General features: G+C 39.6%; 7 protein-coding genes across 9 annotated transcripts; 4 read left to right on the top strand and 3 right to left on the bottom strand.

Annotated features, from left to right (window-relative positions):
- Nucleotides 1-20,491: 20,491 nt before the first annotated feature.
- lamb4 (laminin, beta 4) lies at nt 20,492-38,459 on the bottom strand. The gene is given in 33 exon segments (XM_030765351.1): nt 20,492-20,631; nt 20,748-20,901; nt 21,736-21,906; nt 22,048-22,186; nt 22,307-22,514; nt 23,063-23,207; nt 23,553-23,738; nt 24,036-24,235; nt 24,481-24,641; nt 24,756-25,119; nt 25,236-25,332; nt 25,607-25,824; nt 25,929-26,153; nt 26,265-26,422; nt 26,741-26,972; nt 27,396-27,539; nt 27,835-28,012; nt 28,322-28,442; nt 28,656-28,768; nt 29,307-29,489; nt 29,687-29,935; nt 30,082-30,238; nt 30,389-30,468; nt 31,431-31,543; nt 31,804-31,959; nt 32,363-32,551; nt 32,786-32,906; nt 33,238-33,452; nt 33,587-33,650; nt 33,749-33,937; nt 34,242-34,315; nt 34,511-34,646; nt 38,241-38,459. Coding segments are annotated over 33 exon segments (5,499 nt in total).
- A 4,766-nt stretch (nt 38,460-43,225) lies between these two features.
- On the bottom strand, nt 43,226-50,772 carry acot19 (acyl-CoA thioesterase 19). The gene is made up of 11 exons (XM_030765953.1): nt 50,383-50,772; nt 50,090-50,286; nt 49,721-49,820; nt 49,437-49,627; nt 48,015-48,181; nt 46,220-46,339; nt 45,708-45,790; nt 45,424-45,517; nt 45,012-45,092; nt 44,676-44,817; nt 43,226-44,220 (listed from the first exon to the last, which is right to left on the bottom strand). Exons 2-11 carry the CDS (start codon nt 50,283-50,285, stop codon nt 44,099-44,101), a joined length of 1,296 nt encoding a protein of 431 aa, XP_030621813.1. The 5' UTR covers nt 50,286; nt 50,383-50,772; the 3' UTR covers nt 43,226-44,098.
- Nucleotides 50,773-54,403: 3,631 nt separating this feature from the next.
- On the top strand, nt 54,404-82,665 carry lamb1a (laminin, beta 1a). The gene is made up of 33 exons (XM_030766978.1): nt 54,404-54,434; nt 54,785-54,957; nt 56,379-56,514; nt 58,345-58,418; nt 59,251-59,439; nt 59,579-59,642; nt 59,828-60,030; nt 61,780-61,900; nt 62,095-62,283; nt 62,790-62,966; nt 63,448-63,560; nt 63,988-64,067; nt 64,936-65,071; nt 65,421-65,579; nt 66,011-66,138; nt 66,373-66,493; nt 66,592-66,793; nt 69,198-69,341; nt 69,700-69,931; nt 70,523-70,686; nt 71,066-71,290; nt 72,004-72,221; nt 72,478-72,574; nt 76,225-76,594; nt 77,402-77,586; nt 77,894-78,135; nt 78,599-78,805; nt 79,118-79,262; nt 79,928-80,135; nt 80,600-80,741; nt 81,122-81,298; nt 81,619-81,778; nt 82,000-82,665. Exons 1-33 carry the CDS (start codon nt 54,407-54,409, stop codon nt 82,137-82,139), a joined length of 5,349 nt encoding a protein of 1,782 aa, XP_030622838.1. The 5' UTR covers nt 54,404-54,406; the 3' UTR covers nt 82,140-82,665.
- A 1,228-nt stretch (nt 82,666-83,893) lies between these two features.
- On the bottom strand, nt 83,894-90,778 carry dld (deltaD). 3 transcript variants are annotated; one of them, XM_030766979.1, is made up of 14 exons: nt 90,686-90,778; nt 90,118-90,193; nt 89,872-89,951; nt 89,700-89,768; nt 89,492-89,561; nt 89,209-89,309; nt 88,367-88,510; nt 88,046-88,147; nt 87,571-87,761; nt 86,751-86,921; nt 86,439-86,628; nt 85,020-85,157; nt 84,439-84,528; nt 83,894-84,092 (listed from the first exon to the last, which is right to left on the bottom strand). In XM_030766979.1, exons 1-14 carry the CDS (start codon nt 90,722-90,724, stop codon nt 84,027-84,029), a joined length of 1,527 nt encoding a protein of 508 aa, XP_030622839.1. In that variant the 5' UTR covers nt 90,725-90,778; the 3' UTR covers nt 83,894-84,026. The 3 variants fall into 3 exon arrangements, with proteins under 3 accessions (XP_030622839.1, XP_030622841.1, XP_030622840.1); XM_030766981.1 differs by lacking the exon at nt 88,367-88,510; XM_030766980.1 differs by lacking the exon at nt 89,700-89,768.
- Nucleotides 90,779-94,114: 3,336 nt separating this feature from the next.
- efcab10 (EF-hand calcium binding domain 10) lies at nt 94,115-96,509 on the top strand. The gene is made up of 4 exons (XM_030765350.1): nt 94,115-94,220; nt 94,806-94,958; nt 95,832-95,922; nt 96,476-96,509. Exons 1-4 carry the CDS (start codon nt 94,115-94,117, stop codon nt 96,507-96,509), a joined length of 384 nt encoding a protein of 127 aa, XP_030621210.1.
- A 3,102-nt stretch (nt 96,510-99,611) lies between these two features.
- znf800a (zinc finger protein 800a) lies at nt 99,612-108,331 on the top strand (the record flags this gene model as incomplete). The annotated part of the gene is given in 8 exon segments (XM_030765349.1): nt 99,612-99,699; nt 99,702-99,747; nt 103,272-103,347; nt 103,556-103,703; nt 105,525-105,620; nt 106,022-106,165; nt 106,467-107,455; nt 107,537-108,331. Coding segments are annotated over 8 exon segments (2,382 nt in total), but the record flags the coding sequence as incomplete, so codon positions are not given.
- A 9,984-nt stretch (nt 108,332-118,315) lies between these two features.
- On the top strand, nt 118,316-229,465 carry grm8b (glutamate receptor, metabotropic 8b). The gene is made up of 10 exons (XM_030765091.1): nt 118,316-118,606; nt 152,623-152,839; nt 188,709-188,844; nt 189,688-189,842; nt 190,319-190,456; nt 204,399-204,599; nt 215,457-215,596; nt 215,961-216,896; nt 227,451-227,697; nt 228,905-229,465. The coding sequence occupies exons 1-10, from the start codon at nt 118,331-118,333 to the stop codon at nt 228,952-228,954; spliced, it is 2,496 nt and encodes an 831-aa protein (XP_030620951.1). The 5' UTR covers nt 118,316-118,330; the 3' UTR covers nt 228,955-229,465.
- Nucleotides 229,466-269,284: the final 39,819 nt, after the last annotated feature.

The raw sequence follows: 269,284 nt of genomic DNA, 5'->3' as shown, positions 1-269,284 counted from the left end.
TAGGGATTCTTTCACAGTATATGCTTGGATGCAAGGACACACGCAGCTGTTTACGCAGCTGTTACGCACATGTACTTTCCCTCTTCAACAATACTTTTTTCTTCAACAATATTTTTTGCCATTCTTCCAAATGTTTTCTCCACAAAATGCATTAAGAGTGAATGGAACTGTTACTATAAAGGATATTTCTAGGGAAATATTTTAATTTTAATTACAATCCATGGATTGTAATATGCTAATAACACAGAAAAAAGTATGGTCAGATGCAAATATACACTTTTAAAATACACTTTTTCACATCAATTATATATGAGACTGTGCAAATTTCATGTCTTTTAATGTTTAAATAAATATACTTCCTCCTTTAAGAACAATTAAACTGTGCATAAAAATGTACTAATACTGCAATAATACAAATAAGGAGACTTAAAATTACAAAACTGTACTGTGCTTGTGTATTATTGCATAATTTTACGTAAAAACCTTGTATATTCAATAGAGCCCGACCGATAAATCAGCATGCCGATGTTATCGGCCGAAATGAGCTAATTGCAGATGAATCAATATCAGGATTTATAACGGCTGATAAATGACAATTAAAAAAGAAATGGAGAGACAGTGTCTTGTTTTGAACAATATGCACATAGATTAATTCCAGACAACGACATGCTACAACTCAAAGTACAGAAGGGATCAAAATTAGAGAACGATTCATAAGATTTTTTCTCAAATATTGGTGACCTTCATTGCTCAAAATTTGAAGGAATATTAGCTGTAGGTATACCACTGTTCTACTAGCATGTTTTTCAAAATAACCAAGGCAGTTCAACAAAAACCTTTATATTGTGGAAAATACAGCGATCAGAATTAGAGAACAGTAACCACTGTAGCAATAAAGAAGCTTACAAGTGAAATTTTTGATGGTTACAGCTTTCAGAAATTACTAGAAAATGTGGAGGCCCTTGCTTTGAATGACTTCAGCACATCTGTGCCCGCAGGACATCACCAGTTTTGTGCTCTGGTCTGATCTTGTTCCACCTTTCTTCCAGTCTCTTCCACAGTTCGGTAACTGCAGTGGGTTTCTTAGCCATAACTCTGATGCCAGTGATCTTCCAGAGATTCTCCGTCGGGGTCAGACCAGGGGTCTGGGCTGGCCATTTCATTATTTCAGTGTTCTCAGCTGCAAGGAAATGCTTTACCCATTTCGCAATGTGACGAGGGGCATTGTCTTGCATGAAAATTGCAGGCTGATTGGGAGATGTTCGCAAGGAACGAACCGCATGCTGCCGAAGGAGGTTCTGATAAACATTAGCATTCCCCTTGACATGTAGCTGTATAAGGGGCCCAACTCCTGCTGCAGAAAACATCCTCCAAACTATGACGCTTCCTCCTCTGAACTAATCTAACTTCTTCACACACTTTGGGTTCAGTCTTTCCCCAGTTTGACACCAAACACAATGTTTCCCATCTGACCCAACTAAATTAAACTTGCTCTCATCACTAAAGTGAACTTTGGACCAGTTCTCCTCCATCCACACAATGTGCTCCTCAGCAAAGGTTAGTCTTGCCTTTTGATTCTATCTGCTGATGAGAGGCTAGGTCACTGCGGAGTAGGCTTTCAGTCCACACTCTCTCAAAGGTGAGATACTGTATGCCGAAACAGAACCTTGCCCTGTTCAGCGCTGAATTGGCGAACAATTCCAGCTGCAGCGTTGAACCGATTCCCCATCGAGCGTCTCCGTATCATCCTGTTCTCTCGTGCATTTGTTGGATGACCAGCATTTTTGGAGACTTGAATGAATTAGTGTCATTGTAAAGCTTCAGCATTCTAGCAATCACGTGCTAGGAGCAAAACATTCCTTCGGTCTTCATCTGAACAACCTGCTGTGGCAGGGTTTCAGTCACCTTGGAGCGGCTCGCCATCTTGCAAAATAATTACTAGTGTTGCCAGATGAGTAGGGCTTGTCAGACAATGAAAGAAATTAGCAGCAGGTACCGGATTAGCAGCAAAAACTGTGAGGTAACCCAAAGTGTTATCTAATTTTGATTACAGTTCTTTTTCAAATTTGTCATTTAAGTTTTTTTTATATTGTGATATTAAATTATGAAATTTGCTTCAACTACATCCCTTCTGCTCATGTTGGGATAACTTTAAATTGGGAGAAACAGTAACTTTAAAATTTAGGAAAATTTAAGTTCTCTAATTTTGCTCTCTACTGTATTTATCTGCTGTTCCGGACGCAAACACGTTGACTGTCTTGTGTAGCAGACCAATGTATTATTCCACTTGCCATGCAGTGTTTATCTCTTTGAACCCGAGACCCCGCTCCTCGTGCCTATGCAGACTTGGGAAGTAAAACTCCGCCCCTTCTTCCCAGTCTTTTAACTGATATCACAGGGGCAGGTTGAAAAGTTTAATCACTCGTTAATTTATTCGATCTTATGTTCAAAGATCATATCTAAGTTATTTTATTTATTATTAATATTATTTTATATACTACTAAAGAACACGTTGGTGAAATATAACGGTTTTTATAGAGTTGTTTATAGCGATTAGCATATTCATATCAGCTGTTTGACCGGCTGTCGCTGGGCAACGCAGCTAACATTTCTTTCTTTACAGTGTTTTTGTGTGGTTTCAATGTTGCTAGAGGGCAAAGGTCCTGAAAATGTTTTTATTATTGTCAGGTACATTTTTTTGTTTCATACGTTATTATTTTTATAAATATATAAGATTATATAGTGTACATATAGTATTATTAGTTTTTGTACATTGTGTTTTTCCCAGTCTTTTAACCGATATCACAGGGTGTTTTCGTGTGGTTTCAATGTTGCTAGAGAGCGACGATCCTGAAAATGTTTTTATTATTGTCAGGGGAACCTATGAATAAACATCAGTGATCACAAATTATCGACTAAGAGAGATTATTAAAAGGAAAAAATCAACGCAGAGGTAGAGACAAATGAAGAATTAGGACCGTTAGACTTGCAGGAAGGCTACTTCACACACCATGAGACTACGCTGACAAACTCTGCCTGCGTGTGCTATGGCCCACTATCAATCAAGCATACTTCAGCATCCAGTAGGGATATTTGTTACCATCGCATATTTATAATATTGCCGGTAAAGAAGTCTCACCAATATATTGTGTGTGAATATTACAGATGGGTCCTTCAACCATGTTATGACATTCATGTCAGCCATGGTTTTGTGTGTAGCAAGGTGAAAGCGGGTAGCCTGCACTCAAACATCAAAATTGCCGCTAACGTTACGGTAGTTGAGTGGTGTAGGCTAAGCTGTTTAAAAACTTCATTTTAGGTTTATTTATGAAACAGTGTGGCAGTTCTAGCGAGTAAATAAACAACGGTCCTATCATTTCTCCCTAGTCACTTCTAAAAATTCTCTAGCAACATCGCTTACAGCAGCTTATACCGCTGCCCCTTGCTAAAGTAGGTTACCGACAAAGCTAGCCAATGTTTATCAATGGATGACCGGTAAAGTCAATGAGCGGTTAAACTATAGCGTTTACCTTATTCTGCTTAATGAAACAATGGTAAATAAACCCGCCACTCGCATGTCTGTAGTTACAGTCGGTGCATTGGAAATTATTAAACCAGAGGGCACACACAAATAAAAGTGAGCTGGACAAGCATCCACGTGGCTTGGTAGCCAGTTATCTAGCTTCTCTTCCAAAAGTGTGGTGTGAAATTCCCTAGTCCCAAATTCTCGTTGCCGACAGTCGTGCAGTATTAGATGCATAAAACAGCAGCGTTTACTCAAGGTCAGTGTACCCAACTCGGATGTTGATTCTTCATCACTTTTGCACACTCGGTTAATAAAGAAACAACGTTGAAATCATAACTAAAGATCATTGGGACTTCAATGGTATTTCAACTGATATTAAACCATAGCAAATTATTATTACTACTTTAAAATATTGTGAAAAAATATGTCCTGCTTTATCTACAGCCAGGATGTTATTAAATATATCTATAGCCCTATATTATTAAACATTAGGTTTTATCTATATGTAAATGACAATGGACAACTTTACATCAGTTAAAAACAAGTTTATTTAGTTTATTAGAACAAATTTATTTTAATTTCATTCTTTGCGAATGAAATGTCTGGCGTCCAGCCCCACCCACCCGGTCTGGAGTCAGGGTATCTAAAACAGACAAACAAAAAAAATAAAGTTATTAATTTCAGTTACTGTACAAAGTGTGCAATTACCAAAATAATACAATAGCGTTGATAATATAAGTGTTCAATACCATTTTATACTGACTTTATAGCACAATATCCGAGCTCCATCAGTAACTTGGTAGGATAATTTCGCTATCCTAAGAGCAGAGTGCTAATTTTGTCGTCGGAAGAAATAATCCTGCAGTTAGGAGTGTAATTCATGAAAATAGCGTGTATTTGATTTTATTTCAGATTTTGGATTGTCCACGAAACATATGCTTGTCTCTTCCTCTTAACAGATCCAAGCTGACGTTATCCTGTCATCTGATGCTAACTTTAAAGTTATCAGTTGCGTTAGCGAGCTAATTTAACGCATCTGCATCTCGCAGTCTTGACATTTTGACAGTAAAACATACCAAATATTTAATGTAATTTATAGCTACCACGAATAAAAAAACACAGTAAGCTAAGGTTAGCTAAGTGACAAAATTAACTTAGTGTGGGTGTTGGTGCAACTGCAGAGTGAACTTAGTCTATGATGTCTGAATCTGACAACAGATGCTAACGTTTCAGTGACATTTAAAGTTGTCTAAATTACAATAATGACCACTAAGAAAGGCACGAATGCATGACGGCATATAACATTAGACGAAGTAAATAAACTATAAACGTTTATTCAGTTTGGTGCGATTCAACATTCAAACATTAGATAAATGCATGCTTAACTGATATGGATTCACAAATAAGATGTGTGAGTGCCGTTGGTCTTCCACACGATGGTCTCCAAGTCAACTGTAATTCGATGACTTCTCGATCATATTGGTCAACCATAAATCGATGGCTTTTCAGTGTCACATCATTTCCCGGTCAACTATAAATCGATGACTTTTCAACATCATTGGCCTTACCTGGTCAAACAAATCGATTTTCAATCATTTATAATCAGGACAACTGTAAATCAATGTTTTTCCAACGTCACTGTCATCAACATTACTATACTGTCGGGTGTCATCGGTATTGTAATGGTGAACCAACATTTATTTAGCATTGAGATTTCGATCTCAACCATAATGATGATTAAGATGGAAAATCAATCATTTTTCAATGTCGTCTTGCTATCTGGTATCAGTTTACTGTATTATTTGTCAAAACCTTATATATTTTGTTGAACTTTTGTTCAAAGTACTATTTATGACAGTAGAATACTTGTTTTTTAACTGAAATATGTCATATTATCTTGGTGAGGACTCTACACATAACTACACAACATAAATAAAGATTTTCCCTAAAATGTATGTGTTTGAAAAAGAGAGAGAGAGAGAGAATATCGGCCAATATATCATTATTGGATTTTTAAATCTTCAAATATCGAAATCAGTATCGATCTTAAAAATCCCATATATCGGTCAGGCTCTAATCAATATTTATTGTAATAAAATTTCATGCTACCCATAAAACATTTGATTTACCTTTTAAAAAATGTAAAAATACTGTTGTAAAAAGGTAATGAGGTTTATAAGTGCAACAACAGACTGTTAATTCAATCATATTAACTGTAATATAGGCCTAATAATTGTACATGTAATACTGTGTATTTAACAGTTTACTCTTGTTAAAAAAAAGTACTAACCTATAAAAACAACGGATTTATCTTGAAAAAGATGTCCAAACACTGTTATAAAAAGGTAAATATTTATAATTACAATATACAGTACTGCTAATTTGAGATTATATCAAGTAAAATTGTTTATTCATGTAATTTCACACGCATGTGTATTGAATGGATATTTCACTTTTTAAAGAGGCTTCATATCATGTTTGCAAAAATCTCCTGTTAATGCAAGACCATGCAGTAAAATATAATTTGCGTTTAAATGGGTATTTAATCTGGGAGGAAAAAGCTAGGTACCTGTGAAAAAAGATGTCAAAACATGAAGACAATTGGGCTTTCTTGGCTTTAACAGTTACAATATCAGCTAGTAAACAAATGGTTAAGCCACACTTCCTGTTCTCAACATTTCTTTAATTCTGTTGACCAACAGTCCAGAACAGATCATCCTCAACATTCTTCAAAATTCTTGCTTACAGAACATGGAATTGTACATATCTATAATTGTTTGTAATTTCTTATGTGTCAAAATATCAATATCAAATATCAGTATCAAAATATTGTGTGTACTTTAGGACACAAAACAAATAAAAATAATAATTAAAAAAAAACCTCTTGCAAAATCAAGAATATTCTTAGTCAGGCCCACTTCAGTCCAATGATTTCTCTTCTTAAACATTTCTTTTTACTCCCTCCATTCATAGTCCGCAATTTTTGTAATTAGGGAAAGAACTTTTGGATTGACTGCCAGCTGCTTTCTGGAAGTCCTCTTCTCCACTTTTGATCCCTTGTCCGGATTTATCTTGAAAATGCATCTGGTAAATGAAATAGCAATGATGCTATAATTTCAGCAATAATTTTAGCAACAATGTGAAATCTACTTGTAATATACTCCTTTCATATTAGCAACACAAGTTGTAGAACAGTATGAATTTGTAATATTTAAATATAATGCATTCCAATTAAACACCAGTCCAAACTGCACCCTTTAAAATTCCCACAGAATTAATCAACACCTCTCTGATATAGTCTGATAACTACGTAGGGTTTATTGCAAGGTGGTTTGCATTAGATTGTACAGGAGCGGTTATTCTTCTGGTACTTCTGTAAAGGTTCAGATGCTATCAAATTGCTTTCTTACCTCTGCAAGAATTCCAATGTTGCTCCAAGGGCTGCTGGGTAAGAGATGTTTAGACAGTAGTAGGAGGCAAACATCAACACAACAGCATCGCTGAAGACAGTGATGTGGCCATTCACAATTGTTTGGTCCACAGATAGCATGAAGTTCTCTGCTACGAAAGGAGAAGTCCCTGTAATATGTACATATACATGAGAGGGCATCATTGACTTCTGAGCCAAGCTGAGACCAAAGATCATAATGTCATTGAAATAATTTTACTTTATAAATCGACTGAATTTACCTAACACACATCATAATCTAAACAACATCCAACTGGTTGTGTAAGAAGTATGGTCCAAAAGGGATTGTTTGGATTTACTCATTTCTATCTTATAAGCTGCTGTCTAATGAAAAATCAGTAGTGCATCAAATCATGCATCAATAATGCATGACTGTTGCCTGAGCTAATGTCCATAAATGCCTTTCGCTTCTAGTCAGTAACTCATATCACCACATGTCAGAAAATAAGAACTACCACTTTAAATTTCCAGGATTACCAGTAGCATACAATGACAATAGTATAATAACACTAGAAAAACAAATAAACTTCATCACACAAACTTACCACACAGAACAATGCATGGTGTACTCGGAAGTTCAGCACAGTCCACATCAGAAGGTAGTGTTTTTCGATCCATTTTTAGGAACATCTGGTCCTCTTCCTCACTGAAGTACTTCAGTAGCAGTAGAAGAAACCCGGCAGGGTTGACATCTACAACATTCTTGCTTGATGTTTCCATCTCTCTGAAGATAGTCTCCATTTTCCCTGTCTTGTCACTAGACTTAAAGTATGAAACAACTCTGGCATATTTATTAGCTATGGCGTTGTCATCAATGTCCATGTCTGTAAGCGCTTTAAAATGAGTCCTCATGCCAGTTGTCTCAAAAAAATATGGCCATTCATTAATCAAATCAGAGGTTTTGATTCCACTAATAATGTCTTTCCTCTGAGTGAGGAAGGTGGCCCTCATCATACTGTCAATACGTTCGGTGTCACAGCATTGTTGTTTGTGCATTTTCTTTAAGTCTTCTTGTGCACGTTTCTGGGATTCAGCTGTTTCATCAGGTGGTAGCTGCATTGATTGCCAGTTGATACATCCATGTGTGTCTAGTCTTCTCTTTCTGGGAGGGGTATCCTCTCCTTCACTGGTGCTAATAACTTGTCTCTTTAAGGAAAGTGAAACATTTCCTCTCCTCAAGTTATCCACTCTGCTAAGCAGCTGTTTTGTGAGTGAGTCATACCCATTGCCTACAATTTCACCTTCAATGACATCTGAGAATGCCACAGGATATGCCTTTGCCATCTTTCTTGCAATCTCACTGAGGTGTTTCTTACCAGGTGTTGAGCATGTTATTAAGATTTCACTGACAATCAGTCGTATTATTTCAAGTCTCTCACTTTTTGTTGGTCGCTTCCCTTTTTCCAGCTTTATGATGAATGCAGATGGCATCTTATTCCAGGGAATTTCAAAACTGAAATGCCAGTTGTTGTCAGACAGTTGACGAGGTGTCAAACCTGTACTTGAACTTGATGTTGATATGGGTGAGTTTGAGCTTGCTGTCCTGTAGCCACCTGAGGAGTTGCAGAAAAAACCCAAAGAACAATTTAGGCTTGTGTGAAATGACAACGCAACATACCCGGTAAAGCCTTTCATTTTTACACTATAAAATGTGGTGGGTTAAATAAATTTTTAACTAATCATAGAAACAAAACAAAATCCATCTACTCAAAAGTGTACTCACCAGAAGTCAACATCTCATCAGGCTGTGTTTCAGGACTTGTATTTGAGGACCTTAGGTTGCTGGAGGGAATGTCCAACACATCTTTTTGGCCTGAATAAAGGACAAATGATTCTAATGTATCTGTTACTGAAAACGATTTTTTTTTTTAAATATGAAAGTCACATTGTGTACAAAAAACACATACTTGTGGTTTTGAAACGTGAAAGTAGTTTCCTCACTTCCACTGGTTTTAGGACATGAAGAAGGTCACTTTCCTGTACGTAGTCTAGGTCCTCAAGATCGTGGACTCCTAATTCATCAAGAGCCTCAAGCAAAGGTTGAATTTCTCTTAGTTTTGGAAGAGTGGATGTAATGAAAGAGGCAAGAGCATTCTCTCCATCCATGACTATACGAGACAAATAAAACAGACTGAAAGGTTAGTATCCAAGGTCAATGTTCTTAATTTATAATTCAACTTAGACAGTTACTCTGTAAGAGGTGCAAGGGGCCTGAGGGCCTCTGGCCCATACAGTCATCTCCAGCTAAAGAGTCAGATAAAATCACAAACCCAACATTTCTGAGAACTCTGAGGAAGTGAATACAATAAAGGACAATCAGTTCTAATATCTGTTGCTGAAAATGACTTTTTTTAAATATCAAAGTCACATTGTGTACAAAACAAAACACATACTTGTGGTTTTGAAACGTGAAAGAAGTTTCCTCACTTCTACTGGTTTTAGGACATGAAGAAGGTCATTTTCCTGTATGTAGTCTAAGTCCTGAAGGTCGTGGACTCCTAATTCATCAAGAACCTCAAGCAAAGGCTGAATTTCTCTTAGGGCTGGAAGAGTGGATGTAATGAAAGAGGCAAGACCGTTCTCTCCATCCATGACTATACAAGACAAATAAAACAGACTGAAAGGTTAGTATCCAAGGTCAATGTTCTTAATTTATAATTCAACTTAGAGACAATTACTCTGTAAGAGGTACATGGGGCCTGAAGGCCTCTGGCCCATACAGTCATCTCCAGCTAAATCAAATCAGAGTTCGATAAAATCACAAACCCACTGTTTCTGAGGAACTCTGAGGAAGTGAATACATGTTGAGTGAGCTGGAATGAGTCAAAATGTCATAACTTTGTACAATCTCAGTAGCCTGGGACAAATGCATCATATTGAGTGTGGTCTTGCCCAGAATGAAACCCACATTTTCCCTATTCAACTTTCTCAGATGAATCTAATTTTGCCCCTAAATGTGGAGGTTTCACAGTTTACATCTAAGCTGTTCCAGTGGCAATCACTGCCAATTAATTAAAAAATTCAGCGATGACATTATTTCTGAACCAGTTTGGCCAAAATTAAGATGATAAATTTTGGATTGTTACAGTACTGGTATTCTGGCAGTAGTCTGGATACATCAACATTTTTCAGCACTCATGTGTAAACCATAATCCAACCACACTCCACAACTCTTATCACCAGCGTTATGTTTCAGAGAAATGACTCATGTCCCAAAAAGCTTAAGGAGGCAAAGGATAATAATCCAGTTTTAGCTCTGGTTTCCAACTCTTCCTGTTCTGCCTTGCCTCTTTCACCTCATACAGTCCAAACTCTGGCAAATATGACACATCATGAGGTGTAAAAATAAAGTGTATTTGCTTCTCCCCACTTATCAGTGTGAGCTCAATTTGTCCGAAATTGTTTGCCTCGCCTTGGCTCAGACAAAGAAACAAACTCTCCGCTCTTCCGTTGGTCCAGAACAAAGAAAATCCCTGTGGATGCATTGCCTCATCAGGCATCATGTAGGTTAGCCATATCTCCATTAGAATCATGGCACAACACTCCCTGCTGTAATGTCCTGCTGTGAGGTGATGCGACAGTTCAGCTCGTCAGTCATATATTACCAGAGACTGAACGTTAGCGAGGAGAATGCTAGGCAGGGCTGGTTCCCATCCTCTCCGGCGTGATTTTACTAGAAGGCTTCCTCACGACCTCCGCCTGCAGGGTTGTTTGCACCTCTTCCTCAGAGCCTAATGGCTCTGAACGGGGGATGGGCACCCCTGTCCCCGCTGCATTCCAATGCCTCTTCGTACCTCCAGAGGTAAGTCCTTTGTTAAATTTTCTATTGTGTAGAAATCCACAGAAATGTTCCGTAAATCCAAGAGCTTTGTGATAAAAACTTCCTCGCTCATGGCAATAAAAAAAAACAACTTGAAGTACATAGACACAATAGACACAAAAAGACCTAAAAATAAATACAGTGCCGCTGGAGGAGAGCAGTTCCTTGACCAAGACCGTTCCTACAGCAGTGCCGATGTCCAAACCACAAAGAAAAGATATTTCCCCACATCACTGAATCCTTTGACCCAAGGAAACATGGTTACATGACAGGAGTGGGAGACAAGGTCTAACAGCATTACAAAGACTGCAAAGATGGATCCATTGAAGAGAAGGATGTGAAAAACACTTTCCTTGAAAACAAGCACACCTCAATTGAAAAGTTTTTGTTCAAAGACAATAAATGGAACGCCACTTTGTGTCCTATATAGTGCAACATGTGACTGCTGCAGTATAAAAACCTCGTGTGAACATTTTAGGATTTAAAAAAAAAAAGTTTACCTTTATACCGTTGATCATATACCTCTAACAATCTACAGCTGGTATGTGTGTTAGGTATATAAATGGGATATGAAACACTATTAGCCCGTGAAAGACAACAAAAGTCTTCACTTCACACATACACAATAAATACCAGAGCTAGGATTACGAGGTTTTCATGCAAGGACAATGTGAAACCCATATTTAACAAGCCTACCGATACAAAAATCAGCAACGCAAAGTCACAACAGTGTGTTATGCAGGTGCAAACACTCAGATCTGTGTAGCAAAGAGTAGAATAATTAGCCTAAATCTCTAAAACACATAGCATTAGGAATTACTAGAAAAGATTATGGCTGGCGTTACACCGAATTCTGTGACCATCGAATTCTGTGACTCCAGCAAGCACTGTTGCCACCAGGCAGCTTTAAAATGCTCACACAGATGAGGTCGATATGCAAACATAAGCTCATAGACCGTGAACAAATAATGTTGAATGCAGTGTGGAGCATTTTATTTACAAATGCTGGTTAATCATGTCATAAAGTACAGAAGCCCTAAGATGCCATGAATTTATATTTAATTTAGATCCTGTTTTCTCGTGATAACAAAGAAAAATAACACGTTTTCTCGAGATGTCGATTTAGTTATGTCATTATCAAGAAATAAAAAAACTAAATAAACAATGTATCATCTTCCCGAGATATCGAAATAATTGTCATTATCACAGGAAAATGAAGTTTTGTTATTTCATGATAACGACACAAATAACTCGAGACCTCGAAAAAATAAAGAAAAATAAGGCATTATCATAAGAAAACAGAATCAAAATTAAAATGTAAACTGATGGCATTTTAAAGCTTCCATAATAAAGGCTCAGCTGCTGATTGCAGAGTAGCCTATTTGTGTATTTCAAATGGAACAAACAACTAATTAAGCTGACCTCACACAGACAACTTTAGGCTACTAGTCTGTTTAAACAGGCCATGAGAATATTTGGCCCCACTGTAACTTGGGAGGAAATGTCTGACACATCACCCAAACCATTTCAGCTGACTTCTTTTACCTTCCCATGAATGACCAAAAACTGTATCACTCTGATCAACAGCTGGACCTAGGCACAAGGGGTCACATATTTTGATAGCTGTTGTCAGAATGTGTGACCCCACTGTAACTTGGGAGAAAATGTCTGACACACTACCCAAACCATTGCAGGTAACTTCTTTTACCTTTCCATGTATAACCAAAACATTTTTACCACAAATGTAAAATAAATGTACCATTTAGTACCATTGTATAGTGCAACACATGTAATGATATAAGTGAAACCAATGCATTCGTTCACAATGAAGTCTTTATGTTATGTGACAAACACTATGTGATACAAATTATAACATAATTAATTTGATATTAATTTGATGGGGACAATGATACACTGTTTTTTTAGTTTCGTTATTTCGTGATAATCACATAAATAAGTCCACATCTCGAGAAAACAAAGAAAAATAACATGTTATCACGAGAAAACGGAATCTAAATTAAATATAAATTCATGACATCTTAGGGCTTCCGAACTTTCTGATGTGAGTAACCAGCATTTGTAAACATTCGCCCCGCACTGCATTCACCTTAATTTGTTCACAGTCTATGAGCTTACATTATGTTTGCGTTACGACCTCGGCTGTGTGAGCGATTTCAAGCTGCCTGCGCCAACTTCAGTCAAATAATTCGGTGTAGCACCTGGAGCAAACCAGAAAGTGCAGAGCTAGCTAAGTAGCATTAGTTCAACATGCAACCAAAATTGCTACTTGTGGATAAAATTACTATTCCTGCACATAAACGTCGGTAACTTTCCGATTATATGCTAGTAGTGCTTACAGGCAAAATACACGCTACCGATTGCTGCAAAGCACAATTTTAAAGCATTAGACATTGAAATATTGGTTGCAACATTGCCCCCATGCACCGACCTGCAGCTGAGAAGTTTTTGTTTTGTTTTTTTGCTGTGGCACGTACGGTGCGAAGAGGAACCCTATCTGTGCAGTTGTGCTATTAAACCACCAAGTGGTTCTGAAACTGTACATGTTTAATACAAGAATATCAATTTTGTGGAAATTCATAATACAATTTACAATTTGGTATTTGGCAGACGCTTTTAGCCAAAGCGACTTACAATAAGTGCATCAGTCATCAGTGCATCAGTCAGTTATTTCTAACTCTGTTACACACGACGGAGTATTAAGGCCACAAAAATCTGAGATTTCGAGAATAAATTCGTAATATTACGAGAATAAAGTAACTGAGAAAAAGTCATAGGCCTACTATTACGAGAAAAGTCATAGCCCAATTTAATGAGTAAACTCATATTTCAAGAAAAAGACGTAATATTACGAGAGTCAAGTCGAGTTTACGAGAAAACAATCTCAATGGACAATGAAACAATGGAGGAAAAAAAACATTACTTTTAGAAAAATATATTACCAGAAACCAACAAAACGGGCGAGAGGACAGTCAATGGTAGAATGAGTCTGCTTCTGGTAACTGCTGATTGTCTTTTCAAAGTCCTGATACTTATGATAATGTGTTGCTGATGTGCCAAAAGATTAATTATTTCGTTATTTGTGAAACCCATAACAGGCTAAAGTATAGGCCTAACTTCACAGGATGCTCCGCTACGTTCCTCATTTTAACGCAGCCGCAGGCTGCTCCTCTCATATTTCCTCTCTAAAATAACATGTATCCTAAAATTACTACTTTATTCTCGTAGGATTATGGCTTTTCCTCGTAAAATTACGACTTGATTTTCATAATATTACTACTTTAGTCTCGTAATCTCATATTTTTCCCCTCAATGTGAACCTAGTACTCCATCGTAAAAAAGTGTGGCTTCACTCTAGAAAAGAAAACGAAGACAAAGCAAAGCGCAATGCAGTGTAATTCCCTTCTTTTTTCTTAAATCACATGTTTGATGTAATGTCACGTTGCAGTAATGATACACTTTTGTGGACTTCATCTTTAAAACGCCAAAAATCCAAAAATGTTCTGAAATTAATGTTCACGCTAAGTTTAGAGCTTAATCTTCGACCCTAAAAAGGAAATCTGTCTTTCAATGCCTTTCGAAAATTTTCGTGTTGGATATCCTTTAAAGCAGGATTTCGTAAGAATTACCCAGGTATCATGGGAGCTATGTAGTACTGGTAGGCTCGTCCATCTAACTTATCAAACTCGCACCATGGACACGAACATGGCATGCATTTTTCCGCTGATACAAGTACAAAGAGAGGTACTTCCACAAGGCCGACTTTGGTAAAGCGAATGACTGCATTGCAGTGTCTAAAGTAACAACAAAGTCAACTGCCTCGAAATCGAAAGTTTTGAACCAAATACTACCTAACCCTGGCTACCCTTGGTTACCATGCAAAGCAAACCCACAGCCTCCATCGTAATATAAGGGACGGAGATAAAAACGCGTGACGTTGCAGACTTACCGTTAGATTGCAGCAACTGTTATTGCCGAATGTTTGATAAAATATTTCCCTACTGCTGATTTTCAAATGTCCAAAAACCCGCTAAAAACTGTTCCAGAGATGTGTAACAATGGCTTGCATACAGCCACTCCGGTGTATTTTCAAACGGGCCTACTAACGCGTCAGCCTCACTTGACCACAACTAACCAATCAGTGCATCCTAACCATGGTGACCCCTGACGTAATTGCACTAGTTTTACGGTCCCCCAAGTAAGTCTAACTGCAGATCCGCAGTACTATACGACACGCCCACTGCTTGTCACGCCCACTTTGGTTATGGTTGGGGCTTGTAGTCAGGGTTACGCATAATTTACGTCACGCCCAGAGGGTGTGTCGTGTACTGAAATGGGCGTGTCTCTTTGTAAAGTGGGCGTGTCGTGTACTTTGCGAGATTGCAAATGGACCCCTCTCTTACATTTCTACTTCTCATTCGCTGAATTGATTAATCGCGAGTTTGCCATTAATAATTAAATGCATTTTTGGGGGGAGTTTTGCGGCGTAGTGCAGGAAATCGCAGACGACGCGTGTAGACTAGAAAATGTAAATGTGGTACACCCCGCATAACTGTACTTTTTGTGTCCTCTCCAGGATGTTGTATCCTTTTTTGCGTTATTTATGCTGTTGCACTGAAACATAATTTGCCGCTATACTTTTAAGAGAAGAGGAGTAAGTGAGTGACGTAGCGATGTTGTTGTCGGTGTAGTATCGTGTAGAAGAAATAAAAGACCATACCTTCCACAAAAATGTCTGAGTAATGTGTATTTTTATGATGTACAGCTGTACAACGTTACGGAATAAACGAAGAAAACGTTTCAACACACTTTTTCGGATAGCGTTTTATTCAAGTGTGCGACAGAAATAAAACTAAAGAAGTTTAGTGTGTCGTAAATGCATAAAATATATGTATTATTGATCTATTTTATCATTTACGACCATAAATATAGGCTACAGTATAGAGAAAGTGAAGCTATCTTGTGAAGAACGCACTCTGTTCATCTGTGCCTGCTACGGTGCATACCTTTTGTTTTTTATGGCTAAAGAATCGTCTAAATCGTTCAAATCTGATCGAGAAGAGAACAGATGGAGAGGCTGAAAGAGTAAGAAAAGGGAACCTATCGGAAGAAATTAAATCGCAATGCCAAGCAGCGGTATTCGGACAAACTAATATGACGATAAATAGCCTAACAGATCCATATGACTTGACAGCCCAAGACTACAGACCCCGATGCACTAGCTCCACTCACATAATATTGTAAATTATCTCGTTTTTGGATTGAGTGCATACACTTTTAAAAGTAAATTCCTTGAAGCTCATGAACGGTTTTGCAGTGGCTGGGTGCAAGGTATGCTAATATACAGTTCCTCAGGTTAAACTTTTGGGCTTGTGACCAAATTCAAGCTTAAGTTATAGTAAATATGCTTGTTATGTGATCTCACAAAAGGCCTCTGTACTTAAAGAAAGAGTAAAGTCGTTTAAAGTCTTTACTGTGTTCTTATATAAAATGTTGCTTCACAAACAAACAAGGCATGTAAAAATGTAAACAAGAGCCTTAACAAAGCAATCTGTTCATTGAAAACACTCAAAATAAATTTATTTTTACTCATGTAATGCAACCTGGCTTTACTTTCTTGTGGTTCCATGTGTTGTCTGGATAACATGAAACACGAATTCATTAACAGCAATTATTGACCTACTAGATAAATTACATGACATCTGTTTTGTGCAACCTCTGAGATTATGAATAGTGTAGCAAAATGCAAGAGCTTGTAGACTTGATTTTGGCAACTTGTAGAATACGATGTGAGAACTTGGAGAACAAAAATTTTCGACATCAAAAGCCTTAAAACACACCACATAGCGAAACCCTTGCAAATTTCACCCTACAAAATTTTGCTCTGGGGACATGGTTGCGAAAACAGCAAGCAATCGGGGGGTAAGTGCAGGCTTGTTGGTGTTGGGAGAGTGTCGCACACTGATCGGAGCAGGAGAGAGCTCCAGAGCTCCAGTCTCCAAAGTTCAGGCCACATGATCTTCAGCTTTGGTCCCACTTTGTCCAGGCTCCTTGTGATCCAAGTTCCATGGCCATTGCCTACCAGCACAGAAGAACAACAACACGTGGAAGATGGCGACAAGTGCAGTTGCAGTAAGAGTCATGTATGGAAGTACTTTGTGTTCAATGCAGATCATCAGGGATTAATAATAAATTCGCAAAAACCAGTATGCAAACGGTACCATCGAACTTTTCAGATGAAAGGAGGAAACACTTCCAAATTAGCGAAGCACCTCAAAGACAAACATCCAGATTTATTCAAATAATTCAAGGTGAGTGAGTTTCAATTCATGTTAACGTTACATTAATGACGTATTCAAAGTGTTATCCTTGTTATTTTTATTCTGAAATACACGTTACCATTATTTTTGTTTGAGACAGCAGGCTTTACTGTGTAGCCAACTAAGTTCCATATGACGTTTGCAATGGCTAAACGCTAAAGGCTACCGTGTTTACGCTAACGTAATGTAACCATAGGCTGTAGTAGTAGGGTACTGTCCTTACCGTTCAGTCTGTGTCATCTGTCATCAAAATGTAACATTAGCATTATAAAATAAATATTTCCAGACTAATGGTGTGTCACAATGTCAGTAAATTTAAATACTGCTTGCAATCTGATGATATAGAGGTGTGTGTGCACGTGCGTGCGTGTGTGTGTGTTAATACATTGTGTGTGCAGCCTTTTCTGTTTTCATACAGTCATTGAGCTATATCTGATAACTGAAATCTCATAATTTTCCTTTCACAGTATCAGCACAGAAAATACGACAAAAACTCACATGGAGCAAGGAAAAGCTTAGATTCCAGCTTGATTCAGTCCTTGAGCAGTTCAACCCCAGATATCAGCTACCAAGTAGAAATTATTTCATGTACACAGAGATCGAATTGGGTATCAAGAATTCACTGGTATTGGTATAGACTACTAAATTTCTGGCATCGTGACATGCCTAGAGCCACCTACGAAGGTATTTGTTCACTCGCCTCTCGACTCCTTCCACTTCATAAATTGTCAGTAGCCACATGAGTCTTGGTAGCACACCGTGCTGGAAGAGCCAGGCCTTGAATTTTCCTGGTAGGCCTGATCCCCCTTAGCAATTCATCTGCCTGTTTCTCTGTCCTGGATACATTGCTTCTGTCAGTGAGAGAGGCATTGTACCACTTCCTTAGACATTTTATTGGGTTTCCCTCAATTGATAGTATAACCTCCCCCTGGACTTGGACCTGGAACTTGCTGTTCACTTTCCCATTTCTGATCACCATGCTTCTTGACTTCCTTGCTTTTAACTTCATTCTTGCCCATGTTGCCAAGTCATCAAGTGCCTTCAGGATCCACTTTGCTTGTACTTGGGATGAAGTTGTTACAGTTAAGTGATTCATAAAGCCTCTTATTGGAGGTTGGCGGGTGCCAGACTCCATTATCGCCCGTTTGGGTTCTCTCCCTGCCAGTGTTATGAGCACATTCATTCCCATGATAATCAAGATGGGAGAGGTAGTGCAGCCCATTACGATTCCCTTTTCCAGGTCCTGCCACTGGGTTGTGATATGGGAAGTCTTGAATCGTAACTTGAATCTCCAAAGTAGCTGGTGATCATTCCCCTGGTGTGGTGGGGGATATGGTAGTGTTCCATGGCTGCGTTGATGAGGTTGTGAGGGATTGATTGAGGGATCTGTACACGTTGGCCAGGTCGAGCCAGACAACTGTTAGATTGCCTTTGCTCTCCTTGGCCTCTCGGATCAGCTTGTTGAGGACACTCATGTGTTCCAAACATGCAGAGAAGCCTGAGATGCCACCATTCTGGGCTGATGTATCAACATACTTGTTCTTCACCATGTAGGTGGTCATCCTTTTGACCAGGACAGAGAAGAACTTGGCTTTGACACTCAGGAGAGAAATGGTTCGGAACTGGCTAATCTCAGAGGAGTCTGTTTCCTTGCCTTTTGCCCATACCTTCCACAAAAGTTTCCATCGCCTGCGGAGTAGTATCTTGTATACTTTATAAGGTATACCACTGGGCCTTTAGCCGAGGTGTTTGGTGTGTGTGAGTGGACATTATATCATGTCAGTTAATAGATCTGTGGCTGAAGTCTGCAGAAATCAGAAAGTATCACTCCTCACTCTATCCATATCAGTCTGTCCTCAGTCTATCAATAACTCAGTGCTTATTCTCCTGATCAGATATGACAGAGTTCAAAATATCCATATTATAAGGACATGGCTGCTGATGAAAATAATGTTTTTTAACCTCACTGGATTTTGTTATTACAGGGAAGTTCAAAACTTAGCTATTGGCATATGACTTCTAGAAATATCCAAAATATCTGACATACCTATAGGAGAAGAGAGCCCCCTTTCATGACCTACTGCTGCTAATACCAGATGACATCTCAAAGCTGATGGAAGAGAAAAGGGATTTGTTTTTGCAGTGGTGCTAAATATTTCTTAAATAAATTATGAATGAGTTAAGCATTTTTTCTTTAATTTCACAGATAACACGCACACACACACACACACACACACACACACACACTCACATATGTTACACCAAATTCTGTATTGAACCTAAGAAAGTCCATGTACAATATAACACCTCCAGTGGACCAGGTACCAGACACAGGCCCCATATGGCTTTCAAAGCATCAAAACAAAGAATAACAGGGACAACAAGCAAACAGATTTATGTCTGTGTGTTAATATTTAGCCAGTCATTTTGCAAATCAAACTGTTTGCTCACAAAAAATTTACTTGAGCGTGGAGTTCCCTCCAATGGATGGGGATACTTGCTCAAAAAATCAACAGATGCAGTTCATTTCACCCATTATACATTAACAGGTTTCCATAGCTTATTTTTGGTGGAAATTTTTAGCAGTGCCCAAATATGGAGTATGTAAAATTTTCTTGCAATGAAATATAAAGTGTGGCAAATCCACAGTGCATATGTAATCTTATAAAAGTAAACATTAATGCAAATTCTTAACATCTTTTCAGTTCTGTGAGTGTTTTTGTACTGCAGACATGGAGTGTGTGCACTGCCTTTCTTGCAAGTATATTCTAATTTATGTAAATACATAGTCCAAACTTTTCAGGATATTCAAAAACAAAATAATAATCATAATATGTCTCAATTATTCTCCATGAGGTTTCAGAATGTTTAATGACAACTACAGTCATTTCATTCATCATAGACTCACGTAAATCTACAGTCCAAGTATTTCAGTCAGTGAATTATGCGATAATCATATAAAAGACACATGCATTCTCTTTTAATGACACAGACTTTGTTAATGAGTGCTTATAAAGGATCAGAGACTTCCAGATAAACAGCTCTGTCAGTCTTATGAAAACACATGGCGTGCGATTTGTCTGTGAAAATCTACATGACAAATATGTGAAGCAGATTCCCTTATGCAAAACATCCAATTTGCACAGAGTTAATTTTGCTACTTGGTTTTATACATCAGCTGGCAAATATGGATCTTTGGCCAGTGTCAATATTTGACGCATTTGACAAATTAGATATGGTTTGAATTTAATATTTTGTCCATTAGATGTCTCCTCTCTCCATTCTTACGTTAGGTTCAGTTCAGTTCAGTTCTGCTCCTCTGTATGTAGGGAGAGTGCTTAAGTTTTACATTGTACATATCCCTCCACTTTGTCTGAGATAAACTTCTTCAGATATTCTGCCTTTTTCAGTAGATCTGCCACATCCTGAATTTTACCCTCTTTTTCTTGGATTGAGTCTTGAATTTTCTTCTCCAGTTCTAAAATCCACAAGCATAACAAATAGTGACACTTAAAATATGAGATTTAAACAGTGCTCACAATGGCATATTAGCTCATATACAATGTCCCCAATCAAATATTTGTTAACTTTTACCTTCAATTTTTTTCATTTTGTCCTCAACATCTTTCGTCAACGTCTCAACTTCCTTTGTTATGTCCTTCAATCGTTTATTAGCTTCCTCATTAAGGGACTGATCCTGGGTTCTGTTTTTCAGTTTATTGAACTCCTGTAAAACCTCTTCAAATTCCTGCCAGAGAACACAGGTATGTCATCAGTGTATAACAAAGAACACAGACATGGCATAATGAGAATATGACAAAGAACACAGACATGAGACAATAAGCGTATGACAAAGAACACAAACATGGCGTAATCAAAGTATAACAAAAAAACACAAACATGGCGTAATCAAAGAATAACAAAGAATACAGACCTGGCATAATCAAAGTACAACAAGGAACACAGACGTGGCGTAATGAGAATATGACAAAGAACACAGGCATGGCGTAATCAAAGTATAACAACGAACACAGGCATGGTGTAATCAAAGAATAACAAAGAACACAAACATTGCATAATCAAAGTATAACAAACAACACAGGCATTGCGTAATGAGAATATGACAAAGAACACAGACATGAGACAATAAGAGTATGACAAAGAACACAGGCATGGCGTAATCAGAGTATAACAAAAAAACACAAACATGGCGTAATCAAAGAATAACAAAAAATACAGACATGGTGTAATCAGAGTATAACAAAGAACACAGACAGAGGCTTGTTTACTGGAGCAGTAGAACATCTGGAAATAAAACTGAACGTTAAACAGTATAACTGGCTCCGTTCTTAGTCTCCTAATATTAAAAAAAGAGAAGATGAATAGTAACGAGGTAATGACATTCTGTTACATCTCTGTGTGTTCATGTTCTCCAACAAACACCATAACTATCGATATAAAGTAACAAAGATAGATTCTCTAATCTGTTCTGCTAAATGTTGTGCCCATAGTTGTGTTTATTTTGAAATCAGTATCATAACTGGGCACGGTGTTTAAAGGGGGTTGAACTGCTCAAACTCACTTGGTTTAAATCAGTGGTGTTTGTCAGAACCTCATCAGCAATGGCTTTGGCCTCTTTGGCTTGAGCTTTATTCATTTCTGTTTTATTCTTCAGAGCTTCAATTTCATCCAGTAGCTCCTTGGGTTGTGTGGAGTTCAATCCCTCTTCAGCATTCTTTAGTTTTTCTTCACTCTGTTGGAAAAGGCATGATTCAGAGCATAGTTCTCCAAGTAAATTGAATCAAAGAAATGCTGAATTTGTCCTGGATTTCAAAGTCTGGTAAACAGACAGATTGGGTGAATGGTTGGTTGAATAGATGGATTAAACTACTACCTTGGTAAGTAAGTCTGCAATTGTATCTTTGTCTTTTTTTGCCTGATCCAGACTTTGGATGGCCTGGTCTTGTAGTTCCTCAGCATTTTCCAGTAATTGTTTAATATACTCAGGGACACCGATTTCCTTTGTTCTGTCCCTGAAAATTTGATTAAAAAAAAAAAGCTCTGGTGACCTAGTCTAGTTCTTCTGTTTTTTATTTTCTCATGGTTATCTCAAGCTTTGATTTGTACTGTTTGGTTTGGGATTATTAACTTACAGGATGTCCTTGGCTCTGTCTTCCAAGTCTTTGACTGTTTCTACTTGTTTCTCCAGGGGTTTTAGATCCTCTTTAAAATTGTTAATAAATTTCAGCGCATCCTGAAGGTCCTTGATCATGTCCCTGATCTTATCAGGGGAAGCGGGCAACTTGATTGCTAAAACAGCATTGGCCATTTGCTCAATGTCCTCTGGTTCCACCATTTCATCTGTGGGACAGGAAGGTAAAGGAGGACCTTCTAAAAACACAGTGCTGTTAAGATGTAACATTGTAATAACATTGAACTTGAAGTTCTCTATCAGTTGTAAAAAAAAATGGAATTCAAAGCCACACCATTGCCTTTGTTGGAACTAGCAAAGTTATAGGCAAAGTTATAGGTGTGTGATGTTAATACTCATGAACAGATCATAATCTTTGTATAATAAAAAATGATAAGGCAATACAGACAAAGTACATTCACAATGGTTTCCAATAATTTCAAACATTGAAATTATCACTAAATAATAATAGAGATACAAATAGACAATGCATCAGTCTAGCTGTACAGTAAATGCACATATCAGTACATATCTAATGTAGAGAGAGAGAGTTCAATTTTTTTTATCTTTATGTAACTTTAAACACAGCAGATATGATATTCAAATTAATAAAATACTGAAAAAAATCTATTTTTGAACATAGCACACTAAACTGTGCCTCTTTGAATGCCTGAAGACATATAAAGCCAATGTTTTGTTCAGGCAAAAAATACTATACCTGTTAAGAAGGCTCTGACACGCTTTAGCAGGTCTTTAGTGTCATTCTTCTCCTTCTCAAACTTGCTTAAACTGTCTGTGATTTTGGTCATCATGTCTTCAGCCTTGTCCTTAATGTCTTCATTCATCTGCCTGACATCATTAATCTAAGGTTGTAAAAGGCAAGATATCACACATTAATCTCACCCCTCTTCTATCGGAGTGGCAGTTGTCACCACAAAATAAATCAGAAAAGGGCCATGTGGTCATTTCTCCGGCACCACTTTTTTGAACCTTTAGTCCTGTATAACTGGTCTCTTGGTAAACAGAACTTATATTTGACGACATGGCTCCTTAGGAAAAGAGCATCATTCACTTTAAAAGACATTGCTCCATTCAGCAGACACTGGCAGAGACCATTGGGCAAAAGAGAATATACATGAAATTCTATTCATAACAGCTTTGAGACAAGCGATTCATTTTTTCATATCCTATCAGACATGAGAACAGACCTTAATCTCCGTGTCCCTCAGATTACGGAGGAAAGTGATGATGTCAGTCTCTGTATTCTCTGCCACTTGTGTGGCATTTTTGCTCACAGGAATGCTGCCTTTACAGCTGGGACCTCCGCACTTTCCACACAGCGCCCCCCCACACTTTGCCTCTGAACACTCCACATTGCCCGGCGCTCCACAGATCTGAAACAAAGAGAACATTCAGCAAGTCACGCAGCATTCAGACATCAGTCCAAATTGAACATCTCAGTAAGGAAATACTGTTTTTAATTTTTCTTTTTGCTGACCCAGATATAAACCAATGTGGGATTTGTTGGTTACATTTCAGAGAGTTTTTTCACTGTATAGCCAGCCCTTCATTTTTTGAGGCATGTGATCTGAACTAATTGTCATTTTGCAGGGTGAAGACATCTTTGCTCTTATGTAACATACTAAGTGATTCACATATTTGTTCTTCATTGAAGTAACAGTTCATCCTACCTCCTCATTGAGTTTGGCAATACTGAGAGCTTTGATCTTTTTCTCTAGTGCCTTTATATCTCTGGGTTGACAGCTGGCCAGCTCTCGCTGCGCGTTCTGTCGTGTCTGTATGGACTTCTCCACCACGTCTTTAGCATCTTCCACTCTCTTCTCATCCTTCATAAACTCTGTATGATATTTCCTGATCTCCTCCAGGGCCTCTACTCAGGATCACACAGGATCAGCGGAGAAGAAAGGCACAGCAACAAAGCAGAGAAATAAGCAAGGTAGGTGACGTGAGAAATAAAGTAAGAGTTTGCTTTTTCATTCCATAGACTGCACTGAACTGGACTGTTATTGAATCGTTGATCTCAGTCTCTGATCTTAACCTCAACAGATTCTGACTCTCCTGGCTCCCTGAGTTCTCCGAACTATTTTAAAAATATTCTTATGAACTTTCACTCACCAATTAATGTTTCTGGGTCTGTCACTGGGCCTTGTTTAGACTTTTCTATTAGGTTATCCAGCAGCTTCTTGAAGTCACGACGAATGTTGTCAATATCAGTGTTGAGCAGGGGAGATTGGTCGATAATGATCATATTAGGATCAAGGGTGTCCATCATGTCACTAAAAAATCAGAGAGAAAGGCTACATTCACTCTCATTTAGCACATATCAATACGCAAATCACTATGGTTAGAAATTCTGACTTAAGTAAGACAGGAGCGAATTGGAAATGTACTTGACGCGTTTTAGGAGCTCCTCCATCTCATCCATCTTGTCTTTGGGTCTCCCTGTCAGGTTGTTTAACCCATCAAGCTGGGACATGAGCTCTTGGATACGTGGCAAGTAGCTATTATGATCGAGATCGTCCATATTACGAGGAATGAGTGTTAACATTTTCTCTGCAGCTTTCTTCACGTCTGTGACATTCCCAGTCCAGAGGTGGTAGCAGGCATGGCAGGGAGCACAGGCTGGGAACGTCGGTTCATGACCCGGGGCACATTCGTGACAGAAAAAACCTGTCACACCCGGCCGACACATGCACTCACCTGTGGAGGGGTCACAGGCAGGGCGTAGGGTTCCCTCCATGTTACAGTCACAAGCTGAAACAAGAGTGAGACAGAGAGACAGACATGGGAAGAAAAGTAGTGTGAGTGCTTACTTGGACAGTCGCCATGGGGTTTAAAGCAGCGGCATGCAATTGTCTTTCAGTACGTACATATGCACTGTATATCAGGGTTTCCAAAGTAGTTCTCTCCACATTCGTCACACTGTCTACCCCCAAACTCTGGCTTACAGGGGCACTGGCCTGTGATCTGTGCATGCAAAGACAAAAAGAGTCAAGTCAAAAACAAACAAGTCACTCACTCATTCACTCGCGCACTCATTCACTTAGGTTGCAGAATATTGCAGTAACAGATTTCAAATGTCAGATATAAGTCAACGGTGAAAAATCTGTGACACATGCAAAGAGCCTCTATGTCATGCTTCATAATGGTTTACAAATGGCAGAGATTAGGCCCGGTCATCAGGCTGGCATGTATACTTTATGATAAGAAAAAATAATAAGGATATGTCAGCAGGCTGCACCTTGTTACACAGGTTACTGAGAGAATGTTCTGGGTCGCAGTTGCATGGCTGGCATCCTGAAGCGCCCTCGAAGTTCCAGTAACCATCATCACACTCGTTACATAGAGCACCCACCACACCCGTACGACATGGGCACTGCCCAGTCACCGGATCACAGAAACACGGGCCGCCCATTGGGCACTGGAGAACTTCAGTACCCCGTCGATCACAAGAACACTCTAAACACACACACACACACACACACAGAGCGAGGTAAATGTGAGGTTATAGTCATTTTCACAGTAATTCTGTCTTCATGTATGGCCATATTAGCCTGCTATACCTTTGCAGTCTTGGGCCAAAGCATTGCCATAGTAACCAGGCTTGCAGCTCTGGCAGCGAGGACCATGGGTGTTATATAAACAGCGCAGACATTCTCCAGTTATGGGGTCACACGCACCGCCCTGAGTCGGGTCAATGTTGTTGTTACAGGGGCACTCCTCACAGCGGGATCCTGGCTCTGCCAGGTTACCATAGAAACCTGGAGCGCACTTGTCACAGTGCGGACCTGAAAGAAAGTTTAAATGTATGAAATGAATATAAATATGTATAATATATATTGTTGTATGTGTAAATCAGATGGAAGTCTAATTAGAGTGTATATTCAGAGGCACGACACCTGTATATCCCTCCACACATTCACAGTACATTTTGTCAGGGTCTGAATCTCTGCTGCAGGAGCGGGCAAAGAAACGCCCGCTGCTCTTCACATCTGGACACAGACAGGGCTTACAGGACTCCCCAGCGAGGGGGTCACCGATGTATCCGTCCACACATCTGAAGACACACAGAAAACAAACAGTTTGTTATCCAGTGATCCTCTTTTATAGATGTCCACTGCAACAGTATAGTCATTTGCTTGAAAGTCAAAAAACATTTCTAGTTACATATGTCATACTCTGATTTGAACCCTGATTTGAAATATTAAATCATCCAATCCCAAGTCCAGCTAAACTAAATAAAAAAGCAAAATTTGTGGTAGAAGTCGTAGTAGTAGTAAAAGTGCTATTAGCTGTTGTAGTAAAGATAGGAGCAGAAGTGGTAGTGGTTGCTGTAACAATGGTAGCACTGCTTCTAATAATAGTGCTGTCATGCCTGTCACAATTGGGTCCAGCACTGTGCTCCCTGCAGTCCAGACACACTCCAGTCTGAGGGTCACAGAGGTCAGCCAGTCCATTACACTGGCAGGGGCGACACCGAGGAAAGCCATAGTAACCGGGCAGGCAGCCGTCACACCGCCGTCCAGTGATCTCACTCTGACATGAACACTGGCCGCTCCTCTGGTCACACAGCTGAGATGTGGAACCGGATGGGTCACAGTCACACGCTTCAGACAGAGAGACAATATTTAAACCTAACACTCAGGTAGATCTATTCCTCATTCAGTGGTTTCCCCACTCATAATATACTCCATTTACATTGTAAAACATCCCTTAAGTGTCTTCAGATCATTGTGTGACAGAAAGCGATTTTAGAGTTTTCAGACTAAACTGTAAAAAAAAAAACTGTTTCTGAATCTCACTATATGCACTTAGCACTGTCTAAACTGCAAATGAAAGAAAGGATAAAGTCAGTGCTGATGCAAAGAAAAAAAACCAAAGGTGACTCTTTTCAAGGGGCTGAAGTTTGTCAGCATATTAACCAGTAAAAAAAAACACTGCCTAATAAAAACTAAGAACCTCAGTTATTCCAGAGAGGTCCACGGTAAATTCTCAATGGAATAACATGAGAGACTGAGAGAGTGACCTACGTGAGCAGCCATTTGGTCCAAGGCCATATGTCAGCGGAGCACAGGAATCACAGCAGCGGCCAATTACGTTAGGTTTACAATCGCACTGTCCTCCAAACTTACTGCAGGACATGCTCAAAGAGCCAATGCGATTACACCTGCAAGCTACACACATGCAGACATGTACAGACACACACACAAAAATATATACTGAATCACCAGTTATTCATATGAGAGTTCCAGTTTTACACATTTACTGGATCAAAAGTATCTTGAAAAAAATGCTATATGGAAGCAATTTTTTTGTGCATTTCCTTGAGACTGTCTCATTTGCCTCAAGTATTTACATTGTTTGTGTATCATGACATGCAACATGCAATTGGTCTCGTTCACAATTGTGTGCATGCGTGTGTGTGTGTGTGTGTGTGTGTGTGTTTGTGTGTGTGTGTGTGGCACTCACGCACTGCTCCATTATGGATACGAGCTGACATGCTAGCAATGAGTCTCTCACACACCTCAGGCAGTGTGCGTTCACCTGCCTCAGCTCCCAGACCCTCACAGTTATACCGCTGGAACTGGGCAAGGTCTGACTCTGAGCAAAAATTCTGTAAGGACTCAATCTTTGGGATTAACCCAATCTGAAAAAGAAAAAAAAATCAACTATGCTTTCAGATTAATGAGCAGAACAGTGGTTATTTATAGCCAGGATGGCCTATTCGCCCTGTGTGTGTTTCCATGACACTAATTGTGCAAGCACCCAATTGAGGCTAGAAGTCGCTGAGGTGACGGGGAGAGTACCCCATCTGACCAGCCTTCCCAGGAGATGGCCAACGCAGCCTATCTGAACAGGCCAGACAAAACTACACTCACCTGTGGAGTGCAGTCAAATAGCAGCCTTGGTACATTTACTGTGAATGTTTGGGTCATATCTGAATGTCAAGACTGACCGAGTCGACGAGGATGTAGGGGCTGGACTGGGGGTCAGCATTGGCCTGCTTTCTAAAAACGATGTCCACATTGTATCTTTGACCATTGTTTAGACACACTGGGGGATCCAGAACAGCTGCTCTGATCACAAAGAGACACCAATTTACACAATCATTTCACTCTAATGGTTAAGTTAGACAGGAGATATAGACGCACGTACACAACAATTAATGCAGAGCCAGTGTACTGATATATACCCAAATTGGTTAAAAAAAAACATATTGGTCCCTAAGGTAAAATATTTAATCTGGACTCTAGCATGGATGGACCTAGAGCTTCACAAGTTGCTTTTACCTGCTGGAGCCTGGAAGCGCTGCCACTTTTTCAGATGGATCGACAGGGCAGTCGCCGTCTCCGGGTTGTCCCCGAGGTAATACTGTTATGATGGCTGCCCAATCATCTGAAGACTACAAAACACAGCCTAAATATACACAATCAGCAGTAAACCACATCTATTCTTGCGGTGTATTAACTGTTACTACCACAACAGTGCATACTTTTAAAGAGGGTGTTGAATATATGGATGTATTTGCCTGCTTAGTGAATTTTATTATGTTTTGATATGTTAAAATATTATTTTACTCTGTGCTATATAAACTTTTAAATACTGATTTATTATCTGTGAATGGCTCTGTCTACTGAAAATTAGATGGGATTTCTTCATAAAGCAAACAAACAGGCTTTTTCTTTTCTTGATTCTGAACAAACTCCTGGGGGGACTCAGCCTTTGGGATCAAGCCAATGTGAAACTTTTAATGCAGGTTGTTGGTCTTCACGGTTATGATTTTGACAAATGTGATTTGATCCTGCATGTTTTAAGCCTGTTGTGAAATGAGGTGCTTATAAGATGAATAATGAATAATGTAATGTCATTTTAAAATGTGTCTCTATGTTTCATGAGGTGTATGAACAGTGACAGAGCTCAGACAGAGTTGTTTGGCGAACCTCTGGTTCGTAGCGTATTACGAGATGATAGTTTAGGCTGGCAGGCACATTGGTGACAATGAATCTGAGTCCTGCTCCATCCCGAACACGTACAAATCCTGGTCCTGTCCAAGTAACAGGCACACCTGGTACACGCTGGCGTGGAATTATCTGCCAGTCCGAGCCTGGCTCTAAGGGAATAGACTGCAACAACAAAACCAAATTTAGGCAGTCTTCAGAGAAGTTCATGCAAGAATAATGCAACATAACAACTACACAGGTATGCAATCATAACAATTTAAAAAAAAAAATTGCAAATAATTCTATTGTCTAATATTCTACAGACAAGCAACCCAATGCCAGTGGTTGATTGGTGGTTTGGAATGTCAGTCAGTCCCTACCTGATTCTGACGGCGTTTTCGAGCTCTCCGTCTCTCACGCCTAACCAGTACAAACCTCCCATTGCTGAACGTAAAATCATAGCCCCTCTCCCGGAAATAGTGCTCACACTTGGGCAATTCAAATGGGTTGGGAGGGGCTGGCTGCCACTGACCAGCATAAGGAGTTGGGTACACTGGAGGAGGCAGTGGCTCCACATAAGGAGGGGCAGTGGGGTATACATGGGCTGAAGGATTCGGAGTGGTTTTTATCTGAGGAAGTAAACATGACTGCTCTTAGTCTGGGCTTCAGTCAAAATATCTCAGTTACATGTTTTAAAATGGTTTAGGCGACTTGGTGTTTCAGTGCTCTGAGCCCCATGCTTTTCTCTCATTTAGGGAGGATGTTGATATCTTACCAGCTGTGAGGACAGTCCACTGGGCAGAGGAGAAGCGTTCTCTGCTTCGTATAGATAAAAGTCCAGAGGGGCCAGAAAATATCCTGGAGCAGGTTCACTACAGCTCAACCCCACCATATGATTCCTGCACTCACACTGCCCATCCACTGAGGAGCATCTGTGGATGGGACACATACACACACACACACATATGTTCACCAATGTGCACACACAAACGTAATCATCCCAATCACAACACAAATATCTAAGACAACCAGTGATGAAACTGCAGTACTGACGGTGGGGAGAATCTGTGCTGTTCACTTACACACTGTTGTAGGCTCCTCCAGGATCACAGTCACATGGCACGCAGCTTTGGCCTGGACTTCCCAAACCCCAGTGACCCGGCTAAAAGAAACACACAACAGATAAGTATAAATACAAAAAAATACAGATGAAATACAGAGTCAAGAAAATATTTATTAAATACTGTAAGAGCTGTAATCTTATACCTAAGGTATGAAATATATATGTAAAGGGTAGAAAGGTTTACTTTTACAGTATTGGGCATACTTGAATTATTCGTTTGTGTCTGTAAAGAAAACATTATAAGTACACTTTCTAGGTGAACAATTACAGACTGTAAACCATCTGTTGCTAAACACAATTTGTAAGCCATCCCCTATTGCATTCATCAATGGTGAGTTTCTGACCACAGGACCAGGGATGACTGAATACTTTTGGGTTTTTGGGGAGTTTTTTCTTGCCCGCCATGAGGATTAAGTCAGGGGGTGCCGTCCTGTTTTGATTTTGACTGTTGTGGCCTGTAAAGCCCTTTGAGACTGTAAACAGTGATATTGGGCTCTAAATAAACTTGAAACTTGAATACTACTTGGATGGCAGACCCTTCTCAACACAGCAGTGACACTCTCATGATAGTGGGACCCACACTGGTATGAGTCTGCAGCTAGAGTTGCTGGGTTGCTTGGGTTTTTACCCATGTTAGTGTCACTGCTGACAATGGTCACACAAAAATATTGAGCCAACAGCAGTCCTGTGGTCAGAAATTAATAATGGACGAAGGGCTCAAGAATGGCTAACACAAGTTGTGCATGGCAACAGATGGGCCATTGTCACTAACTGCACACCTACAAGGTTTACCTACAAGATAGGTGTTTCTAATAAAGGGGCCACTGAGTGTATGTGTATAATGTATATATCCAGTATAGACACAACATACAATATAAATGAATAAAAATGTGTTTGTCTGCTCTGCAAAACTGAATGCTAATAATTCACAAGGCTAAACACCAACATCACGCTGCATCACACTTGCAAATATGTTAGCAGTGTTTGGATTCTGAGCTCACCATGCACTGATCACAGTATGGTCCAGTGGCGAAAGACTGACAGATACATTGGCCTGTTTGCGGATCGCATGCATATGGTGTGAGCACACTACCCTGGGCATTACACCTGCACACTAAAGATGAGCAGAGAAAGGAGTGAAAAACAGGTCAACATGATGAGTATAGAGACCCAGTTAACAACAGTGTTGTTTAGCCAAGTCAGGCCAAATTTAAGCTCAGTGTTAATATCTGCTGTTAATATCTGAGAATACTTTTTTCTTCAGTCACAGTACATTGTGCTCTTGCATAAAGACTTTTGAATATGCACATAAATATTTGCACAGGGTTGTGTTTGTATATGCTTGCAGGTGTGTGTGAGTGAGTCAGTGCATACCCTGACAGCCGTTTGGATCCTCCTGGCTGAATCCATAGAAGCCATATTTGCATCTGTCACACCGCTCACCCTCAACATGGGCCTTGCACATACAGCGGCCAGTTAGGGGATCACATGGACCACTGCTCAGAGAGCCCGCTGGGTCACAGTTACATGCTACACCAAACACAGAGTGCCATTAAACAGAATGTCACACAGTGGATGTACAGGATAAAACAGAATATAGTCTCATGGAGAATAGAGTAAAATAGTGTAGAATTTAAACCAGAATAGTAACACAGCAGGAACAGTGTTGTGTCAAACAAATAACATGAGAACGCATGTGTTAACTTCAAAGTGTTAGAACATTGTTTATTTCAGAAAAGCCATCATGACATCATGTAATGATAATTTTTCACATCTGAGTTTTGAGAAAACTTTAGTCAAGCTCAGGCCCTAGATTAACTTACTACACTGTTCACATGTATAAACAACAAAATCTCTTAGGTCATCATTGGATTATATCCTATCAGATATTCTAGAACGTCAGAGTAAGGATAAACTCTTCAAAGAGACTCACGAATACAGGCCTCTGGGTCATCCACAGACCTTCGAGGATCCTGGTAGAAATAAGGTTGGCATAGCTCACACTGGGCTCCCATACGGTTGTTACGGCAATTGTCACACACTCCACCACTGACCTCCCCACTAGCCAGGTAACGCTCCATGTCAAAGTGACAGCTCTCAGAGTGACCATGACAATTGCATCCTAAGGGGAGAGATGTTGGAGATGTCATTATTCCCTTAAAGCAGCTGTTCACTGGATCAGCATCAGTATGATTTTTGGAATGTCAAACAATCAATCAGATCAATCTTGTTTAAACTCGTACACATTACTTTCAAATGGCAAATGAGCTCTTTGTGTTTTATCAGGTAATGGCAGTAAATTCATCAGATTCCAACTTTGAAAGTTATAAATGCATCATATTTGGGAATAATTTACTTCCACAGACGACTGAGTCAGTAACTCCACCAGGCCTCCAGGGGGAGTCATTGTAAAAGTCCTGACACCGCTCACAGTTGTCACCCGCTGTGTTGTGTTGGCACACACATCGGCCATGTACCTAGGGATGGGTCGGAAAAATTATATGCTTTACCAGGCGTCAAATTTATCATCATCTTTTATATATATATATATATATATATATATATATATATATGTAAAAAACTTGGATGAGGGATGTGCCATGGCTAGAGAACTCCAAAAATGATCTACACTGTTTCAAACAACTAGTTCATCTCAAAGTTAATCTATTAAGTGGTATAACAGTGAGTGGAGTGCTTCATTACACAACCTATTATTTCTATTAACATGCCTTCTCATGACTCATTGCTGTTCAACCCATAGTTTGTTTGTTTTGTTGCTGCTGTAAGTTCCTGGCCATGTACTCTCACCATTCCTGGCTCACTGAAGACGTCTCCACGGATACCATCTGCAGGCACGCACTGGGCTGCATGCCCATGGCAGAAGCAGCTACCCCGAACCACCATCTCATAAAGAGCATAATAGTACTTTTCCTGGGGGTTTCTCCTACGGCGGCCCAGCAAAGTGTCCCCAAGAGTCAGCAGGCGTGTGAAGTTCACACGAAGGTTAGTCAAGGTGATGAGTTCTGAGACATCCAGGGAGGAAGTCAGAGATCCTTTTATACTATCACTTTTCCAATGTACATTGTATATTCTTAGTTATATTAGAAAGAAAAAATGGATGAAAAAAGTTCAAATTCAAAAAAGTTCAAAAGCAAACCTTGGATGTCATGGTTGTAAGGATCATCAATATCAAAACTGGGATCTAAAGCTTTCAGCACCACCTGCAAAGAATTCATAATACAGATTTGACTCACAGGCAACAGGAAACAAAAGAATCAAGTGGTTAAATATGGGACGTTTACTCATTCTCTGAGCATACCTCTCCATCTGTGGATGGCTCTGCCCCGGAGTAGCGGCTATCACAAATGACATCGTGCACACTCTTCGCTGGCCCCTCTGGGATTCCAGGGAATGAATTGGCACAATCCTCAGCAAAGTATCGGAACACTTTCCAGCTTTGCCCAAAATCTTTAGACCTCTCTACAAGCATAGCAGCTGGACGAAAACTCTATGGCAACAGCAGTGGATATAATGGATGTTGGAGCCATCTTTTTAGGGTTAGGGCAATATATTTCCACACTGTCTGACAAAGGTCATACTGAAGGATATGATTCAACAATTAATCCAACAAAAGGACAGGCCCAAAACTGAAAATGCTAATCTCCACTCTCCTAATGTCCTCCAGAACATCAAAGTGTGTCAGACACTACACAGCAGAACAAAGGTGTAAATTAATCTTCTAGACACATTATCTTTGTGTTTCCACTGCCTGTTACCAACAAAACAAAGAATGACTTAAGTGTGAAAGTTACCTTAAAAGTCAGGACTAGATGGCTGAACTGAAAGATGGTCTCCAAGTCCAGTCTAATGCTGACTTGATGAACACCTAGTTTTAAAGACAGGTACAGTATTCATAATTCAGTTGGTAGGTAATGTCAAAATGTTAATTGAACTATTAAACTGTTCAAAGCAAGTGTTTGTGGTATGATGTTTGTTAGGTTTTTGATGCAGAATTGGCATTATGCACAATTAATTCTTCGTGGATAAATTTTCAATTGTACTGAGATCATGTGAGACTCACCATTTTCAGACTGCCACCACCTCATTTTCCGCTCAGGTTCAAAGGTGGTAATGATATTTTCAATGCGGTGGCTGTTTGGATTGCTGGAGAGACTGTATGGGCTCCTTGAGTCACAGAAGAAACACTTCTGTTCATTCTGCATCAGGAAATAAAGGACTGGCCTTTAATTGAACCACATAAAGAATTCATGATACACCCATGATGTTTGTTAAGTGACATCTGAAACAGTGGGAGGAGGGAAATGGAAATACCAGTATAAATATCCACAATACTGGCTGTTTATACAATGGTACAATCAGATGTACGTGGCAGCAGCTCTATTTTTAAAAAAAATTCTGTGATAGTGAATGCCAAATGAAAGCAAATTGGCATTATAAAAACAGAGCACAGAATGTATTTTCCAAGAGTGAACATGTAAGAACTCAAAACATCCACTATCAATCTAATCTCGTCCAAATGGATAGATATGAGAGCAGACGCATTCACAGTCACTGTCATACATTACTGGAGATCAACTGTTTCAAAGCAGACTTTCCAGGCCAAAGAAAACTGTTTAAATGGATAGAAATAACAAGACACACCCCTACATTCCTACTGTATCACCCGTATGGGAGGGTGGTAGGAAACAGGGGGTTCTGACCTATAGAACAGGCAAATCAGAACACGCTTGGAGTATTCATCACCTGCGGGGTTGACCAGAGAGTTGTCAATCTACACTCAGGCAAATCTGTTCCTCTGTACTCTTCTACTCTTTCATCTCAATCTGATGAGCATGGAATTGAGTGAGTTCTGTGGAGGAACTTCGTAGTGGAAAAGTGTCATCCAAAACAAATATCCTTTTATGAGAACTTATAGAAAGTGCTGTGAGGAACGTATTTAGAAGATCCCTCAGGCAAGTAAAAAAAAAAAAAAAACCTCCATTTTGTCATATTGGAATCCTCATGTAGTCTCAATGTAAACTCTATATTGTGCTTGCTCCATTCCATACATGTGAGGGTGGTGATAGCTTCCCTATGTTCAGAATGAGCAGGAATGTGAAAGCTTTTCAAATTCTGGCTTCATCCAGCCATATTCCAGAAGAACAATCCATCAGCCATGGAGAGAGGGGTTACACAATGCACCTGAAAAGTTAATCCTAAGAATACAGTTTTGGATTGTATTGCATAGTTTTAGTTTTTGTAAAATTTACAGGCTCCAGAGTTTGTGCAAATAAGATCACTCAAAGAGTACTCAACAACAGAGGCTCAAACAAAAGTATAGGGACAACAGGAGGGTAAAGTAATACAAATACCTTGTGAAATAAGACTCAAAATAATTGCAATTACAAAGATAACTACAAAAGTGTGTCAAATTAGGTTGAATACTAATTACCAGTATGTGTTAACTAGAAAAGAGGGCAAGAGTGAGTTTGCTACAGACATTGAGTGAGGCCAAATGCTCTATCAGTGTTGAAACAACAACAACAACAAGATATTCCCGACAAGCAAAACAACATTTTAGAAGTGCATAGAATTACATCATTACAAAGTGATTCAGCAACAGAGACAGACATAGTTATAAAACAAAGTGATAGGCTTAAACATTACCACTGAATTAGATGAAAACATCTATGACTTAGTCTCAGCAAAGCCTTGTTGCTCGTGAACTTTGTGAATTTGACAAAACTAGTGTATTTGGTAGAGATAGTATTTGGAGAATAACTATAATCGTGGCAATGTGAAAAACACTGGTCTAATGAGCACAAAACCTAGGCCTTTCAACTGCAGGAAAAAGAAATTTGGTCTGTGGTGTCATCTTTTAGGGGGGTTTTTTCTACATTTGAGCAGGTTTATGTTTGGAGCATGCCAAAGGATAAGTTAATATCATACTGACTGTTGGCAGCTGTTAAACATGGTGGATCTGGTATATTGTGAATGGGTATCTCCTGAGACCACGTCTAGTAATTGCTAAACATGGTAGGAAAGAAGCCACAGAAGGCCCAAGTGCATTTTTGGTGCAAACACTGTTTCCTGAAGATGCTCCCCTGTTCTAAATTGATGCCACAATGTATGTGAAAACATCTGTAACTATTTATTGGACATTTCAGTATGTGGAATGGGGAATAGATGTCTGCCTCTTTCATCCAGCAAAGTGTAGGATACTTTTCCTTTTGAAGAGTAAAGAATGGGAGAATTATCATTTCAATTTCTTTATTTCAAAAAGAGTTGAGGTTGGGGTTATGGTGGCAAAAGGTTGTTCATCTCTTTATGAGTTACCAGATTAATATACTCTTTAGTGTCTCCATTATTTTGTCTATTCCCACTGTAGGTAGTAACAAATATGATTATATATAAGTCTGAGACAAATTAGGCATAGCTGGGGTGATGGCAAGGGATGGCCAATGCCACCCAAATGTCAAGTCAGCCACCCCTCAACAGTTGAGAAAATTTAGTTGAGACATTTTTTTCTCTGATTTTGAGAAAATAGAATTATATAGCTTCAAATATACTCTATTATTGTATAATAATAATAGTAGTAATAGCAATGGCAATAGTAATAGTAATATTTTAAAACAAAATATGTTTTCATATTCAAAACAGAATTATAATCTGTCCCTAGTCACTCTACACCAATTGTTTCTATCAGCGCACCAACATGAATCAAGGAGCTCACTTCTTTTGTTCCAGTCTGCAAATTTTGATCCAAATAAATGGGCTTATGAAAAGATTAATCTAAAATTAATTTGTCACCATAATATGTACCTCTTTTATGATTTTTTTTCACACTAGTTAAAGAATAGGAGCAGGTACTGTTGTCATTCTACTATTCTGCCAGTCGTAACTGGCAATTAGCTTCCTAGTTCAGCATCAAATGAAAATTTGAAGTTCAGAATGGGAGTATCACTGGTCAGTGTGTTTGCCTCTTAACTGGAGAGATGTATTGTATATTCATTACCACATATATAACTGTTATTACAGGCAAGTGCACATTGGTGAATAATTGGCTTTGAAACTAGCAATAAATGTGATATTCATTTCTCTCGCTGAGTGTATGAAGTGTATGACACTTGAGAAATTTAGCTTGAAACTACAAGAAAAATAACAGATTTGATTGGAAGATTTTTTTCACACATCTCCTGTTCTGTTGATCAACCCAGGCAATTTTGAAGATCATAGTTGCACTATAAAGAACTTCATCTGAATTTCTTTGGCTTCCTGTCTCCACTCTGTTGCCATGAAGTAGTCGGTCAAAAATGCTGGGACTGCAAACAAGTAACGCTATATCTGAGACTCAATCAATCAGAAGATTCCAGGTAAAAGCTTTCATTCGACAGCAGGTAGCCACTTGCCTGGCTCAGTTAATACACCTATGATGAATAGAGCTCATTCCTCACAATAAGAAGACAGCTGGTGCTCATCAAGATTGAGTTATCATAGTTTTAGAAACAGAAAGCAGTATCTAACTAACAGTTGTTTTGGAACTATTAAATTTAAAGATGAAGGGGTGAGTTGTCAGTGCAGCTACATCTAACCTGATGGACAATTCAGACGATGGAGTTTAGTTCATTGCATTGCCACGGGAAGGATTCTAAATGCAATGCAGGTTTAAAAAAAAAAAAACTTGTATCAAAAGCCTTTTTAATTAGATGAACTCAACTGAATAAATGCAACTTCAAGAAATTTTACATTGGAAATCAAGACTCTCAAATATGCTGTGAATACATTTGTGGAATCTACACCTGAGAACTGACCTCCAGATATCCCAGAATGCAGTATCTCTGTGGTTCATAGAGTCCACAGGTGGAGGTGGCTGAAAGCTGGGCAGTGCGGCCAACCATCAGATCTCCAAGACTAGGGTAACACGTGCTCCCCAAACACGCGTCCTGGGTCTGGGCAACTGCAGCCAACACTGTCACATTTCAAATTAAGTTATTACAAAGTGGGGAAAAAATGTAACAATCTGCATTCATGACTACAGCATAACAAAAGAGGATGCCCATACACCTAGTGTTCCAAACTCACAAACTGGCAAAAGTCACTGTACTACTGTACTTAACATTAAACCAGAAGCTTCATATCTATCATAACAAAGTAAAACAGGTCTCCTACACATCTCTTTTTGCCAGCAAATTGATTATTGTATTGTTTGGAAACTTTCTGAGGATTTAGTACAGTAGGATGAATACATTACTTATGTGAAAGCAATATCATCAATAGTAAGCTTTTCCCCAGTCAGGCCTGTTCTCCATGAATTATAGCACTTAGTATGTCTGTAGACAGTATGGCATTAGCTTTGCCAGCCAGATGTGATAATTAAAACAGAAAAATAATAATTTCTCAGCTGATCTTTTTTAGGAATTACAGGTTTAAATCAACTGTGAATTAAAAAAGCAAAACCAAAATCAGTTGAAGAAACAAAGATGCAAAAAAAAAAAAAAAAAAAAAGGCCTATCCATAAGGCTGTTAAGCATCCAAGCTCTCCACCTAACATGTTACAGCTAGCAATGCTCCACTGACACAACTAAGAATGCAATTATAAATAATCAGAGAAAATGTGCAAAAAATACTTTTGGCAGGGGAGAGCAAGCGCCAGCATGTAGCGGGAAAAAAATTTAGATTTGCAGCAAGTGATCACATGTTTCTCTAAATGGGGCTTATTGGACAATTTCCTTGTCAACCTGCAAAAATGCAAATGCAAATACAAGAAGACTTACACAAGACTAGGAGAGTGGAGACGTCCCAGCTTCTCATGGTAACAGTCACTAAAAAGCAAGATAGAGGCAGAGAGACTGAAAAAATGAAGAATTTATGAAAAACTCCTGTTCTACTCATCCAGCATCAATAATATGATTTGTTTTGAAAAGGTCGGTAAGTATTCTCAGAATAAACCATATTAACTACAGAGGTATCCTGGTTTCATTGACCATCTAGTCTCAGTGTTTAATACAATGATAAGTAGATCAGTAACAGAATCTGTAGGTATAGTACTTCACTCCAAATGTAGGCCTTAAGACATACCTTTCTTACATATCTGTCAGGGCTACGGTGTCACCAAATGAGTGAGCCTGAGGCTTACACACGCATGCACACACAGCGCATGTATGGTAACTAAAGTAAGGTGAGAGTGCCTGTAATCTGAGCATCAGTTCTCATTGTGGAACCAGTTTGCTTTGTATGTCTTTAATGCATAGCAACAAAATTATACACCCTTGGGACAGATATGATATTTTCTCTTTAAATACATCAATACATTAAAGGACACAAAGCATTCCATAAATGTGCTAACTTTAAACATTATACTACGTAGTGCAAAGATCAAACTGTATATTAAACATGAGGTATTATCAGAATAAGCAGAAACTTCATTTCCCCATAATTTAACACATCATCATTGATAATATTCATGCATGGCGCATGCAACACATTATGGTGACGGTCTATGGCGAGAGTAGGGTGCTATAAATCTCATATCAAAAATCTCATAATTTCATCTATTGCTGTGAGATGTAGTCTTATAAGAGGAACAGATACGAGTCAAACATTGAACAGTTCAGTGAATGGTTAGAGATGCTACAATCATTCAAGAAATACAAGAGCATTTCATATCTACCAAACATACCTCAGTGTTTGACGGGTAGTCACACAGCGAGCCACACACCTCCACAAATATCTCCAAACATCAGTTCCACACCTTTGAAAATTTCTTACCACTGCCAACAGAGAGCCGCAAAACTGAACAAGGTGTCCCCAAAAAAGAGAGGAAAAAACGACATTTTTTCCATTTTTTTTCCTTCTTTTCTTGTGCAGGTAGTAGACATGTAGTGTGGTGTTACAGTTTTGCTGTAACCATGCTGCAGATCAAGAAGCGTGTAGCATTACACATACATCCTACACTCTATGTGTAACAGTGCTTTTTTATTTTTACAGACATTTTTACAGAGTATTCAGAAAAGAAATACTACAGTCTTCCTCAGAACAACTCCATATCCTGTATTGTTTCCATGTTACTTTCAGATGCCTACCTGTGCCTGTCTGTGACTTGCGTGGTAATGATTCTTGGAGTCAGAACATGTAAAGACACACCTGAGAGAGAGACAGAGAGAGGGTGGGAGAGAAAGAAAGAGAGAGAGAGAGAGAGAGAGAGAGAGGGAGAGAGAGAGGAAGAGAGAGAGACAGAGAGAGAGAGAGAGAGAGAGAGAGAGAGAGAGAGAGAGTAGAACCCCTCTGGCTGTGTGGAAAAAGAGGATTAGATTGCATTCAGAACTGATTTATGCTTGTCATGTTTTAGAGTATAGTAGGAAAGAGGGATAAAGAGAATGATTGAGGAATTCATCGTGGAACAAAACCTGCCCTCCTAAGCAGGGAGAATACCATATGAGTGAAACCATGTATGATTACAGAGAGAGAGAGAGAGAGAGAGAGAGAGAGAGAGAGAGAGAGAAAGTATGAATCAAAAGGTGGTAACCACACATTTTTGTTGATTGCTGGTGTACTTGAATAGTTCTCTTAAACCACAAAACAGTTAACTCAGCACTGAAAAACTGAAAGGTAGTTTATACATTTTATTGGCAAAATGTATAAAGGCAGTGCTCACACTGCAACTAATTACAGCTGTCACACTATAGCTAAAAATTGCTGTTGATTCCTATTTTTGTGCTTAAACAACCGCTGATAAGCTCAGTTTGACTCCTGTTAATATGTGCATGTATATCATGAGCATGGTCAGATGAAAAGGAATAACAGAGGAAAGAATATAGAAACAGAGAAAACAGAAAAAAATATGCATGAAATGACAAATTCTATTATGAGATTAAAGTGGCTTTGCTGAGAGGTTGTGTGTGAATGAAAGAAAAACACATGAGGGAGAGTAGTTATGGTGTATGAGGTATTTGTCAGGAAATGCATTTAGACTGGATCCTGCTAGGGTCAAGGGACAGCATGCACTCACCTCTTATACATTATTACTATGTGACAATTTTATTTCACTGGTTTAGCAACCCTGCACCAGCTTGACAGTAAGTCAATAAAACCCCTTTAAGTCAAGCAACGTGTGGGACAAATGGTGTGTGGCTACATCCTTACTGCTGCAGAGGAGACATTGATGACAGTTTCATATCAAGGGTGTAGCCCCTCTGTTGTGAGCTTCCATTGTCAAGGGCAGCTATGCCATGTCCACTAGCATTCAATTAACCATCAACCACAGACTCCACTTTTTTCTTTGATTAACAGCATCAGACCTCCTACTGCCTCTTCAGCACTCCTTCAATTCCTTGTCCCCAGGGAGGTACAAAACCCTCAGAGCTGCCTTGGAACCACCCTATCATCTCTGGCCCCCTCACCCACCTAACCCCTTCATTGTGACAATCAACTAAGGAAACCCAAATGCAGAACACAACTCAGGTTTAGAATGAAGGAGGGTTTATTGACAAGTTGCAGTATGGAGATGGGAACAGGCAGAGGAAATGAAGGTAGCAGGTTGCAGAGTGGAGCTGAGAGCGAGGGCGGAGTAGTAGGACTAGGGAGATGGAGCTGAAGGGTGACAGGCAGGCGAAGGGCACACTGGAGATGCAGAGTGGCACGGAGGTAATCCTTTCGAGAAAGAACAGGCAGATAACACTGATATGCAAACCGCAAACACCAATAGAATACAAAGAGAGACCAAGAAGCGAGTTCTACCACACAGGCTGAAACAATGATCTGGCGACGAGTGGATGAAACACCGGGGTTTAAATACTATGACGTGATGAGGTGACGGATCGCAGGTGTGAAGGCAATCTGGAAGTGTAGAGAGACCACGCCCACAACACACACATGCACGCACAACAGAGAAGACAAACCAACAGGGGGAGCACAGGGAAAGGGAAACACTAGAAACATAAGGAATAGACTGACAAAATAGCCTTAACCATGACATTCATGGATTGTATTTGCTTAAAAAAAATACAGTTGCTAAGCACTCAGTCGAGTTGTGACATGGAAGATAAGAACAATAAAACTTCAGATGCTCATTCTTAAAAGTGACATAAAACATTCATGTTTCATAACGGTTGAAAAACAGCTCAGTAAAAGATGTGATGCATTGAGATGTATGATGAAGAGGTATAAATAAATTCACTTCTGTGAAACGATGCTTCTTTTGCGCTCTTCATGATTCCACATCAGAATTTCTGATCCTCACACCTCTTCAAACACAAAATGTTGCGCTTGAAGTAATTCACCTCTTCCTTTTTGTGAATAAACAACAATAATTATGTTTATTCATGATTGTATTTATGTACTAATAAGATGTTCGATGCAATCTTAAATCTGTTAAAGTTCAGCCTATAGCGATAGATATGATTCCTAGTCATAACTAAGACATAATAACATGAATATTCATTGAAATAGGTTCTTTTTCTCTGAAATTTGCCCTTACTCTGTATTAACATTATGAAGTGTATATCCAGAAATGAAACAGAATTACATTATATACATCTATAAATCTGAGATTGTGTAATTTGAACAGGGGACACTTCCTTTGTATCTCTAAAATGAGAAAAAAAAGAAAGATTTCAGATCACGACTTTCACATTTCTCCATAAGTTTTAGCGCTAAGACAACGTAATAAAGGCACCGACTGCACAAAGGCAGAGGGAGATCCAAAAATTGTGTCAGACCATTAAATTATATTTCATATCTGTAACCTTTTAGAGTTCTGTATAGGTTTGACTGATGCTGCCAGAAATTCACACTGCACTGACATCAAATCTTTTATTGTAAATACAAATTTCAGAGATCATTTTTTAACTGAACAGAAATGTGACCTTCATTAAGTGAGATTTCATTAAATCTATGCTACAATCTGCCATAGAGAAATACATGAACACTGATTAGTTGTTTTGAGAGTAAACAATGCCAGACCAGAGATAGCCATACCTTCACCATATTCATGGGAAGTTCAGATGCCTCCCTCCTGTAGTGTTTCTGATTTGCGTATTTTAAATTTACTATAGTAAATGTTCCATATTTATGGAGAGTTGAAGAAATATTATCACCAAACAGATCTGATGTGAGACTCCAAAAACAAGCTTGGAGTGACAATTCATCTTCATAAGTAATATAACTGAGGTTGGTCAGTTTACCAACAAGGCTTCAGAATTTTCAGGCTTAAAAAGAAACATCAAAAGCAATTTCTTTAGGATTTTGTGTTTTGATGATAATTTCCAATAATTATATTTTTAATTCTTTTTTTTTCAAGTACAATTATAGTGCTGATAATCCAGAATGTGTCATGTGATTCTTACATTAATAAGCTGCCGAGACTTTTGAACACAAGGCAACAACAATGACAGCACCACTCATGGAGGTGATGTACAGAACATCAGTGGAGTTTATCAATTCTCTCTATTTAAACAAAGTCTTTTTCTGAAGCATTCCAGCATAATCAAAATACACCTGATTATTGTCAAAATTCTCTGGTGTGGATCAAATCTTGTTTGGCATAATGTTACACAATTCATGAAAATTCAGTTTTATATCATACAGACCAACCACTTCAGTGTTACATTTCACAACAAATCATTCGTTCTTCCACAAAAATATTTTTACCAGGATGCGGGTGATTGGTGAGTTATAATTTACACATGCTGGTGTCGGAATAAAGGTGTTTTTTCAGAAAGGCCAGCGTTTTCTGCCAGGAGTCTTCCTGAGCTAGGCAGTGTGGCACAGTCTCTCCTCCCCACAGCGCCACCACTGCAAAAACAAAGCACCAGAGGATTCTCATCCACCTGTCAGCCAATACTACAGTAACACTAATCAGGTTCTCATCAGTCTACCAACCACTGCAAGGTCTTGACTGGTTATATGATCACGCACGAAAATAACGTCTTATGCTTCAGAGAGACTGGTGAAGATAAAGACAATCTGTATACCTAGTATGACTCACAGAATGACAGAACTATTTCTTCATTTTTAAAATACAAATCTGAATAATATTTAAGTGAGCCATACATACTTTTTGTAATTTAAAGGTGTTAATCACATTCAAACTCAGTTGTTGTTCTTGAACTATCATTCAGAAACAATCCCAAATACATGTCTTTTTTCTGACAGGCACTACAGTGTAACTGTACTTATGAAGTGTCAACACCTCTGTTTGATGTAACCTCACACACACATGAATTTGGTCACCCAGATGGAGGGCTTACCTTTGGACTTTGACTCAGCCATCACAAAGTTACTGGCTCTACAGTGGGGACTGTAGGGTGGTTCTATCAGGTGCCCAGTCTTGGGATAGGAGAGAATAGTCAATAGGTGGCTGTTCCCAGCTTTCTCCATCATCTGTTTCATCTGTGAGGACAGGGACAAGCACAGAGACAGATTCACAACTATCTCATCCCAGACATATCTCATACACATTCAACACAGAACTGGCTCTTTTCAAAGGCACTGGCAAAACAAATCTTTACTGTGGAGCATTACTGAAGATGTTTTATGATTTTTTTAAAACGCATTTACAAATCCAGACCGCAGTCTTCACTCACATCCTCTGCAGACTCTGTAGCTGGCCAGTTCTGATCATCCTCACCCACAATTAACATGACAGGACACTTGATCCGACCCACCTGGTCAGTAATAACAGAATCACGCACTTACACATAGAACAATGTGTCTATATGTCTACATAAAGACACATTGTTCTATATGTATACATTTTGAAACAGTCATGCTTAGGATCAGTTAAGCTTAATTGGGTATTTTCCTAGGTAAAACTGATGGAATTGGACCAAATGTTTTAACTGACGTCTGACATTACGTTTTAAGAGAATAAGTTAGTTGATAAAAATTCAGAATGCTGTACATGAATTCTTTTGAAATGTTGATCTTACAAGCCAGGGCAATGAGCCTCATCTGGCAAAAGACTCCGTTTAAATGTTAGTTTGTAAAAGTTTTTACCTCAACTTTTTTTGAGGGGTCATCTGGTATCGGCAGTAGCAGATCACGCCAAATGATTCTCTGCTCCTCATCATAGCGAGTATTACGGACATTTCTGGAAGGTTATGAGAGTCCAAAGATTCAAATTAGGCTACTACTGTTTACATATTTTCAGTCACAAATGGTGAAACAACATGCTGATTAAACAGAGCTGCAGACATTTTAATAACTGATCATTCATAAATTAATAATTATGTTGATAACCGCTGTTAATACTGAAACATCATTACTGAGAAGTCCCTCACTTTTTAATTGCTGCAAAGACGTCAGCCAGACATCCATTAACAGGCATGACATGACTCCCACTCACACAAACCAGACACGCAGGCTAAGAGAGAGAGAGAGAGAAAGAGAGATTTTCATATATTCTGAAAGCCACATTTATAAAGTAAGGGTTTCATGAGACGGACCTGACCAGAAACAAGACACCATGCAAACTGTCAACATGTCAATAAGTTATCTAACACTGAGTCATCAAAAATACATGAGGGGAAACATTTCCTACCTCTGCTTTGATTTCTGTATGTCATTACAGACATGGTGATTTTAGAGGCTTTGAATCAGCATTTGCCACATAATAACCATGAGATCCTTGCATAAAACACATCATAAAAAAATTAAGGTGCTGTATTTGACACATGACAAATTTTTATCAGCACTTCTCCACTGCAGGTTCGAGAGGCTTTGTCCTCACACTATTTGGTTCATTCAATTCATGTTTCCTCAGCGATAGTGCGAGAAATGAGGGGTGCTGTACCTGTATCACTGGAGAGTAAACAGTCATTCCAAGTGTTACTGACACCCCAAAGGAGAGACCCATTACAGCTATTTTGTCAGGGCACACCTTTGGGTGCTCCTGGAGGACAGTATAGGCAGCCTAACAGAGAAGGAGAGACAGAGAGATTTTTTTGAAGAAATGTTCTTACCAACAATGGCTTGCTTCTTTTTTTTTGTTGTTGTTGTTATCTCTGCCCAGGTGAGAGCTTTGTGGGGGGGGGGGGGGGGGGGGGGGGGGGGGGGGCAAAAAACAACAGTCTGGCAGGCACTGGGCTGCAGGTCAATTTGGACTTAAAAGAGGTACAGTCTGGTGAACTTCAACAGAAAAGGCTTGACAAGTACTGTTCATCACAGTGAACAACTGATATCTTAACTGAAAACATTCATCTCATCATCTGTGAAGCACTTCATTGCTATCCTGCAGAAAGAGATCAGATGGTTGTCTAGGTTATGTTTTGCCCACATTAAGGTTGTTAAGTGTAATGACTGAAAGATTGTTGAACCATACACATTTTCCAATCACCGTAACAAACTTCTATCTCTTTTGGTTCAAGACATCCAAGTCAACTCCTCCACTACTCAGAATGCAGAGAAAACATTTAGAAACCCTGTGAGTGGTTTCAGTCATGAAAAATCAAGATTAATGTGGCTGTATTTACTAGCGTCAGTTCTTTGAACCAATGTCACTGGATATTTTTGTTCTAGCCTGACAGGGGCATTTTGCTAAATTTCACCAAAACATTACTGACAGACATGTGAGTGCAGAGCTACATTAGAAATGTGTGGACCCACACGTCTTGGAAACACTCCTCAGAGCACTTTTCCTGCTTGATCTACCTGATTCTTTTTATAGCCTTCTGAGTCTTCTGATTAAATTTCATTTCCATGGTTTAAAAACTGCTTGACAAATCTCTTTAATTAACAAACCATGGAGAAAGCAATCTGTTCAGATCAATAACTGTGAGGTCATTCAACTTGTTATCTGCCTTGAGGCAGTTTACTGCACATTCAATAAGGATTATCTGGACTGGGGTCAGGGTGAATATTTTGATAGTAAACTATTGATGTGAACCCATTGTGTAAGGAGCAATCTGACGGTGGAATTAAAATAATGAATGGGAAAAAATCCTCCTCAAGTGCATGTATGTCCTTGTGCATATCTCTTACAACCATTTGTATCCAATATGACACTATAGCTGTATCTATAACAGCAGTGAGTTCCATGCAAAAGCAATATTTGAGAGCCACACATGCACAAGGTAGTATCTGGGTTCAATGACCTAGAGGGACAGTGTCACTCATAGTGGGTGTGGTTAAGAATGAAATGGTTAGCCAGTTGGCTGCTAAATGCATGAATTGCTTTTAATTGGCAACTGCTTACACCTTGTCTTTGAAAAAGACAGAGCAATGTATTTGCCTGTTTAAAACAGCACTTTTCACATATGACTAAATGGTTTTTTTTTAATATCTTAGGCGTTAAATGGAAGAGTACACTATCCAACTGATACCCTCTCAGAACACTGCATATAACGTTCATTCCAACAGCCAATGTAGCCTAGTTCATTTGAACTAGTCACCCCTGCGATGGTGTGAAGAATAATTCACCATTATGCTAACCAAGCATGCCACAGTCTGACTAAAGTTCAACTTGCTAAAGTATGGTGCACTGAAATAAGCCCTAGTAAAGAAGTGCCGTGCTGAAGTACTTCCAGACGTGTGTAGACAGCCAGTTAAGACAGAGATGACTTGTAATGTTATCTGGGAAGATAAAGTACCTCAAAGTAGTCATTCCCCACGTTATGTTCCTTGCCATCTTTCACTAATCCAACGTACTTCAAGGTCAGACAGACATATCCTCGGGATGCTAGCAGTGCAGAGCGATACTCCACCAAACCTCCGGCTCCACCCCACAGATCAAACACTGCAGGGAAAGGTCCAGGACCTTGAAAAAAGTAAAGATGTTCCTTTAGCTGTTGATTTCCTTCTCTTCCAAGTGTTATTAAATAGCACTGGCTGGTGTTTAAACTGTAACATATGTTTTCATTGTTAACGTTTACATTTTTTTCTATATTCAAGAAAAAAAAGAAGAAATTTGAGTGGCTTTAGGACATTTGCACAGTCCAGACAGTTGCACAGTCCAGTTGCATTTGAGATGACAGAGGGAGATCCTGTATGAATGTCTCACCATGCCAGCCCACTGCCAGCCTGCCATGCCAGCCCACTGTTCTTGCCCAATGACATGACAGGCAGTTTTACAGGCTTTACAGGCAATGCCACCTAAGTGTCTAGATTATGGGAACCAAAGAACATTTCCTGTGAGATCTGGTAATTGCTCGAAAAGTCTCACTCACTGAAAACTTATTTTGCTTTGTTTATGTTCAATGTACTCAAGTGTAGCCTAGAATACAAAGTGCTCAATGTAAATTTTTTTTATCATCATAGGGAATGTTGATTTACCAGTGTCTCCAGACAGCATTTTGCTGCAGAGCGGACAAGAAATTCTTGTAATAACGCAGAACTAATGAAATGGTTTTCTTAAAATTTTTAGTCCTGTGTGGTGTTAAATAATTTGCAGCACCGCACACCAAATGCCTCCTCAGTTGATTTTAGCAGTCATCTCTCAGTGGTCAGAATCATTTATAAATTCTATTATTTTGCTTCTTGTAGACCTACATTCCAAGTGCTCTGATTCCCTAACTTGTGCGAGGACATTCAGGTTTAATACTGGATTCACCGTTGCTGTGAAATAAATGTATTATTTGATTTTGAAACAGTAGTCTTGTGTTGTTGTTATTTAGCCTTCCAGAGGATATTGCATTTGTTAAAACAATGAATTTCATTAAACCATACCAATTTTAGGTGGTGACCTGGCAATCTACCCCAAATATTCCTATTTCATATTATGGCCATGACACACAAACACATGGAAAAGGTAAGGTAGGATATGGTTTGCATCTAGTCAAAACAGCACCATATTGCCACCCGCAGGATGAAAAAATGCAGAGGCAGGCATAGCAGGATGATAACCTACTGTTTTACTATGTAAAAACACTTGCCCCCCCCTCGCCATTTTTAACTGCCCCCTCAGTCACTTCATCCTGACGCTGGGCCTGCAGTACTGTCTCGGAGTGTTGAAACCAAGCTTAGGAGGATGTGTAGGAAACACTGGGAAGCACAGCTGAAAATTCTGAAAATACCTGGAGGTAGGAAGAGGGTGCCTTTTATTCCTTTCTCTGTGATACTGATTCTCTGGATCCCAGGAGCTATGTACCATCTCTCTGCAACAACAGATGCCAAAGGAGTCTGCTCCTTAAAGCCCTCGGTCATGTGTCCTTTGTAGACAGAGATGTGAACTTCAATGGGGATGCTGACATCTTTCTTGCGAAACCTATATAAACAATACTTTAGTTACTGAACCCAGTATACTGTAGATCTCATTCAAAGTGTCATACACAATATAGCAGACTTTTATGGTTATTACCTGAGTCCTGTTCGGCTTCCCGGCACTGGTTTCATGCTCCACAGCAAGCCCATGGGTTCAATGCCCTCATAAGACCCTCCCACACTGCAATGTTCAGAAACTGTGAAACAAGCAAAACTGTATTTTACATTTCAGTCAGAACAATACACAGCAGATTAACTTTTACTGACACACATTTAATGTACAGAGACATGAATAAACTGTGAATGAAATGCAAGCAGTTATGTTGAATGTACGTACTGGAGTAACAGAGTTGCCAAAGCAGTTACAGACAAACCGAGAAAGCACCCCATGATTCCAACTATTTACTATTAATTAGAGTGGTCTGTAAGATTAATGTGTAAGTTTGATTCAAGATAAGACAGGCACCTTTCACACTTCCTGTTGCATCACTGACATAGTGACCAAAAGCGTCCCAGTAGTCGCCGTCCTCTGTTTGAGTGAGTGCGTGCAGGGTGACTTGAGAACCTGGGCACAAACCCTGGACAAGCACTTCGAATTTCTCATCGACCAGACAGCGAGTTGGCGTCACCGAGAGTAGAGGACAGCACCCGTCTCCAGCCATTCTGTTCGCACAACGCACATTATTAACTTAGCATGGCTCAGTAAACAAAATACATATTCATATCTATACAACCAACGGGCAGAAATCTCAAGTTTACCTGTTCCAGAGAGTGGCAGAGGAAATGAAAAGTTCACAACAAGCAGCTCCACAAACCAAGCCGAGGCTGTTACTCTTATCAAAGATCAGTTTGGAAAAAAAATCCAAGATATAAAATGCCTAATATGGAACCATCAGGGCAAGGATCCTCGATCACGCAAGAGGTCGAAGTCGAAACGCGGATTTTGTAATGAAGAAAGCTTTAGCGGAAATGGACGATCGAACAATAAAGCAGTGAATTACCACTTTAGTGGGCATAACGTCAAGGAGATTCAAAACTGTCCACTCAACAGCTGGGCTCTGCAAGACGAAAACAGTCGAAGTTGTGAAACTTTACTATGCTGCAACACGGAAACGCATTACCAAGTAACCAGTAGATGGAGCCGTGAAACTGTTACGTGAATCCTGGTGAAGACGTGTTGGATGAGATACGTATGACATAAATGACAATATTAGGCTATTGCATTTTACCTGTACCAGTGAAAACTGAATTTTAAAACTGCAGTTGACGTATAAAAACATATAGCCTACTCTGGACGACAGTGTCCGAATGCGTTGCTCTTCTGGATTGACCACTTGGATCTTAAATGAGTGTTCCTGAGCGCCACAGTGTGGCGCTGTTTCTAATTTCCAATGCATCATTTTCTCACTTTTAATCAGCAGTTTAATCCGCTCTGTCTGTTACAAATAAGGCATCCATTTAAGATTTCCAATGCGCTATTCAAAGTTTTACAAAACACGTAAAGTGGAGCTGATGAAATAAAAAGGTAAAAAAAAGGAAAAGTTACTGAACAATTAAATATTGATCTGTTTGCGATCTAGGGGATCAGTCGAATCGGGTTTTTTCGATCATTAATGACCTATGTAACCTTTTTCGTCAGTTTCCATGCGACATGACAATACACACACACACACACACACACATATATATATATATATATATATAAACTAAACTAAACTAAAATAAAGTTGATTAATAACATTGAAGAGTTCCCGAGCAATAAACTAGATATAAAACTAGTTATTACACGGCTGCTTTGTTGAATACTAGATTCTGATTGGCAGATACAGCAGGTCGCTGCGATGTATAACAGACCGTTGCTATGAAACTATTTCTCAGCGAAAGCAATAAAATCTTTTTTAAATCAATAAAATCATTCGCGTCGGTGTCCTGCATCACGCCGTCGGGGTGTATTTCGCGACAATGACCGACTCGCTGTACATCCCTTGCATATTCTTTAGTACTGAAATTACTCTAAAAGGGTACTTCAATTTCCATTGATTTACTCTGACCTATGCACTTATGTTAATGTCATTTTTTATAGATGCTAAATAACTGTTTTACACAGGCTGACATGAGTGTCATACAACATTCGTGTTAAGAAGTCTTCACGTAGGGTGTTGTGAAGCCTTTTGTAGATGCCCATCACATAAACTGTTACCATCTTCCCGTCTTTATTCCCAGTAAAACCGCAAGGCTTTGTCACTTTTAAACAAAGGCAGGCAGTCAGGCTGAAGATGTAAGAAGACTGAACTAATAGTCAGGTTAGGAAAGGATGCCTGCTGTTTTTGGAATGCTCTCATTTGTCCTGAATGTAGCTGGAGGGCTTGAATTCTCATGTCTTTTGTGTTGTGTTGTTAACTGCCAGACACTACAGCTTGTTTGCCATTGATTTGCAAACCCAAGATGTCCCCTACAAACCCAGTTCACCCTTTCTTTATTGAACGCCCCTATCTAGATCCACTCCAAAAGCACACACACACCCCAGCTCTCATTCTTTTCTCTGTCAATACTCAGTCCTTTTAAAGGCATGGGGGACACAACTGATGTTGTACAAATAACAATTTCATACCATACCCTACAAATCTCTAGTCACCTGTGTGATGCACATATGGACATTAAAACCATACTGTTATTATTCTGTTATTTTACAGCGTACTTAGAGATGAGGAAATTAAGCAGTTTTCGATGTATGACTTGGTAGATGAGTTATTGTTGCATTTAGTTTGTAATACAGAACAAGAGCACCTACCAAGTTCTTGTGGGTGCAGTTGTTACAATCCAGACTGGCGATAAACATCCATCACACATTTATATAGCTAAGACCTGACAGTAGACCATCACAGAACAGGGCAGTCACCACAGGAGGTGAGGCCAGGAATAACATTTATTGTTGTAGGCATTGCCTTGTATCTCTTTCTAAAATATGCTTGTTTAAACAAAATACTGGAATTCATTGACACTTTATCATTCAATCTAATTTTGTCAGTTCCTCTTTTAATAGAATAGCCATACATCTGTTTATTCTAGACAGAAACTAGGGAGCTGTGAGAACAGGCCTCTGATGGCTGGGTGATAATGGAGTGAGTGTTAAATTGCGGTTGTTTGAACAAGTGTTACGCTGTTGATCAGGGTCATCCATACCATCTGCTATGTCACTGTCTCACTGTCTCACTCTCTCACGGTGAGAACTTTGAAGATCAAGCATTCAAGCATACACACACACACACACGTATTTGACAGTGTAGTTTAAACATCCAACCAAAGAGTTGTATATGGTTGGTCCTCTGGAAACCTGCATCTGTAAATGTTTAAATCAGTCTTCCATATGGCATGCAATTGCTAACATCTCACACATTTTCCTGACTCAGATTCTTCACTTAATTCAGTATTTCTTTATCATCAGGTTAAGAAACTGGGCAGAAAATGAAATGCATTTCAGTGGCACTGGAGTTTCTTCACTTCTGAGTAATAATGGTGAGAAAAGCCAGGTATAAGCCATGCCCGTATCACAAAAACTAATGAAGTTTCACAAATCTTACACTACAGTGTGCTGGGAAAAAAACCCAACCAAAAACCAAAAAACAGGCTAACCTATACTCAAATAAAAAGCTACCCTCGAGTAAATACCCAGCCTTAAATAAATATCTTTAGTGCTCAGACCCGCTTGCTTCAATACAACATATACTATGGGGTAGAACTATGCAAGTGATAAAAAAAAGTCAAACAAATAGAGCATTGCAGGTTTGAAACTTGAGCTTAGTGTCTCTCTACGAAGTTGTTTTTCACTCCAAAGTTGCTTCAAAGCCATGTGACTATTTTGATTATGCATATAGTCCCCCTGGATTAGAGCATGAACTAACTGAACAAATGTAAATGTGTCTATGGCATACTGGAATATAGGTGGTAAACATGATACAATGTCTCATCAGGAATGTAACTTATGCCTTTTCCCATGTGAAACACAGCCTGGGGAGGGTCTGGGTAATGTATACATTACACTGATATGGACTTGCACACCATTGCTGATATTACAGCCACCTTTCTGCCCTTTTACAACTGACCAATTACTGAGGAATTCACCCATCATTTAAGGCTGTTTAACTAATCACAGGTCACCTAATTCCTAATTAAAGACCAAGTCATAGAGACTAATGCTTAACAAGGATGTAAAATTTTCATGAGAAACTCCTTGTAAATATACAGATATATAGTGTGTGTGTGTGTGTGTGTGTGTGTGTGCTTGTGCGTGTGCGAATTCCTCACAAAGTTCCTGTGAATTCTTGTCCCTGCCATTCGGTGGTTAGGATGTCCTTTGTTCTTGGGGAGGGGGGTTGGTACCTGTGGAGAAGTATTTGAAATCCAATCAACTGTTAGAACTTTTTCCACTGTATGTAAAGGACACAGACTGATTACTAAGCCTCTTCTATATATCTCAAAGATACTCCTGAACTCATTTTCTCTGTCATTTATAGATTTGTAAGAAATGTATAATAGACATAGTTTATATCACAGCTGCAGTTTGAGTGTACTAGTCAGACTGGATAGCATTCTCGGGGGAGGGTTCGAGACATTGTGCGCATGACCTGATAGGGAGTGAGTAAGTGAAAAGAGACTGAACTTCTTACCACTCCGGCTCCTTGCACAACCCGCTATCTGCGGGACGCACAATCAATAGCAGACATTCGATTCAAAATTGTAGCTCTCTGCACGGTCGGACAGAGGAGGAAAATAACGGACGATCATGATATTTCAAGCAGTTGCCGTCCTATGTAAGTCAAAGATTTTTTTCTTATTTAGTCTGTGGTTACACTTGGGGAGACTAAAACCTGAATGGAATAAGCTTGATGTATATTGATTGTGTCATTCCAATGCAAGACATTAGATTTGCAACTTAATTTGTGAACTCTGCTCCAGTTATTGAAGCTGCTTCCTACATGTTTACATCTAATGTTGGTCATAAAACCACATGTGACTGTCCAAAGCATGTGATATTAATTCCAATAAAGAGCGATGGGTTCGGTTATGGGCGGTGTGCATCAGACTACTTTTCATATCGCAAACGTAAGAATAATATTAGAGCACTCAATCGAAAAACAAACTAATTTCCACTTTCCCGAAGTTCTTGGGACGTGCGCACTCGCCGATATACCCGAGCTTGGTGATGTGTGTACGGAGGGGAGCTGCTACCCCGCCACCGGAGACCTTCTCATCGGTAGAGCTCAACAGCTGTCAGCCACTTCCACTTGCGGACTTGTGAAACCAGAACCGTTTTGCATCGTCAGCCATCTTCAGGTAAATGTTCGCTGTTGGTTGTATAAAAGAACGTCTTTACGCCCCCCCCCCCACCCCGGCCATACCAAGCAAGGAGTTTGATAGCATCATGGCGCTCCTAACAATACATAGCCTATAAGGCGAGTAAAGCTAATATTAGAAAACGCTGCCTGCGGCCAGGTGGTGCGTTGAACATAAGAAGGGGCCAAGCTTTTCCAAAGGGATGTAGTGGTGAATTCCAAATGTTCACTCTTTGTTAGTGGCAACTGTATAATCGTTTTAATAAACTGCAAAAAGTAATCTAGATTAAACTTTCTAACTGTTTATTAAGCGCAAGAAAGCTTTGGAGATTAAATGCCGTTCTCAGAAAGCAAGGCTTCATCACAAAACGGTTTATATCTCACATCTTAAATTTGGCGTGCGGGTTAACTGGAATTTGTCATAATTACTTTGGTTTAATAATTGCGCTTTTAGTTTGCCCGGGGGCGGATTTGTTACTCTCTCAGGATTTTTCTTTTCTAAACAGCCTCAGGGTGTAATCTTTGTTTCCACCTGTAAGTTCCTGATGTAATTCTTGTCAGTTTGCGTTGGAAGAGGTCTGACCTCCAGATTCAGCACATTGAGCTGTCTAGACTACATCCTGAAAGTCGCAAAACCCCTCAGATGTGTTACTGAGGTATAGACCATAGAAATGGGGGTCTTCTGTTGGTTTACAATATGTATGCATTGCTTGCCTTTTGCTTTCTGGTGGGGCATAGTGTGCAGACAAAGACTGGAATTCCAGATCTTCTCAAACAACTGCCTCTTTGTAGACTTGAGGCGGTGGTAAGGCAGTGTGCCTTTTTGGGTTTAAGCCTGGATGATGTTTTGTTCATACTATAAATGTCCTCTGTGTCTGTTTTTACTTCTCTGTGTATCTGCTCTGCTGTTTAATGATTCATGCTCTTGTAAATGCTGTGGAAAATTATAATTGGATGGTAAAATGATTTGAAATTTGAAACAAAAGTGATGTAAAAGATAAGTGCACTGAATCTCTTTGAACTTCTTTGAACTCCAAACCCTTTGTGTGCATGTGTGTGTGTGTGTGTGTGTGTGTGAGTGTGTGTGTGTGTCTGTTTTGTGTCAAAAACACGAAAAATATTCTTTGGGATGATCAAAGAAGTGCAGTATAAAAATGACAAACATTGTAATAGGACCTTTTGAATTTTTTCCTTTCTCTAACTGGATCAGAATGAACAGCCAAGGGTAAATAGCTAGTGTAGGAATCTTATACACTTAAATGAGTTCACTATAAACAGATTGTGTCTGAAGATTGACTTTATCCTTAGGACATGAAGATGAACAGCCATTCCATTTAACTTCAGTGAATTCCTCACTCTTTTGATTTCTAGAAGTTTTAATGGCTTCAATGGCATGCCACTGATATTTTTCTTTCTTTCCAGGAGGAGAAAAAGTGCTTTGTTTGTGACTCCACTGTGCCCTATGACGAGAGTCTTCACACCACCAGTCACAGGATTGAGAACGTTGTCACCACATTTGCCCCCAACCGACTAAAGACATGGTGGCAGTCTGAAAATGGTGAGCTCAGCCTGCAGTTCAGTGTATTTTTGGCGCTTACTGTAACAGACATTGTCTCCAAGCAGCTTTACAGCATACTGTGTCTGACCCCTTTAACAAATGTCAAAATTGCACATAACTCCCCCCAAACTACAAATTCTCACCGTCTCGTTCTTTATTTCACACACAGTTTGTCAGACGCACCTTTTTCACATGCAACCCAAGAGCTTCTCCATAGGAAACTGGTCAACAGTGCTGTTGTGTCCAGTCACTGAACACAGCATTTTCATTTGTTATGTTAAGATCTCAAATATTATATTCATAGGACTTGAGCTGAGAGGAATATGTACAAAGTTTTCTATGTTCTGGAACATCATTGAGGAGTTTGCATTGAAATTGATGTCACTGTTTAGACCCCATACTGAGACAGGAGATGCATATAAAATCATTCATTGACATAGACTGACTTGAGAAGCAGTATTACTGTCTGTGGTGGTTCCCACTGAAGTGGTTATAGTAAGTTGTAGTCAGCCAGCCCTTGCTTCTCATGGGAAAAAGGACATGGCTGAAAGACCCAATTACAGGTAACTCTCTCTCTCTCTGTCTTTTTTTCTTGCTGTAATGAGTTAGTTAGAGCTTATAATCAGGCCAATGGTAGGACTGGAGACTTCAAAGTGGGCAGCTAATGCCTGAGCGGTTAAGGTGATGACCTGCCTTTTAACAGTGGAATGATGAGTTTTTCCCCTGGGAGTCATTACCACACAGAGCTGGGAAACACTGGGCGCAAAACTTTGTGCATGAGCTGTGATCTTTTAGGCCCCACATAAATAGCATACTTCTCTGTAAGAGGAAGAAAAATGATTAGTTGGAATTGCTTCTGATTCAGGAATGAATTTTAATCTGCCCTCTGATGTAGTCAGTGTTTCCTCAGAGATGGAGATTTTTTGAACCCCAGTAAAGTACTTTTAAAGCAGCTTGGGCAGCTTATTTAGGATTTGAATTTGGGAACAACTGATAAAGAAAAGAGCAAATTGTTATGCATTTGAATAGGAATGCATATTTATGGTGCAATGGTTTGCTTTAAACCCAGAGTTCTGCTAAAAGAAATTAGAAACTTTAGAGTGTTTCAGACAGGGAGAGACATTCTGGGTTCGCTATGTTATGGGAAAATGAGAGGAAAAGTCGAGAGGAAGAGAGAGAGGGGGAGGGAGGGAAGAAAAGGGCAGAAGGCGTGGGGAGTTGGGGCCATTCAGAGAAGTTTCTCCAGAGGAACAGGGGGATGTGGTTACTGTTACTCATCAGAGAGATGGAAGCCAGCTGGAGGGATGGGCCTGGGAACTGAGAGGAAGCAAACTTCTTTTTTATATTTTTCATTCATTTGTTTTCTTTCGTTCTTATAATCTTCCCTCTTATGTTGATCTAGATGGCACTTTTCCAATATATACAGCTATAGAGCTATAGATATGTGCTGTTGGCTGCCACGTTAAATGTTTTTCATACTGCCAAGGCCCAGAATGTTACTGAAGGAGAGCCATGTCCAATCCACTTCTACATTCACACAGATACCTGTACACAGGAAACGTAGCCTTGGATAGATACCCTGTCCCACAGTGGTGTCTTCATATCATCATATATAACACAGGGTTCAAAATAATAACACTAATGTGCATTTGCTGACCTGAATGTTCTCTCTCTCTCTCTCTCTATCTCTCTCTCTCTCTCTCTCTCTCTCTCTCTCTCTCTCTCTCTCTCACTCTCTCACTCTTTCTCTCTCACTCTCTCTCCTCCCTCCCTCTCTCCCTTTCTCTGTCTGTCTTTATTTTTCTTCCTCTTTTGTTATCTATCCCTCAGGTATGGAGAATGTTACCATTCAGTTGAACTTAGAGGCAGAATTTCACTTCACTCACCTCATCATGACCTTTAAGGTAACTGTACTAGGGGGCTGAGGAGAGACAAAGAGAGAGTTAGAAAGGATGTTACAACAGGCCCCAGGCTAAGGCGGTGTGTTTGTGTGTGTGTATGTGTGTGTGGCTGAGTGGCTGTGAGAAGAGGGGGTGGGGGTCAGGGGGTTTCGAGATGGGGTTTATGGTATGAGAATGCAGTGGGAGGTCTTAGAGCCCCAGATGTGTGTGTGTGACCAAAATGTTTGGAATGTGGCTTATGCAGCACAGTTCTGGCTCTCCTAACAAACATTCGTTGGTATCGAAATCTCAACCTGGGCAAACATGTATTGACTTGCATATATTATTATAATACTTCTCATTGAAGTATTGCCACAGCAGCTTACAATCCAACATTTGTTGGACTGTATTGTATATATTGTCAATTTTCATATTTTATCAGCTATCAAGTTTTGAGGAAATATTATGTAAGGATTTATATTTATGTTATATATATGTTAATGGTTGTGTTTCAGCCTTGTCATCTTGGTAGTGGAATCAGCGAATCCTGATACACACACATTGTGTTAATGCCCCCTAAATGAGTTAAATGAACTCTTAGACTAAATTAGTTTGCAAAAATTTAGATTACGGTTCCATTATTGATATTTTTTATTAATAGCTACGTCCAATTCCTTTGATAACATATCCTTTTAACATTGATTTTATAAGTCTAGTGTCTGAAGCCCAGTTTGTATTTGTTATTTGTAAATTTAAGATGCATTTTTATCTCTTGTCTGTGTGGTGTAAATTACTTTGGGCTGCTGCTATGGTGTGTGTGTGCGTCGCTGAACAAATATCATGCGTCTTTCCTCAGACCTTCCGTCCTGCTGCCATGATGATCGAACGCTCGGCAGATTTTGGGAAAACGTGGCAGGTGTACCGATACTTCGCTTATGACTGCGAGGCCTCCTTCCCTTCTGTATCTCAGGCGCCGATGAAGAAAGTCGACGACGTGATCTGTGACTCTCGCTACTCTGACATCGAGCCTTCGACCGAAGGCGAGGTCTGTGCTTCATTACGTTGTGTCTAGACTTAATGTTGTTTTCTTTTTCTTTTTTTTTTTGAAAGTTTCAAAACAATCGAAGCGTGCCGGTCACTATGTGTTTTTGATTCCTTTTGGCTGCGTGTTTGCGTTTGTGCAGGTCATCTTCCGCGTGTTAGATCCGGCATTTAAGATCGACGATCCTTACAGTCCTCGAATCCAGAGTAAGTGCAACACTGAAACTGTAAGCAGAGATTCAGTACAAATAACAGAACCTGTATGAGTATTTGTAGAGGTGATGCTTTACCTGAGAGCTTTATTACAGTACCATATGAGGTGTAAGACATTTCTGTAAACTTTATAGACATTGTTAAGCATTAGTGGCACTGTGTTTTAATTTTCCTTGCAGACTTGCTGAAGATCACTAATCTGAGAGTGAAGTTCATTAAGCTCCACACTCTGGGTGACAATCTTCTGGACTCCCGCATGGAGATAAAGGAGAAATATTACTATGCCATCTATGATATGGTGGTGAGAGGAAACTGTTTCTGCTATGGCCATGCATCCAAATGCGCCCCTGTTAACGGAGCTGGAGATATTGTGGAAGGCATGGTGAGTTTGAATTGCTTTCCTCAAAACCTGACTGCACCAAAAGTAGCAGTAGTAAAATAAAATACCAGAGCCATACCACACAAAACTTAGCACTGGTAAAATAAACTCTGAAGAGTGTTAATTATGATAAGTTGTGAACTCATGTGTCTGTAAGTATTACCTGTTCGTATACATACCTTTTGAAGAACAAGTTTAATGGAGCAGTACGTGAAATGCACATTGTTGGTTTAGTAACCCTGTGTGCTTTTTAAACTTGGTGTTAAAATGCTAAAATAACAAGGATAGTAGGATCTCCCTTCACAGGTGTGGCTTAACACAGGTAATCTTTGAAGTACAATAGTTCTGATTGTTGTTTAGATGATTAATGTTTTAGTCTTAATATAATTAACACCGTTGACTAAATGTCCCTCACTGACATTAACATTTTTTTCTCACAGTCTGTCTGCCATGACAAATAAATTAGCCAAGAGATTCCAGTTTGCAATGATAACTCCGTCAAAATATGTGTCCTGTGAGAGAATATGCAGTGCAGAAGTCTCTCTGGGGGTTTTGTGATTCAGTTTATGTTGCGTGGAAATGTAGCGGTCATGGAAGGTTAAGGCTCAGAAGTCCTGGCTTTAAATTCAGGAAATGCTTGAGTTTTTTTTTTCTTTCCCGTGAACTGCGTGCACGCAAGAGTGCACAAACACATTGTGTGTGTGTGTGTGTGTGTGTTTATATGTGTGTGTTTTTGCGTTTGAGTGTTTGTATATGTGGTTGTGACTGCAGAAGCAAGCTGTGGGGGTTCCTGTTTAGTCTGTGCTGTGACTTGTTTGAAGTGTTTCAGACGCTGACGAGAGTTGGTCTTTTGTTACCTTTGTTACCACAGTGTGGTGGTGCTTATTAAGCAGAATTCCAGACAGATCTTACTCTCATGGACCCCACCATCAAAAATCCCAGAGAAACACATTAACTGTCTTTAGGAGCCATCTCCCTGACATTAAAAAACTCAAAGATGGCCTGTTTGAAGTGCTCTCTGCGGAGAGCTGGCTTTTGTTTAATGTAGAACAGATGCATCCGGTATAAACATGCCTCGCAGCCATCTGGAAAGGGGATTTTTTTTTTTTTAAATTGGAAAAGTTTGCTCCAGACGAATGCATCCTTTGTCCTGACTCTCCTTTAGAGATGAAATCTCTTCAGGTCAAATGGACTGTAGAGCGACATAGTCAATTTAGAACAGAAATCCATAACCTGTGAAGTTTTGAAAGATGTACTTTAAGAACACAAAGGAAAACATCTCGTGGGATTTAATTTCATAACTTCATAAATTTTTCCGTAAACATTATTTTTGTATCTAGAATCTTCCATCCTGTGGTTGAACTCAGTCAGCATGGGGCCTACATTGAAAAGCTATGACAGACCTGTCTCCCCTGTCAATGTAATGACATTTTGCTGTTGTTGTTTCTTACTGAGAGGTTATGCTTGATTTACTTCAGGTTATGTCAATTAACAGAGTTTCTCAAGTGGAAATGTTTTTCTTTGTTTTTATTATTTTTTCCCTTGGTTCTGATGATCATGATGAGTTCTGTCAAACTTCTGTAGACTGAAACAGCAGATAAGACCGATAAGACTAAGTTTTTATGTCTCTGTTCTTTTTGGATCTTTAGTTTGGCAGGGTTTGATGGTGGGTGTTAGGCATTTGGTTTTTTTTCTTTGTTTGGGTTATGCGGTGTGGGTTTGGCATCATTGTTGTGTCTTGTTCTCTCACAGGTCCATGGCCATTGTATGTGTAATCACAACACCATGGGACTGAACTGTGAAAGATGTCAGGACTTTTACCACGACCTGCCCTGGAGACCTGCTGAGGGTCGCAACACCAATGCCTGCAAAAGTACGACACCGACATGCTCTTTATAGAGTTCAGCCTGTTTAATTCCTGAAGGCTGTGTGGTCCCTCTAAGCATCCACTGTTATTTTCATTTATTTTATGATTACAGAATTACCCTTCTGTATAATTATCTGCATTAAATTTGTCTGGCAGGAAGTACACCACTGATTATTGCTTTAACCTTCCTTTCCCTCCAGAGTGCAACTGTAATCAGCACTCGACTTCGTGCCACTTTGACATGGCGGTGTACATGGCCTCGGGCAATGTGAGCGGCGGTGTGTGCGATGATTGTCAACACAACACGATGGGCCACAACTGTGAACAGTGCCGACCGTTCTTCTATCAGCACCACGCCAGGGACATTAGAGACCCCAGCATCTGTGAACGTATGTGTTGCTCTTCTCTTCTCTCCTCTCCTCTTCTCTTCTCCTCTCTTCTTACATCTGCTTGTCTGTTCTCTTGCTCTCTATTCTCTGGGCCTGTCTGGTCTTGCTCATAATGTTACTCTGTGTGTCCCTTTGATCATCTCTCTTTGTCATGGGGAGGCACTAAACACCTGGGCTTTGATGTATGAACTCTGACCTCTCCATAGTGCATATATCTATCTATCTATCTATCTATACATATATCATATATATATATATCATGTATGTATGTGTATATATATATATATATATATATATATATATATATATATATATATATTCCCAGCGTAACTGTACTGAAGTAAAGGAGTCCTGAATGAGTTGTTTATTAGTCTTTTCTTGCCTGTTGTTCCTGTCTACACATTATCATTTTTTACAATATTTTCATGCATAGGTATCTTTGTGACTTATATTATAGAGTTTTTACTTTTTAAGCCTTGTTTGTATTAAACCTTCCTTCTCTTCAGCATGTAACTGTGATCCGGTGGGTTCCCTTAATGGAGGCATCTGTGATGCACTGACGGACGTGTCTATGGGACTGATCTCTGGTCAGTGTCGCTGTAAGCCCAATGTGGAAGGAGAACGCTGTGATCAGTGTAAACAGGGATACTATGGCCTCAGCGATGACCCGCTGGGCTGCAAACGTGAGTTTGTATATTACTTTGACATTTGCTTACAGACACTCAGTGCAACAGTCGTCACAGTTAATATATTATCAACATACATGCAGGTTCTTCCAAACACAGATCTTCCATAGATAAGGGATTATTATACAGAGTTGAGAGGTAAGATCAGTGTTTATGCCAGACTGCTATGATACACAGCCAACCTGATGTGCAGCTCTAGTTAAAAAAAATCAACACAAGTGTACCAATTCACTTTTACACAAATCATCAAGAGTATTAAGCTAAGTCTTTAGCCTAGCCCAAAGAAAACTTAGCTCACTGCTGAGATTCCTGAACTACTTAAAGAATTATTAGCACAGTTGGATTAGAGTACTTACTATAATTCTACTATGAAAACAATAATAGAGTTAGATTTGAAAATGCAGTGTATTTAAACGTCTGAGCATGTTGCTGAGAGTTGTGGTGTAAATTCTGAGAGTTGTCGTTTGTTTTTGTGCAGCGTGCACCTGTAATCCTCTGGGTACGGTGCCCGGTGCGAGCCCATGTGACACAGACACTGGAAACTGTTACTGTAAACGCTTGGTCATGGGCAGAAACTGTGACCAGTGTATGGTAAGTTATGTCTTACTGAACACAGCAGCATAGTGTTATGTGTTCTCATTTGAGATAATCACTCGTTTTTTATTGAGGACTGGCTCATATGTCCACTGGAGATGGTTAAATTACCGTGAAGTGACTGTTAAAGATGAGTTTCAGATGGAGTACAGCTGTAGTTATTTAGTTACTGAACAATAAAACACTTCTGTGTATTTCACAGTGTGATTGGCACTGCTGTATCTCTATCCCTGTAGTCTTAATTGTGGATAATTTCAGCTCTGTGGATTTCCTTAGGCAGCTCTGTATGTTACATATGTTCAGTGATTCTGTTAAGTCACACGTTTCTTTTGAAGTGGAACTTTTTGGGTGGGCTGTCTATAACATTGCGTAATGTAAGTGTGTGAGTATGTGTGTGTCTATTTAACAATCTGTCATTTTCCAGCCTCAGCACTGGGGTCTCAGTAACGACATGGATGGCTGTAGACCATGTGACTGTGATGTGGGCGGAGCCATTAATAACGAGTGAGTGTTGCTCTGAGAACTCATCTTGACTGGTTTGATCCTTATAACTGGTTGTAGGCACATTTATACTTGAGGTGATTGACAATGCCTTTGATTTTAAATGTAATGATGAAGTTAAATATGATGTGGGAAGCTATAGCAACAGTGCTTTTGGTAATGGGGAGATTTTATTTTGCGGGGACCTGCGAGACTCATCCCTAATCTGTTTAAGTGTGAATTAATAAGGTCCCTACAGGAGATGCTCTCTGGTCAATAGTGATTTTATAAACCACACTACTCTTTCTATATATATGTATGACTATAAGTAGTACTTCTCTTCTCAACATTCAAAACCGGCTCACCAGTTTTCTGTCTCTCTCTCTCTCTCTCTCTCTCTATCTGTTTTGCCGTGTGTGTACGTATGGTTTCTGTCTCTCTTTCTCTCTCTATCTGTTTTGCCCTGTGTGTGTACGTATGGTTTCTGTCTCTCTCTCTCTATCTGTTTTGCCCTGTGTGTGTACGTATGGTTTCTGTCTCTCTCTCTCTCTCTATCTGTTTTGCCCTGTGTGTGTACGTATGGTTTCTGTCTTTCTCTCTCTATCTGTTTTGCCCTGTGTGTGTACGTATGGTTTCTGTCTCTCTCTCTCTCTGTATCTGTTTTGCCCTGTGTGTGTACGTATGTTTTCTGTCTCTCTCTCTATCTGTTTTGCCCTGTGTGTGTACGTATGTTTTCTGTCTCTCTCTCTCTCTCTATCTGTTTTGCCCTGTGTGTGTACGTATGGTTTCTGTCTCTCTCTCTTTCTGTATCTGTTTTGCCCTGTGTGTGTACGTATGTTTTCTGTCTCTCTCTCTATCTGTTTTGCCCTGCGCGTGTACGTACGGTTTCCAGTTGTTCTCCAGAGACAGGTCAGTGTCAGTGTCGGGAACACATGTTCGGGCGACGCTGTGATCAGGTGGAGTCCGGATTTTACTTCATTGCTCTGGATCACTATACATACGAGGCTGAAGATGCTACATTAGGACCGGTGCGTGTGTCTTGCTCATACACCCCTCTTCTGTTTTTAAACCTGCTTAGCTGAATGCCATTTGTTTGTGTCCAAAAATGTGAACCATTAAATGGGTATCTGCAGTACATCCTCTGTGACCTCATCTGTCCTACACTGTCAGTGTGAGGATCTAAAGGCATGGCATAGAATATTTAATATTACATGCACTGGGCAAAAACCCACTGGACACAAAAAGGGGCAGTGATACCATCTGTTGATGCAGTCCAATAAAATATATCAACTCCTTCATATTTCTTAAATCTAATCTGTCTCTCTCTCTCTCTCTCTCTCTTTCTCTCTCTCTCTCACTCTCTCTCTCCTGGTTCAGGATGTGACAGTGGTGCGGAGGCCCTATCCTCAGGATCGTTCTCCTACCTGGACAGGTGTTGGATTTGTAAACGTTCCTGAAGGAGCATACCTAGAGTTCAACATCAATAACATCCCTCACTCCATGGAATATGACATCCTTATACGCTATGAACCCCAGGTCAGTCAATTTACATTTCATATTTACATGACAGGAACTCTTTTTCTGTTTTTTTCATCTTTACCACGATGTTGGTACTTTAACACAACTCTGCAGATGGGTGTTTGATGCTTGATATCTCAGGCCTTTCTCAGGACAATATACGTCCATTGTTTCCAGCTATGAGGAAACTAAATTTATCACAGTGACACTCATCTCAGATTTTTCAGCCAGTAAAATACATCGCACCTCCATCTAGTTGTTTTAAGGTAACACAGGAAGGAACATAATGGTGAAAATTAAAAAAAGAACAACTTTTTCTAATTGGAAACCAGGAACATCTTTATTAGTAGTTATGTAGAAGGAGTCAAGGCTTGTTCATCTGTTGTTTGTTCTTTCATCTTGGGTCTCTTCTCTTGTGTGTGTGTCTATGTGTGTGTGTGTGTGTGTAGTTACCAGAGCAGTGGGAGGAAGTGCACGTTACTGTAGTCAGGCCTCAGATCATCATGGCTGACAGCCGCTGTGTCAACACCATGCCAGATGATGACAACCAAATAGTGTCCCTGCACCCTGGTTCCAGGTTTGTGTGTGTTTCTGTGTATTCACTAATCTGTGTACACCCTCATATGGCGAATTTAGTTAGTTAGTCACACTTCAGTCTGGAATAGTGTTCATATCTGTTTGTTTTGTCACTGCTGCTGTGTGTGTGTGTGTGTCTGTATGTGTGTGTGTGTGTGTGTGATCTTTTAACAGTCTCTCATTGGCTCTCTCAGATACGTGGTATCTTTTAACGGTCTCTCATTGGCTCTGTCAGATACGTGGTGCTGCCGCGGCCTGTGTGTTTTGAGGAAGGTCTGAACTACACAGTGAAACTGAACCTGCCGCTGTATTCTGCCCTCAGTGATGTTCAGTCTCCATATACACTCATCGACTCAGTAAGATCCAACATGATAACTGTAAGACCTCGAGCAATCTCCAGGGGGCTGTGTAGCCAGACCCTAATTATTTGTGTGTGTGTGTGTGTGTGTCTCAGATTGTGCTGATGCCCCACTGTAAGAGCCTGAATATGTTTTCGGGTTCTGAGGGAGTGGATGTGGTAACAAACAGCGCATGGGAAACGTTCCAGCGATACCGTTGTCTGGAGAACAGTCAGGGAGTTATCAAAACACCCATGACTGATATCTGCAAAAACTACATCTTCAGTGTGTCTGCGCTGCTGCATCAGGGAGCTAAAGGTACTCACACAAAACAAACGGACCACACATTCACAAACACACCCAGACACACACATGCACGCAAACACACACACACGCACACGCACACGCACACACACACACGCACACGCACACGCACACGCACACGCACACGCACACACACACACACACGCACACGCACACATACACACACACACACACACACACACACACAGATGCACAGGCTTTACCAAATTATAAGCAGTTCCAGTGTCAACTCCCCAGACAAACACACACACAGATTTACAGACTTTACCAAATTATAAGCAGTGCCAGGATCAACACCCCAGACACACACACACACACACGCACGCACACACAGATGCACAGGCTTTACCAAATTATAAGCAGTTCCAATATCAACTCCTGAGACACGCACACACACGCAGATGACATCATCACACACTTACCATCTCTCCAACTCTTTAGCTCATTGTCTTAACTGTATTGGTGTCAGTCATCACTCAAGGCTGCCTGTATTCTGTCTACATGTCATTCAGCATTGCTGATCCATCACTTTGTGTTGTCCGTGGTTAACCCCATCCCTCCATCTTTCCATCCTTCATCTCTCATCTCTGGAGTTTTCTGTTTGTCTGTTCATGTCTGGGCTTGTGAAAACCGAGGAAACCGATTATACAGCCTCTGGGTATCTCTCTCTTCACCCAAAATTTCACATACATTGTCAGACTGAATTATGCTCTGGTGCAGGATTGGAGTGGGCCAGACTGTAATTTTAGGTGTTGATACCGATATGTTTGGCTTGAGTGTGGTTTGACAGGACTATCAGGCCATAAATTTTTCACTGGATTTAATTTTCACTGTGCAGACATTATGGGGCAGCTCGTAAAATCTGTCCAAAATATCCCAAAGCAGCTTGGACGAGTAACATCCAGTGTGTTATTTGAAATCACCCCTCATAGCAGATGTGAGCGAAAATTTCCTACAAAGCTTCCTGCACATATTCATTTGAGATCTATGAGCGTACATTCATTAACACATACATTGTTCCACTGACTGGAACAATGTATGCTGGAGAATGTGGATTATATGAACAGTGCGAAAATGCTGTGTCTTCCTGTTGAACCTTTAGGATATCAGTGCAGACACATGTACCCACAGATCTTGGGTTTCCTCACAGACTTCTGAATTCTAGTCATGCGGACCCACACAAAGCCCATTGCTGTCAACTGGATTCAGCTTATCTCTCTATTTCTCAGTCCTTGGCCTGGAGAACTGGGTGTGCTGGTATTTGATATTGGCCAGAATGTGCAGTGTAGTGGGTCCTTCTGACTGGAGTTGAAAAGTATTGGTCAAGAGGATTCTGGGTCTGTTTGATTTAAGAGGTGAACTGAGATTTCACACAGCTTTAAGACATGCTTGAAATTGATCTCAAGGCAAACACTGAGCGTGCTCAGACCTGCAGTAGAGGAAGCTACAGTGTTTGAACATTTCTTAGACTTCAGACACACACACACACACACACACACACACACACACAGATCACTGTCTTGTCGAGATTGCTTTCCTTTGAATTTACCCACGGTGGAATGTCTCCTTGACCCCAATCAACACACATACTCACACACACAGATACTTGTCTTGTTTGAGGTCTCTTTCCTGTGAAGTTACCCACTGTGGAATGTCTCCTCAACCCCAGTCCACACATACTATCATTAACTCCTTCTTACGAGGATGAGTGTCTTTTGTTCTCGTGTCAACATGATGAATTATCAGGTGCTGCTGATGTAGTTCCGGAAAGATAAAAACTCTATTTTCTTCAGTCTGTTAGAGAGAGACAGAGTGTGTGTGTGTGTGTGTGTGAGAGAGAGAGAGAGAGAGAGAGAGAGAAAGGCAGACAGAGAGACAAAGAGAAGAAGAGAGAGAGAATCTTCCAGCCAAATCTTCCCTCTGTCACTGATTTTGTAATAGGGTTAGATGAATTCCCCTTATCTGTTACTATTTGAGTCACTCATTAAAGTGAGAGCAGAAAAAGGTCATTAGGAACACTAAATCAAGTCAATACACTCATAAAAATGCATATTTTATTTAGCTTTCTCAGTAATAATTTAATTATTTAAACCTTATTTCTGAGGAGACTCTCTCTCTCTCTCTCTCTCTCTCTCTCTCTTTCTCTTTCTTTCTCTTGAAGTCTGTATACATGCATGTAGGTATTTTTTTTATACGTATGCCTGTTTCATTCAATGTGTTTCTATTCCTTTTTGAACAAACCTGCCTGAGTTAATGAAACCTTTTTTTTAAGGATTTTGCATGTTTGTGCAATGACCGTGGTTTTAATTCAATTCTCTCTCTCTCTTCCTTCTCCCTGTTTTTCTGTCTCTTTTCATTTCTTTGTTTACCTGTCCTGCTCTTTCTCTGTCTCTCTCAGCCTGTGAATGTGATCCTCAGGGCTCTCTCAGTACAGTGTGTGATCCCAATGGTGGCCAGTGCCAGTGTCGGACCAACGTCGTGGGCAGAAACTGTGATAAATGTGCCCCTGCCACCTTCCTGTTCGGACCCGGCGGCTGCCGACGTGAGTGTCCTCTTATCTGTGTCCAGACAGACGTGTCTGTTTTCCCTTAATGACAAGAAAACTAACACAAGTAGAAACGATGAGTAAACAAGGAATCATCGCTAGGTTACAACAGTAATGTTTCAACAATGGTCGTCTGAGGTAATGGAGATAGTTAGTGGTGCATAGAATCATTTGTAGAATGTGCTGGACAGCATGTGGAACAGACACACTTTTAAATCTAGCATAAAAAACCCGTTTCAAACTTTGGTTTGTGACTTTATAGACAGTTGTTTGACCTCAGATTATGTGATTAGGCTCTCTCTCTCTCCCTCTCTCTCTCCCTCTCTCTCTCTCTCTCTCTCTCTCTTTCTCTCAGCTTGTGACTGTAGTCCTCAGGGTTCGGTTCATGCATTCTGCCACGAGGCCACTGGTCAGTGTGAGTGTATCCGCGGTGCGTACGGTCGTCAGTGTGACCACTGTCTCCCCGGTCACTGGGGTTTTCCAAACTGCCGCCCCTGTACCTGTAACGGCCACGCCGAGCAGTGCGATCCCCAGACGGGAGAGTGCCTGGGCTGTCGAGACTACACCACCGGACACAACTGTGAGAGGTCAGTCAGTCGCATCACAACCGTGCCAACACAGAAAGAATGGCCACTATTGTTTTAGTGACAGTTGTTTACAGTGCTGGTCCAGCCCTGCTTACACCCACACACAGAAAGGCTTGTGTGTTATAAAGATGCATGACTTTGTGAAATGGTCTTCGAGAATCGAAGCCATACACTTACAAAACTAGTTACTAATGTTAAAGTAATATTCTAACAATACTAGCATGATAATGATTTGATTATAAAATGGTCTAATACAGCCATTACTGTATCCACATACAAAATTTAATAAAGTTATTGCTATGGTGATAAGTTACAGTAAATAATTTGTGAAATAGCTCATGATAGCATTCTTTGGTGTTTAGTTGGTGGAATAACATTTGAATAATACTACTGTAGCAATACATCTATTAAACAGTCTTTTACTGGATATAAATCTGAAGCGTATCAATGTTTAGTGTTTGATGTACAGCAATACAGGTTAAATATCAGTCTTTCATAAATGCTGTTAAATGTGCCCTTGGAATTACAGAAGTCTTTATGTAGCATTTGAAAAAGATGCACACTGAAAATGTTCTTTTCTTTTCCTCTCAGGTGTTTTAATGGCTACTATGGCAACCCGGTTTTGGGATCAGGGGACCACTGCCGTCCATGTCAGTGCCCAGACGGGCCGGGTGCCGGTCGGCAGTTTGCCAGCGGCTGCTATAAGAGTCATGACTCCCACCAGGTGTTCTGTGTTTGCAATCCAGGATACAAAGGTACATAATAACTACTGTTGGAGATATACTGAGCTGTCTGTCAACGCTACATGTACAGTAGAATTTATCATATAGCACATGTTTAAACACATCTTAAAGAGGAACTCTAGGGAATACATGATTTAAAGGTTGTAAAACAGAAATTCTGTCTATCTTCAAGGGGAAAATTTCTCTTCAAGAGATAGATAACACTCATCGAGTCTGGTGGTAGCTTCTTTTATGTCTTTTACTGAGGAAACTGCTCTTGCTAATAAAGAAATACATGAAAATAACTGTATCTTTGGTAAACAGGTGTGGAATAAAAGGTAGAAGTGGTCATTTTAAAATCTCTCTCTGTAACCTTTTCTCACTCTCTCTCTCTCTCTCTCTCTCTTCCCAGGTGCCAGGTGTGATGAGTGTGCACCTGGTTTCTATGGTAACCCTCATGTGGTGGGTGGACGGTGCCAGGCCTGTGAGTGCAACAACAACATTGACATGGTGGATCCAGGGTCCTGTGATGCCCGTACCGGCGCCTGTCTGAAATGTCTATACCACACAGAGGGCAGGAACTGCCAGCTCTGCAAACTGGGTTACTATGGCAATGCCCTCACCCAGAGCTGCAGGAGTGAGTCTCCTAATTTCATATCGTAGTTTGAGGTTGTAATAGTTGATTTCAAAGAAGCAAGACCTTAAGTGAAATCTTCAGGGTTTCTCTCTGTTTCTCTACTGAACACATGTCCTGTAAGATCAGCTGTAATGGCATATACATTTCCTTCAAAATTCACATGAAAGTGGAAGTAACATATTAGTTAAGTTAGGTACGAAATCGTAGAACATTTCTAAACTGCATGGCTTTGGACTGATCCAACGCTTCCAACTCTGTTTTCTTTTACAAACTGATGGCACAACATCATCAAGGGCCAGTCCTCTCAAACTATGATGTGCCAGTCCTCGACAAGGAAACTGCCGGTCCGCAGAGCCCTGCCACTGCGGCAGTCTAATTATGCTCGGTGCTTCTGTCACTCGCCAGTTGAAAATAGTAAAATTTTATTCAAGATTCTGGAATGGTAAGCAAGTTCTCGTGGGCGGCAACGCTTAACGTTCTAGAATCTGGAATAAAATGTTACTATTTTCAAAGCAGGAATTTCAGTCAAGGGGGCGGGGACCTGGCAGTTTCCTCAAGGCAGACCAGCGCTGGTCCGCGGCCTGGAGTTTGAGAAACGCTGATCAAGGCCATGTCTTTAGTTGAACATTGGGATCTCCGTTTTCATTGGGTCAGTGTGAAATGGCACATGAAATGCGTGTAACTTGGCTCATTGGTTGTCCTCTGTTCATTAGAGTGTGTGTGTAACCACATGGGCACTGCACAAGAGAGCTGTCCATCTCTGGGTGACTGTCACTGTGACCAGAGCAGTGGGCAATGCCAGTGTCTGCCTAATGTGGAGGGGCAACATTGTGACCTTTGTGCCCCCAATACCTGGAATATGGCCAGTGGGCGAGGATGTGAGGAGTGTGACTGTGATCCCAATCATTCCTTCAGCTTGTCCTGTAATGAGGTCAGTGAGACACACACACTCACATTCACACTCACACTCACACACACACTCGCACAAACACACACACACACACTCGCACTCACACACACTCCCACTCACACACACACACACACTCACACTCACACTCACACACACTCACACACTATTCCATGGTACAGATAAAACATATTAATATAGGGATATTTAGATATTCACCTGTGTCCTCTCTCTCACTCTCTCTCTCTCTCTCTGTGGTCGCTCTCTGTTTATTCTGAAGATCACTGGTCAGTGTTCCTGTAAGCCTGGTTTTGGTGGGAGAACATGCCGTGAATGCAGAGAGCTGTTTTGGGGAAACCCAGAGGTTAAATGTCACGGTGAGTCATTAATAATAAGACACTATCTCATGACATATCATCTAATATTATCACAAATGAATAAAAATGACCTAACATACAGTGATTTTGTTTAACCTACAAACATACATTAAAGGCAATAAGAGGAACCTCTTAGTTTGTCTGCCTTTTTCAGATTACACTGCTAATCATGTACTGTAAATACAGCACATTGGCTCTGTCCATATTCTTTTAGTATTTTTTCAAAAGTATAACCTGTCTCTTATTGCAGAGAATAATCCGTTGTTTTGTCTAGGTCTTAGAGAATATAGGGAGAAATTCTGCGTTTTTCTGAGAAAAAAAATCACATACAAAGACAATCTTTTCTTCTTTAAAAAGTATTGCGTTTTATTATGTTACACTGTGAACATCATCAGTAAAATTTAGAGTGATGGTAGTTGTGAAGTCCAGCTGTGGATATCCATGGGAACGCGTGGGCGACACTAACCGATTAAAGCCCAGATGTGCACAGCCTTGATGAGCGTGCACGAGTGTATCTGTCCAAGCCTCCCAATATCCTTCCCATCCGCTACAATGCGCCATTGTTAACAAGAGCTCTTTCCTCAGGGGAATGTGTGTGTGTGTGACGCAGAACCATTGGACAGAAAGGAGCCTTTGTCCTTCTGCTCCAACTGAACTGAACTTTACTAACTCACTCATTTAATGACCATGAATGAGAAACAAAGATGTCAGAAAAAGTCAGAACGTTTCACTTCTTCAGGGGAACGGTTCTTGCATTTTTGCTTGCATTCCCGGCGCATTGGCTGTTATGATTTGATTAGACTGGCTGAAGTCTTGGCTAATGCCAGCGCTCACCAAAACATTCCTTAGGATATATTTTTAGTTTTTTACTTGTCAGTTATAATTGTTCTATGTAGTCAGACTCACAGTCATTTCTGAGAACTTTAAAGTTATGAAATTTGCCATGAACAAAGAGCAACTTTTTATTTTGTGGTTGGAGTGGTCAGTTATGAGATTCATGAAAAGCTAGCTATTTTACTGAGGGTGAATTTTAAGGACTTTCAGAAAGCCATGTTTGACCATCTGAATCTAGTCTTAAAACCTCTGTCAAATGCGAGGGGCGTCTGTCATATCGGACTTGCTACGGGGGAGTCCTGAGATGTCCTGCTTTCCGTTCCTGACCAAGTTTTTTCTCCTGATTACGCTTAGCTGCTTTTGGCCAGTTGGTGTTTTCTCACAGTGGTTAAAGACTCAGTGCTGACAAGAATTTTCCCTGGTTTGTTTTGAGAGACTGGACAGCACGGGAAATAAACCGCCCCCACCCCCCCATGTTTCCTTAAGATCCAGTTACCCCTCTAGCCTCTGAGTGTTGACTCACCCTTAATCTGCTCTAGCCCAACAGCAGAACTGAGACTTTCTCTGCCTGGTCTGAAAGCGTGCCCCCTTTGTGTGTCTCTCTCCTTACCCAACCATGGCTGTGTTTGGGACACTCACATTTCATCTCCTCAGCCCTGCGTAGAGTGAGGCTCACACAGTTAAGAGTGGGGTCACAGCATGGCTTAGAGAAAACTACTGTTTAGACAGTAGGACATGGTAATATTCTCTCCTGTGACTGTTTACAGTATTATCTGTATGACTGAAAGTCTGTGTTGCATTGTGATTGCATTATGAGTTGAAGAAATACTCTTGGTTAGTCTTGGGAGTGTCTATCAGACTTACAACACCCAACCCCCATTGCCCTGTTACAGTTATTAGAGTGCTAACCAGCTGCGTATCCAAATGGTGGAATCCCAAACACAGCTCTCCTCCCCTGATTTGTTGCAATAGTCTTATCTCCGTGTTAATGAACAACAGATGTGTGGAAGAGACATGGAGAGAGAAAGGATATTTCTCACAGATCCATGGCCACAGCTCGCAGAGTTTCTGTGGTGAATATTAGGTCATTCTGATTCAGTTTAGCAGTTAGATCTAGTTTTTCTCAAGTCCGGTAAAAAAAAGGAACATGTTCTGTCATAGTTTGATGTTTAATAAGAATGGAATAGTAAAGTGTATATTTAAGAGATTAACTAGTCATATGGATATTTTAATGCCTCAGAAATGATGTTGAGTAATGAGTCTTGGTTCATATAGCAAGCAGGTTGCCAGGTCATTTCCTCTTGACTGACACAGGTTTCAGAGCCATGCCTCAGTAAATTTGTCAGCACTGCATGAACAGTCAAACACCAGTGAAATTTCCTTTGTGGTATTAATGACTGGTGTTTGTCTATCCTAGTAACTCCTTAAGTGGTCTGGTCTTTTTGGTGATTTTTGTCAATACAGCTGTGTGTGTATGTGTTAAATATGTGTTAAATATTTACACCCTCACACCTGGTCTTTGCCAGTTGTGTGGTCGAGTCCAGAGTTATATCTTTGTAAGCAAAGACTGCTGTAATCACAGGTGACTGTGGAGTGTGTGTGTGCAGATATGAAAGAGGGAGGACATTCAGGTACTTGCTTGTACAATGAATGCTTGTGTGGCACAGCGTGTGTATTTGTGTGTATGTGTGTGTGTGTGTGTGTGTGTGTGTGTTAGGTCAGGACAAGTTCCTGCATTCCCTCCCCCACACAAAAGCGAGCACAAAAGGAGCTCAGTGAAGACCCCAGCAAAGACTTGAATCCCACTGCAGTCTGCAGGGGTCACATTCACCGCATAGTTCCTCCAGGCTGCAAACTTATAGTACTGCCCCAAGCTCCAAAAAACCAGCACTAATCCCTGAGCTCATCCCCCACCTCCACACCATTTAGTCCAGTCTTAGCAGCCTGAGGGGATCAGGTCCTTTCCAACAGAACATTCAAGGTCTGTGTGTGCCTGGTTGTAAGTCTACCTCCTGTGGAATGCTGTTTGAGTGTGCACGCATAAACACAGCCAGCCAGAAATACGACAGGGCACCTTTTTCCATCATGGAGTTTATGTGTATTTTTGTGTGTGTGTGTTGGTGTCGCTAAGGTCACATTAGGAGTTGTGTTTACTCTGTGCCTGGCACTCTGAAGGCAAACTACTGCCCTTTTGTTCCTCCAGTGTTGTGTTGTAGATTGCGAACATCTTCAGCTTCCCTAATATAGTGCTCAGTAATGTAACTCATGAGGAGAAGCAGAGTCTCTCTTAAGAGCAGAGAGACTCCTAAGAGAGACACCAGTTCTCAGTGGAGAAAGTAAGTGCAGTTGTTGGCTGTTGTGCCATACCCTCTGGTATGACTGTTGGAAGGCTGCAGACAGAGAAGTGAGAAGTTTGATCATTTCCACATGGCACTTGTTAAAAGTTTCGGGCTGCGGCAGATGTTGAAATTATTCCCAGACTGCATCTCAGACTCAGTGCTGTGATCTCAGTCGGAGGTCAACGCCAAAGATGTTCAAACCAAAAAGTAAAGGAAATGCATAGATAATGTAGTATATTTACAGTAGAACTGATATTTTCCATTTTTAGAGAGATGTTTGTGGACTCTGAATTGGTATGTAGTCCTTTTATAGATTTTTGTTTTTTTAAACTATGCAAATTTTTTTGTTCAGACTAAGACTGAGCTTTTGTGTTTGTGTACTGATGAAATGTGAAACAGATGCACCACCAGCGTGTCCTTTTGTTTAAGCCTTTGGTCTAATTACAGTGTGGTGTGTTTGTCTGTGTGTTTTCTCAGCATGTGACTGTGATCCCAGAGGTATTGCTGAACCCCAGTGTAATAAGGCGACAGGTCAGTGCGTGTGTGTGGAAGGAGTGTCGGGGCCACGCTGCGATACGTGTGCGCGGGGTTATTCTGGAGAGTTCCCTAACTGTGAACGCTGTCATCAGTGTTTCGCTGACTGGGACTTGATCGTGGGTGACCTCACCAACCAAACGTACAGACTGGTACAGAAAGTCAACACCATTAAAACCAGTGGCATCACTGGACCGTACCAGGACACCATCAATAACATAGAGAGAAATGCCAACACCATCCGAAATATTCTGGCTCAGAACCCTGCTACCCAGCCCCTCACTGAGATACAAGAACTATTGGAGCAAGCCACGTAAGTCACGCACACACACACACATTCACACACATGATCGCACACACATATACATTTATACGTAGCACTCAGACCTTTGGCCCCGGCCTTTCAAACGGTCAATGTAAATGTCCATCACAGACTCAGAACACAGTGGTGGCGTTAAGTGGGACTCACTGCTTAGTAAACTTCTCACACAGCTTATTTGATTTTATTTTTACCAGCTTGAATATATTACTACTCCTTTTAGATTTTCCTGGTTTGTTTCATGTTAATAAGAGCAGTAGTTGCACAACCTCACCTGCATCCTCACTCCCCCTAGTGGCTTGTAGGAGAATTGGCACTCAGATAAAAAAAAAAACAAACCACAAGTGAGTTAAGGCCTGGCTTTTGTAAACCATATTTCCTTCAACCACAACAGCTGCCTATAAGAAACCACTAAACACCAGAGTTGCATACATCCAGCTCGGGAGGTCATGAGTTCTGGGTATATTTGTTCTCATCCTGTTGGTAGAATCCAGCTTTTATCCGAGAGACAGGGGTGTGCTCTCTTCAGGCAATCAAAGATCATATTCCTTGGTTTACATGAAAACCAGCAGGACTTTGGACCTCCGAACACTGCTTTAGCCTTTGGCAAAAGATTCACCAAGGAAAACGTAACAATAGCGACCCCTAGTGGTTATCTGCAGGGAAACATCTTTACAATACTTCATTTCATGAAGACAAAGAAAAAAAACAAATTAAGTTTTCTGCTCAATTTATTGGTTGTCGTAAATTAAAACGTTTACATATGTAGTACATTTTCAAATTTATGAAATTTTACCACAGGTCTCTGATGGAAGAGATGAACAATAAACTGAATACCACAGAGGACACCTTGTCTCAGATCAAGACTGACAACAACAGCACAGATACAAAGTTGGACTCTCTGAGGGAGGAGGCAGAGAAACTGGAGCGGACAGTCAAAGACCTTCTAGACCAAGTAGAACTGATCAAGAACTCTGATATTCGAGGTAAAGAAGAAGCCCACAGTGCATGAAGACAACACAAAAATACCGTTTTTTCCATCTACATCCTTTTTTATTCATATCACTATTGCACTTGCAATTCTGTTTTAATTATCTTTGGGTGCTGTTAGAGGCAGAAACAAAATCTATTTTTGTAAAACCTCAGCACTTGAGTTGTGACAGAGCACTGTGTACTGTTGTGGGAGCTAACAGTGTGGAGATTACTCTTAAAAATACATCACTTCAGCTTCGATACAGTATTGATTCCAAGTTTGTCTCTGTGGTTAACTTTGTGTGAATTATGTTTCTACAGGAGCCACAGACAGTGTAAGCAAGTACTATCAGCAGTCCCTGGCCGCCGAGGCCCGTGTCAACGCCTCGATGTCTGGGCCTGACAGCTTGGTCGAGCAGTCCTCCACCCTACGTCATCTGACGGAGGCCAGCATGAACGAAACTAAAGAGGACTTCCTCAGCAGACAGGAGGAACACGCCAAGAGTCTGGATGACTTGGCCGGACAGCTGGAGACTCTGGATCTGTCTGAGCTGAGCCAAAAGGTAAAATTCATAGTAACGAGATTAACAGGCTCTGAAATTATAAACAGGTCGTAAGCCTTGCACAGACATTTCAAAAAGATTTTATAAATATTGCCATTCACAATTGTGCATGTTTTGACACAATTATCTCATGTTTCCATTATAATATGTTACTGCTATGATAGAAAGTTTTAACTTTGAAACAGCTCAAATCAAAATGCCATCATAAAATATTAGTTTGGCTAACACAAGTCAGTAAAGCACCGAAGGGACAATGTATATTATAGCAGGCTAATTGTATTTTGTGTTATGGGGTGTATAAAGGGTGGAAGGGCTATGCTAAGTGCTAAGTCCTGCGCTATTCTTTGTATAATTGAAACAAAGAGTTTCTAGGCTCTATGGACACTCTATGATGAAACAAAACTGACAGTAAAAGTGGAGTTTGGCGTGTTTTAGTGACTCTGGCTCTGGGTGTGTGTTTTAGACCTGTGGCAGTCCGGCAGGATCAGAGGGATGCTCAGATTCGCCCTGCGGCGGCCTTAGCTGCGTGGATGAAGACGGGAACAAGAAGTGCGGAGGAGTGGGGTGTGACGGCCTAACCACTCTTGCCCAGGATGCCTTGCAGAAAGCCAAAGACTTTGACGTGGAGATCGCCAGTGCCATGGAGGAAGTGGACAAGCTCTCTAAGATGGTGAGTGTTAGTCAGAGAGATGAAAAGTGTTCTTTTAAGACGGTCCGTTTAAGAATGGATGGAGTTATAATGGAACTTTATACTGCAATCACAAAGTGTGCTCAACAAATCAATTCATAAAATTTGACAAAGCCCAGTCACAAAGTGCGCATTGTTAAGGACGTACACGGAGAATGTCTGTGTATTTTATTTTTGTCTGTTGTTTTTCATAGACTTGCTGATGTCAAAAATGTGAGAATTTTCTGTGAAGGAATTTACCAGTAATATTTTCTGCTGATTTAATAACTCATTGGTCTTGGTGTTGGTGGTCAGGTGTCTGAGGCCAAGGTGAAAGCGGACCAGGCCAAGCAAAGTGCTCAGGAAGTTCTTCTGAAGACTAATGAGACCAAACAGCGTGTGGACCAGAGCAATGAGGAGCTACGAAACCTTATCAAAAAGATCAGAGACTTCCTCACAGGTTGGCTGACGTTTAAACATCTCTCCTTAAAAAGCACGTACCATATTACTGTAGATGTTTACCACAATCACAACCCCGACCTATAGATGTCTATAGAAATGATTGGATGTGTTGCATAGAACTGTCAGTACAGCATGACTGTTTTTCTCAGTGTGACATGCTGTAGTCCATTTATAACTACTAATATCACCAATACACAGTGTTCCATATTGACATGTGATTGACAAACTCTAGCTGTCCTATGCCATCAATGCTAACTGTTGGTTAATGGATTATGCTCTAAGCTACATAGAGTTGGGGGTATAGTTTTTAGAATCACATATAATCATGTCTACCAGCCATAGTCAAGAGTCATTCCAAAACTGGAGCAGTGGAAGATTACTTTTAAAGTTACTTTACATCCATCAGCAATCTATATTGTAAGAATTACTTGCTAGAGAGATCTGTTTTTGAGTGTTCTGATAATTGCACTTACTCCTGTGGCTTTGGATTAAACTGAAAAGTGTTGATATCCTAAAAATTCTTTTTTTAAATCCAAAACTATAGTGTTATAATTCATTTGAAGTCAAATTACTGTTGCAGTGGTCGCGTATGTATGGAATATTTATATCTTTTCTACCTCTCTCTCCCTCTGTCTCTCCCTGTGTTTTGTCTGATGCCCCTAGAAGATGGGGCTGATCTGGAGAGTATTGAGGCAGTGGCCAATGAGGTGCTGGCAATGCAGATGCCCACCACGCCCGCGCAGCTGCAGAACCTGACCAACGACATCCGAGAGCGTGTGGCAAGCCTCTCCGGGGTGGAGGTCATCCTCAACCTGAGCGCCGACGATATCCAACGAGCTGAGAACCTTCTAGAACAAGCCCGCAAAGCTAGGTCAGACACACTGAACAATGTCGCTGTTCAATAAGCAAATTACTAAAACAGTTAATCTTTAAGAGTCATAGCTTTTATCTTATACACCTCTGAGAGGAGACTGATTGGAGGTTCATTTTTACACTACTTGGAAATGACCCTTGGTATATAAGTGGTGCCATTTGAGGATTTTCTGATGATGCGGTCAGCAGCTAGTATGTAGTCATTGGGCAGTATACATTCAAATGTCCCAGAATAATTTATTAGTTTTATAATACTATAATATTTGGAAACACACACTGGTGATATAATTCTTAATCATTTAAGATTTTTAAAAAATGATAGTCAAATCAAATGTACATTCTTAACTCTACATGTAAATTCAATGTGATTGGGGTTGTTTGGGGATATCTTGTGGCCATACTGCATTCGAGTTCCCACGTACTAAAAGTCTTTGTTTGTGTGTGTGTGTGTGTGTGTAATAGGAAAGAGGCGTCTGATGTAAAAGACACTGCTGAGATGGTGAGGGAGGCTCTAGAGGAAGCAGAACGTGCTCAGAACCAAGCGACTGAGGCCATTAAACAAGCCACCACAGACATTAAAGGCACTCAGCAACTTCTGATCTCAGTGAGTCTGCGTAAAATCAGTTTGTCATACTCTATCATTCAGTCAGTCAACCACTGAAGCTGGCATAAACAGTGAGCTGCTCTACTCAGTTATTGCAGATTTCAATGTTGAAAAGTAATTAAACTATAATGCATTCTTAATGTTACAGTGGGAAACGAAGTGTGTTTATATGAGTGTGCTGAGACTGAAGTAGGGCATACTGTGTGACTGTCACTTGTGAACCACTCTGACAAACTTTGTGTGTGTGTTGCAGTCCCACGACTTCATAAGGGTGAAAATACCGTGGCATTTTTTTGAAAAAAAGGAGACAGTGTTGGTACCTAAGGGTGTTGTATACTGCTGCAGGATTCTCATTTGTCTCTGTGTCTCCTTTTGACCAGGCGGAGTCTGAGACAGCTAATTCTGAGTTTAAGCTCAGTAATGCCACCCAGAGGCTGCTCCGCCTGGAGAGAGATGTAGCTGTGTTAAAGGAGAAAGCCCAGAGCACTAACATAAGCGCAGACAAGACAGAGAGAGACGCCGAGACAATCAACCAGATGGCTGAACAGATTAAAAAGGTGCCGGTTTGCCTTGAATGTTTTTCTCATTTTCTGAGTAAAGTCTTGCACAGCATAAACTTTCTTTTGTTCCTGATCATTGCTAAAAGTCTGTATGTTATGTCAAATTGAATAATATGAATGATTAAAAATCAAACTCAGTTCTGAATGAATAAATAAAATCAAATAAATGTTTTTTAAAAATAGTTTCTATGTGAAAGGGGGCAGTCTAACTGTTTTCATCTCTGACTCTCTGCAACTCAGCTATCCATCATTAACATTTCCTTTATTTTGGTCTCTGTCATAATAACCCTTTGGTGGGTGTGTGTGTGTGTACACAGGACCTGGATTCAGAGCTGAAGGATAAGTACAGTGAGGTGGAGAGTCTAATCTCTGAGAAAGCAGAGGGAGTGGCAGATGCCAAGAAGAGAGCAGAGATGCTCCAACAGGAAGCCAAAGACCTGCTACTACAGGCCAGCAGCAAACTGCAGCTCTTAAAAGGTACAGAAATATGACAGCTGAAGACCCCCCCCCACCCTTTTTTAACCCTTCCTCCACACATCTCTGGACTTTTTCTCAAGATCAAGTTATTTTATGTTATCTTTTTTTGTCAACTTTGTTTGATGGTTTCTTAACATCAGACATCAACCAAAATATTTCTGATATGAGGTCATGTCTTTAACCTGGTCAGAATTATTGAGGTTCTTTTTCTCGTTCATTAGATCTGGAGAAATCCTATGAGGAGAACCAGCGGACGCTGGAGGACAAGGCCAGCCAGCTGGTGGATCTGGAGGCAGCTGTGAAACAGCTGTTACATGACATCAGTCAGAAAGTCACTATATACAGCACATGCTTGTTTTAACAGTAAAATGAACTAGGTTTCAATTACCTCCACTTACAAGTGGAAAAAAAAATAAAACAATGTGAAAGAAATGCATTTTATGACAAAATGACAAAAATGTGGTATTTTGGCCAGATGAAAGCAACACTTTGGCCTAGTGAAAGCATGTACTATCTGAGTTAAAATGAATCAATATGACATTTTCTTCCATCTCAATTGACCTATCCACTAACAAAGGAAATGTCTGTGTGGCCTGTGTTTTTGGTCACTGAACACATTAACGATAATGAGCAATCCGTTTAAAAAAAAAAAAGAGAGATAAAATGCAAAACACTTTCTGAAGCCTTAACAGGAAGTATATAAACCAAATGCTCTGAATGTGAATCACTGACTTTGTTAACCATGAGACTGCAAGGATGTATTCCTCCCTACTCCCCCAGTTTATTGGACTGTATTTCAATTTTTTAACATTTACTGACAATTAAAGTTGTCTGGACCAAACTTTTTTTATACGAACACAGCTAAATAAACATTTTTACAAGCAGAATTACTGGCTCCATTGTGGCTCTGTTTTTCTAGTATTTTGTAACATGACACATTTACACACATTTGAGCTGCATAGTCAACTGATATGCACTTGAAGTGGTACTAATGCTCTCAGGATCAGAGTGAGAGAGAGACCCTGAAAAAGATATGTGCTCAGTCTAGGGCCTAGTCTACACTGAGGAGAAAACAGAGACAAACACTAGTCTGATAAGGTAATGAAGACTGATGACAGTTACGTGACTGTGAGATTTGAAGCGTTATATTCTAGGCTCAACTAGTCAATGTTAGCCTCTTTGCACTTACATGCAAGTCAATCATGCCATGTTTTCAGACGATGGATCCACATTGTTTTAATCGATCCTTTTTGTTCCTTTCATACATTAGCCCGTGAGACTCCCCAGGTCATTTCCTCTCAAAGGAATTGTTCATTCTAAATTCCTTGTGGAATACATTCACTATATGCCTTACTGGGTCTGTTTAACATTTACATCCGCATTGTTAAATACATATTCTCATTCTCAGAGCTGACATGCTCATTACACTGAAAATTAACAGGATCATTCTCTCTCTTTTCTGTTACTCATCAGAAAGTATGTTTACATCTCTAACCCTTCATGCATCCACAGCGCATTCTGCAGTGCCACCTTGTGATGCATACTAAGGCCAGTGTTCTGCTCCAGGTGACAGGGAGAGCAGCCATTACAGGACATTAATAAAGGGCATTAAAGGTCAGTTCAACCAGAGCCCTGTCTCATCAACCATCATAACAAAGCCTGAGCCAGACAGCAAGTGTTTTATGTAGCGACCTGTTTAGTGTGACTGAGAAGTGACTCTGGGTATAAAGAAAATTTATCACCTGACACATGATGTTTCGGTACAAGTGTAAACAACGTTGATATATGACTTAACATGTGACACAGTGAGTTAGGCGGTGCTTGATCTCCAGACCCAAACCCCTTTATTTAGAACAGTTAAATAACATACTAGGGACCAGATTTAGCAAGTGCTTTGCTCTGATGAAAACTCTGCATCTATTTCTTCACTCAAGGTAACAAAGTTAAACTTGGAGAGAAAAATCTTAAGTCATGTGACACACTTTGCCTGTTCTGTTCCATCTCTTTAAATATAGGCTTTTTAAGCACAGTTCCCTTGAGCAAAATAAACAGGGGCACAGTTGAAAACTTGCTTATGTGCTCCGTAAATCTGGCCCTTGACATAATACAGGCTTATTTTTAACGAGTTTAATGTATGCATGAGGGTTTTCTCCAGAAAGCCCAGGACTGAGGAACTCGAGTGTGGGGACAGAAACAGTTCTGAAACAGTGACACTGCTGGTAGATACATACGCCGCTCCACTGATGCTCTAGAAGTTGATAGCTTTTCCGAATGAGGCTGCGAGATTAGCTTCCCTGAAAGCCTCAGACACCGTCTGGAGATGCAGGAAAAGGTTGGTTAGTAATGTTGATGTGTTACAGAGAGCACATAAGTAGAGTTGCATTTGATATGACCCATTGTACTATTTGCTGTACAGTGTACCTATACAACTGGACTCAACAGCACAACCCCATCATTTCTGAATGAGCCTGAAGCTCACTCAAATACTCAACAGAATATTAAGCAAATGATTATATGTTACATGCCATAAAATCCTATATGTTACAGTTCATGTGTGCATGCCCCTGAGCATTCACAGGGGATGAAAGCGATGGGTATGACTGGAGATGAAGACCTAAGCGGCTGTGAACAGGATCACTGATGATGTGTGTGATACTTACTGGATGAGCATGGCACACTCTAGCCACATCCTCACAGGAGGCTCCATATTCCATGGCCAGAGCTGCTTCATTAATCATCTCTCCTGCCCCCTGTGGAAAAACATACACTCTGCCTTACAACTGAGGCACTCAATAATAAAATAACAATAATAATATCTGCAATTGTTTAGTGCCTGTCGTAAAACAGCAAAGACTCACAAGGTAAAATATATGAGCATAAATAAATATCTGAATGGAGTTCAAAATATTTGAAAAAAAGTTAATATCACGTAGTGATTAATATAAATATTTAAAAAAAAAAAAACATTGTAGAGTGGTTATAAACGGAATAAATCTCTACACATCAAATGTCAACAATGTAGTCTTGCAGTTTTTATACTGGACTGGCAGAGTTAATTAGAAAAAAAGGACATAAACTGTGTCACAGTCAAACACGGACTGTTATGTTCAGAAATCCACAAGCCTAAACAAACCTCAGCCATGATGGAGAACACCACAGACGTTAGTGGATGAAAGTGAGAGTGAGTGGGGAGAGAAGTAGATGTGGACCTGTAATGTGACTGGTTTGACTGGTCACTCACCGTGCCCAGAATGTGGGCTCCCAGCATTCTGTCTGTGTCTTTGTGACTGAGGATCTTCACCAGGCCGTCTGTGTCAGCGTTGGTCTTCGCTCGGCTGTTGGCTGCAAACGGGAACTTCCCCACTTTGTATGGCACTCCCTGCAGGACAGAATTCACACTGACTAATGATCAGAGATTCAGTAACCAGCACAGGCACCAACAAAAAAATACACACTCACAGCACTGACATAAAATAACCGAACCTTAAACGAAAACCACGTTCATTATTGATCAGAGAAACAATAACCAAGCAGACCAGAGCCCGACTGTTATAAAATTTTCAGACCGATACCGATTTCCATATTTGAGGATTTACAAATCCGATGATACATCGGCCGATATTCTTTTTTTTTTTTTTTAAACACATAATATTAACAAAGATTTTCCGTAACCGTTTGTGTAGTTATTTAAGAGTCCTCACCAAGATAACATGACATAATGCAGTTTAAAAATAAACTTGTTTTATTGTCATAGATAGTATAGAACAAAATATATTAAAGTTCTGATAAATAATGCAGTAAGCTGATACAGAGACCTAGATGCTGCTGTTGAATGCATCTAATGCTACATGACTGTCGGCAACGAGGACTTTGGGATTTCCCACTATACGTTTGTAAGAGAGGATAGAAAACTTTGTTTGGCTACCAAGCCATGTTACATGCTTGTTCAGCTCACGTCTGTTTACGTGTCCCCTCTGGTTTAATAATTTCCAGTGCACCGACTGTAACTACAGACATGCGAGACACAGATATGTTTACTATAGAATAAGTTAAAATGATAGAGCCGTTGTTTGTTTACTCGCTAAAACAGCTACACTGTTTCATAAATAAACCTGCAATCAAGTCCGTCAACAGCTTAGCCTACACCACTCAACTACCGTACCGTTAAAGGTAATTTGAATGTTTGACCGACTGTAAAGATTTTCGCGATACTGCGGCAAAACTACGCACGGCTGACACGAATGTCATAACAATGAACGATCCATCTTCCGTCTCTCCGTTTCTTTTTTAATTGTCATTTAACAGCCATTAAAGACGCCGATGCCGAAATATCTGCAATTAGCTCATATCCGCGGCACGCCGATTTATCAGTGGGGCTCTAAAGCAGATACCAACTGGTGTTATGATATGGCACCTGCAACATGAAATGTAATATGAGACAGATACATAAAGTAGTCTGTACTTGTTGTTCCCTCATGAGACTTCATCCTGGATCCTTCCAGATAAAATATCTCTGTTTACACAGCTACTTCACTTAATGATTACCCTCACTGCAATAATTGTGTGTGTGTGTGTGTGTGTGCTGAGAGAGAGAGAGAGAGAGAGAGAGAGAGAGAACAAACGAACGAACAAACAAACGAGAAAGAACAGGAGAACTCACCTCCTCTTTGAGCTGCTCCTCAGTCTTGCCCACCCAGGCAACCTCAGGGTGTGTGTAAATGACAGATGGGACACAGTTGTAGTCGATGTGTACAGCTCCTCCTGCCATGCCCTCTACACAGATGATCCCCTCATCCTCAGCTTTATGGGCCAGCATGGGTCCAGCTACCACATCACCAATGGCATAGATACTGCACACAGAGCCCAAACCCTGGACTTAACACCCAGGCCTCACTGCCATACTTGTGATCATTACTTGTTAAATGAGACATCTGTTAGTTACATGTAGAGTTTTGCTAATTAACTGACGTACTTGGGCACTTTAGTCTGGAAGCGATTGTTGACTGGGATTCTGCCACGATTGTCCAGTTCAACGCCAACTGACTCCAGGCCCAGGCTGCTGGTGAAGGGTCGACGGCCGATACAGACCAGCAAAACGTCACAAGTCAGGGTATCGTTTTTACCCCCCGCTGCTGCCTCCACACTATGGACAGAACATTCATACTTGTGAAATCTTACAATAGCATGCCAGACAACAACAGACTTCACTTTTGTAAACATTCAAACAACTTTCATAAAACACTCAGTGAGTGTATTTCTGATTATTACAATCTTTATTAAATTATCCTTTTAAACGTAACTGGGACAGGACCCAGGCATTAATGAATACTGTGAGGGTTTTTGTCACACTGCTCTTTGTGTGCATCTGCACTAAGTGTATTATTCTGTGTTTCCTTACATCTCTGCATTCTCTGTTCACCTGTTTCTGTACTCTGACATGGAGGCATCCCATGTAAGCTTTGTATCACAGCAGCCAAATGCAAGACAAATGAGCTTATCCTCTAGTATTGTGCAACAATCACTGACCTTTGGAAATTTGTACCTGCACAAACCTACAATTGTGATATTTACCACACAAACATATGCAGATTTGTTTGTCACCGGCTCTGTAGAGTCTATAAACTCTGTCAAGTTTATACTGGTGGCCATTGATTCAAATCCAGACATCACAAACACATCCTAGCAATACTGCATGCTATTAAGCAGATGTACAGAATTGGCTCGTTTCGGCGAGAGGGCACTGGAAATGTGCATATGACCAAAATAAAAGTGACACGACTGCCCAGACTTACGCAACATCAATCTTTCCATCAGGCCTCTTGGTAGCAGCCATGACCTTGGTGCTCAATTTGAACTTAAGGCCCTGTTTTTGGAGAATGCGCTGGAAGTTCTTGGAGATTTCCATGTCAATGCCCATCCCACCAACATGGCCCAGGAACTCCACAGCTGTGACGTTAGCGCCCAGTCTCTGCCACACTGAACCCTGGGCAAAACAGAACAATGACGTCAGACACTTTAACGAACTGCACCCCTCCTGCACTACAACACTGGGTTCCTGCAGCAGCACAAAAAAAAGGGAAAGAAATACTCAAGGTGATCCTACAGGCAACACTGAATGACTAAAGTGACAGTTTCCTCAAGAGTTTGGTTTCGTTCTCTCACGCTCCTCCATTAAAGTCCATTCGGAATAAAATAAAGCTGCATGAGATTGCATTAGTAACACTGCAAGGCCTGTTTCTGAGGCTGAGGCAAGGCCTGAGTTCTCACCAGCTCCACACCGATCACTCCAGCTCCAATCACTATCAACTGTTCAGGAACCTTCTTGAGTGACAGTGCACCAGTGGAGGACACCACAGTCTCCTCATCAATCTAGGAAGGACAGAACAAAGAGAGACATAACATTTACTGTCTGTCAACACTTTTAAGAAATATCATCTGCACTGAAATGTTTTGTCACTTAAAAATATGATTTAGAGTCCCAAAAGCAGAGATGACCCTATGCTTCCTGAATGAAAAATGGTAAACATTTAGAGGATGAAAACAGAGAGAGCAGAGTTATTCAGTTTTAAAGAGACCACCAAGTCATACCTCAATTCCTGGGAAAGGAGTGACCTCAGAGCCAGTGGCGATCAGGATGTTCTTAGTGTTGATAACCTGTTCACCACCATCGCTGGTCTTGGCAGTGACCTGGTTCTTACCCGTTATTTTTCCAAATCCGTTCACATGTGTCACCTTCACACAAACAACAGAAAACACACAGAAAACAGTGCCCCTTACTAATTGAGACCAGATGCACATTTCACTCAAGCAATCTAATAAAGTAACATTACTCTGTGAAACGGAAAACATTTTTTCTGTAGGGAGCGGGTAGGGATTGTAAAAACGTGGGTTTAAGAACGAGAAGCTGAGATTTGAAGTTTTCTGGAGCATGGTCACAACAAGCATATTATTAGTTGTTGGGAATACAGTGCTTTACTTGAAGTCTAGCACTGGTTCAAAGCACATTTAGCAACACTTTAGCATCGCCCCTCTAGGCTATATGGACAGTAATTCACATACAAGTGAGTGTACATCTCACTCTGATGACAGTAACAGTAACTGTGAGTGATCCACACTTTACCAAATAAAAATAAAAGGAAAAATATGAAGGCTGTTGCTAGTTATTAAACACCATGGAGTTGAAAAAAAAAAAAAAGTTTCCATAATGAATAGTGCAGTCGTTGCTGTTGTGGAGTAACGGGTTAGGCTTTAGAAGGGATAAATAAATGGCAAAATGTTAAAGCTGTTGCTTAAACAAATGGTGTCATCTCTTCGGTCTATTGCACATACTCTGGATGGCACAAAACTCTGGGATATGTAGTTTTCAAAAGTCAGGAAAAGTTCTAAGACCAGTTTGGAGAAGCTGAGGAAAGGTCAGCTTTGGAGCTCACTTTGTTTTGTTTGAATAAGTGTGCAATGCCTCCGGTCAGGGCCTTTACTGCACCACTCTTCTGCGCCATCATCTTTTCCAGGTTCAGCGAGATCCCCTTGACTGCACATAAAAAAAACAAAACAAAAACAAAACACAATACATTTTAGACTTAGGTGACAGACAGTTTCCGACCATGTACTTCTGAATAAATGTACACACACAAAAACAGATGCGAACATTAAAAGCATGCCTATAGAGACCAATCTCTTCATTCTCAGCACTCAAGAGACACGTAAACTCACTTTCAATGCCTCTGTTTTCAAAGTCCTTTCCATGTGCGAGGTGATACAGATAAGAGTTGTTCAATAAAGCCTACAAAAGAGAAACAGTTCAGGAAGTTAGCAGATATGCATGTTAAAAATACCTCCAGATAAAGCAGACACTGTCACTTTCCTGACAGGCTTAAACATTAATGCATCATAATCTGTAAAATAATTTATACAGGACTACCTTTGAAGGGATGCAGCCAACATTCAAACAGGTTCCACCGAGAGTGGCATTCTTTTCAACACATACCGTCTGAGAAGGGAAATGCATGCTAAAGGTCAATAAAAAAAAAAACAACAACATTTGCTGATAAAAATAGGTTTCAGTGAAATTATGCATGTTGCCATTCCCCTACCTTAAATCCCAACTGTGCTGCTTTAATGGCAGCAACATAACCTCCAGGTCCAGACCCAACCACTGTGACATCAGCATCAACTGTAAGAGTATCAAGAACAGACAGGCCACCTTTAACATCAAGTAAAATTTCACATAATCAAAACTCCTTTGTAATAACTTCAAAACTGCTAAAGGTCATTATGTAGGCAGACGTTTGCGACATGTCATCGCTTATTAGGATAAAAGGACCAGTAAATTGTCTTACTTGCTGCCTTGTCAGCATATGTTCTCACTGATACGGCCGTTGCTCCATGGAGTTTGCAAGGCAGGTGCTGACCTCGCTGGCAAAGCGAACAGAATGTTCAGTTTTCATTTTGCGGGAGAACAACAACTAGCAGTACACTCTAACGTAACTTTAGACCAAAGAACGACCAAAAAACAATCTTGACCAGGTCTGATGGCTTGAGCTGGAGTTAAACCGTTTTCCAACTACGCAAAACTACTTGTTCCATTACTTGTTTAGAACCTTCAAAAGTAAACATCTCAAAGCCCAGGAGCCACAGGGCGAACTTAGACACACGTACTTTATTGGATTCAACAGAGGCAAAGGCTGACTATGCATAGCAAGAGTTAGTTTGGCTCTTCTCCTAGTATTCACTGTCGGCTAGTGCAGCTGAACTTATTAGCTCATACCCTGTCGTAACATACACAGCTACAAGCTAGCGAGGCCTTGACTCGCAGGAATCTGCATGGTGTTTGCAGTTTATCCCACACGACTCCTAATCTCTGTCGAACATATATTAAAGACCTTTGTGGGCCTACTGGATATTTACCGTGGCCAGGGTGCGGTAAAGCTGTGTCCAGGACTGCATTTTCTCAGAACGTCCGTTCGTAGACCGCTTAACCTACAGCACCCGGATCATCCAAGGACTCGCCACTTTACGCGTGCGCAGTGAGCATTGAGGCGGGGCCTATGCCTTAGTGTCGCTTAAAAATTACATCACATGTTCCCTGGTTATCAAACGCCATAGAGTTAAAAAAAAAAAAAGGTTCCATGTCCTAAATTGTGGTTTTGTTCTCATTGTGGAATAATGAAGCAAATTGGCTTTAGGAAAGCTAAAAATACGATATATTCGCCCATACCGGCTTTACCGAAATACTGCTTCCGCCTCATCGACAAACTGAAAGGTGTAAGTTTCTATGTTGATAACAGTAATAGTGCAGGAGCGCAAACTCATCAGTATGGCAATGAACAGTATTTGACCAACGATTTTAATTTGTTTATAAAAACAAAAAAATTAGAACTTAAACACGAACGAGCTGATTTGTTTCTGTTGTCACAGAGGCAATAAAGCACAAAATAAAGGGTTGTTCCTATTACTTTTAACTCTATGTCAAAAACACACTTGAGGGGAAGAAAAACTTTCTTGCAAAATGAGCGCTAATAAATTCATAATTCCTACACATTCTGTTGCTCCCCGCACCTCCCAAACCGCCTCCTGTTTTTTTTCCTCAACGGGCTGTTCTGATTGATAAACTGGATTAGACACCACATGAATGTCCAAAATGTATTATATGAACAGATAATGTGTGCCCCAGACATCTTCAACAATCTGTCACTGTCCCTGACATGGGTGTCACAGCATTTTCAGAATGAAAGACCTCATTTTGCTTCCTCTCAGTGTGGTTCTGTGCATTTCTAAGTCACATTTTCTGCAGCCACAACCACATCAGTGTGTCTTTGCACTGAATCTCTAAAGTTTAAGGCCTTGAGAAAGAACCTTGTGATTTAAGACGATATAAATCTCTGCCCATCGGCTGGCAATCACATCCATTTTTCAATCTAAAATGAAACTGTCTGCTGGTCTCTGCTCTGCTCTCTTCAGCTGTAAATATGACTGGAATGGTGGAAGCATATGAAATGCACAGTAAAGCAGGGAAGTGAAGGAAAACATACAACAAGATTTCTAACAACGCTTTGGTGTCACTGAAACAACAACAAAACTTAAGAATTCTTCAGATGACTTTAGCTGCATCAATGTTAGGGTCCAATGGTAAAAAAAAAATCTTTGTATAACAAGGAATTAAACTTTAGTTTACTAGAGTAAAATGTGAGCCATCCTTGACATTTTATGTTGATCTAGAAACCAAGTGTTACAGTTATGTTTAAAGTTGTCTCAGTTTTATGAGAGACATGAAGAAATTGTTCAGTTCAGCTATCTCCTCTCTGTAGTTGTGTGTTCTGTAGTTGTGTGTGATTTTAAGCAGTTTTTCCAAGCTTGATTACACTAGTTTATGTCATGAAACACCTCTAAAAATAAGCAGTAGAAAACCAAAAGCACCTCTCTGTCCTCTCCAAGGTAAAGTGCAAGCATGTGTTCAGAGCAGTCAGGGAAGATCATAATAACCAGTTGTGAGCTACAGAGTACCAGTTGTGACCATTCAAATAAAAACTGCCATTAGGCACTGGGGAGTTTAATTCTTCTGCTCATTGGATCCAGATCTGCCTTCACTTTCTAAATATAAATAATATGAATAAGAAATGTGTCAGGTAACACACACACACACACACACACACACACACACACATATATATATATATATATATATATATATATATATATATATATATATATATATATAATCCATTACAATTTGGGGGTGTGAAGGTCAGGACTAACCTGAATGTAACCTCGGGGACCTGCAGGAAAACTACTTTCTTTTAGAACATTCCTTTAGGAAAACTACATTTGGGGTGGTTGAGTTTCTCGTAAGTAATTATCAGTTGCAGGGACATTCGTGCATTTATTAAATTAGGAGGCTTTATTTCCTGTTTCCCAAATTTTGTGACATAAAGAGGTGAGAGAGTCTCCTCTAGTGGCCACATGGTGAAAATGACACACAAAGAGCAAAGTTTTAGAACACAGAGGGAGCGAGCGAGCGAGAGAGAGAGAGAGAGAGAGAGAGAGAGAGAGAGAGAGAGTGTATGTGAGTGCGTTTCAGAATTTAAAACATTTAATAGTTTTCTGCTTGCTGTCTCCTGTTGGTGACAATGCTCGAAGGCCTGCTGTAGTAGCACTCTCTTGGCCAAGAGTCTGGCCACCTGCTGTCTATCTGCCGCGAGTTCCTCTGGCATAATGAGACATAAGAGGATTACCATGGACAGCCTCATGCTGAGAGGAACCATGACTGCGTGTCCACTAACCCTCGCTACCATGGTCCAGAGGTGTAGCTAACCTTGTTGTATTAGCTACTGTAGATTGACTCATAATTCCCCCTCTCCTGATTTGGTGAAATGAGCTTGTGACCTTCTTTGGAACACTACCTAAAGCTACATTTTCATCGTGCTGCTTCTATAGGTCCATGGCTTTGTGCATTTTATGTATCTTTCTAAACACATATGCTTCAGCTAATCAATGAATTAATAATTAGCTGGTGTGCTGAAGTAGGTGTGTTAGAGAAGGAAGCGATATAAATGTGCTAACGGTGAGGCTGCAGGGGTAGGACTGGGAGACAGTATTCAAGGCAATGTTACGTGGAAGGTCACACCTGCACTTTACCAAATCAGTGGTGGGAGACTGATGAGCCAGTCTGTATGCACTGTGATCTATACACTTGCAAATGGTTTATTTCCCTGTATATAGGTTATAATATTATTATCGTATTGATATTCCGTTACTTTTCCCTGTATGTATTTATGTATGTATATATGTGTGTGTGTGTGTGTATACACACACACACACACACACACACACACACAATATATATATATATATATATACACACACACACACACACACACACACACACATACATACATATAGTTTCTCTTTCTTTCTTTAATTTGTATACTGATATATAGCTTTATGTTTGCTATTTGCACAGTTGTCGGAGTTGTTGCAATGTCATTTCACTGCTGTTGTACATGTACAATTATGCATGTGACAAATCTCTTCAATCTCTCTTGAATCTCTTGATGTGGCCTTCAGTGAGCAGGATCGGGAAACACTGACCTGTAGAACTGAATGGCGTAGTTACGAAATAATTTCTTTTGACAGAATATTTAAGGTTCCCTGAGAAATACAAGTCATTTGTTTCCAACGGTTCGCTTCCTCTAATCTAAATAATCAAACACTCGAAACGTCTGTGCTTTGCAGTATTTTAAAATCATTTCGCGACAGATCGGTCATAGACAGAAAGACGAATTGGAAAGGTATCATAGCAACCAGCATAAACAAATTCTGCCAGGCAGGACAATACCCATGATGGCGACCCCACGGGAACAGGAGGCTGCCGCTTATCTTGAAAAACATAAAATCCCAGAGCTCATGGATAATTTAACCAGTATGCTCTTCTTCTATAGACCAGGTAAAATACGTTTTCCCCTTGTCATTTCACTGCATCTGTGAATGAAAAAACTCAGACTTTCTTATCTTCAAAAAGCAAGTACCAAAGTGCGCTAGCGGGGTTCTCATCTCCGGCACTGCTGGTTTTCTCGTACATAAATTTCCAAAGGAATCAATCGATATCGCTTAGTAAATTTTTAAAATACCTATTTATTCATGGTGTTATTTGTAACTACCTTTTTGTCTTTAAGGTTTCAAGAATTAGTAATTTGCTTAGCTAGTAACTCTAAGCACCTATATCTCATCTACTTAAGCGTCTGTTTTACGGAAATGTCACCCGACTGTCTTACGCATGTAGAGATGATCGCCTCATCTGATCGCAAGAACATGGACTAACCTGTTTCCTTAACGAAATCGTAATGGTGTAAAATTGAAGAAAAACTGATGTCTCACTAAGATTGGGCAAAAAATGATGCCTTAGATCCTAAACGTTAGCTAATATCTGCTGAGACCTGACTTTTACAATCAGAGACTGATAAGTGAGGTTTTGCCTTTGAATTAATGTCCTTTGTGCAGAATGACAAACTCTCCACTTTTGTTCCATCAGAGAGACCACGTGATTTTCTTATCGACCAACTTGAACAGTTAAAGGAGTCCCGAGTCAGAGCAGGCCTCTTCAACGACTCCAACCTGGATGCAGTTTTTGGAATTTTGGATCCCACCCATCAAGGACACATCACCTACACACAATACAAAGAGGGTATGTTCTCAAAAATGCATCATTGTGGTCGATTGCTAATTGGGTTTATTAAACAAATCAGAGAGACTCTTGTCATGCGAATGTAATGATTTATATTTGTTGTATGCTCTTAAACCTGAGAGCAGGCTTCTTTAGAATAAGAATTAGAATCAGAATCTCTGTGATCGCGCACACACACACACACACACACACACACACACACACACACACACACACACACACACACACACACACTGTGAGCAGAGAGTAGTGAATTTAACCTCTGCATTTAACCCATCCTATACACACTAGTAGTGAGCACACACACACCAGGAGCAGGAGCAGTGGCCGGCACGCCTGCGCCTGGGAGGCAGTTGGAGGTTAAGTGCCTTGGCCAAGGGCACTTCAGCTGTGGATGCTGAGGGACAGCCCTTCCACTAGGAGGCGCCAGTTTTGGGACATTTTTAGGGCTTGGTTAATTTTGTTCAACTAGCTATTTGTGTTAAACTAAGATTTTCGTGTGTGATGAGTGGAATATTATGTCTGCAATATATCTGGAAGCAAATGTGCCTTGAATAGGTTTTTAAATGGCCCTTTATAAAACTTAAGGCCACAAATCAGAGAATAGTAGGGAGTTCAGTAGTTTTACAATGGTAACAGTTACAGTGACTCATATGGGTATTTATGCTATGAGAAACATCTCATCTTACTACAGAGATACCACTTTGTTATCCTGATTAGATGTGATGGAACAATCATTTTATGTAACATGTTATAGCCTATATAAAATAGTTGGAATGATCCTTACAATATTTACTGATTCCTTTCAGAGTTGGCTTGTGTCATTATCATGTCATGCATGTTATGCTGCTCACTCCTGTCTGTACCCCTCAGCACTGACTATGTTAGGAATCAAGAATATCAATGAATCTCCTGACGGTGTTGAACATAACAGAATCTCACAGGAGACTTTCAAAAAAGAGGCGTAAGTTTATTATTATTATTATTATTATTATTATTATTATTATAACTGTTGTTGCTGTTGCTGTAGAACCCTATTATCTATTGTCATTAAATAGTAATTACCTGTGGAAACCAAATTCAACTTGAGTTCCATATATGTCTGTACAGTTATAATGTATTACTGTCAATATATAAATACACAGGTACATAATTTATAAAGACTGTTCATATGATAGGTAGCTTTTGATAAACCTAACAGTTTCTATTAGCAATTATAGTGCATACAGAAAGTCTTCAATGTCTTCAGGATTGTCCTCTTTGTATTCTGATTACAGGGGACTGAACTTTTTTTTACTGTATCTACACTGCTCTGCCAAACTAATAAAGAGTAATTTGCATTGAAAGGCAATGTAACGTAATTTGCATTGCAGCAAAAGGCCAGAGATGCTGGCTTTCTGCAGGCACAGTATTTCCCTCTGTCAGTCTTTAGGTATTTCACTTGATAATTCAGGAAACAGCAAGGAAATTAGAAATGTGTAGTGAAATGTAAAGATGATTTCTCTTTCTCTTTCCAGGAAGGAGGGACTGATGAAAAGGTTGATGACATGACAATCCTTTTTTTTTAAAATCATTTTTACCATTATAAATTTTGTAGGTAGCCAAAATGTCATTCTTACTGTGTTCACAAGCAAAACTCTTGAAAAGAAAAACTAAAAACTTAGGACCTCTTTGATGTGGCAGCTAATTAGACACCTGACATTTTAGAGCATCAGGGCCTTCCTTATGTACAGTATGTGAAATTTACCCGATATTAAACTGAAAAATGAAGATTAGATGTTAATATCCAAACTGGAAGAGAAGAGAAGAGAAGAGAAGAGAAGAGAAGAGAAGAGAAGAGAAGAGAAGAGTAGAGAAGAGAAGAGAAGAGAAGAGAAGAGAAGAGAAATGCTCTTTTCCTCTCCTCTTTCCGACTTCCAAAATAAGGGTTAGGGTCTTGATAAGTCACAATACAGACATAACACAGTACCCTGGAGAATGATTCACGCCCTAAATAAAGATGAGTATGTAGTGTGGCATGAACAGTACTGGCAATGAGCTGTCACAGTTGTGGTACGATTATTCACATCTCTCATTTATATTAATGGTATATGCACTGACATTCATTTTTAATATCACTTTTAAAGTACACAGACAAATCGCATGACGAAGATATCAACAAGATACCTTTTCTATGGAAGCTAGTGAATGGAGATGAGGAAGGCGGAGATATGATATAATGAGATACTGTCAAGCCACAACCAATGAGGTAGAGAGAAAACTGTGGAAAAATGTGCAAAACCAATCACATTGCTCTGAAGGCAGCTCAATAGGAACTCCCATAGGGTAGCAAGTTAAGACTGACTCACACTGTATCCATGTGGTACTAATGCAAGGACAGAGAACAGTAGTTTCACCCCTCATGGTTTTCTGTATGATGTAACATTTGGCCATCTTGGGGAGATGGGGGATGCAGAGACATCTAAATAAAATTCAGAAGCCAAAACCGATGATCTGTGAAGACTGGTTGTATGATGGAGGCATAAAATTTTGAAATCCACACCTATAGGCATTTTAGAAGCATTGCCAGAGAACAAGGTTCTAACAATACAACTATGTGTCTTTGCTGGAGTTTGCCAAATTACATCAGAACTTCAGTTGGTGATGGGTGTTAAAGTGAAAAGGGACCAAAGCCAAGCTTTTTGGTCATGCACCTCAGCCTCCAAACTAAAAAACAATCTTATACCTCTCATGAAATACGGTGGTGGACCTTTGCCATTTGGAGGTTGTTTTGCATAAGCTTGACCAGGGTCTCTTGTTTATGTATATGCAATCATGAACTTCAGCACCTAATACTTTGGCCAAAAACCCTGGCTCCTTTGCAAGAAAAGCTGAAACTTTTGTACATATAACCTCCCTCAGTCTGCGATGGACTGGCGACCTGTCCAAGGTGTTTCCCCGCCTTTCGCCTAGTGAGTGCTGGGATAGGTTCCAGCACCCCGCGACCCTTATTAGTATAAGCGGCTTTGAAAATGAATGAATGAACCTCCCTCAGTCATTCATCATAATCAATCAAGCAGTAGTTAACTGACCACAAATCATTACAAATGTTTTGCAATGTCCTCATTTTTTTAACCCCAAAATTGTGGTTTGAATTAATGAAAACGGACAGAGGTTGCGCATTGCAAGTTATAGTTGTATGACCTCTGGAAACACATGTGAGTCTGCCAGGTTTCCCTAAAAGGAGCACAAAAAGTTAATATATATGTACAAATTGACAATATGTTTTACTAAATATATTTTCATTAATTTGGGTGGAGCGTATACAGCCAGTTCCCTGGATTACCTAAAGTTCCAAAGACAAAAACAAAGACATAGTGGAATTGCCATCGTGAATGTGGACACAAATGCTTTTTTATCAAAATGGATATGAACATGATAGTTTGAAGCTTATTTTATCATGCTTTATAATGACTGGTAAGATAAACCAGGCCTGACCACCACCACAAGGCTGCCTGGAGTAGTTAGGCATTCAAAAACCATACAGCTAGATGCCACTGCAACAGACCTGAGGCATACCATCAAACAAAGTGTTTGTGCATGTGTGTTGACAGTGATGCATACAACAAGCTGATGACTTCATGGTCTCATCAGAGTAGAGCATCATGTAAAACAGAGTTGAACTGCCACTTTGGACGGCTACTATTTCACAGCCACGTGATGTTGTGTAGTTAAAACAGTGGTCTATACGCTGGTATATATGTGGTCTATACGCTGGTATTGATTTATGTTTTTCATTATGATGCAAGGTATAATGACAATAAAATTGAAACTTGAACTTAAAAGTTGAACTTTATGGGTGTTTATCAATTTTATTTAGGCATCCACAGTTACTATACATTTATATAATAACCCATGAGACCTCCTCATTGGTGTATATTGGTTTGCTATGTTATGTACCTACATAGGTTGTAATGACAAATTGGCATTTTGTTCTTACAGCTGTTTTGATGTATTCCTAGAGCTGTGTACATGCACGTGCATTAGGACATAAAATGAGACGGTTTGCAGCTAGGCTGATGCAATATAGTTTTTAAACAAACGGTGCTCTATTTATACACCTACGAAGTAAATTAATTCTGAACACCCTTGCAGAAAAATCTCTATGTGAAATGTATGCACGAGTGACTTCTTTTGTGGACGTGTCACATGTGAAATTCAATTTTTTTTTTACATGCCAACATTCATTTTCACATACAGTAAGTGGACCTTTTAAGCATCAAATATAAACAATTAATTTCTGTGAATGCTGAATTATAGCCCTGCGGCGTTCCTCCGTGTCAACTGCCTTCTGGAATTTCCCTCATGAAATTGCTAATCAATTGATCTTTTTCCTTCAAAAATAATCGACAATGTCTTGCTAGCCTAGAAAAAAGGAGAAACATTGTGTTGCATCAGTTCAAAAAGATCTTGTGTTTAATTAATCGGACATTTTTGAAAAGTTCTTATTTTTGAATAGTCGAAAATCCCAGTACAGGCAACAACACTAAATCAGAGTTTTCTTGCGTATGGTTTTGCAAGCAATGGAACTGTAGTGGCCGCTTTAGCCTTTCAAATAAAGGGAAGCCGTTTTAAATTTGGCAGCTGTTGCGGGGGTTAAATGCACCCCTTTGAATTGGCAACGACACTGGCTTTCAAATTTTTGTGGTCTCGAGCATCCACTGCACCTTTGCGCAACAGCCGCTCTTCAGTTGAGAGGTCTCTAAGTGCACAAAGGCAGCTTCCGAGGGGGCAGCGTCAGAGCGAGAGAGCCGGTGGCGAGAGGCGTACTTAACTGATCTCCAGATCGAGTCGGATAAAGCTTCGAACGAAACTCGAAAGTTGATCCAGTGTAGGCCGAGGCAGAGCAGCGTTTTACGATTACGGTAAGAACTCTGCCCAACCATCCCATAAAATTTGAGCAGAAACTATCCCAATTTGGGCCCGCAATCGCTGGTAGCGGCCCCGAGTCGTTTCCTATCCTGCCCGAGCGTGGTTGTTCTCAGCAGAAAATGGCGTCACCGCTCGTGCTCTATCTGTATGACCGGGGAAAACGCACTTGTTCCGAGAGCTCGGATCGACCCCCGAGTCGAATTTTAAACATCGCCGTGCTCCCAGTCGCGAGAAGTTGAACTGCGATAGCTTTCGAAGTAAAAAAGAGACTTCTGTGAAAATGTAAACGAGAGGCAGACGCGCAAAGCCGGAAGGGTCACCAGACCTGTGCGCCAAAGCTGCTTCGGGAAAGATGGCACAGCGCCGCAAAGCGCAGCACTTTATCTTACGGATGTGTCCTATTTATAAGTTAATCCAAATCGATGAATTTGGTTTTATACAGTGCTTAAATGCAAAAATGTATTTCGGCTCCTCGATTTCCTGAACAGTGCGTGATTTTGGAAACACAGCGATTCGTCTTTTGTACATTTTCTTTGGTTCAGCCCGCCTTTACGCTGCACTCCCTGGCAAGCAACGCTAACAGTCCGTGAGAGAGAGCTCTTCTGCTGTTTGAAAGCATCAGCTTCTACTCGGAGTGTCCTTTGATCAAGTTAATCTGGCCCATTGTGGTCCGAAACAGGGGAGATTTGGGCCTGACAATGTAACCATGTAAAGGAGATTTGAGGGATAATGGGGATGCAAATCATTTCATGAGAGCAGTCAAATGATGTACTCTGCCAGTTGCATCTAACTAGCGACCAAAAGTTGTCATGGCCTTGAGTTCAATCAGTTTGGACTCACAGGCTGTGACTGCGCTACGCACTTGCGCTGTGCGTTTCAGTTATGTCTTATACAGTGTTCATTGTGCACCTTACCTCATTCAGCCGACTTGTGACGTAGAGAAATACTTAGAAATAGTTATTACCTACGCGACCAAGTAATGAAACAAATCAGCAACCTCATCATAGTGTGTTGTGGACGGAGTGTTCAGATCGGGCTGAGCTTCATTTAGTTCCTCCATTATTTATTCTGTTAAAGGAGGCTTTATACATTCTTGCAGACAGTTACATCGAAATGTCTTGTGAAGTTACACTGAAGACCGGTTAGTAAGAGGAAGTGACAAGAGAATGTTGGTTCCTAGGAAGCAGCCGATTCTAAAGGGCATTGTCTTTGTAAGGTGCAACGCATTTGGATATCCTCCTTGTCATTCGCAGATGTTGGTATGAATCAATGAATCGGCTTAAATAGGAACATAACAGACAGAATAGTCGAGCAGGTATTGGAATACATAGCTCATATACTGACCATAGCAACCAAATCATCAGAATACGGCTTTTAACCTCCCTAGATATTTCGCTGAGTGTACGTGGATATCTCCCGCAAACGCTTAACATTGGGTGGACACGAAGCACCTCGGTACAGCGTGTCGCATTCAGAGTGCGTCGTAAAGTTACTAGTTTCATTTCCAAAATGTTTTTCCCACGGTCTCAGCTAAAGTGTCAGCGAATTTAGGCTTATTACATATATGTGCTTCTATCTCATGTCAATTATACGTAACCTAGTTTGCCCTGTAGTGCTCATTCTACATATAAATGATTTTGGACAGCTTGCTCTGATGTTTTAATGGCTCTTTCGGCAGCAGGAATGTTGAATCAATAAAACATCTACACAGCAATGTATAGCCTAGGTTATCGCTGTCTTTCAGAAAAATGATCTCGACAGATTCGACAAAGTTATGAGGCTAATGTCGCTTTTTAGACTCTTAAAATGCTAATAGTGACAGCCGCAGGAATCAGAATAAATCTTACACTCTAGCTCTCCAGCAACCTTTATAACATTATTTATATAGAGTAAATCTACTCAAATGGCTTTGTACACTTTTACATCTGTGTAGTCTTATTGCCGTCAAATGCATTTGCTCAACTTCTCATTTTGCTTCCTGCAATAACATTAATCACTAGTGGGCGCACTGTCATTTGTCAGGTGCACAAGATCAACGTTTTTAACAGATGTTTGGGATCGCGAGGTAGCCTATAGAACATAAGTATGAAGTGTTTTCAATCCTCTGTCACAATATGCCATCCGTTTTTAACCAGACAGTTTTGGTGTTAGTCTAAGCCCGTTGCAATTGCAGTTATTGTCAGTACTAACGGTTTGGCGTTATAAAAGATTGAAGATCTTCAAAATAGAATATTAGTGGAAAGCTCAGCACTGGGTAGAAGTGGGTACGACCTTTATCTTTGTAGTATAATAACTTCAACTAAATTATTATCCTACAGGCAGTTGGTTGTCACTATAATTTTTTGGTGTATTTACACAACATCTAAGAAACATTTAAGACACTGTCTTAATTTTTTTTTACTTTTTTAATGTATAAAATCACTGCCCTGTGATGCTTATTATAGGTTTTTCCATTCTACTTCATATAGGATTCTGTGTAATAGCCTGGTTTACATTATTAACAGCTGTAAAAAGTAGATGAAAGATGAAAATACATAATTAACAAATCAGGTGAACTGGCCTCATTTAAAATATAATGCAATATAATTACCGTTAGATAGATCATCATAAATTAATGCAACGTCAAACTGACAATGTGGACTTAAATTAAAGCTCTTTCTTCCTCTTTGTGTAAATGTTTATATTTCCAAAGAATTTAATTTCAGGCAATGCTGAAAAAAGCCACCAACATGAGAAGTCACCCTGGCCCTTTGAAAACACCAAAGTTCCACCCATCCCAGAGTTTTATGTTGCTTTCATGAGCTGATTACACAAATTCAAGACAAAAGTTTGATATGCAAATCATTACCCTGCTCCCACTTGGCAGTAATCAAGAATGTGACAACCAAGCTTTTATTACCCCCCTCCTCCCCACCCCTAGCCCCAAAACAGTTCTAATCTTCAGGGTACATCTCAACCATTGTGGCACGCATTGTTTTAAGATTAAAAATGAAGTCTCCTTCTTTAAATACACAGACATGAAGGTTGTGATGTCCTATGACCATGGGAATGAGTGAAACTGAAACAGAGATTAATTTTTCTAGAACCTTTGTGAAGGACCAGCTGATGCTCCAAATAATCATGGAGGCAGACAGTGTGTGATCAATTGACCTCTCCATTGCTGGTTTTGTACATTTTGAATTGTTTTTGAGCTTGTGCATGGGTTTAATTAAAATGATATATCAAAAATGTTGATCAAACAAAAAACTGTGTTTTAGATTAAGAGTTGGAAGTTTTGCTAGTTTGTTACAAGTTTGTCCATCTTGCCATAGAGAACTGCCATGTGAAATTTGTAAAACAGTACATTTCTCAAGTTTACTCATTAGTTTTTACTGAGTCTTAATTTTTTTTGTCTCCCTCTAGTGTTACATTTGGGGGGTGCAGCATGGAGCGACCCCATTCTGCTCTGAGGAAAACCCCTCATTTCCTCCGCAAGCAGGTACAGGAACAAATACAAACACGATATATATAATTCCCTCCTGTAGCCCAACTGCTTATTAACTTAACCTCTGGAAAATTCAGCCATGTCTCTCTGAGATGTTAAAAAAGAGAGAGAGAAATAAGTGATACACTGAATAGTAAAATGTAGGTAACAGATATTCACAATCTATACTTAAAAGTATGATTTTCCATCTCCCTCTCCTAAGCCCTTTAAAGAGCATTCTGAGGTGGAAGAACCCCAGACTGAACTGGAGAGAACCCCTACCAAAGATGAGTACTGCCAGACAGAGAACGACCAGCACAGCTGCTGTCAGCCTGACACACCTAGAGTGGAGCCTGGTAACACGCCCTACGGTAGGTCCTTAACAAGAAACACAGTTTTTGAGCAGAATTAGTAACATTTTTCTTTCCAATAAATCATTTTCATATAATGTCATGAAAACTATGCATGAAATAACTTTGTTAGCTTTGCAAAAATTCAAAGATCAGTTTTTTTGCAAGGCAATGAATGTAAAAATTCCCAACACTATGTAAAATCTTAATGCTAATCTTACATGAAAACATTGTGCAGACGCACCACTCATTGCTTTGATATGCTCATGTGGATGTTACGAATCAAACTCTTTTTTAAATTTAACAAAACATTACGTGAAATAAGGTATTTACATGTACTGGATTTAGTCAAAGCAATGCATATCCATAACCATTTCTATTATTTTTAGCTTTTAAATTTACAGTTTACGGTCTTTGACGCTCAGAGTTAAACTTTCACTAGATATACGTTAGTATGTATATAGCTTCAAAAATGAAACGTAAAAATCAGCACTCCGAAATTTACCATATATATCTGCACATGTTTCATGACTCCTGACTTTAACACTAAATAGTAACACTACATAATGAATAGCAATACTCCCCTCACACAAGCCTCTCTCCATCTATGACCATCATTTTTTTGGCTGAAGCTGAAGCTGAACTAATTACTTTACCACTACTCTAAGGGATGAAGAAGATGACCCTTTGTGGCTTTTAGGAAGATGGAAGTTAGACTATGGCTGTAGCTCCCATTTTCCTTTAGCTGCTGAGGACACAAGTTCAACGCACATTCACAGACTCTCTCTTTCTCTTTCTCTTTCTCTTCCTCTTTCTTTGTCTCTGTCTTTGTCTCTGTCTCTCTCTCTCTCTCTCTCTCTCTCTCTCTCATTCTCTTTCATGTTGTTCATGTTCTAAATGTCTAAATGTTTTTATCTTCTGGATTAACTGTAATATAGCAAGTTACATAAAAACAGACACCCTTTTTACAACCACTGACACAACCACATCCTGTCGATGGATCACCAGTTTCTATAACACACTGACCTGGCTTTAAAAGAGAGGTGAAATAATCGAATGAAAGCAGCTAAAACATATCTTAATGTCAAAATGAATCCCCCAAGAAGTGTTTGGTAAAGTCTGCATCTGTGGCAAGATGGTGGTGATACAAAGTAATACAGTAACCTACTTGGTGGGAAAAGTAGAAACAACTTTAAAATAATGAACAATCATTGATAACTGAATGTCCATGCAGCCTAGTCTCCTCTGATTTACTTCTGTCAAACTAGGCATTTCAGAGTATTAAACATTTTTTGTCATTTCCCAATCTTTTTCTCAATGTTAACTAAAACTGTGTCCTAACAGGCTCTTACTGATATTACATCACAGTGACACTTAAGTGGCACTTTGGTATGCATAGATTCATGACTCATTTCCACAGAGCACAACAAGCACAGTTCATCTCAAACAAATGCTTTTGCTTCTTCTTGCCTATAGCAAAAGACATTTCACAAATTCTTTTGATAATTGTCAATGAAATGTGATAGATGTTCTCAAAGTTACCTCAAAATAATCAGAATTTTGAGAGAAAGATGCCCCTGGTTATTTTGAAATCACCTTGTAGGGACAACTGCAACTTACGAAGTGTCAATTTTCATTGTCTCAGTACATCAGCAGAAGTCAGTCTGCTGCTTTAGTTTTATTACTCGCATATAGTATGTCTGCTGAAACCAAAAGTGATCACTGACAAATATTTAATGAAAAAGTAATGTACTGACAATCTGAGAGTGTATTTTTCCTTTATTTCTGTATTGTTATTTATTTATTTATTTTTCCTTTATATTCTGTTCTTTTTTTCTTCAGTATATGCTACTGAGCCTGGAGACCCACCATTACTGCAGCAACAGCTTCAGACCTCTAAATCTGGAATTCAGCAAATCATTGAATGCTTTCGATCAGGTAACAGGCTTTCATATCCTCTGGATTTTTCATTTTTCTGTAATAGCTGCACTGTTACACTCAGCACTTCCTTACACATGATCACACACACATACACACACACACACACACACACACACACACACAAAGCTGGGTGGGTGGGGGGGGGCGAGAAAGAGAGAGAGAGAAAGAGAGAGAGAGGGAGAGAGGGAGGGAGAGGAAAGCTCAAAATTAGCAGTAAAGTTTTGTCCTATCCTGACAAATATAATCACTGGCAAAGGAGGGAAATTATGCGTCTGATTTTGAAATAGCAAAATTGCCCCGCGAACAAACTTTATTTAATACACTTAGCTGGACCATTAAGACTCCATTGTTCACACTATTATTACCATGCTAACTTGTTCCCTTTGGTTTTTTTATAGGCACAAACCAGCTCAAACACATTCTTCTGAAGGAAGTGGACACCATCTTTGAGTGCAAACTCTGCAGAAGCCTGTTTCGTGGTCTACCCAACCTCATCACACACAAAGAATTCTACTGCTTCCCCAGGCTACCCTTACCTGATGGTCAGTCAGCATCCACTTAACCCCTGCCTCAAATTCCTTTCAGACCCTCCGCTCTATTGCTGCATTCCCTGTAAATTTCTCCCAACTGTCATGCAGACACACACATCAGTTTCTGTTGACATCTTTCTTTCAGTCAGGGCAAACCAGTTTCTTCTTTCATATGTCCTAGCATGCCTTGTCAAAAGCTTCAGACGTGCCATGTAATGCTAATGTGGCTATTTCTCTCTCGTGTGAAGTTAAACGTTTGAAAATATTGTTTTCAATATTGAACATACTGTTGATGTTAATGTTATCTTGGCAGATCCTTCAAGACAGGACAGACAGAGCCAAGCCATCAAAGACCTTTTGGAAGCCATCTACCCAAGGTCAGACAAGCAGGAGTATGTGGTTCGACTTGAAGCCATTGAGACCAACCCTAATGCTGTGTTCCAACACATATCCCCAGTCGTTCCTCAGGACCACTCTGATCACAATCCCAGCCAGCAAGACTCAGAGTTACAGCAAAAGTGCTCTCACAAATCTACAGATGTCATGCAAAGGCCTGAACAGTCAGATCCCAAGGCAAGGCCAGAAGCTGTGCCAGATATAAGGGTTAATGATGAAGGTTCTGGCGATCAAAAAACGGATCAAGCAGAACAGGGGGAAGGAGAGGAGGAGGAAGAGGAAGGTAGCACCTCTGAGATGAAGGATGTGAGAATCTCCTGTTGCCTCTGTGGGAAGGACTTCAGCTCACGTCGAAGCGTGCGCCGGCATTGCCGTAAAATGCACCGGCAGAAACTGGAAGAGCTGCGCAAGTTCACCGAAACACGCACTGTGCCCATCAGCCTACTATCTGTGGTCAAGACCAAGAGCCGTGAAGAACCACTGCCAGCCTCTGGCAAGTGCTGCCCCGTGTGCCACAAGTCCTTTGCTACCAAGGCCAACGTTCGTCGCCACTTTGACGAGGTTCATCGTGGCTTGCGGCGAGATTTCATCACGCCTGAAATTGCTACAAGGCCTGGTCAACCACTTTTGTTAGAGACTTCACCTGCATCTCAGAAACAGGCCAGTACTCTTTCAAACCAGGGTGAGTACAACATAGCCAGCTGCCGTTGCAGGCTGTGCAAGAGGAAGTACAGTTCACAGGTCATGTTAAAGAGGCATATGCGCATTGTGCATAAAGTCCAAATGTTAGAAAATGGTTCTGCCACCTCACGACCTCTCCTCACTAGCAAATCAAAAATAAAAACAGAGCCTGTAGATCCGGTCCGCACCAGGACTGAGGCCTTGCCCTCCACTTCCACCTCTTCAGCTGTCACAGAACTGAGTGCTGTTTCCTCAAATATCAAAAGCAAGGTTACAGACGAGAACGGGGGTCTGAAGGTATGTAAGTCGAAGCTCTCTGCAAGTTTTGACTTTAAAAAACTTTACTGCAAGCTGTGCAAGCGACAGTTCAGTTCCAGCCCAAACCTGACTAAACATATTGAGCTGCACACAGACGGCAACGACATCATCTACATCAAGTTCTACGGCTGTCCGCTCTGCAAGTACGAGTCTAGACGGAAACGGGACGTGATCCGACACATCACAGTGGTCCACAAGAAGTCTTCTCGCTATTTGGCTAAAATAATGCCCATGCTCGAGAGCCGGGCGGTGAAGAAGCCGGCAGAAATGGTGCTTAACAGCTCTGTCAAGAAGGTGTCTCCAAAAGAGGGAGCCAGTGTAAAACATGAAGCCCCAGGCCCCAACGCAACCAAACAGGACCCTTCATCATCATTTAGCACACGCCAGTCAGACCCTGCACTGCCCCCGGACACACAGAAACCAGACCCCCCAGTTTCACCCAACACAAGGAAGCACGCTGCCCTTATGGCACTCAATACACGGAAACACGAACTTCCAGTTTCCAGCAACACACGGAGGCAAGATGCCTCCAAGAACCCCCACATAACCCGTAGTCACGATCCTCCAAAATGTTCCCCTGTCACAAGACGACAAGAAGCCAGCACAGAGGTTAAAGTGACCAAAAACTTTTCTCTCCACGGATGTGACATGTGTGGTAGGGCTTTTGCCAAAAAGCTCTACCTGGAGACCCACAAGCGGAGCCACAGAGTGAGCATCACCTCCCCTAGTAGGGACTCCAGAGTGAAAGGAAGGAGCACGCGATCAAAGACAATGATTTGGTGAGTTAGTTTGTTGGACTTGTTTTTTGGCAAATTCTGAGAGCATTTGAAGGGCCATACGAAGGAATGCTGATATTGGGGAACCTTGTGACAATTTGGCGTCAACCGTATTTCAACACAACTATAATCATGATTTTAAAACAGTACGTAAGGCACACGGAAAAAGCAAAGGAAATCGCATTGTCTTTTGTAAGACTAGTGCCTGACAAATGTTATGTTGTACATTTTTGTAGTTTGTGGTTGTTGAGCCACACTTTAAAATTCTCTTCAAACGCCTAGTAAAACTCTTGGGCAAAGTGCTTAGGATTTGCACAGTGAACTTACAATAGTCTGAGGCACTGCTTATGAAATTACAATGCCAGAACAGTTATTAGAGAGCTTTTAAATTCATGAGTGGGTTGTTGTCATTGCTTTACATGCTGTAGACGGTAACATTTCTGTCCTCTTATGTGATATATAATGGATGGGATAGGGAGTTGAATCAGACGCTCAGCCATTTCGCGAGGCTTTGTTTGTCTTCATGTCTCCCTGGAGCAATTTTAAGTGAGAGAGAAAAACATGGAGAGTCTCTCGGCACAACATGCTGACATTTTGACGGTTTACTATCTCTCTGGAGATGACACAAATAGAGCTTTGATTCGGAGACAAAAGATAAATGTAAAGTGAGGCATACTTTTGGCGCATGCACTCTTAACAGTTTTGTGTAGATGTCTGTTATTAATAATAATAACTTTATTTGTATAGGGTTTCATAGAGTAGAATACACAGCTCAACACACTTCACAAGCAGAAAAACACATTAGACAGTCATAAAAAAGAAAAATTCCCAGAGGACATGCCATGTAAGATAAAGAAAGAGCTCATAAAAGATGTCACAGAAAAGGCGTACATACATCATTTTTTTCTTTTTGAACTGGTCTCAGCTTTTTTCAATGCAGCTTTGGTGCACAGATTTTTTTTTGTGTGTGTTGAGTACAAAACGGATTTGGCATCACATCGCATCACTAATGTTTTTTTTTTTGTCCGTAACTCTGAACACATTTATCAGCTGTCTGAAAAATCTTGATTACATGTATGTGTTTATTCCAGTCTCAATTGCCCTGGGCAGAATTTAATGAGTCTACAACAAGTGAAGAAAGCAGCAATGTAATGACCTCAGCATGATTGTGTTTTCTTAGGGATGTTCAATGTGTTTAAGGCTGTTTATAAAGTCAGGATGTACTTAGTGACTGAAATGAGAACCACCTGCTTCTAATTGGAGTTGGGGAACACAGGGCATTCTTTGGGAGGATTCTTGATTTGGTGACTTTCTCTATAATAAAATGTAGATCTGCAGAAGTGAAGACATTTTATGTCTGACTTCAGGTTTAGAGAACCAACTCCTGAGTACAAGCTCCATTATCTTGCCAGGCTCTGAAGATTGCTGCTAGTCAGCTGTGTGTGTTTGTGTGTCTGTCTGTGCATGTGTGCACGAACACATTCATGTACAGCTCAAGCGTACATAAACTGAGTTAAATGTATTTCGCTATGGTTTTTTGCAATTCCTGACATATAATCCTCGCAAACATTCCCTGTCTTAGGTCAGTTAGGATCACTACCTTATTTTAAGAATGTGAAATGTCAGAATAATAGTAGAGAGAATGACTTATTTCAGCTTTTATTTCTTTCATTACATTCCCAGTGGGTCATAACTTTACATACACTTAGTATTTGGTAGCATTGTTTAACTTGGTTCAAATGTTTTGGGTAGCCTTCCACAAGCTTCTCACAACAAGTTGCTGAAATTTTGGCCCAGTCCTCCTGACAGAATTGGTGTAATTGAGTCAGGTTTGTAGACCTACTTGCTCGTACACTTTCAGTTCTGCCCACGAATTTTCATTTGGATTTAGGTCAGGACTTTGTGATGGCCACTCCAATACTTTGTTGTCCTTAAGCCATTTTGCCACAACTTTGGAAGTATGCTTGAGTCACTGTCCATTTGGAACCAAGCTTTAACTTCCTGGCTGATGTCTTGAGATCTTGTTTCAATATATCCACATAATTTTCCTTCCTCGTACTCTATTTTGTGAATTGCACCAGTCACTCCTGCAGCAAAGCATGTCCACAACATGATGCCGCCACCCCCTTGCTTAACGGTTGGGATGGTGTTCTTCGACTTGCAAGCCCCCCCCCCCCCCCCTTTTTTTTTTCCCTCCAAACATAATGATGGTCACTATGGCCAAACAGTTCAGTTTTTGTTTCATCAGACCAGAGGGCATTTCTCATAAAAATAAGATCTTCGTCCCCATGTGCAGTTGCAAACCGTAGTCTGTTTTTTTTTTTTTCGGTTTTGGAGCAGTCGCTTCCTCCTTGCTTAGCGGCCTTTCAGGTTATGTTGATATAGGACTGTGAATAGAGATGCTTTTGTACCTGTTTCCTCCAGCATCTTCACGAGGACCTTTGCAGTTGTTCTGGGACTGATTTGCACTTTTTGCGCCAAAGTACGTTGATCTCTAGGAGACAGAATGCGTCTCCTTCCTGAGAGGTTTGATGGCTGCGTCAGCCCATGGTGTTAATACTTGCATGCTGTTGTTTGTACAGATGAACATGGTACCTTCTGGTTCATCCCAAGGATGAACCAGACTTGTGGAGGCCCACAGTTTTTTTTTTCTGAGGTCTTGGCTATTTTCTTTTGGTTTTCCCATGATGTCAAGTGAAGAGGCACTGAGTTTGAAGGTAGGCCTTAAAATACATCCACAGGTACACCTCCAGTTGACTCAAATAATGTCAATTAGTCTAACAGAAGCTTCTAAAGCCATGACATAATTTTCTGGAATTTTCCAAGCTCTTTAAAGGAACAGTCAATGTAAGTAAACTTCTGACCCACTGGAATTGTGATATAGTGAATTATAAGTGAAATAATCTGTGTGTAAACAATTGTTGTAAAAATGACTTGTGTCATGCATAAAGTAGATGTTCTAACTACCTTGCCAAAACTATAGTTTGTTAACATGAAATCTGTGGAGTGGTTAAAAATTGAGTTTTAATGACTTCAATTTAAGTGTATGCAAGTGACTTCAACTGTGCATGAATACGCACACCTTTCACAATGTCTGTGTGTTATTCCTCTGAGGCTGCATGCTTGCGTGTGTATGTCGGAGTGCATGCTTTATGATTCCTTAACTGCTTTGACCTTTTCCACCATGACAGATTGGTTGTTTTTGAGACAATGTGGATAAAGCCTCTCTTAAGCTGACAAAATCATCGTAAAGAGATGGTTATTAAATGCTGATTTTTTTTCTCTCCATCGTTGATTGGTGTTTGTCATAGATCAGAGGCTTGTTTTACCAGAAACTTTGACAGTTAAACTTGAACAAATCTTAATGTCTCTCTCTCTCTTTCTCTACCTACCTTTCTGTCCACAGACATACTCTCCCGATACATATCACTATTGCACTGAACTCTATGGGTGAGTCAGCCTCCACCAGAGAAAAGAGACGTTGGGATGGGCAGAACTACAAGTCAGAAGAAGATACCACTCTATGAAGGATGGACTCTGAGACAGAGAAATATGAATGAAACATGTTATTTAATTTCTGTTCCCCTGGTGGTGATTTATTGGGGGCTGAGGCTGCTGTGTTGGAGCTAATGCCTTCATGTTCACAAAGGGTGACCCTTTACATCAGAGCAGTTGAAGATGTGAATTTATCAACACCGTGCAACAAAATTCTATTTAAACCAGCAATACATGCCATGTAATATTAATAACAATGGTTAAACCACATAGGTCAATCAAGGTAAAATACTTTTTAAAATACCAGCATTGAGAAGGTCAAGAGTTCTTTATCAGTCCCTATGTGACATCTCAGTCAAAGAGAACATTTTGAGTTCTGCATGCTGACAGAGACATACGTTGTCCTCAGTGCAACAACCTGTTCTATATTCTAGAACAGTCTCAGAAACAAAAACAAAAAAGTCTAACAGAATATTTACAGCAGGGTTCCTCAAATCTGGTCCTTGAGATCTGGAGACCTGCTGGTTTTTGCCCTTTCCTCATAATGAAGGCATGATTTTTGCCTAAGAAACATGCTCCTCAGCAAAGCAGAGACAGGAGGGTTTGGTTGATAGGAAAGTCAGCTTGATTTTGGATGTTCATGACCAGATCTGAAGAGGCCTAATTTAGATGAGTGAGAATGCAGAGATGAAAACCAAATATTCTGGAAGGTTCTGTCCAAAAGCGGTCTGTCTCTTCATGAGTTATTTTAGAAAAACTTTTATTATGAAGTTGTTATCAGGGTTATTTGGAAAGTAATGTTTATAAAAATGAACTTAAATGCATAACACAAAGTTGTTTAGCGTGTTAATCCTAAACATTAGCAATTCCGACATTGAAAAGATTTAATTTTCTTCAAGGAATAAAGATGTTATGACACATTGAGAGCAACAGATTGGTAGTTAACACTTTGTATTGTCAAGGCACAGATGTCAAAGATGCCAAACTGCTCAGGGTCTGGGGGAACCGGGGGAACCAGAACTACCTTTTTCTAACCTACCACCAAAGTGGTTGCTTCAAACTTTGGGAGTCTAATTAATACTACTGCATTTGAAAATGGTAGTATTATTAACAGTAATGTTCACCTTGTGTTATTATTAGTCTTCAAATCCGCTAACAGTTGCTTTCTAGGATAGTAATTGTTGTTGACATAAATATTGAAATAAATTTGAATGGGCACGTGCACCTCTTATTATCCCTTTAGGAGTTTCCACATTGTCAGAGCTGCTTTATCAGGGATGCTTTGGTCCATCTCTTCAGTATTAAAAGGTATTAAATGTTGTATTTAGAAAAGCAGGTTTAATAAAATAAAGTTCATTCAACCCCAAGCATGTTTTTCCCCAGTTTGACTCTTGAAAGTACTTGAAAGATAAACTAAGAAATAAAATATATTGTTTTTACCTTTTGTTCACACTGTCCATTTTAAATGCAGTTTTTCACAATGTTCCATAACATTTTCTTTATGCTTTCCAATGCTCTGGATCAGTTCCTACCTGATGTTTTAATAATGTTTTGAAGTGGTTCTTCAGGAACTGTGTATTTACCATTCCAAACCTGTGAGGTTTATAATGATATAAGATTTGGGAGAAATTATTCTTAATAATTACTTGTAATGGTCTCATTTGAAACTGATATACTTATTTCTGTTTAAAGGTCCCATTTTGTGTTAGTGGTGCCCTACCAATTACGTGACATCATTTTCTATTTATCACTGCAGCTTGACTGTATGCCCTGCATAACTACACACTTCAAAGGAATCAAAGTGTTGTTGGCCACTCACTCTATCAATTTTTGTATCTTTGGAATTTGGGTTAAAAAAAAAATGAGTCAGTCATCACTTTAGCCTACTAGTTCCGTATTATTACCCCTTTTAGGGTGGTTTTACAGGCCAGATCAAATCATACAGTGATGTCTGTTGGATAATGAGGGTTGATTCATTGATTCCAGTGTTTCCTTCACGTAATCACATACTTATTGTAAGCCACCTTAGATGAGGATTTCTGTTTAATAACTGCATGCACAAGTGTTCTTTTTCAATTTTGACCAAGATTAGTGATACCAGCAAAATTCCTTAACATAAATCAATGTATTTCATTTTTATGCTGCGGTAGGCATATGAATAGATGCTGCTCCTAAGGTAGGTGCTCCTAAGACAACTCTGGGTCTGATAGTGTTCTTATCATTGATGAAATTCTCATACCTAGCTGATGTAACACTAGTGCTTGCAATCAAGATCTCTCAGAAACTTCATGATAAATATTGTGTGGTCCTTGTAATCCTTTTGTCAATGTCAGTCATTTTCCACTTTGTCCAAAAGTTTCAGAAAAGCTCAGAAGAGCCTCTTTCTGATGTATATTTAAAGTTTGTAGAAACTTTCTGATGTGATATGAGGCTGCAAGATCTAACAGCCATGAAGAGCATAAGCTGCTGAGCTAGGCATAGAGCTATGTGTGTCTGAAAAAATACAGAAATACAGCTTCTGCAATGCTAAGTAAGATAATGTACATCTGAAATCTTTGTCCCATGCTTTTCCTGTTTGTTGGACCTTCCCTCTTGGTGAATATTTGTTGGATTGTTTGCCAGGTAAGCTGTCTGCCAGTTTTAGTCATAAAAAATACCTTCACCTATGTATTTCTTTGATTGGTGGAGCAATGTATTCAGTCTTTGTCTACGGAACAAAAATAGAGGAAAATCCTTAGGCAGCAATGATAACAACAGAACCTTCATATGTTTCTGGAACTTGCCGTTTTTGTTCTATAAGATGGTTACTGAATTACAAGTCTTTGGGGACATTTATGTAGATCCTTTTTAAATCTGCCTTTTTTCAGTGTTTCACAGCCCGAGTAGTTCTGATCCATGGCCAATTGATCGCCTCTTCTGTGGACGTGTTATACAAGCAGCTCTTGACCATTACCCACAAAATTCACAGTAACTTGGAGTAGAAGGGGACATCCATTTTTATCTAATTTTATTTTTCTGACAAACGTCCCAGCAATCGGTTTAACATAGATGATTCGCAATATAGTATGAATTAATATCAACACAAGGTGGCGCAAACATGCCATTTCAGCCAATTTCAATTCAAATTAAAACCTAGACGATACAGTACGGCCGATTGCAAAGAAATCTACCAATGCTATTATTTTAGTAAATAATAATGTACATCAGATTTTATCCAAATCTGAACCCGAACGTATATATCTCCAGTTACTGATTATCTAAACTATCCCATATATTAATCAAATAGCGTGAGATACGTTTGTGGAGTTCCTGGTCACAAGCATCCACTGTACTACTAATATCACAAGCATGCTGTACTACTATCCTCTTTTCCTGCAAATCTTTGGTCAAAGTTAAGATAATGTATGGACCAGAAAAACAAGACTATAAGTGTTAAGTGGTCAGAGAATTTCAGCTAGATGAACTGCACTTAAGACCTTAAAAGAACACAAACATAAAAAAGCTACTAACCGTGAACTTTGTCTCGGATACACTATGCAAAAGGGGTCCGATAAGTAGCTTAACAGGTAGGTTAAATAAGTCTTTCAGTGTTTTATCATTATCTTAATTATTTCTGTCAATCAAATGGTCTGTTTTGGTTTATTTATTTGCATGAAAACAACAATACCTCCATACCGGTACTCTTAGAACTGAACGTGGAGGGGATAAGACAAGAATCCCGTTAAGAGTTGAGAGAGACCAATCACGCAGCAGGGTGGGAGACTCCTTTTCGTCATTCTACTCTATAGAGACGCCAAGCGCTCTCTCCACCGCGCGCTGTCCTCTTCAGCACCACAAGTAAGGCACGCGTGTGGATCTCGAGCTTACAGGCGGGAAAACGGACTTGACCAAATGGACCACTGGCAAGTAGTTACTCTCATTTAGCCTTTTACATTTATTTTTGGACATGATAAAACCACTATGGAGCCGGACAGAAATATCAGTATATTGTTTTTTCTTTTGTTTGCTCTTGATTTTCTCCGATATTTTGAGACATCAGATGTGTGCAAGGGCGTTTGATGCGTCTTCTCTATACACTTCTGGAAGTGAAGCAGGTGCTTCTTCTCGCACATCCGGCAGTCTGATGCATTCCAAGCAATTCTACTAATATTTGAAGGAGGAAGTATTTTTGGTGATTTGGAGGAGGTATTTTACCATTTCTTTCTGTGAGCCTATTTTCAGCAGTTTTTCCAATATAATAGTTTTTTAATATCATGTAAAAAGTAGCATAACTTCCATCCTTAGCGTAGGGAACTCTGCATTGCAATACATGGATGGTCTTACGCAACACGATTCGATCAATATGGAAAATCCTGAGAAAACTGTTAGTTGAATCTAAACATGTCCTTCTAATTGTCACATCACATAAAATACACATTTCAGAACGAATACATTGCTGTAAGACGCCCACACAAGAAAACAGTAATTATTAATTGGCGCCTTTTCCGATTGCTGTTCTCTGATTTCAAGAATTTTGTGTTATTAATTGATCCACAACGGTTTCATAGCTTTAGGTATGCATAGTTTAGCTTTCTTTTATTTGTGATGAGTTAACTGCGTATTTTGGGCGACAAACGTCTACTTAATTAATTTCAGTAATCACAGACGAGGACGTTATGAAGGACTTTACAAAGTGCATACGTTAAGCAATTACAAGCCTATCATCACTCTACTTTTGCTGTGCGATCAGTTGCTGTAAATTACATCTAGTATTTGCTGTGCGTGTAAGTGTGTGAGGTCCAACAAAAAGAGAGCTAGAAATCCCTGTGACAATTGTTGGGTTGAACACACACACACGCGCACACACACGCACACACGCACGTATGTGCATAGCAAGACAGCAGGGGTGGATATTTGGGTGTGTTTGAGTGTGTGTGTGTGTGTGTGTGTGTGTGTGTGTGTGTGTGGGTGTGTGTGTGGAGGTTGTGTAAAAAACAAGTCATCGTGTTTAATTGTACAACAGATGTAGTTCTTTACCTCATTTACTCACGACAATACGATGTTCTTGCCAGTACATTTCCCCACAGAGTTCACTCTCATAAACATTGCCTGACTGAACAGGGACACTTTGGTCGGTTTAGACTTTGTTGTCATTGATGATGGTGGTTTTGCTACTGCAGTTTGTTCTTCACCAAAATGTAGACTTTTTTGATGCTTTTTCATGCTGCCTGAGGCATAGGGTCTGATATTTCAGACATAACTAAGTGTCTTGGGAGTCATCAATGGCATTTTTGACCTGGGATCTACCAGAAGTTGTAATGACTGGATGCAGAGGTGATTGGTGAGATACTAAATTGCCAGTACTGTCAATTACAGAATAAAACAGGATAATGGAGACCAGTTCTATTTAATAATGCAAAGCCCATGAATTGCAAGAGAGAGAATTTGCACATATTTCCTGTGCAGCTTATATATGGGCTTTTACAGGGATTGGTGCCCATTACTCCTGTCTGTACAGGTCTCACCATTCATGCTGATTCAAAACTGGAGTTTGCTGTTGTGTATTAGGAGTAAGGTACCATATGTTTGCTTGCACGTTTTAAAATGGATTTTTAAAGAAGATTTAGAGTACTTAATTGCTCAGTGTTTAAAATGACTTTATTAGCATTATACCAACATATAATATTAAATAAAGGTTTAATTACTTGTTACAGTCTTTTGTAAGATCATGATATTTTGAATTTGTTCAGTTGTGACGGACACCATGTTACTTGATGCTGGTTTAAAAAGGATGTCCTCTGTTGTTAAATGCATAGCTACTGTGTGTGGGGGTGTGTGTGTCTATGTGTGTGGGTATGCACTCATTTGCATCCCCACATACTGTATGTGTCTACTTGCCCAATAACTTTACTCATTTTTCATCAATTCCTTAATATAGAAACTCATGTCTGGTCTCTCACACTTCCCACAGAGGGCCCTGGAAGCAGGCATGATCTGTACTCTGGATGTTGAGATCACCTTCCTCAGGCATCTGCTTCTCTGACATCATCATATCCTCCAAAACCACCCAGAACCCACCCATTCATCCCCTCCGACTGGATTGTAAATCTGTGTCTTTGGAGCCACTATAGTAGCAGATGGGTGGTTTACTGTCGGATCCATGGAGCATGGCTGTGTCAGAAAGGGGCACTGATGACCCTAATAGCTTTGTGCACCTTTTCCCTGCTCACAACTCACTACTCTAACTTTCTACACCCTAACTGCCATCCCATTCCAGCTTCTCCGACTCCCTTTGTATCAAATCATGGGGAAGGTCTTTGTTTGGCCCGTCTGTGTTCTCTTTCTTCTGATGGCAGCTCGTTTTCACGCCCAGCGCCCTGACCTCCAGACGCTGCCTGCTGAGCATGCCCACTCTATTCGTTTGGATGGAGACATCATCTTGGGTGGGTTGTTTCCAGTGCATGCACGGGGTGAGCGTGGTGCCCCCTGTGGTGAACTAAAGAAAGAGAAAGGTATCCACCGTCTGGAGGCCATGCTGTTTGCCATTGATCTCATCAACAAAGACCCCGACCTGCTGCCCAACATCACTCTCGGGGCACGTATTCTGGACACCTGCTCACGTGACACCTACGCCCTGGAACAGTCGCTCACTTTTGTGCAAGCGCTGATTGAGCGGGATTCCTCTGATGTACGCTGTGCTAGTGGAGAGATGCCCATTTTTGCCAAACCCGACAAGATTGTGGGTGTGATTGGAGCTGCGGCTAGCTCTGTCTCAATTATGGTGGCAAACATCTTGAGACTGTTCAAGGTGAGTCTTTTGTGTAGTGGTTCTAACAAAATAGGAGGCAGGTAATGCAAAAGCATAGATAAGGGCAATTTCAATTTGAACTGAGTCATCTAGCAGGCAAATCAAAGAAGCCAATGAGTGGATTCTGGGGATCAGTGCAACAGCGTAACGCCATGGTACTGGTGCTCTTTTTTTGTATGGAACCACATGAAAAGAGAACAAATTACTGTGTTGGATTCCTTTGATTTGATTCCGTGAATAAATTCAAATTCGAAATCTATAGTAAGTAAGCATTGGTATGCATGTTTGAGAATGTATGAAGAATTTCAGCAGGCACATCATGAAAGATTTCTTACATTTCTGCCTTGCTAATGAATCCAGAGACAAGTCAGGGATTAGCCTAATAGGATTTAATCTCTGATATTCACTGGTTTGGTAGTGTGGAGATTTTTTTTTCCCAGTTAGGTCTCACAGTACAGCAACTGTTTTATCTTACATTTCGTGTCTCATTAATAATTGAGAGTGTGATACAGACACTAAAAATAGCAGGTTTGTAACGTGATAAGTATAACGGTATTGCGTTAATCTGATAAAAGCATCCATCTTTTGTCATAGGCACATTTTGGAGCTTCATCTTCTAAAAATGAACCCAAGGGATTTTAAGGAAAAGATTGTTATGTGTGGTTTAGAACTTAATGTCATTCCTTTATGATACATGGTTTTGTGACAGACAGAGCCTTCACTGTTTAGTGCAAATTGATATTGTGCTCTTGGTTTCTTCCCTACAGTAGTGCCTGCAGTTTATCTGCAGATCTAAATACCAAAGCAGTTGTATCTGTGATGAGATTTATTAATGGTAGTTTTCCATATACTTATTTAGGTGCACCATGTTTCTGGATGAAACAGTAAATCCTGGCCCTGTATGTTAATTCTGGGTTGACTTTGAGGACCAAAGGTATTTTTTTTTCTTTTCACACATACAGTGCTGCACTCAAGTTTAGGATGCTCATGTTTCACGTCCCACAGATTACCTTTTGATTCTCCTGGTCTCGCTGGGGAGAGCTGAAGTTCATGCTCGTTATCCCTCGTACTGTTGAAGACATGAGGAATTTTCAGATGGTAATGAAACACCAGATTATTATTTACTGTTCTGATGAGGGACAGTTTATATCAACTAAAGTCTTAAAATGACCTGTCTAAACAACCAGTAACTGTTTAGCAAATGTGAAGCATTGGACAGGAAGAATAACTAAAATGAGCTGCAGCTCCACATATACTATATATTTTAAGAAAGTGAAATATTTTTGTGAATTGTTCATGAAGAGGCAAGAAAGAGAAGGAGAGCACAAGTACAAATCATATAAGTCCACAAGTGTTTGAAATGGCCAGTCTTAGCAGCCAAACCCACCTGAAGCCATGGTAGTGCCCTCCTCACTAATCCAACACTTCCTGCAGGCTTAGTGCCAATGAGAACACAGGACAGTCTATAGAGGACAGCCTTGGACAAGAGAAAGCAAAAAAGCAGGGAAGATTTGGAGGTGGAATTAAAACGAGTATGTGCCCAGTTGCAGATTCTGCCAATTTGTCTCACTATTAAGGAATGACTTACAGCCCCAGGGTCTTTCCATGGTATTAGACAGCACATGGTATCACATTGCAGCCTTAATCGATACATGCTGCTAGCTTTACTGGTTGAGAGACAGAGGGTCTGCACATGTAATTGAGATTGAATGAAAAGCAATCCGTGAGTCCAACCCACCTCCCTACCTCAACCCACTCGGGCCATCAACCAGAATTAATTACATTGTGGGCTAGATGGTGTTGGGTCACTGTAGCAATCTTGAGGGTATGGTTAAAAGGCACTAATACAAGATGACCACTGGTCTGGCTTTTGTGATTTCTTGTGTAACAAGTGATTTCACTTGCTAATGGGCTTTGAAGCCCCAGGATGTGGAAATCAAGGGGATAAGATCAAGCCTAGTAATGGATTAAAGTATATTTGAAATGGAGATTCTCCATTAAAAATGCAATATAATGCAAGGCCAGTCTTCATCTTTGTCTGGGAATCAAGCTTTAGAAGTTATAAGTCATAATTCTTTGCTCTTTCTCCGTCATCTTGAAGGCAAGAGAAATAAACAACAGAAAAATTCAAAACCATCTGGAAATTTTGAAGAAGTACTATAACCTCAAAGGGAAGGTTGTTAAAAATTTATCTTCAAAGAGCAAACTTGTGCTCTCAAATAGAATTTTTAAATATGTTTATTATTGTACTTTTATTATAAATCAGAGGCCACACTTGCTCTGAATGTTTTGCCCAAGGCCTGGGACAGACTGTTATTTTTGGATGTGATAGGGAGTAGTTGTAGGGTGGGTAAGGCAGGAGAAGTAAACTCCGGCCCCAAGAAAAGCTCACAGAGGTAGGCTGAAACTGTGGGCAGATTCAGAATGGTCATCTTTTTACTGATAAAATGTCGAACTCACTGTGCCAACTTTAACTGGTGCCTGCTTTCTCAGTGTGGGCCTTATCAAGAGCATATAAAATATTTAAACAGTAGGAATGAAAGATTCAAAGGTATCAAAGGCCTTCTTCCATGAAACATCTGCCTGTCATTTTTGATAGTATTTAAATAGGTTATGATATTTAAATAGATTAATGGTACTCCAAAGGATCTGCTCCTTACAACTTTATCTGCTTTATTGGTACAGGACTGTCTGAGCAATCACTTTGGCTTTGAGCTGAAATTTGACACCAGTATGATTAATGTTGTAATGTCCAGTACTTTCATGGCAATATGCAAAGTTTCAATCTTTTAATAGTTCAGGGTTTCTATCCTTTTAACCATTCAGGCTAGCGCCATTAGAGCCGACAGATGATAATGCATAAATGTGCTTAGCATAAATGTGATCATTGTTACTGTAATGCAGGTTAGAAAAATGTCATGCCTTAGTGGAAATGTGAGGACCTTCAAAAGTGATGATAACTAATCCATACTAACAATGTATTGTACATCATTTTGAGTGCATAATAAATTAAAAAGGTTCCAAATGTCAAACAGATCGCAGAATCGGCCATTTATAAATGCCAGTGAAAGGAAGTTGCATGCGTGGGAGTTTCCACCTGCCTGGGATACTTTGTTTATCAAAACGCCAGCAACATTGTTAAGAAGCTGCCTGATAAATCAACTTAAGCACAAAACAGTATAACTTTAAAAAAAAAAGGAAAGGGATTTGTGTATGAGTGGTTATTTGAAACTGATGTTAAAGAAAATCCAATCAAGATTAAAGGTTCATACCCCAACACCTTCATCTAGAAGACTGTCTGACTCAAGTATGCTTATCTCAGTAGATGAAGTGACAGCCACTAATGGTAAATTGCTGTCACTGGTTAATTGCCATGCTGTTGAGCCTGATTAGCATGACACATTGTTTTTCAAGTTAATTTGATCAACACAGCTGGTCATTTTTGGAAGTTCAGATGTCAAAAGTCTGTGATTAGTACAGGTGGTTGTTTGTCAGTGTGTAGCAGTGAAGCTGAGTCAACACGCCATTTAAATGATTGTTGAAACTTTCTTAACCTTCCCTTCACAAACACATATCTAACCCTAAAATGGGATTGACACTCTTTCTGTATTAACTTCAATATATCTACACTGACTGTATTGACCCATTAATACACATTCATATTTTTAAACAAATGTAATTTGGCATGGCTTCAGTTCCTGTGAGTTCAGTTCACGCCATTCCTTTTGCTTACAGTGAAGTAAGACTTGTTCAGACAGAAGCACTCCCTGTTAAACCACTAACTGAACTCTTTCTCTTTTCTATTTGAACCTAGCCTGAACTTCATTTTGTATTAATTCTAATTACAGCTCATGAAAATTGGCTGTTACCTTTGCATATGGCTAATAGACTTTGTACCGCACTGGTAAGAAAACCTACCGAGAGAGACATACCACATATGCAGCTCTTGACTCAGCTGCAGCGAAAACGTTACTTTTTAATTTTACGACAAGTCATTCCGTATTTTGACCATTGTGGTGACACTTAATTAACACTAAAGGTAATGAAGTTATTCATAGTGTAAGTGAGTGACACAAAAACATAAGCTGATATTAACTTTCAGTACAGTGCCACTTGCAAATTAGTAGAGACCTTATTGTGAATGCACAGTAATAAGTGTAAATGTGCAGTGATTGCTACCACAGTGTGATACCTGAAAGGTCACTGTAGTATAACACTGTTGAATGTCCGGCCTAAAACTGTTCTCCATTTACAGTATGGCCTCAAAACTTTTCTCCAATATGATAAATCGCATTTCCATTCACTTGACAGCATCCTGCTAGACAAAGTCCAGCTCTACAGTGGGATTGTTCTTTCTCCACTGTACTTACTTTATTATTGTGTAATGCCTGACTTTGTATTGTTTGCTGTTTTTTAAACTTAAGGCTTAGCCATTTTTCATGTCTTTACCATAATTTCATTTTTCACCTTCAAATAATATTATTGATTAGGATTGGATTAATTTCACTGATTGTGTAAGCCATATATCCAAGTACATAACTACAAGACAATAATTAGTGGTTTGTTTTGCTGCATGTCTTTTGAATACCTTTGTAAACTAAATCTGAAGTATACTCAGTGCAGAGGTTTATTGTAGTTGTCATCTGTGTGTGTGTGTGTCTGTGTCTGTGTCTGTGCATATGTGTATATGTCTATGTGTGTGTGTGTGTGTGTGTGTGCACGTGCGTGTGTGTGTGTGTGTGTATGTGTATGTGTGTATGTTTGTTTGTTGTTTGTGTTTACTGTATTTGAAACAGTTTTCTTACATCATGATGAAACGTAATTCCTGTGCCTCTACTTATATTACATAGAGTACATGCAGTTTAGATCTATTGAATGAGATATGAATGAAGTCATAATCAGCTAAGAATGATCAGAGATTAAAATAGTCGGTCCTGGTTCCGCGGTTTTATTTCCACTACTGTGGGGAGTTTTCCTCTGGCTGGTATACAACAGATTTGCCTCCAGCCAAACCCCTCTGATCCAGACTGGATCCAAGAGAGCAGTCTAAGGTGCCTCAGTCAGCCTTCAGTGCTCTGAATGTAATATCTGGATTAGCATGCAAAATTCATCAAAACCCCAGGCAATTCTGTCCAGTGCACGTATCCCCAGAGGCTCCAGTAATGAGATCAGCTCGTCGCCTTTAATCGGTCAAATGCGTCAAAATATATTAATTCATTTAAATAAAACTCAACATCAATGGGGGCACATAAAATATGCACGTTGTCTCTTATACCCCTCACCCTGCCATTCCCCCTCGGTTCCTAAATTGATCACTGAGTTTCAAAAGCTTGTGCGACTGTGCGCATATAATAATAGGATTCCATTGCTGCAGCAGGTCAATGGAATTCTGCTCTCCTTGTGACTACTGCCAATTCCAGATAAGCCTCTGCTACCAATAGTGATATTCCAAGCTGTTTTTTTAGTGCCATCAATAGACGTGACAGCGACATGAAAGTTAAAACAATTAAGGGAAGAAAGAAAGAAAGAAAAAAAGGAAATCAAATTTTTTTTTTGCGCCAAGGCTGCAGGGAGTAGATAAATGAGAACTTTGCTTTTTCCTCTCAGCTGAACACAGGCAGTAATGGAAAGGGAAAACTGAATGTTGTAGATCTAGTTCTGTCAGAATACAAGTTGTCAGGGCTTAGCTGTGTGTCGTTATACATGTGGATATGGTGAAGACTTCTCAATACACTGTTAGCACAAACACACATTCTGTGATCGTCAGCAAAACCTTTTTCCAGCTCCTTTTCAGGACCAGAAATCACTGCAGACATCCCAGAGATAATAAATACAATATTGAGGGCTTGCTCCCAAAGTGAAAAGGGATTTGTAAGGACATGATGTCCCACAGGTTCATGAGATGCAATTTCATCATACCTAACAATAATGCCTTATTTAAGTGTTTCATTTTTTCAAACAGGCTGTGCAAGCAATTAATCTTGTCGGTTTTAGTTGCACAATTTTGAGAGAGTAAAAGAGCCCAAAACAAAAGAGAAAACAGCTGCATAATTGTTATAAAATTACATGCAGATTGCTCAAGTATCACTTTTTTGGTTTGCTTTAAGCAGAGGCAAGTTAATAAAAAAAGTGCTTTATTAGCCCCGACTGTGTATTTCTTCAGGGATTTTGTTGGAAACAACATCCATGGGTGAACTGTATATGGTTACAGTACATGAAAGTTCTTACAGTGTCTTTTGGTGACCTCAAATGCTGAGCCTTTTTTTTTTCCTTTGTTTTGTTTTGTTTTGGTCTGATATATTCTTTTTTTCAGGACCTTAGGGAACAGAAAACAATTGGAAACAAACAGTTGTGAACTCTGAAGAGGTAACGCTTATATAATGAAACAAGAGATGGCTTTTGATATGGTACCACAATGTCTTTGGTCCTTCTCTACAATGAAACTACATCACGGTCGCTTCATTACATCAAATGGTTGCCTGGTTCAAACTTCATGAAAACATTTGTCTGTTGTATTCAGATTATGAATATCTCAGCTTTGATGATTTAGAAATGACCTTAATATCCCCTCCTTAAAAACGAATGTCAGGTTGAATGACTAATGCCATGAAAAATTCATTGACCAGAAAGGAGAAGGTGAAAATGATTCCTCTTACCTTTTTCAGACTGCGACATGATTGGCTGTGTGCCAGGTGAGCTCTCAGCACCGTCAGACCCTCGAGGGGATCACGGGAATGACTTCGTCCTGCTTATTAATTAATAATGGAAAACACTGTGAGAAAATGATTACATGAAACTACAAAGAGGATATAGGGAGGCAGACTGTGCACTGTGATGTTACAGGAATGCAGTGTCTAAGCCATTTCTATTTGACAACACATGGTAGTATTTCTAGACTGATGAACATGATACTATCACCAGTGGCTAATGTATCTAAAATAGAGTGCCCACGGTGTACATACCACTACACTGGAGATATCTGCACAGTAAAAGACTACTGAAGTCGCAATGCTTGCTCCATCATCTAGTCTTTTAATCCCTCATTTAGAAAAATGTTAGCCTTCAAACAATGTCTCTTATTTGCTTTCCTTAAGTCTTTTGTTACAACTGACCAGTGGGTGCTTTTGTTTCTTATGCTCAAATGTCGCGCTTAACATCCTGTATGGTGAGGGCATAAATATAGACTTGTTCCCCATTTGATTGCTGAGTTTCTGTCTGTGCCTGTATGGACCACAATAGCTTCAAATAAAGGAACAGAATCAGTTTAAAGGTGTGCTTAGGGCTGACAGGTTCAGAAATTACTGGACCACAAATGAAGGTTGAAATTCAATTTCAGAGAATATACAGTAGTTTGTTTTTACCCTTTTCATCATGAGTGACATCTCTGTCCCTGCAGCCATGATGTTCAGTGATAGTAATGCCTTTAGTAAAGCATTTGCCTTGAGGAGTCTTTCAAATTAAAAGGTGTGTGTTGCTTTTGGGTGGGGCAGCAGTAAACTATACTGTACCCCAGGTCACCAAGTTTGTGAGTTGGAATTTCAGCATCGCTACTGCCTGGGCTGGGTGTCGCAGAATCAGTGGTGTTCTGAGAAGGATGTCTGGAGAGGGTATGCTCCTGCCATCGGACTTCAGCAGCTTCTAGTTTTGAGGAGTGTCTGCATGGTTGCAGGCAAGGACACTTGTAAACTGGCAGGTGAAAAGTGATGGTTGGCAGTGCATGCATTTGAGGACAGGGTGGAGAACTGAGATCCTTATTCATTTTAATATCATCGAGTCCATATGACAGAATTATTTGCAGTGGGATCTGCAATAACTGGCTCCATCACATGTCACTTCTATGAAGTTTCACATATATACAAAAATACAGCAGCATGTGTTCTTATACAGCATTAAAAATACCCCAATGGCAAAAATATCAAAATAAACTACAAAGTACTGGTACCAGTATATGGAATAAAATTGTATTTTGAACATACAAAATGCATTTTTTTTGCAGGTATAACTAGTTTTCAGCATTTTCATAAAGAAATAAAATTATTTTGAAAGAAATTAGAGTTACAATAGATGTGGACATGTAGGTGTATCATTATGAAAGGGACAATTTTTTTCTGTTGTTATAGCAATTTCAGAACAGCACAGATGATCTAGTGCCTCATGGGAAATGGAACCAATCACAGCAGACAGAGGAATGCAGGGATATGTGGATTTATTCTGAACAAAGACTAATATGTGGCATGTTAGCATGTGAACATATGAATGGGTCCTCTTCCTATTCTCCGCTGCAGCATCCACAAGACCTTTATCAGTCTATCCAATTAGAAAAATAATAAATAAAACATAAACAAGATATCACACTCTACTCTGTATACTCTTTATAAACAACTTATGTTCTATATGAATTTGATATTAATTACAACAGCATAATACTTAAAAGTTTTAAAGTTTCTGTCTCAGTACCATGTGTTATGCTATAATTCTACTATAATACTATGTATTATGCTATTACCCAAAACTATGTAATTTTACACTATATATTTTATAAATTACTTGATATTTATACACAGCGGATCAGTTTACACTGATTAAATTATAAAACCTATTGTATTTCTCCTGTATGACAATGTATTACTGCTGATTCAAAACATAGGAAAGGAAAATAGGAGAAAAAATACAAATACTTTCAACAAAGAGGACTGTGCATTTGGTCACATTGCATCATTACCAATAATAATTTTATCCCTTACATGAACTCCAACAAAAACAGAACAATGCAGCATGCCTTAACAAAGAGTAGCATAGGGCACATTAGCACGAGAAGACATGAACAAGCTCTCCTCCTACTCCCTAAAGACCTCAGGATAAGTGTTAATCAGCTGGCACTGCCAAGATCACAAAATCATTGTTTACACACCCCCAGACGATACAAAGTCGTCAGAAAGAGCAATCTACAGCTTTTTGTCTAACCTCCTGGCATAATGTCCATCCAATTCCAGTCATGTAAAAACATGTTAGCATGGACAGGACAGAGAGGTTGACAAAATGTCTTACTCACTACTCACTGCAGCGTTGACTCTGACTGTAATGGGGAACTAGCAAATTGCAATAACTTGTCTGAACCAGAGTGTCATTAATGAAGGTCTTGATGTTATAGCCACTGTTTTTGCCTGCTGAGTGAGTGGCTGATGAGATAGCTAGCCAGCACATACCGTAGAGTTCTCTGTGCTAAAACATTAATGGTAGAAAAGTATGGGAGCAAGTTCATAGAACATTCTAAATGTCACATGCTCAGAACTCAGTTACTGTTGTGGCATGACAGCTTATTCTGGGGGAAAATGATCAAGCAGTGCATCAGTTTTAGTGCAATAATACCTTTGCTCTTCAATATTCAGTAGAGAGGCTTGACGGCAGCAGGTTCAGAAAAACAGTAAGAGAAGTAAAGATTGAAAGCTGATGAAATAAAAAGGGGTGTACACACGACCAGAACTTTTGAAGATGCATGATAGAAATTTGACAACGCAAAAATACAGCCCTCTGCATATATTGCATTAAGACTACCAAATAGAGGAGGTATTTTAAGGATGTCTGTGTGAACACATACATCAAATACATCTAACAGAATTACTGCCCATTGCTGAACATATAATTATGCAGGCTGTCATCCTTTGGTGCCATATTTCATAAAAATATTATGACATACAGTAGATTTATGCCAAGACTGACCAAAACTGTTACTTAATGAAAAATGTTACTGTGAATCCATCTTTCATGAATGGAAATGTTTAACCACTCACAGTTCACCACACTGAATTCACACTCAAGATTTCATTCACAAAGCTTCATTACGTTGAATTGACTAAAAGATCTTCCCAGCCACATTGAAAAAAAAAACCATTGTCTTCAAAATATTTGTAATGATACTTCAATGACCATTTGAAAATCCTCTTGCCTAAATAAAATGATAAAACATAGCAATATCTTATTTTTGTAATCACATCACTTGTAGTACACCCAGAGACAACGGGAACCATGCGGCCCCCTTGAAAGTAGTTATGATCCAGTTTGAAAATATGGAAAATAGAAAAACATGATAAACCGGAGGTCAGAACACAGATGAAATAAGGTCAATGTCAGAGCCACAGCAGTGCAAGCTGTTTAAATTGAACACTGCTCCTTATTCATCTAGATTTAGTTAGCATACATAAGTTAAAACATTCAGGTTCAGAGGACACAAAATGACCCAAAATAAGATACCTGCTGTGTGTGTGTGTGTGTGTGTGTGTGTGTGTGTGTGTGTGCATGTATGCGTATGTGGGTGTGGGTGTGGGTGTGGGTGTGGTTGTGGGTGTGTGTAAGTATGGGTGTTGGAGTGTTTATATGTATAGTAAGTGTAATGTAAGAGTGCAGATGTGTGAGTACATGCATATGTGTACATTGTGTCTGTGCACGGCGTAAACAATGTAAACTTGTTCAAATCTGAATTTTGAACTGCTTCATCCTAGAGATGTGTCTTCAAGTGACAGCACACCTCACTCACACCTGCTATCACAAGTGAAAATCACCCCCTCTGCGTAGGGTAAGTGTGCAGTTAAAAAAAAAAACACAGGTAATACAGCATAATGTCAACATAAGTGCTGTTTTATGTATCTCAGATCTGATGCATATAAATGACAAATATTCATTAGTTTCAGTTAGAGATAGTTTATATTTGAGCTGTATATGAGTACACTTACTAGTTATATCCAAACATGTCCATTGTATGTATAATGACTGGCACAAGTTGCTAAAAGCTTAATGTGAATTCATATATCCGTTATTATTCTTCTGCATAAATTCTTACCCAGACAGTTTTGCCTTTTAACTCCACCCCCACTACTCCCAAAATGGGATGCCCAGCCACCCGGGCTCTTGTAAGTTTCCCTCTCACATCAATCAAAGTGAATGAGGCTTGCATATACTTCCTCTCACATTCACGAAGCTAGTCACTCATTTTTCTACATTACAGGTTGTGTCATATGATCAAGTCACATAATTTGCTTGGGGGAGGGTGCTATTTCGCTAACCAAGGGCCAGACCAGCAATGACAACAGCTGACTGAATGAGACAGGGAGCATTCAATTCACTTAAGTTAACAACTGTAGCCAACTGTGTTTTGTGAACTCCCAACCACAGTTAACTAGTGTGGGGCAGCTGGGATTCAAACCATGCACCCCAGATGAAAGATGCCCCTTTGCCCTATTAACCAGTACTTTATGGGTTGAGTAACAGAGGGAGGAGCTGCTGGGCTAATAGAAAGTTGTCATAAATGTTTATGGTGCAAAGTATATGCAATAAAGTATATGAAGCATAATGACATGAATCACCAGAGATGAGCCAAACCGCCATTGATTTGGTTTGAGAATTTTTCAAAATGATTTGATCCGTTCAGGTCAGAGTGAATCCATGGCAAAAAGTGTGAGAACCTTGTAGTGGAAGGATTTGTCATACAGGCACAATTACTGAGTCAAACAGAAATCAGAGTGGGTTCATAGTGTCATGTCCACTGGGGACTCTTTCCACAACTCTAGAGTCCTTAGTTTTGAAAATTAGTGTTGATCCTTAGGCTTAGTCCCTCTCAACAGCTCCTGTCTTGTCAATCTTTCTCCTGCTATCAGCAGATTACTAAAGATGTGAGCATAGGCACTGTTACAATCAATGAGGTTAATTTCCATTACAGACATGCTGTTTAATCACAAAGGAATTAACTAAGGTATTACACAGGAAACAGATTATTGTTCACATAGACTCACGTGTTGTCCTCAAGGGCTGTGAAGAAAAGGGTGAAAAAATAAAAAGAACCCATAGTGTCTCATTTCTCATCATTAAGTTTTAAACAGTTCTGTCAAGTTCACAGAGTTTGACCTCCATTGTTAATCACTGGCCCTTGGGGTTGAACAAAAGGGTAAGGGAAGGACTTTCTTTTTGAAGAAAAAAGAAAAATTGAAAGAAAGGGAAGGGCATGATCAGAAAACCCTCCAGACTGGAGAGATCTGGAACATTCTAGCAAAATAACATCCAGGTCCTTTTGTAATCACCACTAAGGATACTGACTGTCACTTGGAAAATTTTCTATTTTTCTTATCCCCAATCTATCTCATTCTTTCATCTGAAGACTTCATTACACAGCTCTCTGCTGTGCCACATTTTGAAGAGTCTCTTTGATTCTAATTTCCTGATAATCTTTACTCACACAGTTGCCTTTCCGTTCTCAACTAAGGATGAGACATACTTCAGAGGGGGAGCAAATATGCATGATGATAATACACTGAGGCATGAGCAGCTTTTGAAGTTAAAAATAAAGTGAAAACTTGGAGAGGTGCAATGTGTTGCACTTTTGTTTGCAGACTGAAGCATCCTTAACCGTTAAAGAGAGATTTCAAATCATGATTTTATTCTGCTTATGGAAGTGTTGGATCTGGTCTATGAATATCCAGATGCTGCTCTTGACAAACCCTCATTATTAAAATAAATGACATCAAACAAAGGGAAATAATGATCGCAATTTAATGTAGAACTTTAATTAATAGCTCTCTGATATATATTTTTACTAATGACCTGGTTCTGCCTGATTCCCATAAGGGTTGGGCTGATATAAATGCAAAAATCCCACTCTGGGAAATCAGATTGCAGAGAAGTGTGCACACAACCCCACAACAACAGTGGACACCCCCCCATCCCACACCATCATGCATAATTCACAATGTCATGTTTTCATCAGACATTCAGAATGCCATGTTTGCATCAGACTTCTTTAACTGGACGGTTCAAGAGATTGAAAATACCTTTGCAGTCATATCTCCCTGAAGGCTGTCACAGGAATTGTTCCACTCTGCCTCATACTCATATGGTGCTTAACCACTGCAAACCTACCTGGACCTATAAATAATGGTTTGCTACTCTCATGAAATGGATAAATAAGGAACAAATCATTAGCATGCGATGTTGCAAAAAAAGAAAAAACCTCATCTTGAATGCATGCATATCCTACTTGGTGAATCCTTTTTGCCTCTCTGGGCTTTGTGAGATATTTTTGATCATGTGCAAATAGCTGAAGGTAAATTTTGGGAGAAGTGGAATGTCTTATGGCACACACTTGTCTCATAGACATCAACATATAAATGTAAAATTTAGTAGAAATGAATTTATCAAGTAAAAGTGTATCTAAAAGAGGACCATCTTTTAAGAAATCTAGAGGGATTGGTTGTGACTGATGGAAATTAGTGAGTATAAATGGCCTGTGTTTGAAGCCTTTGAGCTCAGTCGTTAGTAAATCATCAGAGGTTATCCACTTGCCCAGTAATTCAGAGGCTGCTGAGGGGGAGGGGGTGACTTTGCCATCTGAAGGATGGCAACTCAGCAAGCCAGCAGGCTGTGCAGCTGGGCACTGGAAGCACCTTTCTGAGAGACAGGAGACGAGCCCTCCAGGCAGGGTTGTGTAATGGGGTTTTGATCCATCATTACTTCACTCGCAGTTCTGGTTGAATTGGGTCTGGGATGGAGCCGCTTGGGGGACACCCACGTGCCTGTATGCCTCAGTGCCCTCTTTAGCATACCACCAGTTACTAATTTATGCCAGTGGCCTGAACCAGCTGTGATGTCTCATTTAAGGTTGCCATACAAGGCACAAATGAGCAACAGCGAAAAGTGCTCATATACTATTCCAGATAAAAACAGCTTTACTGCAGGTGGTTTTAACACATCACAGCAAAGTTATCACGAACCAAACATAACCTATTCTTTTTTTCCCCCCAAAATATTTTACATTGTGACAATAACTCACCTATAGTCAGTGACTCAGCGGTTTTGGTGTAAGGCTGTTTTGGTCAAGTTCAAGGCTCCTCGACAGAACACAGACCTCCAAACCAGTGTCAGTTCTGCTCCCATGGCTACCATTGATTACCTATACTGTAGAACCCTCCAGAGCTCCATGGAATATGTCTGTCCCCCCAGCCTTGTGGCAGGTTGGCTGGAGGAGGGAAGTAGAAATTGACCTCATTAAGAATTATTCAGGTCTGAGATCACATTGATGTGGTGGTCCGAAGCACATCAGTGTGTCCTGTTTGTACAAAATCAATATTTAAAGGAAAGAGTCATTTATCATGGCTAGTATCAGAAGCACTATAGCCCATTTCTGTTATGTATAAGTGGTGCATTTTGAGAAACCAACTCTCAAAAGAGAGAGTTCATCTCTGTTGGTGATGTCATTGTTTTGATCCTATATGATAGACTACAGTGAGAGGAGAGTCAAATCTTAATATGTGCTTATGAACGATAACGGCCTTTTTGTTTGTTTTGTTTTTCTTTCTCATATCTTATTTGCTCTTTCTCCCCTTTCCCTCTCTTGCGATAATGATGGTTAATGCCTTTCAATTGTTTACTTATTGACCTTGAGATTGCCGTAGGTGCATTGCCAAAAAACTAAAATAAAAGACCAAAGGCATAAGTTTAAAGACACAAGTTTAAATACAGCTTATTCAAGATGCCCCCTGCTTGATATCAGCCCTAATAATATATTGATTGGCTGGCTATGTGAGCAACTGGTTAAATCTATACCTGGCCTCACAGCTGGTAGTTCAAGTACCATTGACTGCCAACAAGCATATTAAACCTTTGTTAAAGAATCATGTTGGCAATAACTAAGTGTAAAGCAGAAAATCATTTCTAAACGCCAGGGCCAGAAACAAGCCAACCAAGAAATTATTTGTTTGACCGCATGGAACAATGCCTTCAAAGGTTTCCTTTTCCATCGTCGGATTACATAGCCTCAAGATCTTTTCTCATTCAGCACTTTTCACAAAACAGAGCTGAGCTTCACGGAGACTGCACAAACCAAGGATCAATGTATCGCATTAGTGCCAAGACCAGTTTACCAAACTAAGAGATTTGGGGATTTTTTTTTTTATCTAGTGTTTTCAGGCTTTAGACTAGTTGTAGAGGACTATACAAGCTTTAGATACATCCTAATATTTTTATACTGGTGTTACTGACTGCTGATGAGGTAAAGTTTCAAATCTATTCCCAAGTTTCACACTGGAGCAAGAACAGGCCTGGTGTCTCTTTGGTTTTCAACAATGCTTCCACTGTGATGAACTGAATTCCGTATTTTCAGTTGTGTTTCCCATGCATCCCGTGTTAGCAGTCTGTACTTTCTCTCATAGCAGGGGTCCAAACCATACAGACATAGTGGCTGCTACCACTTAATTTTTTTACATTGTGTGGTAAATATTTATGTCACTCAGAGGTCTGCCTCTGTTCTGCTATTTGCGTGCACTAACAAAATGCTTCTAGTTCATCCACCGGTGTCTGCAGGTGGGCTTATGCTTTTGTGGTCTTAGCCCATGGTCTGATAGCCCCAGTTAGGAGTCAGCCCTTTTTTTTAACAGCTGTGCCCTGTGCAGGCTCAGTTGAAGTGAACACAGCAGCATCAGACGGCTCAGGGAACTCCAGCTGGACTTCAGCTATTACCTCACCAGGGCGCACAGTCAAAATGGCTTCAGCTGTAGCCAGAGTTAATGAAGCGCAGCCACAACAAACCATGAGCTTCTGGTCCAATGCGTCTAAACACTCGTAAATGTCTCTCAGGTGAGTCTATGGGCACTTTTGGAGTGTGTGCTTGTGCAACAGTATCTGCAAACCCATGAGGCAGGAAATGTAAGACCTGCTGATTTAATCTGACATCCTCTGCTACTTTAGTAGCTGTTCTTAAACTTCACAATTTAGGTAGAGCCGGGTGCATGCATGCGTGCACACACACACACACACACACATACTCACACACACACATACACTCACACACACGCGCACACACACACACACACACACACACACACACACACACACACACACACACACACACACACACACACACACACACTCACACACACACACTCACACACACACTCACAAACACAAAATTGTCTATTCTTGTGGATGAAGGACTGTTCGGTTTGCATTCCAGAGGAGTTCACAACTTGGATGGACTCTGTGCTGGACAAGTGTGACATTTGAAACATTCGGCTGTGTAAGCAATGTCATATGTTACTGAAATAAAAGAGCTTGATGTTATAAATTGCTACACCGCAAACAGCTTGACAAAGTCTTAAGACCCTCAGACAGAGAAAATTTCAGCTGCAGGTAATACACAGAGCACATGAAACATTAGATTGTTTTTGTAAAAAAGATATTTTCTGTTGTCTTACAGGATATTCTGCAGGCGTATGGCGAGTGATTGGCTTTTAGAACACACTGAGTGTCCTGCCCACATGCTAAATGAACGGTTTCTGGCAACTGCTTGAAATTCAGTGGGAGTTTTAAGAGTGATTGTAAAGAACCTTCTGGAGACAGTCTGCTATGTGATTACTATTGCCCTACTAGGGCAAAGAACAGTAACTGTTCGCTTGGTCAAAACTGAGTCATTGTCAATTTTGCCATTCCAGAGTTGTATTCAAGTCTGTGACAGACTTCTGCTCTATTGTATGGATAAAAGCTGCACCACAGCTCTGGGTACAAAAATTCAGGTTTGTAACAAAGCTGAGAAATAAAGGCAAAATGCAGTAACTGCATTTACTCCATTCTATTTTAGTTCATCCATACAGGCACATGTGCTGCTGCCTTTGTACTGAAACAACAGATAGACAACAAGACGAACTTATAGCAGCTTGTTTTGTCATCGAATAGGGTTAAGTAAACAATTAGCTTATTAACACATCAATGAATGCTTACATCCAGCTGGCTATTGAATCTGTATTTGTGACTGTCAGACACCAACAGGCAACTGATGGAATAATACAAGACAAAGGCTGCAGACAGTAACCTCTGTTACATTTGTGTGCTTTTTGGTGGAAAGTACAAACAAAACAGATATGATTTCACAAGCGCAGTGCTGGTTCTGAGAAACACAGTTTATATATAGAGAAGCAATAATGATATCACACATGAAAATGGTAGGCACAATGTTTCACTGTAGTGTTCCGTTGCAAACTGTAATAGACAATGCCAAAACAACTTGCAGTAGCTGTCATTTAAGGGTCAAAGGTCACACACAAATAGTTTTGGCTCTTATGATTTGTTGGAATCTCACTAATATCCAACGAATCACTTCACTTCCAGTGATCTACCCTCTATTTATTTGACTGGCCAGTACAGAAAATTTAATATAATGTTTCTCAGTTTCACTCTGTGAGCAGTTACTGACCTTTGCCTTGGTAGGGCAGACTTTAGTTGGCTTAGACGGTCTGCTGAATGTGAAGGAGAATTGCGAGTTTAAAAACCATGTAAAATATGTATTTGATATTATCAGTTTTTAAAAGCTCATACATCATCGTATTCAGTCCATCATGAAGATACAGGTTTCCAACTTAATTTTCTTAGGTGACAGAAATATATATTTGTATGTAAACAGGTGTTGTAACATGAAATTACATGAAGCAAAAAATAATAGGTACTAGGTGCATAATTTTTGTTACAAAAAAAAAAAAAGAGAACACTGAGTTCATTAGAGGACATTGACGACTGGATGACAGTGAACCTTTTCCTGCAGGGACAGCACATGTCTGTCACTGAGAGAATGGTAATTGGCCATGACATTTTTCATCTTGTCCCATTTTTCTGTCCATTCCATCTCACTGTAGCAGCTGCTTCAGGCCAGGCCTTATGTTTTCTGACAACTTGGCTGTTTATTGGTCTCCTGTAGTGCTGGGCTATGACGCCACCTAGCCAGAAAGATAAGACCAAAGATACACCCACTGTCAGCATTCTATCTGTCTCCATCTAGAGGAGCTGTGTGTGTGTGTGTGTGTGTGTGTGTGTGTGTGTCACTGCGCAGGCAACAGAGACTTCAAAAGGGTATAGGAGGCGTGTTTGTGTGTGCGTGTGTGTGTGTGTTTGTGTGTGAGCAGTGGTGATTGATCTTTGATCTGGTGGATGAAGTCTGTGTGAGAGGTGGTTGCTAGCTGGTTGCTGTGACTGATGATTTGTAATCGTTAATGTAAGTCCGTGGTCCTCTGGGGTGAGTGGAAATGGACAGACCGTGGCTCATCCAGAATCAGCAAGTTGATCTGACCAGAGTCCAGCCTGGGGTCTGATCATGGAGACTGAACTGGCTATGCCGCTGTGCGCTAGCTGCATGACAGCTGATAAGCTGAAATGAGTAACTTGAATTGAAGACAAGTCAACAGGAGCAAAAAGACTCATATTCCAGCCTTTGTAAAGAATAACCACAAGACAAAAAAATATGAAAGCCAGCCTTCCTGCTGCAGGACTTAACTTTGGCATTTTTGTTGTTTAGCCCCATACCTGCACTTGCAACATGACAACACACGTATACAATGAAGAAATGTAAAATGTGACAAACCTGCCTCTAGCTATTCCACAAGAAAGGAATGGATGTGATCTTGTAAATGTCATTCATCCTCAGAGACAGCTGAACTGTGTAAAACCCTCATCTTGTCAAAGTCAATGTTCTCTGCCACCTGCGTGATATGGTCTGCACTCTAACTGAGCTGTAAGGGCCTTTGGCACTTGAGTCAAAGGACTAGATAAAGAATGACAGAAGTTTTTGACAAATGGCCTTTTGCAGTCATTTCTGATGGACTTGATTTGGGTTGCCTCTCTGTACACAACATAAATAACGGGAACTAAAACGTTGAGAATTATTTTCAGTGAAGAGTCAGACATGATCTGAAGTTAAATAACGTTGATCTTGATCTTGATCTTTCTTAGTCAATCTCTGCATTCTCTCTCTGTCTCTCTCTGTCTCTCTTTCTTTCTGGAGTTAGATAGTACAAGCTGTCTGTGTCATGCTTTAATGCTTCTCACAGCTCTTTTCAAAGAAAAATAAATAATTAAATCCAGATTATTTTGATTACTAATTCCATCTTCCACTCAGAACAGCATTCTCGTTCAAGAAGTCGAAGTGTTGAACACTAACCAGCCATGTAGAACAAAAGAGAGGAAATCACTCAAAAAATGTCAGTGCTTTTGAACAAACGATTTTTTTTTTTTTTTTTGCATTCATGTGATTTGCTCTGTACATAACTCGATGCTTTGTTCTCATTAGTGTTTTGGATATGCTCAGAATCTTTTGTTATGTATGCTGGGAGATTGTGAATGTAATATGTGGGTTGCTGATGGATGGGGGCTGTTTTATGTAACCCTCCTTGGTTTTGACACAGCCTCTGGAGCTCGGGCTCATCTTAATTGCCGTGTGTTTCCCGTGAACCTTTTTTTTAATGTATCTAGAGGCTGCATTTATAAATGCCAGCCAAATGCCACAGGTACCTATCTAGCAGAACCCAGAGAACATTCAGGCACTCTGTGTGCTCAGTCAACGGAAACACACTCCAACCACCTCCATTTTGAGGATTTCACGATTATTTTCTGCCTTGGATTTTTGGTTTTGGTATAAATTCACTTAAATTACACACTTCTAGACTGTAAGCCTGAGTGCATATGTTGTGTTAAATTTATATCAATCTTCTAGGAGGCGTCCATGTAAAAATAGAATTTTGTTCAACCTGAGGTCAACCTAATCTTATCATTCTGCTTGTAGTACTGTTACTGTAATGTAAACGCTGACTTCTTCTGAGTCTCATCACGTGAAAGGCTCTAGTCCGTAAGACACTCATAGAAGATGAGGTTTTTGGGGCTTGTGCCAAAGTGTGACATTAATAGATACAATTGTTTTTTTATCCCCTGCTTTCTGCCTCTCTTTTTTTTCTCACTCATGTCTCCCACCCACATCCTTCTTTTTTGGCGGCTATTCTTTGCCCATAGTTGTTTTTTAAATGCTGTTCCCATTTAGTGTGGATAGAGTATCCCAGTCCAGTCACAGGTGCATGTGGAGGCCACCTCCTCTGATAATTAGAAATTGATTGAGAGCGGCATGGGATAATATTTTTTCGAGTGCGCTGCCCAATAAATTTTTCTGCTGTGAAGGAGCCAAAGTTTAGGGAGTCATTTAAGAGCATGAAAAATATTAGCGCGGGACACAAAGTCCCACATAAATCCTCCTCCATTAGGCACCTAAAGGCAGCAGGGGGCATTAGATCACACTGAGAGGGGATGTGGGGTTGACACCACACTTTATTTTAATGGAGGAAAAAGGTGCCTCAAACCCATTCTCTTTATTGTCAGAAGAGGCAACATTAGGTCTACTGAAGACATAGAAGAGTAACAGTCCTGAGCTTTGAGACGTTTGGCTCTATTTGAATATCTGGACTGAATGGCTGCTTGGTGCACCAGATGCAGGCATTAATGCATTGTAATGTAGTTGTAACGTGTCACAGCTGGAGTAGTGCACTGTACTGTCGCTCCATCATTACACAGCTTGTAGTGCACTTGTTTTATGTGTCATGGCTACTGGGGACATGAATGTTATCAACTGTCAATAACATCAAAGCCATTATGAAGGTGCATTTTATATTTTCACTTTGGAGTTCTCAGAACCATGACAATAATTCACTGTTTTGGAAGGAAAATGGATATCCTTGTACAAAATCCTCTCTTTGTACAAAATTTCTACCCTTGCAAGCACTCTTAACTCAGATTTTTGTGTGTCATACTTGTACTTATGGAGTATGAAGGCTAGTGTTAACTGCAGACTGAGAGGACAAGTACAGACAAGAATTCCAATACACTAATAACAGATGGCAAATAAAACTTTAAAACTTTTTTTTTTTCTTGTTCTTTAAAAAGAAATCCACATTAAATGTAGTCCTTAGGGATGAATAGCCTGACTGTACCCAGCTCTGATATTCAGTGGCAGTACCCTGGGGAGCTGATGGGCAGGCCAGGCACTGAGGGAGTGTAGGAATGAGGGCTTTACAGAGAAGAGGACCAGTGTGGTCGCCTCTCTTCTCACCCCTCAGCACTTTCTCACCCTAATGAGCTGCCCTGTCGCTCAGCCGTCACAGGTCTTTGTTCGCAGAGACCAGCAATTAGACGCGTGCCGCCGCTGTTCCTTGTTATTAAGAAGATCCAGAGTAATTAGCAAGCAAGTGGTCGCTGAAGAACTGTGAGATGCCACCATGTTCCCTCTCAGAGCCCATTATCACCAGGTCAAGGTAACTGCTTCCTCTCTATGTAACTGAAATGGAGGACTCAAGGTTAAGAAAAGTTACTTGTAAGAATTTGTTAGAAGATAGAGAAGAAGATAGAGAAGATCGCTTGCCTCTTATTAAGGGATCAAAATGACTTCAAACTATATGAAATGGCAGGTCATGTAAGGAGGAAACACTCAGCAGCTGATTGATGCAGAAATATAAATATGTACCATAACACCGTTAAGACTAGGAGAAATATTATATTTTTATGTTTGACTCAATATTCAAAACCATTTGGAAAGTGCAAAAACTTCCCGCTGCATCTGGGACACAAAGCTGACAATGTGTGGAAATGATTGGAAACTGTTTCCCGTTTGATAATATTTTAAGATCTTTAGGCAAAATAACACTCACTTGCTCCATAAGGGACTGTCTTTGATATGACAGCTATTTGAGTTGCTGTGTCTGAATGACAAGAAGCCCCCCCCCCCCAAAAAAACAGCATTTTCTTTTTTTATGAGCTTTTTTCCCTTTGCCTTCCACCTCTGGGCCCTGAGGAGAGGAGAGCACAGAATCATTGTGTCTTTAATCACATAAAGCTGTGCCTTTCCTGTCTTCATCTCCATCTGCCCAACAAATGAAGTCTGACAATTTCAGCAAGGCAGATATCTTTCAGTCTGCCTGGGGGCTGACTTATGCTAATTACATCCCTAAATCGTCAACATCGCCTTTGAGAAGCAGAAATCCTGTTTGCTCCTTCATGCTTACAGAACTGGAGTGTGAAGCCATGTCCTCCGGGCTATTGGTTCAGCTGAGCCTTTTCTAAAGTGGAGTCCTTAATTTGGGTATCAGTTTTTAGGCTGTTTTTCCGCTGTTATCTTTGATCAAATTGATCTCTTTCAGCATAACGTTGAACCACTTCTTAATGTTTCAATTCAAGCGAGGATATGAAACACCCCTACAAAAACAGCTTTGGACATTTTTTTCACATTCAGCACGCTTCGCTGCAGTGCTTTTAAAGGTATTTAAGCATGTTGATGTAAACAAAGAGTTATATCAATGTGAAGATCTGGTTCACATGTATTGACCTCTTGTTACAGTCTTAATGGCCCATGATTAATTTGTTAAACATAGTAAAGTGTAATGACTGATAAACACGGTAAATTGAATGCTGAATGATGAACAGATTTTAGCTCAAGACAACTTTCTTCAATTCTACATAAATGTTCTCGAGTGTATTGCTAGTTAATACGGCAATACTCCAAGGACTGATGGGAACATTAATCTGAAGGACTCAGATGGGATAATTCTTAATGAAGTATGTGGTATTGCAGTCAAAGTGTCAAGAGACAAGGCCTGTACTGGTTTGTGCTGGCTTGGTTATGGAGAGGCAAGGGGTTGTGTGTTTCAGAGGAGAAGCTTGTTGACTGTCAGAGGAGGAGCTGGGGAAGAGCTGGTTTGTGTTCCTGCTGCCAGGCAGAGAGATACTCCTCTCTGGGGAGCCCTACAGGGTCTCATATAGAGACCTGCCACTTGATTGGGTAGACAACCAGTGAGAGGTGAACGAAAGAGAAAAAGAAAAGGAGAGGGAAAAGAAGATGAATAGGAAGGAAGAGAGGAAGGAATACAAGGGGCAAGAAAATGGATAAATGTATATGAGAGATAGAATTATTGAGCAAAAAGGTATGAGTGAACGGACATTTACAAGAGTAAAGGAGGACAGGAGAGCATTTAATGAGATGACTCAAGTCTTTTATAGGATTTGACAATTTCACTGCATATGTGTGTGTGTGTGTGTGTGTGTGTGTGCACTTGTGGGGGTGCTCAGCTCAGTTTGAAACACTGAGTCAAGATGAAAGTTTCCTGCTATGAGGCTGTGAGATACCGCAGAATATACTGAGAGAAAAGCATCCTTGTCCATGACTTTTTAATCACAGAATTCTCATTGTCCGTAAGTGTCTTTCTATGTGATGTTAAGAAAGATCCATTTTCACTAATGCCATGTTGTTCTATTTACTCTTTTTGTTCAGTCTAATATCAGATCTGGGGTTAAATGATTTGAAGTGCAATTGTGAAAAAATAAATACAAAAGCTATTTTTTCCAAGGAACTTTTAATCTTTCTTTTTAATCTGTGTTGTAAATAGCTTGTAATTAAAAACAAAATGGAACTTTAATGAAAATCTACCATAACACCTTGGAAAGATTTTAGCAATATCACAGTTCAGGATCATGTAAGGTGTGTCTCACAATATGTTTGAGACACATTAGATGATGTTTTTCCACTTGACTCCAGAAGGATGGGCTCTAATGTGTAATTCAGTGATTTCACTTAGGGGAGTATCAGATTAGTTAATACCCAAGTCAGTGCTGTATTCCGTCATATGGGGCATAGTTAAGTGTCAGCATAATTGGCAAACTAAACTTCTATCAGATTTGCACTTGAGAACCATTTGGGTGGATTGAAATCATCCATGTGGAGAATTGTGAAATTTTATACATTTTATGCTTTGAGCTACTGCTTTACAGCATGGATGCTTTGGTAGGACAGAGCTGATGTCACTTATAAACATTGTCTGATATGCAGTGTTGTAGTCAAGACCACCTAAACCGAGACCAAGTCATGACCAAGACCAGAGTGTATCAAGACCGAGTCAAGACCAAGACCAAGGCAGGGTGAGACCGAGTCAAGTCCAGGACCAGACCAGTGCGAGTCCCACACTGCATGACACACTTTCGATAAAATGTGGAACGTGCAAACCATAGGCACTTCTAAGATTGCTCTGAAAGATCCACATTCCCACAAAAACACCCACGTATAAACAAACACTAAGAGCTGAAATCAACTTAACCATCTGTACTCAACACTCCTTTTCCATGTTTTACCGTCCAGCTAACACAATAGAATTTTCTGTGAAAGATGTTTTCTGAGTTCACATGTTTTCTTCACAAAGTTCTGACATCTTTCATGGTATTTATGTGTTTATTTTATCATTGCTAGAGTGTTATTGACATATAAGATCAAATTAAATGTCTACATCCTTTGGCTGGTCACTAGGACAAGGCCAAAAAGCGCTTTTGTGACATATAATCTTTTCACAAATTTCAGAGAAGTTTCACAACTGTATTTTTATGTCTATTTCATCAATACTCTAAGGTGTTATTAACATATAAGATGAAATGAAATGTCTACATCCTCTGGTTGGTCACTAGGACTTAGCTTGACCTTTACAGCTGACCCCAAAATACACTTTTTTCACATGTTACATGATTTCACAAATTTCTGAGAAGTTTCAAAACTGTATTTATGTGTTTATTTCATCAATTCCAGGTTGTTACTGATATTTAAGATGAAATGACATGTCTACATCCGTTAGTCTCTTGGACAAGGCCTGACCTTTGAAGCTGACCTGAACTAATTTTAGATATATATTCCAATTTCACTTTTTTTTTTGAGGAATTTCACAATCATACTTTTATGGTCATTTCATCGATACTAGTACGTTATTGAAATCTAAGTTGAAATAAAATGTCTAGATGCCTGGTTGGTCACTAGAACTAGGTCGAACCTTTGAACAGAAAGGTCCCAAAATGCGTTTTCAAAAGTTATCATTATTATTCAGAAGAGTGATCATGAGTAGTCCTTTACTACTGTTTAAAGAGAAACTGAGCATAAAATATAATTATTCAAAATTTGTTGACAATGCTTGGCCTTATACATTACCGATATTCTACTTGCAACACACAAATTACCCTTCAGTATGCAGCTTTTATTTTGAAAATCTGTGCAAAACCAACGGTGGAATAAACAGTAGGATGCATCAACCTGCCTTAAATTGTTGTTCATTTGCATTTAATGTCATGTTCGAAAAATGGTTCATAATTTCAGGCCTCGAGACCAAGACCGATCTTGAGTACTACAACACTGCTGATATGCGATGTGACTATATAAATAAACTCTTCTACTTGAGACAGAAAGTAACCTAATTTTGTTGCACTATCAAATCTTTTCTTATGCCAAGACCTCTCTTGGGTGCATTGTGACCCAGGGCCAGCATGCCTGGTGCATTGGCCCGGGACAAAATTATTCCAATGGGCCCCATCCCCCAACCCAATGAGTTAGGATCACTCTCTCACCTGCCCCCCCCCCCCCTTTTTTGTGACAACAAAGAGGAGGAAGCCTTGCTCTTAAAAATGCCCCCATGGAAAGAAAAAAAACAACCTAAAAAGGACCAGACATTTGCTCTAGCAGCACCCTGATAGATCGCCTTGTCTGAAATTTAAGGCAAAGAATAGTTTGTGTAAGTTAGTTTCACCTTATTTTTTAGATTTTTGTCTCAAGCGTGCATCTCCAGATAACTCTGTAGCTACTGCATCAACAAATACTACCAAAAACAAAAGCCATGTTCAAAACCTGAATAGTGCTGACAGAGGCAGGGTGTGAAGATGTCAGTGAGAGAGCATTATGATCTTGTAAACTGTAATATGGTGCATCAGGCTGTCAAATTATATACTGTTGAACTCACAGTCTGGTGAGTACAGTGTTGGTTTTGATAGGGCTAACTCTACAGTCTGCAGTAAAGAAACAAAAAATGGTGCTACGTACGATTCTTTTGGTATCTGAGGAATCAAATACTTATGAAATGTCTTGCTTGGATCACACATGTTGACATAACAGTATTAATTACATTTTTGATTTTATTTTCCAATTTCAAATGATTAACAGGCTAGAAATAAGGATCTGTCCAATCAGCCCTCTTGATGTAGTATGTCTAAACCATTAGGGGTGGTTTACTAGACAAGGTTTATATTAAGCCAAGAGTAGGCCTTAATCCAGAATAGTTCATCAAGGCCTAAATGGTGTCTTTTGGAAATACATATTAATTTGAAATTAGTTACTTCTGGGATATGGTGACCTAAATTAAATTAAGCAAGATTAAATTAAAACCATTTCTGCTAATCTGGAGTAATCATGAACCCAGCGCTGGACTGAGTATGCTTTTAAAACATGGAATGGACCTAGAAAAGCCTAATTCAATCATAACAATGGTGGTAAAACTTTACTGAGGATGAGAAAACTCTATAAAAGCAAATTGTTTTAAGGCACCATTACTGAAGATGAACAGCACACGTGATCTGTGGCATCAAAGTGTTGTGCCAAGACATTGATTTACAATGAATTCAGTGTCAATAAATACACATCTAAAAGAACAATACAAGAACTTCAGAAAAGAGTCTACATATTTATTTGCTTTTATGGAAACTCTGGGTTGACATTGCAATTAAAATCCAATGCAGCTATTGTGGAAGAACATGAAGATAAGCCTAAAAAACCTAATGCAGCATCTCAAAGAGACAATTTTAAGACTGGTGGAGGATCTTCGAATAAAGACTCTGACCAGTTAGAAAACTTACTAATAGGAATAACGGAGAGCCAGCAACCTTGGGAAAACATGCCAGATGATGACCATCTGGACAGTTCATAAGAGGGATTAGACACAGCTGTATTGGGGATATGAGTATATCTCACTTCGCTTTTGTTTTCTCTCTCATCAAACTTCATTTGTGCTTCTGTATTATGTGACTTTCCCGTTATTTGAAATTTCCTTGTCATTCCATCTATATTTATTTATTAAGCATATATTGAATTTAGAATTCTTGTTTCCAGGGGGAAATAATCTGGTCAGATCAGAAGAGTCACAATATAGTTTGCCAACCACAACTGCTGATGCAAAGGTGACAGTTGCTTCAATTACTGGTCACCAAAATGTTAGCCTCCCTACTCATGACAGGCTGGCCATTGAATTTCATAAACATTGGTTGAAATAACTTAAGGAGAAGTGTTTCAAATTCAGCCAATTACACATCAATCTTTAAAATAAATATTATCGTATGAACTCGTTTTGTATGTCTTATGACTTTTTCTGTAATATTCAAAATGAAATACATTTGCTCAGAAAATGTATTTTATTCACCTACAGCAACATGTGATCCCAACAGAGGCAGGAGAGGCAGAGGCAGGAGTAAATAATGCCAAAAGAATCAAAATATCATCTTGGAGACTAGTTAGAAATATGACGCAATGCAAAGGCATTTCTGTATACAAGTCCTTCTCTTTTGTTCTTTGTTTCAAATGTGAGAGCATCTGCATGATCCTCTTCTGTTGCTGGATCTGGGCAGCCATGCTGTTTCCGGTAGTTGTGAAGAGCAGCTGTTGCACTGATGACAATGTGACATTTTCTCAGTTTGAAATGCAGTGTTTTCTGAGGGCACTCAAAATAACTCCAAACAACAAGAACTCCAAACGACGCCAAACAACAAACATGTACTCTATTAGATCCCCAGTGTGGATATGAGCCTGGCTGTGATGCCATTACTCGGATGTTGTCGGTTATAAATATGGGGTGAACAAAAAGTTCATCTGAACATACCAACTGTCACCAAACAAAATTCCGTCACGGTCTCCTTCAAGCTGAGCATATAGAGATGCGTTTAGAAAAATCCTGGAATCTTTAGTTGCACCTTTCCAACATGCAACAGTATTTGAAAACTGTGAATGTGGATTGCATACACCTTGGGCATGAATGGAAAACCAGTTCTTGTGATTGCTGTACTCCATAGCATCTTTGATAGAACAACATTTAATGGGGATATGGCATTCATCTATACAGTCTGTCAAATAGCCTTGCAGACTCTGTGAACAATTTTATGTATTCCTGGTCCACTGAGAAGACATAAATCATGGTGAAAGGTGCAACATGCCAAAAACATGCCAAAAACCTTAATGTTATGAGCACTTGGACACAGAATAGTATCAGCTTTGCTCTTTGGGTCAAATGGGAAAGCCTGGTATCCAAAAATGATCTCCACTACATTTACTGTATGCTTCTGAGAACGATCTCAAAAATTAATGTCATCAAAATCATGTTATGGGTCACTCCCGCCAATGAGTTCTTGTCGGGCTTGTGCTGCTTGTTGGTTTTCTTTGATGTAGTCCAAATAATACATGGCTCTTCTTTGAAAAACAAAATTACACTGAAGTTAAACCCGCCTCCTTACAGGTTTAATTAAAACTCCTTGGGTGACACTGATCTTTGACCTGGAAATAAGATCATTTAAATCTAGACTAGGCTAAGGCTAGGACTATTTCATTCCTTTAAAAGCAAATTAGAGTAAGTACAGTTTAAAAGGGCATTTTAGTCTACGATTAGACTTCATCCCTGTTCAGAAAACTGCCCGTAAAGGGCATGCAAAGTGCCAATTTTGGATAATTAGACAGTTATAGGATCACATTCAAAAACTCACTGTCAAAAAACCAGCTCTGCCTCACGCTGAAAGTAGAATGCCGACAGAGGCCCTTAGAGAGTCTTAGTCAAGGTGTGAACCTGAAAATGGCATGCAGATGGCTGTTCACAAGCAATGTGCTGCAGTGCTATAAAACCAGCTTGGCTTCAGCTGGTACCTCATGTGCTATCTTCAGAAGTGAGAATTGCCAGAAAAAGTCACCAGAAATCTTCAGAAATAGCTTTTGCTTGTCAGGTGACTACTTTTTTGGTATCAAGTGTGATGAGCCAGGCAGTTTCACTAAGAGCTGATGAGCTGCACCTGTCAACAGTTCGGTCACCCATCAGACAAATTTTTAAAGTAGTAAGAGATTTTGGATTGTATGATGAGAACGGGAGGCAGAGAGAGAGAGAGAGAGAGAGAGAGAGATGAGAAAGGTTGGTGATGCTTACCACCACTTATAGTAAATCATGAAAGCAACAGCTACTTTTTTACTTGTGCATAATATAGAGGCTGAACTTGCTGATGATCTGGTCATTGGCTGATAAGCAGTTGAGGAAATTAACAGATGGCCTCTCCTAGCAATGCAGCTTGTGCCCTGTAATCCACTTCACAAGAGTCACTTCATTCATTCTTTGCCCTGGGGAGGAGCACCTCTTCCTTCCAGGCATCAGTTATGTTCAGTAGCTTTGCTGGGTATGTTTACTCTGATTAGTCATCTATCTCAGCTAGTTTATCCCATCTGTCTGCACTGAGATTCATTTTTTGACTCTCTCCTGAACCAACTGTAGAACAGTTTCACCAATGTCTGAGAACACAGGCACACATTCTGTTATTATTCACAGTGACGTCACAAAGTGGCCTTTCAGGACAAAGCGAAACACATGCCAAACACTGTCTTTAGAAACATCAGTGCAACGGTTGTCTGAATCTGGTCACAGTTGATGTGACTGATATCAGTCTCCAAACTTTGGGAAAGGGGAGCTCAGCATATGCAAACCACTGAGAGAAACATTTCCTGGAATTAGTCTTATACTTTTCCAGGCCCTTACACTTTAGATTTTAGCTGAAATGTGGCACCAGGTTTTCATGTATATCCAATCAGATGTGACAGCTACAGCATAAAAAGTTCAGGCCAGGTCTTCTTTTGGATCAGATGGATTGACAGTACAATGGTTTTAATAAGAACTTTGTTGTTCTGCCGTATTGCTCCTCTGTGTCTTTCTCAAGTACAGTAGCTGTACCCCACACTGACACTGTGTGTGTGTGTGTGTGTCCAGTTAATTCAGCCACATCTGATGGCATTATTTCCACCCTGAGGACGAGCCAGCCTTGATTTGCTCTTGAAAAAAGTTGTGACTCAGCAGTGGCTGTGAGAGAGCGGTCAGAGGTTAACATCTCTGACACACCATCCCAACCCCCAACCCAAAACTGTTCCCAACGATCATACCGAAGTTCAGCATTTACAGTAATGTGTCACTGACCAAAAGGGACACAAAATTCCCTCTGACACTGTTCTGTTGTTTCACAGTGTGACATTTGCACTTATTGTCTCTCCTTGGTGTCAGGAAAAGAATACTGTGTTGCACAGCATGCTGTTCCTGTCCTGTAATATGACGTCTGAATTAAAGGCCAGCGATACTAATGTCAACCTGACAAATGTATGTTTGCAGTGTTTGTAGAAGTAACATTATGGTTCTGCAATGGAAACACAACTCACCTTGTTCACACATTGTTTACTGTGTCATTTATTGCACAATCAGTATGCGGGTTGGAAAGCCTTTAGTTTGATGCACCCAGCTCAGTTTTATTGTAGCCAGACTGCTTGAAGTGCATTGGGTGTAAAGTATCAGGAAGGGCTCTGTGTGTGTGTATGTGTGTGTGTATGAGATAAAGACAGAGCGAGAGAGGGAGAGAGAGAGAGAGAGAGAGAGAGAGAGAGAGAGAGAGAGAGAGTGATAATGAAAAATGAAAAAGCATCATTGCGTACAGACTGCTTTGTCCATTTGCATCCTCTGTAGCAATTTGTATCCACGTCTCTATAGTGTAGTATTTGAATAAAGGTCATGGATGGAGGTTAATTAGTATCACCTGAATGTAATCTGTCAGCAAGGACAGAATCTCTGAGTCTGACAGCTCCATTACAGAGCCAAACACAGTCCATTGCATGGGCTATTGAACTAAAGGATAAGACACACCCGAGAGATAAACAGAAGTTTAGGCTTTGAGCCAAAAACTGAGTAAAATATGGGGTAATTGACTTGAACTAGACTCAAATACCCAAATATCAAATATAATATGCACAAAATGGTAATAAACACAAAGTTTTTCAGAGAATTATTCATTAAATATTCTGGAAAATAGATCATTTTTGAGATCCATAATTGACTCCAAATAAAAAACAAAATATTGTAATTATTTTGCACAAAGGGCCACAGGGCCTCATTAACAGTGTTGTTACATTATGAGCATTTGGTTCTGCCCTTCTAAAGGCTGTTGTGTTTTTAAATGTGACTGTTTTTCAAACCTCAGTTTCATTTTTTTATGGTCAAGTCAAGTTTGTGGTCGAGTGAGCGCGAAAATGGAGCATTAAAAAATTGTTGGTCCAAAATCAGTGTGTTAAATGGCCCTGTTTGTGTCTGTGTCTTTGGTCTCCTGTCAGTCCTGCAGTGTGGGCCTGAAAGTGGAGTCCAATTCTAGTGTTGTTATGGCGTTTTTTCTCATATCTACTCAACCTCTAAGCATTCTTTCAGACCTACCCATCCTGTCTTCCCTCATGCCCTGTACTCTTGTGTTTGTGATATGAGACAGGTGATTTTTTTGATAACTTGATAACTGAGTCACCATTTTTGATATGCCAAGCCAACAAACTGCAGTTTTCGAGCACTGATGAAGTAAGAAGACACTGAGATTCATTTGGGTACAGTCCTAAATTCTTGCTTAATGCTGAACTATAATATTGGAATATTTAGAGCTCCCTTCTGTTCAGAGATATAGATCAGCACTCTCAACGTTCTTCTGCAGTACTCCTGTAGAGAGCTTGTTGTGAAAGCAGTTCCATTTCTGTTTCTGCTCATCTCTCTTCCTCTCTCTCCCTTTCTTCCTCTCCACTACTCTACTACTCTCTCTCTCTCTCTCTTTTACCTCTCTCTACTGTATCCAGAAAAGCTCTCCAGGGAATTTCTGTCTCTCTAACTTTTTCTCTCTCTCTCACACACTCACACACACCCACACCCACACCCACACACTCACTCTCTCTCTCTGTCTCTCTCCCTCTCTTTCTCTCTCTCTCCCTTCCCTCCCTCTCTCACCTCCCAGAGTGAAGACATCTGGATGACCACAGTGGCACTACAGTATTAGTCCATGATTTATCGTCCATGTCTTTTGCAGACCTCTGAAAGCAAAACCACAGACTGTAGAGTGATTCTGTTGTCCACTTTGCTGCCAACTGCAGGATTGTGTTTTCATATCGGGTTCCGTGTTACAATCACAGCATCACCAGCTTGTTTCAGCCAATTATAATTTTTTCCTTTTGTGTTCTAAACCCTCTACAACTCACAGGTGACTATGCTTCCTGCAGTAGACAAATTACCACTCTTTTGGTAGAATTTCCTTATCCTTATGTGCTTTCAATAAATCCCACTAACACTATTTTAGCTAGAATTTTAATGCACTTTGACAGAGTTCTGTGATTATGCAAACTCTGTCTATTCGTTTGGTTTATCTTTGAGGATTACTGTAGTAGACAGCTTGTTGGAGCCAAGGAGTCCCAGAGGGTTGGTTGCAAATAGAGTGGGGCCTAGTTTTACTGGATAGATGTGAAGTGGTAATTTTATTTGATCAATTGTGGAGGAAAGCATCTCAGGATGGACTAATTTCTCACATATTATGAAGTGTAAAAAGTAGGATAGTTAGACATACAGTGAAACTATAGATCGATACCTATGTTCTACCCTGTAAATGCTGGATTTGACGAAAATTGGCTGACAGCAGTCAGTATCACAAGGACTTTCACGTTCAGCTTGTCAAATCTTATCACATGTAATTATGTCATAGAGTCTCATACACGCGTGCACACACACACACGCACGCACACACACACACACACACATACACACACACACACGCACACGCACACACACACACGCACACACACACATACACACATGCACACACACATACACACACACATTCTAGTATTACACAGTACACAGTTTGAACTTTACAAATGCTACACAAACAAAAGCCTATGGTGTCAGTGACTGTGAAGCTGCCCACCGTTCCTGATAAAAAAATATGGTGTTTCACTGAATTCTGTTAACATACTGTACCCATGGCATTTTTATTTTCAAACTCGCAGTTTGTGTCTGCTGGAGAGGGCTAGCAGTGAAGTTTCAAGTTACTGGGCGGAGAGTGACATTTGTATTGTTGGCAACTCCCTACCCGTTGTATGCTTGGAATGCCGATGAGCGGGCAGCCTGGCCTTTTGGCTGAGGAGAAATCAATCAGGCCGTCAATAGCTTCCACAGGACCATTATCCCACCCCACCTCTTTGGCCAGCACTGCTTCGTCTCTGCCCCAGACTGGGTGTAGATTTGTCTTGCTCTTACCTACCTGTGCATGTATTTATGGTCAAATATCTTCAGATCTTCTGTCTTTTATGTGCAAGGTGGTGAATCAATGTGCATATGTCGATCATACCGAATTCATAGGTACTGAGTGTACAGATTTTTAAAGCCAGGGTCAAAATGGTGAGGTCTGAGATTTGACAAAAGGAAAAATGATGGATGGTCAGAGTGTCATGTTGTAGTAACCTACTAAGGCAAGGGTCAGTAACTGGTTACTTGGTAAACGTAGAGTTATTGTCATTTTTGCCATGTAAGAGTTCTGTCAGAGTCCGTGATAGAGTTCTGCTTTTTTATGTGGATAAATGTTATATCCAAACTGTGTTGTTCTGGGGACAACAAAAAGGGTGCCTGTCATAGTAACTGTAAAACTAAGCTTGGAAATTTGGGCAAATTGCAGGAAGGCTGGTATACTAGCTAGATATTGAATGTATGCTGTATGTATTTGTGACTGACATCACTGACAATGTAGCAGTATCCTGATAAAATGATACAATGTTTTATAATGGGCAGAAACATGAAAAATGGCTATTTGTGGGTAAGACATAATATTGGGTTCATATTAATAAAAAACAAAAACAAACAAACAAAAAAAACACCAGACTAATAGGAAATACATTACTTTACAACTTTTTTTCCTCAGTATTTTTAAAAGTATTTTTTCTCAGTTTCTCTCTGTGAGAAACTACTGACCTTTGCCTTATTAGCACAGTACATGTTTGCTACATTTGTAATCCTATGTTTGAAAGTTTCATGGATGTTCTATGCCACCTGTTGAACCGATCGATATTGTAACGTTCAGATTTTGTTCATTGTTGTTTATCGCCTCTCTTTTTTATTTTCTCAGTTGTCTGCTTTGAAAGATACAACTCTGTGGGTGCTAAACAGAGGTGACAAACAATGTCCTTTGAACAAGAGTGGAACCCAGAGTGTTTAAAAGCCCAGACAATGATGTGCTGAAATGTGACATTTTGGCATCTGATGGTTCTTGAATGTCATTGTTAGCTCTTAATCCCCTCTGTCCTTTTGCAGATTCCTCAGATCAGTTACGCGTCCACCGCTCCCGAGCTCAGCGACAACACCCGCTATGATTTTTTCTCACGGGTCGTGCCCCCGGACTCCTACCAGGCCCAGGCCATGCTGGACATCGTCACGGCGATGGGCTGGAACTATGTGTCCACACTGGCCTCAGAAGGGAATTATGGGGAGAGCGGGGTGGAGGCCTTTGTGCAGATCTCCCGTGAGTCTGGTATGAACTTTTTTACTAATACTCTTCCAAAACCTTGTGCTATCATGTTTCTGTTCTATTTGAGAAGGATATACGTATTGTTGTGCTTTAAATTGTTTTGGAAAGCGTTTTGTTGTGTTTTGTGTTTTCTTGTACTTGGTGCCGCTACTTTCTCAAGATTCTTAATGAAGCTGTTATCATGGAAACTGGAGTGTTTAGTCTGCCAACACTTTCTGTGCTGCAGCAATGTGGAGAAATTCAACTGAAAATTTGGCCGTATTACTAGCAGTTCAGTTCTGTCAGAATCAGTAATCTCCTTCTCATAATAATTTCTATCATGAAAGAGAAGTGACTTTGAACCAGTGGCAAAGAGACAGACCTGATTTTGACTTGATGATAAAGCAAGTATCCTGCGTTGTCCTGGTTTGTCAGAGATCAGCATGTTCAGTGTTTGCTGACCCATGTTGACACAAGAAGTTAAACATACCGAATGGATTGCCCGGTCTCCGACGACAGGAAATGGTTCGGCATTCGCCGTTCTAGCCAAAGGAAAGGGACCTGACAGGGTCGGGTGTCTTAAATGGAAAGTCTCGAGATGCTTTTGGGGAGACGAAGAAAAGCTCTATATAGAAGCTATCTTTAGACATCAATCCCTTCTTTTCTAGTTCTGATTTGTGTAGACGGGGCAGGTGAGGGCACTTGATCAGAATTTCAGCTTAGTTTGTCTTCTGTATCATTTTCAGCAAATTCAGCCATTTTAGATCAGCAAAAGAGACCAAACAGAGGGACACAGGACCGACGCTGAGTCGGAATTTGCGGACGAGAAAAACCTGCCTCTGCACAGCTTTACTGTAATGCCTCCTGTCTGACTTTAACCCTGCAGTCATACCATGAAATATGTCCCCAGTTAACAGTTATTAATAGTTGTGCTCTGAAGACTCCTTATAATAATTTATTGCAGTGCAATTTCAACGAGAGACAGGTCAGTTACACTAGACTATTGTCAATTAAGACCAAAATAGGGTGAGGGGGGGGCCTCTGGGTAGGAAATTGACAGGGATCTATAATTATGAGGACCAGTACAGTAATGGACTTGCCATGTTGTCTCTGATGTATATGCAAGTGCTTGTCTGAGCACATCAGAATGAAATCAGGTCTCCCTTGTATTTGGTAACTGATTTATTATTGCAGCTTATACACACTTAATCCCATGTAGACACAGGGCCCACTGAATTAATTATGCTGTAATTATGATATTAAAATTCATAAGAAGAGACAAGGTGCACTGTACGTGAGTTTGCACACCGAGCCCCACAAGGCTCATAAGGTGCGCTTGATTCTGCAATTCTGCAGTTTGTGTGTGTGTGTGTGTGTGTGTGTGTGTGTGTGTGTGTCTGTGTGTGTGAAGGGTGTGTGTCTGTATGCTAAACCATGGTAAACCCAGATTATTCAGCAGTAGTACAATATGCCCCCTGGTCCCCTTGTAAGAACATTTGGTGGCTCTGACCTTCATTCCGGCAAACATTCTCTAGCCTGATACAACTGAGCTATGGACTGTCACAATGTACGAGAAATGTTCTGTTTCTAATTACTGTGTATGTACCAATTAGAAAGTTTAAAGTTTAAAGTTCATGCTTGGTTCCATGAGCATGAAGATCTCAACAGAGGAAACTTCATTTACTTCAAAAAATTTCATACTTGCCCGATTTTCACACTCTTATTGTTTCGTCTCTGTTCCTAATGGACAGAAGCATAAAAACCATGTGTAATCTCAGTCTTTGGCTCTTGCTGGAAATAATGGATTACATGTTGCTAGCAAATCTGTCTTTGATTGACATGCTACAGCCTTTGGGATATTTCCCTTATCACGTGTGGCAAAAGCACACAGCCTCCAGAACAGTAAATAACTGCCAGTTAATTATAAGCTTGACTAAAGGAGGAATAAGCCAGGGTTCTATTAATTTGAACCTTTTCTGGATGTTGGCATGCAGGGGAAAGGAGTTGTATTACAAAGTGACCCACTCTGTCATATCAAGCCCCTGAAATGTCACCTTTCAGTGTTCAGAGACTATGACTGAATAACAGAGCAGTGTAATCTCTATGTAAATGGTGTATAAGCAACAATGAAAAATGAGAGAATGTACAATTTGAAGGTGAAAATTAATAGTTGTGAATGGTAAATCCACAGAGGATAACTGCAAACTCATATTTCCTTCTAATTCCCTCTGGGAACCGGAAAACAACAGCTATTCTTCAGCTTCAGACTTCCATGTCAAACAGAGGGTTTATTTTAAAATATTGTCAGTATCTGTCTTTCAGAGACACCTCATCTGATTTATGTCATTACTTGTTTGTATTACACACTCTCTCTCTCTCTCTCTTGCTCACTGTGTGCCTATGGTTCCTGTACTATTGCAAGAAAATGTCAACTTGTTTGCAAAATGGTGTCACCACTGAGCTTTACATGTGACATGAAAAAGGTTAATAAATTTGATGCTATTTCTTACAACAGTAGATCTGTCCCACAACCGTAATTGTAATAGGTTAGCTACCATTACTTTTTTAGTTTTATTTCAGTGTTTCAGGGAACACCTTTTTATCAGAGTTTTGTGCTCCACAGTGTCTGTTTGATGTGTGACTGACTGCATACAGGTGTCATGTAGGATCAATAGTGTGTCAGTCTCCCTCTCCTTTCAGCAGTGGTATTTTTGACGCTGTGCCAGACAGGCATGATAATATAGAAAAATCCAGTATTAATTTCGTTAAGGCCCATATCACAGTGATGAGACTGACTGCACCTCGTCTGGTCAGCTTTTCTCATAGTTAAATCAATTAACTTCAGAAATTCCTTATTTTTAAAATCTCTGTTAGTCTGATAGAAGTAACAATGGTTCACTTGTTGTCTATCCCTCATAATAAGGTAAATGCCTCCAAGAGCACAGGGATATGTAAGTCACCACACATTACACTACAGTGCACTTTAGTTATAGTGCCATTCCATTCCATTATGAAATAGATAAATCTGGGTTATTGTCCTGATTGGTCCATCCAAACACCAGCTGTGGTGATGCTGAGCACAGAGACATAACTAGATTAACACAACACCATGGCTGAGTCATTCAAGCTGAATTACTTTTTAATTGAACCCACATGTTTTTTGTCCACGGTATTTAGATGTTTCACAGACCTCTAACTGGACCTCTGACTGGTTATCCAACCTCTCTTCTTTTTTATACAAACAGTGAAGTTCCACCATTTCTGTATAGATTCACAGGCCCTACCAACTTAATTAAGCCTGACCAATGTTAGATATCTTTTTCTCTCTCTGAGCTGACTGTAATGAAACATCTGGTTCAGAATCAATTATCTTCACCTGTACGTTGGCTGCAGGTATCCCGGAATGGAGTCTCTCACTCACACAAAACCCAACAGCTTCAGCAGGTGTCTGTTCCTCCAAGTTAGGATGACTGAAAGAGGCTATATAACCACTGGAGGAAGTGCACATACACACACACACATACACACACACACACACTGAAGGTGCATTTATGGGAATAATATAAATGCTTACAACCGCAAGGCTGCTGCTGGTAATGAAAAATCAACTTCCCCCAAAAAGATGTAAAAAGCACTGACCCCATTGGCTGGGCTGAGCTGTCATGGATTAAAATGCCATTTACATAATGTCGCTGAAGATGGAACTCGGTCCCTTGCCCGGAACCACCTCGGCTGAACACCGCTATTCTCTCTGAAATTGCAAAATATCTCTAACAACCATGTAGGAAATATCCAAGTGTCTTGAAATAATAATTTCCAGGGCCCTATAATCCTATTAAGTGAGATTTGATATTTCAGACCTTTTTTTCTATCTTACCTTTGAAGTTTGAAAGTATTTTTGCTTTGTCAGTTATTACACTTTCTTCCTCTTCTCCATGTGGACTTTGTCCCAGCTGAGCTGTTTCTACGGCAACTCCTCCCCATCTGCCCCATCTGCCAGCTTGTATTAACTGGTTTTGAGGCACAGCGCACCTTGAGGAGCCTCTCATACTCAACCTTAGGGGGCAGCAAAGCTCACACACACACACACACACACACACACACACACACATACACGCATGCACGCATGCACGCACACACGCATACAGACACACACACGATATTTTCAGATTCTATTTATGTAAATTAGCTGCCAGAGCAAGTGTGTGTGAGGTGTAGTGAAATGTCAGTTAAAGCGTTAAAACAGCAAGAGAAAGACACACAAGTAGCTGTCCTCTGGAGAAGATGGTTGTGATGGAATATTTCATAGCATAAAGTATGTACCTCAGCATACACACACACACATACACACACACACACACACACACACACACACACACATACACACACACACACACACACACACACACACACACACAAAACTCCTGTGTGCATGAAGTATCATGGCTATGACTCAGCTTCCTTAAAGAAGAAAAATCAAACACGGTGCACATACCTATTTCCCCCTCTTGTTTTTAGCATTTGAAAATAAATAAGCAATTTCATGGGTGGAACTTATGATTCAGAGAAAAATATTAGTTTTATTATGTCAGTCAATTGGCCCTTTCCTGATTGAGCAATTCAGAACATGATGGCGAATCATTTTTCAGCACGTTGTGAGGCTTGTTTTTTCTTTTCCATGCAACTTATTTCTAAATTATTCACTGTTATTATGTAGTAAAAAAAAGACCAGTCAGCCTGACTGGATAAAATTGACAGGGACAGTGGATGGATGGATGGATGACACCAGGTTTAGCAGTGCTTGCTTATTTCATCTATCTATCTCTCTATATATGTATCTATCTATCAAGTTATATTTCTCTCTGAAAATATGTATGTGTATACATGCATGTATGTGTGTGTATATATATATATACGTTTGATTTCAAGTTGGCAGCAGAGGACTTTGCTGCAATGAAAAAAGGAGAAAATAAAATGTTACCTGGCAGCCTATAGGCTACATTTGATGCCATTTTAAAACGAGTTACAGATGTTTCATAATAGCCTACATTTTAGCAGCAAATATTGAGGTTTTGCTCAATCGTTACTGTTCATTTTGCTTAATCGTTACCGTTCATTAAATAGTCAAACCGACTTGAGGTCATTGTCTTTCTTTAGTCAACCTAGGTGTATAATATATTTGCGTTTGTAACATATTGAAACGTGGCCGGTAAGTTTCAGATTTGTGTCCGTTAAAATTATCCTTTCTGGACACTGGACTGGCAGCAAAAAAATCCCAGCGTTTGATTTTTCTTCTTTAAGAAAGCTGAGTCATAGCCATGATACTTCACGCACACACAAGTTTGTGTGTTTGTGCATGTGTGTGTGTGTGTGTGTGAATGCATCTTATGTGAGGGTAAAACTGGCTTATTGAGAATCCTGAAAGTAGGATGTTACTAGTGTTTTCTGATGTTTTTTACTGAATGACTGATGGCGTCCAGACTGTCCATCATCACTGATTCACACAGACAGTCTGTGTTTGTGAATCATTCAGACCACTTTTTACAGTACTTGCTATTTAGTTTCCCACTTCTGCAGTCCTGCTTCTTGTCTGGCACTGCTACCACACTACTTAATAACAAAAATTTGCTATGTAGTTCTGACATTTTGATGGATGTTTGATGGATGGTGATTGAAAAAACAGATCACAATTTTTTTTTTCAATTGAAAGCATCTGCTGTGTTTGATCTTGGTTAGTAATATTTGTAGCACGCACATGCGCGCACACACACACACACACACACACACACAAATACAATTTAGGAAAACACACAGTTGCAGAAAACAGAAGATTCATCATCTAGAAACAAATAAAAGGATGCATCTGATCCATGTTATACCGTTATTCTCTGTCACTCCTCAATGTCTTTCTGGATCCTGACACTGTTAAAAACAAACAAACCAACAAACAAACAAATAAATAAATAGGCTTACATGCATACAAACACACATACATATATTTAAAAAAATAAACAAAACAAAATATAACAAAAACACAATAGTGAATTCATCGCTACCTACACAGTTTTCCATTGTCACTAGAGGACCTTCATCAGTACCACCTACACAGCTTTACTTTGCTCCTAACACCAGGCCTCTTCCTCTGCAGACAGTTTCACTGCAGAGAGCTGAGAGCCCTACTAACCAGAGTCTGAGCATGCCCAGGTTAGAGTTAATTAAAATACCAGACACATAATATCATACACCACACATAGCCAGTCAAAATATCAAATACAAACAAATTCAATACTATGCACAGTCACAGCACTAAACAGTCAGTCAAAATCTCAGTCTCGCTCAAATATCTCAGAGTCTCGCTGTGTTTGGTGTTGTGACTGTGTTTGGTGTTGTGACTGTGTTTGGTGCTGTGTTTGGTGTTGTGACTGTGGTTGGTGCTGTGTTTGGTGCTGTGTTTGACTGTGTTTGGTGTTGTGACTGTGTTTGGTGTTGTGATTGATTGTGTTTGATGTTGTGACTGTATTTAGTGTTGTGACCGTGTTTGGTGTTGGGACTGTGTTTGACGTTGTGATCGTGTTTGGTGTTGTGACTGTGTCTGGTGTTGTGACTGTGTTTGATGTTGTGACTGTGTTTGGTGTTGTGACTGTGTTTGACGTTGTGATTGTGTTTGGTGTTGTGACTGTGTCTGGTGTTGTGACTGTGTTTGATGTTGTGACTGTGTTTGGTGTTGTGACTGTGTTTGATGTTGTGACTGTGTTTGGTGTTGTGACTGTGTTTGGTGTTGTGACTATGTCTGATGTTGTGACTGTATTTGGTGTTGTGACTGTGTTTGGTGCTGTGATTGACTGTGTTTGGTGTTGTGACTGTGTCTGGAGTTGTGACTGCGTTTGGTGTTGTGACTGTGTTTGGTGCTGTGATTGACTGTGTTTGGTGTTGTGACTGTGTCTGGAGTTGTGACTGCGTTTGGTGTTGTGACTATGTTCGATGCTGTGTTTGACTATGTTTGGTGTTGTGGCTGTGGTTGGTGCAGTGACTGTATTTGGTGTTGTGACTGTGTCCAGTGTTGTGACTGTATTTGGTGTTGTGACTGTATCTGGTGTTGTGACTGTGTCTGGTGTTGTGACTGTGTTTGGTGTTGTGACTATGTTTGATGTTGTGACTGTACTTGGTGTTGTGTTTGACTGTGTTTGGTGTTGTGATTGACTGTGTTTGGTGTTGTGGCTGTGGTTGGTGCTGTGATTGACTGTGTTTGATGTTGTGATTGTGTTTGGTGTTGTGACTGTGTGATGTTGTGACTGTGTTTGGTGTTGTGACTGTGTTTGGTGTTGTGACTGTGTTTGGTGTTGTGACTGTGTCTGGTGTTGTGGCTGTGTTTGGTGCTGTGACTGACTGTGTATGATGTTGTGACTGTGTCTGGAGTTGTGACTGTGTCTGATGTTGTGACTGCGTTTGGTGTTGTGACTGTGTTTGGTGCTGTGATTGACTGTGTTTGGCATTGTGACTGTGTCTGGTGTTGTGCATTTGTCTGATGTTGTGACTGTATCTGGTGTTGTGACTGATATCCTACTGGACCTTGCAATCACTGAAACTGGTTATTTTAATATCATAAATTAAGTACAACTGAAAGCAAGATACATTGTTATTTTCAACTATTTAAAATCATAATGTGGAAATGTGTGAAATGTTTTAAAGGTGTGTTCATTTTTCACATTATGGCATTCTGTTGTTGTTTTGTGTTTGTGATTTATTGGGATATTGCAAATAAAATAAATCTGTGTCCAAGATATGATCTGAGAGAGATATAATCTGAGCTGAGGTGGAGCCCTTCCCTCCACGCCTCATTTCCCCCTCCCACAGGCCAAATGATTGCTTTTAAAAACAGCTCGATTAGCTGCTAATTGTATTATCTTCATAGTGGATTTTTCAAATGTTTGAAACGCTGATAATTTGAGACCCTGAAGTGAGATATGGAGACAACTGAAATGCACATAAAAATAAGTGCAAGTCAGGTGGTGAGGAAAAAAGTGTAGACCTTACAAAACATGAGGAAAACACGTCAATGTTGTTTACAAGGGCCTTAATTCTACTAAAAAGACAGATTTAACAAAAAAGAAGATTGATTTACTATTTAAAAAATAATTTTGTGATTCTCTAAATCTGGTAGCCAGAGGCAGTGAGCCTTGATACTGCATAGCTCAGCTATAGCTGTCAAGTACCTTTTCTGATTTGCACTGAAGTGCTGTAGATCTTTGATGCTCTAGTTAAGAAATTAGAGAGAGCAGGTGTAACATGGCAAGAGAACAACACATACATATTAAACCTTGTGGATGAATACCAGATAAGGGCAGTATATTTCCATAATTTGACTAAATATGTAAAACATTTGGCTGAATATTGGCATCAGCAAGTTTAAAAAAATATTAAACCATTTGCAATAATTCCTTTGTACCTTCATTCCCTTAATTACTGATGTGTAAAAGTCTACCAGAGAAACAGAGCTATTTATTTCAGTGTCAGTAGAGGTGTCACATCCATCTCTTCAGCTTTGATAAAAAAGAACTTGATAATGAAACAGAGAGAGAGAGAGAGAGAGAGAGAGAGAGAGAGAGAGAGATTCAAGTAGACAGAAAGAAGAAGACATTCCTTGGAGAGGTTTTTTGGAAACAATGGTTGAAAATGCCACAGCTTAATATAAATGAATCTTAGTCTTGCTAATCAGTGTGGTTTACATTTTAGAAAATTACAGCTATTTTGGTCTGCGACAATGGAGCCTCTTTGACCACCTCCAACTTTTCTCTCATATCTACCCCAGTCATTTTACTCCTATCTGGCACTGTAAGGAGAACGCACAGGCACCTGCTCTGGACTCCTGCACACTTCTTGATCTCACAGACACTGGATCATGCCCAAAGTGTAGTCCATAAATTGGACTTGCTTGTCAAATTTCTAATGCCTTGTATGTATTGTTTCAACCTACACCACTAGATCCTTGGATAAATTGTTTCCACTTCTCCACTGGAGAGGCACAACACATCCAAAATGAGATTCAAAAGGATGAGTCAGAGAGGGAGAAGTGCATAGAGAAGGAGGGTGACAGAGAGAAAAAGAGAGATACAGAAAGAGAGAGATACAGAAAGAGAGAGACCCAGTGAAAGGAATAGAGGGAGAGACAGAGATAGAAGCCCAGAGTGTGTCCTTATTAGACCCTTAAATCCACCCCCCCCCCCCCCCCCACACACACACACACACCCCCAGGTTTCAGAGCCTTACAGCAAAGCCACTGAGGCAAAGGAGACAATCGTTCTATTGTTACTTCAGAGAGAAATAAAGAACAGAAATCAGCGAGAGGAGATTGTTGTCTGTATTGTGTTTGTTTGAGTTCCTTTACAAGGTGGTGTGAGTGACCCTTTGATATCTGCTGTGTTTTAATGTGGCAAACAGAGCCCATTAAAGGCATAATCTTCTTAAATGTTGGCACGCTGCTCAGACACCATGCCCAGCATAGGTACTGATAATAGGCCATTCATCTCCCCTCTCAGCATTACTGTGGCAGTTACCTCACAAAGCCTTATTTGTCTTCAGCATCCCACAAATGTGGGAGAGATTGCACCTGTCCGTTTGTAATATCAAGGGTTATTTATAGGTTTGTAACCAGCCCTATCTGGACTAGGCTCCCAGGCTCCTGGTTTGAGTCATACAGCAGAAAGTTTTTAACCTCTTTAAGAAGCTGTAGAAGTGGAGTGAAGGTAATGCAGAGTTTCCTGTGGAAGATTGATCTTCTCGAATTCTGTGACTAATTGGAATGCATCTTAATATATCACCTGTTTTCTCTGGTCATAAACATACATCAATCATGCATGCATAGGTATTCAGCTAATGATATGTGTTCAGACACATAAGATATGTTGGATTATGCCAGTACAGCTGAAAAAAATCATAATAATACAGCTGCACACATTGATTGCCTACTGTACAAACCATATGGTCTTTACAAAAGATTTAAAACATTTTTAGCACAGGTGCACCGTATTAAGATTGTCAACAGTCTTGAAAATTCCTGCAACTGTGCAGAAATGTTCCGTTTACCACTTGGGGATGAAACAACCTTCTATGTTGAACAAGAAGTAATTATTTGAATCAAAATGTTGGGCCAGCTGTGGTCAAAGCCAATCTTCTTGTCAAGTGAGTTCTCTGGTGTACATGCCAATGGTTGGTTTTATAAATAAGGGAGATTTTCCTGGCATAAATGATTATTTTTCTTCAAGCAACAAACTTCAACACACATTTCCAACTTGTATGTTCATTCTGATAGATATGGTTGCCAGAACATACCCAAAATTCGATTTAAAAATGGGATTTGGTCCATGAGTAAAATTTGAATGTTATTAGCCCCAATATGGCAACTGGTCAAGAAATCCACAAAACTAGCAGAACAGACACAGCTTGGCTTATTTTGATTCATGCAATCATATAACTTCTCCAAAATATGGGAGAACTGCAGGAGAAATTAAAAATGTGAACCGGATGGGAGAAGGGGGAAAATATGGGTGAAAAAAAAAAATAAAATAAAGATTTGTTGGCAGATATGTTCTTTGTATCACTGAGTGCTATCTTATTACAGCCATCAACTTGTCACAGCCCTTAAAACATAATCCTCTGACTCTGACTTCATTAGGGCTATCATTTTACAGATATTTCCAAAAAGTCATAAATTTGGTTTTGCAGAACTTGAAATGAGTCACATTGTTGGCAGAATATGCTATCAGTTTCGCCTCTCATGTTTATTAGGGCATAACGATTAGTAGCTTTTCTTTCTCCACCACACCCTGAAGCTGTGAACCAAATCTCGCGCTGCATTCTCTTGTTAAAAAACAAGGCACTCTGAATTCCATGGTGGTTTTAATAGTAATCCTCAGTATTTTATACGGCTGACTTGCAAATAAAAGAAAAGAAAATACAACTGAACAATGGACTTTTAAAATGATTGAAATTATACCAAGGCAAGAAAAAAAATCTCACAAATATTGTTCATTTATTCACATAATGAAAGTGAGAAGTAGTACTTCAACATTTCACTGACAAGACTTTGAGTGTCTGCTGAATGTGTCATGTCTGAAGATAAAGAGTTTAGGTGGTACAGTGTTCAGTGGTAATGCATAAAGCATGCAGTTTTCATCCTCCCAGGAGGTTATTAAAAATTGGAGAGCTGCAGTGGGCATACATCAGAGCGTTGCAACACCCCGATCTTTTTACTCATTTTTTTGTGGAATTAATCAAACAAAGAATTATTGAGAGACAGAGAGAGATACCTGAATGTAATCAGCATGAATCATATTCTCTTGCATTCCCTGGTGTGTCCTAGACGCTAATAAGCACTGATCAAAGAGGTAAATGGCTCATCTGGCCAGTTGCCTCCAGTCCTAATGTGTGATTGTATTCTAGATTGGGGTTCATCAGTGACTGTGAATGACTCACTGTCAAAGTGCTATTGTAGCCTGAGCCTCTCATTCGTATTCTGAGGCAAAACACAGAGATCGGGTTGAACAGAACTCGTCAAAGTTGTGTGATATGACACTGTGCGGCCTGAGGATCACATTTCGCATCGAGGAATCAGAGCAGATATAGAGATATTTCAGTAGTTTGGGGGATTCTCTCTCTCTCCCTCTCTCTCTCTCTCTCTTTTTTTCTTACAAATCATGGACAGTAATATTTTTAACACGCACAAACAGACAGACAGACACAGACAGACACAGGCACACACATACACACACACACACAACACACACACATACACACACACACACACACACACACACACACACACACACACACACACACAGAATTAGCAGAAATTCTTTTATCCCTGTTTAACAGTGCTTTCCAACTCATCCCTCTCTGCAGTTAGAACACACTCATTGTAGTCATATTGGCTTTATGTGAAACATCAAGAGCATGTTATTTACCTGTGTACTCACCCCAGTACTGACAAATGAGCAATTTGAAAGAACATGCCAAGAGGAATGAAAAGAGATTCATCAAAATAATAGCTTTTGAGTGTTCTCTGTATAGGAGAGGATGCACTAGCACTTGTATAAACCTGTAAATCTGAATGGTGGATGCCCTAGTCTTCATTAAGAATTAATCAAACATGCTGGGCAGGAGAATGGGGGGATGGCAATAAATAGTGTATGAGGATAGAGGATTGCTTTCCACCTTTCTCTTCCTCTTAGGGTAGTGTGTCTGGACAAAAGCCCTTTAGCACTCAGTGGTAAAACTGAAGCACAGAAACTGATGAACAAAGTCTCTACGCTATTGCTCCACGGGCACTCTGAAAACCCTCAACGGCATGTTCTAGTTGATCTCAGACATGAGGATAAGTTTTCCTCATTAAAAAAGTACTAGAGAACTCTAACTATAAGCTTCGAGATCTCACAGGTGCAATATCACAGTAACTTTACTGTATACTTTGAATCTCTCCCAGCACAGGGAATATATGGACAAATCCCCACATCAAAGCAATAATAGGACCGTTTTGTTTCCGCCGTTTCGCCAAAGACTATTCTGCTTTGGCTCAAAGCATGTTCCTGATAGAAGCAGAAATCCTTCGTACATGATCGCCTGCAGAGAGAACTCTGTAGTGGGAATCTGTGATCTGTTTTCCTCTCTCTGACCACTGTGACTCTATCATATTCTTTTTATAGAGCAACAGCTCGGTTATGATTACCACAAATAAACCTAAACCCCTCACTGTGAGTGTGGACTCATTTTCAGCCATATGTATCATTTCCTGTGAATTGTGGCCAATGCATACTCATCACACGCTGAGACCAAATAGGCGAAATCACCCTCCCTCAACCACTGACCCCTTCTGCTTTTAAACCCCTTACCGACAGACAACAAAATGTCTCACAGGTCCCCTAAATCTCATTCCAGTCCATTTTTTTCTGACATCTCTTGACTACATTAAGAACAAGTTCCAGAACAGCAGCTGAGAAAGAGAGCTTGCCACCTCTGAAGTTTGGTATTTTGTGCTCAACATAAATAATGTATTAACTTAGATTACTGACACCAGAGCCAGTGCTTAGAAAATGCTTAAAATTAGTCTCACTACACTGGTCAACAAAATGTATGGTTTAAGCCACGAGTAAATGGGTTCTCTGAGAGATTCCCTAAGACACTTGGGTACTGGATAATAATAATTTGGGTGACTCAAAAAAGCCTATGTTCCAACCAGCAATGTTTGATTAAATGCTCGATTTTCTGTCTGAAGGGTACTTGCTGTTTCTTTATCAAGATGTTAGATGCTGTGTAATTGTCTGTACAAGAGGAAACAAGACAGGCTGAAACTCAAGCGCAAACAGCTTTTAAATCTTTAGACTGAATAGGCCATTTTGGAGGACACAAAGGTTTAGTAAAGGTTTGGGCCAACAACAAACACACACACACACACACACACACACACACTGCACCATAATGTCCACACAACAACTTGGGATATAATAAATGCCACACACGCACACATGCACACACTCAGAGATAGAGTCTCGTTGTTTTTTACTATGATCATAGTTATTATACCTATCTTGCTTGAGGGCATTACTATCTAGACACATTCACTGGGAGGACCAAAGGACCCCCTTAATTCAGTGCTCCACTGAAGACATCTCATTGAAAAGGGGATGAGGGGATATATATGAAGGACTAAAAAGAGTATTTAAGCAAAACTCAGGGCGAACCTGCATGTCACGTAACAGTGATCAAACACTGGTTGTCATGATTTAATTACATGTTTTTGAAAATGCATAATATATTCGGCTCTCTCCTCGAGAATGTTACTCATCAACCAAAGAGTATCGAAAAAGAGAGAAAATCACAGAGGCCACATTAAAGTTGACATTCAAACTCTTACACATTGCCATGTGAGCATTCCCTCTCACGCTGTTTTCACATTCAGCACGTCTCCTTTCATCCCCCCAGTCCATATTTGTTTAGTCAACATCAGAGAGAAACAGATGAAAAGAAGGAAGAGAGCAAGTGCACATAGAGTCAGGGAGAAAGGGGGGAAAAAAAGCCTCTGTGAGAAAAAAAGCACTCCCATTAATTTCTCAGCGGATCCATTGACAATGTGCTCCTTGTGATGAAAAAGCAAGATGTTTCTCAAAGTTGATAATGTATGTGGCGCGAGCCAAATCGACTCGCTCAGCGATCGGTGCCTCCCACGCCTACGTTGGGCATGACGGATTAACTGGACCCGATAAGACGAGGTGGCCTGCTATGTTTCTCTGCCATTGGTGCAAGCCTCACAACACCAATCAAATACAATATTGCTTAAGCTGCATCGTAGCCTGCACAAAAAAAAAAAAAGAAAAAAAGAAAAAAGAAAGAAAGCTCTGAAGTCATTGTGCTGAAACAAGCCTTCATTAGGTCCAGCAAAACAGACACCATCGACACAAGCATTGAGCTCTGACACTGGGCTGCACCTCGGCATGAATGTTAAGAATGTGTAAAGCTGAACAGGAAGAATGGCAAAAGCAGAAGCTAAAATGTTGATCCTTGCTAATACTCTGATATATGTCACTGCTCACAAAAAGCTTATATTTGTACACTGAACATCTATTCAACCAGTTTACATAAGATAAGTTTATATTGACGTTGAAGGGGATTTTACTATCTGTAGCTTCAGTGAGACAGTTATCCAAACAAAATGTGAGAGAAAATTGCGCAGACCATATTAAATCTAAACAGGTTTTAATATTTTACAAAAGTAAAGGACCCAATATGACCACTGTGGGTTCATCATGTGCTCCGTGGTGAAGGGCCATGCAGTGACCTATTGAGGGACCGGTGCTCAATGTAAGAAAAGGGCACACGAAACTGCAACAATCATTCTGGACACCCCAGTTGTCTAGCAGTAGGAGGAGTGAAATAACCCTCTAATTAAGCTAATGTTATTTCCATCGGTGGTTAGTTAACCATGTTGCGCAAGTGATTTCTTATTGTGAGTGACAAACAGTGTAATGGACTCTCAGCTACTTTCTGTAATTCAGTAATATTCTAGATCTTGGGTATTGCCTTTCTTCCTAAGCATTAATAAAGAGGTCCTCCAATGGGGGGGGGGGGGGGGGGGGTGTATAATGCATATAATTTCTGGGGGCTTGCTGGAGTGAGTGTAGCTAGCTAACTTGGCTAGCAAGACAGTCAGGCTTGTTACCTTTGCCGATGCTATCTTACCAGCCATCTTGCTCTCTACAGTTTCCAACGTCAAAATTTGTAATAAACACACCATGCCGAAGTTGACACATTAACTCATCTAATTTTGTTCCAATCGCAACAAGTCCAGACCAATCACTCCACATAGTAAGATTCAGACATTACACAATAATTGAGCACTATAGAATCCTGATGCAGCACTACAAATCGGCTTGCAGACGTCTACCGTTAGTCAACTGAGGCTTTGACAAGAGCAGAAGCCTGTGGGGTAAAGGGGTGGAGCCTACTGAGAGGCAGCTTGAGTTGGAACCTGATCCAGATGCTCATAATTCACTACTGCATGGCCCTGTAATGCTGCAGAGTGTGCAGAAGGGCCTTCCTGAAGGTGCATCCTTGGCTCAGGTGTGCTGTTATGCCTGAAACTGATTAAGACGTAATAGTCTTTGGAGGGCCCCAGCATGAGAAAAGCGAATCAAGAAAATCGCTGACAGCCTGAGAAGTGACAGAGCCAGTGGCCATGACCTCTGGCCATATTGAGTGCAGGTCATAGGTGACTATGAAGAACTGCTTACGGCGAGGAACCCCATGAATCTCACCACGCATATCTGGCTTCAGGTTTGTCCTAAGGCTGGGGGCCCAGGTGAGAAGTGGGCAGTTGCAGAAGTGGACACATCTGATGCCCAGTGTTTCCACTCACAAGGCGAAAAGAAAAGTCCTTGACCAAGGCCTTGATGTCTCTATGTATGCCTGGCCACCATATGGGTCCCAGCAACACTGTTTAAGCCTCACTATGCCTATGTGTGCCTTGTGCGCTATAGCCAATACATGTGCTAAGGGAGCACCTGAGACCACAGGGCACAGACCAGGTGCAACACAGGTAACATTCTGACAGGAGAACTCCCGTTTCGCTCAAGAGCATACAGCCAGCTTTGAAGGAACCTTGCAAGGCCAGCTATTTAGGATGCAGTAGCAGAGCTGAGAGAGAATGGGATCCTGTTAAGAGGCCACCTATAGAGTCAAAGAGGAAGACTAATCCTTCAAACAGTGCCAGCCATTTTTGTTGCTAAAGTGAAGCGACTGAGACGATCGCTGACCAACCAGAATCCAAACAGGAGAGCCCCAGAGCAGGAAAGAAGTCTAAGCCCATCAAGTTGGCTCCACTGAGAGCAACATGAAAATTGGGCAAAACCTTACTTCCATTGCGAACAGTCAGCTGGAGAGAGCCACCAAGCTTGATTTTTGAGTAGCAATACCTACAGAGGGCAGTAGAAGCTGCTGAAAGCTGAAAAACTGTGTGTAGTTGTCCAAATTCAGAAGAAACACACTTGCCCCGATGTCCAACAGAATTCACATTATGAATAATGGGTGTGCAAAGTGGGAGCGATGGTCGTAAGGGGCAAAGAGACAGACATTGGCAGACAAGAGTTGTTTCTTTCCAGAATGAGACTGAGACCTGGGATGGTTGGATCTGGCAGTCTCACTGACATGCGAGCTGCATTGCAAGGCTGTCAGTGTCAGATATGCTGCCCTCACTGTGGGTTGGGATGGCTGTTGGACTGGAGTAGAGACCAGAGTCAGAAGGGGATTGGTTAGATATTGATGTTTGCTGTTTCTTTTGAGGGGTGCCATATTCAGCTGCTGACTCATCTTGAAAAGTGATCATCACTGCTTGTGATCATTTCAAAATCACTGGCTCAAGTCAGAACCTTTCATGCACTCTTGCATTATCTGTGTGTTCTGTCAATTGGTCACAGATCATCCAAACCATCCACTGAGTTTAATTTTCAGCAGCGTAATAGTATTTGAAGAGGACTAGATCATTAAAAATAATAGTTTCGTTACAGTGCCGTTAAAGCTACCCAGTGTTACATTAGTGTAAGTTGTTACAGGTCACAGGACACTTTAATCTTCCATTTCTAATATTTCTGGGTTTTAGTTCAGACTAAAGAATTCATCCAGCTGTGTTTCTTCCTTCAGTTGTTAGCAGATAGAGGTTTATAGTGGCAGAGTAATCCACTTCTCCATGCCTGTCACTTTAGGCTTCTGCTTCTTAGTGTACCTTTTTGCCTGAATTTTCTGTTTTATTGATGGCTGGTCGAAGTTTGATGAAATGAGTTCATCATAAATTGTGTGAGAGTGTGTGTGTGTGTGTCTGCCTGTCTTGGGATCTCTCTTTTGTGTATCACTGTGGTGACAGATGGAATGGAGTAAAGACACCTCTTTACTGCACACCTAGAGAATCATCCCCAGCACAACTAAGTGGCTGGTAATCACAACATATCAAGTGACATTTTTCATGCCATTTGTAGCTGTAACCTGCATGTTTCTTCACCAATTATAATCCTAACAAAGCAGCCGTGGTCTAGAGGTTAAAGAACTGGGCTCGTGACCGAAGGGTTACCGGCTTGATTCCCAGGACTGACATCCGTGGCTGTGCCCCCTTGGGCAACCCCAGTGCCCCCTGGGCGCAAGAAATGCTGCCCACTGCTCCTGCGTCTGGTGTGTGTGTTCACTACTGGTGTGTTAGATGGGTTAAATGCAGAGGATGAATTCATTGTTCACAGTATCACAGAGATTTACATTTACATTTTGTGGATTACATGAGACTCAGAGGCATTTTGATAAAATACCAAGAAGTCAAAGCGTCAGTGATGAAACAGAAAAGAAGTTGACCCTGAAGTTGAACATGGGCAGCCTTGTCTATTCAGTACTGAGCACTTAGTCCCACACGAGCTTTTCATGCCAACCATTAGTAGAGAATGCAGCTTGATGTTCTATTCGTTTAATAATCTCTGACATCAGCTTTTAAAAGACAAACACTGAAGACTAACAATACAAATGAACACAGCTGTTTAACTTTAACTTTGATGTAAAGCATGATTTTTGCTCTATTTCATGTGAATAATTATACTTAGTCAGGTGTACTGTTTTAAAAAACTTTTTTTTTTTTAGTGACTGGACTGAAAACGATCAATAGTAAAGACTGGAACGGTTGTAGCCAGTGTTTTATGACAAGACTTTCCTCTATATGAATTACTTTTGTTGAACAACCAATTTTCACTGAGGCACATAAAGAAAAAACATGACTGACTGATGAGGACAGACATTCATCTGCTTCACTGCCTCAGCAGTAAAGCAGTCCTCATTTTTCAGGAACTATATTTGGCCATATTCATTTTGGTCATAATCATTTCTTGTTGTCCAGTGTTTTCAATATAAATGTATCTACTCTAGCATTTAAGGGCGTCCGCCCACACAAACGTACAGCTCGATGTTGCATTCTTAGAGATTAGAGTGCGGAAAAATTTTATTTGACAGCCAATAAAATGAGACCACTGAGGTTCACTCACTTTTGGCAGCGAATCAGCATGTCATTACCATACTGAGCCCACAAACATTAAAACAGCCCTTAAGGCAACAGGAAGAATAGAGGGAGAGTAAGCGGAGATTCCACAGCAGCAAAGATATCTCACAAGTAATAGTGCACCATATAAAATGTGGTCCTAATCTACAGCATACAGATCCCAAGCACAAACGATAAGATAGTGATGATGGAAACATTACATTAATTGGAAATGTGTTGGTTTTACTGCTCCCTATTCAAGCCCTTTCTATAGAAATGAATGAACCTGTGTCTGTGTGCTGTACAGGCGTCTAGTTGAGGCTAATACTCTCCAATCTGAACGTATCCTGACAGCACTGAATATTTTATGCCTTAAGTCTCGCTTGCCAGCCAGCAGAATTAATGTGTTGTGTTTTGTGTGTCTGTTTGCACGCATGCTCCCTTCCTTCAAAATACCTCTCTGTTCTAATTGATCACTTCTGCATGCCTCTATGGATACTGTTTAAGGAAATGCAAAAAAGCAAGACCAAATCTGGCCCATTGAGTCATTCGTCCTTCAAATTCCAAGCCAAGATTCCTTTTCTGTATTTCCAAGTCCAGGCATAAGGAGACACATTCCATTGAGATACATGTTTTAACTGAGAATATTAAAGAGAGGAAAATTATTCAAAAGATTACATAAAAAAGTGACGTAACCAATGATGGTTAGTCTCTACTCCTGTAATATTCCACTAGCAACACACATTCAGAAAGTCATACTCCAGAATAGCAGAGACTAGTGTGTTTCCAGTATACGCAATATGTGTACAAATCATTATAAAGATGTGTTTTTAATGTGGAGTAATGCAAGTAACATCGTCTTGATATCTTTAAAATATGACAAAAATTTATAAGAGAACGGAGAAGCACATTTTCACACGTTCAGTGAAAACGGTGACAGCACAGAAATGTACCATAAGTGACTGAGTTGTTTAAAATTCTGTTGAAATAGTGGGAAATGTTCAGTGCTATGATGAAGGTTTTTTTTCTTGATTTTCTTGTGTAAATACCACAGTTGTTTTTGCAATGGTTGTAAACCCAGAGCTTGTCTTTTGTAGCAGTATTTTTTATGTTTTACAATTTTTTTTTTGTTGAGCTGTTTCGAGCCGGTTTTGTTGTCTAACGCCCTGAGGTGACACTTCATAGGTTCACTGCATTGCAGATTTCTTCCAGCTGAACTGGGCACTGTGCAAGTTTAAAAAGAGTATGTCACTCTGTCTCAACATCCTCATTACTGTGGTACAGGAAAAGATGCCAGCACTTAACAAAGGAAGAGCTCACAACACTGGAAAAAGACCACTAATTTCCACTGTTTGTGTAGTATCTGAATGTGACCAAGACATAAAAATGGTCATTCTTTGTTCAATTAAGACATTAAATGGATTTAAAAGGTCATTCCAATGCTCAGTTATGCTTTAAGGAGGAAATAATGAAGAGATTTCTTTTCATTGCCCCTAATGCTGCTTATCTCCTTTTTCCCTCAAAAGTCTCCCAGGCCTCAAACATTCATTTAACAAATTGAATAGGCCATGATTGCTTTAGGTTTTTAAAGGCAAAGAACATTTGCGAGAGAGAGAATTTTCAAAGAAGCAGTATCAAAGAAAATACATATTTAGGAACATTTTCAATGCAAGAAAATTCTGCTGTGTTCACACACAAGTAGCAATACCATTTTGCGTGCATATGTATTATTATGTTACTTATTAATGGTAAAGTTATATAAAAATACTATGACAAATATAAAAATATATTAAAAAAATATTATGACAAATATAAAAATGTCTAAGAAATACTATGACAAAAAATAAAGCAAATAACTTGGGGCGAATACATACATTTTCACATCATTTACCTGCTAAAATGCTAAACAATGTGTAATCAACAAAGAAAAAAGGACTTTACGTGTAAAAGCAAAAATGGAGGCAGAACAGCATCACCAATAATATTTAGATATCAAGAGAGTTTCAAAACAGTATGGCTTACTGACTGTTAGACAAAAAAAAATACTAACATGCTGTAATACTCAGGAGATTTTTATTACAAATATATATATATATATATATGGTACTTCTGTTTTCAACATGGAAAGATGAAAAATAGTACATCTGCTGCTAGTCTTCAATCCATGTACTATAAAGTCATAACTACTGATCTTTTCAGTATTGACCCATTTCAGAGCTCTGCTAAAACAGATGACCTGCTGTTGTCATGGTTATGAAGATTTAGTATTTTACACTTGCTGTTAGTTAATTAAAGTTTAGTTATAAAAATCCCATGAACAGTTCTTTTCTATTGTAACTGTGATTTAAATAGTAATAGCTAGACCAAATCTCAAACCGTAGCTTTTGCATATGCTAACATATAGTGAAACAGCAGGTGTTATTAGCCTGGATGATAATGGACAGACCACATCAATTAGCAGTTCTTCACTGTTTCATTATCGTGTTTTTGTTTTGGTATGGTTTTTATGTAGAGTGGTGGAACCAGAGTTTGGTGTAACATTTTGTTCTAAATCACAGGAAAAGGCGCTAGCGTCCTCACGTAGAACATCCTCATTACTGTGGTACAGGACAGTTTGTTTGCAGAGCAAAAGGCTTACATTTCAACTCACACTTTCACCGATGACGGTTTGGTGCTCAAGGTGTCAAGTTAGTTAAAGGGAGATGATAAAGACTTGATCAAAAGACATGATTTAATTAAACAGTTGATTGAAAAACAGGGGTTTAGAGAGTTTAGTGTTTTTATCCATAATGAATCAATTGTTGGGCAGGGACTTGCAAACCACTGTCTTAAATGAGCAAGGAGGTACTGATAACTGTCTGCAGCTGTCCTCTTTGAATCACTCACAGTTCTTTCTGAAAAGCTTCATGATGAATGCATGGTAAACACAATCATGAAGTAAACGTTTTGTTGATGTGGAGTACAACGGAATGCGTTTGTGTGTGTGTGTGTGTGCGTGTGTGTGTGCGTGTGTGTTGATTTCCTTCAGATTTATTTTCATCGTCTTTCATTGGTTCCTAAGGGAGCCAGTATGCCATGCGTCAAATCAAGTCCCAGTGCCTCCCATGTGGCAGATGGTAAACGGACAGCAGAGCTTTTAAGCTCCACTTAAGATCCTTTAGCATTCCTCTGACACCTCTCATCCCTCGTCAGTGAGGGATCTATTCAGATTGGTGTCCCGCTGTACTGGAAGGAACTGATGGAGGCGAGGAACTCATCATGACTCGAATAAGGTATCAGAATGAGCAAGCCACTACTTCTGAATTCTCAAAACTTTTCCCTCGCATTTTATGATGCAACTGTAGTTTAAAGGAGTCACAAACCTGCTCCTTAAGGCATTGCCTGGATCCAAAACACTTTCCCCAGCCAAATAAGGTCCAGAGTTGGCCTTATACTAATTTTATTCATAGAGGAATATCTTATTTCTATGTATTCCTATCCTCTATCCACACTCTGCATTTGTGTTTATTTTCAAGTGCCTTGCATCTTTGTAAAATGACCCAGAGGTCTTGTGGACTGCCTCTGGGATCCAGAGCAGCAGTGATGTAAAGCCAAAGATCTGATCTGTGGCTTCTCATTGAATTAAATTGAATTCCAGCAAGTCAGGGGTGTGGAGAGCTCTTGCCTCAGAGCGTGTGTCTGACTGTGAGATAGGAGTTTGCCTTAGATTAAGGGTCGGCAGTGGCCAGATTAGCAAATCCATTTGCAGAGTGGTTCAGTCCATCAGTGCTCAGTGAAAAGTAGCTTAATAACTTGATAAGATGTAATTAAAGCTTGGGGAGTTTTATTATATAGGAATGTCATCTTTGTGGAGGGTCATATCCATGGATGTGCATAAAAGAATACCTTTTTAAAGTGACAGAGCTACACTCAGTTGAGGGCATCGTAAGGAATGATTCCATCTTTCTGTTCGCATTCAGTTCTCACCTCACCATCACAATTTTTTAAATGCATTAATGGTGTTTGTCCAAAACAACAATGGCCTTAATTAAAGTATGTTTGAGATCTTTTTCCTATGGGAATGCAAAGTTTACCATTTCGCACTAAAATGTCATCTTAATTGCATACTGAGCCTCATCACTGGTCGCCTTCAAACACGTTTGATGAAATTGTTTACAGTTCATAACCTGCTTATCCAGTACCTCTGTAATGAAGCTGTCTCTTACAGCTATACTCTCATAAATGCTATATTTGTGTCCTGGCACATGCATCTGAAATGAGATGGAGACAATGATGAAATGTATCATTAGCATTTTCATAAAAGGGAAAGGAGGAATATCCCACAGGGCCTTGTGGGGCCTACAACACGTGAAGGCAGCAATGGCCCTGACAGTGATAGTCACGCTAGGAGGTGTGGTCTCATCACTTAGAATACATCACTGGCTAGCTGGGAGAGAAAGAGCAGAAACAGCACCGGACTCATAAATAGCATCTCCACACTGCTCTCTGGCATTTCCACCACACATTTCCTGAAATACTAAGAAGTTATGAGGAAATCCATCATGCACATAAATTGTGAAGATATTTTTGAAATTTAGTGTTTCTGTGATCACAAATACTGAGGGCTTCCCCTATGCAATGTTGTCCCTGTGGCTCTTGTAAAAGATGCCATGGCAACATGTCGATAAAGTTTTCTCATCTAAATGAAATTGAATTTGCCCACCCCGGTTCTACTTAAGATCTGATGCTACACTAGTCTTCGACATTCTTTGTCAGCCATAATCCATCAATGCCACTTCACACCAACGTTGTGTCATTACAAATCAAACCCAGGGAAGATTTTATGAACCCAACGAGAGGGTCCAGTGTTCATTTGTATCTTGCTGTATCTACTCATGCCAGCGGGGTGTTCCATATTCGCATGATCTGAATTCAACAGAAGTCTTTATTATCATAAAAACAACAGATTCCTAATGCACATTTGCATTGTTTGTCAGTCCTCATTTTGCTCACGTTATAACTTCTACATTTAAGCTGTGTTTCAGCCTTTCAAATTTCAAGTCTGCATTTCATTTTATTTTATTGACGTTATTGTTGTGACTTCTTGTTGTGGCTTTCATTGTTTTGAGTTTTTTCTGAGTAATAACAGGTATGAGAAAATGACAAAGCAAACATACTTCACAAGTTTTGACGTGAGAGGGAGTAATGACCTTGTGCATGGCAAATGTTCATTGCGCTAAGCGTTACGTTTTTTTGCACCATCTTCAAGCCGCATTGACAAATGAATGAAATTAAAACAACTGCAGATGCTCCAAGCCATAATGACACGTTAGATATCCATTTAATGGCAACTCACTGTTCAATCAATATTTGTTGTTTCATTTAATTAGCAAGCTCGCATCCAGGCTTGGCTCATCATCGCAGTGCGCTCAGTCATCTCAAGAGAACAGTTACCACTGCTCTCAGTTCTCGTCTTAGCCCTCGGCTGTGTTGTTAAATCTGTGAAACTGTTTGCAGATATTTCAGAAAGGGAGTGAGGGGAATCTGTCAAAAATGATACATGCAAGGCAAAAATCATTTCAAAAGGCAAAGCTTTTCACGAGCACGTCGAAAAACTCACCAGACGGACTTTAATGATTTGTTGAAAACAAGACCTTTTCATGAATACCTTATCCTTCTATACATGATAAATGCACTTTAGCTTTGCATTTTACATTCTATTTAGATGCTGTAGTGTGACAGGCATGAAGCAGACATACATGTACAATGTGAACAACAGACAGCTGCTTGCCATGATCGTGGAGAGCAATATGGTATGCTGTGACATTGCAACAAACGGCATGAAAAGAAAACAGTCCGCACTCCCTCACTGTTATCTGATAATGTCTAACTGTATGGTTTTCCAAGCAGTCTACTGTATCTGACTACGGTATATATCATTCTTTCATTCCTGACAGTTTTAATCAACATGACGAGTCCTTGCACAGATTCATTAATGTCTGACAGCTCGGCTGCTTTGTTGAATTAGTGGGAAATCGAATGTGCCTCACGGACTATTTCATTTGCCCAAAACGCAGACGCTGCTGTAGGATTATGACCTGTCACAGAAAGACAATAACACTTCAAAAACATTTCATGAGAGGCCCAGATAAGGAAAAATGACTGTCATATTGTGTTTGTATACAAGCCGACTTAAATACTCAGGGGTGCTCTGTGCTGTTTAACTCTTGACATCAAGTTACAAAATTTCAAAAAGTGTGTGAGAAATAAGGGTAGTACAATGTTAGGCAAGTTTCTCCAGAGTACGTATGTTAAGTGTTAAATTCCCCAGAATGTGCTGGGTGCTGGTGAAGCCATGATGATCTTGTCACAGCAATGGATGAATATAATTTGTGTTTGTGGAGACAGTTTCGAAAACTGTAATTTATGTGTAGAATTAGCATCTGTTGATCTGGAATTAGCATCTGTTGCTCAATGAACTTAAAGTGTTCGGTATTCATGAAAGAGTGACACAGTAGGCAGTGAACTGGAAATAGTCTTGGTAGTGTAATGTTAGGCAGTGAGTGTGTGTGTGTGTAATGTAATGTTTGTGATGTAACATTTGACAGTGTGTATAAAGTAGTGTTAGTGATGTAACGTTTGGCAGTTAGTGTGTATAAAATAGTGTTAGTGAAGTAACATTATGCAGTAAATGCATATAAAATAATGCTGGTAATGTAACATTAGGCAGTAAGTTAGTGAGAAATAGTTCTAGTGATGTGATACAGTAGGCAGCACATTTCATACGATTAAAAACACACTCTGCCAGTAGTTCCTATACAACACGTGATTAGCATGTAGATTAATGAAGAGAGGACTGCAAACACCCCTGTCTCGTGCATAGTTTTATCATCTGATATGATTATAGATTAGTACCTCTTGTCTAAAATGAGACAGCGTAATATTCAGTCTAAATGACCAGGTGTACTGGTTTCCTCACAGACAGAATGACATTTCCATTACAGTCCTCATTCAGTGCACCTGTGAGAGTCCAGTAGCTGAAAACTGTCATGCGCCACTGGCCCAGACAGCCGAACAACGGCAAGACGCAGTGCTGCATATTAAAAGACTTTCAGGGCCTCAGAGCGATGAAAGATTGTGTAAATATTGACAAAAATAAATAGTGTTGAAATGTTATTATATTTAAAGTCCAAAGACAACAGAGCTTCAAAAGTCACACTAAAGGCAAGCAACTTTGTGAGACTAAATGTCTTTGCCCTTTGAAATGACTGTTGCAAAGTAGAGTTTGTAACTTGTCAAACAGTTCAGGGAAAACTTTCTGTTCAGTGCAGAGGCACTACAGCAGTGTATTTTCATAGAATATAAAGCTTTATGTAACACAACAACAGCAATATTTTTTTATTTATTCATTTATTTTTGCTTTTGGTAATTGCTGCCATTGGAAACGCCAAATAGCCAGGCGTTATAATATTCAGTAACACCATCAGTTAGATGGTTGTAATTCATGCCCTGAACTCTTACCCTTGACAAATCATATGGTCTATGGAATATGTGCTAGGAAGCTCGCTTAGTTAGGAGGAATCTCTACAAAGGCAGAAAAGCCTCTTTCATTTCATGCTTTTTTTTATGTGTGTGTGTTTGTGTGTGTGTGTGTGTGATTGGCCATTACAAGAGATGTTTGGTGCAAAGTAATCCAGCGTTTATTTCAAATGGAGATAGTATCTATTGTGTCACTGACACTGTATCAGTTAACAAGCTATGAAGGATCAAATGGAAACATGAGTCAGTTTTAATGTGCTGACTTCTTTACTGACATTCATGGGACTATGTCACAGAGTCAGATATGGTGTAGGTATAGCAGGGGGCAGGAGGGGGTACAGTAACAGCCAGGAGCGTTGTCTGATACACATCATCATCCTACACATAATGGAAGGAAACCTGCACTAACAATAAGCATCAAGGTGGACACTGATGGATGGATGATACACTGACACATTGTTTTAAACACTGGAAGCATTATTAGTTGAACACAAATTATGCAAACCAATGTCATTGGATGCTAATGTGTTGACAAAGGAGCGAAACACACATTTTACTGAGGCTCTGTGACACATGCCATGCTGTTAGCTTCATTTATAAGAATGCTTAGTGAAGGTGTATAGGATAATATGTGAATGGTTTAAAAAATATATTATTTAAAATATGGGTTTCAGTGTAAAGGCACAACCAGAATTCTAGAATGAAATTCTGACATCACTGTGAAAATATATTGACCTTCATTCATTTTTAGTATTTGTGTGTGAAAAGGTTAAGACTGAAATCATTATTAATAGCATATAGTAATGTTGCCACAGTATTTAACATTGTTATTCATTCAAATGTTTTAGATAACACATGATAATGACTTATCAATTAGTCATAAAATAATATTTAATCATCAATCAGGTGTTGAATGTTACAAAATCACGCCTAAAATTACACAAATGATTCTTTCGTGTGAAATTATTGATCATCTTTCTGCTTTGCTCGTGTTAAGGATTATTTGTTATTAAATTCATTAAAAAAAGCTTCTTGCAGCCTCAAATCTAAAGATGACTTCAACAAAGCTTCAAAACCATTTATATACTTACCTTTAAGGAAGGTCTGGTTTCTCAGTCTGTGAATGTATTACTCAGTTATTTGATGGTCATTTGCAGAGCTTTTTGCATACACCTAACAAAAGGTGAAAATAGTAAGCAAACATAAAAATTTAAAAAATCATTTGAAGACCATTTTCACATTTTTCTAAATGCGAATATGTTGTAAATATATTAGCGTTAAGGACACCTTTATTTGTACGGTGAGGAGAGTGTGTGTGTGTGTGTGTGTGCGTGTGTGTGTGCGTGTGTGTGTGTGTGTTATCTATGCACATACCCACTAAGTCTAAATATAAAAAAAATATATGCTTTATCAAACATTTCCTACACATAGCCTCTTTTGCACATTACACACTTTACTGCTTGGTTTCCTGGCTAGTCAGCCATGTCACTGTGTGTCTCTGTGTATTTCCAGGTGTGTGCTAAACTATTCCTGTTTCTCATTCCACACAAGACAGCTTCCTCTAGCTGTTCCCAGCAGTGCTCAGTGTGATGAAGCACAACCTTTCTGTTTTCCATACAGTATTAGATAAGTGCTCTGGTGCAGGGCTTATGAATCAAAAGTACCTCTGCAATCCCACACTTTCCTCCCCATTCCTCTGTTTCAGAGTGAGTCCTGTGCACCAGGTAATGTCATTTGTATGCAAATGGAAACACAAGCAAGAGGAGACAGAATGCTTTTTAAATTGTTAATATTTAGGTCTCTGGTATTATACTAAAAGCTGAAAATATCATAAATAGCTGGGAAAAAGAGCAACTGGCAGCATATGCACATCTCATCTACAACATGAGCAGCTAATGTATTAAGTCTCCTGGTTACACGATTTATACTGTCTCTACCTTTCCACAAAGAGAGAAAAAAAAAAGACATTAACCATCCTATTACATATCTCTCAGCATTTGCCAAATACATGCATATTCCATCGTTCAGATGCTATGCAAACAAGTCGTGCTTCCGGAAAATTGCTCTACACCCACTCACGCATTCTTTAGGGATGTGTAATAGAGATGAATTGCTTTCCCGTCTTTTCAACATTCGACATGTTCTGAAAGAAGAGTGCGCCTCTGAGAGGAGGACGAAAGGAGGGGTGGGGGGGGGGGGGAAGGAATGAAAGGCAGCATCATTCTCTGATCACACCATTTCAGATGACACCAGATGACAGTGGGGAGAAGGTGTCATCACGTTCTTCATCTCCAAACGATTCAGAACCACTCGACACAAAATCATGAAACAGCCTGACGCTTTCATAAAGGTGTACGAACATCTAACACTTGAACGGCATTGTTTAAATATCAAATACTCCAATAAAAACCTATATTTTCACTCTTCCATGATGACTTTGAAACATTTGTAGAGAAACATTAGAGTGTTTTGTTATACTTAGGGCGCTTCGTTATTGGCACTGATAGGTCTAGGTGAGCGTGCAAGAATTGTGCTTTTTCTCCTGTGAAGCCATCAAAACGTGTCATTCAGGTACAAACTGCCCTCTCTTGCCTCTTGTTTCACAAATACTCTGAGATGAATCATGCCTCTTTTCCATTATCATTGTGAATATGGAATCAAGTGTGGGATAGCCATTGTACTATTTGGCCTAATGTTCACCTTAGAAGAGGATGCATTGAAAGAAGGCCATGAACACTGTGCAGTGTACAAGAGATTTGTCACTGAGTTTGTCTAAATGTTGGTAATATAACGGTAGCTGTGTCTTGACATGACTTTTTGCTGTCACCACAACAAAATGTCTAACGTTGTCTCCCTTCGTGATCATGATCTTGAAATGAACTTTGCTGACAACAGTCAGAGGGTTCAGAGCAGTGCATATTCAAAACACAATAAAGAAATTTTAAACCCAAATTCTGTCGACAGGGACACCAGATCGCTGAAACATCTTTACAGTGTCATGTAAAATTCTACTGATTTGATCAATTTGCTATGAAACATATAATCTTCAAGGTGACGAGTTCAAATAAGTCAGTAGTATTTCATTACCCTCACCTTTATAACCGTTTTCCTGTCATCCTACTTAAAGCAGTTGATGTCAATGAGATAGTGTTCATTTATTGCACTGCACTACCTTTGAGTCTTAGCACATGGTACTAGCCAGCAGCACATGGGATAGTTTTAGCTTCTCAACCCCCTTTTCCAAATGCAATATTTCTCATACTCATTCTGACTCACAGCTGCTGAAACAAACGAATGCTTCTGATGCCATCCAGCTTCTATAAAGCGATGCATCCCTCTAAATTATTCTATCACACAATCCCGCCTGTTATCAGCCAAAACTAATTTACGTGGTGGAAGCAGCTACTCTGTCAGGCCAAACATATCTTTCCAATTAAGCATGAATGGTTGATTTTAAGTCAGGAGCATACTGAGGTACGCCTTTGTGTGATGTGCAGAAAAAAAAAAAAAAAAACACAGAGTGATGCTCCACTTCAAAGGCACCACACAACAGCCCTCCTCCTCAGGCAGCATCACGAGCTACAGGAGAAAAACTTGGTAACTTCTTCTCTGAGAAGTTGGCGGTCGCTCTTGAGCTCATCTTTGCCAGCATCGTATGTTGTGCTGTTGACGAGTCTTGAATTGCAACGGTTACCGGGGGCATTACACTGATCCGGGACCAGTTTTGTGCCTATGATCAGAATGGGGTTAAACCTAAGACAGCAGATCAGATTGTAAAGACTAGAGAATGTTTGGCTCTAGGGCAGGGCATTGGCTCAGCTAGGAGATCCAGGCTTCATGTCCTTTTTTTTGTGAGTCGGACACAAATACAGTGCAATAGAGGTTGTATTACCTTTTTTTGTAGCAGACTGTAAAATATGAAGTTATTTTATATCATATGGTAATTGTCAATCTAATACACTGCAATTTTTGTTTTTTATTCTGCTCTGTTCTTAAGCTCTCCAAATAATTCACAGACACAGAATCAGTGAGTGAGATATAGTGAGTAATACAGATGGCAACTAGATCAACTAGATACTGCATTTACCTCCTCTGAAATGAACATATCAGTTAACTAGAGAGGTTTTTCGCTTGGTTTTTCCTAATCTTAATCGTAAATCAATACATAAACTACTATGGGGCCTCATTCAGTATAACAGAAGGACAGATCCAAGACCAGTGTTGTTCTGTTTCAACTCTGTGTTGGTTATGTTCAGAGAATGCTTACTGTGAATCAGCTGTCAGGAGTTTTGATTGGCTGTTTTCTTCTCTGTAATCAAGTGCGGGGCTAGACCTTTTAAATCTGATCTCAGAACAGTGCAGGTCGAACTACTGTCGCACAGTCCCACGATGATCTGTCTTTCTTCCCTCCTCTTTGCTGTCACTGAGAGAGGTTCAGACAGAACACAAACACACAGAGATGGAGAAGGAATCAAAACAGAGCAGGCATCCATATTTATGGTCCCTCTAGGGATTGAGCATGCATGTTTTTGTAATTGTGTGAGAATGTGTTTGCTTACGGATGCTTGGCGCAGTGTTTTTGTGCGCTGAATGCGTGGTGTGGTAAGCGTGTTTCTTTGCAGGCTGAAGCGTGCTGCAATGATGAATAGCCTTCGTGTTTTCCGCTCTGAAACACTAAGCCCATGCGCCCGCTGCGGCTAACGTGCTTTAGCGCGTTGGCGGTCGGTGGTTGTGTATGAGTGAGGGGGAAAAAAAAGGTGTAAAAGATTCTTGCAGGATCTGTCTGGCAGAAGTGTGGGTTTGCCTCTGCCAGAAGTTTGGAAATAGTGCAACAAACAAACAAACAAAACAATAAACAAAGGAAAGACACTTTAACCGTGGAAAGCATTCACTGTTCCTCCTTCCTTGCATTCTACAGAACAAAATAGTGATCTGCTTAATTTTATGATATTATGCTGAGAGCAGTTTGTGAGTAATTTCTCCTGTTTGTCTCATATGCCAATTCAGTAGTTTGAAGTGGCGCACAAAAATAGGAAGAAGAGGATTATTGTCCGATAACATGGTGAACAATGCAAAGGATGTACCAGCATTTATAATGTGAAGCATTAAAATGCTGATTTGATACGTTTCTGTCCATCAGAGCTATAAGAGAATTTATTGATCATTTATTGGCAGTACGGTGGCTCTGGGTAAGCGATGTAGCCGGAGCTTTGGTCACCCAGGCCACTCAGTGAGTGTCTGTTTCGTGTATCTCACGTTTGTCCATCCCTCTCACTCTCTGGCCTCATATTTGACACTCTTACTAAACTTACACATTTACTTAATAAAGTGGCTTTTAAAACTTACACATCCTCAAGCGTTTGTTCTCCGAACTGCATAGCACTTATGCCTAATGATGTTAATGATGTTTTTTTGGGGGGGTTTTTTTGGCTTGAGTCAGTGAGATGCGCTGTAGTGGCGTGAGACTCAGTCAGTCAAGCAGGGCAGAGTCAAAGACTACAAATGAGACGTCCCGCTGGCTGAGGAAACAGCTTTTAGCTCAGTACATTGTGATCCTTCCAAAATAATTACAGTCTTTCATTGTTTGTTTGTCACATACGCATGAACCTCCCACACTGATGTCACTGAGGAGACTTAGTTTTTAACCTTGCGTGTATCGACGCTTAACTCGTTGAGAACGTAATGTGAAGGTTCCGTGTTCTTTGGTGGGAACACTGCATACCCCCCCATAAGATTTTCTGGCCGGTTCTCAACACTAGTACATTTTTTCCCTCTCTGTATTTGGTTTTTCCCACAAGCCTTCACTACTCACTGTTACACTACTACAGCTGTTACACTGGCCCTGGACGTTTCATTCTCAGATGACACAATAGCTTTTTGTTGGGTAATGTATTCCACAAATAAAGCTCGATAATTAAATAATTCTGAAAAAAAAAAAAAAAAAAAAAAAGAGTCAGTGAATGAGCCAAAGTGCTTTGCAGCACCCACCCCTAAACAAGGCACAGTCATTTTCCAGTTTAATTACTGTGCACCGTGCCATGTGGAATTTGTCTCTTAATTATGCTGCACTTAATCTAATTTGAAATTAAGCAAGCTTGTTGAAATGAAGATGCTGCAGTTGCTGTTAATAGGACCGCAATCCAGCTCTCTGTGTGTAGCTTGCTGTATTGCTGTTATGAAAGAAGAGAGTCAAGATTTGTCTGAAATGATGGTTATAGACCACTAAACTTGAGATTGCCGGTGCAAAGCCTGGGAAGGTCACTTTGGCACAAAGACTGAGCTAAATCCATTTGTGCTCTATAGCACTTTTATCTTCACTGGAAACAAACAGACTTTTGAAAGTACAAGGTGACACTGCTTAATGTTTTGTTTAATTTTGCTGGGTCTCATAGAAATAAATATCTAAATGATTAAATACTATATTTAATAATAGCTTAGAGACATAAGGGAAGCATAACCATTCTGGTCAGTAAGACATCGTCATGCGTATTAATGTCACTGATGTTAAGAGGCCTTTCTTTCATATCAGAGTTTTAATAAGTACTGTTTCACAACGTGGATAATGGGACAAGTGTTTGATCTGTTGTGTTTTGGGTGGTGGGGTGGTGGGGGGTGTATTACTGTATTAAATCTCTTCCTGTATTACAGTACAGCTCTATGGGTACTGAGTGATACACTGCTATTGAGCTGGTGAATTATTTTAGTCAATTTAAATGGCACTGACCAATACATGACAAAACAAAGCGCTGTATGTATAAAGCTTTATAGTGGACAGGAAGTCTGTGAAGAATGGTTCACTATTTAGCTCCAGTGTTATAAAAGCCTCAGTGTGGGGAATATAGCACTGTGAACTCTTCACAGAGCTGTTTATTTATTTATTTGTTTACTTTATATGAGATAATAGTGAAGGAGCAATCAAGGGCATATTGGGCAAATACAATAATGCCATATTTCTTTATGAAGAGAAACAACTGTGGTAGAATTGTTTGAGTTTTTTGTTACCCTAACGGACCATTGATGTCTTCACTCTCATTCTTGTATCAAGCTGACTCTTGTTTTCCTGAGCTGGGACAGAGCGCAAGTGAAGATTGGTTTTACCTGAGGTGAATTAGGCTGTCTGCTTGACAGTAGACTACTGTCTCTCTCCTTCTCTATCTCTCTGTATCTCTCTCTCTTGCGCACACACACACACACACACACACACACACAACCCTGAGTTTGTATTAAGTAAAAGTTAAAGGGAAAGCAGAAGAAAAAGAAGAGAGACTAGTGAGATGAGAAGAGATTTTTCACTCCCTCATTTGTGTGGCTTCTTTTGAGACCCAGAAGTTGAGTGTTGAACGGGGGTTTTCTTTCATATATCGGTGGATGCTCGTGCGTGCCATTACCTCTTATTCTGAAGATTATTTGTGCTTTCAAGTACCAGTTACAAAACAATATTCAACTCATAACTTCCACGGGTCCAAAATAAAATACCAAAACTGGGAATGTAAGAGAATAAGTAAGTGTTTACTCAATCCTTGAAGACTGTTTGAGGGAGAGATGAGTTGTTGGCATACGTTGACACACTACACCACACCTCCTGAGAGTTTGTCACCTGTCTGAGAATTTGTGACAGCTTAAGCCTCTCTTCTCAGGTTGTCATAGCCAACCACAGTTCTCTAGACACTAAATGAGGTCCTCCTCTCAAACATGAGGGCACTAACCCATGACCAGTCATGTTAAAAGTCTTCAGCCTTATGTCTACTGCATGAACGCTACACGTGCCAAGCCGATACCCGATAACAGTTCATTTTTACACTAAAAATATTAAATGCCCCATAACAGCTAAATTCTCCTCCCTCCTTGACTTCCATATCTTTATCTTTTAGATTTGTACGTACTCTGCGTTTCAAATAACCTGAGAAAATGTGAATGTTAAAACTGACTCACGTTTGGGTCTTTTGTTCTCTGTCACTGTACTCACCTTTCACACCTTGAAAGAACACGCATTGTCAGCCTGGCAGAGTTAACGGGAATGTGGCTCAGGAAAATGGTGTGCTTTGCAAGCCATTTGTCTGTGGACTTTTTGCAGGCAAAACTCTTTAGATGTGTGCTGACTGTGCAGGTGGATGGAGGAGAAAAGAGAAATGAGAGAAATGTATTTAAAATGTATTTAAAGCCCGCAGCATTCAAGCAGTCCAATGTGTATTTCTTTATTTACTCATTAATGTCATGTTTTGTGCAGTTTAGTTTAGTTCATTTGTTCAGTAAATGTTACTTTTAATCACTTACCAGTGAAAGCTGAGAACTGGTCAGCGGATCTCAGCTGTCAACCCACTGATCTGAGAAGAAAACTTAAACTGGAGAAACAGTTACACATGTCTCCTTGAGTGAGGTTTGAAGTTGTTCTGTGCAAAACTGAATTGCTTTCACCTGCTGTATTTAGCTGGGTTACATTTTCACTCAGCCTGTGTGAAACACAGTTACACGCAGAGGATCCTGCGAAAGCATGTGTGAACACAACAAAAGCACAAACCAGTTTCACAATGCTGACAGTGCATACGAGGGAATACATTTACCCAGATGAGGGAAGACTCCCTGAGTGGATTGGTGATTTTCTCTGAAAGATTGTCCATTTAGAATAATCAGCAGTTGTCTTTTGATGGTAATGTGGTGAGATGGATCCCTTGATGGAGAGGGGAACATGTAAAAAGGCAGAGCAGCTAACCACAGCTGTTCATTAAATGGACGGTGACAATGAGAAATTGAACTGAACAAGAGATGAGTGTTTAGGGAAGGAATACAGGGTTAATGTGGTAATAGAGTGGCTGGGAAATGATGGAAGATCATTACAGTTCCCATTATACATGGAGGAATGTCATGTTTTACACAATGTCCCCGACAGAAGAATGAAGAAAGATGTCTGGGGAAATTTCAAAAGCTGTGTGTTCTCTTGAAGGTGTACATATATATATGTATGTGTGTGTGTGTGTGTGTGTGGGGGGGGGATGTGTGTGTCTAGGTGGGTGTATGTGAAAAAGGGAAAGAGAGTGAGAAGAGAGAATGATCTGATGCTTGTTTGGAGTGTTTGTGTTTGTCTGATTGCACAGTTTAAAACAATGTTCTCCTGCAGACTGCAAGAAACATCTTGTACCTCCACTCTTATATGGGTGTGTGGGGGGAGGGGAATACATATCCTCTGTGTGTGTGTGTGTGTGTGTGTGTGTGTGTGTGTGTGTGTGTGTGTGTGTTGGTTATCTTTTTTCGTTTGCGCGACTGTATGGGTTTGCACGGAGTGTTTGCTTTCTGTATGTACATGAGGATTTTCTGTTGTAGACCTAAAAGCAGACAGCTAAATTTAGTTTGGATTGAGTTCGTATGACTAAATAATATGATCTGAGTTTGATGCCACCTTGTAAATCCTCAAGCAAGGTGACACTATCAGATATCATTTGAATTTAAATGTTGTTGTTTTTTTTTCCTCACTCCACTGAGGATTTAGGTGAATCTCTTTGTTGTTCCTCTTTCTGCTCGGCCTCTGTTCTGTATTCCTCTTCTGTTCTCATTACACTGGAATCAGATTCTAATGCTGTTTCTCTCCTTCTCTGTCTGTTTCCATCGTGTCCTGACCTTCCCACATCCTCTCTCTTCATCCATCATGCTCTCTCTCTCTTTCTCTTACTCTCTCTCTCTCTTTACTCTCACAATTATTCTCTCAATTTGTACACCTCTTTCTCCCTCTTCCTCTTCTTTATCACAATGCTCTCATAAACTCCCACAATGTTATCCCTTTCTCTCACTCCTCCTCTCCGTCTCCTCACATCTTTCACCGACCTCTCTTAGGTGGTGTATGTATAGCCCAGTCTCTGAAGATCCCCCGAGAGCCCAGACCTGGAGAATTTGATAAAATCATTCAGCGGCTGCTGGAGACACCAAACGCTCGTGCCATCATCATGTTCGCGAATGAGGATGACATAAGGTGTGTGTGTGTGTGTGTGTGTGTAAGTCTCACACTTACACACACTCCTGACACAGCACAGATGTGCAATTCAATTCTGCCAGTAAAAGTTTGTTCAGTTATAGTGTGGTAGAATTACTACTGAGCTATATTATGAATGTATGAACACAGATTGAATATAGTTTTGAAATATTGTCTAACAGAAGGTGTAATGCCTTTCCATTTGGGCATAGAGGAGGAGCAGAAATATAAATGTCAGTGGATTCAGGCATTTCTCGAATTATGCTGAACCCTGGGGATGGAAAGGACTCATTTTCCCATAATGCTCCACCCCTGAAAACTCCTGGTATCTGCAGGGCAGGATTGAAATTCATATTCCCACACTCCTGAGAGCTGAGCCTGGGATGTTCCCCTTCTCTAAGCTTATTACACCGTGATCTCTGGAACTCTCTCCAGAACTGCTCAAAACGGGGGAGAAAGCTGAACTCTCGCAGTTGTCATCGTTTTTTTTTTTTTTTTTCTGCTTTCATCACAGTTCTGTTGGTGCTCTGATGTGCATGTTTGTGTGAAGGACACAAACATATATCGTGATCATTCTATTCAATTGGAACTTAAATGACAGATTCTGTGTATAATGTCCTTCCCAGCAGCACTATCTCTGTTATCCACCTTTATTTCACCTGAAGCCACTTCAGCCAAAGAAACTGCACCACAAGGTCACAGTACAAAGATGAATCTGTCACATGTTCTGAATGGTTTGGCATGTTTTGTGGAGTCAAGGGTTTCCTTCAGAATAACCGAATTCAATTCATTTAACTGTATGTGAAGTTTATACCGCTGTTGCCCTCAATATCTGTTTTATAGACGCATTCTGGATGCAGCCAAACGCAACAATCAAACAGGCCACTTCCTATGGGTGGGGTCTGACAGCTGGGGCTCAAAGATAGCCCCCGTGATCCAACAGGAGCGAGTGGCAGAGGGGGCAGTTACCATCCTGCCAAAGAGAGCATCCGTGGAAGGTAACATACCTCTACTTTATTTTTCATTACCTTTAATCCTCCACACTGGAACTGGATAGGAACTATACAAATGCAACATCACACGGGTGTATTAGTAGTAAATGCAATACAATGATTTTATAATAATAAGCATTTTAATCAAACTATATAAATAAACATATCGGTAATAATCAATATCAATATTCAGTCAATAATTAATTAAGCAAGATATTTGAATGTCATTTGTAAATATGACTGATTTTATATCGTTATAAGTGTTCACTCCATGCCTGGCATCTGACAGATTAAAACTGTAGAGGAACTATGAATAGTTATGCTACGCATAGACTAAGATGCATTCTATGCATAGTCAGTGTAGCAATGATTTTTGGACTGGTGGCTGCTATCTACTGAACACATTATGACAAACAGGACTAAAGACTGAAGTTTATTCAGTGTCGTAAATGTGTTACTGTTTGTCAATTTCACAATTTCAGCTTTTGACCGATACTTCCGAAGCCGATCTCTGTCCAACAACAGGAGGAATGTTTGGTTTGCAGAATTCTGGGAAGAGAACTTTGGATGCAAGCTAGGGATGCATGGTAAACGTCCTGGCAGCCCCAAGAAATGCACTGGTAAGTGACATTTGTGTTCAAAACATTCAGTCTCTTTTAAACATGAGAATTTTGAATGTAGCTGATCTCTGGAACTGAGAGAAAGAGAGAGAGAGAGTTGGTGGAAGCCATGACATGTCTGACTTTCCCAATTTGTTCTGAACTTTGGTGAGTCATTGGATGAGTCCTCCAGCAGCTCAGGGGAGGGACAGTCCATCATGCTGACAGCTGATTGGTCATTCATAAAGAATGTACTGTATCTGTGCTGATTGCCTGTGACTTCAGGTTGCCCTTTTGTTCCCAGATAAAAACACATTGTTCATTTTCAGCTTGGAGATGGCTTTCTGAAACAGTAAGGTATAAAGATTGTGAGTAAATAGTGATGGAAGTGTGTGTGTGTGTGCGCGCGTATGTGTGTGTGTTTGTTTGTGCGTGGGAGTGTGTGTGAGAGAGAGAGAGACAGAGAGAGAGAGAGAAAGCTCTTGCTCCTACCCCACAACATCAAGATATGATTAGGCGTAGTAACACTTACACTGAATCTATTCAAAGCCTTAAAATACAGTAATGACCCAGATCTGATAAACAGCCTTTCTGTATGTGTTGATGCTCAGCAGAGAAACAGAACACAGAGATCCTTGTTTTTTGGTAAAAACATGTGCATTTATTATATGTGTGTGTATGGAGGAGTATGTGTGTGCGTGCGTGCGTGCGTGTGCGTGTGTGTGTGTGTGTGTGCACATGCGCGTGCGTGTGTGTGTCTGTGTGTGTGTCGTACACGTATACGTATGGCTGAGAGGACAGAGGGGCACTCCTTATGGAAGACTGCATCTTCCTCCATCTCTTATCTCCTTCCACTGTTTTGCATTTTACTGTTGTTTTTTTTTTTTCCTGCAGAAAAGGGAGAAAGCAGGCAGCCATTTTGTGGCTGTTTTTGTGAAAGCATGGTTATTGTTCTGGCACAGCGACTTGATGTAATGAGAATAATTACAGAGCTGTCGCTGTGGCACATCACTCCCTGATTCTCTTTCTTTCTTTCCCAATGCGCCTGATCTGAGCTCAGATGAACACAACGCTTCAGTGCAGCCACATCCCTCTGTCAACAGCAAGCTGCCACATTCGCTGATTATTCTCGTCTTTCTCTTAAAGAAGAAGGAGGGTGCGAATCATAATGGCGTGACGGAAAAGACACACTTTCTGTCACTGTACAAAAACACTGCGCTCTGTGATCCAGCACCACAAGAGTTCTGTAAAAGACAAATCTGGAGAATGTAAAGGAGACTAGTCAGGCAGACCCCAGACTGCTTCATGGCTCGAACACATGCGTGTACACACACACACACACACACATACCTACACACACACCTTGGCATGCCTCGCTGCTCTGATTGATTTTGACACAGTCAAAACATATGCATACAAGCACTCATACTACGCATATACGCACTCCACACCTCTCTCTCTCTCTCTCTCTCTCTCTCTCTCTCTCTCCTGGGCCCACAGACACATGGAAACACACACACACACACGCACGCATGTAGACACACAAATGTTCTCATAATAAAGGCATCAAAGGGATCGTGACTGTTCCGTTCACGTATCCAAAAGCAAAACAGAAGAGTGCCAAGCCGGGGGCTGTTACATATAACTTCCACACTGCTTAGCAATACATGCACATGGTCCTTCTCTACCCAGAGTCATATTGTGCAGGCCACAATGTTCTACCACTGGCGGAAAATAAAATCCTCCTCGATTCTTCAGGACTTTTTGGAACGCACTCACTCTGAGCTTAATCCTCCAGAAACATGTCAGGTGAATAAAGCAGGATTTAGAAATGTGTGGGGTGATCACAAAACTGCTGTGGAGCAGCAGAAAAGAAAGAAAGAAAGAGAATCGAAAGAGAAAACTCCAACTCAGCTCGTCACAATCCATCTTTGATGAAGCATCTTGTTTTGACTGATAAAGGTACAGAGTTTGAAAACAGTCAGCTTGTGTCAGGGTTGTGTGTGGGTTTTAAGCCTGGCATGCATTAGGACGTGTATGTGCAGTGGGGGTAGAGGTTGAATTGATTTGATGATGATGGTGAAATTGAGTTTTGGAGGCAGTGGATGGTCATCTTTTATCATAGCCTGTCTCTGTCTGGGCTGTAATCATGCAACAGAGCCAACAGCTGAATCAGCACCGCTTCTGCTCACTGCCCTCCTGACTGTATGTGTGTGTGTGTGTGTGTGCATACGAGACATAGAAACAGAGGTAAAGAACTGACTCTCGCTAGCTTCCTCTCTTTCCCTCTCTCTCTCTCTCTCTCTCTCTCTCTCTCTCTCTGTGTATGTATGTGTGTGTATATATATATATATATATATATATATACACACACACACACACACACACACACACACACATATATATATACATACACATACACATATATACATGAATATATAATATAAAGTAAGGTATATCTTATATATACCTTATACCTGTGTGTGTATGTGTGTGTGTCTGTCATGTGTGCTGTGTGTCCACAGTTGAAGTCAACCACAACCACACACTCGTGTGATTTAGTCTTACTGACAGTGCTGAGCCCTATGTAACTTCGACAGGGGATAATAGAGTTTGAGTTTGTATAAAATTACATCAGTCTAATTATATTTTTTTGAATGAGACATAAAAAATACAAAATTTGCCAGTTTGAGCTCTTATGAAGTTTTATTTGAATAGTATTTAGAAGTGGAGTCACTGGAATTTTCATAGAGTAAAAACATTTAAAGGTATCAGTGTCTGAGTTCTGCAGATGCACTGTTTGCAGCGTCTCCTTTGAAAGCTGTACAATTTGCTTGTTCTGTATGCAGTGTACCTCTTGGAGAGAGACTGTAAAATGAAATGTTTATATATTACCTTAGTTTCATCTGTGTAGCTGCCCCTTTGCTCTCTCGGTCATTGTCAAGTAGACTTCTCTCCGGAGTAACGCTGCTGTCTTTCCACCCATGTATCTGCGTGTTGCTCTGCTTGTGGTTCATTTGGACTGCAGATGGGAAAGAGGAGAAGCTGGACGAGGGAACACACAATTGCACGCACCACTATAGGCGCGATACTGAGGGGCACTAACACTAATAACATTGCAATAATACATTCACCCTGGGGGTAGGAGCAAATACAAGCTCTCATATACCAGAGCATGGCCGTCACAACTGGCCTGCAGGTCACTGTTTGCCGCTGTAGAGAAAATGCTTTCACTCAGGTCCTGCTCTTGATTCTGGGCTGGAGTTCCCTCTGGGATCTTTCATTTTCAAAACAAGATAAAAGTGGATGTGTGCAGTGCTGATGAAAGCAGAAACAGATATGAGAGAGTTTTGCCAGTGGTGGTCACTCATTCATAGAGGTCAATCTATGTGGTAATACAAAACCAACTATGATATAAAGTATATCAAGGTTTCGATTTTTTATGTATTTGAAGGCAATTGTCTCAAATGAGAACATCAGTTCCAGGCAGGAGATGGGAGCTTACAAAGATTGGTTCATGGATTATTAGCTGATTAACTGAATTCAAAATGTAATGCACTGGGGCCCTATATTGTATGGTAAAGTGCTGCCAATGTTAATCGTTACTAAAAGTTGTCCTTGACAAAGTGTTCATTTGGTAGGAGCAGTTCATGGGGTTAAGTTAAGGACTGTTGTGTAATAATTACTGTTTAGTACTCGGTACCACTTGAGCAAGAGTGTATGTGGAAAGACTGCTCATAGCCACACAATTCACTGAAGAGTTACTTATTATGGTGCTGGATGTTCTGATCTCTGAGAGTGGATGATGGAGAGGCTCTAGAGGGACCGAGATGTACTGAAGACAGGACAGGCAAAAGTGAAAAGCCAGGCTACCAGTGTCATTCCCTCATGATGCTGCGTAACAGAAGCTCATGCAGTGTTTTTCCATTATTAAGTTTTATATTGACATCAAACTTGACTTGCCCCCAGTTCTTTTCCACCGCATTATAAAGCTCTATTTAAGTAATGCTCAAAAAATAGAATCAAATGCATCTGTAAGAGACATGCAGCAAAGAGCTGGACTGAAGTTTTACTGTTCACAGTTTTAAAAGGCAGCACTATTGAATTCGTTACAATTCAAATACAAAAAAAAAAAAAGCTTTCAGGATTTTGTCTTAAGGGTGTATATTTCAGGCATTGTGTGACCCTAGAGCGCCTGCTGTCTTTCAGCCTATTCTGCCATTAATCACATCAAATAAGGGCAGGAAAGCAAGCCTTTGTGTCTGTATTGATCTCTGCTCCACAGTCCTGAAGGCAGTTTGAGGGGAAGATGGTTTTCTCAGAAAGAGACATGAGACAGTCCCTGGAGACACTTGCCAGAGATCAAATTAGGAGCTGATGTTGATGTTTAATTGCAATTTATTAAACCGCAACTAGTAAGAACCCAAAGTCACATTCCAGTTTATAAACTTGCTTTTTTTTCAAGCAATGGATCAGTAATTGATTACCGAGATTAATTCATGTCTTGTCCATCAATCCAGAGATCTATGAGGCCCAAGACCTTGTGGCATGTGCCGAAAAAAAAGAAAAAAAAGTTATAATGCTTACTAATTCATATTTCATGTTTACCAATATAAAGTTCAAAGTTCATAATGGTTTGTTAGAGCCACAAAACAATTTTGTTTAACTTTATTTTGGAGTAGTTTCTGCACTGGGTCTTTAATTGTGTGTCCTTTTCGAAAGAACAGAATGAAATAACCAGCTATGACTGGACTGAATCATGACATTCAATACATACTAAATATATAAATAAATTAAAAATAATAAATAATAATAAAATCAACAAAAAACACTTGATAGAGGTCATGATCAATTGAGTTATATGAAACACCTTTGTTAGCTTTCAACAATGCGATATGGCCATATGCTCTATGTATGTTGAAATTAGTTAGGTGTGCACGACCTGCTGTTTGGATAGTGAGCAATCCAATCAGTATCTGCAGGAGCTTGTGTACTAACACTGAATCACAACAAGCTGAATTACATTTGTGCCCTTTTATGCCTGACTAGTGTCACATTACTGGTGTCCCTACCAAATCAACAGCATGGAGCCAGGCTGTACCCTCTGTACTTCAGCTCTCCCACAAAACTGATAAAAGTCACACAACTGCTGAGCAATCAAAGGACTCAACTGTAACCATATTTCGAAGAAATCAAAAGAGACCAATCAATGGCTGTTTCTCCTCCGCAGAGACATTCATATCATCTACAGTGGTGGATGTGTAGTGATGGAAAAATGTATGAGGAGAATCAGCTGTTGTGATTCACAGAGATTCATCGCCATGTCATTTTCAAGAGTGATGTCTATGACTGACCACTGGTCATATCTCTACTTTGGAGAATCCTTCAGGCAAGAATCTTGTCTTATGCTACGATGGCTTCATTCAGTAGTTTGCGGGGGATGTGAGCAATGCATTTGGGTTACTGCTGGTTAGACAGAATTATAAATATTTGATTAGCGTTTGTTGCACTGTTAAGCATTATTTCTGCGCAGAGTAGTAGCCATTTGTCTATTCTTCTCCAAAGGCCATTAACATTGCCATGTCCCATTGCAGCAAATGGACAAAAATGCCTCACAAATGTCCTGAAATGGCTTTTTATTCATATGATAGCTCCTGCGGTTGGCAGCGGGCATATTCAACCCACTTAATGGAACATTTTTTTTTTTTTGGTCCCTCATATGTTTGATTCAGAGCATTTCCATATCAAAAAGATCTAAACAAAACCCTGGCTATGTTGTTTTTCTGCCTTTTCTGTGTTACTGCCCACTTGCCTCAGCTCTAATGGGTCTTTACCCTTTATCTGAGTGCAAAATGGATGCCAGCGGAGGGGTGTTCAAGAGGCAAAAGATGACAACTAAGTGGAGGGCACGAGCAGAAATTTCGTAGAGTACACCTTTATCTGTGTTTTCTCAGAAGTCTTAAAATTGCACCTTTTGTGAGATTTCTCTTCTGAGTCACCATTTCATTCGATGGCCAGCTCTTGACACCAGCCTCTGTGTGTTTAGCGTGAGGAGACGGAAAGCCAAGTGTGGTAGAGGGAGAAGAGTGTGTGAATTGTTTTCAGTTCTGACACTTGTAGGGGAGTCCTGTAGTGCAGGAATGACAATTCATTTACCATTCTGTACATAATCTAAAAGGAATGTGATACGATGCTTGTAAAGTATAGATGCTCTTCATGTTGCCTATTGTGCCTCTTCTCCTCCTAGAACCTTCTTCATGTTTTTGTCTGTGCGTCTTTGATGGATTTCACTGAAGATTCAACTTGGAATAATACTAAATTCTGGCTGGCCAAATTTTAGCTGATCCAGTTGCCATTCCTAAAATTTTATTTGGATTTAGGCACTTTACTAAATAAAAGTAAAGAAAGAAAATATCGCAATAATTGCTGAAAGTAACACTTTGAGGGATTTATCAATTGCCAGGCAGTGTTTTGAGTATTTTGTAACTTTCTTTCAGAATTATTCTGCCTTCCTGAGAACCAGCCAGTGTTACCAACCTATGCAAATATATTGCCTTATTTACATTTCCAATTAATTGGAGGGAAAAATCTACACAGAGACACGTGTGAAAAACAAACCAAACCAAAACATAAAAAAACAAACAAACAAAGCCAGGTTCCACCTTCCTATTTGGACATTAAAGCTGCAGTAATCCTCAAAGTGTCTTGGAGTCAGACAGCTGCGGCAATGACTCATAATAGCTGATTTGTTTGTTTATAGGCTCTCTAAATATTTAATTCCTTAATAAGGAAAATGAGGAAGTCGTTAGGGGAGTCCTGTTTGTGGAATCATCCGTCAAACTCATTCCTCTGTCAATCAAGCCTGCCATCTGCTTTCTCTCTGACTGGAAGCTTCTACTTCAGGATCAAGCAAATAAACCCCTGGTCAGACCAGTCAGGAATACTTCAACCATAACAGTTTATCAGCAAATTAACACCTTAATACGGTAGCAACCCAGTACTGTAGTGTAAATGCTCAGACGCTAACGAGGAAAGCGGATTATCCGATAATTTCGAGAGTGTAAATATTTAGCTAAAAAGAACAGTACTATAACTGTTTGTTAGATGTTGCAACTTCTCATTTCATGTTTACTGGTGTCATTTCATGTTCACTAGTTCCATCAGAATGGCTTTACTGATTTAGCATGTGTGACGCCCTGAACAATGCTACCCTTACCTCATCCGTCTATGGCTTATTAAATATTATGGCATCATTTGTTTCAATTTAAATATTTAGACTGAGTTGAGTGGCAGCTGGATGGAATACTGATTCCCTGCTGAATGTGCATCAGACCAAAAAAAAACTGTTCATCATTCCAATGAGCAGCTGTTTACAACCTGTGTGTCTGGTAGTTTGTCATTCATACAAACTTCTAATTAAAAGTAATGTGTTACACAGCCCAGAATGCTTGCCTTTGTCAGACTCTTTTAAACATCAGACCTTCATTATCATATTTCAAAAACCCTGTGAGAACTCATTTACTCTCTCAGTGAGCTCTAGTCCTGAGTCCTGGCTTCAGAGCTGTGTCTTGGGGAGACTGGAGGGATCAGACCAAAAGTGCAGTTCACAGTCAGTTCACAGTTTCCGTCTCAGGAAGATCACTCTGGGAACAGAGATGATGTTGCTCAGTTTTTGTTTAGTATTTCGTCAGTCCTCGTGCCAAAGAAAAAAAAATGAGTCAGGTAGAGGGTTTTTTTTTTTTTTTGTGGTGCTTTTATCAAAGGTCACATTAATGAGATAATCCAGATCTCAAAACGCTACTGAAAGAGACCAAACAAGACCCTCTTTGTCTTACTCTTTTTCTGTATATGTCCTGCATAGGTGACTCCCACTTTGTATGCCTAAAGTGTGGACTTCATTGATATTTGCTATTAAGCTCGCATCAGCTTCCCTGCACAAAGACACCAAAAAGGACATCAGTTTCCCTCCTGTCGGTTTCAGGCTTAGGGTGAACTGGAGTGGAAAGAGGAATTAACAACACCGAATACAGTACAGTGGATGTCAGTTTTACTGCATATTATACAGTATTTAAGAAAATGTCTTGGAAAAGAGAAAAGATCTGTGTAGTCTTTCTTATTTTCCCTCTCAGTATCATGGAAAGCATAATTTCGGAAACTAAACATTACAGGCTTTCTTTCCATCTGTTTTGGAGCACTTCATGATGTACTTTACCTAATAAAGCGTTTAGTGGCTATTGCCAAATATTTGCTCATTTGGCAACTTGCAAAATGAACTGAAGCCAAGCATTGAGAGGCATCAAACCTGTGCAATGACATAAGTAATCAAGTAAAGTTAATAACTGCGGGGGGGGGGGTTCTAGTGAAGGTAATGGGACACAGGTGGTCAAATGAGCAGTTATATGTCCCATCATCACCGATATCACCCCATCAGACCCCTCTGGCGTAATCCCTGACAGCAATTCACAGAGACAGAGAACAGTTCTGGAACCACCTGTCAGCAATGGGCATTTTATCACTATTACGTGCACTGAATTTTTTTGACATGCTTGTGCGTCCGTGATAAACAATTGGAGGAATAATGGCATTCCATTAATGGAAATGCATTCAGCGCTGTCAGAAACAAATGTGCTCTCCAGCCCCTCCTGCTATTGTGCTGCATTAATCTCATCACGGAAGACGATCTCTTTAATTATTTTGTCATTTATCTCATTTTCTCATCTAATTGCTGCAAAACGATGTCCGTCTGCTCTACGGCACGAGTGAACACCAACGTGGTCGAGCTCGGTGAGGGCAAATTGAATTTGCCCCGAGTAAGTGAAGTTTAATTGAGACGTTAGTTTCGATGATTAAGCTGTCTGTCATCTGTAATGCCACTCATCAGTCATTGAGATGAAGGATTCCTTCCCATTCACATTACTGGACGACTATGGCCTTGTTAGCCTACAATGACAGGGGGCAAGTAAACCTCACTGTGTTGGCCCTATTTTTGTCTTTCACTTGTAGATGACATCACATATATTTTTTCCCCTGAGGGTTTGTGGAGATTTAGAAGTACTATGTAATGCCTGATTCATCTCTTGTATTATCCCTCTAAAAATATATCACCGTGTGTGTGTGTGTGTGTGTTCTTTTGTGCGCGCGCGCGTGTGTGTGTGTGTGTGTGACGGAATACTTGAGCAGTACTTACCTAAACTTGTTGATTGGATGCCCTGCTAATAGGTGGAGTGCATGGTGAGGTGCTGTCCTGGTTTTTGCTTTTGAGAGCTGACCCCCTTACCATCTTCCTATTACCATCACATTATGATAATGCTCATTAATGGTAATTTTATGAGAACTGAATATTTGTGAGCAGACACTGCTGTTGAACGTTTAAATGGCTGGGTAAAACTGCCTCCTCTCTGAGCAGTTAGCTTTCCCAGTGTTGCGTGTAAGCCATGATGGTTGGCTTAATGACGGAAATCTTACAGCCACGCCGTGGTGGGTTTTTTTTGTTTCTTTTTTTTTCCAGAGCCTTGTCGGACAACACCTTTCTAGGACCGCGCAGCTGTCAGCCACTCAATTAATTACGCCAACAAAGACAAGTGATCTGTCTTTTCAGCAGAGTGAACAGCTTTCATTTAGGGCCAGTCACATGCCCCATAGTCACTTTAAATTTACATTGAATTTCATTCACAAGACCCCATTAATTTCTGCTGGACATGTTCATTGATTAAAGAGGTTTGTTTGACCTGTTCTTCTGCCATGCATTACCAAGCTCTCTTCCCCATCTCCATCTGCCTGAGGAGAGTGTCAGAAGACATGAAATCAGCTTCATCGAAGCAGTGACAGCACTCACTGATGATAACTAAGAAATTCACCAAAGGAATGTTGTGGAGTACAGTTATTAATAACTTGAGAGATTACATTACTAGCAACACCCTACATAAAGAACATCTCTTACCCATTGCATTTACAACAAAACACAGTAAGATATCAGAGCACTTACGGTAGACTAAACATGCAGTATCCAAAATACAGTGTAGCAAGATACATACAACACATAAAACACATACAATCCACTACACTTCAAACACACAAAAATATCACAGCACTCACAGCTCACTACACATAAAACACTTACAACAAACTGCACTCAATACACAAAGCAATACAATATCACAGCATTTACAACCAGCAATGGGCAAGCTACTTAAAAAATGTGGCATACTAAGATAGCAGTGACTCCAGATATATGAAATAGCTATCATTCAGTGAAATCTTGTTAGTTACACCACAATCTACATGGCAGAAGTAACAAATTCATGATTGATGTTGTCTCTGAGGTTAATAAAAAATAATGACAGTAAGCTGCCAATCATCAATTTGTTCAAATAACTGTTCTAATAACAGTTCTAATAACTATTTTTCGAAAAGCACAAAATACTGGTATTAATGTTTCACTTGTCTTCAGTGGTTCTGGGTCGAATATAAGAACATAATTCACACAGTTAATATAGTTTACCAAGAATAACATTGTAGTATATAGAGTATGCATATGCTCATTTGTCTTTGGTCCGTAAAAGCCTTTTCCTGCACTAAGGATTCATTCACAAGCCACACATAGAAATCCATGTGAATTCTGAAGTGAAAGTGGAAGTACTTGTGTGCTGGTTGTATCATTTTAATAAGTCATTTGTCTAGATTTTAACTAACCACCAGAGAATACACAGCTTGATTGGTTAAACTACTGAGAAGCCACTTGATTTAAAAAAATTCAAAACCATCACTTTGCTGCTGGGAAACGTAGTTAAACTATCAGTTTTACTACTTGTAGTGATGTTTGAGTCCAACTATGTGTACAACACACTGAACTTACAACAGACTGCTGCAATACATCACATCATTTACAATACATTAAACTGACATCACACTACACATTCTATACATGTAACACGTTACATTAAATTACAGCAGCACTTGCAACGCACTCCATTTTCAACACAATGCACCAATATAACACGGCGCTGATAATACCCTCCACCTTCAATACACTGCACATAAAACAAATGCACCGCATTGCAGCAAGACATCAAGACTATTTTTTGCTTGTGTTCCCAACTGTCTCAGTGGAGGAGGAGTAATTATTCTGCCGGGGTGACATTAAAACGAATAACATTTAAATATGGTGAACATGCTTTAATATGTTTCCTGATATTTCAAATAATCACATTGGCACACTCCTAAAGTCTCTTTCTTGCTCATTGAAAACTGAGTTTTGATAGTGTAAGATGTGAATGCGTAATGATGGAGTTTGCTATACTTGTGTTGTCTTGAATAGAAGCAAAGCTGCATTATTACATTGGTACCGCTGCACTCTACATAACCCCTACAAAAAGGTCATTCCAATCACAGAGCTCTGTCTAATTAAACTAATGGCACAGTACATGCTATGAATGCTGTATCAGGATATTACTCTCTTTTGTGTGTGCGTGCGTGCGTGCGTGTGTGCCTGTACACGATGGGAGTGTGTGCCTCTACCCACCCTGCCGTGATGCTGCTTGAATCACTCATCTGAAAGATTCTTTTTTGGTGATGAATTTCTCAAAAGAGTTGTGTTAAAAGTACACATATTCCAACAGCAAAGTTCAGTGTGGCATTCCAGAGTATTCTACTCTCTGTTTCAACTGAATTCTTGAATAAAGCTGACGACAGAACAGACAGACAACAGCTTGTTTCTTATATGCTTTGCTTACATGTGTTATTACCTTTGTGAGTGATAGCTGCATCCATTGTTTCATAGTCTCTGTCATGGCTATTACACTCCATTAAACAAGGTCTCGTTGATTACACTCATTCTTTGGGCTGACCGTTATTCAATGTTATTCAAAGGTGCTTTTGCTGTGCTCCACGGCTCTTTATTGTCATTTTTGTTTCTTTAAGCACTGAGTTCACAGATTTTTCAAAAAGCTTCACAATGGGGCTTGTAATATCTCTTCCATTAGTTATAACCATCAATTTGAACACGTTTCATAATCAGTTTTACATTTGGATCCTGCTGAGCATAAGAAAGCCACAATATACCTCAAACTCACCATGTCTTTAAATTAGTGTAGTCTGTACTTTCTTGCCTTTATGCATCATATTTAAATGCAGCAAATTTGATTTCCTAATGTAAACCTTCTAGGAATTGCAGCGATTTATTTTAGAGTTATTATACCTCCATTGACACCTACCTTAATAATAATAATAATAATAATAATAATAATAATAATAATAATAATAATAATAATAATAATAATGATAATAATAATAATGATGATGATGATGATGATGATGATGATGATAATAATAATATTTATTTAGAGCCCAATATCACTATTTATAGTCTGAAAGGGCTTTACATGTCTATAACAAAGTCAAATCAAAATTATATTATGCATAAGTTCGAGAAAATAGATAAGTCTTTAGTCTTGTTTTAAAAGTATTGAGAGAGTTTGCCTCTCTAACTTCTGTAGGTAAACCATTCCAGAGGGAGGGAGAGCAGTAGGAAAAGGCTTGGTTGCCAGCGGACTTCTTTTTAACTCTTGGAATGACTAATAATCCAGATTGTTAATAGTCACTTTGTAAGTGTAGTCAGGCAGAAAGTGAAAGTTGCTTATATTGCTGATACTCAGTCAGAGTACAAATCCACTGACAAACTAGGTAGTATGTTGGTGAAATTGTACTCTGACCAAATATCAACAATATGGACAAATTTCACTTTTACTAGTGACAACTGTCACATTCTGCCTGTCTTCTAGAGATTAGTTCGGTGCACTAGCTCATAAAACTCATCTTTCCATATGAAGGAAAACAGCATAAATTGACAAAATACCATTTCTTAATACACAAAAATCAAAGTAGAAAGTGGGCTTAAAAGGGCACATTGGCTTAATCAGTAAAGGTATCCTATATAATTATAGAGGTTTTAACAAGGCCTATAACATACTATGGAATTTTATGATTTTATACCTTGCATTTCTTGATGAATGTATCATTTCCAACTAGGGCCATGGAAAAAATGAATCCAAGTGCCAAAGACAAGGTCGTTAAAGTAAAAACATCATCTTAAAGATCCACAGTTTAGTGTTTATATGATAAAGAAGACCTTAACTTGAAGCCTTTTGAATAAACAGTTTATGCATTTTATAGCTAATATGAAGAGGTGTATCCTAGGAGCAGAAAAGACACTCCGTAAAATAAACATGCCTTTATTCTGTGGTCGCCGATTGAACGCACGTGCAAACGCCATCACTGCAGCCTATTTTTAGCATCTTTGTAATAGGACATAACTGATGCAGATGCACACAAACAGGTGCAAGATCATGTGTATTCGTGTGCTTAGCTCATAGGCCTAGCTGTACTGCTTTTTCCTGGCAAGAACTCATCATCGCCATGGCGAGTGCGTTGGATGGCAAATCTGTAGTAGAAACTTTGAAATGCAGTAGGAGATGGCAGCAGAAAGTGAATTTGCCAGCAGCGGTACCAGCACAGCCAACCATCCATGGCCTTATTTAGTAGAAATCTTAACCTTTGTTGGCACATAAAATCACTCATATGGATGAACTGCTTACCTTGTTTACCACAGCATAGGCAAATAATTGCCTTCGAGAATTCGCTATCAAATCTCGAGAAGGTTATGTTTTGGTTGTGTTTTATTAATTGCGGTCTGTTTTTTTCAACTCCTACTCTTGAAACCTTGATAATATTAAACGCCTGATACTTCCAAGACTTTGACTCAAGTTATTTTTTTAATGAGTGACCTGCAGTTTCAGAAGAGTCGTTCTTTTATGGTTGTATCCTTACTTTACCTCAAGTGTAATATATGAATACTTTTACCACCATTTCTATAATGTGAATTTAACTCTAGTGTATTTCCTGTGAAAAAAACTGTTTCTTAAGGAAATATGAGTAAACCTTGCTGTTCTCCGTGTCTCTCTCGTAGGCCTGGAGAAAGTGGGCAGGGACTCAAGTTATGAGCAGGAGGGGAAGGTGCAGTTTGTGATGGATGCTGTGTATGCCATGGCCCATGCTCTACACCGCATGCACAGAGACCTGTGCTCTGGAACCCCTGGTCTCTGCCCTCGCATGAGTAACATCGATGGCAAAGAACTGCTCGGCTACATCCGAGCCGTCAACTTTAACGGTAAGTGACTGAACCTGTCTTTCCCTGCCAAAACTGCATGTTGCTGATCTCCATTCAGTATTTAAGAAAGCATCTGCTTTAAACATTACCTTCATCACGGCTGTCTCTTTATTGGTATCATAGGCTCACAGGCGGTTGTCACTGAAAATCTTACTTAAGACAGACTGATGCACTGCTGATGACATGTCTGTCTGGTAGATGAGACTCTTTTTTTCTTTTTACAATTTCTGTTGTTCTACTTACCGCACTCCTCTGTTTTCCTCTTCTATAAGTTCTGTTTATTCTCTGTTCCTCTCCCTCTTTTTTTTCTGTAGCTGCGTCTCATTCTCTTCCGGTTTTCTGCCTCATCCCTTTTTCTCCTTTTCTATTTTGTTTCCTGGCATTTGCTCTTCATCCATTTTATTCACTCTTTCATTCACTCTTCCTTCCTCATCTGCTCTATTCACTCTTTCATTCATGTGAGCACTGTAGCAGGGTCTGCAGCCCATCACTCTCTCACCGTTGTCATTTTATCCTTTCTTTTCCATTCTAATCTTTTTTTCTAGTTTCTGAAGCTCTTCTTCTCTTGTTTTTTTTTTTATCCCTTCATACTCACATCTACACTGTAAGGCCCCCGGACTCAGTGAACCACTGCATTAATTAGCTTTACAGATCACATCCGCCAGTTGATTTGAAAGGAACAGCTAGTTTCCCTTGTGATTACCCACAAACTCACATTTATGAGCTGCTTGTCTCTGACTTTGTGGTTTGTGTCCTGATTCAATTTCCTCCTCATCTTTTTGTAGTTTCCTTTCATGTACAGTGTGCATACTTCGCACTGAAATTACATAAATCCTTATTGCTGCTGTGGTGGCGGGTTGAAATATGCCTGGTTTTCCAGTCGTCTGCGTTTTAGAAGATTTCATGATTTATATGACCTGTGTTGCTCTGTCATGGTGCAAATTGATTTTTAACTGCAGTTTTCTAGACTTCATAGCAAACCACAAAAGACAGGGCCTTGAAAACCGCTGCTTTGAGATTTTTGCATAGAGGTTAAGTGGTGATTTATGGAATTCTTTCATTATGGATCTCATAGCTGCATCAGAGGGATTTGTTGTGTTGTGACCTCTCATGTTCTGCAACATATATTAGCAGAGCATTTTTGAAACTGATTTGACGTAACTATCTACCGTCATGTCCATACTGAAAAGCATCTTCTAATGGGTTTGATGAAAAGCATGTTGAATCTTAGAATGAGCTTCGCACCTGTTCATTCATAGTATTGTGGCCGAACATTACAAGATTATAGATAGATAGATAGATAGATAGATAGATAGATAGATAGATAGATAGATAGATAGATAGACAGATAGATAGATAGATAGATAGATAGATAGATAGATAGATAGATAGATAGATAGATAGATAGATATGTCTGTATCTATATATCTATCTCAAGAGACCAGACCATACAATGCCACCTAAGGACTTGCACCTTAAGATTCGTAACAATCAACTCAAGCTGATAGGTTCCCCAAAGCACAGATAGGAATAGGAGTATAAGAACAGGACAGAGATGTGTATTCCAGTCAACTGGGCAGTTTTATTAAGTAAATAAATAAAATGAATCCTACAGAGGGATACGTCATCAGTAACACAGCTTTATTATAAAAATAGACTATATAGATAAACACACTTTAGCCAAGGACAGGGTAAAGAAGGGAAATGGCAAGACAGGGGTACTGGCTGCAAAGCCAATGCGCCAAACTGTAAGTATGGGCCGATGAGTGCAGCTACCTGGAGGGGTGGAGGCCAGCTCATCAAACTCACTCCAAGTGTGTCCCTATATCTAGAATTTCACATCACAAACACACACGCAGAGTAAGCCATTGTACTACGTGATGGTGCTAGTTCACACCTAGTTCACCTCATGCAGTATGGGAGAAGGGAACCACCTTCCAGTAACCCAAACAGTCGTGCTGGTAGAAACAGGAGAATTGGGAGGTATGATTAGTATATATGCACCTCAATATTCAAACGAGGTGATGACCCAGTACCCAGAAGCTGAAAGCCAAGAGGAAAATACAGCAGCTAGAGCACTGCCCATTCGGAACCTCTGATAACAAACAACCTGGACATTAACAAAACGAAACAAAAATACAGTAAACTCAAAAGATTCAAAGGGAAACAAGAGTCGCATCCACCGGATGCGAAAAAGCATGCTAAGCCGCCAAGTGGCCACACAACAGCAAAAGAAAACAACGAAACAAGAAACACAGAGGAAAACGAATGCAAGGCGAAAAAAAAGTAAATAAATAGACAGAAACAAAACTTATTATCAGGCAAAACAGCAATGGCAGACACCTGCAAATATATGCACACCATTAACACATGATAACCATAGTCATGACACACACAAACTCACCGGTGACTGTTTAGGGATACAAAAGAGATGTTAAACCAAACTAAAGCAAGCAAATAAGACCAGCCTTTCTGCAATTCCTGTCTATCCCTCACGAGTAGAGAGTGAAGTGAAATAAGCGTCTCTCGAATGAGCTGAATCTTCCTGGTTTTAAAACCTTGCAAACACTGAGTCAGTTGCAGGAACAGGGACACCTGTGGGAAGGGGGAAATTGCGCTTATGAACTATGAGACACGTCGGTCCAGAGAGTGCTACCTCTAACCAGTTACATTTTAAAGGTTGACTGCAGTTTCAAAGACTCAGAGCCATCAACTGTCCATAAAAGGAGTGAAGAAAATGTATTTAGAGCACATGCCTCTCCATAGACTTTTACCTCAAGGACTTGCCTCTGTTTTCTTCTGATGTGAGTCATTTGTTCACACATGTATATGTACTCCTTTGGTTTGCTTAAATGAGGGAGAAAAGAACAGGTAAAAGAGATAACGAATTACTCAATTTGAATTCTGACATGTAATTCTTTGAAACACCTTTATGCCTCAGTATGTATTGGATGAATAGAAATTACATATACCAGTATTACAGTCAGTAGTGAATTTGTAGGATGTACTGTTTTCAAAGTGTTCATATTTCAAATATTGTGAAAGAGGAAAAAACTAACAATAAAATGACAAAATCATGTCTGGTACTGTGCATTTGTATCCTGATGATCCAAAGTCTGGTTAGTATTAGACGTGGAATTCTCAACTGTGTTGTTAAATTGTGCCTGGCTGTCCTTTTCGCTATACTTTCCTTATCACATCTGTTTTCTTTACCTTTTTAAATTAGTTAAATGCTGCACTGATAGTAGAATTGATTTTTTTTTTTTTTTTGAATGGAATGTTGTCAGTGATGTATCGCCATGTCTGTCTAAAGCCTGTGTAAATATATGATGCACAGCACAGCACAGTCTAGTAATAAAAAGTGAGAAATATCTTGCCAGTGATGATCACACACACACGCACACACGAACACACACACACACACACACACACACACACACACACACACAAGCCTTTATTCATATCCTAGTGGGGACTTCCCATTGACTCCCATTATCCTGTAACTAAAGAATATTAACCTATCCCTAACCCTAGCCCTAACCCTAACCTTAACCAAAGAAATGTTTTGACACTTTTTCCTTTTATCAACAACAATATAGTTTAGAAAAACCTTGTCCTCCTATTTGGGACCAGCATTTTGGTGCCCGCAAGGCAATTTTGCCAGATTATGCTATTTTACTGGGGACTTTCGGTCCCCAGAAAGACAGAATTACATGGTACACACTCACACACTTACACACATGCACACACCGCCCTCCCCCCACACACACACTTCTCATGCACACCCTGGCTGACGTAACGTCTCACAGGTCTTGGATAATTCTGTATCTCTCCTTGTGAATGTGTTTGATTTATCAAACTTCACATACAGAACACTGTTTATGTTTCCTCATCACCTGTGCCACCGCACAACATGGTAACACAAGATTTCAATACCTCAACTCTCTCACCTTCAAGTCTGTGGAGAGTGAAACAGGATTAGGGGGAGGAGGTGAGGTTGGGTGGGCTGAGGTGTACTGCACACAGACTTATCAAAATCAGGCTGAACTACGTGTTAGTGCGGTTGAGGAAGAGGGTTGGAAAAACTATCGCTTGTCCCTGTCTAATGAATGTGAAAATGCTGTTTGAAAGGATTATGCCTTAGAAAAAAAAGGATAAACTTTACATTAAATTCAAGATGACTGTGACCGCTGGGCTCGGACTGTTTTCTGTGTTCATTGAAATGTCCATAAATTGTTGTTGTTCCTTGCTTGATAAGATTTACTAAGCCCTCATCCAGTTTGGAGGCAAGAATAAATAAAAGCATCCCATCCAAGCGCCCATTTAATGTTGTTTTTGCTGTGTGTTTTGATGTGTTGTCTGAATCCAAAAAAAGACTATGTGCCTTTTTCGGTTCATATGTCCTCACATCCATTCATGAACATGCGTCATGTTCATGTCAGGCCATCTATGAGGATGTGGATGGCGTACGTATTTATATAACTATGTATGTGTTGGCCTATCTGTATGCCCAAATGTGCATGAATTTGGAGTTGGATTTGGACGTTGTGAATGTATGTACCACATGCTTGACTGAATCTGTTAACAGCCTTTTATGACTCACATGCCTACACATGCATGATGTTTGCGCAACAGTGTGGTCTCCACAGATTCTTGAAGATTAGCGATGGTGCCGTGTATTTTTAAGCTACTGCTTAGTTCTGTGGTAATGATGGAGTGTCTCTCAGGACTGCGGTCCAGTCCTGAACCTCAGTCACAGAATTGTGACAGCAGCCAGGGGCTAATTGCCAGCTCAGCCACTTTCACGTCCGCTCCACTGCTTTCATACATATGCTTATTTTTAGACTTGTGTTGGGAGGCTAGAGGAAAATGAGCATAAATAAAAGCATTTGTCTTTTATGATTAAGTGCGTCATGGTAACCCTTGTGCATAAATATTTTGTAGGTTTTGTTTTGTTATGTTTTGGTTTGTATATATTCTGAGGTAGTGAGGAAGAAAAAATCTCATTTCGCTTTATGGATCATTTCCACTCTGTTTTATCATTACAATGCTGAGACTCAATGGCTTTTAGCAAAACAACAGGGAAAAAGATGGGGGAAATATTAATTATGCTCTCTACTCAATAAATCTTACAGAATAATTGATTTTCATACTAATGTATAATAAAGACAGTAACTGCATAGCTAAAGACTGGATATTATGTAATTTAGGCTCAGTGTTTTTAATATTGATTGAAACTTTACTACGTTAGTGAATGGAAGACTGGCTACTCATCTAGACTTAGTAAAGCTGATCTTGAATCTTTTCAGATCTGCTAGATCATATGTGTATTTTCACCTCTTTAGCAAGTTATCAGACAGATATTATTGAGCAGTCATAGAATCACATAATCCATAGTTGCTTCTGAGCGTGGTGTTGTTTCACTCGTAGTCTATTGCACATTGGCTACTTTCATTCTAAATGTAAATTGGCTACTTTCATTCTAAAGGTAAAGCTTTCTCTTGTGAAAAGCAGGTCCAGTTCCTCTGCCTGAGGTAATCACAAATCCATTCCTAATCAAGGTATCTGAAAAAAGTGGTCTTTAGACATAAAAATAATAATATTTGCACAAGCACAATTTTTATGATTGCTTGTCTTCCATTGCTCAGAAGATTTCCTCCTGAAATGGGGTGTTAAATTGCCGGTAGTCTTGTCGGTCTCTCCTTTGCATTGCAGTCACCTTAAATGAGATGTGTGAGACTCTCACGACCTTCCTCTATTATGTGTGAAGCCATACAGTCATCTTTTCATATCACAAGTTATCCAGTGTTGGCAAGATACTTAACATGTTCTTTGGAGAGCTTGCTTGATTGTACCCCAGACCACATTGGAGAGTCAACAGGACTGAGCAATCAGATTTATATGTACACTAGATTTATATGTGCACTACATTTATTATTATTATTATTATTATTATTATTATCATTATTATTATTATTGGATTTTTGGGTGTGGGGCTTTTGTCCAGAATACACAATGAACTGACATTCAGATATGATATTGGATGAAAACTCGTGAGAGGTTGTGGAATCTCATAATGTAGTGAGTAATGTCAGTATGTCCCCACAGAGCATAGAGCACGAGAGGGGAGCAACTGTATCTGCAACTCTTCAGAACACCCTAATTGACCTGGAAATATTTAATAGTGTATATCACCATAGATTCTATCTCTGTTTCAAATCAGGTTAAAACACAAAGACAATAGGTAAATAGCTGGATAATGAATTAAATAAATGTTGGCAAGAGCGGAAATCTTTTACAGGTTTGCAGACACGACTGTGCTTTTAACAGGGAGAGCACAATCAATACTCTGAGATGAATCCAATAAGCTGGAAATCTCAGAGTGCTGTCACATGGTGCTCACGCTTTCTGTCTGTCTTTGCCTTACACGGCATAGTCACTGTCCTAGACCTATCCAGTATCAGGGGCTGATTTAATTAGGGATTACAGGCGTTGACGATGTTTACTGACTTCACTTGCTTATGCCATGCTGGTTAAACAACAGTAAATGATCAGGACTGCAGGCAGACTGCTGACATTGTGAAACTGGACCTGAGAAGATAGCTCTGGAATGCTGTCCACCAAAATGAAAAAAAGGAGCCATGTCGCCATATCCTCCAATTAAAAAGAGAAATGTAGAGCTCTCTGTGAGGTCAGAGAGACCTTGGCTTGCAGGTTAGTGTCAGGAAAAGGGAGTTGCTTATTATTTGTTGCCTTGAACAGTTTCTCTACCCATCTGAGCAGTTTAAATCCACTGAAACAGGGTTTCTTTTAAAGGTTTGGTAGGCTGAGCTCCAGGGACACCAAAGTTGTTTGCTTAGGTAGACTACATTTGCTTTGAAGCCATAATCCACTTTAAATCTCTCGGTAAACAAAACAGGGCTTCCTTTTTTACCAACTTGTTTATATTGTTTTACCACTGAGGTCCAGTGTAAACCTTGCAGCCATGGTAAGTTACTTTGTTGCAGAGAGACATTCCTGATTAACTTGGTGTGGGATCAAGGGAAAGGTTATAAAAGAGAAAACCTGATTTACTTTATAATGGTGTAACAACAAGCTATCACAGAGGCCTATTCCAAGTATGATTGTGTAAGTGTATGTTACTGAAATGTCTGGAAGTGAGAGGAAACCTTCAAAGTGTTGTTCCATACATACAATACATTCATCAGATGACCAGATGAGCTTCTCTCCCTCATCCTCCGTATAAATATGTGATTCATTGTGGATCTTGGCCCTCATTCTTTCAGTCATTCCACTGGTTCAGCTTATGGGAGGTGTTAAGTATTCATCTATTGTGTATTAAATGAAGATTTATCCCTCTTTATGAACTCCAGTAAACAAACATTAATATAATTTGAAGTCAGAGTGATGAGGGTTATTTGTGGTTTAAGGAGGCTCTCTGGACCTTGTAAAATCATGATCTTTCTAAGCACAGGAACTTGTTCTACATTTGATTGGGTCAAGAGCTGTGATAAGCTGAAATGATGGCCATGGGCTGGAAAGGCAGCATTTGTGATATAGCATCACTGCACATGCAACATCTCGTCTTTCCCGTGCTCTGCTCTCTGCTCTGTTGAACCGACTCGGTCGATGTGAAATGGTGCATCACCAGCACATATATACAACACATCTCCCCACGCGTAACATGTGATTGGCTGCTCACATGCACCAGCAGAACTGTCACTTCCAGTCATTGTATTGCTCTTTCTCATATCATGAAGAATAGCCCATGATTTCAAGTATGTTATATTTCCACTATGCTAAAGCGAGCTTTTTAGCCTCATACAAAAAAAAAGAAAGAAAAAAAACCCCTCCCAAAGCAGAATAGTTATGAGAGAGTGTGTCCTGGAGCTGTGCACCAGTATGACTCATTCTCTGCAGATTAGAATTTTGATGCATATATTTATGCTTTAGAAAATACGACTAGGACAGAAAAATAAAAAAAATAAAAATTAAAGGAGGACCATTGTACACACACACACACACGCACGCGTGCGCACACACTTTTTACAAAGCCCGATTTGAATTCTGCTCATCTAATTGGGAGTCTGGAGAATGCCTGTAACTTGTGATTAAACCTTGCCCTGGTTCAATCAAAACATTGTGAGTCTGTTATAATCATCACTCCAAAGTGTGGCAGTCATCTTACCTGGAAGTTAGATTATGGATGTTAGAGTCGCAATCATGTCTCTGATTTGGAAATGGGTAAAGTTTGAAGGGTTTGTGTACAGAAGGGACCACTGTGTATTCATGTCGCAAGCTGATTTAGTATCCACTCAGTGGAGTGAGTAGACAGTTGTGGATAACTGTGTGACAGGACTGGTGTTCACAGTAATTACTTGTCACGCATGTTAGATTGTGTCATTAAGTGTAGTAAACTGTGATGAATAGTAATGTTTGTTCATGTGAGTTTATTAATGATGGATGGATTGATCAGTGAATGAATGTCTGAGGCTGGAATGACTGCAGACTGAAAGCAGAGAGCTGTCTCTCCCCGTACATTACTACAGATGCAGTGCTTGGGCATCAGATGGCTTTTTGCAGGTCCTTTAATAATGCATAGCTCTCTGTCTCCTTAGATGCCCATTTATAATTATGGTTTCCTATATAGGCTACTTTCCTATGTTCCTCCTAAGCATCTGATTGGAGGGATACTATCAGCCTAGAGAAATGTGTATACGCTTATACACTTTCCTTTATCGGGCATTCACATTTACCCTGATCAGGATAACTGATACCCTCAAAAACTGATGACAAATACCACTTGGGGAAACAAAGTAAATACAGCAGCACTCACTGTGAGAAGATTTTTTTCTTTTTTACATCCTGTGACTATTCCAGCAATGAAATGTATAATTGGCTGACCAGAGAGCCTCTGAAGCATCAGTAAAAGGTCTGTGTTTGTGTGTGCGTGTGTGTTTGTATGTGTGTGTGTGTTGGTGGATGGGTGAGCTGGTGTGCTCTAAATAGTCTGCACACTAAAACAAATCTGACATGGGGATGTTCAGGAAATAATCAAATGAAGAATTTGGCATGTTTTAGTCACGGGTGAGGATGAGCTGTAGGATATGATTGGCAGGAGAGCTATGGGATAGTGGCAAGGATGCTCTGAGCAACAGCTGAAAGAAAAACAAACCCCTAAAGTAAAAACAATTTGATTGATTTGACTTTACCTGAGCATTATTATTTGATATCTGTACTTCAGGTGTAAAGGAATAATCTGATTGGTCTGTTGGTAATACGTTTCTTTAAGAGATCCAGATATTAAATTCAAGAATGGTTAATACTTAAAGTCAAGAGCTGCAGTCCGACTGTGCTCTAGAAATAGCAGATGATGATGAAAAATGGCAATTTACCCTGTATACTGTGGAAGTATGGTTGTACATGCGGCTCAATTACTTAAGTACTTCTCAATTTATCATATAGTTAGGATAATTTATTTAAGTACATCTCAACTCATCATATCATTATGAAGCACCTCCTGAGTGTCCCACAAGTTGACTTAATATATGCCCTCAAGCAGTCGCAGTAAAATTTGAGAGAGCATGTCCAGATAAGTGTAATCTTCAGTCCCATTATCCACCCGTCTAGGTAACTCATGATAGCAAAGTAATGGTCACTCATCTTCATACACACAGAATCAATAAAGTTCCATTCCATATCTGTGACTTTACAGTTCACACTGAAGTTATTGATTGGATTTTAACATATTGTTATGACTCTTCTGTTGTTTGCCTTTGAACTACATGCATTTTCCATCTCCTCCTTGCTTTGATGTTGTATTAGGAATTACATAGTTTTACTTTTGGAAGTTTTATAATTTAAGACTTGAACTCATTCGACCCTTACTCAATGTCATTCTTACTTAAATGTCAAAGTATCTAAAGTTGAATTTGAGAAAACATGTGCTGAATGCTGAATACTTGTTCCAGCCTAGGGTGAAAGGATGATCAGAGAATTCTCACTCTGTCCTATTCCGTACCCCAAGCACCTAAAGTTTTTAATCCCTAACAGCTTCAGCGACAGCTGTTAATGCTTAGGAGTGACTTGACTTGTAAAAGATGCTTCTTTAAGGCTCCTAGCACACAGCTCAGTATCAAAGGAATACAATGTTAGATGTTATTACAAGCCATCGCTTATGGTTTGAATCCCGTATGCACAACATATGCCAAGTGTGGAAGAGGGTCTGAGGGAACACAACAGGCCATGTTCTCTTGGGTTGGTATGCCAGCCAATGTCAGTCTTTGTCTCACAGCCTGTCAGTGGTCAGTGTTGATTGGGTTTCCATGAGTATCATCACACAATCAGGACCTTTACCCATGCACATTTCATCACTCAACAAAGCTACATAGCTTGTAGTATGAAAGAATGCAGTGACAGGCTTTATACGTTTCCTCAAAGAAGCATGTGCACAATGAGTTGGCTGCTGTCTGTAAAGAAGAGGTCATGGGTAACTGAACATCCCAAGTGAGGAGAAAAAGAATCATCATGACTCAAAACCTTTGTACATTTGAAGTATTTGGAAACAAGCAAAACAATACAACATGAACAATTTCTTCCTTGTTTTACAATTTCCCTGTAACCCGTTGTAATGTCTGAAAGGATCAGTCATAAAGTAAATTTACTTAGTACAATAATGCAGCAGCAAATGTAAGGGAAAAATAGTCACATGTTAAAAGCCTGAGGTAACTACTGATTCAGATCTGTGCTCACAGAAATTTAGTGATTAAGAGTGTTAGTTTGATAATTCCATAGAAAATATTGATGAAACTGCTTTGCAAATTGATTTTGATTATTCTGTTTTATGATTTTTCACAGGCAGTGCCAAAACTCCCGTTGTATTTAATGAAAATGGGGATGCTCCAGGGCGCTACCATATCTTCCAGTATCAGATCACCAATGGATCAACAACGGAGTATAAAGTTATCGGTCACTGGACAGATCAGCTGCACTTAAATGTGAGGATGGACACTTTGCACATTCACTTGTACATGTATCCACATTCAAAAAGTTCAAGTATTTGTAAAGATATAGAAAACTCAACAGTGATGGTTATCCAAAGTGCAGTGCTCACTAATAATGTTCCATTTTATCTTTATCACTGTTATTACCTTGTTATTGTAAGAACACATGTGAATGCATAGTGATTTTAAATTCCATTTTTGGCAGCAGATATACATTTTGGGATAACAGTTATCGAAGATGATGATGGTGATGGTGATGATTATGATGATGGATAAAGAACATGGTTATAGTAAAGACAACAGTATCAGTGCTGATAGAGTTTGGCTGATTTATCTTGACCCTCCTTGACCCACACAGATGGATGCCATGCAGTGGGCTAGTGGAGACTCCAGTATACCCACCTCAGTGTGCAGCTTACCTTGCCAAACGGGTGAGCGGAAGAAGATTGTAAAGGGTGTGCCCTGCTGCTGGCACTGTGAACGTTGTGAGGGATATCACTACCAGGCCACGGAGTTCACCTGCCAGCTCTGCCCTTATGAACAACGCCCCGATGCCAATCGCACTGGGTGCCAGCCCATTCCCATCATAAAGCTGGAGTGGAGTTCACCATGGGCAGTGGTACCTGTTTTCATTGCCATCCTTGGCATCCTCGCCACCACTTTTGTAGTTGTCACCTTCGTTCGCTACAATGACACGCCCATCGTGCGGGCGTCTGGACGTGAAATGAGCTACGTGCTGCTGACGGGAATTTTCCTCTGCTACGTCATCACTTTCCCCATGATTGCCGCTCCTGATGTGGCTGTCTGCTCTTTCCGCCGGGTGTTCCTGGGTCTGGGCATGTGCTTCAGCTACGCCGCTTTACTCACCAAAACCAACCGCATCCACCGAATCTTTGAGCAGGGAAAACGCTCGGTGGCCGCGCCCCGGTTCATCAGCCCCGCCTCTCAGCTGGTCATCACTTTCAGCCTGATCTCTGTGCAGCTCCTGGGTGTGTTTGTGTGGTTTGTGGCAGACCCACCTCACACAGTGGTGGATTATGGCGAACAGCGAACGCAGGACCCTGAAAATGCTCGTGGAGTGCTCAAATGTGACATATCAGATCTCTCTCTGATCTGCTCACTGGGTTACAGTATCCTGCTGATGGTCACATGCACTGTCTATGCTATCAAGACCAGGAGTGTGCCAGAGACCTTCAACGAGGCCAAACCGATTGGATTTACCATGTACACCACCTGCATCATCTGGCTGGCTTTCATCCCAATCTTCTTTGGCACGGCACAGTCTGCGGAGCGGGTGAGTCTGCGACTTTAAGAGGCAAGATCCACTTACACGAATGTCATGGTGTGTTCTGTTCACAGTTTACACCTGTTGTTCGTGGTCAGGAGTGAAAGCTCAGAGTTTGGTAATAATAGTTGTGGTGTGATGGTGAGAGGAACCTGATCTGATCACCAATCTGGTTGACAATGCTGCATTGCAGAGACAAAGGTGAACATTGAACTATTAAACCTCAATGATCTGAACTATACTCACATTATATGAATCAATCAACTGTCATTCAGGTATTCTTTAAATCAGCAACTATCCTGCTTGAAACAGAGCCGATTTTATCTAAGCCTTTTCCCCGAAATAATGGCAAGCTACAATAACCCATTCATCGAGAGCTTTGGAATTGAGAGGAGAAATGCTAACCCTGTACTGTCAGGAAATAAACTAAAATAATATGAAAGGGAAGCTAACTCTCTTGATGTGGTGCTTCCTCACAGAATTTCACTGTATATTCTACCACCTGCATTTGTCTGTGTCCACTCAAAGATGGTGAATGTTACACCTGTGGATGGATGAGGTTATCACAATTACACATTATGATATATGGTTCTTATTATTACACCTGTGGATGAATAATGTCCCCACAATTGCACATTATGACACATGTGGTTCTGATTATTACACCTGTGAATGAATAAGGTCCTGCCAAATACACATTATGACATATGTGGTTCTGATTGTTATGGATGAACATGTCCACAATATCACACCCATAGATGTGGTCCTTGTTATAAGTCATTTGGGTGAATGTGGTCTTCATCAGTAAGACTGACTTGATCAATTACAGACACCATGTTGGGTGTTGAGACAGCTGACAAAGACAGGATGATTCAGGGAGATGCTTTAGATCTATGCATAACAATTACCCGTCTGCCACCCATACTGTTTATAATCTAGAACATTAAATCATATTGCCTTAGTGTGCAATTTCCCTAATTATCATGTGGCAATCCGTTAACATCAAAAACAAGCACAGCTTGGATCATTAAAAGAGACCCAAAGGAATGCTGGGAATCCATCGGAAACGTGTTAAAAATTGGCTGTAATCCTGTAACAAATTGGCTTGTCTAAAACGGTTTAAAAGTCTCTCCCTCTTTCTTCCTTTCTTTTTTTTTTCTGGAGATGTCCAGTGTGTGTTGTGTTAGTTTAGGCGTGTGATACTGATGAGTAGAGAATGGAGTGTCTGGTTGAGAGACTTTGTTCTTTTCTCATACTGTATTCACACCCAGTCCTCATTAGAGCAACTGTCTCACAAACCTCAGAGTCACTACAATCATGTTCACAAGAGAAGCATCCATATTCTGGGTGCTGTTTATTTCCTCATTTTTAACAAACATAATTGTGCATTCGAGTGATGGAGAGGGATTTTGTAAATTACTGACAACACAAACATACACCAGCAAAACAAATTTGATCTGTAAAGAGGTTCATAAAGCATGTAATTACAATTTTTAACATCAGGAACAATGCAGCAAATGCCTTGTCATCATATATTGCAGATTTGAACTAACACAGGTTTGTCAGACTTAAGCTTCAGTAGGACACATACATCATCTACATCATTAACTTTGTCTCAGCTTTAAAAATTAACCACATTCGTCAAAGCTTACATTATCAGTTACTCACTGTGGCATCTTCTCCACTTCCTCATCACATCCTAAACAAAGCTAAATTCAATGATGACACACAAGGAAAAGCACACTGATGTAAATGAATGAAAGTACAGTCGATTATTTTGCATTTATATGTTGATCTGTCATAGACAGATGGCTTTGATTCCTTAATGCTTTTCATTAGTGAATTAGAGGACTCGGCTCCGTCTTTGGAAGGGCATGTTTTCTTTTCCCATTATCTCTCCTTTTTTTTTAATGAATTCCAGACTACCTCATTTAACTCACACTAGGATTTCCACAGTCTTGTAATCAAACCTTGAGATCCTCCAGAGATTCTCTTTTTTCAGTAAGCTTGTTAGACTTGTCTAGTTCAACACAAGAGGGAGAGAGAAGTCATTACATGACAGTGATTAGAAAAGTTAGAGTGCTGACTAAGACTGCTTGTTGCATTAACATATCCAGTATATATTCTGCAGCTCCATCACAAGTGATTTAGAAAATTGCAAAACCTATAAAATGGTGCTGTAATGGATACCACAAACTGACACTTCTTCTTTTTCTTACACACACACACACACACACACATACATATATGTATATGGAACGCTAAGCAAGAGAGGGAAAGGGGAAGACTGTGTAGATTTTGCATTTTGCATACACAGTCATTCCATAATTCATATAAGCAGAGCAAAGTGAGGAGAGAGTGAGGCATACACGTGAGAGAGAGACCAATGCAAACAATGCTCCATTAACCTGCTAAAACTTTCCTATATTCGGTTCAACTCAACAATGCAACACCACTCTAATGGTGTATTAGGTGCATGCAATAGGTTTGTGAAATGAAAGTAAATACTGGGTGCCGATTCAAGGGGAACGGGTTTTGATAGATTTGGCCATTTTCAGTTCAAAGCAAACTTCATTAAATGGACCATTTGCATTAGAATAAGCAGGCATGCATTTTGGTAGCTATGTATTTGAGTGCTTCCCAACCACTGCGCCACGGCACACTCGTATAGTGTCAAGTGCGTTTAGTTGTGCTCTGAAAAATACTTCAGATGAATAAAATCTCCAAAATCATTTCAAAATATCAAAATTTTTTTTAAAAAAATTAATTTGACAAATTTAAAATGATTGCTTTTAAAAGATGTACTGTTTAATTAAAGTAGAATGTCCATTTGTCTTAATTACCTCACTTAAACATAAGTGTTTGGGTGTATTTTTTGATTGCAGTGGCAACTGCAGTCAACAGTTGAAAAAGTGGCATGCTGCGAAATTTCCTAATTTATGCACTGTGCCATGAGCAGAAAAAATACATTGATGAAAATGCTGGAAACACTGTGTCTTACACACAGACCCGTTCTTTCCTCTGTCCTATCCCGTACTGCCCACTCACTGAATCTTTGCTTTCTTCTCCATGATTATTTTAAGGCTACACAGCGTGATCAAGCATCTTTCCCAGCGTGCTTTGGGAAAACGTGTGTTTGTAAAATGAAAAGATCCATGCGTTGTCCTATACATTATTTATTGCAACACCTATAGTGTGAGCCTGCTGTGATGTAACACCTTTTGCTAATGATGCACTGACAATACAGTGGTACTGCAAGCTCCTCTCAGATTCATTCCTGTCTCTGCTGTTTGTATACCAGCTGTATCATTGCATCCAAATACCCATTCATATCTGAAACAACACTTGCCAGTTGGTTGCCAGAATTCACGTAGGACCCCTTTGTTCAGTGTGATAGCGTACACTGGTCTTTGAAACAGGCAGCCTTTGATCTGTGCGCATGTTACCACTGATATCTGAATGTAGCGTATCCAAATCTTAGAGCCTGACAAAATGACAAAACGAGTGACCAGAAAATAAGCTTCCCAGCAGAAAAATTTGTTGTCGCTGTCTTCTGTAGATGACAGACCAGTATACTAAAGATCCATTGTGCTGAAAAGACTCCTTAAGACTTTTCTCTGACTTAAAAAAAGACAGCCATCACTGTGAGGGAGTGAAAACACTTTGGATATGCCATTCAAAAGATAAGGGCATGGCCTTAATAAAACACATCTCTCAACAATTAGGGTCTGTTTTTTTCTAAAGACGGGGCTTGGTCCTGGTCAAGTGCATCTCTCAAGGCAGAGTCAAGTATGTTTCACTCTGAAAAACCTGAAAACTAAAATGGCTTGTACATCCAGAGTCACTCAGATTGGTGCAGTTTTCTATATTTCTATTGTGGGGAGAAAACAAGGTTAGATACAAATGTACACATTTGTATACATTTGAGTAACAGGTATAGCAAAAACAAAACTTGTGAAAACATCAAATAGTGAGTGTTTTATTGCATTGGGGAGGACCCACATTTTTTTAAACCTTTTGGGATCACCAGGAGGCCCATATTATTTAGGTTTTTGAGCCTCTACAGTTAAAAATAAGTGGTCAAGATGTCTTTGGCTCGTCTAGATAGTGAATCAACACACTCGACACATAGAGCAGCCAGGTTACTAGAGTTTGAGGAATAACTAGCTTGCTGTTTGTCTGATATTAATCAACACAGCGAAAACCTGAGCCTGTGTCTTAGCTGTGTTCATTACATTACAAAGTCATGTGCTGAGATATATAGCCTACAGTAGCATATAATATGAATGTAATTTGAGGAGGGACATCTCTAAGGATACACCGAGTCTCTGGCATTAGATATGACCATGCTGATATGAAATAGTGGAGGTGGCTGGGAGCTTTGTTTGCTTCCCTCATAGGGGTGGATTGGGTTTGAGAGTGCATTCTGCACAGGAACCACTAAGTGCTCCATTGATGGATATCCACAAAATCCTTCTTTTCAGTGGGAGGAACACTAAAAGTCAAACATGATGTCAATAGTGAAAGAAAAAAAAGAAATGCTTTGCTATTCTTCCATTAGAGTTGCTATTAATATTTTCTTTCTCATAAAAGTCCGTTCTTTTTTTTTTTTTTTTTTGCCTTTCAGGTATGTGTTTTGTGACCAATTTCCAGAAATGTGTGGGTGTCTTCCAGAAAGTTTTTATATTTGTTTACTTGTTTTATTGTTTGCAGAGTTACTTTTCAGGATAGAGCGCTTTCAAATGTACCTTCCGTGTACTCTCTTTTTGTCACAGTAGCAAAATAATTGGGCTACATCATCTGCACAATGCAAAGGAAAAGAGAAATAGAAAGAGGCAGACTCAAAATTATCAAAAATAAGTGTTATTTACTGTATGAAACCATAAGATGTGGAAACCAAAGTACACAGTACAAAAGAGTGAAGCTGTAGATTACAGTGAATGCTGCACCATGAGTGCTGTGTGATAAAAGCACAAACGGGTTTAAATATGTAAACCTACAAATAGAGATCACATACTGCTGTTTCTGAAACCTCTTCTTTCTTCAAATTTAAATTGTTTGCCCCAAATGGAATGTATGAGGATTATAATTTTAGGTTTTCTTTTCTTTCTCATCTTTTCTTTTTTTTTCTTTTGCTTTGCAATTTTTTGTCACATTTTCTTCGCTACATTGCTACAATATCTGTCCTCTCTTCGTACGTGAGAAATTCTAAGTTATGGAGCTAATAGTGATGTAACAGATCTCATCACCTTATTCTGTCACCCTACTGTAATAACTTCATTTAGCTTGTAAACATTTATAGGTGCATGATAAAGTTGGTTAATATTGTATTTCATTTTCTTTCTTCACATAAGTAACCTGACTAGAAATGTGCCATGCGATCATCTTCAATCAGGCAGTTCAAAAAGAACAAGCAAAGTTATTAAATTATTTTACACATGCAGTAATGAAATGCAGTGTTATCATAAGTGCATTTGAATGGTTTACTTTATTTCTAAAAGGACTAAGACAGTTGCTTTATTTCTAAAAGGACTAAGACATTCAACATGGATACTTTTAGTTTAGTTTGTTTTTCAGATAAAGTACAAGGTTTATACATTTCTCCAAATGAAATGATCCTATTAAAACAAAACAAAGCATGAATGCCCTCTAAGTCAGGCTGTGACACCGCAAGGTAAATGCTCTTGTTTTGCCTCAGCTGCAGAGCTAGCTCTTCCCCTTTTATTAGACTGGTAACTCACCATGGTTCAATGAACATGTTGCTAGGCAGGGTGAATATTGGGCTAACTAAATAAGAGTCCTTGGGACAAATCACTCAAAGAGGAGATGACAGTGGTTAGATCACAGGAAAAGGCCCATCCACTTTCTCTGCCTCTGAGTGCGGACAAGTTTCAGAGCTGTACAATGTACTTAATATTAGAACTCTGAAGCTGACAGATGTATCCTTGTGGGACATTAGTAAAACCCAGTATGATATCTTGCAGCGGGAGTCTTCTTAAAGCATGTGACCAGGGTGTGTTTTTAAGGTACCAGTGAGGCCTACTGTGTATTGCTCTTCTCAAAAGAAGTGCCTTTTTGTGGTCCATTTTAGCTAATAAGACTGCAAGAGAAAAGACATCTTGTACCTGTTTGTATGCTTTGTCTGGTTTTAATCTTCTGTTGTGTTGTACCTAAAGCGCAGGCAAAATTTTGGGGTTTTAAAGAGATGTAACTTGGTGAGAACAGGACTGTGAAATCAGTCTCATACAGACGTCTACCCTAAATTAATGCTGTTTAAGACTCACCCCTCTAATCCATGTCCCGACAGGACCCATTTAAACTGAATCCAAATCCTGTCTATCTAAACAGAACCTAAACATACAACACAGTGAAGGAACTCTGACTGTTTCAAATGCAATTTTAATATACATCTAAATGCATGATGTCTCCATGTGTGACTTTACACATTTTCCAAGTGTTTCTCCTCAGTGTATACTGTTTTGGCAGCATCTCGTTAACAACTGAGAGAGAGAGAAACAGGAGACATCACAGGTGCTCCTCTCAGCAATTTAATGTATAATTAGCATTGATTAAATTTCATATCTGTCTTAAATCACCCTGATTTAATTATGAGAGGTTATTTTTGCTTTAGCCCAATAAATGAGAATGCTGCGGAGAGATTAGCAGTGCATATGCTGGCAGGATACAAAACAAGATAACTTTTAGGCCATCCGTCTCTTCAATGCTCATCTCACACAGCTATTCAAACCAGCAGCTCCACAAACATCAGATTCTCAGAAAAGGTATTAGATTATATGTCACTGAGAGGAGGAAATTGTTGTCTGTAACTATTGGGTTCTTTTTAGCCCCTCTAATATTACATTGAATTGAACTGGAATTAAATTTGTAGAGTTTACTGTCTGTTTCATTAATATCTTTGACTACCTTCTTTCTCATATCTGGCTTGTATACAGTGCCATAGCTAAGGCAATGTTATGAGGCAATGAAATAAGGGAACCCAGAAATGAGTCTTTTATTGAGACATGTCTCTCTGTTGCTCCCATTTCCATGCTTAGTTTGTTATTAAAACTTGTTCGTGCTGCTGTGAGGCATGTGCAATTCAGCAGGCGTGTAGGGCTATTTAATCTCATTTACACTGTCACAAAGAGAGAGTGAGTTCATCCTAATACTCCACAAGCTTTTTTCTACTGATTTTAGGCCACTGGACACATTCAGGCTTGTTTAAGGAGGTCTTACATCAGTGATTAGCTTTCTTTGTGTAGTTATCCATCATTCTGCTAGCATAAGCTCAGTCACTTCAGATGGCTGACAAGGAGAAAAAACATTGGTGAGGAGTGTTCAAAACTGAGAGAATCATCTTAGATGTTATGAACACAGAGAGACAAGACCGTCAGGCTCTTTCAGCATTTTGTACTTCTGCTCTCAGTTTCAATCAAGCTTTCCATATATTTATGCAGCTAAGTATCATCTCCCTGCATAAAAACATTATACTTCTCATTGACCCACCCTTGGAGGGCCAGTAGCTGAAGCTACTTCAAGATCTGGACTTAAAGGTTTATTTTGAGTCTTGAAGTCCCACTCTTGGTATTATATCCAAGCTCCCTTGAAATCCACTCTGTGATATAAAAACAGTCCTTAAATTGATTTCTGTGATGCTGTTCCAACCACATGGCTATCTTTTCCCTAAGCAGTATAAAACGATGCTGACCTTCATTTCCCAAAAGCGCCTTAAGTCTAACGTGATCATAAAAGTTATCTTAAGAAGTATTTCTCATCTGTGAGGTGTTTCCCAAAAGCATCTTAACTTAAGAAGCTACTGAAAATCATCATAGATGTTTGAAATGGTTGTTCCTGTCACCTACATGTGATTTGTGCTCACTGGATACAGAAGAAATCGTATGTACCTAACATTAATCATTAAAGAAAAGGATTTTGATTAGCCAATGAGATTTAAAATACTATGAACATGTAAGCTACTGACATGTCTACAGCTTTATGTGTCATCACAGATGGGAATTGTAAAACAGTGTAAATTTTTGCCTCTTCTTAAAACATAAGTTTTACATTTTTTCTTTGTAGAGGAGAGAGCCTTTACACCTGAGGAACATGGTGGTTTTCTTAAGATCAAGTTTTCTCAAACTTGTCCAAGATTACATCTTATCTCCTCTGTCCAAATACAGTCCTTTAGTACGTCTGCAACATTTTTTATCTGCTCTCCTTTCTTTCTTTCTTTCTTTTACTTTATTTTTCAGAAAAGACAACTGGGCCTTGACAGATATCCTAAAATTTGACATAATTTCCAAGTGCAACAGAAAATTCATAAGCTTGATTCAATACTATAATTCAAAAGAGGATGTATCCTAGTAGTACTGAAAGTCAAATGTGAGTTTAAAGACAAAGCCTTTATTTCTCAGTTCTGTACAGAACCATAATTCTAATGTCACATCTTCATTCTTGACTTACTGGAACCAAACTACAAGATGTTGTACTTCAGAACTGTAGGAGCGTGTTGTTAGGAGAATTGTACATGAAAAACAGTGACCATTTTCAATATTGCTCTTGATTATCAGGAAACGAGGACCTGTGTTGCACTTCCTGGACTAAAGCACCATCTCATGCATACTTGATGATTTATCTACTTTGCTAACTGAAGGTTTTTTTGTTGTTGTTGTTTTTAACAAAGATTTCGTTCATTGGTTTAGTTCTTTAGAATTTAATAGCATTTGTCTATTAGTTGTGAATCCTAGAAGTATTACTGTTATCACTGAGCTGAATTCCTGAACAGAAAGATCCATAAGGGATGATACTGTAACACAGGACTTTAACACTGCAAAGCTTTTGAATTGTTGTACTCAATGTAAGAAGGCTGATCAGAGAAATGGGTCAAAACACATTGTGTGACTTTGAGATTGAAGAAAAATAGATTTGTTTGGAGGTGAGATGCTTAAAGAAGAGATTATACATCTGTGATATTTAACATTGATTTTCTTTCAACTGAGCTACAATACATTCTGAATTTTGAACAAGTACTGGACTCAGTCCAAGCTATGAAACGGTTGTATATTGGGATTGAATATTGGAGGTTAGAATGCTTTAGCAGTGCATTCATATGTGGGCTTCCAAATTATACCTGCATATTCACATAGCTTTTTCAAATGTTGGAATCTCCACTGATATATTGCCCAAGACATTGCTCCCATTTCGTTAGTGAAGCATTTAGACTTCTAGGCTGATGTTTGTACTACTACCATTACGACGACTACTACTACTACTAACAACAACAACAACAACAACAACAACAATAATAGTAATGTTTCATTTGCATCCTGACCAATTTGTCCTCCCCAAGTTGGACAGACTGTCTCCTTATTCCTGGCAGACCTGGCAGTCAGCACTGTAGTCTACACCAGAAAAGTTAATACTGAAAATGAACATTTTGGCTTTATTATATTTCTGTGTCCTGGTTCTAAACATGTTCTGAGAATACATTATGTTGGGCTTAAGCCAGGAATCTGTGCTGTCTATGGCAGTATTTCTTCTCTGTCTGGACTCATTGACATTTTGTGTAAGGGATGATAGTGTTAAAATACCACAATCTTGAGTCTCAAGATATTGAAGTGAATGCATATTTGCATAATTTGAAGCACATAGCTTTAATATGCCATAGGCCTACCATATTGGCCATCCAAACAAAGTGCTTTTTGATCCATTATCTGTGGTAGGGTATCATATAGCCACTTTGAATTCTGTTTCAGTTTCGATGCCCCAGATTCTCCTTACTGACCTAAAAGCCAAAGCTCCCATTTCTCTGCACAACCTATTGCCCCAAATCTCTTCTTATTATAGATTCAAGGAGATGCAATAAACTGGGGTCCAACCTCATGGGGTTCAGGTCCATGATTATCAGGGGAAGACTACTTGTACATTCATTAAGAAACAACTACTTGTTAATTAATCAAGATATTTTTAGGTAAATAATCCATACACCCAATGCTGAGAAGCTACCTAAGACTCTATAGCCCAATTATCAGCTGTTGGGTCCACCCTGTATTTAGACAGTTTGGTCAAGGTGGTGAGTTTTTCAGTTAATCAGATTTTAGTGATGGTTATTTAAAACATCAGTATCCAAGTTATCTGCTTCAGGCTCTTAAATGAGTAACACAGATGGAGAAACAAGATGGTGATTGAATACTTTTTGAGGTGGTTACAGAGACAAAGTCTATTTTTTGGGAGAAAATCAGTGACCTAGAATAGCCCTTTTAATTTGTGTTTGCTTGTTGAAAGCTGACTTGATATGGGAGCTAACAGTGTTAGATTGAATACCTTTAGAGCAACCACAGGCAATCATAAGTGACCATTATTAAGTCAGTGCTAACTTTTTTTTTCTTTATTTTTTAATCAGCACATTAATCGGCTGAGTGTAGAAATCCAATTTATTGAGCAAGTCTCAGATTGTAACAAAGCGCTTGTAATTGCTTGGTTTAGATTTGTGACTGTGTGTGTTATTTATTTATTTATTTGGTTGTTTATGTTTTGTGTTTTTCATCCATCTTTCCATTGAAGATGTACATCCAGACGGCAACACTGACCGTTTCTCTGAGCTTGAGTGCCTCGGTGGCCCTTGGGATGCTCTACATGCCCAAAGTCTATATCATCATCTTTCACCCTGAGCAAAACGTACCCAAACGCAAACGCAGCTTCAAGGCCATCGTCACTGCTGCAACCATGTCGAGCAAACTCAGCCAGCTGGCCAGTGAGAGACCAAACGGAGAAGTTAAGACAGAACTCTGCGAGAACATGGACGCCAACAGTAAGTATTGGAAGTTTACTCTCTCATGCACATAAACACTAAGCATGGAAGTCAGGACTGACTATATACAGTACGATATTACCATAAAATATTTCGAATAGATTAGAGACTGTCTCTCTAAATCTAATCAAAATATCTCTCAAAGCAAAGTACTGTGGAGGAATCTTTTTTAAAACTCCCTCATATTTCAGGTTTTACCGTTTCTGAACTCTCATTTTAAATGCTTCTTTAAATTATTACACTGACAAAACATTTTAATAGTTTAATTCTTGAGGTGACTGTCTAGAGTTATTGATCAAAATGAAAGAGGATATATGAAAGCAGTGATGCTGTTCTTTTGTAATGTACACTGTTGCTTTACCAAGGGGAAATGATGCAAGGGTTTAAATATAAAGTTTCAGAGCTGTATCATTCTGAATTCATTAAGTCAGTTTCATTCTCAGTACCAATGGCAGTGAACCTTTACTGCTGAATCTCACTTTATATTGAATCCAGACTTTAGCTGAATTCAATATGAGGTGGCACTCTAGCTGGGTGACTGACCGCTTGATTAGCCTACTTGATAAACGAAGAAGAGCAAAGCTGAGTCTGCTGCAACTGATCTGTGTCAACCCATTCAACCATATTACCTGTCATTCCAGTTCTATGATCATGAACAAGGAGCTGCACCCTGTCATTCACATGGCACTCAGCTATTGCCAAAATATATGTTTAGTATTTTGTTCACTGTTCAACTGATCTGATGGTTTTTGTGGTAAAGTGTTCCTGAAGTTGGCCCAGGCTGCCAATATAAATCATACCGAGTGCCAAAAAAGTTAAGTAATAGTCTTTGGCAGAAAAAAAGTAATGGTTTCCAACACACTGCTGATTAGAGGGCATGTGTCACTGGTGATTCAGTATTGCTTTGTTAGTCCACATTACCATATAATTATGGGCTGATAGATGCTTATGTGAGAGGGTAATAGGTTTGCTTTTGCTTGGTGACTGGCCATAAAGACCAAAACGTCAAAAAAGAAAAATGATCTATTTACTCTGACTGTGCAGTTTTTTGGGGTTTCAAAAGTGTACCTCAATAGTATACCACACCAGTAAAGAGAGAAAAAAGTTTCTCAAAAATCCCCAAGAGATGTGGTTATTAAGCCAAGCAAATTCAGTTATTTTTGAGTTGGTTTGTTTCTTTCACTAAAATTCACTCCTCTCTTTGCAGTCCCACCATCAAAAACCACTTATGTCAGCTACACTAACCATGCCATATGAGGACCCAGGCTGAACAGAAGATTCTGGGATTGTTTACCATCAGACATGGATGTCTCTGGCTCAGAAATAATAATGACCTGTGTCAGCCCCATAAAGCATGAGACATTAATGTTGTCAATGGTAAAGCAGACAAATTGTTGAAAAGATACAATGAAATGGATGCATTGGATTTCCTTGAATCCACACTAGTGGCTGTACTGCGACCAAACAGAGGAGACAAAGACTACTTCTCACTCAAGACAGTTGACATGAAGAGGATGCCATGCAAAAAGTAAAAAAAGAAAAAATAGAAAAAGAAGAAGAGAATTTAAAATAAATAAAAATCATTGGAGTCAACCATGTCAATTGTTATTCTAATCGTAAGTATTTGTGGTCGTGAAGATTTTTCATTCCTATCAGTGTCTGACCTGAAATGCAAAATGCATTCGTCTCTTGTGTCGGCTATCTTGGTTTGTAGCCCTGGGTTGTGAGTCTGTAAATGCCATGACTGAAGCATGCCAATTTTTATACAAACAATCTATTTATAATAAAGGAATGTTTTGGAGGTGTTTAGAGTTGTTGGCTGTGTAATCGGAGGTGATCAAAAGATTTTTAGAGAATTCCTCTTCAGATAATCAACACAGTAAGTGAAAAACACAAAATATGTACACAGATTGTGTGTAACATAAGAGGATTTGTGTATACAGAGGATAATATTTAATTTTTATTGCAGACTCATTAATTCATTGTCATGAAATATCTTCTCATTATTAATGTTACTGTTAACCACCAGGGCACCGTTCCTTTTAAACAGAGAAATGTAGAGAAACATTTATAGAAACAAATCTGAATTTTCAGTGATGAAAATCCAGGCACTTTGAGTCATATTAAAGCAGTAGAGCTCTGGTATTATGTAAACAAAACAAATTGATAAAACATAATGAATTTAAGTAATCAGTAGAAGGAATAGAACCTATAAAAAGAACAGATGGGACTGGCATCAATAGATTTGCAGATGCAAGGAATATACGGGATAAAGTGACTGAATGCTAAATTAAAATGTGGTATCAGTCTAGTAAAGCTACACCAGTGAACTTCAAGGCTGGCTACTAACAATAACAAAATAATAAGAGAAAAGAGAAACTGGAGAATGTGTCTGATGTGAAGGATAATAATAATAATAATAATAATAATAATAATAATAATAATAATAATAATAATTATAATAATAATAATAATAATAAAAATATTTATTTAGAGCCCAATATCACTATTTATAGTCTGAAAGGGCTTTACATGTCTATAATAAAGTCAAATCAAAATTATATCATGCATAAGTTCGAGAAAATAGATAAGTCTTTAATTTTGTTTTAAAGGTATTGAGAGAGTTTACTTCTCTAACTTCTGTTGGTAAACCATTCCAAAGGAAGGGAGAGCGGTAGGAAAAAGCTTGGTTGCCAGCGGACTTCTTTTTAACTCTTGGAATGACTCATAATCCAGAATCTTGAGAGCGAAGGGTGCGAGGTGGGTTATAGGGTGTAATTAAGCCAGACAGGTAGGAAGGCGCAAGCCCATGTAAAATTTTATATGTTAATAAGAGGACCTTAAAATCTGTCCTTGCATGAATTGGGAGCCAATGAAGGGAAGCCAGGACAGGGCTAATATGATCAAACTTCTTAGTTCGGGTCAGAATTCTAGCAGCAGCATTCTGGACCAGCTGAAGACTATTGGTACTAGAGGCAGGCAGGCCAGAGTAAAGAACATTGCAGTAATCGAAGCAAGACGTGACTAATGCGTGAACAATGGTTTCTGCATCAGCCATACTTAGAAAGGGCCTAATTTTAGCAATGTTACGGAGGTGATAAAAGGCAGTTTTGGTTGTGTTCTTGATATGAGTGACTAGCGAGAGACTAGAGTCAAAAATCACACCAAGGTTCTTAGCTGAAGAGTTTTGAAAGATGATGCAGCTGTCAAAATTTAGAGTTAGATCACTAAAAAGATGCTTATGTGTAGGGGGACCAATGACCAGCATTTCAGTCTTGCCTGCGTTAAGCATCAGGAAATTTGAAGACATCCAACCCTTAATAGCACAAAGACATGCCTCAAGGTTAGCCAATTCAGAGCGGTCATTATGCTGGATAGGTAAGAAAATCTGAGTATCATCAGCATAACAATGGAAGTTAATGTTGTAACTACGAATAATGTCACCCAAAGGGAGCATGTAAACAGAGAATAGAAGAGGGCCAAGGACTGGTTTTCCAAGTGCTTTAACAATATAGTGTGATCGACCGTGTCAAATGCTGCACTCAGATCAAGCAGAATAAGAACAGAGGTAGCACCAGCATCCATGGCTAATAAAAGATCATTAGTTACTCTAGTAAGGACGGTTTCAGTAGAGTGAAAACACCTGAAGCCTGACTGAAATATCTCAAACAGACTGTTAGAGGACATATGGGCTATCAGCTGAGCAGATACAATTTTTTCAAGTATTTTTGAAAGAAACGGGAGATTAGAGATCGGCCTATAATTATTTAAGGCTTCAGGGTCAAGGTTTGGTTTTTTAAGTAAAGGCCAGATCACGGCTGTTTTAAAAGAGGAGGGTACAATAGCAGAATTAAGTGACATATTTAGAGTGTTTAGGATTCTTGGGCCAAGAACCAAGACAAGCTCCAAATAAAGTTTAGCAGGTAGGGGATCAAGGAGGCAAGAAGCTGGTTTAGCAGAGTGCACCAATTTGGACAGCGCGTCTAGAGAGATAGGGTTAAATTGAGTTAAAGGCTGCACATCCTGACTAATCTTAGGCGCAGTAACAGAGAGCGTGCAGGCAGTCTGATTTGATAAATTAATTTGAATATTACGACGAATTAAGTCTATTTTTTGCGAGAACAATTCAACAAAATCGTTTGCGGTAAAAGGGCTAGATTGAGGGGAGTGATTCTGGGTAAGTTTAGATATTGTATTAAAAAGGAACCTGGGGTTATTTTTGTTAACACTAATTATTTTCGAGTAATACGCGGATCTGGCTGTGTAGAGAGCGCGTTTATAATCTATCAGGATGTGAAGTCTTTTCTGTCAGAAGGATTTAATCTAACCATGGTGAGAATGTAAAATTATCAGATGGGCTGAATTACGCTACAATTGCCAATACTATAGAGGAAATGCAGGTTAGCTGTCTAGATGATGGAAGGTGGGTATTAATTGTTGTCTGGCAGGGAAAAGTTAAAATCAGTTCCAGGTCTGGAATCAAGAGAGATTTTAGCATTGGAATGCACACAGGCACAAGGTGCATTCAGCTTCCAGATTCTGTAGCTTAGCTGACAGTAGCAGTAGAACTTGAGAGCAGTGTCGAATCAGTCAAAATGACTCATGGAGAGAATCAAAAGGCATGCAATAGGTAATCGTAGATTTGTGTCACCACCTCTGGTACCCACAAATCTCAGCATCACAACATCCTGTCCTATGAATGTTTTGTGTTTTAAAGACTACATTGGTCTATTACAACAATATGAAGATATCTGAAACAGTAATTGCATTTAAACAGCAACATCAAAGACGTCTAAAAATATTTGTTACATGGCCTTTATCTTGACACAATACAGCATCTGCATTTTTTCTTAATTAATTGCCAGCCCCAGGATGAGACATAAAAGCCTTCTACACATAAACCCCAAAATATTTTTGTCTGCACTGTATGTGTATAAAACAGCTGCTATACTCTATTTTGTGGAATCCAGACATAGACTCTTAACAAAAAAAAAAAGCAAAGTTGGCAAAATAGTATGATTTATTAGCCGTATCCACGCAGGTGTATTGTGACCCAAATAAAATGTATGTCTGATTTTTCATAGCACCACAAAAAGCATTGTTACAGCAGGAATATAAAATGGTTTTATTATATTTCGCTCTTTAAAAGACACAAGACACAATACAGGGCAAGAAAAATGCATACAAGGGAGGCTGAAAAAGTTGTGGATCTTATTTAATATCTTAATTACAGCTTGATAAATAGTGGGTTATTATGCAGGGAAATGACTGATTTTCACAACAATACTTGACAAACAGTTTTTTCTCTCTCTTTCCTGATTGTTCCCAGTTACAATGAGCTCCTAATGCTTTTGGTGCTCCACAATTTTAAACAGCTAGTACCACAACTGACTACATTAACTCACTTGTGATATGGTATTACCACATCAAATCCATTGCTTATGTTAACTTTTAAAGTAAAAGTCCAAAGGAAGACACAAGAGATATATTTACCGGAGCCATTTTGTGGGTCAGTACCATGTTTGCTTCTTTCCCCTCCTACTATTTAATTAGAGTGAGAATGGGTCTTTGGGTCAGGAACCCTGCACTCCACAAAATCCACTCAGAAATTGCTCAGGACTCGAGAGTGCAAAAAGGCTTAATGCGATCTATTGGAGAAAAGCAAGGCCATTGCCCGAGGAATTGAAAACAATAAAAACAGGACTCTTGGGGCACATATGCTGTCACACCTGTGAGTCATCCATCTTCATAGAGTTGCTTCAGTGGCTGAGACACCTGTGGCCTGCTGGTCTCTCTGCTGACTGTCAGCAGCAATATACTCCTAGATTTGGTCAGAGGCAAGATCAACAAAGCGCAGTCCTCCAGAGGTGTTGTTCATCGTTCATCAAATATTGCCCTTGACCTGAGAATAATGCCCACTTTTTCCCCTCTTTTCTATGCTCAATGCATTAATTAGTTCAGTCTAGCTTTGCCCATTGTAACACTCTTGCCTTTGAAACTGATCACTTTTTCATTTAAACTAAGGTCCAATTAGAGAGGAGATGACTGTTTAAAACTGATAAATTACATCACATAATTACATGCACCAACCCTCTGCACAGCATAAAGAAGCTCGTATCTGAGACATCTACATGGCGTACACAGCACTTTGAAGTGGTTGACATGGCAGTATGGCAAATGATAATAAGTGCAGAGCATTTATTCATTATCCTGTGAGACATCTTAGCCTTCATTTGACAAAAGTATATGCATAAGTAAAGATGATCTGTTTGCCACACACTGTCATGCTGAATTACCTGTACAATATCACCATGAACTAGCATGTTAAAACCAACAGCCTCAGATAACCATTTCATTCTATTCCTTATGACCCTAACTGTAACAACAACCAGCATCCCTCTGACCTTGTGCTTATGTGCCTTACTTATGAACTTACCCTCTGTTTTCTGTCTTTAAATTCAGCAGCCTCTGGATTTTCTCTTGATCATGAAGGAGATGTCCCAGAGTACTTTGACAGCACTTAGGACTCAGACCAGCAAACTTAATTTGCTCATTGACATACATGAATCTCCTGCAACTTAGCACTCTGTACTGGTCAATTGGCTAGATGGCTCTCAGAGCACTCACAGAGCTGAGACTCACCGATGAGTCTTTAAATATTTCAGTTTGGCATACAGGAAATTTGAGTGTATACACAAGAAACATAGATTTTTCATTTATTATTTTTGAACCTTCAAAAATCTGAACAGCACTTAGTTTGTCATATATGCAGATTTGTTTCTTTTGGTCAGATAAGAAGCAACAGCAACACAAACTGGAGTAAATGAACAGCGCACTTGCTATAATCAATGCTTCCCAGTCTAGGGAAAGGACAAATGGTTAACAGACTGGACCTTCAGCCTTGAGAGCTGGCATTAATACTGCACTCCAAAATGAACTAGAAGTAGTTTCTACAAATTTTACAAACACTTAATTTAAAAATACCCTGTATAATAGTCAAATTGAACAGTCTTCTACAGAATTGTTTTGGTCTCCCCCCAAAACTCTCCTGTGCTTTTGCTTTTGTTTTTGAGATCAATACTGAGAGAAAGCAAGAAAATACACAACATAACAGATGATGATTCAAAGGTCTTCTCTTTCATTTTGCCCAGACCTTATTACATTGTATTTTCAATGGTGAAGTTTATCGAATCCAGTCACATCACTATTTTAGTACATAGCTACATACACAGAAATGTCAAGCCTCGTAATGGTCAACACACCTCACAAATAAGATTTCCAACGTTTGTTATGTTGCCACGCAGTTGTTCTATTATCATCCAGGATACATTTCTTACAGGTTCTCAACCTTGCATTGATATCTAGGTTTGCTAATCTTGTAATGGGGGAGAGAGAGATTGTGAGAGTTTTTAACTGTTACCGAATCATGTTTTGAGCCATTCAATGAACATTTCTTAAAAGCACTGGCTCTGGGACTTAGAGGACTTCTGATGATGTGTCACTGAAAGCTGTCCAGTATTTACTGGGACAATTTACTTGTGATAAGAGATTCCTAATGGTAACCGAAAATTTCATCTAATGGCAGTGATGGAGGACAGCACAGATTTTCTGTGGCCACTCAGCTAAATGCATTTTGCCAGGTCTATACTATGAATCTAACCTTGGTAAGTCTGCTGATCCAGGCCCTCTTACCTCCTCCAGCCCCAAATACTTGCAGAAAGTATTCAGTTGTAGATTACCAAATGATTCTACAGTTAGGCTGACCTGATGTCACTCCCTCATCGCAATCAACCTATCAGCAAACGACTTAATCACCCCACTAGCTCATCAATGGACTCATCATTCAGTCAGTGCACAAACTTACTTGTTCTCTGTTTCATTCAGATACCGTGTATAAATACTCCTGTTTCACTCTCTCTTAATAGCAACTTCTCTCACCTCCCTAGTTTCTGAGCTGTGTTGTCTGTAATCCTGATTGTTCTTCCGTGTGCCAATTTTTGCCTATTTAAGTTCTATCTCTGTCTTGCATTTCCAATCCATTGTACTCCCTGAAGTATTAACCCTTGTGCCTATTTACCACTATAACTTTGCCTATCCATCAGTATTCTGTTTACTATGTTCTGACCCTCATCTGATTGACTTGTGTTTTGTGACAGCTCTCTCTTATGTAACAATCCATATTGCTCAGCACATGCATCCAGCTTCTAAGCCTCTTCTTGAAAGAAGACCTCGCCAGCTTATGGATGCGGTCAGCAACCAACCATCTGCTACGCCTGACAGCACTGCTGTTGTGCCAACCACTGAAAACATTCTGGCCGAACAGAGCCATCTCTTCAGTGACAATCGCCAGGAACTTACCAGACTGTGTGCTGCATCACCAAAGCGCTTTGTGTTCTCCAGAAAGTGTCAGCTAGAGTCGCACCTCTATCTCCTCCCATACCCTCACCAACTTCTTCACCCTGACATATAATGCACAAGTCACTGTCACACCCTGAGATGTTTGACAGTACCATCTTAAAATGCTGCGGCTTCCTCTTCTAATGTTCTTTGTATTTTACTAACAGTGCAGATGTTCCCTCCACAGGCACAGCTAAGATAAGCACAGTCCTGGCAACTGGTGGTTTGGGAAAGTGAAGATGAGGAGGTACATTCTAATGTACTGTGGAAAGAATTGCCATCTTCACGAACAGTTCTCCCCCAAGACCAGTTCATAAATGAGAGAGGTGGTCTTTAACCTCTTCTGCTGGGGTAAGTCCACATTTTAATTTTTTTTAGTAAACAGTTCATTGTACCTATGGTTTTGCATTGCAATGATTGCTTCCCCATTTTGCAAGGAGAGCCTGTTTTATTGAGCTACCATCTTCTTCCTGGGGTATGTGATTAGCCCAGAGGGAATAGAGGCAGACTACTCAAAAGTGGAGGTGGTGGGTGTCCTGGACAGAAACTAGAATACTGAAGGAAAAAGAGTCAGGAGCCACTGCCTTCCACACACTCAAAGCATTGTTCACATCCACTCCAGTCCTGAAAGATCCAGATCCATCTCAACAGGTTGTGGTGGAGGTGGATGCCTCCATTGTCAGAGTGGAGGCAGTTCTTTCATAGAGACATGGTTCACCACCCATACTCTTTCAATGTGACTTTTTTTCCAGGAAATGATCTTCAACAGAGAGATACTGTGATGTGGGCAACCATGAACTGCTCCCCATCAAACTTGTATTAGAGGAATGGAGGTACTGGTTGGAAGGGATCAGGAATCTTTCATGGTGTTGACTGACCATCACAAGCTAGAATATATCCAGTGGCCAAAAAATTGAATCCCAAGTTGAATCCCAGGCCAAAAAGTTGAATCTTGATTTGGTCTCGCCCTACCTTGGTCTCAACCCCTCAAAGTCTTGGTCTTGTCTCAGTCTCGATACACTCTGGTCTTGGTCATGACTTGGTCTTGCTTTAGGTGGTCTTGACTACAACACTGCCATCTGCCCTGTAAAAATCTCAATCCTCAGTCCATCTGTCCCTTTAAAATTCTCAGGAGAATTAACTAGGTCTCTTGCATATCACAATTACTTAGCATGTTCAAAATTTCATCCACCTTTCATGTTTTCCCCCTCAGACCCATGGTCCCTGGTCCCCTGGCTGCTATGGTTCCTTAATCTCATCATCTCCACTGAATGTTGAGGGATACCATGCCTACTTTGTTGGGACCCTGTTGGACTCCTGGGAAGGAAGAGGCAATATGCAATACCTGCCGGACTGGGAAGAATATGGTTCCGAGGAGTGGTACTGGGTCTCGCCCTCCAATATCTTGGATCCCAAGTTCCTCAAAGGACTCCAGCAGCATTATCCAGATTGTCCAGGTCCACATTATACAGAGTGCCCTTCAGCTCAAAGCTCTTTGGTGGTGACAGCTGTGCACTAGGGGTTTGCAGTCATGTCCTCATCACAACTGACCTATCAGCTATCAGCTTCACTTGCCCACTAGTTTAATGGACTGATTATTCAACCAGAGTGCACACCTGTTTCTTGCTCTTTGTTTCAGTCAGACACCATGTATAAATACACATACATCTGTTTGACTCTCTGTTAGTAGTAAGGTCTCTCACTCTCCTGAGTTTCTGAGTTGTGTTGTCTGTAATCCTGATTGTTCTCCTCTGTGCCAACTTTTGCCTATTTATGTTCCATCTCTATCTTGCCTTTCTATTCCATTGTACTCCCTGAAGTATTAACCCTTGTGCCTGCTTACCACTATAACTTTTCTTATCCCTCAGTATTCTGTTTACCATGTTCTGACCTTCGTTTGATTGACCTGTGTTTTGTGACAACTCTCTCTTATGTAACAATCTCCATGACTCAGCACATACAGCCTCTTTATGATGCTTGACTTACACTATGCATGTGTTTATATGACAGTGTGCCTATTCCTCTGAACAACAGATTTTCTGTTTGGATCAAAATCAATAATGATCTGACATAGGATATTTTCACCCAAGGATGACAGAGATATCAGATCATATGGCCAAATTTACACAAAAGAGTTATTGGTCAATCCTGGAAACAAAGTCAGTGACACTGGACTTTTCCAAAAAAGTAGCCTCTACAATGACAGTGTCACAATTTTAAAATGTTGACTTTTAAGAGAGTCATCCCATTAATGGATTTCAAACAAGAACATTTAGCACAATCGATGTATTTGTATAATGTTTTCTAGTAATGCCATGGTTTGCATTGCTTAGTGATTTAGAACATTTTAACTATTTCCATTTCTTATCAAATTTAAATCCAAACTTTAAATTCTGAAGTTCAAATCTTAGCATTATCACAGTTAGGAACACAAACGCCTGTTTACTGAAATGATCAGCCTAATAGTGGTATGCTTCCCACCATTGCATTTTCAGTAAATCCCTCATAGTCTTCAGGTGTCATCCAGTGCTCCCACTTCAAAAGCACTCTGCTGATTGAGTCTTCATGAACTTGGACATCTTTTCCCTGGTTATGGACTCTTAAAATTCTGCCCCTAGTTTAGAAGCCAAACAAAAGGCAACTGCCCAACCCTGGAGTACTCCCAGACCCCTCAGTAGCCCTCTGCTACTGCCTGGATATTTTTCTTAGTTTTTCAACTTTTTGTTTTGTTTCATCAGTCCAATAGTTAAATGTGATATCCTCTCTACAGTTTTCAAGTAGCAAAGCTTTCTTTCTCCTGTTCCCACTAGTCCTCTGTCTGCACATTATACTGTCAGTTCACAGCACACACCAGAACTGTAACCTATACTGGGGAAACCCAGAAGTTGTGGTTTAACATGTTCCTGCATGGTTATGGTATTTTTTGGGCTGCCATGAGAACACCTCTGGCATTTGAGACAAGTACCTGTTTTATTGAACTTATTTTTTCCCTAATAAATCCTCTCTCATAGTGGATGCATCATTCTACAGCAAATAATCAGTCCCTCCACCAAAGCCACAGGAGGCTTTGCCATGTTTTATCTCCCAGGCAAATGTAGCTGGATATACTGTGCGTCACAACCTTGATATTAACTGTATGTAGTTCTCAGAAATTGCTGTTTTAGAGGAACATTGTGGCACATCACAAGGACAGTGTGAAAGCATTTGAAAGCCCAGCCATGGAAGCGGTACAGTCACACTGTGAAAAAGAAGGAACAAAAGCAAAGTCCGGCATACAGCATCTACTGACATGACCCTGAACCAAAAGAAAATGGGCTTTCATACACGGAAGATGACAATGTCTCAAAATATTCAGGTACATACAGCCCACAGTGTGGGTGTATACACACACACACACACACAGAAAGAGAGAGAGAGAGAGAGAGAGAGAGATGAACTAAAGTTTCTTCAGTGCGTTGTCTCCTCTCAGTCGTCTGTGAGCAGTAATCTGCTGTCCATCTGCCTCAGAGGCACATCTCATCTCTCTCTCTCTCTCTCTCTCTCTCTCTCTCTCTCTCTCTCTCTCTCTCTCTCTCACAGATATACAACATTATGAAAGGAACCTGTCTTAGCCAGAGATGGTGCTCTCTGGAACCAAGAGTGTAGCTAAAGCAGTTCCAACATGTATCTTTATCTTGAAAAGCAGCAAATTGTTATATAAAAATGGATAGCCTGTTCAAGAGACCCCATCTACTAAGAAAAATGTTCAGCAGGACAACCATTCAAGAGATTCTGGGAAACAACAACAACAACTACAAAAACCCTTCAGTCATACATCAGTTTGTGCAATTAAACCAGTGTAAGGATTTTTGGTCTGTGGGGAGCAAAGCAGAATAACAGCACTCCTAATGTTTTGGTTTCCCTGCAAAGTCCCTGATAACCATATTATAAACTCTCATAGGATGGTTCCTCAGTGTGTGACACCAATTGTCAAACATGGAGGAGGAAGCATGATGATCTGGGGCTCTTTTGCTGGATCCAGAGTCGGCGACACAGAGTGACTGGCAACCTGAACCAAAAGGGCTACAACAGCATTTTTCAGCGCCATACAGTACCCTCCGGTCTACACATAGTTGGTCAGGGGTTCATCCTACAGCAAGACAATGAAACAAAAAAATCCACGCTATGTCAGAACTACCTTAGAATAAAACAGCAAGATGACAGGCTTCAAATCAAGGAATGGCAAGCACAGCGTCCAGACTTAAACTCCATTGAGCTGGTTTGTTATTAAGTGGACAGAAGGGTGAAAGTAAAGCAACCAACAAGTGCAACACATTTGTGTGAACTTTTGCAACAGTGTTGGGAAGAACATTCCGAACAATATTTTAATTTCCATTGTGGAAAGAATGCCACGATTGTGTTCAGCACGTGTTCAGCCATGATTGTGTTAAGCAAAAGGTGGCTACTTTGACGAGTCAAAAATTTAGATTAAATTGTGTTAAACAGAGCAATTCCATGATCTCTTTTTTTGTCTCCAATTGGTTTTTGTTCTATGCTTTAATTTCAGAGTACATTGCCACTGCATAAATTTAATTAAAAATGGAAGGAGGCATTCTAAAATTTTTGGAGGTGTTCTAAGAGAGGTCTTCTAAAATTTTTGACCGGTAATGTATATACATACATACATATATATGTGTGTGTGTATGTGTGTGTGTGTGTGTGTGTGTGTGTGTGTCTGTGTGTAAAATTACTGTGTTTAACTTTTGATGATCTTTGATGTTATGTTTAAGTTTCGACACCATTACTAGTGCATCAGTTTCTCTTGGGAGCTTTTAACAGCACACTCAACCACAGTCTGTAACATGTACCACAAATATAAATAAATAAAACGATATGTGTTTTTCAGTGAATAGATTCAGAGTTTAAATAATCATCTTATTTTATAATTATTAAATCCTCAGGGGAGCAAAACACAGGGAAATTTTTAGACCTAAGCCAACATCAGTGTGCATCAAAGCCACTGTGTAGAAATTCCATACCTAAGAAAAAATATGACAAAAATGTGGAAATTTATAAAAGCAAAAATAATTATCAATGCTAGAAATGTATTTGCTGTGCACAAAGTCTATGGTGATATGCCTACTAATTTGGTATCATTGGAATGTCTTCTCTCTAATTAGTTCTCACAGCAAATATGTGTTAACTCAGTCTTTATATAGTATCTTTGTTAGAGACAGTATTGTTGCCAATTTCACTACCTTGTGTTGTTAATAAAAACTTAGAAAGGAGATTATTTGAATTTTGAGTTTATTCAGAGGAGACAAAAACAAAACTGAATTCATAGCTTTACTTCAATACACTTCAAGATTCCAGCGAACCAATGTAATCAAGAGGGTTGCTGATCTATGCACAGAATTACTGAAGGTTTATTTAAGTAACCAGAAACATTCAGCAGGAATCGAAGTACTGAGGAAAAAAAACAAAAAAAAAAAACAAAAGCCTACACAGAGAATAATACTGACTAGAACAATGAACTGGGGCTCAGTAAGCAAACAAACACCCAATACCTCACAAACAAGACGAAAAAACAAGACGAGTCCCTATTTATAAAGAGCACAGGGAGTGTAATAATGAACAACAGATGATACTGATAGTAATAATCAGGACAGGCAGAACATGCCCAGACTAGGAGGGACTGAACAGAGAGCTGGCAGCAAACTGGTGTTGTAACCATGTCTTATGACTAAATGTAAGAAAATTAAAATGAAGGAGAAATCTCATTTTGGGACCCTTACCCTCCAAACAGTATCTGTAATGAAAACTTCTGACAGATGGCTATAATGATATCGACAGCTATTAACTTTCTTGAAAAAACAGCAGCTGATCAATCAGAGTAATCTGTAAGCCATTTACAAAGGATAAAAACATATTTAAAAGTTAAAGTTCATGCCTGCTTCTGTGTTTAAAGTACATTCCACATAAATCACAATCAAATGGCCCAAAGACTAATTACACCATAACACCCACTCTACAGGAGAGAAAAAAAATGTTATGTAACCAAGTTTCAGTTTTTCAGAAGAGCTTTGTTGACTGGAGGATGTGGTTTAGGGTCAGTACAGACTCTAAGTTGTCATGTTACCCAGTAAAACACTAAAAAAAAAAAAAAAAAACACCAAAACATGTCATTCCAGCAAACAAACTATTTTGTTAGCTTTGCAGCACTCTACTCTCTTACATTTGCGAGGACACAGATGAGATGAATAATGAGCTGCACTATTCAGCTGTGACACATCTGAGCTTTTAAATGCTATGAAAGGAGGTAGATCTGCCCCTCAATCAACCATGACACTCTAATTTCATATTTGCCACCGGGCAAGGGTGTATTGATACAATAGGACTGAAGCTAGTGGAGTCTAAGACAGATTCTAACCTAAATAAAGGAAAAGAATTTCAGAAATGTTTAGGGAGGGAAAAACAGTCAACAGTTTAGGACAAAGAACTGTAAGATAAAATAAACTGACAACAGACACTTACATCTCCACTTTATCTGCAAGATATGACCCAGGGCAACGGTTCGTTGTTACACAATTTTATTGTAATTCCTTTTTTCAATTAGTTTTGCATCTTTTAGCATGTGAACACATGAAGTCTTCATTAGGGCACAGAGAGGTGTAGTATCAACTAGAATGTGTAATGAACACCATATCAACACGTCATTGTAAAGTTTATAACTACATTATTACAAAAGAACAACTCATTTAGAGATTTCTTTCACAGCCTCTGATGGGTATGCAAAGCCCACTTACCTCAAACATTCACAGCTTCAGTTTTCCCTTCACAGTGAGTAACAGAAGTCTATTGTATAGAAAGCTATGATTTCCAGAGGATGTCATTTGAATTTTCTTTGACCACAAATGTCATAAAATACAGAGAAATTTGTTTGTTCTGAGCAAGTCATGTCTTTTGGTTCTTGTTGAAACAGACCCTTTTGATGACACTTAACAATAAAAATAGCAGTCCAGAGTTGAGCAACAGGGACTGGTCCCCTGTTGTAAAAACTTCATCTGTCTGAACGAGCAATATTCAGTGACAGCGAGCTCCTTGGAGCTCACTGTGTCTTCTGAGGGTTAGTGTCAAACATATGGGATCTCAGACCAGGCTGCAGTGCCAGCTTGCTTAGTAGAATGAGGTCCTGTCAGCCATATGAAAGCCCTGTGGCCCTTATGTTTAAGATTGTGTGTGTGTGTGTCTGTGTGTGTCTGTGTGTGTGTGTGTGTCTGTGTGTGTGTGTGTGTGTGTGTGTGTGTGTGTGTGTGTGTGTGTGTGTGTGTGTGTTTGTGTGTGTGTGTGTGTGTGTGTGTGTGTGTGTAAGCCTGTAACCACTTCACTATTCCTGTCTGACTGTCTGGCAAAAGCTGACACACCGACTATCCTAACCCTGTCTTCAGTGATCTTCTCTTTATGTTAAGGCTGTCTACTCTCTCTGTCTCTTTGTGTTCAGCAATTCCCTTACTGCATGTTCAGCAACCCACGCTCGCTATCCAGCTCTATACTGTTTGTGACCAGCTATCCCCATCTGTGTTTAGGACTTTGTATGTGGGGACATATGAGTCATCATTCTCTGTATCTTCCATCACTGACAGTAAATCTTCCCTCTACACCAGGGAGCATGACTTGCTTTGTCTTGGTTCACGTAGTCCGCTTTGTCGTGGCCTGCAGATTTTAATTGGATCATATGTCACAAATGTAGAACACAAAAGACTCATGAAAAATGATCATTTCCCATGAGCCATCCTTCCACTGGTGTCAGAGTCACTTTGCTACATACAGCAGACTATGATGTCTCTGAATATAGATCCAACAAGTGACTGCTTGTCTGTAACCAAATGGAAAAGTGAAAGGAGAGGCAAAAAGCAGTTTCATCTTTATCCCTACTCCCTCCCATTGTGCCGTTGATTGTGCTGACCTTGTAAATGGCATGCACAGAGAATGCTGTTATTGTCACACACACACACACACACACACACACACACACACACACATACAAACACGCACAGGAAAGGAGAGAGGGTACATTCATGTACTCATATGTACAGCATAAGCAATACTGTTATGTCACTAACTGACTACCCCTCTCTCTCTCTCTCTCTCTCTCTCTCTCTCTCTCTTTCTCTGTCTCTCTCTCTCTCTCTCTTTCGCTTTCTCTCTCTCTCTCTGTCTCTCACACACACATACACACAGACCCCTTCCCACCACCCCCGCATGCACGCACACACACACACACACACACACACACACAGTCTCTGTCTTACAGGGACGCAGATATTCAGCAATCTTTACCCATCTCCATGGGCAAAGACTATAATTAGGCAGCCTCAGTCCCCAGGGACCCGCAGTGAATGCAACCTGTGAATAACTGCCTGTCTTGAGTTTAATGATTCACAGTGCACCCTCATGCTAAGATAATAATTTATTATTGTGGCTTTCTTGTGACTATAATCATGTGGAAAGCTCCTGTTCCTGTCTAATGCTCGTCCTTTCCCTCTAGCTTACTCCAGTGTTACCCATCAAACCAGCACTGACAGGCATTACTGTTTTATGTGGCTTCATTTTGGACAACGCCGGTGTGTATCTCGCATGATAAAGTCTTAGACAGCGAGCTGTGAATAGAGACTGTTAGTTGATTGAAATGTTGTTCTGATAAGGAATGCATTTTCTTAAGAAGAAGGGAAAACTATCATAAAAGCTGAGTTAGCCGTGAATACACAGATGAATTGCTTATCTTTCTCCATTGAGACTCTTTGATTTTAAGAACTGCCAAAAGATATGACAGTTTGTAGTTATCCATTGCAGTCAGAACAAGCGTGGTAAATGGAGTAATGAAAAGCACATAGGTACTCCATGCCTTCATGTAATGGTAAGAAAAAAATAAATGCGAAGATAAATCATTTGCAACAAACTCATGTCCTTGATGGAGACCATGATCACCGTGTCATTATTTTATTTTGTAACCACATGCTGTTCAGTACACAGTAAAAATAAATGTTTTAAAGAACAACATTTTGGGTTAAAACATAGTGAAAACTATTCTTTCGCCTCTCTGTGTTCTGTGATGAAATAATCCGGAATGAGCTGTTAGAAGACGAAATTGGAAGTCAAAGCAAAACTACACTGTGTCAAAAATCATCGCAAGTCTAGAGAAATGATGACAGCAAAATGATTCTGAAAATGGTGGTGGTTGTTGGATGGATATGTATATTATTCTGCTCCTATCTTCCTGGCGAGGATGACAGCCTCACAAAAGATTCTCGGCTAGGCAGCTGCACAAAGCTGTGATCTGCATTTACCTGCTTCCATTTTGAAGTACAACACTCAAATGTGTTTCATCCAGCAGTGGAAGAGATCACATATCTCTCCTCTTTGAAAACAGAGCTATCAGGATGGGACTAGAGCTCACCAATATATTAAAGCGTGTGATTAAAAAGATTTTAACCACGCGGGTAATAATCTGCCTGTTATTAAAACTCCTATCATAATTATTTGCATATGAAGCATTGGTGGCTAGATCAAACAAGGAGTGGGAAACCCTCTCCCCACCGAGTCACACTTCTGTAGGCTTCTGTTTCACCCATAATCTGGAACATTTCATTCTGCTATACATACACTGTGTCCTTGATCAAAACTCTCTTCTATGTTTCCATGTACATCTTAAGGATGTACTGCAGGCCATTTTTGGTATGAAAAGAACATTCATATTATCCATCCTTCAATTTGTCAAAGTATCTGTATTAGGGACCATGTAGACAGTGCTCCCTGCTACTGATTGCACTACATTAAGAAACATGGAGAATTTTCAATAATAAACAGAAAAAAAATCTGAGATTCATCCTCTGGTGCTTTTTGCAAATACACTCGTTCATTTTAAGGTTAATCTTCCCCTCTAGTTTTATAAAACAAGTATTTGAATGGGTCAAGAACTCCAATTTAACAAAATAAATTACTGTTAAATTTTGCAGTATTTAAGTATATGGCATATACACAAACATTATCTGGGCTTTAGGATATTTACATGAATATTAAGTGGGTTATATGATATACTGCAGGGTCATATTCTGGAGCTGAATGAAACAATCCATTTATTCATAATCATATTGTGTGTATACATGATTTGCATATATTATTCATTATTCATCTCAGCTACATTAATTTCATAGTTGTGAAAATGGTAATGTTATTTTATCAAGATTGTATTATATTATATGTTCTTAATTACTCTGTTATTTTACACCTCGCCACCTAAGCTAAGCCCTGCGTATGTTGTGGCAAAGCCTCCAGCACTGCCCTCAGGTACAGAAATGTCTGCAGTTAGATTTGCAATTTTGAGACCAACAACCTCTATGCTCCACCAAGGCTGTGTATTGGGACTGAATCATGTGGTTATTTTGCTCCAGGAACTGATATGGATGTGACAAAACGTAACTTTTTTATATACCTCTTGACTACAAGTTACCAATCAGTGAGCAGCACATCTTGGACACCCTGCACGGTTTGCATGGTTTTTCTGTTACTCTAAATTAAATGTTTCCAAATATTTCCAAGTCCTGGAAAATGCTTCTTTTGCGTTGTTGATCTCGGCTCATCTTTCGTGAATGGCTTTATCTGGGTAAATACACAACGTTTACAACAGAAAATGTTCATTGGATGTCTATATGCCTTTAGTGCTCTCAGGTTTTCTCGTTTGCCCTAAATCGTTTTCTGAAATGTTAGAACAAACAGGAAATGTGAAGCTCACAACAGTGGCAAAAAATGTTACAAAATGTCACAAAAAAATGTTGCAAACGCATATGACTTATGACCTTTTGCCATCACACAAAATTAAAATGCAAAGCATGTTTTATCAAAAGGACAAATATCAATATGACACTGAGCGACCACGTCAGACATTTCAAGGTAGAAAACTGTGCATATTCAGTTGTACACAAAGCCACAAAGCTCTATCTAAAAGCTCTAGCTAAAACCAGTAGCAGGTGTGTAGGGGAAAGAGGGGGGATGCCATCCATCTTGCTACTCTATAGAGTAGTATCCTTGACAATTGCCCCCCCCCCCCCCCGTATTTAATAAACAAAAGTGCTTGTCCAAAAATAGAAAATGTCTTAGTTTTAAAAACCCTTTAATGTTTGGACCTGTTATTGTACACTCAAGTAAATTTAGATCATTGCGAAGGTCAATATAGTAAACGATTTTGTTCTTAAGGGGTGTGTAACAGTCTTTTTGAAAACTCCCATGGATGCTGGGCCCAAAACCCTCTTTGATCCTCCCTGCTCAGTTCCTGTTCCATCTCCTTGTTATGTAATGCAATTATATCTTGTTTAATTGTAATTAGTGTCAGTGTATATATAGTACTTGTGTCTCTTAGTTCTTGGGAAAGTCTTATTAGTGCATTTTCTATATGTCTACAGACTGAGCCAAGCTACTATCCCTCCATTTGTGGCAAAGGCTTTCCTTGGAAATTTTAACAAAAAAAAGCAAGCAAAAACCTTTGGTGTGAACAGATTTTGGTGTAGGTTTCATTTTCAAAATGTGGGGGAAGCAAACAAACTGTAAAATGATCCGTGAGAGGGACTGACTCAACGCTATCAGTCAGGGATAGGATATTAAAAGATATCTAAAGAATTGAAAATGCCACTCAGCACTATGCCGCCTCAGATGTAAAAAAAAAAAAAAAGGGCTAGCACTGCCTCTGTGGAGACCAAGTCAAGATCAGGTTGACCAAGAAAAAATTCATAGACAACCACAAGGAAAACTATGTGCGATGCACAAGATGCACCAGAAACTTCAAGATTTCTCGAATAACGAAAGTAATTTGGAAGTAATTTGATCCAACAAGACAAAAACCATAAATGTTAAATGTCCAGGGGAGGCATTGTAAGTTATTTGCTTCATTGTTTTCTGTCCTGCTCAGATGTGATTTTGCTTTTCATTTTCACTGTTAGTAGAATCTAAAAAGTAAAATATGAACAATGTAGTAAACTAAATGAAAACAACAAAGCAAATCATTTATAGGTCAGTTCATGTAACAGAGGGACACATGACTGATGGTAAGTAAGGTTCTTTGCTCATGAGCAGATGGATGTGATCAAATATCCAAGTGATTCCACTAAAGTTCTTCCTTTAAAACATGTAATAGCTGACTTAAGCTACGGGACAAATGCAATTTTTATTTATGTATTCGTTTAAGCAGATAATAAACTTTGTTGCGTAATCTCACAACGGTAAAACAGTTGGACACTCTCTGTGGATATTTAGCTTGGAAAACAAATGTACCTGGGTGCACCTAAGTATGATCTTGCAGAAATCCAGATGCATATACGTGCCATGAGATTGGGTTGTTGCTGCAGCAGAATTTTTTTTTATTTTCCCAAGAAAAATTCACACCAGTGTGTATGTTGTCTAGTTGGTTCATTTGGTTTTAACACCGTTGAGGTAAATATCCACCCCTGTTTAACCATATAGCTCCAGCTGTCTCTTTTTCAGAAGAATTTCACTAGACACAGCATGGAGAGAGATCAGACCCATACAAAGATGTGAATGAACACCTTTTCTGCATTAGGTTTGCTGTTATGTCAAAGTTGATTGAATCTGAAGCTATCTGTGTTATACTCAGTCTCATAAATGGGAGAATCATGTTTATGCATGGCTAGATGACTTTGTGAAAAACAGAAACAGCAGTTTCCTCTGTCCACATCCAAAATGTCCTCATATGGCTGACAGCTTTTACACCCCACCATTAACTGAGGAAAAATATGTATTCTCATCCGCAGAATAAGACCAAGGCATTCCTATCAGGTCAGTGCAATTCACTTCAAATGTTCTACTGACCATAATGTCTCTTGGAAATTTGTCCTTGATACATCCCACAATACAGATAAGTAAATCCAAACATGTACAAAATATGAGGCATTATTCAAAAGCCTTTGTTATCATGTCCACAAAAATAGTTATTGCAAAGAGGAGTATCATTTCATAAACACATTTGTTGTTGCCAAAAGGACTTTGGAACAATGGTCTATGCTGGAAGTTTCTCTCAAGCAGGAGTGCTCAATACAGTCCTTAAGTGGTACACAGAATTTCAAACATGAACATTTGTCTTATAAGGGATATTGTTTTATTTTTTAAGTGGCTGTAAATGCTTAGGGATTACAGTTAAGAGACACATTGGTGATTTACATTGAGAAATAAGTAAATGAAGTTACAGCTGAAACAAAACCATACTCGGCAAAATACTGGAAATCCTAAGAAAACCAATAAGGAGACTGCAGCAAGGCAATTTATGTAGACTGAAGAGGAAGTAACTTTACCAGTATCAAACTTAGAATGTTAGCCTGCCCCAGCTCTGTAGTCCACACAATGTCCTTGCTTTGTAATAGCTTTTGATCAGCTTTGTGTGGTTGTTGTTCGAAATAATATGACAAACACATTTTAAATAACAGTAACCTCTAACTAAAATATATATATATGAATTTAAATGTAACAAAAAAATTCAAACACCTTTAAACAAACAGATATTAAATAAAAATGAAACAACTGAATATTCCCCCTTCTGTGTTCATGTAATGTGGGAATGACAGATCTGTTTAAATTAGTGTCATCATATTGCACTTGAGGAACTTGGCTGATTCTCACCTCTTAGTCTGTGTGTTTTTAAGGCAGGCTGTGGAAAATGTGATGTTTGGGCCAAGGTAAATTTTGACATTCAAAGAAAGCACAACATAGTACAGAACCGTATATCTCTCAGGGGCATGCTTAACACAAGGTAGCTTACAAATTCAAATTGTGTCCAGGTTTTTACACGTTTTTTGAGTCTTACAAGAAATTCATAGTTGTTTTTATTAAAGTGCTGGAAGTGTATCTAGTTTAAAATATCAATAAATCTCATAGTAAATAAGTAGCCTGAGGACCTCTGTACCTCAAGGCTTGACTTCTCATCAAAATTATATTCACTTTGACATTTCAGCAAGACAGTACTGGAGAATATAACTTTGATATTTTGTACCTTTTCTTCCTAACAAATCAAAAATGATAGCTTTGGGATTTCATGTCAAGGCAGAACCACAGACATCAAATCTATGGTCACAAGTCCTGGCGCTCTTTGAGATACATTTCTAGTCATCCATCACAAAGTCATTAGGCTTTGAGCTGCTGTGTTTGGGAGCCCAATTTAAACCACATGGGTTTCAGGTTTATTGGGAACCCATCCACTTGCCTTGTGAAAAATGTCCCTAAAGGTATAGTGTAATTGTCATTGATTTCTCAAACTGTAACACAGCACAAGCACCTGTTCCTGATTTTGCATTTCAGAAATGAGGAAATCAATTGCCCAGGTTGAAATGTTTAAATATTTCATTGATTTTGCAGATGAGAAAAAAACTGTCCATTTTTCAGCAGCACAAAGATAAATATTGCGTTATGAAATGACAAAGCAAAACATGTGAACATGTAATGTTTTATTGTACTTTGCACCATTAGCAGCAAAGCTCTGCAGCATTTTCAACATGTACAAAGAATAGACTCTATGCCGTAGAATTGGGCAGTCCAGCTCTTGGACGGGTGAGGTATAGTCTATGAAGGCTTTCGCATCTGTCTCATAAGAGCACACATGATTCAGCTAATCAAGCCCCCAAGGAGTAGTCTGAATACTGGACTCAGGTGTGTTCGATTAAGCCTGGCACACAAAGCTGCAGCATAGCTTGCAATGTAGGAGGAGGGCTGTCCACCACAGCTCAATAGTATAGCTCACATTTGTGACCAAGTGTAGTTCTCCTCATGACCTTTAAGAGAGGAAGGGCCGGTGACACCTACATTTCCATAGTGACCAAGTGTTCATCGATTCTGATGACTTAGGCCTTTCTATCGTAAGATCATGGCCAAGGATGGGTGGACATTTATAGATTAAGATGACCTTGGCCATAACCGCTTGAGAATGTATGTGTTTTTACAAAACTATCCACATCGAAATCGATCCGACTTGAATTGGGTGTGTCACCTTCAAGATCTTAAACAGATAGAGAACCGCTGAAAAGAAACTAAGGACAACAGGCTGAAAGTTAATTACTTTCCTCAAGGTGATGATCAAGTCTTTTCTCGGAACTGCCCTGCCATGCCACCAGAGGTCAAACATGTGAGTTATTCTACATAGTGCATTTCTCACAGCAGACATCTCAGTTTCCAAACAATATAGCGAGTCATTTTTTTTTTTTACCCAAAGTATACAATCAGTCTCAAAATCTGATGACCTTATGAAATTATGTCATCAGTGCAGTAACAATAGTCTTCTTATAAGAAGCCGTGGACTGCAAAACTGCCTAAAGTTCTTAGATGTCACAAAACCTAATTCCATCAAAACAGTATCCCTTTTCATATAGTGAGTGCTTTGTTTTAGCATTCATTTACAAATAATGTTTTAATAACGATGGAAAACAGTGTTAATCTGTGAATTAATATAGAATGACTCAACCAGTACTGGCTACAATCATCAGTTATCAAACCACACAGCACACTCTATTCCACTGAAGCTTTGAGCCTGTTAAAATGCTGTTAATGCTTAAAAAAGAAAAAAAAAATCATTTCACTAGGACTGCTAAATTATCCATATTGCAACTAGCATAATTACTCACTTTTGCTGTGTGAAATGGCTTTTCCATATGAACAAAAACAATTTGCGCTTTTCTGTTAAAAATGTAGTCTTCTGAAACCTTAGGCTATTTTCTATGTTAAGTTCTGACACTTTTTGTTATACATTTTGCAATATATTGTTATGATTTACATGAGCTATGAAGCCATTGCAGGTTGTGTTTTGGGGAAAAATAAAGTGTTGAACAGAAACATGCTTAGCATAGGGAGGTGCGAGGAGAAGAAAGTGCTCATCATTTAGAGAATGTGTTAAAACAATAATTAACAACTAACTGTAGAGCAAAAATGCTGCAGGGTTCAGGAATTTAAGTTTTGTGCTTGCCATATAAATCTGAGTTTCATTCATCAACTAGGAACGGCCATTAAATACTGTAAATTATAATATGGTTATACAATCAAACAGCAGGCAGGAGGGAAAATTATTCTGAAAGTACGTTAATGCGAGTTTTAAATAAAATAATGACGATTTCTGTGACTGACAAATCAACTTGTCCTTTTTTAAATGCTCTGTGCTGCATGTCTACAGTTAAGACTTAAGGAAAAGAGCTAATTTAAAATGAGCCAGGCATCAATATTTTGTCAGGTTCACTCCCCAGTTGGCTTGGTTTTTTGTTTTTTCAAAACAAAAAGCTTATTATTGAATAAGAATCAAACTTGGTTGAGTAATATGCAAATATCACTTGTCACAACAGAATGTTATGCTGCAAAGCACTATTCAGAACTGCTCTTGTCTGTCCAGCAAAACTCATACACTGTTCCTTCCTTACAGCCAGTGGTCCTCGAGCCTTAGAGATAAATTTGGGGGTCTGACTGGATTAATCTGATGACTTCCTGAAGCCCTGGGCTCGTCATTCCTTTATCTCACACTGTTTTTGTATGCTTTCTTTAATCCACTCATTACTCACACTGTGGCTTTTCTTCTCTACCAGGGCAAAGGCTCCATGTTCCATGTGGCTTATCAACATTTTAATACTCACCTGTCATGAGATTGAAATCATCAAGAACACAATTGGAATCAAATACTTTTCATATGAGGAGAATGTCAATATATCAGTGTCCCAGGCACCTTTTTTTACATTAACATTCAAAGAGAAAAGCAGAGAGCAGAGTGGTATTGGGTTCTCTATCTCCTCTTAGAGGATTAACCTTTACAGACTGAAACATAAAGTCCTGAGTAGGTCTGTCTAGGAACAGACTCTGTCTTAGAGACCAGCTGAGGGCTGAGGGTGTTCCTCAGCACTCTTAACTGATACATCTGGGTCTCTGATGCTCTAAGCCCTTTATTTATGCACAAGTATCAGAGACAACCATAGAAAACAAAACACTTATGGGATTTGTTTTTGTATTTTGGTTTTTTTTTTTACTTCCAGCTTACTCAGTTGCACTGAACAAAATTATGCCACCTCACAAATTGCAGGGGGGGCCATGATTCACCACTGATGCATAGTAGCACGTCATTTCGTAAGATTATACCCTGTACTGTTGTAAAACCACTTACAAAGCTGGGCTGTGTTGGGGATCTCTCAAAAAGCTCAGGAATTCAGAATTTTGATTTAAATCAGGTTATGAGAGGGGTTTTTTTTTGTTTGTTTGTTTTTTAAAAAAACCTGTGACATAAAATATAGCTGTGATTAAAAATGTTGTTAAAACAATCTATTCATCTGCCATGTTGTTCACTGACACAGCAAAGACAAACAAAAGTGACATTCACATTTCACCTAGTGGTAAGGATGGCTGGTAAAAAAGGCACTTACCTTACATTTAATCCTGATATTAAGTGGGTCTGAGGATTTGTGAATGAGAGTGAACAACAGGCTGAGGAGAAGCGTATATTTTTGTATTTATTGTATTTTTGCAACATCACATGCAAAAGCTAATTAGGGGTAAGGACATCCTCAAAAAACGGGTGAAAGAAATAGTTTTGGCTCATATTAATGAAATGCATTTTGTTACCATCTGCTTAACATGTACGTAGTACTTGTTAAGCATAGTACTTAGTTCTATTTACTATGTACTATGACATAGTACTTAGACATAGAATATGATATGAATTATTTAACAACTTTACAAAGAACACTCATAAGAAAAAGAAAAAAGTTTAAACACTAAAACTGACTAGAAAACATAATTCATCGAACAAAGCTGACATGTGATTGTATGAATGTAAAGGACAAAAATCTGTCAGCATCAATAAAATTAAAAAAAAAAAAACTTTTATGTAAAATTGCCCTCTCCAAAAGAACTGTTTTTGGCTCATGGTTACATTTAGTACTCAAATCACTTCAAGTGTTTCACATCTCATGTTATACTTTTTTTGTGTGTGTGAAAATGTTTTTGTTTGTTCAAATGAGGGATTCATTTTCCCCTATTCACTGATTTGAATAAATTATGTAACAATCCATTGTGCTGCAGTGCCAGGAAAACAGGTTTTACACTTTGTAAAACTCAGTGTAATTTTCTCTATCAACCAAAAGCTACATTAGGTTGCCAGTTTGCAAACCCAATTATTCTCTGCAAACATGAATAAAAACAAACCTCTCATACAGACCTACTCAAACCTAGTCAAGTGTATAATGTAATATGTCTGCAATGTGTTTGAGACTCAGTCAGATATTCTTTTGGTAAAAATGACAGTAATCCAAGACTTGGTTGAGAGAACAAAAATCTTTCAATACAATCTGGAAAAGCCAATACACATTCAAGTCACTTCAGACTATGACCAGTAAGGTTGCAATTGCCTAGAATGACTGTGAATGTTTTATAGTAAACAAAGTATTCATGGACTTGAAAACTTTTTTTCTCAAATATTTGGCAAATTTATATTCTGAACTTTAAGTGCTGGGTGTCCTCATAGAGGATTTCTTTCATCGCCTGCTCATCCATTTCATATTGTAGTAAATGAAAGACTGTCAGGTTGTTAGTCAGGCAGACTCTCTGATGAGTGTTTATCCTGTAGTCTCATTCGATAACTTATCGCACATTTTGAAGCTGCTCGGAGGTGCCTGCAGGGCCCAACAGAATCTGTTTGCAGTGCTATAAGCTTTATCTACATCTAATGCGTAGCCAGCGACATTCAGTTTTTCACAGCATTTTTGGATGTTAAGAGCTTTTTGGGTGACATTTTAATATTCAGTATGTACTCCCTCATCACCCTTGGATTGTTATATTTACTGGTTAGGGAATGTAAAAATGATGATAACGGACATGATAGTTTATGTGGTTAGTATGTAGACATGTAAAACCACTGTTTGTAGGTTATTGTAATGCTCTCTGTCAAACTTCAGATGTGTAAGTCATCTCATTTTGCCCCTAACTTTTTCCCCATTCAACTGCCTGGAGCTGGAATTTCAGAGAAGGCCTGGAAGAGGGTGTTAAAGCATAACATGCTTATTCAGCTTTCTGCTGTGCCAATTCCTCTGATCTAAGTCTCCTTCCAATGTATGTCACTGAATAATGACTTTGAACCAAACATGAACTCTGATGTCTGTGACCATGTGTTCACTCTCATGGGGTCCAAGCTTTACCAACCTGTGTGGGCACCAGACTTGTTACTGTGTTCTGCTGTCAGTCTACCTATGCAGAAAATTGAATGATGAAAAACCCTTCACCCCTCCATTACGCGTAGCATTGAGCTCCGGCTCTCTCCTTCACCGTTCCATCGCACCTCCTCAGCACCGCTCCTCAACAAGCAGTGCTAATGTCTCTGACAGGGTTGTCACAGTGCAGCTCGTCCCAGGGAGGTAAGAGCAGCTCAAGCTTTCAGGAGAGTAAATACAGAATGAAGGCCAACCTGGGTGTCACTGCTTTCATTGGTTTATAAAACAAGCGAGGTGAAGCACACCATCAGACAGCACCATCTGTTGTTTATCTCATGAGGGGAATGATTCACAAAAACTGTCTTTGGCAATATTGTCTGGTGATCATACGTACGATTTAATTTCACAATCACCAAACATATATTAATCTTTTATTAGGCATTGCATAAGTTCCCAAGAGAAAGGTAGAGAATGTCATAATAAACATTTGGAATCATTTTACAAGTGACAAGAAACAAAGTGATATTTTTGTTTCCATCCGTTTGTTGTTAAATATTCCATACAAGCTGGCAATGGCTTTGGTGTGTTCTGTTGAATTATTTTGTTGTTGCTTTTAACAGGTTTTCATTTTCCATTGACATACTCACAGAATTACATACAAACTTGGTCAAGGACCAGCATTTTGTCCTGGCATGCATTTAATGTTTCACTGAGCGTATGGATATAAATGGGCTGTGAAATGGCCAGTGAAATACATATTGTATGTATGTTACTGTTCATGATCATTTTAGTGTTATCAAAAGACCTAACAATGTTTTTAATCTCTCTGACTACTGCATAAGGCAAAATTTCACTTTAACACAGCCAACACCAGGCTCTCCAGGAGTCATCCCTATGTGTGTGTGTGTGTGTGTGTGTGTGTGTGTGTGTATGTTTATTAAGCCTGTCTGCATGTGCCATGCTTCAGATTGTGTCAGATCACCATTGCCAAACTCATACGGATCTGAACTATGCATTGTAATGGATGAACCTAGAACAGGATGCCACAAGACAGGTCTGGCAGTACAAAAATTAGGGCTTTTAATACAGCAGGATGAGAAAAACCCCAAACACAATGAAGGGAAGTCCCAAAGTGCGAAGAAAGAAAACAAATAACAATAATTCTTAAATCCTTTAGTGTTTTAAATAAAAAAAATGAGCTCTTGCGTCTGCCTTAACTACAGAGATCTAATAGAATAACACATGGGGCTCCGTACACACATACATATACTCTGGTGGCCACCACCAAAAAAACAGACGAAAGGGTGAAAATACAATAGGAAATAACATTTACAAGGATTTACGGAATGATAGTAAAAGAAACATATATCAATTGAATTTATTAAGTGTTAATTAACTATAAATGTTATGAAAAAAAGAAATAACATGGATAAGGAGTGACTGGATAGTGAAAGTTTTATCCTCAGTCCCCTCAGGTAATTAATGTGGTGGTTTGCTCAGCCCTCCTCCTAGGAACCATATAAATAGGCTTTATTTCCACTCACATCTCCTTTTCCAGCAGACCCATCTGCAAAGATGAAACTAACACAGGTAATACACAATACCAAAATAGTATGATAAACTACCGTAAAAATAAGTTTGTGCACTGAAATTAGTTAAATGAGCATATGTAAAGGGTTGTGGCAAACAAAATGCGTAATGAGTCATTTTAAATGATATGTACATATGTGCTCTTAAATGCTAAATGGGGTTAAAACTGTGCTAGTATAGCAACATATACGTGTGGCTCACTATACAGCCATGACATGATCTATGTATGTTGGGTCTACATCTCTGTCTGTAGTTTCTCAGGATTTACATGATGTATCTTTTACTTGACACAGCAGAAACATGGCTCTGCATACCATTCCAACATTCTGCGTTTATTCACTCACTGTCAACAGTCTGCCATTGTTCATGTTGGCTAATATATATCAAAAAAAGAAATCTGATTTTGTGTTGAGGACAGGAAACATTGACAGTTCCCTGAAAGCTCTGCGGGTGCGGATGTTACATCTGTCCAAAACTCAAACAGGATCTCTCCATGTGTAATGGCATTTCATTAAATACTTGGAGGAATATTTCTCCTGTCACAGTATTTTTTGAAGCTATGAGTGTGGTGGTAGGGGGGAGGTTAAGAGGGGCCAGCCCTCTGCATGAAGCCAAGCTGGATTAGGGCTCTACACTGGGCTCAGTTCCAGTTGAACAGGAGTAACGAGGCTGAAACAGTGCAGAGAGAGAGAAACAAATTGGACAGACAGCTGGGCTTTAGGGAAAGATGGCAGGAGAGGACAAGGCTGACAGTGGCATTAAATGAGAGGAATTGTGTAAGGCAGGTAAACAGAGAGCGATGAGAATAGAATAATGAAATAAAAATGAATGGAATGTAGACCAGAGAACAGATGAAGGGGTAAGCACCTCAGTGCCCGTGCTAGATAGATATAAACACACTGCTGGAATGAGTATGAGGCTAAAAAGAGTATATGTGTGTGTTTGTGTGCGTGAATGCTAATTTGTCCTGTTTATATGCAGTGCAGTTGTGTGAAACTTTGGAAAAACAAACTCTGTAAACACACACACACAAACATACACACACACACACACACACACACACACACACACACAAACATTTTGGCCTTATGAATGGTACTTGACTTCCCTTTGAAAGTTGTATGGGTTGGGATGCTTTCATGCACCTTATCAACATTCTGTCTTTTTGACTGCAGCCTGATCATTAACTCATATTGATCATTTGAAACACAAGTATTGAATTCCAAATGTTCTGCACTTCAAATTCAGTGTATTGTAAAGAGTGAAGAGTTATTTTAATATAGTAATACATTACATTACTTATTGTGTCATAATAAAAGCAATACACATAGGACTATTCATAAGTATTGCTATTCATAAATATTATAGTGATTACATAAATATTACAAGGAAAAATTATGTTTCTCATTCTATCACTTTTTTTTTCACTTTTACAAATACAACTGTACAATTCTCTCTCAAATGTGCTCGCATGTGCACAGGTTTACAACACTGCAAGGACACACATTGCTGTGAATTAATCAGTAGCCATATTTTTGAAGTAATAATTACTTTAGACACAGAATGAAGTCTATAACAGGTGCAGAAACAACATACCTAGTTGTTGCACATTTGCACCTGATAGCATGATCACAATAACTGGAGCAGAGTTCAAGGTGTGGATTATTCAGGCTTAAAATCTGCATTGTAGAAATGCTGCAGCCTGCTGCCAAAGACCAATATTTTCAAACAGTGTTGTTAGCAGGTGGAAACTTATTGAGTGCAAGTCAGAAACAAATATATTTATTGAATACAAACAATGAAATGAATAGCCACACAGCAGTAATTCAAACTTAACATCAACTGAGGCCAAATTAAGAAAATAAAAAATGAGGAAGTTTGATTCTTCCAATATAAAGAAAAGATTTGCTGCCCCAGACCTTGCACATTAAAAAGATGTAAAACCCAGAAACTTCCATGGCAATCTAATAAACCAATTGATCTTCACCAGCAAAGATCACCAGAGCTTGCCCAACAATCTAGCACTACTTGAGACAACATTCCAGGGAGAGTATTGAAGGCCTTGTTTCATAGCATGCTGGCTGTATAAAGAAGCAACACAACTTCAAAGAGGATTTCAAAGTAACAATGTACCAGGAACCAAGGAGAGTGTTTGAGAATCTTTTGGTGAGGATGCAACAAAAACTGACTGTGTTCCTTTGAACATCTGCTATGCTGAGTAGTTGTCCTGCTGTAAAGAACCTAAAGGGGATTGTAACAGAATAGAACATTTTCAAATTTTGAATGAATACAAGCACACACATGAAACTGATTGGAGGTGATGTGTCATAGTGTGCACTGACTGACAAGAGAAGTGGGGTCACTGCTCTCATGAGAACTCGCGCGTCAGATGCAATATTAATGCATTGCATGATTCACTGGGAGACACTTGTGAAAAGCATTAAGGATAAGCTACTGTAAAGCATTTAAGATGTAGTTCATGAACTACTTCAAAGCAAAGCTCATGAAACACAGGCTGCGTGTTTAACTCTGCAATAAGATGGGTGTTGCTTTCATTTGAATGCTTTTAATCAGTGTAAGACTGTGATCACTGCATTTTAAGCCTGCAAGGTACATTTCAAGCATTTACTCCAACATCAGAATTTTAGAGTAAAAAGTAAAGCAGGGTGTAACCACAATGCTTCCAGTCTTCAGCCATGAGCTTGAATCATCCAGCATCACCTTGAACAGAACCGTGCCTCTGACTTACACATACATTACGCATCTAAAGTAGCATTTCTGAGAGAATATTCTGGATTTAGAACTGGATCAGAAACCCATTTGAATCTACTGCAGGGGATCTTGATGTGAGGGTTATGGAACTGATTGAAAATTCTGATGAAGGAGGTTTAAGAATGAAAGTCTCTTCAGTGTTCATGTCTGACTCTTGGAGGTGTGTGAGAAATGAATACCTAGTGGTGGGTGAAAAAAGCCATTTGATGTCTCTTATCCTTTATGACATCATACCCACATGAAACAGGCTTTCCTTCACTGAAAATACTCAAAACGAAGCACAGAGTATATCTATATATGGAGAATGACATGTAAATATTGCTGCCCCAGATGAGACCCTGTTGTGATGAATTATGCAAGAATTCACAGTGTGGATATCAGGCATGTTCAAACTTGTATGAATAAGCATTGTTGTGAGATTATTTAATGCATATTAAGTTCATTATATTGTTATTTGGAGATTGATTCCTAAGCCAGAAATCTGTGTGTGAAAGGGTCTTTGGCATGAAAAAAGTTTCCTGGTGAAGCTTCTCTGGGTCTGTCACAGAATCCTGTTGTCATGGAGACACATTAATACACCATTCCCAGCCTCTTGGCTTAAAGACCTGATGTCATTCAAAAGTCTTGAAAAAAAAAAAACATTAACATTGAGGGGCTCTTTGAGCTGAATGTTTGAGAAATGGCAACATGGAGGTTATTTTAAGAGTTTCTCAAACTCCTCCCGCTGAACAGTCGACTTTCTAAGGGAGGACTTCATCATCTGGATAGGGCTACTGTAAAACAAATCTTTGATACCATCTTTCCTGTAATCCCTCCTCTTTCTTCAGTGTGTGAATACCCCCCCCCCCCTCCAAAGCCTTTTCTCTCTCAAACCACAAACATTTTTCTAACCACTTCTTAGGAAGATAGTGTCACAGTGTTTAGCTTGTTTTTTTCTTCATGTCAAGATTTAGGCAGAATTGTTGTGGAAAAGGGGGTTGATGTTCACATGTTCAAAAAGAAAAACAATAACAAACAAAATGAAGTTCTACTGGCTGTACTTAACATTGCAGTGTCTGCAGTTTGCTTGTTTCTTTATCCACAACGGATTCGCGGGATTTGTGTGTGTGTGTGTGTGTGTATGTGCATCATACATTTGACACCCTTTAAAGCTTCTGCAGGCAATGGTTGCTTTCTTGCTTTTAAAAACTCTTGGTGTGGACCAGCCAGATGTCAGTACTCAGAGAGAAAAATTCTACCTCCTTTAAAGCTATTTACACTCACAATTCATCTTATCACAGGATTCTTTGGAATACTTGGGAAACATTCTTCTGTCATGCAGCTGAGCTCTGCTGCAGGTCATCGGTATTTTGCTAACTAGATTTCTGTAAACTGGGAATCGGCAATTTTGAAATGGCCCACATGTCTTCGATTATATAACTGGCTACCACGTTCGGCAGTCGCTTTGGAATTACAACATCACTGCTCTGTTATGGAAGACTTCCCTCATCTGTCTTTTTGCTATTTCACTCTCTGGCTTTGATTTCATTGGATTTTTGGGTTTTAGCCACTGAGATGCTTCTTTATACTAGATGTTGTTTCGTTCTGCAAGAGGACTTTACAGAATCATAATTCATATCTTATATTTATTTGTTCCTCATTCTGAACCAGAATAATGTGAGCGTTCTGTAAGTCTAAATATTACGCAATCCACAACAAGCTGTGTCTGAGGGTACTCAATCAAAGAAGACCAACACGCGATGGGAACATCAATATATGATGGCAGTATAGAATTTAAACTATTGTTGAAAATGCAACATAATACTTCCAACTGAAATATAACTTTAAATTTATTGGGCATTTTAAAACTCTGAGCTACTCTACTCATTGCTTATAAACAGTAATAATATTATACTACATAATTTATCACTAATGTGTAAGTATCAATCAATGTTTTAAGCATTTCTGCCCGAATCATGGGAGTAAATAAATGAATTAATTAAATATTGCCATGGAAACCACTCTCACTCAATTTGCTCCAGCACTTGCCTTTTTGATTCCCCTTGGAAATGAGATTTAAATGTACGATTTAATGAAAAGTATGGCTGCCACCGCATCTTAATGGAAGAGCTTAATCAAATGGTTGTTGGTTAGTGCAGTTTAATATTGAGTTCCCTCATTACAATGTATATTTTTTAAATGTCAGGCCTACATGAAGTAACAAAATTGAAATGCTTCAAAAGGTAAACGTTAGATTAAGTATTGGATAATGCTTAAATATAAATATATCCTCTTTCCCAGTCTCTTAAAACAACATATCAAGTAAGTCTGTCTGGATCAGTATTCTCTGAATGTCTGTTTTAATACAGAAAAACTGTTCCCAGATCAGCACCTGTGGATAACTTTGCAGAGAAAGAGAGGGGCACCCAGGTAAACTTCAGCTTCCACTTCTTCCAGGCCTCATTTTGCACATTAAGGCCTGAGGACGTCACTCACACAGAAATGGCAGGAATAGGGAACACGTTTGGTCTTTTTTGTGATAGATTTATATGCCCGTTTTATTTTCTAGGCCGCTGCTGTGGCGCTGTGACCTCGATCATAACAAGCTCAGAGTACAAGTCATATAGCCAAGTTTGTATCTTGGATCCACAAAAGCTCTAAAATAAAGTTGAAAAAGTTTGCCACTGTGAGTCACTGGGGGAAGTCATCTGAGTGTCCTCATTCAATGGATGTTTCATCTTATTAAATAGTTCATCACCCTTCTGCCATGATAGGCCTGCAAAAAAAAACAGTGTTTGATGTGATAATGGAGTTATTATTGATGTAAGGTTTCTGTACAGCCTTATCAGCCCACTAATCTCGCATATACCTCATGATAAATCAGTCAGTCACATCAGTTGACTCATCTTCACTGTCTCAGATGATATACTGAGTTAAGTCCCAAATTTCCACCTCACACTTCTGTTGATGCATACATCTAAAGATGGTTATTTTTATTTGAGTTATCATAATAATTTATATATTGAATGTTTGAATAAATTCAAGTAAAAGCTTACATAATTGTCCAAAATATATTTACAGCCCATCAACCATAATGATCAGCAATCTGAAATGGAGTGGCTTGATTTATCTGATTCAGAATGCTATATAATAATGTCCAGATTTGAAAAGTCATCTTTGACACTCATCCTTTCTCTTTAAAAAATGGGGTTACTCAAGAGGAGCTGAAATGGAGGGTCCTTGGCTAGGCAGTGCTGTATTTTTCTTTTTTTCTTTAATGCGCTGAGGCAACCTAAACTTTGCACGATAGAGAGAGTTCCTTAGGCACTTTGTGTGTATGTGTGTGTGTGTGTGTGTGTGTGTGTGTGTGTGTGTGTGTGTGTGAAAGAGAGAGAGAGAGAGAGAGAGAATGCGAGATGGAGAGAAATCCTGCCTGAAGCAAGACAAATGGGAGCTGTTTCAAGGTTCAATACGTTCTCATATTCTGTTGAGCTTTAATGGAACTCAATTCCATGTGGACATTTAGGAACAAAGCAACAGAAGAGAAAGATTAACATCTTGGATTTTGTGTGTGAGGGTCTTCAGTAAGTACTGTAGAATTCACCTGAGTATATGCTGCACCTCCTCGCTTGTTTGCCAATTCACTTTTTTTTATTGCAAAGCATATAAAAGCAAATCAAAAAAAGAAAGATCCACTCGAAATAATTTGAATTCTTCATGTAATGTAACAGAAAAGTAATAGGATGTGAAAACATCGATGAATTTCAAATGTTATCATTAATTTGACTTATTGTGCGTTATTTATTTGTTTTACGTGGCACTGTGGTCCTTGTGTAACGCAACCTCGTTCCCCTGTATGTACGAGTCAAGCAGTCTAAGTCTAATTAAAATATGACCAAAATCTATTATCATTGATGTTAAATTGGTTCAGTTGTTGAAACCCAAACAGGATGCAAATTTAAATAATTGTGTGTTGTAAATGTTGGCGGGGAATAGCTCTTGTCTTCTGTCATTCGCTGTTATTCATTCATTAGTGAATCATGTAAATCAAACTGATAGACTGGAAAGAGGTGTTTGGCATAGTGAGGAGGAAAAAATGTGCTGGAATGTGTATGATTTGTTAGAGAGTATTTGAACACAGATAATAAGCACTTACGGACAAGGGACTGCAATTCATGGAGCTCTGTCTTTCTTTCACATGAGCAGATTTATTCCGCGCCCACTTCGGTGATTGACTGAATCAATAGCACCTTGTGTAGAGTACCCCATTTATTGTTTTAATTGTGGTACAAATAAAATAGCCATGGCATCCCAGCCTACACACGTAAATCTAACAATAAATCCGAGGACGTAATGAGAAACAGGCCCCTGGTCCTAAATCTGGCCCTCATCCTCTCTGTGAAATTACAACTGCGCAGTGACATGTAACATGTAAAAATGACTTATTTTCAGGTTTGTGCAGATATGTTGACTCATTGCTATGAAACTTTATTATGTTGCTCCTTTGTCTTGTTTCTTGTACACTTCTGCCAGGCAGATTGCCTGGATTGCTGTGTGGAAATCCTGCTTGACCGACCATACGTACTCAGTCAGACCGAGCTCCTCTGCTCTAATGGCTGTTTCCGTGTTTTGGAGGCCCCGGGTCATGTAGAGGTGGTGGGTGTCTGCCTTGGGGTGGAGGGCTCTGTACACAGTCATCAGTTTCCCTTGTTATTCACTCTAGTTTCTGCACCCCTTCCACGGCCCATCAGATGATCATCATATCATCAGATGGTTATTACTGTGAGGGAGTAGCTGTTAATCACTTTGACCTTGTTTCATCCATTGGCCTTGAACTGCTTCAGTCTCTGTTTATAGGTGCTTGTCTGACTCTCTTCTTCACCTCCTCTGACAGGTTCTTCTGATGTTGTAATATTCTGAGGTGCTTGTAGCCAGAGGTCCTTCCAGAACTGGGTGGTTTCTATGGCATCTGGTGATGGCTCATACTCATCTTTTGTGCCATGTTTCAACAGTACGTACAGGTGCCTCAGTTGGTGTTGACAGTTCAAGGAAGGTACAGAAGATGGGAACAAGCCATCATGAGATGACATAGAAACCACCCAGTTCTGGATGGACCTCTGGGGTCACAACACATGATGTATTATTATTATTATTATTATTATTATTATTATTATTATTATTATTATTATTACACACTTAATTATTATTATGCACTTAAATGACTTTTGAATTGATATTTGCCCCGTCATTTAAATTGAACATTATTCATGTTTCTCTTTATGATGAGACTATTGATACAGTACAGATGGTTTAGTTTTGACAGTGTTATGCCATTGTCTCCCCTTCCCTCTAGTTAAGGCATTCAGTGCGCTGTATCACTGCTCTACTCTTCATCAGTCTTATCAGTTAATTATTCAGTCATGCCTTGCTCCTGTCCTGTATTAACTAACCCTTGTGTTCTCTGTGTATACATACCTTCACGTTTCATTGTATGATTGTGAAGTCTTGACTTTGTTACAAGCAAACAGAGCATTGCTATCCCATGAGTCCGATCTAGAACTGATTCTGCTCTTAGTTTCCTGTTTCAGTCCTGTCATCCTGCCTTTACTGTGTCCTCACCCCACCCAATACTTAGAGAGGATGATGAATATGGCCAGACCCAAATTTTTGCCCACCCAAATTTTTGCATTGCCCACACAAATGTAGTTAGGCCCACTTGGAATCCTGTAGGCAAATCACTCTTTCCTGCCCCTCTAATGTCAATATCATTGGCTAGCTCAACGATTTCAAACTTCCGATTTCTGATTGGTTGGCTGGACACTACAAAACTTGGAGACGGAAAATTAACAGACAGTTCTACAATGCATGGCTCTTGCTTGAAAACTAAATCATAGCGACATTTTTCTAATGTATATAATTTAAAATTGAAATATTAAAAAAAAACATTGCACATTTATTTTTTATTGTTTTACTATTATTGGTTTTGTGTTGTGCAGTATAAGGAGCGTTTCCTGGTGGGGTTTAGGACAGGCTACTTAGCTAGCTAGCCAGTTCCCCTGGCACAGACACACTGACATTCCAGCATTTTTTTTCTATCTAAATAATGGGTCATCTGCTACAGCCAGTCATCAGCAAACATTGGCAGACATGCCATGTTCAAACACCCTCAGTAGGATGCAACATGAAATGCGATTTGAATTTGATTTGAACCACAAACCATTCAGTTCCCTACACTGAAAAAAATTTGAGCTTGCTATACTTCAAAAAACTGAGGCATCTATTTGCGTCAGCTTTGTAAGTAATCCTAACAATTTTTTGTCTGTTTATGATATACTCAAATTTTTCTGTTCAACATTTAACATTTTAAGGCATGCTGGAAAGCTCTGCCCATCCACCCCCCAAACACACTACAATACTTTCTTCTATATGTCAGCTATTAAAAAGTGCACAGTAAGAAATCCACAAATTTTCACCTTATTGTCTGCCCACATTGTTTTACATCAACTGAAGATGGTGCAACAGAAAACATTCTAATCTCACTGAGTACTTTTTGCTTTCAACAAAGACACTTCATCATCAACAACAAAAAATCTATAATCTGCCTTGTATATAATTTACAAAAAAGATAGACTACAACAAATATATTTCTCGAATAATTGTTTAGGACTTTTAACAGTTAAACTTCTAACATTAATGTTATATTAAAAACACGGTCAGCACACCTCTGTCATCTTTACCAGTGGAGTTCAACACCAGTTTAACTAGTTAGGTACAGGTTACCTATCTAACTGTACTGGCAAACATGGCAATATAGAACTTAGCTGTCGGTAAATCGATGTTTGCAAGGCATATTGATAACAAAACACAGAGAAACATTGCATTTTATTATGTTTACAGGTGGTTATAAATAGTAAACAGCAAAATTTACCAGCTAGACAGAAAAGTAGGCTACATGCATGAGCACCATTGAATGCACTAAAGATTAAACTTCAGTCCTCCTCAAAAAGGTGGCTGTTCTGTTGAGTGCTCTGAACATTACAGTTATATTTAAGTAAATGCAACATACTGGATATGAATGGAAGAATACAACTGTATAACTATGTTGAAATTATGTAGCTGCATTTCTTTGGAAAAATATTTTTTGAAATCATGTAAGGCAAACAAGTGAAATTCACCCTTGGTAATAAAATAATACTGTAGAGTAGGAAATATAGATTTTTTTTTTGTTCAAATCCCAGGGTTTTCTGTGTTGAATTTACCAAACCCCTGCATCATTTTTATCAGTATATTTGAGATACTGCCACATTACATTTAGTTTACATTACATTTCTGTCAAGCATAGGCTTTTGGTAGCCTATAGGCTACCCCATGCATTTTTGACATGCTGTAAAAAGATAACATTCATTGGTGAATAAAATTTGCCCACCCCAAAATTATGATTGCCTCCCCAATTTGGGAAATCTAGAACCAGGCCTGAAGATTGTTGAATAAACCCAGAAATGAATAAAAATCAGTTGTCATTTGACAGAACGTATGTATTGGTAATTCTGACAGCAAAAATCAGTTTCCACATATTCACCTTGGCACCTCATAATATCAGTCAGAAGTCAGAGCTAGGGTCAGTCTGTGACTGAGATGTGTGGCTCCAGGCTGAAAGTACCCAAAACAAAATGATTCAAAGCTGATTAAAATACAGCTCCAACGAAATATAGCTACCTGAGGTGGAAAGGTTTTATAACAGTGTATGTAAGAGTATAAAACACCTCTTCTCTGATACACACACATCTTTTCAAATGTTTGCCAGCAGCTGAATTAATCACAAACGTTCATTACTTTGATATTCAGATCATGTTTAGTCTCTGATGACCTGTGTTAATACATCAGGTCATGTTTACCACAGCACATTCAAATGAGAACTGCAGAGTAGGTGAGCTCATGGCCAGATGAAAGAGGATACAGAGAGTTAACTGAAAGAATAAAAACATTTTACCCAGAGGTAATTCTGTGTTTTTCAGCAACTTAATGGGTTGCTGTTACCATAGAAATGTTTTTCCTATACCTGTGTGAACACACACCTCCCCTTAAACAATGCCACCCCAGGCACAGATTTGCAAGAGTTTTACGTTTAAAAGAAATTTTTGTTGCAAAAATGGCCTGTTGCCAGAGACTGTTGTTAAAGGGGACTTACAGGTGAACTCGAATCAGTTCCATTCTTAAGTCTACACTCAAAGGCAGCATAGGAACTGGGCAGAGGACAAAGAATAAGGACTAGAACCTGCCAGAAAAAAAGGTTGAATATGAAAGGAAAGGTTGGAGCAGTAGTGTAGATTTATAGCATTGTAAAGCAGGCACATTCATAGATCTCTCCATCTCTAAGGCTAGTTTCCTGGTCCATAGTGTAAAGCAATCAGTGCCGATTCAGTCAAGGTAGTGAGGGGCTAAGTGAGTGTTTATGAAGAGAAATTATTCAACAAGTGGTTCAAAAGAACCTGAAGTCTGAATAGACTCCAAATTGTGAGCTGATGAGTCAGAGAAGCATTGTGGGTTTGAAAGAGATTAAACAATAACAATAAAACATCTCATCCATTTACATTCATTCCATCATGTATCCAAGCAACTACCGGTCACCAGTGAGAGGTTTTTTAATGCCGTTTATTTTAAAGATGGTGGTAAGGAAGGACACCCTCTAATTTATTGGCATTCAGAGCTGCTTTTGGGGGATATATAAAAAAGAATCAGGTTGGAAAGGGTGAACTGTTAGCCCATCTCCAAAGTATACAATTTAAATTTAATTTGTCAGAAGATGAATAAATAATGTATTATACTCTTCTTCAAATGGCTAATTATCAGAGTGCCTAAAGTACAGCTGAAGTCTTCAGATGAGACAGTCCAGAGAAGGGGATTCTGATCAGCTGCATATTTACAGTTTCAGTTTGTTTCTGTCCCTAATAAACCTGTACTATTCTTATGACATGTCTCATTTAATGACCAATTACAAAACAAAACTACATGGTATCTAAATGACAGTCAGTTCTGTATTTAATAAAAAGTTGTATATTGGCATACCCATTATTAAGAAAATTCGATAAATTACTTATCGTATCTAGCCAGGGGCTGTAGAGGGTGAGTGAGTTCCTTAGGTGCCATTTTAAGTGTCTCTAAATTACAGGATGGGCTTTTTTTCTTTTTACCAGAAAATTATTACAATAATCATTGTAATCATATACCACCCATTTTCCACTCGTACAGCTGCATTGTTCTTGAGATAATGATGGTTTTAACTCCTGCATATAATTTTGCATTATTAGCACACACATTAGAAGAATATGAACAAACTCTAACCATTTTTTCATAAGCCCTGGTGTGTGTGCCACCATATTTCATCTCTGATTAGGTGCTTAAACACTCATTAGCATTTCACCATTGTAATACAGAAACAGGTCACACTCGTTGAGGAATGTTTACAGTGATTATCCAACATTTTTTCTTCATGTCAGAGTTATATTTTCCAGTAGAGTGCACGATCCATTATTAATTGGAGAGATTCTTCCAGAATTTTTTTTCAGTACAAGATTCTTTATGTCTGAACTCTTCAGTAACCTTGGTGGCTAATTTTGTGAAGAAATGAAATATTTTGAGTATGA

This window comes from Chanos chanos, chromosome 2 (assembly GCF_902362185.1).
Source record: "Chanos chanos chromosome 2, fChaCha1.1, whole genome shotgun sequence".
Classification (NCBI taxonomy): Eukaryota; Metazoa; Chordata; class Actinopteri; order Gonorynchiformes; family Chanidae; genus Chanos; species Chanos chanos.
This window is presented reverse-complemented; position numbering and strand designations above follow the sequence as displayed.

Coding starts and splice junctions, on each gene's coding strand:
- acot19 (XM_030765953.1), bottom strand. CDS start 50,285: ATGGCTGGAGACGGGTGCTGTCCTCTACTCTCGGTGACGCCAACTCGC. Junction 49,821..50,089: donor TGCAACAGGAAGTGTGAAAG/GTGCCTGTCTTA, acceptor CTTGTTTCACAG/TTTCTGAACATTGCAGTGTG. Junction 45,791..46,219: donor TTTACTCTCCAGTGATACAG/GTACAGCACCCC, acceptor TCTCTCTCTTAG/CCTGCGTGTCTGGTTTGTGT.
- lamb1a (XM_030766978.1), top strand. CDS start 54,407: ATGATATTTCAAGCAGTTGCCGTCCTAT. Junction 70,687..71,065: donor TTGCAATCCAGGATACAAAG/GTACATAATAAC, acceptor CTCTCTTCCCAG/GTGCCAGGTGTGATGAGTGT. Junction 80,742..81,121: donor CTCAGCAACTTCTGATCTCA/GTGAGTCTGCGT, acceptor CCTTTTGACCAG/GCGGAGTCTGAGACAGCTAA.
- dld (XM_030766979.1), bottom strand. CDS start 90,724: ATGCAGTCCTGGACACAGCTTTACCGCACCCTGGCCACG. Junction 89,310..89,491: donor TGAAAACAGAGGCATTGAAA/GTGAGTTTACGT, acceptor TTTTATGTGCAG/TCAAGGGGATCTCGCTGAAC. Junction 88,511..89,208: donor ACTTATTCAAACAAAACAAA/GTGAGCTCCAAA, acceptor GTTTGTGTGAAG/GTGACACATGTGAACGGATT.
- efcab10 (XM_030765350.1), top strand. CDS start 94,115: ATGATGGCGACCCCACGGGAACAGGAGGCTGCCGCTTATCTTGAAAAA. Junction 94,959..95,831: donor CTACACACAATACAAAGAGG/GTATGTTCTCAA, acceptor TGTACCCCTCAG/CACTGACTATGTTAGGAATC. Junction 95,923..96,475: donor GAGACTTTCAAAAAAGAGGC/GTAAGTTTATTA, acceptor TTCTCTTTCCAG/GAAGGAGGGACTGATGAAAA.
- grm8b (XM_030765091.1), top strand. CDS start 118,331: ATGCTGTTTGCCATTGATCTCATCAACAAAGACCCCGACCTGCTGCCC. Junction 189,843..190,318: donor AAAGAGAGCATCCGTGGAAG/GTAACATACCTC, acceptor TCACAATTTCAG/CTTTTGACCGATACTTCCGA. Junction 215,597..215,960: donor CAGATCAGCTGCACTTAAAT/GTGAGGATGGAC, acceptor TGACCCACACAG/ATGGATGCCATGCAGTGGGC.